Source organism: Patagioenas fasciata, chromosome 3 (genome assembly GCF_037038585.1).
Source record: "Patagioenas fasciata isolate bPatFas1 chromosome 3, bPatFas1.hap1, whole genome shotgun sequence".
NCBI lineage: Eukaryota > Metazoa > Chordata > Aves > Columbiformes > Columbidae > Patagioenas > Patagioenas fasciata.
This window is the reverse complement of record NC_092522.1, coordinates 91,985-335,777: the sequence shown is the minus strand read 5'-3', so window position 1 is coordinate 335,777 and position 243,793 is coordinate 91,985. Positions and strand designations below refer to the sequence as shown.

Below are 243,793 nucleotides of genomic sequence, written 5' to 3'. Positions count from 1 at the left end.
TTTGGAGAGTTTCTGTTCTGTCATTGCATCAATCTCCTTTGATTTAATTCAGTGTGTTTGCACTGCAGACAGCACTGCCCATGCTTTCACACCCTCTCCTGTCATTGATCTCAGCCAGCGCCTGTCTGTGTCGCCAGCTCGCTTGCTGATGCTGCTTTTGGGATGTTGGCACCAGGGAGCTGGGGGGCTGGGAAAGGTCCAGAACGGTGGCCCTGGCTTCAGAGATGCAGGGCTCAAACCCAGACTCTGCCAGAGGTTCATTCTGCATCCTCGGGTAGATGTCATGTAACTCCAGAGCCCCTCCTGAAGAGCGGGGATAATGGTGTTTCCTCAACTGCAGGCCCCACAGAGACACGTTTCCTCGTCTGTGCACAATACGCTGGTTTCATCGCAGCCAGTGGGTATTTCTGCTAATACGGCAACAATAATTGTGATTTTAAGCCAGGAAGGAGGCATGAGGGGCTGAGATCAGCTCAGGTTTTTAAAGGCAGGAGCCCAGGCGGTGGGCGGATGTGGCTGTGCAGGGGTGTCCTGTGCCGCAGTTGCCAGCACCGCTCCCCAGCGCTGCGCGAACCCTGTGCTGGTGCAGCCCGCCCGGCTCGCACCCGCACCCCTGCACCCGTGCGTGGTGGTGACAGCCAGAGGGACCTGTGCCCTCAGGGACATCTGCCCCGCTGGCTCTCCCACAGGTCCTGTCAGAAGGGCAGGGGGAGCGGGTGGTTGCTCACCCAGCAAAAACCTCAGAGTAGAGTATGAGAAAGGGAAAACCACCAAAACACGGTGAGAATCCTCCAGATTACGAGTGCGTGGAATGAAAAGGAATTGCACCGGGTTGTTCGGGGGTTGTTTTAAGCATTGCAACAACGGATAAAGGTTTTAGCCCAGAAAATTATGCTGAAAGTCCCTGTTCCTGCCAGGAAAGGCAAGCTAGAGCGAGGGCTGCAGCTGCGGCTGTGGAAGGTCCGTCACCTGTGGCACAGCAGGCTCTGATGGAACGATGCCTGCAGGAGCACGAGGCCAGGAGCGGGCTGTGCCTGCAGCCGAGGGCGTGCAACGGTGTGCTGACCCCCACCTGCTCGAGGGGCCATGCACACGGCAGCAGCAGCACCCCGAGCCCGGTGCAGCCAGGACCACCCCCTCTGTCGCTGAACCACGCTCGAGGGAGGCCGTGCAGCTGCAAGTGCCGTGCGGCCGGGGCTCGGGAGCCGCTGTCCCCGCGGCGGGACAGCCCGGGCACGGGCGGCTCCAGCTCTCCGCCCCGCTCCGCCCGGGCAGCTGTCCCGCGCGCCGGGGGCCGGGGAGTTTCGTCCGTCCATCCATCCATCCGTCCATCCATCCATCCATCCATCCCTCCATCCCTCCCTCCGTCCACCCCTCCCTCCATCCATCCATCCATCCATCCCTCCCTCCCTCCCTCCATCCCTCGCTCCCGCCCCGGGGCCGCTCCGCGCAGGGGCGGTGGGCCGGCCGGCCGGCGCGCAGGCGGCAGAGGCGGCGGGGGGCGGGCGGGGGCGGTGCTGCGGCGGCCCGGCTGGGCTCGGCGCGGCTGGAGCAGCGGAGCGGCCGCGATGGGCGCCTCGGCGGCGGAGCGGCGGCGGCGGAGGCGGCGGGGGCAGCTGCTGCGGGGGCAGCTGGCCGCGCTGGCCGCCCTGGCCCTGCTGCTGGCCGGCTGCGCGGCCGGGCGCGGCGGTGAGTGGGGGCCGGGGCCGCTCCGGGGGGCGGCGGGCAGGGCGCGGGGCCGCGGCGGCGGGCGGGGTCACCTGCGCGGAGGTGCCGCCGCTTCGGGGGCCGGGGAAGGGCAGCCGAAGCCCGCGGAGGCTGGGGGGCCGGGCTCTCCGCCGCGGGGCTCCGTGCCGGGGCCGGAGCCCTCCCCGGGCCGGGCCGGGGTGCGCCGAGGGGCGGCCGTGGCCCCCGGCAGAGGAGAGAAACTTTGCGGGAGCGAGCGGCCGCGGGGCCGGGGCCGCGGGCGGCGTGCGGAGCGGGCTCTCCGGGCTCCCGCTGTGGGGGGTTCCCGCGGCGCTGGGGGCGGCCGGGGCGCGCTCCCGTTCGCCCTGAGCAGCCCGGGAGTCCCTGCCCGGGGGTCCCTGCCCGGAGGTCCCTGCCCGGGGGTCCCTGCCCGCCGCCGTGGGCCGGCGGTTCCCGCGGGGACGGGGCAGCCACGATCCCGCTCTGGGGGGTTTCGGGGCAGTTTGAATGGGCTCCCGTGTGCCATTTTGAGAGGAGAAGGTTTTTTGGAAGAGTGACACTCGGTCTTGGGTTCTGAGTGGCCGTCGCCTGCTTCGTTTTGCAACCAGCTGTACAAAGAGGGTGACAGCAAGCAATTTGTATTTTGCATTGCAAATATGTGAGTGTAAGCAGAATTTATGCAAGGCTTATTTTCCTTTAAGTGAAGGAGAGCCTACCCCTCCATGACTTGAATTTGCTTTTTAAATAAACAGATGTGTCTTAAGGGTTTTGCAGTGTCCAGCATGGTGTGAGGAATGCTCTGATACTTGGGAAAGAGCATAAACACCAGCTAAGACTTGAGCACAGTTTTTCTTATGGAGTATAACAATGCCTGGATGGGTTTTTAAGATTTGGGACTTTAATGCCCTAAAATTAATAAATTTTTCTCTTTTTTTATACATGTATTCTAAAAGTTTTGCTCGTTTTTCGTGAACATGGTGATTGCTTCTGAGAAGTAAGGCCAGGAAAGACAGACATGAGCACCATTGTGAGTAAACAGGGGTGTATGCATGCACTTACGTAAATTTAAGCCTACCCACACAGTATACACAGATGTGTGACGCTAATACCGTCCTTCTTTTATGTAAACCCCCAAGACCGCTGGTGGGACGGGGCTTCCTCTGTCGCTGTGCCCCTGGCGCCGGGCCGGACCTGTGCTTTCTGCCGCTCCGTGCCGGTGGGAGCCAAGCCGTGTCCAGCCTGTTCCCGGCGGGGCAGACGGGCTGTGCGCTGCTTGCCTTTGCCACACGGTCAATTGTAGATTACATGGCAAAGGCAAATTTCAGACCTGTTTTAACTGGGGCTCAGAGTGCGCTCTTCATTCTGATGGGCAGTGTCGATTCCCATCCCATCTTTTGCTCTCCTTGAACACGGTTTTCCTGGTTATGTGGAAGGGAGCTCTGTCTGCTGCGCGAAGGCAGCGCGGGCTGTAGAAGTCCACGCGGCACATGAACCTGTCTGTGCTTTGCCTGAATCGCTCGCAGTGTTCCCCAGCCAGCACCACTAACTTTCTTCAGGCCTCGTGCCGTTTTGCTTCAGCTGGGGAGAGCGTCTCGTGCTGTGATCAGCGTTGCTCTAAAATTAATCTGAGAGATGAGAAGTAGCGTTTGGCGCAGTCGGCGTGGCACGCTGCGCGTCTGCTGCCGCGCGGAGCTGGGAGCGGCCACAGGAGTCGATTCACAGGTGGAGATTTTCCACAGCGCCCACTGCATCCGCCGCCTCTTCGTGGATGAGCCTGGGCTCTCCTGGGAGCCGCGCTCGCAGCCTGGCGCTCTCCCAGTTAGTGCTTGTGTCACCATTAGATAGGAGGTGGAAAGAAGCAGTTCAGTTTAGCGATTTAAATATTTTTCTCATGTAAGAGTGTGTGGTTTAAGATCAAACGCAAACTTTGACTCAGCCGCAGTGCGTTTATATCAAATGGCATCTCCCTTCCCACTCCCCTGGCTGGGTGGCAGGGGGTGGCAGCCTTACCCTGCGCTTCTAGAGCCGTTTTCACTAGCAAGGGGACGTGGTGTTTGGAGTAAAGAACCGGGGGCTTTGACTCGGCAGCACACGTGGGTGGCGCGCAGCTCCGTGGTGCCAGTGAGACCGGTGCTGGTGTAAAGCTGGGCTTAGGCTTCACTGGGAGACACCAGAGCACTTGCTGCTCCTGAAGAGCCTGTGCCTTGATACAGCCCGGCAACCCTGGGCTTGAATCCCCTGTTTCTATGATGCCTTCTCACTTGCAGCGCTACTGCTTTTTGTAGTCACTGTCCCCGTCCTCAGCCACCGTCCCTGTGCGAGCTGTGTCGGAGGAGCACGGCTGCTCGGGTGGTGGGCGGCCTCTGTTTGCAGAGGGGCACGGGGCGCCCAGACCCCCGGGAGGGTGTGCGTGCTTGTATCTGCTGCAAGAAACGGGCTGGAGCTTTGCCCGATGGGGCGGGAGCTACAGCACTTAATAGACGGGCCGTCTGTGCTGGGGACTGCAGAGGACGGGGCACAAGATGTGGATTCATCTTCTGGGGGCTCCCGCTGCTTTTCTGGGTGACCTAAACTCTCCATATCTCACTTGGCTGCGTCTGTAAAACAGTTGCTTTGGGATCTCCTGGTGCTAAATGATGTGCTGCAGCAAAGTGATATGATGTTATCATTTTTGTGTGAAGGTAGTTCCAAAGATCTTTATGTTTTCAAGGTTCAGGCTTTCAAAAATGGTGCAAATTAAGAAGAAATCCAAGTTCACGAAGCTGATCTGGGCAGTGAGTGTACAGCTGGGGTGCGTCTTTCTCTGTTGCAGGCAGCACGAGTCCATGGCTGCGCTGACATCAAGGAGGGCACACTGGTAAATCAGAGGTGTAGAGATCAAACAGCCCTGCAGAGCCGGGATGCAGCTGCCAGCCACTGGGCTCGTGTGCTTTTCGGTGTGCTGGAGGGGTCCGGAGCGGAAGGAAAGTCACAGGAACTTCTCATTAACTTGAGCAGTGTGAGTTGCTTCCAAAACTCTACCTGACTCTGCCATCCTTGCTGAAAGAGCCAAACAAAGCGTGATTTCCCCCCGCATCAGTCTCTTAGATTCTCTTGTAAAGACAGGGAGGAGTGGAGAAGAGGGACTGCTTCATTATATGAGACCGTCTTCCAAACTGCGATGATTCAGGTTTTTCAAGGGAGCCTTCTGAGTCAAGCCTTCTACCAGTTCGCTCTCGCGGACAGCAAAAATAGCAGAGGCATCAGTCAGTGGGATTTGTCTCTTCTTTCTGTGAGTGTGTGTTTTTGGCAGAATGGTAAGGAAGAGCTGGGTCTGATCCTGCAGCCCTTACTCATGGGGATGTGTACATCCAAGCAAATGGAATTGCCTGCGTGATTAAAGCCTGGAAGATTTGGGTTGCTTTTAAGTCTTGTTTTAACTTGACGGGAGTGAGGTATTCAGCATGGCGGAGCAAGGCTTGCCAAGCTCCTTTTGACTGGCTCTGAGACTTGGTCCGGGTGCAAAGCTCAGGCTGTTTTTACAGGACTGAGAGTTGCCCAGTCCTTCTCAGGGGCTGCGCGGGGTTGGGAGCATCCGTGTCATGGCAGTACACCTGCAGAAAGCTCCTGGGTGATCTTGGGTGGCACAGGGGAGACGGGCAGCAAAGGTCCCACTGTGTCCACCTTCCACCCCCACGCGGGCCTGGGCTGAGCCACAGGCCTGGGGTGAGCCACGCGGGCCTGGGCTGAGCCGCGCGGGCCTGGGCTGAGCCGCGCGGGCCTGGGCTGAGCCACGCGGGCCTGGGCTGAGCCGCGCGGGCCTGGGCTGAGCCACGCAGGCCGTGTCCTCTGGCCGCGCTGCCACGGGCCCTGCCTCACAGGGCATTTCCTCACAGATCTCCTTACTGCCAAAATACCGCTGGAGAACCTTGGTGTGACGGATCCTGGTACTCTAGCTGGGAATTAAGTGAAAACTCCCTGATTTCATGAATGTTTTGGTTTGCGCAAACCAAGAAACCCAAACCGAACTTTAGAGGTCATGCGATGAAAGCACAAAAGCAGTTGTTTTCTTCACCTCTTCAGTGAAGCATAATCCCAGCTTCGGCGAGAGTAATCCTAGCCCAGATGTAGTGCTGTAATTGTTGGACCCCTGGATATGGGAATTTACCCTCATAAACTAGGGAGTGGCACCAGGCCAGAGCGTGGTATGTGACCTCTTTGGCAGGGAGCTTGTTTGGCCTTGCAGGAAATGACTTGTTCATTTATTTAGTGCTCGTTCAAGGTCCCGCAGAGGGAAGTCTCCGGAGCAGCTCGCGGGTGCTGGCAGGGTGAGGCGTGTGGCGGCGCTTGGACTGGAGACGGGCTCGACATTCAGCATTGCTGACGGCAGCGGCGGAGCCGGGCGGTGCACCTGGCCGTGGGTTCCGCTCCGGGGCCTCCCCAAAGAGCTGCCGTAGACGTCCGAACCTCCGTACCTGTCAGCGTTTGGAGTCCGCTTAATTAAAATGTTGCGGAAGTGCCGGGACGTGTGCCAGACCGGTCAGCTTGCCAAAGCTGGGTGCCTGAGGTAAACTCCAGCACGCCACCTAAAATTACAGGTCCTGTTCCTCAGTCTGCGGGGTGCTTGGGAGTTTGGCGGTCAGGAAGGAGGAGGTGGCCGGCCGGCCGCCCCGGCGGAGCGCACAGAGCGAGCGGGGCTGCGGGCAGCGGGAGCCTCAAGGGCCGGTGTTTCCCGGCGCCCTTTAGGGAAGGCAGGCTCGCTGCTCCGCGTGCCCGCGCGTCTGACCGTGGGTGCTCCGTCCTGCCCTGTCTGCTGCTTGCGGCTGCTCCGTCCCTCCTTGCCCCCATTTGGTGGACTCCGGCGTTTCGGTGGCCCTTGGGACTTTCAGCAAGCTAACCCAGCAGACTAGCCCGGGATAAATGAAATCATCTGCCAAATTAACGCACTAAACCGACTCGTTGAGGACTCTTAACAGGCCAGTGCTGAACGGAGAGCCCTCGGGTGGTGGCCGTGGTCAGGACGGCAGAGCTCGCGGCAAGGCGGGCATGGTGTTCGGTTTTCTCTGAGCCCTTTTTGAGTAGTTCCCTCTTGTTGCTAATCCTAAATGGTCGTCAATGTTGAGAAGGCTGGCTGGTGACCTGTCCGTTCTAGGTCCAGCGCTCTCACATGAGGGGGTTGGTGGGACCTGCCATTTGCCCATGGGGCAGGTACTCATGTCTGTAGCCTCCTGGGAGCAAGACAATGAAAGAAGTCTCCCTGGGATGGGAGAGGGTCCTCCAGGACATCCGGGATGTCCCCCTGACCCTGCAGCCGGCCCTGTGCCCACTGCTGCCTGCGCCAGGGCCTGCTTCTCTGTGTCTCTGTCCTCCTCTCTTCACGTTGATGGCAACTCTGTGGTGGCTAGAGAAGTGACCTTTGTTTTTTTCTTCTGGTTTCTGTGCCTTTGGATTTAAGTTACCCTTTCTAGCTTCCTGTTCACAACAAAGCATGAAAAACTTAGTTTTCCTAGAGCCTTCCCCAACAGGAGACTTGAAGAAAAGAGCCAGATCTCATGGAAACCTGTCACCGAAAACTTTGGACTTTTGTTTTTCCGAATGAAAACCACGCAGGGCTCCTGGAGCGCAGAGCCCGATGGATGCATCTTGTTAGTGCCATTACTTGGAAGCAGCAAAGCTTGCTTTTTCCAGCCTTGTCTTCTCTGCTCTTCTCTAGACCAGTCTTTAAGCACGGGACTTTGAAAGGCGCTGGGGATTTTTAAAAGCTTTGTTCTGCTCTAGGTTTTACTTTCAGTATCACAGCTCAAGTCAGACCAATGCCAGAAGCCGTTGTTAACCTCATCCTATTTGTTTTGCGCTGCTGAGGCTTTATGGGAAGCAGCAGTGGGCATGGCCAGGTGTGGGCAGGATCTTCATAGTCCTGCCGCTGTAACCGTCATGTCCTGTAGACATGCTCTAGGAAGAGTAAGTTACACAGTGAGTAAGTCTTTGTGGCTGGTCTGGAGCAAAACCGTGTTACTTGCAGCATCAAAGGGAAATCCTGTGAAAACGAGAGTGGTAAGTGTGTAATTTGCCCTCCTGGATGTATTCTTGGCTGACCCTGAAGGGATGAAGGTGTTTTACCTCCAGCTCTCCGTGGAATCGCTGCCGGACTGTCGGAGCCTCCTCAGGCCGTGAGCAGCCTGTCCTTGCGCTATTTACTGCCAAGGGCGTCCTCACTCGGGATTTTGCAATTAGCTACTTGAAACCCCCGGGGGGTAGTTCCACCTCCCTTTATCTTGTTCTCCCAGCTAAGTTTTACGTTCTCTTTTCTTGCCTCGTCGTCTTCCACAGAAGGTCAAGTCTCCACAGCAGTCAGAAAAGTGTCTGCTCAGGCGAGACTTAGATCTGATTTTGTGAGCTTGGAAATCGATAGCAGTGAAACTGCCTGGATATGGAGGTGGCCAAGGGCTGGGACCCTGCACCCGGGCGTTTGGGAGGGTATTGAGGCCTCCATCGCTTTGGCAATGGAGCCAGCCGCGTCAGGAGCATCTCTACCTCCGTAAGGCGTTGAGTACGTGCAGTCAATGTGCTCGTACTGTGGCATGGCTGCATTTCAACTTAGCACTCCGATTCAAAAGTGAAATGGTATAATCTCTAGACGCTAACTTTTCTTTAGGAGCAGGCTGAGAAAACTCTGGAAGTGAGGGGATTTCTGTGTGTGTTGGATTTTTTAGTATTAAGGAAGGAAAGGGAGCAGGATGGGATGTTGCATCCAGCAACAAGGGCTGAAGAATAGAAAACCGCGGCAACCGGAGACAACCCCAGGCTGGATTGAAAGCTGACGCTTGATGTGCACTAAACATGTTTAAGCTGATGTTTTTTTTCAATATCGCTGACACTGGGAGCACTGCACGAGGCTCCAGAGAGAGGTCCTGGTGCTTGTTCTTCTGGAAAGGGAGGCGTTGAAGAGGAGTCCAGATGTGGTGTCCAGGGAGCAGGCTGTGTGGGACTGCTTGCTGGGACTTGGTTTGCCTTTTATGGACTTTTTCGGCTAACAGGGGCTGCTGAGGAGGTGGGATTGGATGTCATCTGCTGTGAGCCTTGCCTGTGGGAAGCAGATAGTCCACAAGTCCTGCCCGGGATTGCAAACTGCCTGCGAGCGCAGAGGACGGGGAGCGTGCCTCCTGTCACGGCTGCCGCTCCGCGGGCTGCCTTCGGCGTCGGGGCGAGCGTGGGGACGGGGATACACCTCCGATAGAGGAACAGCGCTCTTGTGCACAAGGGAGCGTCAGAACGGGTTTGGAGGCCCGCATTTTGTTGTTTTGAAACATTCCTTTGCTGAGCTGCGAGCCCAGCAGCTGTGCGAAGTGGCCGAGATGCGCAGTCCGGTCTGACCTCTCTATACCTCCAGTAGCGTGTGCAGTGCTTTGGCTCACAGCCGTGTTTGTGTGTCCATAGGCAGTTGGGCTGTGATCCAGGGGGTGAGGGCTTGACTTGCAGCGTCTGAGGTGATGTGGTTGACTTCAAGTGGGCTTGCGTGTGCACAGTGTTAACCAGATCCTTTCTCAGTCCATGGCCAAGAAGATGAGGAGTAAATGAGGCAAGTAAGCAAGTCCTCCAATTATAAAGTGGGGAAACTGAGGTGTGAGAAGAATTTGCAGGGCTTTCCTGGCACAGGAACGGCAGAGCCCCAGGTGGAGTGCGGATCTGCAGATGGGTTTGCGCATCAGCGCGCTGCGTGTTGCCGCGTCCCTGCCGATCAGCCGGGGAGTCTCCTGAGGGATAAAACCGCACAGCCGGGGCGTTCCTTCTCTGTAAGCACGGCATATCGCACCTGCGACAGGGGCGCATGGCAAGGGAGATGTGTTTGGAGGGTGCCGAGCGTGCCCTTCTGAAGGAAGCTTCAGTGTGCCAAGGCTCGTCCTGAGCGCTCGCTCCGGCTGCAGGCACCACCTGTCAGAGGAGAACCGCAAGTGAGTTGTAGCAGCTGATTAGGAAAGAGCCTGCTAAAGTCCAGGAGAAGAATCTTTTTGATATGGAAGCCAAAACCATGCTAACTGAACTACAAACAACTGAAGGGTCTGCTATTAAAATAATTCATTTCCATTCAAAGATAGACTTGGCTGGTTTTTTTCCCTAAGATGGCCAGAACATCCTGTAACATAAAGCAGGAGGAGAAACAAGCCTTACATGGACATTCCTTTCTCTTCTGAGAAGATGTGCCCTCCAGTGCTCAGTGTACCTCTTGCTGATAGTCCATTGGTATTTTGTTGCCAGCTCACAGCCAGAACGGTACAGAAAGAAACTTCTAAACTGAACATTGCAGGCACTGAGGCAGTGCAGCAGTTCCTTTTGGGGAAACAAGAACATAAGCCATTTCCATTGACGTTACACACAGCAACGAGGCTCACAGCATTTGATTTCTGCTGTTAAAAAAGAGCAGGTGTGTGTGGTGCTTGCGAGTAGAAAAGAGCTGTTAGATGCCTTGCTTTGGTGCGGGTGGGGGCCCTTGGTGTAGCACACGGTACCGTTTAAGGATCTTTCGATTGAGCGCAGGTCGCATCTCACGTCTGGGTGCGCGGAGACCATCCTGCCGTGATACGGAGTGTACTGCCCGGTGCTGGGGCCATCGCAATCCCACTGTGAAAACCTTGTCCTGAAGAGCTTCCAGCCCAGGGAACCATCTCACACAGCTTGCTGCGGATACGTTTGTTCACCAGCTTGCGTCTGTTGCCCTTGTGGGAAGGTACCGCTTGTGTGGACTCCTCGGAAAGCAGTGTTGTTGGAGGCGGGGTGGAGGAGAGGAGATATTTAAAAAACCCTCAAGTTAATTTTACTGCTGGCTAAAAGTAAAATAAATTAGGAATTTCGCGTTCTTTGGATTTATTCCCGTGCTAAATCGGAGGACGCTGCAGGCTGGGCCCGGAGGACGCTGCAGACCAGGCTGGACCGCAGGCACGGGTCGGGACCTGGTGTGGTGAGGGCGAGCGTGGCAGGGACAGCCCCGTGGTGACAGCGCAGTCTGAGGGTCCCTCTGGGGCCTCACCCGTGGAGGTAAATCAGCCTTCACGTGGGAAACTCTGCCCTGGTTCTGCTGCAGAAGAAAGTCTTTCACAGACAAGGGAGTTTCTTGCTAGCATGGATCTTGATGAAAGAATTGGCCCTTTTTCGTCTCTATTTAGGTCGTGTCTAGAGTTTCTCGGCCTGAGGAGCTTGCTGTGATGAAAAGCAGGAGAGCTGGCGACTCGGAGCCCTCCTGCCGTCCGTCCTTCCCGCAGGAGGGTGTCAGGTGTAGGGCTGCTCGGTGCCGTGAGAAGCGCTCAACTGGTGATGAAAGCAAGCTGAGAGAAATCTGAGACGACTTCGGAAAGGTGATGAAACTTAAAAGGAGAAGGGTGAAAAAAGCGATCAGTCACCACCCATTACTGTGTGCTAAAGTTAAAATCCCTAGGGATTTTGCAGCAGCTAATGCATAACAGACTGTAAAATGAAACGACAGCGTTGGCGGTTTTGTTTTTAAAGCCTTGATCATAAGGCTATTGTTTTAAAAATAACAAAGGATTTTTGTTCCGTTTTAGTGAAAAAATACATTTTCCAGGGGGTGTGTGAGTTGTGTTGGTCCCACTACCTGTACTGGCGTGCACGTTCCCAGAGCCCCTCAGGAGCGGGGCTGCGTGCCGCCCGGGCCGCTGTTTGGACAGGGGCGCGAGGACCTGAGCCGCAAATGGTTTAAATTGACTTTGGTGGCACGGTGCCAGCTGACACCAGCTGAGAATCTGGACAGAACAACTTGTCCAAGGTCACCTCCTGGGCTCGTCGCAGAGCAGTGAATTAAACCCGGGTCTGCAGAGTCTCACTTCAGGGTAAATAAAAAAGTCATACTGCTTCTTGGAGGGTCCTGCTGTTCTTAAAGCCTTATAAAGGAAGGGAGCGTCAAACACTTGATTCTGGTATGATGTGGAGTACTCCCCTTTTGTGCCAGCATCTCTGGTTAAAAATAGAAACTTTTTATTTTCCTGTGGTATTATATATTTTCTTAAAATACTCTGGAAAGTCGCAGTTTGAGATTTCGCTAGGAAGATGCCCTTGCTGCGTGTGAGTGGGGGACTAGGCTGAGCGGGGCCAGGCTCGAGTCCCAGCACAGCTGAGGTGCATCTGGCCCCGTGGGGCCGGGGAGGGTGCTCCGTGGGGCTGGGAGGGCGCTCCGTGGGGCCGGGACAGTGCTCTGGGACGGTGCTCCGTGGGGCCGGGACGGTGCTCCGTGGGGCCGCGTGCCCGGTTCCAGAGCTGGCCCTGCGCAGCGTCCCAGGGCCCGTGCCCGCTGTGTCTGACCGGGGCACACGCTCCGCTGGAGGGCGAGATTTCCCAGTGTGGACGCTAGACATGCGAGTTAGTTCTGGAGAGCCAGCGAAGCTGCACAAAATATGAGTATTGATGATGAATGTACTCTCCTCCTGTATGTTACCAGGGCTCTTCAGGAAAGAAATGGACCTAGTGTTTCCAAAACTAGAGAATGTGTTTCCTACATGAGCTGAAATGCGGGGATTTACAAAGAGCTTCCTCGCTGTGTCTAGAGATTCTTTTCCTTTCTTTTCCTTCCTCCCCCGCCTCGAAAAGCTGTTCAGTAGCTGTCCTGTTGGCGTGGCTGTGGGAGAGCGCGCGAGGGCTGCGGGGAGACGCCGTCTGCAGCGGCCACGCGCCCGTGAACGCTCTGGGTCTTGCTGGGCAGTCCCAGGCTGCTTTCCCTGCGTGGAGCGGTGGGAGACACCCCAGTGGTGCAAGGCAGAATCAAGGAGGACGCTGGCTGTGTGCTGCACCCGTGTGCTGAGATGAGCTCGGGCTTTACAGCCGAACTTGTCTGCAGGAGCGAGGGACTGACTCTCAGCCGGAGAGGAAGGGACAAGGGACAACCTGAGGTGGCTCAGTGGTGACACCTGTTGACTGGGAGAATGGCCATTGTGCCGATCCGAGCTGGGGAGGCAGGGACAACCCAGGTATTTTGGTGTGATTAGCACTGCCTTGTATCCTGAGTGTGACAGGGAATACAGGAGGCGGGGGCTGGTGGTGCAGTATCGGGAGAACCGGGCGTGCAGGGAAACTGCAGCAGGACACGTCTTACTTCTTCCAGACAGATGGAGCCGCCAGTTTTACTGTGGCTGATGAACACGCACCTTCTTCCAGTTCCGCCTTTCCCACGGCTGTTGGGCTTTGTCCCTCTCTTTCCTGATTACCGGATTTATTTCCAGATATGTTTACTAACTGCTAATAAATATCAGAAAGAGATGTCCTGGGGCTTCTCTATATATTTGTCTGTAATTGAGGTAGGATTAATTGCTTGAAACTGTTTGTAAGGGCCTGTTATGAGATCAGCAGATAGAAGCATGGGATAAAATGCATCATGAACACATTACGTTATAAATAATGGACACAGCCAGTGCACAGGCATCCCTGAAAGGTAATAGCTCATTCAATATTTAATTAAGCGGGTACCATAGGGAACACACTCTGTGTCACCAAGGTGATTTTCAACCTGGCTTAGTGACACATAGATGAGTGTGAATGAGGGCAGAAACCTGCATGCAGGCTGGGCCCATGGCAGGCACGGTGCCCGTGATCACAGGGAAATGTTGGTTGGCTGGAGACCTGGCGAGAAGGCATAATGCTGGGGGTAGGTGCTGGTGGTACCTGGGAGGTTTGTGGTAACTGGTGCTCTGCCGATGGGGCGGCACAGGAAGCCTTGTGCTGCTGTCCGCTCTGTAGAGCCAGGCTGTCCAGGGGAGCGCTGGTAGGGATTCCCCCGGGGCTCGTTTGCCCGTGCCCAGCGTGTCGTGGCAGCTCCAGAGCAGATCGCTCGCTGGTGCGGGACCACAGGCACCTGACGCGCCGTGTGCGGGGCACGAGCCTTCACAGCCGTTCTCCAGCCCCTGCTTGTGGTTCTTTCCATGGCTTGTGCTGCTGGGGTTCATTTTAGCCCCACACAGAGGGAACAAAAGAGGTGCGTTAGTGCAGGGCATTCGGTTTCCTGGGCAGGAAGGCACAGCATCAGTCGCAAGGCCAGCGGCTGCCCGCAACGTGTTCTGATCTCTGACGAAATTCGGGTCCCGTGGGTTTTCTGAACAGATGCAGAAAAAGGGGAAGTGTTGCCCATCTGCGCTGCCTAAATGCACACACCTGTGTCCCGAACAGCTCCCTCCCCATTCCCGTCTCCGCCAGGCTCCCGTGTCACTGTGTTAGCTGATCTTACCATCCCGGTGCAGCGGGCAGGGGAACCAGGCGCCGCAGCCAGGCCTGGGCGATGCGCAAGGGCGGTCCAGCGCGCCCCGCCTGCTCTCGCGGGGGTCTCTCCCTGTGTTTCCTCGCCTGGCTCTCTGTGGGCGCTCCTGAATTTCACAGCACACAGAGCGCTCTTGGGGAGCAAACCCACAGCCAGTGCTGTACGGTGCAGTTAAACACAGGGGCCGGTGTGTTCTGTGGGCCGGGTGCTTGTCTCCATGTGGCGGTGTCCAGCGTGTTTCCAGCGCTGTGGAAGCTGTAAATAACAACAATTAAACAACAGTTACAGATTTATGTAGTGTGGGTGCAAGGAAACACAAGGGAAAAGAGTTGTAAGGCAAAGGGAAGGGCAAAATAGTCTTTTAACTTGAAAAACATGTTTGTATTGAAATCAGACACAAAAGCTCCCTTTTTCCTCTCGCTTGTTTATTTTTGAGAGATCCATTTCTTTATCTTTTGTGGAGAAAAGCATGAAAAAAATCCCTCTTTTGTGATGGCTTCCCTATCATCAGGGCGTTCTGGTGTTCAGATACCAGACTGGGAGCCAGGCCTTATGACAGTCTATATTTGTTTTCATTTTTCTGTTTTTTTCCTGGAAGGGGTGGCTTATTTGTAGTGCTTGCAGCACGCAGCTCGCTGGCGGGACGCGGCAGGCCTGTTCCTCCGTCCGCCGAGGGAGCGGGACCCGCTCCTGCGCCCTGCCTGCCTCCCGCCTGTTGAGTTTCTGGCGCTGGTTGGCTCTGCAGCCCCAGGACCGTGTCCTGCAGCACTGCTGAGGCGCCCCGTCCCGGTGTCCCGTCCTGGCGTCCCATCCCGCAAGTGCTCCCGGGGTGTCCCATCCTGGCGTCCCATCCCACAGCGCTCCCAGGGCGTCCCGTCCTGGCGTCCCGTCCTGGCGTCCCGTCCTGGTGTCCCATCCCGCAGCGCTCCCAGGGTGTCCCGTCCTGGCGTCCCGTCCTGGTGTCCCATCCCGCAGCGCTCCCAGGGCGTCCCGTCCTGGCGTCCCGTCCTGGTGTCCCATCCCGCAGCGCTCCCAAGGTGTCCCGTCCTGGCGTCCCGTCCTGGTGTCCCATCCCGCAGCGCTCCCAGGGTGTCCCGTCCTGGTGTCCCATCCTGGCGTCCCATCCTGCAGCACTCCCAAGGTGTCCCGTCCTGGTGTCCCATCCTGGCGTCCTGTCAAGCTGATATGTATAATAAAAGAAGTATAAATTTCTGCACAAACTGGTAATGAATGATCAGGGACACCTGGAATAACCGCATGTCCAGTGACAATCTTTGGCATGAGGCAGTGAACAGGAAACTGTATCTTCAGTTAACTAAGCCTGAAACTGACGCTGTTCGGAATGGCGAAGCGCAGGCAGAAATCTGTGTGTTCTGGTGGAGCCTGTGCACTGCCTGAAGGACGAGTTCTAAACTCATCCTATGGCTGCTCTGCGGTGGGGAGGTGTTTGAGTGAGCTGGGAGCTGGCAGACCTAACGAGAGCTGGCTTTTTAGTGGATAGGGTTTAAAAAAACCAACCTGTTCACTTGGGGAAGTGAAAAGACAGGTGCAATGGGAACACATGCAGTCTGCATAAATAGTTCCTTAAAACCGGTTTTGGGGAGACGTCCCAGTTTCGTCAGCAAGGGAAGAAGCAGTGTGCCCGGGTAGAGCTCCCGATGGCAGCCATGCCCTCCGGAGCCGCAGCGCTGCGTTCAGGTGTCGCGCCTCCCTGCTGCTGGGAGCGGTGCAGACGTGTCGGAGAAACGGGCCCTGTGCAAAGCTGGAGCAGGCGGAGGGTGAGATTGGTGGCAGAGACCGTGAGCATTTGGCTGAGGTCACAGCAAGTTTGTGGCGGAGTGGCAGCGGAATGTCGGTCTCTACAACCATTGCTCTGGCTCCAGGCTGCGGCGGGTGCGAGTCTGACCTTCGCTTTGCTTCGCCCAGGCCGCGCCGGAGGTTGGATGGTGTTTCTCTGTTCGTGCTGCAGTGAGCAGCAGGTTTGTCTCTTGCAAGGATATTTTTCTGTCCCCTGAGCTTTGCTGCATAAAGCACTGCAGGTGACAGCAGAGCTATGGGTGCTGCCCAGCACCCCTCCACCAGCAGGGATGTACAGAGTGACACCAGACCTGGGTGACTGACAGCCAGTAGCGCCCTAGGACAGCCACCAACCCTGGGTGACAGCCACCGGCGCCCTGGGACAGCCACCAGCCCCGGGTGACAGCCACCGGCGCCCTGGGACAGCCACCGGCCTTGGGTGACAGCCACCAGCGCCCTGGGACAGCCCCCGGCGCTGGCTGCTCCTTGTGGCGGTGGCCCCGCAGCGGTCAGTGGTGACCCCAGGCAGGACCCCAGCTGGAGTCACCAAACGCGTGAGCAGCAATCGCTGCGGTCAGCGCGTTTCTGCAAGGTGCTGCCTGATCTTTCTTTGCCTTCGGGGTGGGAGCAGAGGGAGACTCAGCAGAATGCATGCAGAAATTTCACTTTCAGATGGCAGGTAGCTTTTCAGAGTTAAAATAATCCCACAGTCACATTTTTAACTGTTGTTTGTGTGATGCTGAGGGCTGTGGAGCCGCCTGACCTTCAGAGCACACCCACCTTCCCGGCCAGCAGCTGGGCCGCGTTGGGAGCACCCTCCCAGGTGCTGTGAGTGAGTGAGTGAGTGAATGAGTGGGTGGTGGTGCTGGCTGGGCACAGAAGCCTCTCCTGCCCTTGGTGGGCTCGTGTGCTCTGTGCCAGGCAGCCTGGCGGTGCGTGGAGGACGGGGAGCAGAGACGGTGGGTGCGCGGGGTGGCGGCTGTGGGCTCCAGGTGGGTACCTGCTGCTCTGCCTCGCTGCTCCCGGGATGCGCGTGACAAAGGGGTGCAGGGCCGGTGTTCGGTGGTACCGTGGGCTGTTGGAGGTTGGGGTGTGTGTCTGGGCTCAGTCAGGCTTTATGGTGTCTCTGCAGGGGCCTTCAAACCGGCAGAGGAGGACTGGTTTGGACAAGGACTTTGTGTGGCCACTGGTGGTGCGAGAACAGGAGAACGGGCAGTTCGCCCCTCCAGGCCCCAGATCCTCCTCTGAGACCAGGCTGCGTCTCTAGCTGAAGTTGTGTTTACTTCTGTAGCAGAGAGCGAGAGGCCTTTGGGATATAATTGTGTCTGGCGGTTTTGTGGGTCTGCTTTTGGTTTTTGCTGGTGGTCACATACAAAATAAATGGAGGAGAAAACAGTGTGGGGGGTGTGTGGTGGTAATTGGCAGCTTGTTTCTGCCTGTTGGCTGCGTGCAGGAGCTCAGCTCCAGGCCTTGCTGCGTCTCCTGGTAGCGGAACGGTGGAGTGGTGTGGGCTGGCGGCGTGTCCTGGAGCCGCTGGCGGCGTGTCCTGGAGCCGCTGGCGCTGTGTCCTGGAGCCGCTGGCGGCGCACAGGGCTGCTCAGGGCTGCTCTCTTCTGCTGCGCCTGGGGTTCACGGGTTTTGTTGGTTGATAGGTTGCAGTGTTGGTTTTTGGATGTTTTTGGGGCTGGCACTTGAGTCACTGTGTACTGATAAAACTGAAGAATCAGAAGTGCCTCTTTTGGCCCAAATTGTTTTTTCTGCCCCCCTTTATGTAATTTCCTGGAGAAGGGAGAAGGCTCAGAGATGGGGTACGAGATGCATCTCCTTGAGTTCTCCCACCTCAGTAGGTTTGGAAGCCAATGGTGCAGGGACCTTTTCCTATTTATTAAATGCCTGGACCTGGCTGTGGCCCCTGTGCCCTGCTCGCGTTACACCAGTGTTAACAACGGTGGTGGATTGCCAAGTGCGCTTCCTCGGCCCTTCTGCACCTTTCTATCTAGGTCACTATGTGTGGAAACACAGCTTTGAAATCGCATGGAAGGAACAGGCTGCTTGTCAAAGCCAGGTGTGCAGGTTTTGGTTTGTGGTTTTTTTTTTGTTTGTTTTCATTTGGTTTTGTTTTGGTGGGGGGGGGGTTTGTGGTGATGGTTGTGTTTTGTTGCTGTCTTCCCAAAGGATGCTCTGTTTCAGTTTTTTGCTGCTGATTTTGGAAGGAAAGCATCTCCTAACTCAGCCTACAAAGAAAGGTAATCCGTTTATGAGATGCTCATGCCAGGCGGAGCTGATGCCGTGTGGGTCTGCGGCGGCTCTGGTTGCGCTGGGAGAGGCGTGGGAACGGGCCAGCGGGACACGCACCCGCCGGACAGGGACGCGGGAGGGCAGCTCGGGAGCCATGCCCAGCTCTCGCACAATCATAGGAGGTCAGGGTTGAAGGGACCTCAAAGCTCATCCAGTGCAATCCCCCCATGGAGCAGGAACACTCAGCTGAGGTTCCACAGGAAGGTGTCCAGGCGGGTTTGAATGTCTGCAGAGAAGGAGACTCCACAACCTCCCTGGGCAGCCTGGGACAGGCTCTGACACCCTCACCCCAAACAAGTTTCTTCTCATATTTAAGTGGAACCTCTTGTGTTCCAGTTTGAACCCATTACCCCTTGTCCTATCATTGGTTGTCACCGACTGGCTGTGATTTAGTGTATATTGAAATCAAAGGATGGGACCCTTGTTCAGCGACATAAGCGCTCAGGCCCCACAGCCTTTGGCAGCTGATGTGAAGCTTCAAGTCAGCATAAGTTTTGCCTTGTAACAGGCACTTAAAGGATTGCAAGATACAGTCTGAAGCGAGAAGCCAAATGGACGCGTTGCAGCAGGCTTGTCGCGGTTGTCGCGCCTGCCGCGTGGCAGCCCCGGGTGGGACCTCCGCGGTGCCGGCGGAGGGGCCGTGGGAGCCGGAGCCCGTCTGGACCCTGGCCGTTCCTCTCTCACTGAGCTGCCTCCGCACGAATCCGGCTTTCTGCGTGGTGTTCTGGGAGGGCTGGGGGACTGCAGCCCGTGCACGTAGGGCAGCATCAAGCTACCCCTGACTGTGTGCCAGGGGCCCATGCCAGCATGTAAGGGAACGTAGACCCCACTGAATTGCCATAAAATGTCCTTGTTAGCAAGGTTACAATCTTGATACGTCTGTGTTTTCACAGGGAAATCCTTGGAAGGCCAAACCTTTGGAGAAAGCACCTCCTTGCATCTCAACTTGTGTTTCGTATTGCTCTGAGCCGAGTGTGTTTGAGAGTGGAGGTGGCCCAGGCAGGGGTTTGGGGTCAGCGGGCTGTGAGTGCTGCCGTGGGGTGGCTGCCCCCCAAACCCGGGTGCCGGAGCACAGCTCTCCCCGGTGTCAGGCACTGCGGGCCCGTGCTGCTCCTGGTTACGCTCACTTGTGTGGATGCTGAATGTGGCCTTTATAAACACGCTTATTGCCAAATTAAGCTTTTCTCCTTCCAGTCACCTCAGATGACTTTCTTCTCTGCCCCTCGCTTGGGAAGGTTTGTGGTCTGACAGGCGTTGGGGGGCGAGCAGGAGGGGTTGTGCAGGGGGACAGGAGGAGTTGTGCAGCACGGTGGGTTGTGCAGGGGAAGCAGGAGGGGTTGTGCAGCACGGTGGGTTGTGCAGGGGGAGCAGGAGGGGTTGTGCAGCACGGTGGGTTGTGCAGCACGGTGGGTTGTGCAGGGGGAGCAGGAGGGGTTGTGCAGGGGGACAGGAGAGGTCGTGCAGTGGGATGGGTTGTGCAGGGGGACAGGATGGGTTATGCAGGGGGACAGGAGGGGTTGTGCAACGGGATGGGTTGTGCAGGGGGACAGGAGGGGTTGTGCAGCAGGATGGGTTGTGCAGGGGGAGCAGGAGGGGTTGTGCAGCACGGTGGGTTGTGCAGGGGGAGCAGGAGGGGTTGTGCAGCACGGTGGGTTGTGCAGGGGGAGCAGGAGGGGTTGTGCAGCATGGTGGGTTGTGCAGGGGGAGCAGGAGGGGTTGTGCAGCGGGGCAGCGGGATGGGTTGTGCAGGGGGACAGGATGGGTTGTGCAGTGGGATGGGTTGTGCAGCGGGACAGGAGGGGTTGTGCAGCGGGACAGGAGGGGTTGTACAGCGAGATGAGTTGTGCAGCGGGATGGGTTGTGCAGGGGGACAGGAGGGGTTGTACAGTGAGATGAGTTGTGCAGCGGGATGGGTTGTGCAGCACGATGGGACCGTGTCAGCCCTTGTGTCTCTCCTGTCCTCCGTGTGGTGACAGCCAAGCACCGGCTGCTGCGACGTGAGCCCATCCGCTCCAGAAACTGCTTGTGTGCAGAACCAAAACTGCTTGTGTGCAGAACCGAAACTGCTGAGCTCGGGTTGCCAGGGTGTGTTTGCTGTCACGGGACAGGCCTGATGTTGCACTATCGCACGTGCTCCTTCTGAGGAACCCCTTGTGTGCGTTTCACTCGCAGTTTCAGCTCTCACCCGTGCTCGCGGACTAAACAAACAGCAACAGGCTCTGGAGTTTGTAAAGCAAAGCGGGTGCAAAGTGCTTGAAGTTTCAAATGATGATTCTTAGTTTACCAAGCTAAACACTGTGTGGTGTAAGCATGTGCAAAATCCAGCAGAGGTTTGCTGGTACTGTGCAGCAGTGAAAGGCCTACAGAAGTAATCGGTTGATGTTGTTGTTGTGTGTGGTGGTTGGTTTGGTTGGGTTGCTTTGGTGCTGTTGTTCTTTTTCAACCAGAGCAGTGGGTGATTCTCCAGTTCTGAACTGACTGAAGCTTACAAGGTCTCATGAAGCCATAGATGCTTTGTATGAACCTGTGAAGCTGTGGAGGAACGGCCCTGGCTCCTGACGTTTTTGGGACTAACGGGGCTGTGGAGCTAATGGCACCGCACCTTTCCAGTGGGGTTAGAAACACCGCTGTTTCTAACCCAGGGGACACGAGCTTTGAAACACAAGTGTTTTGGCTGCTTCGAGCATTCAGGAACGGAATCACAAGCTGCCTTCCTGTGCAGTCTCATACATCTAGTGCTCTTTTCCTTTAGGTTACGATGCCCTGAGCTATTCTGTGGGAAGTGATGACAGATGGAGCGGAAGACGGCTGCTGCAGGCCAGCGAGGAGAACGCGACTGGCGTCCCGGGGAGCGGGGGGCAGCCCTACGTCAGGAATTGCACTGAACCAGGTAGGAACGGCAGTGGCTTCCGGATCCTCTGTCTCACAGCTGGCCTCCCCACCTCCAGATATCTGTATTGCTATCGCCTTCGCTGCCGACAACTTGTACTTAGTAATTTTTAAGTCTATAAGTGTGCTGCTTGTCTTCCTGGTGTGTGTGCGCCATATAGGTGTTGCAGACTCCCGCAGCAGCTGGGGTTAAGAGGAGGACGTGCTGCCAGCGAGAGTACGAGACGATGTTTAATGTGTGCTGGTAGCCAAGTGCTGAGATCATAAGCAGCTTGTCTTCTGCGGCTCTTGTCTAAACATCGCGTGCGGTCCTAGCGGTGGGATGTACGTAATGAACGTGTGTGCTGGTAGGGTTGCTGTCTGAGAAATTAGCGGGTAGTCGTGTGTTCAGCACCAGTCCTTCCACCAGCATTGGACCCGAAGAAACCTGGTCTTCTGTAGCGTGAGGTTGGGCTGATCTGCTGATGAGAAATAGGCTGTATTTTTGTTTTCACGGCAGAGCATGGATGTCATTTCCATAAAGTCAGGGTGGGGAGGGGAAAGGTGTTTCTCTGTTCCTCATCACTAACATGGGTTATGTGGCCCAAGAGATATTCTAACAAATACAGTTCTCGTTGCACTTCTCTGTCTCTAATCTTCGTGCACGGTAATCCTTAATAACGTTTCTGGACAGATGGATGATTATACTCTTTTTTAGACAGCAAAAACTAGTTCAACAGTTCTTCTCAGTCGATTTTTTCCTGGTTTGCCTATCTGTGTATGGTGCAGATCCAGTCTCACAGCCTCCCTCCCGCACCTGCCGTCTCACCCTCCGCAGCTGCTCCTGCTGCCTTCGCCAGACAAAGTGGCCTGTTGGAAACCTGGGGGATTTTCATTTCTGATGTTTGTGTTTTCTCCCCCTTTTCCAGAAGACGCACAATGTACTCGGTAATTACTGGTTTAATGTTGAGGAGAGAGAAAGTAGAAATAACTTAGGTGAATTACTGTTTTTTCTCTGAATTATCGCGACATCACAACAGAATACATTCTGTAATAGCAAACTGGTTAATGGTACTGTGGAAGAGAAAGTAAAAGTAACCAAGCTGAGGTCCTGTGTGTTGTTTGGTGGGTTTCATTTGGACCGCTGTCATGGTGTAAATGTAAGTCATTGATGGCAGTCAGGAACGTTTGGATTGCCTGGGTTTGAACGGGAGCAGGAGTCTCTGAGGAAGGTTTCTGTCGGCTCAGTGGACTGTAGGCCACGTGCACAATGCTTCAGTTCTGCTTTTCGGCAAACAGAGAGAGCGAAAGATGAGCTGGTACAAGTGATGCTGTAAACAGCATTGGTATGTCATCTCGTTCTGGGTGACTTCCGTGCTGGATGTGATGACGCAGCCCGAGGAAGCAAAGAGCTAGTTGTGCGCTGGGAAGCGTTGCAGAATTTCCCGTTTTCCCCGGGCTCGGAGCAGTGCTGGTTTCTGAACCAGCACAAAACGGGCCCCCAGAGCCCCGTGCTGCTGCTCCGTGCCCAGCTGTGGTGCTGCTCCATGCCCAGCCGGGCTGCTGGCCCGTGCGGCCACCGGGCCGTGGTCAGCGCTGGCCTGTGGGTGCTGCTGCGCGAGGCCGGGGCCGTTCGGCTGAAACCCTGATGTTGCTGAGCATCATTCCTGGTGGTGCAGAACCTACCCGCTGGTGTCTGTTGTCCCTGGGGAACCAGCAGAGCTTAAAGCTCCTTAGCATCGCCATGGGACACGCACTTTGTGTGTTCGGCCTTCGGGTGCTTCTGCTTCCCTTGGGCGAGTGTTGGTGGGAAAGTGCTGCCTCAAAAGAACATGTGGTGTTTTTCTCCTGCTTGCTTCCTAAATTAAGTTGTACAAACACCTACAGCCAGGCAAAAGTGAGTGTTTAAAAGAGCAGTTTCACCTCCTTGGTTGGGGAGGCAAATAAAATGCCTCACTTTGAAGTGTTTTGTGGTTTTTTGCAGAGCTTGGTGTTTGTAGTTGGTTGGCAGTGAGCAGGTTGTTACGTGCTAAGGGAAAGATCTCCTTCCTTTGACTGCATGTGTGTTTTCAGGCTCGTTTGAAAGCTTGGCATGGCATTTGTGAACTGCTATTTTTGTGTCTAATGGCTTATCCAGTGAGCTATCTAATAGCATTTTATCATCAGAACTGCTGCAAGTAGTGGGGCTTGTGCTCACTTCTCCTTGGAAACATGCACAGCAGAAGTCTGAAAGGAGTGAAATAGAATCCAGCCCAAAGACCTTGTTTTGGATTCTGTTTGTAGTTTTTTGCTCTGCAGCCATTGCCGTTGGAGTGACAGTGTGGTCGTGGGGAGCAGTTCCCTGCGAGATGCACGGCCCGTTGTGTCTGCACAGCCCCGATGCACCGACTCCGGGGCATCTCCGCACCCGCAGTGTGGCGTTCGGGGATAGGCACTGCAGGTGAGCCGCGGGGCCTGTGCCTCGGTTCGTGCTGGAGAAGCTCAGGGAAACTTGCCGTTTATTATTGGTCACGAAGCAACAAGCTCAGGGCCCATGTTAGGTGGGACATACTGTGTTGGAGTGGTGCTGGAGCCGCTGGGCTGCGACCGGTCCCGCTGTTGCGCTCCTCGCGCTCGATGAGCTGCAGTGCTGGAGCCGCTGGGCCGCGGCCATCCCGCTGCTGCGCTCCTTGCGCTCAATGAGCTGCAGTGCTGGAGCTGCTGGGCCGCGGCCCATCCTGCTGCTGCGCTCCTTGCGCTCAATGAGCTGTGGTGCTGGAGCCGCTGGGCCACAGCCGGTCCTGCTGCTGCGCTACTTGCGCTCGATGAGCTGTGGTGCTGGAGCCGCTGCGCCGCGGCCATCCCGCTGCCACGCTCCTCGCGCTCGATGAGCTGCGGCACTGGAGCTGCTGGGCCGCGGCCGGTCCCGCTGCCACGCTCCTCGCGCTCGATGAGCTGCGGCGCTGGAGCTGCTGGGCCGCGGCCGGTCCCGCTGCCACGCTCCTCGCGCTCGATGAGCTGCGGCGCTGGAGCCGCTGGGCCGCGGCCGTCCTGCTGCCGCGCTCCTCGCGCTCGCTGCGCCGACGTGCTTGAGCTGCCCCGTGTTCCTTGGTGCTGCCGCTCCCCGGGCGCCTGCCGCCGAAAGGCCGCACATAAAATAACAGCCCTGCTTAAGTGTGCCGTTCGAAAGTAATTATCAGTAATAGCAGGAAATTTGTGATTACTGCAGAAACTAAAAGATCTTGGTATATTCATTTAGACCCTCAGGCACAAAAGTGTTTAATTTAAACAGCCAAAGATGGTTTCATGCAATTATTTCTTACATTTCCTCCTCTTATTTCAAAAGCAACTTTCTCTTTTATCCCTGTTTCTCCCGTGAGTCCTAGACTATGATATTGTAATTTGTAGTGCTTGGCTGCAGAGTAGGTAACTGTTCGCTTATGCTCGTGACCGTTTCTTTAGAGCCCTTTTTGTGCTGAACCACAAACCGTACCCACAAGCCCCAGACACCTCAGGTGAATCCGTGCTTTTGGGTCTCTTTCCCGGTGGTGTTTTGTCCGCTGTGTCCTGTGTCCCCAGGCAGCGCATTGCCACCAGCACCGCGGGTCTCGGGCAGCAGCGGGTGACCGTCTGCCGGGGATGGGTGCTGGTGTCCAGTATGCCAGAGATCCAAGGAATTCCAGCTTTGAGGACTGCAGTGTGCTGTCATTCACTTTATTTTTCCCGCTCGGTGCGTTGCCAGTGAGGGTTGTCATTTGTCCCATCCCCACACCGCAGCCCCGTTCCTGGGGCTCGGGCTCTGCAGTGCTGGAGCAAAGGTGTCCCCAGGGCACGGTGTCTCCGGTGGATACAGCGCAGACCATCGCGTCTGGCGCTTGGGGAGCAGCGCAGAAAGGCTTCGGCAGTGCCAAACCTGGAGCATTAACAAACCGTGGTGGTGGCGTTCAAACCTCCGAGATAACAGCAGAACCCATGCTCGTTTCTTCCAGGTCTGTGTGCTGCCGTGGAGTTACCGTTTCCTACAGCCCGGAAGGAGAGATGTAACGAGAGTGAGCCCTGGGTTTGTGTTTGGGAGAGTTCTTCCTTGCTGAGCCTGCCTGCTTGGTTTGTTACGAATTCGGTGAATTATTTTCTTGTTCACCCGTGTTTGCCCTGGGCCACACGCAAATGCATTAAGTGCCGGCTGTTTCGGTGTTGATTTGAAAATGGGTACACCCGCTTGCTCACCTGTCATTATGGTTGTGGTTTTTTCAGGCTGTGGGTTTTTTGTTTTGTTCTGTTGTTTGGCAGCTGGAACTTGTTTCTGGAGCCAAGTTCGGATTCACATGGAGTCGGGTTAGCGGAGACAGGTGCACAGCGCGTCTCTGCTGCTCACGAGCCTCCCGTCCCATGTTTCAGGTAGGACAGGCCTTGTTGGACACAGGAGAGGTAACGGATGTTCTTGTTAGCCTGTGACGGAGAAGTCGACCTATGAAAGCTGTAAAAAGATGCAAGGGATGCTTAAAGATAACTTGCAGATGGTGGAAAGTACTCTGCGCTGGCCCTGCACGCACGTGCATGCGGTGCTCGTTTGCTGCGGTGTCGGAGCAATTATCCTCGTGCTGGGACTTGGCACCGCGAAGCTCCTTGCTCTGGAGCTGCTTTGTGACTTGGTTTTGTGGCTTTATTCATAATCACGTTCAGCGCTCTGGAGCTGGAGCCGGGTGCAGCGTGTCCAGCCGGCGGTGGCCGTGCTGCGCCCCCGTAGGTTTGCTTTATGGGCTGCGTTGTGCAGGGAGTGCAGGGTCCCTCTGAAATAAGAGGTGGCCACAAGTACTTTCTGTAGGACTTTTCGGTCATCTAAGGGGTAACAGCCCAAGTGTCACCGAGTTACACTGGCAAATAGGCGAGCAGGTTCCTTGGCACCAGGCGCTCAGAGTCAGGACCTGGTGTGTGCTTGCGAACGGCTGTACCTGGACCACACGCCAAAGAACCATTGATTTGTGCTGCATGCTTAAAACCTCTGAACGCATCTCCAGGATCATGCAGCTATTTGGAAAATAGGGCCCTCTGTGCACGCACAGGAGGTCAATAGCATTCTTTTTGCCGAAATTTTACCAGCGTTCCCATGTGCTAATGTGTGTGACTCCGGGAGATGAAGCTTTAGGGAGAAAAGGAATACAAGCTTTGTGATTAAAATCAAGAGGTGCCAGTGCTAATTGCAGGCTTATCCTCAGTGTGTTCTCTTGCATCGATGAAATTTACTTACTTACTCCTTTCTGTTGGAACGCGGCGTACTCGCGTTTTCTGTGCTGAGCAGGACCGTGATGGGTTTTTGGGCTGGCGCTGGGCGGGAGCATTGTGGTGACGCTGGTGGCGCGGAGGGGCAGTGCCGTGAAAAGCGGGCTGTGAGGGGTTATTGCAGGCTCAGAACCCGTGCGTTGCACGTGGTCGTGTCCGTGGTACTTGCTGAACCATCGCTCTGACCAGGTGAGCGGCGCTCGCTCCGCAGACGCCAAGCTGCTCGGCGCAGCGCGGCCTCGGGCTCTACCGAGGTACAAATCACGGCTCGCAGCCGCAATAAAGTAAATGTGCACCAGATGTACGTGTTCTAGACCGGCCACATACCAGAATAGTTTGGGGTTTTGTACGTACTTGAATTATTCTTCTGTCATGGTAAATGCAAATTGTCCACTTGGACACTTAAAAATGTATTTCTGCATTTTTGTACAGTGTTATAGTTCTCCCCAGCATCCTGTTTCCACCAAGCTCCTATGCTGTGTACATCCCGCCGCGTTTGGTTTCCCCAGCGCCAGTGACAGCCGGCTCTGAGCGCTGCGGGGCTCAGAACGGACGCGGGTTGTCGCGGGGCTGCAGGAGCGTGCGAGCACACACACACACACACACACAAACACACACACACACACACACACACACACACACACACACACACACACACACCTGGGGAAGAGACTTCTGCATAGTTCAAATCGAGTTTCCTGGCTCTTGCCAGCGGACAGATTGACTTGTCCGCCTGTGGCAAGGCCTGGGCAGGTATGGGTGGGTGAGTCCGGCAGGCTGTGCTGCCTTACATCGACTGGTGCTTTGTCTCGATGACACAAGATTTCCAGCGCTCATTTGTGCAGTTAGGACAGATCCAGGTCCCTCGTGCAAAACGGGAGCAAGGAGGGTTTTCTGTAGGACTGTAACGGGTATTCTGGGCTGCCGCATCGGTTTCCCCGTCTAAAGTAAGGCCTCCTGCGATAGAAACCTATAGATGATGTCCTATTTTAAAGCCTGTTTTGTTGCCAGAAGGGTCGAGGGAGCGTGCTTGATAGTGAAGAAAATCAGGGCAGATGGTTATGAGCACATGCTTTAGATTTCGATGTGTCTGTGGCATTTTGCAGATTGAACATGGATGTGTAAACGAGGGCCTCAAGCCTTAATTTAAATTGCCGTGCCTTCAGGGGTGAAAGCTGATGTAACTCCAAACTCTGTCCAAGGACAAGTTTTTATTAGAGTTTCTGGTTTAAATTTGTTATTTTTGAGCTATTACTCTGAAAGAAGAGAAATAACATCTGGCTCCATGTTACAAACTGGATTTTTGTTGCTTGTTTTTTCAGTTCTTGCCAGTAGTAAGTATTTAAAAATCAGAGGTCCAGATTTTCCACTGATGTAAATTATTACTAGCTCCATCACCTCCATTGAGCTCATGCTAGTTTTAAATGACTGAGAATCTAATACGACATCCTAAGTCAAGAATTAATACAGTCAGGATGGAGTCTTTATCATCTGTCATTTGCATTTTAAGCAGTGTTTAATTGTATAGTTTTTATACACAGACACGTGCATAAACTCGCTTATGCATGCACAGAATAATGGCTTTATATCTCAGTGCTGAAGCAGTTTAATTTAGCGCACAGCGGTGGGTAACATAAAGGTATTTAATTAAAATGGATTTTTTCATGGACTGCATGCAGAATTTTCCAGATTGATACCGGTTACCCAGAAGTGCAAGTTCTCTGTTGTTTCTCCGCGCCGTCCCCGTTGGGAAGGTGAGCTGAGGGGGTTCCTGCAGCGCGGGCGGCTCCGTCGCTGGGGCGGTGGGTGAGCAGGTGCTCGGGCAGGGCTCGCTTTGCTCTGACTTCTCCAGAAGCATCGCCTTTGATGGGATCAAGGTGCTTTGTGCCAGGTCGGATAAAACCCCAGGGAGAACCTCCAGTGCTGCTCTGCCGGCCCGAGAGGTGAGGTTTGAGGTTGGGGGTAGCAGAGGGAAGGCGACCGATGGCCCAGGCTGGCTGAGCAGCCAGGGCGAGCGGTTCCGCTGGCTGAGTCTGCGCCGTTCTGCCCCGAGGCCTCGGCCGCAGCGGGCGGCAGCAGGGCCCTTGCCAGGCAGCCGAAATCCCGCGCGCCGGGCGCCTCTGTTCCCCTGGCCAGTTGATGTTACACATGCAGAACCGTCTGCAAAAGCAGGGCGTGCTCTGGGCAAAACCAAATGACAGCACGAAAGAGCGCCAGCTGCCTCGGCCCTTCAGACCAGGCCGGCGTCCGTGTGTCCCATCGTCACCGCGTGGCTGTGGTGGTGGTCGCCTTCAGGCTTGCTCACCCAAAATTAAGGGGAGGTTTTCAGATTTCTTTCTGTTTCCGTCCCAAATCTAGGGATTTTAGGATATTGTGAAATATCCTAAATTTCCAAGGCAGTGCCAAATATCTTTCAAAGGCCAAAAGATACTGGTGGTCCTGTGAGAAAAGCATCGTTTGTGGGGAGCCGTGCCCCCAGCGTGCTCCACGAGCGTCGCTGCTTCCCCGTCGGGTCAGGCCTCCTCCTGCCCCACGCGCGGCCTCCATCCGGTCCTGTCGCCGCGCTGGTGCCGCAGCTTCCTGTCCCCTCCCTTTTATTGATTTTTATGTATATATGCGTAGATAAAAAAGAGCAGTCGTGGCCGGCACGTGTGTACCCAGAGACACTCCGGACCCGCAGCCCGCTGAGTACAGCAGCAGTGTGAACACAGGCTTCTGGGGATGGGCGGGCAGGTGCTGAGAGGCGAATGACCAGTTCTGATTAGCACTCATTAATACTCTCAGAAGAAACTGATTGGAGAGTTAGCTTCTGTGCTGCTGACGGTGACTCCAGGTGACCCGAGCACCGTGTTGCTCTGTCCTTGTGCAGCTCTCCGTGCCGGCCCGGTGACATTACCTGCTGAAGCATCCTGGTAATTACCCACCACACCAGCCTTGGCTCCTGAAGGGCTGTGATTAGTCACCAGCCAGAGATGTCTTCCCATCTCTTAATTGATGGAGAGGAAAAGGAAAGGAGGAGGTGATAATTGCTTTGTGTTAGAACAGGGGTAATTACCACTATAGAATTCCACTGGAAAACAAAGCAGTGATTAATTATGAATCGTCACAACTGGGATGCGGATGAGTGGAGCTGGGATATGCGGGTGGCTGAGGAGCAGCCGGGTCTCTTGAGCCCCGTGCTTTGCACAGGCTGTGTGGATGGTTCCCGGAGGAGATGTTGCTTTGGGGCTGTTGGGGCACCTGCCAGCCCCAGCTGAGCCTGTGGCTGCACAGGACCTGGCTGCGGGCTCCGTGCCTGGGGGGACCCCTGCCCGTGCTGCTGTAAGACGGGGCCTTGTCCGTGTGGCGCAGCAGGGTCAGTGCGTCTGAAGAAGCGCCCTGTCGTGGGAAGAGGGGGCTGGTCAGGCTGCAAGGCCGTTTGAAACTGTCTTCTGGCTCCGTCTGTGTCCAGTGCCACGATCACGGGGAAAAACGCAAGAGAAGTGCAAGATGTTTTTAGCACTGGATTTGGGCCAGTGGGCTGAGTGGCGCTTCCCTGGTGCACGCTCATGTCTCCCAGTAATTTGCAGCGTAAGGAGTCCGTGTCTGGGTTCTTCGTATAAAATAGCGCTTCATGCTTTATTTTCTCTGAGAATCTGAGTGCTCCTTGACCTTGTGCGAGCCCTTGGCACCCGCAGCCGGTGTGGCCAGGGCTTTGCTGCCGAGCTGTGCCTGTTCGAGGGCATCTCTGCGACGGGGGAACAGGGAAGGACTAGGCAAGCTTGGTGAGTGGGGACATGAGCTAGCAGAGATGATCTCGGCAGGCAGGGCTCTCTGGAAGAGGTTGCTGCGGGAGCCCTCGGTCAGGGATGCAGGGATGCACAGCCCTCCTGTAGCCATGGCAACGCGGGGGTGCAGTGGTAACTCCTGACATCCCCAGACCGAGAGGCATGGGAGAGAGGTGGAAATGAGTGTGGTTTCAAGGCCGAGCAGTGGACTAACCCAGACTAATCCAGGTGAAGCAGGCAGGCACAAGTAAGACAGCATTACTGGTGGTGGGAGTGCCCTAATGGTTCACTTCTGGCGTGCCCCCACCCCGGCCACTCAGGCCAGATTGACGGACACCTGGTACCAGGCTCCCCTGGCTGGGAGGTGTTCTCTCTTGCTGCTTCTTTCGCAGGTTTATTGAACTCCTCCTTGAAAGTGCCCACGGGCAGTTTCACAATCCCTGTTGTGCAGCCAAGGCTGTTGGCACTGGTGTCCCCGGTTCGGACGGGGCGGTGGGGCCGGGTTTGTCTCCGCCGCTCTCACAGCAGCAGGCTGAGGCCAGGTCTGGCAGGCTGAGGCCAGGTCTGGCAGGCTGTGCCACAGCAGCACCGGGTCTGCAAACACGCCGGGAGCTCCCCCAAAGCTGGGGGTGGGCAGGGAGTCGGCAAAGGAAGCTCAGAGGAGCAGTTGGCAAGGGAGCGCAGATAAATGCTGCCACATAAACTGCGTCTTGAAGCGTGAGTGTCGAGCACCTACAGAGCCTGAGACTCCTCTGGGTAATACTGAGCCTCCTCTTTTCCCCCATTCCGATCTTGGTAACCAGGATTATGGGTTTAATGAGGATGCAGGAGCTGACAAATACTTGGACTGGGCGATGGAAAGTTCCACTGAGCCACCACCGCTCATGTACTGGGGCGAAGCCGGCAATGTGGAAATCAAGCTGTTCCTGCAGCCTCCATGCTTGAGTTGATTTTATGTTTTACTTGCGCTTTGGTTCCTCCTTTGGACGTCTTTCCCCACTCCCTTTTTCTTAAAAAAGCCAACATTGTAATGAAGCAGTTGTGAAAGCCAGCACATCTGCCGTACCTGTGCTGTGCCCATGCCGGGTGCGTTTGGGTGGCATCCTCGTCTGCCGGGGAAGACTTGCAGGAATATTTCAGTTATCTTCAGCATACAATTAATGAACGGGTTAGCAGGCAGGAAGGCGGGAGAGGACGCAGCTCTCCGTAGCTGAGTTATGTGTCTAAGTCATTACTGGTGATCTGCTGTGCCAGGTTTCCTCGGGGCTGGTTGGTGGTGGTTGCTGGTGGGGCCCGCACGCACCTGCCTTCCCGGGCACCGCGCGGCAGCAGCGCCCATGGCGTTTCCTCCGCCGTGCCCAGCAGGTGACAGTGCCAGGAAAGATGAGATTGACGTTCCCGGGCAAATCTTTCCTTGTAGGAAATTCCCCACTGTTTAGAGTCTGTAAATCAGAATCAGATGGCCATTTAAGGGAGTGTGCTGTCATCCAGTGTTTCCCATCCTATTTTGATTTTGCGGATCCTTGACGTATTCCCAGCGGAGGTGCAGACTTGCCTGCAGCAAATCCAGCTAGAAAAAGGAAAAGCCTGGCTGTGCTTTGGCTCCTTTCCCAGCCCAGCAGAGCGGGCCGGGGTCCCACGGAGCCCTCCCCAGCCGGCAGATCACAAACTCTAATTGCTGATGCCTGGGTGCAGTGGGGGGCCTGGGGGTCTGGGAGGGATGGGCCACCACGCCATGCCCTGGGGCCACCACAGTGTCCCCTCTGCTGGGCCGAGCAGGGGGCGGCAGGGTTGCAACACAGTCTGTTGACTCATTTCGGAGAGATATTTGCCAGCGGATCACGCTTAATTTACTGCCTTAATTTTCTGCTCCCCCATGAGTAGTGGAAGAAACACGTACTTTGTAGTTTATCTGCAAAACTTTGAGAAATACGCAAACTATTAAAGTGATGTTGCTGAGAGTGATGAGATGTACGGAAAATGGAAATAAATCAGAGGTCTGTGCCTGGTGTTTTGAAGATAATAGGCTGTGTTCCTCGCTGGCTGTGTTACTCGGTGAGATTGCTCTGTACGTTGGACAAGAGGGAGGTTACACAGCACACATGGATGGAAGGACGGGCACGGATGGAAGGACGGGCCATGGAGGCTCGGGCACGGTTTGGGTTGATGTTGCTCGTCTGATGAGCTTTGCTGTGCAGCTCAGCGTCTGCGGTGCTCGGGTCTGTGAAAAAGGGGTCGGCTGAGATTCAGGGTGAACAGAAACCGATGGAAGGTGTAGCGCCTGCTTCCCGCGGGACCTCAGGTGTGGCTGTCAGTGCAGATCCATCTGTGGTGCTTGATCTGTTGGTGGCCCGCGCGATGTGGCAGCCCCGCTGACACGGGCACACGCGGACGTACCGGGGTGCTCTCGGTGTCTGAGCTGTTTCTGTAGGGGCAAAAATGCTTACAGAAAACGTCCAATGCTTCCCTCTGTTGCCTTTACCTTTTCCCTCCCCCAAAAGAGCTTTTCCTTGCTCCCACGTGCGTGTTGGGGAGGGATGAGGACGGCTCCATCGCGGTTTTGGACAGGAACGCGTTGCCTGCGGCGCTGGCTGCAGCTGACCGCTTTGGATAGCCTTAAATCCTGAAGCAATTACACGTATCAGCAGAGCGGGGTTTTTCTTTCCCTTTTGTGAGATACTTTGCCAGCTGTTGTTTATGGAAAAAAAAAATCTAAATCCTTTTTATGAGAACTGTTTTTAGGTTTCTTTGTGTTTGGGCTGGTTCATACATTATGCATTAGCACGGGAAGGCAAAATATTTATTTATCAGCATGAATATTTAGAGAGAGAAGAAGGAGGCACCAGTGAAAAGCGTGTGTAGATAGGTTAGCCAGAGGTTCAGAAGAACATTGCCAGTGTTAGCAGAAATTACCGGGACCAACAGCAGCTGGTGATTCCTCTGCTGCGGGAGGAGCTGGTTTCATGGAGCCCAGAGCAAGAAGGGAAACGGCGAATGTCTTGTGGTTGGGTTGATGGTGTGTGGAAGCAGCCAGGCAGGAGCGAGCTTTCTGTGCTCATGGCTGCCGAATGATTTTTTTGAGATAGGTCTTTTGTGAAACCCTGTTCTGAGAAATACACGGATCTTTATTGCAGTCCCTTTTATTTTTGCTTGCAATGAAAGAATTTTGATTAGAGCTCTTGGTAAGCAGCGTGTCATTGTTTTGTACCAGGCATGCTGTAGCAATAATGCTGCTGTAGAAGGAGGCCCCAGACTCGGAGAAGTTAATTATGTTGCTTGCTGACTGCAGAAAAATACCAGCAAATGGTAGTTCGTGAGAGCCGGGCTATCGCAGGAGCAAAGGGTGTAAGTGGGTTGGAGCATGGCAGAAAGTAAACCATGCAGGGGAAGAGAAGTCCTTACGGTTCAGAACATCAGCTTTGAGACGATGGCTGTTGAGTGGCAACTTCTCTTGGAGCGAGTAGGTGCTCGGCCTGCAATGAAGCTGCCCCAGGAGATGGCGATGGAGCTGCCCCAGGAGATGGCGATGGAGCTGCCCCAGGAGGTGGCGATGAAGCGGGCCTGGGAGGCAGCGATGGAGCGGCCCCGGGAGGTGTCAATGCAGCAATGGACCTGCCCCGGGAGGTGGCGATGGAATGCTGGAGCGGCCCCGGGAGGCAGCATTGGAGCGATGGAGCTGCCCTGGGAGGTGGCACCGGAGCCACCCCGGAGGTGACGCTGGAGCTGCCCTGGGAGGTGGCGGTGGAGCCGCCCCGGAGGTGGCGCTGGAGCTACCCTGGGAGGTGGCGGTGGAACCGCCCCAGAGGTGGTGCTGGAGCTGCCCTGGGAGGTGGTGGTGGAGTGATGGAGCTGCCCTGGGAGGTGGCGCTGGAGCGACCCCCAGAGGCGGCGATGGAGTGATGGAGCGGCCCCGGGAGGTGGCGATGGAGCGACCCCGGGAGGTGGTGCTGGAGTGATGGAGCCGCCCTGTGAGGTGGCGCTGGAGCCGCCCTGTGAGGTGGCGCTGGAGCCGCCCCATAGGTGGCGCTGGAGCCGCCCTGGGAGGTGGTGCTGGAACCGCCCCAGCTTACCCTGTGCTGTCCTCTGAGCAGCCCAGCAACCCCAGCGGCCTTGCTCCGTGCACCCAGAAAAAAGACCAGACAAAACCAGAAGATTTGGCTGGAAATGATAGCGTGATGTTTGATGAAATGCAACCAGCAGTAAGCAAACCAAGCCACAAAACCTGTGAGCAGTGTTTCCAGATGCCGTGCGTTAAACAGATGAGTTGCAAACCTTCCTGAGCAGAATGGCTGTGGAAGTGAGGGCTGACCTTTAGAAGCCGCAGAACAACACAGCGTCCCGTTCCCTGGAAATGCCGCAAGAACGCGCACAGTAAACAGCGATAAATAAAGGGTGGCAAAGACTGAGATTCTTTTCAAGGTTTTGCGGCTCTGCCGGAGCACTGGCACCGAAAATCCTGGTCGCTCTGGGGCCGGTCGGTGTGTTTGCGCAGGGCAGGAGGTGGAAGCAGAGGAGCCGTGCATGCCCCTGGGCAGTGAACAATGATACAAGTGCCTGCAGAGCTGTATGGGGCTGCTGGGGAACACGGGGGGCAATGCAAAGCAAAACCACCCCGGGCTTTTTGCCCCAGTGGAAAATGGTGTTTTTCAGTTCTTTGGGGAGGACTCAGGCGAATTGTGTCATGGTCAAAAGTGACGAGCCCGGAGTCCGGAAGGGCTCACGATTGTGCCTCCAGAAAGTGTCACTTGACCCACAGCATGTCCTGAAATAGTAATGTTTTGATAGTGTTTTTGGGGTAACTAAGCTGGAACATGTGTGTAACTCTTAAAATCATGAATGCCAAAAAAGGGCATCCATGCTAAGCTCAAAAATGTGGACTCATCATTTAATTTGAATGTTATCATTGTAATTTGGTTTTGCTGCATTGTGCTTTTTGGCAGGGGTTTGGTGGGAGATGTGAAAGCAGCAGGATGGTTGCCTCGAGCCCTTTTGAGACCATTCTCTTAGCTTTACCCAAGTGTGTGTGATGGCACACTTCAAAAACCCCGGGCTGGGCTCCCCAGCCTCCCCGTGGAAACTGCTCCGGAGGGCAGAGGCGAAGCGGGACCGACCAGACGGGCCCGTTTCCCCGCGAGGGGGTGGCCGTGTGTCAGGATGGGTCAGGCTCCGTGCCCAGCGCCGTGCTGTGGTGCTGTTGCTCCTGCGCTGAGCCGGGCTCTGCCGGGACGGGACAGCAGCCCCGCCAGGCGGGTCTCGCCAAGGTGTCCCTGTTGGCGTTGGCTCGTTGTCCCCGGTCAACCCAGCTCAGTCATTTTTTTCGGGCCCCTTGACAGTCGGTGATGGAGAAGATGCGGGATGTGGGGCTGATGTGGGTGTCAGCGTGGCCGTCGGGACCGCTCTCCTGGCTGGCAGTGTCCCCAGGCTGGGACACAGCGAGCTGGCCCTGCGCGTGTGGCATCGCCCCGTGTCCTGTCCCTGGCCGCCCCCTCCTCTGTCCCGTTTTTCCTGTGCTGGTCTTGGGCAGCGTTCGCAGTTGGTGGTCAACCAGCGGTGTGCAGTCAATGGCAGAGCGATTGTGGCGGCAGTGGGTGTCAGTCCTGCGGGCGCTGCAGCGGCGAGGCTCAGGCCCCCGTCCCCTCCGCTCTGGGCTGCCGGGGGCACTCGTCCCGGGCTGGGGATTGGCCTCCAAAATCCAGGTGAAGAGCTGCAGGAAAGGGTTGGCCCTGTGTGCTTGGCCAGCATGTGCGGTGTTGTGGCCGTTGGCGCTTCCATGGGCGTAACTCGTGTGACCTGCAGTAAAGCCCTAATTGGATGGAGCGGTCCTTGCAACGAGGGTCGAGCTGAACACTTCCAGTGTTTTACTTTTGCACAGGGATACCAAACCCAGACAAAACCGTTTCACATCTCAGAGCACAGAAAATCGGTTTATAGCCGTTATGTAAGGGTGTGTCATAAATGCCCTGGACAGAGAGGATGATTAAAAATGCAGAACCCTTTAATAGGGGGAATTTCTCAATTTCTTGGAGGGAAATAAAACCACAAGGGCATTCTCTTTGCTTGGTTTTTAAATTAACTCAAAGTTTAATTTGTTGCATTCATTTCAGTTCATCAGCTAGGCAAGGGTGAACTGGGGTGGACATACACCAGAAAATTAAGCTTTACCCTAAGAAAAAAGGGCAAAGCCTTACAGCTGCCAATATGCAGGAATTACGAGGTTGGTTAAGAAGAGAGGGTGGAAAGGAGATTTTTAAAGCTAGTAGATTTATTCTTTTTATTCGCTTTCAGCTTTGGGAAACATTTTCAAGCTCTCTTCTGCAACCTTGAGGACTCAGGAGTGCTTTTTGCTTGTGTGGTTGTTTTTGTGGTTTAGTTTATGTTAAGTACTGGTGATGATGACGGGTGCGATGCCCCGGTTCGGAGGGGCAGTGCCCTGGCTGCCCGTGGCGGTTGTCACCAGCTCAGCTGTGCCAGCTGTGCCAGCTGTGCCGGGCAGCGCGAGGAGCCGGAGGGCACCCAGGTGTCCTCAGCCTTTCCCCCAGTTCTCCCAAATCTCAGCCCCGAGGGGCCTGTGCGTTCGGCAGGGGATGCGGTGCCGCGGTGCTGAGCGCCACGGGCATATGGCAGGGGTGGAACGGTTTCCATGGAAACTTTCCAGCAGCGTGACATCACCAGCGCTGTCACATTTAAGCTTTTCAAGGCTTTTTGGATTTCAGGGATTACATAACTTGGAGGGGTTAGGCTGGGGCTTGGATCTAATCAGTATTCAGAGTCTTAGTTGAATTAAATGTAGAAAAAAGAAAAAAAAAAAAGCCTATCCAATGTGGCCGGGATTGGGATTGGTGGTGGTGGCAGCTCCTGGGTGGGCCGGGGCCGAGCCATGGGGACATGTGCCCTGCGGGGACAGCTGGGGTGGCCCAAGGGATGGGGACTCATGCCCTCTGGGGATGGCTCGGGTGGCCCAAGGGGTGGGGACAGCTGGGGTGGCCCAAGGGATGGGGACTCATGCCCTCTGGGGATGGCCTAGGTGACCCAAGGGGTGGGGACAGCTGGGGTGGCCCAAGGGATGGGGACTCATGCCCTCTGGGGACGGCTCAGGTGGCCCAAGGGATGGGGACAGCTGGGGTGGCCCAAGGGATGGGGACTCATGCCCTCTGGGGACGGCTCAGGTGGCCCAAGGGATGGGGACAGCTGGGGTGGCCCAAGGGATGGGGACTCATGCCCTCTGGGGACGGCTCGGATGACCCAGGGGATGGATGGGGACAGCTGGGGTGGCCCAAGCCGGGTCCCCCTGCGCTGGGGCCATGTCCCTCAGCCCCTTGCACCCACCGCAACCACAGGGACACTTTAAATAGCTCTCTTGAAAGCAGTTCTGTGTACGGAGCTTTGTGCACTGCTTTTGGGCTGAGCCTTCCTGCTGACAGAAGGAGGCGTTTCAATAGGAATTAAGCCCAAGAAGTGTGAAGAAGTCCCTTTTTCCTGCGGTCAGCATCTGTGCCAGCGTCCCTGCAACGGGTACCCAGGGGGCTGGCACCCAGCTGTGTCCCCTGGCGGTTTTGTAACAGCGTTGCCGTGCGGTTGACTCTCCTGTTCAGGTTTATCCTGCTGGAAGGCGCTGTGCAAGGCAGACAGCAGCATTCAGTGTTTCCCAGCTGTCACTTTACTTCTGAATCTTTTTTGGGAGTCTGTTAAGTGAAGACGGGAGTTACAAAGCTATTAGCAATGATATTCGTGTTTCTCGTCTTGTTAGGAAGTTACTCTTGCGTGGTTTGGGTTTCTGATCGAGCAGAGCGATGAGTGTGCAGAGAACACCCACCTGTGCAGAGTCGCGTATCTGGAGCTCGGAGCCCGCTGGCCGGGGTGCAGCGGCGCGGGGGCAGCAGGACGAGCGCGCACGCTCTCCTTCTTGCACCTCCCCAGTGACCTGGCCCAGGAGAACACTGGACATCTGAGCTTTTAGCAGGGCTTCAGCACATGCTTAGGTTGGAGATGCTTTGAAGTGCCATTGAAGTCATGGTGAGCGTTTAATGCTTCTGAGGGGAAAAGTTGGTGCATTTTCCTGCTTGCTTTTCAGCCCTGGTGTTGCCTTCTGTTAACGATCTGAATACTTCAAGAACCCTTTCCAGCATGGCTGTTGGGGAGAAGGGGCCGATCGTCCTGGCCTCTGCCTCTGGGACAGACGACGTGCCCGACCCAGCGTGCGCGACCATCGCGTTCCAGCGCCCGACCCCGCTGCTCCTGGTCTCTAGAACACGCTCGCTGTTTGCTTTTTCACCCACTTTGTGCATGAGCAGCTCCACGGTTCGTGCCATCTCAGGTTCTTCTCCAGCACTGACATGGGTTTGTGAAAGCAAGGCCTTAAACTCCAGCATCCAGAGTGCCAGACAGGCATGAAAAGTAAGCATGGCGATTTTCGGAGGCGTCGGGCGCTCGGTCAGCCCCCGGGTGCTCAGCGCTGAGGGGCTGCGGTCCCTGACCAGGGTGTTGGAAGCTTAATGGTATTTGCCATTTCTTGACCGTTCTCGCTGAGGGCAGGGCTGTGATTTCCATGTGCCGTTGACGGGGTCTGGGCGCTGGAGTCCTCGCTCCTTCCAGAATAAGGGGTTTTGTCCTTTCTGTGTTCTACCAAATAACCTTTCTTAGATGTGTACTTAAGGAAGATGCACTGTGGGTTTCTGTTAAATGCAACTTACTTTTAGTCTTCAAAGTCTCAAAAAAAAGTATTTTGTAGGAGATTTTCAAGTAACGTAATAAAATCTAGCGAGGTGATGAACGCTATAGGCAGCGGAGAGAAAGTCTTGGAAGGATGTGGGCTTGGTTTTTGACCACAGTTAGGTGCTCGGAACTTGGGGTTCACGGTTCGGCGCTGCTGACGTTAATGGTTTACAGCGACGGATGGCAGGTTTCTGTGGAACAAAAGGTTGCCTTGGTCTGAAACCAGTGACTTACCTTGGAATCGCCGGCGTGGGCATGAGTGCCTTTGGAGCTGGAACGTGGCTTTTAAACTTGCCTTCATTTTCCTTCCCTGCAAGCACATCTATTTGTGTACGTCAAAAGGCTTATCTGCTGGAAGAAGTGTTGTACCTAGAGTAATTCATAAACCAGGTGGCATTTGGCTGCCTACGGTGAGTTAATCTCCTAATCTGTTTGTCATTTACCTGTAATTGTGTATGAAAGACAACCGTTATTCAAGGGAAAATGTTTTTTTTTTTAAATGCATTTTTATTTAACCAGTATTGTTAGAGTTCACGTACGAAACTTTGATTTTCTAAACAAGTCCCTGTGACTGTCTCCGACAGCCCTGTTTGGAAGGTGTCCATGCAGACAGCAAGCAGGCTGCAGCCGTTCTTTTCTCCACTGAAAGGTTATGGTTGCAGAAGATCAGGCTGAAAACCACTTGCTTTTGAAGGAGTGAGAAATGCTGCCATTGAACAACTGCATGCGCCTGGGTTTGAGCGTAAGGACAGGTCTGTTCAGCCACCCGGTGTCAGTTGTCACCTTTCAAGGCCGCCCGTTCAGCCAGCGTGGCCCTGCTGTCCCCTGCCAGCGTCCTGAGGGACGGAGAGGCGCTGGGAGGCCACTGTCCCCCTTGTGTCCCCCTGTGTCCCACCTGCTGCGTGTCCTCTGCTCGGTGGCACGGCAGGCCCTGGTAGAACCAGAGCACTTCGGTCTGTCTGTCTGCATCCTGTGCGGGTGCACCCAGGGTCTCTTTGTTGTTTGGTTTCGGGGCCGTCGGGGGTAGAGAGTCGGGTGAAAGCAGCTGCTGCTCTTGCGAGAAGCTGGAGTAGAAGCTGAAGCCGGGGGTGTCTCTGCAATCTCTGCCAAGACTGGCTCATCCTGCCGGGCAGAGCGGGTCCTGCCGTGTTGTGCGGAGCTCCTGTCTCAAGCTGCCCCCAACGCGGAGGGTGGCCGATGCGGGAACGTGTGCTTGCGTGGTTCGCTGACAGATTCATCTGCTTGTGTTGGTGCGGTCGGTCTGCCTGCCTTTACTGACAGCAGCAGCAGTTCTTCACTCCTGACAAGAACGTGAGAAGGAGTAACTTGGGAAAGAGCCAGCTGGGCTTTGTTGCAGCCTGGACATCCTCAACAGTATTGTCTGGTCTCTGGTGATTTCCCAACCCTCACGGTTTTGTTAGCGCTGGAGCAGAGAGAAGACAGCTCCGCTTTGAAACGCGGCCTGAGCTAGTTCTTCTGGCATGCAGGCATCACTCTTGCTTTTATGTGTAAGCTGACCACGCTGGGTAGCCAAAAGAAATAAATGCCCAGTCCACAGTGTTGGCTTTTGGGACAGCGTCCATGCCACCAGGCTTGGGGTGGTGATGGAGGGTGATGGAGGGCTTGTAGAAGCCAAAAGGCAGCAAAGACGAGTGCAGCTTCGAGCGACCCCATTGCTGCGTAGGCTGGTCGCTTCCTATACTACTTGTGCTCGGTTTCCAGGCAAAACCATTCCTTTTGCTCGCGGTTCAGGTCCCCGTGTGCTCGCCCACGTGCTAACAGCTTGCACATCGTTATCTGATTGGCGTCCAGCCATTAAACTTCCAGTGACCTGCCGCTGGTATTATTTTGTGTGCTGCGTTCTCCTGACACCTCTCTGTTGAGCACCTTTCGCTGTTTTCAGAGTAAATATGAGGGTAAACAGTGAAAACCGAAACCAACCACCAGGGATGGAGGTGAAGCAGAAACTTTGTGCCTGGTGTTGGAAATAGGCTCGTTGGACTGGCTGCCCTGTCTGGAAGGGGCAGGCGTTAGAGCCAAACACAGCACGCCTGACCCCTGTGTCCCTTATGGCAGCGTAAGGCCGTCCTGTGCGGAATGCAGGGAGTTTTGCAGGATGGAACCGTGAGTCACAGCACCAGGGTTTCTGTGGAGCCTGTGCCAAACTCATAATTAGTACATTTAGGAGGTAAAGAGGGCTTCTGCGTGGGCCAAGACTGAAGATTTATTGTACCTGCTGTCCCAGCTCCAGCACAACCAGTAGCGGTTTTATCCAGATTGTGCTCTCTAATAGGCACTGACAGGACCCGTCTTCCATGAATTAGCCTAATTTGGTTTTTAAATGAATTTAAACTTTTTGGTCTCCACAGTCCACTGAAGTTAAACAAGGATATAATGAGCGTTAACAGTCTATAACACGCTGAGTAGCAGGGAGCTCGGGTGGCTTTGCGTGTCATGTAGGGCATGTTACATATAGGAGTAGCAGCCCAAGTCAAGGAGCAGAGCATGGGTTTTGCAGCTCGTCATCCCGGCTCTGCCACCGGCCAGCTGGGTGAAACCGCGAGAGCCCTTTGGCATAACTGTGGTGTTCACGACGAAAGTACAAGTTGATTTTAACTGTCTGTGTGGGACCCGATGCAGCGGGGTGCAGACCCTGGGTGGCGCCCCTTGGTTCTTTCCTGAGGAACGAGTACGTTGGCCACGTGGCCTCTCTGTCCTGGACGTGGGAAGCTCTGCAAAGCCTGAAGCAGCAGATGTGCTGCCAGGGACGGAGAGCTGTTAGCAGACACCCGCGGTGCCTGTGCGCCCGTGGTGCCGCAGCCGAGCGCGGGCGCGGCGTGAGGACGTGACACTCCATCGCACTGCAGGCGGGAAAGGGTCGGAAACAGGCGCGATGTGCGAGTGCCTAAGAGCTGCTGCTGCTTGCTTTGGGTGAGGAGACCTTAGCAAGGAGTTCGGGGGCTCCCTCCGTGGGCTGGTGCCAGGGAGCTCGTTGACTGTCAGCGCACGCGTTGCCTCCTGAGGCAGACTGACAAACATTGGCATACTGTTCAAATGCACGTGTTGATGTTAGGGAGCTTGGTTGGTTTTTTAATCTCATTCTAAACAGACTGGTTGCTAGCAAAGTTTCCCCCAGATGCGTTCACTGAAGTCCCTGAAACAGAAACAGCTAAAACTTCCTGGATCCCTTGAAAGTGTTTCCAGTCCCAGTGTAAATGAACTCATTATGTTCCAGGTTGGCAGCAGTAAGACGAGCGATGAGGGAGAGGGGAAAAAATCTGAGTTAAAAGAGGTTTCAGAAACACCTTAGGAAGTGTTCCCAACAACCACAAGCCCTCCCTTGGGCTCCTGTGCACACACCGGGAGGGTGTTTCAGTCTGTGTGTCTGGGACACGAGGAGGGCCCGGGGTCCGGACAGACGGCCGAGCTGGCCAGAGCCTCTCCGGACACGGCTCTCCCCTCCTCTCCGCTGCTGAGCACCGAAAATGCAGGAAGGTAAAGCAGATGTTATATCTGACCGTATTTATCTTGTTCTGCAGAATAGCGGGGAGGATTTTCCCAGGTGAAGAGCTGTGCCTTTTGGTCTCATCAATATTCAGCTGCTCTTCGGTGATATTTCGCTTTGTTGAGTCCTGCCTTAGAAATATTGCGGATTCTTCTAGCAAAGCCTTTAGCAGAAATGCTGTAAATCTCTGGTATTAGGTGACTGACAATATCCATGCAATACTTTAGTCTTCAGCCAGGCCATAAAAAACACTTTGGCCGGTTATTTGGTGTTGACTGTTGTCACGGAGGGACCCCAAAGTCAGTTTTAGGGGGCAAAACAAGTTCCAAACCAGACTTTATTCTGGCCAGAAAAGCACAGCCAATGAACCGACCTAAACAGGGTTTATACAATTAATTAGCTCTCCAATAACATAAGATAAAGGTTCGGATATCCTCCTCTGCTAACAGCCCTGTCAGCCCCACACAAGAGCCGTGAGCTGCCCCACTGCAGGCGAGGGTGATGCACAACTGCCCCGGCCGTCCTCAGAGCGGGAGCGCAGCTGCCACAGCTGTGCACACATCTGCTGAGGGTCGTGTCCTGCGGAGCGGAGCTCGGGTCCATGCGGAGTCGTCTCTCCGTTTGCCGTGTTCTCGGCTCCAGCCGGCGCACAAACCCGCGGTGGCAGATGAGGCTGCGTCCCCGTCCCGTTTCACACTGCGTTTGTGCTGTTGTTAGGCTGTGTTTGTGCTCACAGCCATGTTGCAGTGTTGTTGCTGTTGGCGTTTGCGCCCTGGTAAGGCTGTTACTCCTCTGAAGGTGGCGTTCCTGGTTTTGCGGTGGTTGCTTTTGTTTCTCCAGAAGCTGTTGCTGCAGGAATCCAGAGAGAAGACGCGAGAGCCTCCGAGTGCATTGAGAAATGTGGCCTTGCGTCACTAGAGAAAAGCCTTCCTGCAGGTTTTGTCCCCAGTTGATGTCAATAATTATTTCTTTAACAGTCCTCTCTGTAAGTAGTTCTGTATTCATCTTGGATTATAGCAGCATGGATCCAATTCACAGTTTCCTTGCTGAGGTTTCCATATTGTGTTTGCCATAGAGCCTTGAAGCAGTTGGGTTGTTGGCAGCGGGGGACTCAGAGATGCCAATTCTAATCAAAGCCTTTCATTGCAAATGCAATTTTTAGTTTGTTTGGGATGATGAGAGTTTCTCACCTTGAGAACTTTCCCAGGGTGGCCCTGAGCAAAGGGGACGGGATCGGGGAGTCGTGGTGGCCCCGGCTGCCCCAGCGCTGAGCGTGCCCTGTGGGCACCCAGGCTGTGGTGTCAGCGAGGAGGGTCGGTGCGGGGGGCAGCGTCCTGCTGTGCCGGGGGGCAGCGTCCTGCTGTGCCGGGGGGCAGCGTCCTGCTGTGCCGGGGGGCAGCGTCCTGCTGTGCCAAGGGACGTTGCTCCAGCCGTTGTCCCCGCCTGGACTGAGCAGGGGCCGGTGTCTGCACCGCGCGCCTGCTGTCGCCTGGCTCTGCCGGTTGCCTGATTTTGGGGTTGTTTTATTCCCTCCTCAGTCTGCCACGGTGTGGGCAGCAGTGGCTGCGCAGCCAGTGCTGGGGCAGCTGGGGGGTGCTCGCCTTCCCGGGCCCTCAGCGCAGGGAATCGGGTCCTGGAGCTGGGAGAAAGAGGAAGCGAAGTGGCAGGAGGCAGGCAGGACGAAGGGCGGTTTTTAATGACAGTTTCCTGGCTGGGTTGCAGGAAGGTGCTGGGTTGCACGGGGCTGTGCTGTAGCAGAGACGCTGCTGGGGTGGCGCCGGCTGGAGCAGATCCCTGTCCCGGGTCAGCAGAAACGCGGGAGCAAACCGTGCTGCCGGTTCGTGCAGAGCAGTGGGGTTACTTTGCTACACCTGTGCTCAGCAACTCTGTTTTCAACCCTATTACTTTAATCATTTTTTTCCTTCTGGCTGATGGGAAGCGATAAACCAGGGGAAGGAAGTTGGTTGCATTTTGGAGGTCTTGTGCGTCCAGGCTTTGTGCCTTCAGCTGTAAAGGAAAGGGGTGTCTCAACTCTGACCGAGGAGGGATCTGACGGAGTGAGACATGGCTCAGAGCTTTCAGGAGGAGGCACTGGAGATGCTAACGCACACGCTGGTTTCCGCCAGCCCGACGTGTGCGCTGGCACCCCGGTCTGCCCGCGGGAGGGAAGAGCCGCCTCACGGCTCGCTGCCGCTCCTGCGCCGCTCCCTGCCAGCCCCGCGGCTGCGCGCACGTGCCGTGCTCGGCGCATCGCTGGCTCTTGGAGCTCTAAAGGATCTGGCTGTGTTCCTGAGGCAAGCAGCGAGTCGTCTCCTCGTTTAGACTCCGTGTCTCACCTGCGCGGCAGCGAGCTCTGGCCACGCCGTCGTGTTCAGGGAGCTGCAGCCCAGACTTAAGGAGACCAGCGCCGTGGCTGCGGTCTTGTAGATCGTTTTTTCGCAGGAGGGCCTGTGTCAGGATGTTTGCACGTTAATCACTGCGGAAAAGCCTAAGAGTTATGCAAAGGTTACGCCACCAAGGAGTGCGTGGTATTTAGCTTGTGATTGCCACTGAAATCTGTTGTCCTAGCTAAACCTCCCTGGAGCGCTTTGGAAGAGCCTTTGTTCCCCGAGCGTGACACAGGGAGAGCAGTCTGAGCGGTCACCTCGGGTGCCTGTGTCACCCGGGGGCCGGGGAAAGCCTCTGTCTCACACGCTGGATCACCAGAAGCAGCCCATAGCCTGGCTTGTTTGCACACCTGTTTACGGAGCGTTACCTTCACGTACCCACTCGCATCCCAGGGCCTCTTTGTGTCCTCTGTCACTGGACGTCTCGGCTGTTTCCCCGTGATGATTCTGGTCCCTTCCAGCTCAGGACGGTCTGTGACTCCTCCCTGTGCCTTTGCAGGCCAGCGTGTTGCGAGGCCTCTGGCCCAGCGTCCTGGGTGATACAGCGCTTTGTCTCTAGCCTGGCAAAATGGAGGGAGATGCTTGGCGTCCTCCTTGACTTGCTTTAAATGCAATCTATCTTCTTATAGCCAGTAAGACTAAAAGCCACATGTTATGCAAGTGGATTTTTCCTGTATTAATGCCTTCAGGAGCCCTAGTCCACTTCTTATTTCAGCACGTGTACATAATAAAGAAATGGAGTTGCTCTGGTGGGATTCTGTGAATTTGCAGTGTGCAACGTTTGGAGTTTAAACAGTTGCATTTTTACCATGGATTTGGAAGGTCCCAATCGTGGTTTACGAGGAGAGTGGTTGCAGATTTCCAGAGTGGATCATAGGAGCCATCCCTGTCCTCCACAGGTGCCGGTGCCGCTGGCCAGGAGGTGACACCTGGAATTAGTGCAGTGCCCTCTCCATTGTGTCTGCAGGTGCTTAAGATGGAGTGGATGGGTTCCACGTAAATCGGGATGCAGGCAATGGCCGCGGAGTTCCCAGTTTGTACCTGGCAACTCCTCGGGTGCTGCAGCCCCCGTGTGGAGCCCCCCGAGCGCAGGGGGCAGGGAGCGGTGGGTCTGTCATCCTGGGCAGTACCTGCAGTGCTGCTGTCAGCTAATGGCCGTGGCGCTGCTCTGCCCCGGGCGCCTCTGACGGAGCCTCTGGCACTTGCTCAATGACAAGCAACGCCTAACGGGAGATTCTTGTCGGTTCCCGCATCCCTCCTCCAGCTCCGGGCCTGCCAAACAGCAGAGAGGGACTTTACAAAATGTATATTTCGTGTCCTGGGGGTACGGTGTGTCAAACAAAGCAACTTCCCTTGGGAACGGGAATGGCACTTTTTTATTCTTCCATTTTGGAAGGCAGGGCAGCAGAAGAGGATACGGTAATGAAGTGTGTGATATTTGGCGTAAAAGCAGAAGGTATTAAATAAGGCTTTGGTAGGAAGACGTCTCTCTGATGCTGTTCTTCTATCTGCAGCTGTAGCTGTAACTCGTAAGTACTGCGAGCACCGCCCTTACGAGTGGAGCTGTTGGTGAACCGGGATTTTGCTGTGCAGAGCAGAGCTGGTGTTGCTAGAGCAGGCGTAGTTTGAAACCCCCGTGCAGATGCTGTGCGGTGCCCGGGTCCCCCTGCCCGCTGGCCTGTCCTCGCTCGGCTCCCGGCTGGCTGTGGCGCCGCCGAGACCACGGCCACCCGTGTCCTTGGGTGCGCCTCCGGGCAGCCCCTCCGCCCGCCCCGCCGCTGCCCTCTGCGGTCACTGCGGGGGGCCCGTGTGGCCGCGTCGCTGGGGCTGCGGACACAGCTCCGGGAGCACCGGGTGGCTTTCTGGGCAGGGAGCAGGAGCCGGAGGACAGGGCTTTGTCCGGGCTCCTCTGCCAGCACGTGGACGCTTCTCATTTGTTACTCCATAAACGGAGCCTCTTCCAGAGTAATGAAGCCGTAAGCATATCCTCTGAAATTGATTGAAAGCCTTGTTGGCTGTTGTAAGGTATAATCCCACTTTAAAGACTTTCTCATTTAAAAACATGATCTTATTTTAAGACTCTCGATATTACCACGGCAATGCTTCCATTTAGGGAGGAAAAGAATATAATTGGGATTAAAAAAAAAAAAAGCAAGCTCCTAGTATCTCCATCAAACAGATGGTCCTTTCTCTAGCCACAGGGGAAACAGAGCCCTGCCCATGCGGGGATTTACATGTCATTACGGCTGCCCTCGCAGGTCTCTCTTTTTCCCTTTTTGATTTTCTCCATGGAAAGGAAGCGAATCGCGTGCGCCGTTGTCTCTCGGGCAGTGAGGGCCCCAAGGCCCCGCGGTGTCCGGGCGTCCCCACGGGCTGTGGACGCGGTGTGCTCGAGTGGCGCTTGCTGGGACGCCCCGCCGGGCCGAGCTCAGCGGAGCCGCACCGGGAAACGCCTTCGGTCGGGCTGCGCGTCCGAAACCTTGGTCAGAAACTCCTCCATTGTACCCTTAGTCCTCAAGCCTGCCCGCAGTCCCAGGCGTTCCTGTCCTGGAGGGTGATGGCACATGAGCCCCAGCACGTTGCTGGACGGGGTTTCAATGTGCGCTCACGTGCCTGTGGCTTGTTACGAGCTCAGATAACTACACGTGTTTTGGTTCAGAGAACTTTCCAGCTAAACCGACCCATTCAGTGGTGTTGATAAGTGACGCGTGTTCACTGCACTATTGTTTCTTTCCGCTTCTCCCATTTTCCTCCTGAATTTCCTAGTGTTTGAACACAAAACAGCAGCAGTGGAAAAGCCCGACCTGTGCTGCGTGCTGCACCAGCCATCTGGATGCAGGCACTCGGAGCGAGGGGCTTTGTGAGCTGAATTGCTCCTGCAGCGTCAGCTGGCACGCATCTGGGGTTTTCTTTCCGTTCTCTGCTGCCTGTCCCTCGCAGCCTGTGATGTCCCTCGCGGCCGGCGTGGCTGTCCCTCGCGGCTGGCGATGTCCCTCGCAGTCTGTGATGTCCCTCGCGGCCGGTGTGGCTGTCCCTCGCGGCTGGCGATGTCCCTCGTGGCCAGCATGGTTGTCCCTCGCGGCCGGCATGGCTGTCCCTCGCGACCGGTGTGGTTGTCCCTCGCGGCCGGCATTGTCCCTCGCTGCAGATCATGGCTGGCAGCAGGCATGGGGCTGCGGGACAGCGGAGCTGCTGGGGCCTTCCCCATCCCCAGCTCTGCTCTCGCAGTCTCGCCCAGGGTTTCATTGCTGGAGTCGCACGTTTTAGTCAAAGATTAATTATACGGAGGCCACTTATCTACTTGGACAGGACTCTACTGCTCAGTCTCCTTAAGTCTGTGCCAGCGGACTTAGCTACATCAGCTGAGATTCTGCTCTGTGCCTGTATCTTGTTTGGAAAGAAGTAGGTGCCTGGAGGGGAAGTAATACCCAAAATAAACTATTTCTATGAATAAGAGTATGCTACTGCTGTCACCAGGCCTGAAAAGCTTTTTCTTGGGTGCTTCAAAAATACGTAGAAGGGGAAAAGGATAAAGCATTTTAAATCATGTCTCTCAAATGGCAGCCATAGCTACCACAACATAAACCTTCTTAGTAATGCGGTTGCAGTGTTGTTCTGGAATGGTATTGAAGGTGTGAGCTGCGAAAGATGTAGAAATTAAAGAAAAGGGAAAACAGTGTCGAGGGAATGGTTTATTTGTTTATGAACAAGAGAGGAGTGTTTCTCTGTTTCTGTTTCAAACTCAGAAACGAGCAGGAGGTCACGTTTGGCTTTCCCAGTTTGCTGGGGTGGGCTTTAGAAGGCTGAAGACCGTCAGACGTGACATCAGTCTTTGGCAAAGCGCCTGCTGGAGTTCCCGGGGGGCGGCGGAGCCTCCGTGCTCGGAGGGGTGCAGAGCGTGGTGCCCTGCGTCCTGCCCGCCTCCGCGGCCCCGCAGCCGCCGCCGCGCCCGGGCACGTCCCGCGCGTTCTGCCGTTCCGCAGGGGGCCGGGGCAGCGCTGCGGTGCCGCTGCTGCCCGCGTCCTCGCAGCCCTGATGCAGCGATGTCTTCCAGGGCAGCGGCTTTAGGGTAGCTGAGGGCAAACCGTTCTTCCCCTTACGATTTCTTCTTTTGCTCCAACAGCGCAATGAGTTTTCCTGAATTCCACAGATTTCCACAACTTGAAGGCCAGACTGGCCCCAGGGGATGTAATCCTGCTTTGTTTTGGCCAAAGGTTCCTGACGTGTTTCCAGGAGGCTTGGTGACAGGTATGGGCGTATGTACAGACGGGGTGACAGCTGTTGGGCAGGTTAACCCAGGAACCCTTGGGGAAGAGCAAATTCTCAGGGAACCACTGAAATCAAACACCCAGGCTTAGTGTCCGTTGTTCTTGATGTGTGAGGAGGTGAAGGGTGACCCTTCCCTTCTGCCATCCCAGCAGACAGCAACGGGTGCTCCTTCCATGTCAGCACACGTGATGTGTGTGTATGTGTGATGTTTGTATATGTATAGGTGATGTTTGTGTATATAAGAGATGCAAAACATCTAAACCACTGCAGAAAGGAACAGTTCTTTCACCTCTTCTGTGAGAAAGCCAGACTGTATTCTGATTAAACACGCGGTGCGTTGAGGGGACCCCAGCAGCACCCCGGCCCCGGGACACGCTCCACAGAGCCGGCATCGGCACCCTCGTTTGTGAACTAATAAGCGTGAGGGGTCCAGATGGCAGAAATAATGTGTGTATTGTAGCAGAGCCTGATGCTAACTCCTGGGGATAATGCGATGTTCCTTGGGTATCGGTAGCAATGTTCTGTTCTAAAATGGTAATAAAGTGCGCATTTGCTTATTAGTAATGAATGTCAAGCCATTCACTATCATGGAAATATCCTATTTCCATGACTTTGATAAATAGCTGCTGAAGCTCATGAATTTTTAATCGTAGTCCTATATTTAGGGGCTTTCAGTTTCTGAGAGAGATAAAAGGCTCTTCGGAGATGGAGTTCTGGAAGAGCCTTGTCTTTTGCAGCCGCTGCTACCTATTTAAAGCCAGTGTGGTCTTTCTGGTATATGAATATCATGTTGACATTGATTGATATGATTTTTATGCGGCAGATGAGGCTCTAAGCCTGCCTGTCACCATAAAGCAAAACGTGTAACTGCAGAGGAACCTACTGCGTCCCTGGCTTCATCGGCATGTGATGCTTGTTCGTTCTCCCCAGTAATCACAGTATAAAACCAAACCCACTGACTGCCCTTTATCGCGCGGCTCCCCAACTTCAGATAAGTAAATGTATGCATTATCACATGTATGCATGGGGGGATGTATGTATGCACATAGATCAGTACATCTGTACACGCATACCTGTGCGTACCCTCTGTAAGACCTCTGTATAGGCACACAAACTTGTGTGGGTTGGTGTGTCACCGCTGCTCCCCGGCAGCTCGCGGGACGGCAGGGTTCGCGGTGCTCTGCCAGCCCAGCTGGCTCTTCGGGGAGTAAACACAGTTCACCGGCGGTAAAAACACAGAAGTCTGCATCTTCTGTTGCGTAAGAACCAGCTAGAACAAAAGTGGAGCAGCAGAGCTGAAACCCGTGAGTGAAGCTCTGCGGAAGGGGCAGCCCGGAGCCCGGCGTGGGCCAGCCTCCTGCGAGGCTCTAATGGACACAGTGAGAGGAAGGCAGAAGAGTGGCACTGTAGACGCAACTGAAAAAGAGACAAAATCTCTGGAATTCCTGTGGAATTCGGGAGCCGAGATGTGGTGGACACAAGCGTGCACTCTGGGCCGTGCTGGAGAGAGGAGTCTCGGTTTCAGTGCTCGCAGGCCCCAGCATTCAGTGTCAGGCGCTGGCACGGACTTGTGCTGGACTCAGTTTGCAGCAGACCACCAAAGGCAATTAGAGATCCCCAGTTAGTGGTAATTGCTGGAGCACCCTCGGTTTAGACAGGGCCATGGTGGTTTCCAGCAGCGCAGGATCTAGCTGGCTGCATCCAGTTCTTTCTGTGGTCATCTCCGGTTGTCAGCTGGCTCAGAGGAAGGTTTGCAGTTGCCGGATGTTTTCAAGCTGTGAGCAGTGACACTGAGCAAGCTATGAGCAGCGTTCGTGTGGTGAGCGCTGGGCTGGGTGGCCTGGGGCGCTGGGAGGCTCTGGGCGCCATGGCCCAAGCCCGTGGTGCTGGTGCCTGGCCCTGCACCCAGGCTGCTCTGGTCTGCTCACCAGAGCCAGCAGAGCCCATCCAACGGCATTTGCTCCATCTCCATAAATGGGAGCCTTAGCCAGAGAGTGATTCATCAAACTTCTTGGGACAGCGTGTGTCAGTCTTCACTGAAACGGTCATTGGCAAGCACATGAGTAATGCATATAACGTTAAGAGAAATGGTGAAATCTCAGCCTGAAGTTGGGAAGAGCTGGTGACAGGGTAATCAGCTGACGAGAAGTTTCCCAATTGAGCCTGGACACGATGAAGTTCATGGCGTGGTATCTAAAGAATTGGATTAAATAATCCCCAAACCATTAAACCTGTAAAAAACTGCCCCCAGGTGTAAAAGCCCAGCAAGGACATGGGGGAGCCGCACTGCCTTGTCACCTGAAAACCCCTCCCAATGTGCATTTTCATCGAATTCAAAGGCAGCAAACCTCTGTGCAACATGAGCAAATGAGGATTTGCTGTTGAAGGCACACATGAAATGGCCGGCTGGATAACAAGAGGGTGCTTGTTCGTGTGTTAGTGCGCGTGTTCGTGGGAGTCCGGTTCTCTCCAGGTGGGTGGTTGTGGGCTCATTTCAGCGGTGCTTTATTGCAGCAGTATTGCCAGCACTGGGCATGGGTTGCAAAATTTGTTCCAGCAATCGTCTTTTTCATTTGAGTGAATGCTACTTGTTTACATTCCCAAGAATTCCCTTTTAATGTATGTTCATATATCAGAGCAAAGGATTACGCAGTTTCCCTCCTGTAGATGCACTAGTTATGCATATCGTTTTAACTTCGGAATCTTGGAATGGAAATGTTTTGTGTCGGTTTTGTATGCAAAGAGATGGGTGTCTGAAGTACGTAACTTGCTCTGGTTTGCTCAGTATATTTACCTAAATGACAAGTGCCTAGGCACAGTGAGCACCCGGCGGGTGACGGTGTGGGATGGAAGAGGACGGACGGCTGTGCGTCCGGCGGTGCTCGCGGCTCCGGGACAGCCGGGCCTGCTGCCACACTGGCCAGGGTTCATCTCCAGATAATAAATCACTGATTACATCAAAGTAAGAAAACAGTTAATGGGATGCCTAATGTAAAATAACAAAGAGATTATAATAGCTTTAAGCATTTAGAAATTCGAGGGAGCTTAAGGAGTATTAGAGTCGTTACGCAGATGAGCCTGGGCAGTTTAAACGTTGGAATTCATTTGTGGGTAACAAATCCCCGTGATGACGGCATCTCCTCGGGTGGAGGAGAAGGGGGCCGGGGCGGTGGGAGTGTCCCTCGGTCACGGTTGTTCCTCGGGTGGAGGAGAAGGGGGCCGGGGCGGTGGGAATGTCCCTCGGTCACGGTTGTTCCTCGGGTGGAGGAGGAGGGGGCCGGGGCGGTGGGAATGTCCCTCGGTCACGGTTGTTCCTCGGGTGGAGGAGAAGGGGGCCGGGGCGGTGGGAATGTCCCTTGGTCACGGTTGTTCCTCGGGTGGAGGAGAAGGGGGCTGGGGCGGTGGGAATGTCCCTCGGTCATGGTTGTGTGCGTGGGATGTGGAGCAGGGAAGTGGTAATCGGGGACTCCCGAAGGCAGGATCAGTAGCTAAATGAGGAGACTTGCTTTTGATGCAAACGAACATCCCTTTGGCCTTCTCTGTGATCCTGTCTGTGGAGAGGACAGGCTGTTTGAGGCTAGTTCTAATAAAAGGTCATGTTGCTGTTTCACAGGACGCACCAGAGCAAGCTCAGAACCGCTGCTCTCCGGACAGGGGCTCCTCTGCCCCTCAGCCCCGTGTGTCCCTCGGCCCGGTGTCACGGTGCGGATCGGACCTCTCCAAGTGGTGACAGGGTCTGGGGCTTTCTGAGGGATCCTGCCCCACGTGGTGACACGGCCGTGGGCAGCCGGGGGGCTGTGGGCAAGCAGTATGGGTACGTGTCTGCCCCCGACGGGCCCATGGCCCCGGCAGGTTCCGGAGCCGATCTCTGGTGTGCGGCCCCTTCTCTGCGTGTCCGAGTTCCCTGCGGCGCGTCCGGGCGGGCGAGCGCCGGTCCCGCGGAAGGGGCCGTGGGGTGCCCTGTTCCCTGCTGCTCTGACCAAACGCTGGCTCCGTCTGTCTGGTGCTTCAGCCCAGGCTGCTGCTCGTTGTGTTGTTGTGTGTCCCACAGCTCGTGCGCGGGGCTGGAAGGAGCATCTGCAGCAGAAAACGATCCCGGACCTCGTGTTTAACTGAAAGTTTGACAGGTTTGGGGCAAAGTCACAGAAGTTTGTTTGCAAGAGGTTTTTTGGTTTGCACTGATCCAGATTCCCAGCCTCGCCATTAATGGGGATCTGGCTGAAGCACGCTGAGGGGAACCTGCTCCCTCCTTTGAACTCGTTAAATCCATGTGTCCAGCACTTGGGATTTTGAGAGATGAAAAAAATCCCTGCCTTTCACCTCCAAGATAAGAGATGAGACAGCAGCATCTGCCCCCTTTCAGGTGGCTTTATAAAAGTGCTTCTTGCAAAAAATGGCCGTTTTTGGTTAACTTGCCCATCAATATGAACATAATGTAAATATTTTTTCCCCAAAATAAAGCTAATGAAAGGGACTGTATTCTGTACCAAGTCAAAAGGAGTCCAGGAAGCCCAGAGCAGCTGTAATTGAGCCAGTAAGTTCCTGGGAACTCTGGCAGTTCGTGTGAGGACAGGGCCTAGCCAGAAATGCGCTCTGTTCTTGCCGTGGTTTTGCTGAGAGCCTTCCCTGTGCCGGCTGTTAATGTTTCTGACCGCAGCGTGTGGCGGGCCGTGGGTGACGGCGCACGAGTCCTGCGTGGGTCCAGGGAGGCGTCCTGACCCGAGGCCAGCGGTGCGCGCTCCGTGGGAGCAGAGCAGCGGTTGATGCTGAAGTAAGGGGGGGACGCAAACAAAGCCGAGCAAAAACTGCAGGGCGTTCCAATTAAATGCAGAGATACAAATGCTGAGAGCTCCTGGAAAGCAGTTGCCAGAATCTTGCTGGCAGAATTAAGTTTTCTGCTGGACAAAAGAAAATATAACCTTCTCTTTAAAGGTCACTTGCTGTTGTTATTTGACTTAAACTCTCTCTGAACTGTATGTTGTTGCATATTATTTATTATCTCTGACTTCTTCCTCATTTGTGTTTAGATACGCTTGCTGTTGTCCTCAGAGCTCAGGTGCATCTCTGGCCTCGCAAGCTACGCATTGGCGTTGGGGCCAAGGCAGGACCTCTTTGACTTCACAAGGGCTCTGCTCGTAGTGCAGACCTTTGTTCTTCAAGGCTTCACTTTCTGCGTCTGGGGAAAGCATCTGTTTCAGGGAATCCTCTTCTGGACCTGACTCTTGTTTAGCGTGTGTGCGCTCGTCATAGTGGAACAGGCACATGGTGGAGCAGGGTTGGAGCCTGAGGGCGCGCTGCAACACGACGCGCAGCTCCGGGACTCTAAAGAGAGGGCGGACCGCAGAGTACGCGGTGCCCAGGGCTGGGCACTTCGCATGTGCTTCGTTTCAGAGGAAATGCACATGGCAGTTTCTGTACAACTCTGAACACCTTCGGTGTTGAACACATCAAAATCAGGTGTGCATGGAATTACAAGCAGCTAAGCCATCATGTGCATGACCAAAGCCATGCACGTTTGGTGTGTGTGTGTTTTAAACAGAGATAAAGCATCTCCAGCCTGGCCAGAGCTTCCCTCCCTAGAACTGGTGCTGCGAGGCAGGAGTGGGGCTCCGGGAGCCCGGATGCAGGGTGTGGGCGCAGGAGGGCTGGGTGAGCTCGCTGTGCCTGGTGTTCTCAGTGAGGGGCTTCTCCTGAGCGCTTCCTCCAGGATAGGAGCCGTGTTTGTTCCCGCTTCCCATGCAAACGAGCTGCTGGTTCTGAATTCCCGTGGTGCATGTGGTTCATTGTCTCATATTCCCACTCTCCCACTCCTCCTTTCTTTCCTCCAGCCTATACATAACTTAGCATACTCAAAAAAAATGCAGACTTCTCCCATTTTATTAATTCCATGTCTGTTTTGCCTGGCTCATCCCGCCAAGGGGCACCTGTACGCAGGTACTTGGCAAGGCCCGGCAGCCTCCGTTGTGGTGCTCCATCACTTCAACTCTTGCTGCAGTGTCTGGCAGAGGAGCTGATAAGGCAATAGCTATGTGTAGCTGAGATGTGCGTTTTGACCGGGCTGCTCGACTGCCCCATCGGTAGGCGAAGCTAGAGATCAGTAAGGGAAAAAGCACCTGGCGTGGTGTTTGGTGGCCCTGGCTCCGTTTAACCTGCCGGTGCCGTCCCTGCGTGGCTCCGCGTGGCCGTTGCCCACGGCCGGGCTGTGCGTCTGGCCCGGGTCTGCTCGTGGTGGAGCCGGAGCGGGCAGACCCTGGGAGAGCAGGCGGCTCCGAGGCTGCTCGGGGGTTCCTCGTGATTGAAGTACGTACATCCTTAAACGCTTAGTTCTGCAGGGTTGGGGAGAGCAGTTTTGGCAGGTCTGGTTGCTGGAGAGGCACAGGCTGTTCTGGGAGCAGAAAAAGCAGCCATGGACAGGGCTGAGGGTGCCGGGACGCCGGGCTCGCTGGGCTCTGGCCGGGCTCTGCTCTGTGGTGTCTGGCCCCAGGGCAACTCTGTTTCCCATTAAGAAACTGCGCGTTTTAAACCGGTGGAGCGACCAAAGTCTTGCAGCGCTCTCAGGAAAAATACCAGGGTGATTCCCTGTCTCTGGTTTTTGGGTCTGTGATACGAGACTTTCTGTGCCGATGGGCAGGAGCTGGGAGAACTCTGTGCTGGGACGGTGCCCGTGGCCGGGATGCTGCGTGATTTATAGCGGTGTGCGGCACCCCCGCTGTGCCAGCTGCTTGTCTGCAGCAGTTAAACGGTGACATGAGTGCAACATTAGCACAACGATTTATTATTGATATATCACCATAGTTTGGCTCTCTTGCATTTTAGATCATGCCACTGCAATGCAAACACCATTTTTACTTGGCAGAAAGTAAAACATTTATATATATATTTTGAAAAATGCCCTCTACTCCCCCCTCAGAGAATTTGACGGATCCTTACTGCTTTTGAAGATAACCGAAGGTTTTTACAGCCCCTTGGTCTCCTGCACTGGGTGATTTAGAGCTGCTCCCGTGGGGTTTGGTGGCAGAGCCTGTTGTGCTGTGGAGCGTGGGGCCGCCACCTCCAGCCGTGGGGCCGCCACCTCCAGCCGTGGGGCTGGACACACCGGCGGTTCCTGAGCCCCTCGTGTCCCCTGTCTGCATGGTCACCCGGCGGGTCACGGAAGTAGCGTTGACATGGTGAGTGCCGCGAGCCCCGTTGGAACTGTGTATCTAGATCCTGGTTTCTAGTCCAGCCCGCTCATGTAATCTTTCCAAGTCTTGCCGTTCTGTAGCCTCACCGTCTGCCGCATGGTGGGATGTGCAGCCCCTTCTCTAGCGCTTTTTGGAGAGAAAGAGCCAAGCGGGAGCCGCTGGGCAGAGCCATTCCCCTGGAGAGCTGTGTGCAAAACAGGCCGGGCCTCTCCCCATGGGGTGCTTGGGTGCTTCGGGACTGCAGTGCCTGGCACTGAGGGCCTTGCTTATGGCCGTGAAAGAGTTGTGAGGACAGCATGAGAAAAGAGAGGTTTCAAATCGCTGACGGTTTTCTCTGCTGATAATTCATTCCGTACGCTGCGCATCCTCAGTTCTTCCTTCTGCTGTGAAAGCTATGGCACATTTCCCGAGGCTGTTCCTGTCCCTGGAGCAGGTACACTGGGAGACCTTAAAAAAATGAGTGTGAGCTGCAGCTCTGAGAACTGTGGATCCAGTACCGTGTGCTGGGGTGGGCTGGCTCGTTGGGTGGGTTATTTGTTATTACAAAGAGCTGCAGCTCTGAGAACTGTCGATCCAGTACCGATCCAGTACCGTGTGCTGGCGTGGGCTGGCTCGTTGGGTGGGGTTTTTTGTTGTTACAAAGAGTCCTTTGGGAAGGTGGGAACGTTAAATAGGAGAGGGAGAGGAACGGCAGAGAAACGGGCTTTGGAATGGGTGACACTCCTCACTCCGCCCAGGATCACTCCAGTCTCGTCCTGTCGCTGTGCGGGGATCCTGTGATCTGCTGCAGAGCATCTCTGTGCAGGGATCCTGTGATCTGCTGGAGCAGGATCTGTGTGCGGGGATCCTGTGGTGTGCTGGAGCAGGATCTGTGTGCAGGGATCCTGTGATCTGCTGGAGCAGGATCTGTGTGCAGGGATCCTGTGATGTGCTGGAGCAGGATCTGTGTGCAGGGATCCTGTGATGTGCTGGAGCAGGGTCTGTGTGCAGGGATCCTGTGATGTGCTGGAGCAGGATCTGTGTGCAGGGATCCTGTGGTGTGCTGGAGCAGGATCTGTGTGCAGGGATCCTGTGATGTGCTGGAGCAGGATCTGTGTGCAGGGATCCTGTGGTGTGCTGGTGCAGGATCTGTGTGCAGGGATCCTGTGATGTGCTGGTGCAGGATCTGTGTGCAGGGATCCTGTGATGTGCTGGAGCAGGGTCTGTGTGCAGGGATCCTGTGGTGTGCTGGAGCAGGATCTGTGTGCAGGGATCCTGTGGTGTGCTGGAGCAGGATCTGTGTGCAGGGATCCTGTGGTGTGCTGGTGCAGGATCTGTGTGCAGGGATCCTGTGGTGTGCTGGTGCAGGATCTGTGTGCAGGGATCCTGTGATGTGCTGGAGCAGGGTCTGTGTGCAGGGATCCTGTGATGTGCTGGAGCAGGATCTGTGTGCAGGGATCCTGTGGTCTGCTGGAGCAGGATCTGTGTGCAGGGATCCTGTGGTGTGCTGGAGCAGGATCTGTGTGCAGGGATCCTGTGGTGTGCTGGAGCAGGATCTGTGTGCAGGGATCCTGTGGTGTGCTGGTGCAGGATCTGTGTGCAGGGATCCTGTGGTGTGCTGGAGCAGGATCTGTGTGCAGGGATCCTGTGGTGTGCTGGTGCAGGATCTGTGTGCAGGGATCCTGTGGTGTGCTGGTGCAGGATCTGTGTGCAGGGATCCTGTGATGTGCTGGAGCAGGATCTGTGTGCAGGGGTCCTGTGATGTGCTGGAGCAGGGTCTGTGTGCAGGGATCCTGTGGTGTGCTGGAGCAGGATCTGTGTGCAGGGATCCTGTGGTGTGCTGGAGCAGGATCTGTGTGCAGGGATCCTGTGATGTGCTGGAGCAGGATCTGTGTGCAGGGATCCTGTGATGTGCTGGAGCAGGGTCTGTGTGCAGGGATCCTGTGATGTGCTGGAGCAGGATCTGTGTGCAGGGATCCTGTGGTGTGCTGGAGCAGGGTCTGTGTGCAGGGATCCTGTGGTGTGCTGGAGCAGGATCTGTGTGCAGGGATCCTGTGATGTGCTGGAGCAGGGTCTGTGTGCAGGGATCCTGTGATGTGCTGGAGCAGGATCTGTGTGCAGGGATCCTGTGGTGTGCTGGAGCAGGATCTGTGTGCAGGGATCCTGTGGTGTGCTGGAGCAGGATCTGTGTGCAGGGATCCTGTGATGTGCTGGAGCAGGATCTGTGTGCAGGGATCCTGTGATGTGCTGGAGCAGGATCTGTGTGCAGGGGTCCTGTGATGTGCTGGAGCAGGATCTGTGTGCGGGGATCCTGTGATCTGCTGGAGCAGGATCTGTGTGCGGGGATCCTGTGGTGTGCTGGAGCAGGGTCTGTGTGCGGGGATCCTGTGATGTGCTGGAGCAGGATCTGTGTGCGGGGATCCTGTGGTGTGCTGGAGCAGGGTCTGTGTGCGGGGGTCCTGTGGTGTGCTGGAGCAGGATCTGTGTGCGGGGATCCTGTGGTGTGCTGGAGCAGGATCTGTGTGCGGGCATCCTGTGATGTGCTGGAGCAGGATCTGTGTGCGGGGATCCTGTGATGTGCTGGAGCAGGATCTGTGTGCGGGGATCCTGTGATGTGCTGGAGCAGGATCTGTGTGCGGGGATCCTGTGATGTGCTGGAGCAGGATCTGTGTGCGGGGATCCTGTGGTGTGCTGGAGCAGGATCTGTGTGCGGGGATCCTGTGGTGTGCTGGAGCAGGATCTGTGTGCAGGGATCCTGTGGTGTGCTGGAGCAGGGTCTGTGTGCGGGGATCCTGTGGTGTGCTGGTGCAGGGTCTGTGTGCGGGGATCCTGTGGTGTGCTGGTGCAGGATCTGTGTGCAGGGATCCTGTGGTGTGCTGGAGCAGGATCTGTGTGCAGGGATCCTGTGGTGTGCTGGAGCAGGATCTGTGTGCAGGGATCCTGTGGTGTGCTGGAGCAGGATCTGTGTGCAGGGATCCTGTGGTGTGCTGGTGCAGGATCTGTGTGCAGGGATCCTGTGATGTGCTGGAGCAGGATCTGTGTGCAGGGGTCCTGTGGTGTGCTGGAGCAGGATCTGTGTGCAGGGATCCTGTGATGTGCTGGAGCAGGATCTGTGTGCAGGGATCCTGTGATGTGCTGGAGCAGGATCTGTGTGCAGGGATCCTGTGATGTGCTGGAGCAGGATCTGTGTGCAGGGATCCTGTGATGTGCTGGAGCAGGATCTGTGTGCAGGGATCCTGTGATGTGCTGGAGCAGGATCTGTGTGCAGGGGTCCTGTGATGTGCTGGAGCAGGATCTGTGTGCAGGGGTCCTGTGATGTGCTGGAGCAGGGTCTGTGTGCGGGGATCCTGTGATGTGCTGGAGCAGGATCTCTGTGTAGGGGTCCTGTGATGTGCTGGAGCAGGATCTGTGTGCAGGGATCCTGTGATGTGCTGGAGCAGGATCTCTGTGTAGGGGTCCTGTGGTGTGCTGGAGCAGCCCGGTCGCAGCGCGGAGGCGGGTGTGTTGTACCAGCGGATCTCTGAGCAGCAGTAATGTGGATGCTTTTGCAAGGCAGCCAAAGCCAGGGCTGAGCAGGGTTCCAACTTTAACGAGTCGCACACTGATTGAGAATAAGAGGACAAGAATTTATTCCAGCTCATTGTGTTATGACTGAAATAGCTTTTTGCTGTCAAGCATGGGTGCAGGATTTTCTGTAACTCCGGCCATGCCCGTGTGCCGGCTCTGGTGCTGGGAGCAGCTGATCCGCTTCGTTATTGTTTAGCCTCCTTTACAAAACTAATCTGTACCATGCTAATAATCATCTAGTTCCAGTTACTTCCACATTCCAATAATCCTAATAGTTACTAGTAATTTTACAAGTCGCCAATACAAGATCGAAGCACACCCCAAGAAAGCATTGTGTTGAGCAGGCACTCGGGCACTTTCCCGTCTGAGGCCGTAGCTCTTTTCCACTGAACGCTCAGCGAGCGCTGTGGGCGCTGGGTGCTGCCCCAGGGCACGGGTCGGCCTTGCCAGCTCCCGGTGTACCTGACGCCCCAGGGCACGGGTCGGCCTTACCAGCTCCCGGTGTACCTGACGCCCCAGGGCACGGGTCGGCCTTGCCAGCTCCCGGTGTACCTGACGCCCCAGGGCACGGGTCGGCCTTGCCAGCTCCCGGTGTACCTGATGCCCCAGGGCACGGGTCGGCCTTGCCAGCTCCCGGTGTACCTGATGCCCCAGGGCACGGGTCGGCCTTACCAGCTCCCGGTGTACCTGACGCCCCAGGGCACGGGTCGGCCTTGCCAGCTCCCGGTGTACCTGACGCCCCAGGGCACGGGTCGGCCTTGCCAGCTCCCGGTGTACCTGATGCCCCAGGGCACGGGTCGGCCTTGCCAGCTCCCGGTGTACCTGATGCCCCAGGGCACGGGTCGGCCTTGCCAGCTCCCGGTGTACCTGACGCCCCAGGGCAGGGTCGGCCTTGCCAGCTCCCGGTGTACCTGATGCCCACGCAAAGAACGTTGGTGGCGATGCTGAGCTTTGGGGATCCTGTCTGTCTGTGGGGCGGGGGCAGAACGATTGGGCAGAAATCTCTAACAGGGCGGTTGGGTTTTTTCCTGCTACAGGCAAAATAAGCCTGGCAAAATCTGCCCTTGTTTTCTGTACAAGAGCTGAGCACTCTTTGAAGCAAAATAACAAACTGCGTGAGCCTTTATAGCAGCTAAATAGGGCAGCTGTTGGTGGAGTGGTGTTCCAGCAGCACCCTTTGTCTCTTCTCAGAGAGGAGCTCCTGTGTTTCGCAAAGCTCCCCTCTTATCTGTGCTCATCTGCACCTGATGCATCTCATAAAAATGCAGCACGTTTCAAATTTGCATGCATTATTTTGTAATTGCACACGTTCAAGAGCGTTAGTGTTCAGACAGCGTTGCAGAAGCGCGGTGATGGACACCTTGGATTTCCCCGGCCCAGAGGGTGCGTTTCATTGCCGCGTGGGGCGGGAGCGGGGCCCCAGCAGCGTGAGGGTTCCCCCCCCGCGGGAGCGACGGCCCGGGCTGTTTTCAAACGGATGTTCCTGAACGCTTTTACCTGAGCTGCGCTTTGGTCTCCTCGAGCAAGCGGAGACTCGCGCTAAGGGGGCTGGATTTTCGCCATCTCTGTCATGAGCTGTCGCTGAGCTCTCGCAGGCAGCCGCGGGAGGACGGGGAAGCGAGTGTGTGTCAGCAAACCGGTTTGCATGGTGCTGGAGAAACACCTGCCCACGTTCCCTTTGCGGTGTCTTATGGTCTGGCGAGCAGTCAGGAACACTTCTGAAACAAAACCGGGATGAAAACATTTGGTTTCCTCGTGTAAAGACATTTTTCGAGGAAAGATGAAGCCTTTCCAGCTGTTCTACCTTCGTTGTCTTTTGTATTCTGTAGTGTTTTGTGTTGTCTGTGGGGTCTTTTTCCTTCTTTTTGATTGTTTTAGCGTCCTGTCCGCGTGCTGGTGCCGGTCTGACCAGCTCCTTTAGCGCTGTGCACCGGAGGGTGGCATCCTGGCAGCACAGCTCCTGCTGCTTTGTTGGCGCTCATTGGACTATTTACCAATGCACAGGAACACAATTAACAGTTTTAACCCGAGCCAAAAGACTGCTTTCATAAACAATAATGTTGTCATCCGCGGGTACAGTGCCCGGGTAGATCCCTGCATCAGTAACACAATTAAGATGTAGCCACCTTGCCACCTTTGCTCCGTTATTGCTTCACAGGCAGCAAAACTGTGAGAGTGAGCTGCGTTGTTTTTCCATTTAATCATCTATGGCATTGCTGACTTCTAATTGCTGGAGCTTTATTAACGATAATGCCGTGAAGGCCAGCAGAAGTGCAGCGTGAGTTTTTCTGACTTGCGGTTGAATGTGGGGAAGTGGCCGCTGGAAGGAAAGCACTATTTCAGTTGTTACTGAGCAACCCAACTCTGGAATTACTGAGGAGCACGTGGAATGCCAGAATACCGTCTTCACACTTGTTTTTCAGTTTATAACCAAAAGCCATTCCTGCAGCCTAACCGGCAGACTGTCTTTAAGAGCTTTATGGTTCTGTTAACATCCAGAACAGTAATAAAGCATTTGAGTAAATGCAAGTAATTTGTCTTGAAATGCCTTGCAACACCGTATTTGCAGCATGGGTTACCTGGATGTATCGCGTGCTCTTTTCAGCCCTTGTGCTGATTACTTGCCTCCGGAAAGAGAACGGCTCATCTAACAAAAATACGTTGCTCTGGGTGAAGACGCAGTGAGCAAACTGAACTGCTGAGTGGTTTCTGGGCTGGCACGGCGGGCCATCCGCTGTCCCCAGTGGCTGTTAGCTGGTCACTTCCAAGCCTTTCTGGCTCTCTTGGGCTCGGGCGATGGAGCCGGTAGGGGCAGACCCGCTGCGGGCACAGCTCCGTGCGCTGTGCGGGTGCTGCGAGGAGCACACGAGCACAGCACCAGCGCTCGGGCATCCCCGAGGTCACGGCTCCGCTTCCACCAGCGCTCCCTGCAGAGTCCAGACCGGCTCCTTCGCCTCTCTTTGCTGTTCAGAAAGTGCCGAAGTTGGGAAGTCGGAGCAATGGGCGCCCGGCCCAGCGTCCTGCCCTGGCGGTGCCTGGCGGGGACGCCCTGCGGAAAGCGTGAGCATGGAGCAAACGACACAGCAAACGTTTGGGGAAGGGCCGGAATTGCCAGGGGACAAGTTAAGCTGAACTAACAGGGAGGCAAAACAAAGAGGCCCTGGCGTGGCGGTTGTACGAGTGATGTTCAGCAGAAGGGCTTGGGCAACTCCTCGTTCTGTTACTTAACAGCAAGGTGGTGGTTTTGAGTAGCAGATGAAACATCTAAACTTTCTTTTCTCCCCCCTTTGCAGCTCTCCACGAATTCCCTAACGACATCTTCACAAACGAGGACAGGAGGCACGGCGCTGTGGTCCTGCACGTCCTTTGCGTAAGTTCTGTCACCGTGCGCTTCTTCTGCAGTCACGGCGGCTGGCACGACTTTGATAAAGGTCGGAATTCTGTGCAATGTTAGGCTTGGAGTTTTGTGATCTCTGCCCCAAACAAGTCGGTGTAAGTGACGTGCATGGGTAAGGCCAAAAGTAAAGATGCTCAAGATAATGTGAATAGCCCTGGTCTGTGTCCACCAGACCCTTGGCTAGTGTTAGAAGACCTTGTGTTGGGCAGCTGTGGTTCTCTCACAGAGGGCAGCGCAGTCCCTCCAAACCCATTCCTCAGCTCCTGTCAGGCAGATGAGGGCAATTCTTATTAGTGTTGTCTTAATTAAAGAAGAGCTGCCAAGCTGATACTTCTTGGGGGAAGAGGCATTCTTAAGCAGCCAGGAAAATACCTGCTTCCAATGAACATTTGAAAGCATTTCGTAATTTGTAGTCAGCTTAAATGAGCAGTCACCGTTAACTATGTTCAATGATTCATGGTTTCTTTTGTGGGATGAATTAGATTGTATTGCATGCTGTAATGCGAGTGCTCCATGTTATGACTCTGTTTCAGCTAAATGGCTGTTGCGTAGCATCACCGTAAGCTTTGGCAGGCTCAAGGCTTGCAGGTTTCCGTGGGCACACTGAGCCTTGGTGGTGCGGGAAGCGAGCACTGGCCCGAGCTGGGTTAGTCAGCGCCACGGAAGGCTCCCAGCAGTCCATGCAAACCCTTCCTCAGGGGTCCCTTCCTGCCGTCCCTGGGCCCGGTGGCGGTCTCGGCCGGCGCGGTGCGCGCCCGGGGCTGCTGTTGCTGTCCCGCAGCCCGCAGGGGACCCGCGCTGCGCTCAGCTTGACGCAGGGAGCTGCGTCAGCTGCGCTTCAAACACGCAGAAAGCGCGTAAACGTCGTAACGTGGTCTTGAGGGACATGGGTAGGCTGTTTGCACCCTCCTAACCGCACCGTGGGTGAGACACAGGGAGCTCTGAGCGTTGTCCGACAGCAGTTCACCGTCTGCCGTAACTTCATCTCTGCTTGAAAAGCAACCCCTGCGCAGCCACTCCAGGCAGAAGCTGGTGATTACAGCAGTAGAATGCTCCTTGTAGCCTCACATTCCTTACCTGTTATATCTCTTGAGTTACAGGAATAAGTTTATAATGAGACCATTAAAAATATGAACTTCTAAACCAATAGTTAATCTCTGTGTGATCCATACCTCTGAATGTGTTTTTCCAGGCTATTTAAGAGACGAGACCTGGGCTGCATTTTTCATTATCAATAACAATGAAATCACACAGTATTCTTGTGCAGTTGACTACATAAACCGTGAGATGGATTATTTTCCAACCTGCTTTAAATTGGGATTTGGGCCTCAGCTCTCAAGATAGTCTATTTTTCCACAGGCTTTGTCAGTTCTGAATAAGCTGAACATGCTTTTAATGTGTATCCAAATGAGGTTTGGAAGACTGAAATTTCAAGAGGAAATTTGCTTCAGAATATAATGAGAAATCTGGGTTTATCAGGAGTTGGGGAACTGTTGGCGTTGAGCAGCCTGGCTCTTCAGTCTGGGTGGAAAGGGGCTGTCATCCTGTTGGGTGGGGGACCTCTCGTTCTGTGTTTTACTTTGCAGAAATAGTTACCAAACACGATCAAATCAGAGCATTCACAGCAATGCACTTTGTGGGGAGAAGAAGGATGTAGGCACACAGTCCCATTGTCTCCATGGAAATTTCTTTGTGGGTTTGAGGAAACTGGACTGTGAAAGGGGCTTTGAATTGTAAGGAAGACAATGGGGTGAGGATTAGCAGATCATCATCGTGCCTCTCATTTATTGACCCCCCCCACACTGTTTTTATCCATTTCTGTAAAAGCTTACTCTTTTTCCTCTCTCCCTTTGCTCAAACTGTCATGTTTGTTTCTGAAGGACGTCAAGGTGAAGCTGGTTTATCAGAACCCAGAGAAGCAGGGGAAGGCGCGGGATGTCATGGACTCCCTCCTGGGGCTATGGACGTGGGTCTGGGGGTGTCATGGACTCCCTCCCAGGGCTATGGACGTGGGTCTGGGGGTGTCACGGACTCCCTCCCGGGGCTATGGACGTGGATCTGGGGGTGTCACGGACTCCCTCCCGGGGCTATGGACACAGGCCTGGGGGTGTCATGGACTCCCTCCTGGGGCTATGGACAGGGATCTGGGGGTGTCACGGACTCCCTCCTGGGGCTATGGACGGGGGCCTGGGGGTGTCACGGACTCCGTCCCGGGGCTATGGACGGGGGCCTGGGGGTGTCATGGACTCCCTCCTGGGGCTACGGACAGGGATCTGGGGGTGTCACGGACTCCCTCCTGGGGCTATGGACAGGGATCTGGGGGTGTCACGGACTCCCTCCCGGGGCTATGGACATGGGTCTGGGGGTGTCACGGACTCCCTCCTGGGGCTATGGACATGGGTCTGGGGGTGTCACGGACTCCCTCCCGGGGCTATGGACGGGGGCCTGGGGGTGTCACGGACTCCCTCCTGGGGCTATGGACGGGGGCCTGGGGGTGTCACGGACTCCCTCCTGGGGCTATGGACGTGGGTCTGGGGGTGTCACGGACTCCCTCCCGGGGCTATGGACAGGGATCTGGGGGTGTCACGGACTCCCTCCCGGGGCTATGGACAGGGATCTGGGGGTGTCACGGACTCCCTCCCGGGGCTATGGACGGGGGCCTGGGGGTGTCACGGACTCCCTCCCGGGGCTGCCAGGGCGTCTGCTCACTGCTGTTCAACAGAAATGAAAGCACAAAGACCCCAGCAGATCCCACGCGGAGCTGTGCGGAATACTTAACATAACCTGATGCTTCATAAATATGAAAGTAAATCCCTAAACACTTCAAAAGTCTGGGAAAAAATGGACAGGAACAGTTTAGCAATAGTTTTGGGTCTGAGCTGAACGTGCTTCTGTTTAAAGGAAAAGTGGGCCACTAAAGATAGATCATATGTTTGGAGCAATAGTGTTTAATTTCCTTCTAGATGCTTCTTCGGAACTCATCAAGTGGTTTCGTGGTTTCCGCAGCGCTGTGAGCGGTTTCCCTGCGGGAAGAGGGCAGCCGCAGGGACAGGGGCCCGGTGCCGGTCCCTCTGACGGCTGGAGCTGCAGCCAGGGCTGCCCAGCGCTCGGCTTCGCGTGCTGGCGGAGGGCTCCGCTGGGCACTCTGTGTTGGTCCTGGCCGTGTGCAGGTGTCTGAGCACCCTGCAGCTTTCCTGGTGGTGCCGTTGGGATGGGAAGGGCTGCGCTGGGGGCAGCCGGGGCCGGCACAGCCCGCGGGAGCTGCTGGCTCCTGCACCCTTCCAGCTCCGCATAAGCAGTGCCCGGCTTTACCTCAGCAAGGCGAGTTTAGTGCGAGTATGAAGTCTGGCACGGGAAGCTCAAAAGGACTGCTGGACAAACAGGATGAATTATTATGTGTGTCCTGTGCAACAGAACATGCATTTGGAGTAAGATATTTAATCTCCTTTGATACAGAGATTACAATTAGTTCTCTGATGCTTGTTTGTTAGAAACATCATTTTAAAATCAATCCTAATGTAGTGCTTAATCTGGTATTTGTAATCGTTTTATGCAAGGCCATTATATTTTCATAACTTTTTAATGTCTGTCTGGGGAGGAAGAGTGTCTTCTAAATAGGCTGCCTGTTCAAAGACTTCCAGGTCTTCACTGAGCCGAACGCAACTAAATGGTGCTGAGACGTGTGCGCAGTGTCCCTGGCACAGCCCCGTCCCCGGCACAGCCCCATCCTGGCTGCTGCCCTGGTCCCCGGCACAGCCCCGTCCCTGGCACAGCCCCATCCCGGCCACTGCCCTGGTCCCCGGCGGGTGCTCTGCTGGGTTCTCAGGTTAAGCGGGATGGAAGCTCATGATACCACCTAACAGGCTGCAGAACGTTCAGACCCTGCTGTTTGCGCTCCCGTCTGACGCGCAGGGTGGACGTGCTTGCCCTGCTGCTGCCGTCTGCCTTCTTTCCACATGAGACAGCCTGGACTGCTGTCCGGGCTCCATCTTACGAGTCTGACTTGACATAAAATTAAATGTTTTGCTTGTGTTTCTGCTGGCCCAAAGGTGACAGTTCCTTCACGCTTGCTTTTCTGTTCCTTGCTCATTTTAGTCCACTTCTTTTGTACCCAATCCTGCACATGCGCAAGCCTGGGTGGACCAAAGCAGATGCCCTTGTCACCGTTTTGGACTGTGGTTGTGCCCTCTAAAGATCAGAACGCAATGAGATGTGGCTTTTGTACCTGCCAATGGTGACCGGGACACGGATGTGCCTTGTCGTTCTTGTTTGCAGTGTAAACCCACCCCTCGCATCATTTCAATGCTCATTTAAAAGCTCTCGGAGGATTCCTAAACTTCGGCTGGTGGGCACAATCCAGAGTGACGGTATTCCTGGTGAGCACCGTGTGCCGCACAACAGTTCTGCGTGATCTGAAAAGGCGGTGAGAGCAGGGGGCGGCGAAGGCCGTGCGTGTGCCGCGTGTGGAGGCAGGTGCTGCGTGACCCGCTTTGGCTTTTGTGTGTTTTCTCAGCTCGTCTTCCCCTGTCCCCTTGTCCCCTGGGGAGAGCTCGGCTGCCCGCAGCAGAGTGCGGAGCCCAGGCGGCCAGGGGTGCCCTGCGCTCTGCCGTTGTGGGTTGTGTCCGGTGGAGGGGATGATGAGGTGCAGATTAGTGCTCCTGAAAGGCGTTACCGTGCGTTTGGAAGGGAAAACGATGGCATGACCCACTGCAGATTAATACGATTAGCAGATCAAAAATCCACGCTGAAGCTGGGCGCCCTCTCTCCATCGTATTCCGGTGGGATGTGGCCAATAACGCTCTGGCTCTTTCCCGCTCCTCCTCCCACGAGGCACAGTGTCTGTCCCGCGGTGCCGTCCGTCCCGCGGTGCCGTCCGTCCCGCGGTGCCGTCCGTCCCGCGGTGCCGTCCGTCCCGCTCGCTCTGCCAGGCCCGGCGCTGCACGACAGGCGCTGTGCTCACCTCTGGGAGTCTCATAAAGTGTAAATTGTGTTTATTCATGGTTACGAGTAGTGACAGAGGAGCACAAACTGTCCGGAGTGACAGTCTAGCCGTGGATCTTCAAGACGGTGTCAAAATCACCCGTTATGATGAAATTCCCATCTCTGACCCTGAAAAGAAGTATACTTGAATTACACGTGAATCAGTTGTCGTGCCTGGGTTTTCACAGAAATTACCAGCTTTTTACAGCAAAGCTGCAATTAAATTCTGCCAAGTTAGAATTTGCATTTTTGGGGGGTCCAGGGGGTTTAAACTTGTTCCTGGAAAACTGAAACAAGAGCAAAAACCCAGAGGCCATTTTTATTGCTGCTTTCCCTCCAGAAAAGAAGTGCTATGGTGTCCTGGCATGAGCCGAGGTTCAGCAGTACCCGCAGAGCCAGGCGATGGAGAAGGCTCAGCCGGTGAGGTGGTGGTAACTCTGTGCCTCAGTAGGATGGAGAGACTGCTTTTTGACAAACAGCGGCCGCTTCTCTCAGCTCTAGTTATTCCTACACTAGTTGTAAGAATAATTCTGTAGCAGTTTATGGCAGGCGTTACACAAACATGGAGCTCTCTTGGAACGTTGAAGTAGTTTTGTCTCATTTGGGAGCGGAAGGATGAAGATGTAGTGCCTGTGAGCGGCACTGTGGAAAAAGGGGTTGGTGCACACCCACCTGCTTTGGTGCAACAGGTGCCAAAATCACTCCTTTCTTGGCTGCTGGCTTTCGGGCACTGTGCAGGTAGCACTGCGGGTGAGAAACCCTGACTTTAAACAAAGAAAGAATTAAATCCACAAACAGAAGCTTTCGGGCACTGTGCAGGTAGCACTGCGGGTGAGAAACCCTGACCTAAAAACAAAGAAAGAATTAAATCCACAAACAAACTAGAAAAGCCAATAACCAACCAAGACACCAACAGAACTGCAGACACAGCTGGCTCGTGCACATCTGGCTCGTGCACCTTGTTCCAGGCTGGTGCCCTGAGCCCTGCCTCTCTTTACGTGCCCAGGATTTACGGATCTCTCTTGCGCGCTTGTGCTTTCACAGGTACATGGCAATAAATAAACCTTTGGCGGTGCTGCGCTCTGCGGGGAATGGGATCCAAGGCGGTAACGTGGACGCTCTCCGTGGCAGGTTTTGGTGGGACCTGCAGACGGGTCGTTCTCTGGTGTCTGTGGGTGCGCTGTGACCGCGCCGGCTGTCCTGCAGCTCCTCAGCGGGTGCAGCCGTCCCCCCTTCCCTCCTGCTTCCCTGCAACACGTCTGCGCTGTGTTCCCCCCGCTCCCTGTGCCGGTACCGCAGGTCTGGGCGGGTGAGAGGAGCGGCCGGGGCGGCCCCGGCTGTCAGTGCCGGTCCCGCGCTCTGTCAGCCGCTGGCACGCGTCTCCCCGGTTCCCCGCTCCCGTGCGCTGCGGGGTGCGCGCTGTGGACCCAGCTCCCTCCTCGGCAGCACGGGCCAGGGCGCGCCCCGGGAGGCCGGGAGCTCGGTGCCTGGGCGGGAGCCGCGCTGTGCCCGCTGCCCATCGGGCCGGGACCGAGCCCTGGCGCGCTCTGTTTGATAATGCAGAAATACAGATTAGATGCTGCTTACGTGGAATTGAAGAGCTGATTCGCCACGTGTCCTTTCAGCTCTCGTACCCCCTCTTGGGTTTCAGTCATTTGGAAGCTGTTCCTGTGTCGAGTTTAGCAGGAGTTATCGCTGGGATCCCGGATGATATGGTAGGGCGCTTCAGCTGTGGGAAACAAGCTCCTTTCCCCTTTGTCACACACCCGCATTTCAAAAGTTACTCCTGGAGTTTAGCTGTTCACAGGTTACCATCATAAAAAAGCCTTGCACTGTGCAACAGGAGGGAAAAAGGAAAGCAAAAGTATTTAACTGTGGATTAGCAATAGCCAGAGAATTAAAAAAAAAGTAGCCGTTATAATGATGATACAATGTTGGGAGCTTCTGACAAGCTGTAAGAAATTTTGGATAAATACTTTATGATCTTTCTGTTAAAACCCAGAGGGCACCGTGAATTCTTCCTGCGAGAGCATATTTTTCTGAGCAGTATATACCGGAACAAACCTGAGTTGGGATGCTGCAGTTTGTTTCTGCTTAACGATCTCCAGGCTCATGTCTTCTCTTTTCTTTTGCAGGCTGTGTACATGTTTTACGCCTTGGCAATTGTCTGCGATGATTTCTTTGTCCCTTCCCTGGAAAAGATTTGCGAAGTAAGTACTGGAAGATGTTACTTGAACTTGTGTGCCGCTCTAGCATGAGTTCTGAAGAGCCTCAGAGCGTGCCGGTAGTGTATTTGCTGTAGTCCTGGGGTGTTCCTCGTGTTGTGTCGCTCAGCGCCGGTGTGCGCTGGCTCGGCCTCGCGTTCCGCCGGGCATACCTGGCCGGCGCTGCCGTAAAGCCAGCGTTCCTGCAGTGCACCGCAGCTCTTCTTAACGGTAAAGGCGATTCGCATCACGGTGACGAGCACGTTGTCTGGAGCAGCGGTTCACGTCACTGCTCCGGGACACGTGGCTGCTCTGCGACATGTCGCTGCTCCGCGCCTCCGCTTCCTGCGTGGGCCCGCGGAAACTGTGGTCCTTGTCGAGGGTTTGATTGCGGGGTGACAATCAAACCCTGGCAGATGTCCCGCTGTCTGTCAGTCACCAGTCCCGCTGTCACCTGTCCCGCTGTCTGTCAGTCACCAGTCCCGCTGTCACCAATCTCGCTGTCAGTCAGCAGTCCCGCTGTCAGTCAGCAATCCTGCTGTCACCAATCCCACTGTCTGTCAGTCACCAGTCCCGCTGTCACCAATCCCGCTGTCAGTCAGCAGTCCCGCTGTCAGTCACCAGTCCCGCTGTCACCAATCCTGCTGTCAGTCAGCAGTCCCGCTGTCAGTCAGCAATCCCGCTGTCACCAATCCTGCTGTCAGTCAGCAGTCCTGCTGTCAGTCACCAGTCCCGCTGTCACCAATCCCGCTGTCAGTCAGCAGTCCCGCTGTCAGTCACCAGTCCCGCTGCTGCCCGCTGCCGTAGCCAGCGCAAAAGATTTCAAACCTCCTGCCTGAAGGCTTTTCTGGTCTTGAGGATCAGCCAGTGGTTATCCTACCGTCACTCGTGGTTTAGATGCACTAATTCTAAAATAAACGCCCTTTTTCTGGCTTAGCTTCATCAAGTTTGGAAAGCGGTTGTTGAGTTAAACCAACAAGGCATTTGCACTCCCAAATGTGTGTGCTGAGATGAGAGTTTGTTCCAGAACACCAACTATGGTAGACGTTTGCATTCTGTTTAGTTCAGATGTGCTTACCATAAAGCCCTGATTTTCATTTGCTTTCTCAACCAGCCTGTGTTGTTGTAACCGGTGACTCTGTTGTGTTTTCCTGCAGCGCTTGCACCTTAGCGAAGACGTGGCTGGGGCGACGTTCATGGCAGCGGGAAGCTCTGCGCCTGAGCTGTTTACATCTGTCATAGGTAACCAACTGCCGCTGCTTCTCCAGACCTCCACGTGTCCCCGGCCGTTCTTCAGAGTTGCAGTCGGGTTGCTCGGAGCCCGTAGCGCTCGTTACAGTACCCTGTGGGCACACACAGGGCTGATCGCGGGGTGTCCTCCCGAGGTGAAGCAGCGCTGAAGAAGCGCCGCTGTCCCCAGCAGGGCTGCCTTGGGGGCGGTGTGATCTGACCCCGTCACACCAGGGCCAGCGGGCCGTGCAGCTCCCCTGTCCCTTAGCCTGGCTGGCTCAGCCCGGCCGAGCTCTGCGCCTGCAGAACCCCCCGCCTGTCCCCCCGCCTGCCTCGCTGTCCCCAGGCGGTTGGTACCCAGGCAGACTCCTGGGGTCCCCAGCTGTGGGCTCTCTGCCATCACCTCCGCTCTGGCTCGTTTTGTAACACCTATTCCTTTGGGGACAGCCGCACTGGGGAGGAGAAGAGGATTTGAAATGCTTTCACGCAGCGACTGGTTGGTCAGAGCATCCCGCTGCCCAGGCGGTTCTGCACTTATGGGTGGTGTGATCAGGGGGTTTGGCGGTCCCGGGACCCCGTGTGGTCCTTCAGCAGCCCTGAGCGCAGAGGGGCTGCAGTGAGCTGGCAGTGACGAGGGACGTGCGCTGCCCGCTGTGGGGGAGAACCTTCCTGCGGTTTCACTCCTCCACGTCTCTGTTGGTAGTGATCATCAGAGCAGCGGCTGGGAGGCTCAGGTGGGCTTTCCATCACCAAGCAGAGTTATTCTCAGCTTAGGTATCCTCTCTAGAAGGTGCCTCTATTTCAGTTACAGCAATCAGATGCAGAGCACAAGTTAATTCAGGCAAAGCTGCATACTCCGCAGAGAGGTCTCATTACACAAGCAAAGCCTCAAAATGTAGGAGCTGATGCTGGACCGAGTTGGGGTTCTGTTCCGTTAAGGACAGTGCAGTAGCAGGGTGGAAATAAAGCCAGATTCCCTCAGGCAGCTTAGAGAAGCCCTGGCGGTCAGATCATTATCTCGCCGTGCCCTAATCCACCCGATAGCGAGAGTCACTTGGCGGGTGGCTGCTTCTGTGTGACACGGCTCCGAGAGACAGATGAAGTGGGAAAAATAGATCTAAACTGTGCTAGCTGGAGAAATACTGCTGGAGCCTTCAGAGCAAGCGGTGGATTTAAACAAACCGACGGCCAGCAGGAGACAGGGTGTTATTTTTAGGCTGAGTTTGTGAGGGCAGGATTTTGTGCAGTACCGTGATGCATGTGTCTGTCAGTTCGCCTCCCTCACCGTTAGCCGCACGGACAAATCTTAACCAAATGTGACAGAAGAGCTCTGGAAGGAGTTTGTGCCGTGGCCCCGGGACACCCCAGTGGGGGCCGGGCAGCTCCGATGCAGCTCCGGCTGCCACCACCCATGGGAGCCGGTAGGGATGGGGACATGGTGGGGGACATCCCGTGGGACACAGTTTCCTGCAGACCTGTGTGCCACCAGCTGCTCCTGTGGAGCTGCTGTCTCCGATATGTGGATTGCCATAACGCTGGGTCGCAAAATCGGGAGGTGGGTGGCTGAGACATGTCTAAGGTATTTGGTTTTCGTGAGGCAGTCTACCCAGGTGCCCTCAGGAAGCAAGTGCTGCACGTTGCCCTATTAAGTATGAGAAAAAGTGGCAGAACGGGTACATTCTTTAGATTAATGATGGGCTATGGGGTCTGCAATTTTTTGTGGAAAAATTCTGCTCTCTGCAATTTACACAGCTTGCCTTGAACTTGTTTTTCAGGTGTTTTTATCACAAAAGGAGACGTAGGCGTTGGAACCATCGTAGGCTCAGCTGTATTTAACATCCTCTGTATTATTGGCGTGTGTGGGCTTTTCGCAGGACAGGTAAGAGCATTTAATGGTTCCTAACAGTTCTTGCTTCATCCTGTGCCTTGACCGTACTGTGAAATCAGCTGCTGGGTTCGCAGCCTCGCCACAAATTTCTCTGGCTTTGTTCTTTTCAGTAGCGCCCTATGCTATCCCTCTTGCATTTTTGCAGTGAAAAGCTGAACAGCAAACGTCAGCTCAGGCTCTTTAAGCTGCCAAAGATATGTGGGTGGTCAAAGGAATAAAAGTTGGTTATTTAACACCTCGTCTCGGTAGCTATTGAGAAATGCATCGTGGCGTTCGTACGTGGTTCTTTTAGACGAAGGAGCCAGGACGGTGCCTGTGGCCGTGGCACCTGGGAGCATCACGAGAGCCGCCGCGGTTTCAGACGCGCGCTGGGCTGGCACAGTGTCGTTGGCAGCCGCCGTGACTTACGAGCTTGTGTAACAAAGGTACAGTCTCTGTGTGTAGTTTGCCTCACCGATTGTATCCAGGGTCACTAAAGGGACCTCTGGAGGTGTCTGATCTGGAGCCCTCACCCCCTTAGCCCCCCCGTTCAAAGCAGGGCTGATTTCAGAGTCAGGTCAGGTTGCTTAGGACCGAGTCCACTCAGGTTTTCAATACTTCAGAGGATGCTCCAAGTATTTCCTCACTAGCAGTAGGGGGTTCTTATCCCCAGTGCAATCTCTGACTGTTTGCAGCATGTCAGACTACCTGTGACAACACAAGCGATTCATCTGAAATTAAAGTAATTAAGTTTTGAGATCTGAGCTGCTGTCTGAATTGCAGGCATGATTGACTGTATAATTAAATATCTGAATCTGCATTCACCTTAGCACTCGCCAGCATGCCCGGTGTTTTTACAGTCTCACAGAATGTTCTTTGAAACGTTACTGTGCAGACTCATTTGGGAAGAAGAGAAGCAAGATAACGGTATCAGTACAGGGCAATAGGATAACAAGCTCTGGAAGGACTGAAGGGAAGGGCCGGGGTGACCTGGTCATGATGAGGAAGCATGCAGAGAGATTGGGCTTCCTGGGAAACGCTGTGATCCAATTGTGTTTGCATTAGCAATGAACTTTCTGTGGCGAAGGTGAACGTTTCACTGTGGGGAGGCTTGGGAAAAGCCCACGGCGCTGCTTTTTGGGCACCTCGGCTCCCTCGACTTCCACGGGAACACGGGGCTGGGAGCTGCACGTGCTCAGCACGCGGGTGGTTCTGCTGTAACTCCTCCTGTGAAGGCTCTGTTGGTTCAGACCTGTTTTTGATGGCCGAAGCTGTGTTCCCCGGAGGAGTTCTCCTGCCTTCAGTAGGGCTGAACTGTCCCAACACCGTCTTTTCCCTGGCTCTGCTGGTGGTTTGCGTGCGGTCTCGTCGGGTCAGGTCTGTTTGCTGCAGTGTAACCCACAGAGGGGCAAGAGCTGGAACGGGTGACGTTGCTGTGTGGAATCATGATTTAAACAAGCAAGTGGGAAACCTCAGTTTAAATAATTCAAGTATTCCAGATAAAACTGTTTTGGTTTGTGCTTTTCCTTTTTTCCTACTGCCAGGCCTTCACCAAGAAGTCACTCACCTTTACTGGTGCGGTTAATCTTTTTGTGTGTGTTAGTGTTAACAGGAGTCTGGGTTTATTGTCAGTGATGTCTCCACAGATGCGCTAAGGTAGGTGCTCAGTCGGGTTGGCGGTTGGATTTCGGTTCTGCGGGGCCCTGTGTCTCAGTTTTGGGTTGCCTTGGAGGCCCGGGTGAGCCTGGGGTCGGCCGTGGGTCTGAGCCCTGCGCCGCAGCTCGGAGCGGGTTTATCTCTCCTGAGCTCAGACCTGCACCGCCAGCTGGGGGTCTCTGGGGCTCAGGTGGGACCGGAGGGTCGGTGGGCAGGGGTTTACTGGCCAGCTTCGCTGTCCGTGAGCATCCCTCGAGGCCGCTCAGGGCAAAGACGCGTTTTCTGGGAGTCCTGCCCCGGAAAGCGCCATTCAGGCATCTTGTTTTGAGGCCAAGGGCTTTGGGGTTTGTCAGGAGGGAGGAGAGGAGCAGATGTGTGCCCTTTGCGTCGGTCGGAGCCGTCACTGCCACCTGCTGTGGGGCGGTGGCCAGCGTGGGCGCAGGGGGCTGGTGCTGTTTCCCTCCGTTCCACACAGGGACACCTCCGGCAAGGGGGGGACAGTCTCAAGATGACCTGGACCCTGAGTTCGCGGGGGCTGCGGAGGGGTGGCGGTAACGTCTCCGTGCTCTCCCGTGGCGCCTGCTGCGTTGCCTGCACACTGCAGTTGCAGAGCTGGTTGCTGTCAGGAGAAAGACACTGGTTTGGTTTTTAAACGTGTGAAAGGTCGAAGTGAGAAACGCTGACCATCTCTGTCCAGGATGTGCTTTATTTTTAAATTACGCTGTAGTATGTATGTGCTGTGTTGAGTGTATTTTTCTTTGCCTTAAGAAAATACTGGGTTTGGCTACATGCATCTTGTTTAAGAAACAAACCTGCAGCCCCAAAAAGTTTGGTATGCGTTTATTTGAAGACCAGCTGTAGTTGGTTATTTTTCTAAGCCTTGAATGGCTGGTGGCGTCCCTTCCCAGAATAGATCAGGGTAGACATGGCACTGCTGGAGCCAGAGGAGGGAGGTACGGTGCCCACACCTCTGTATGCCACTGCACACCTAAAAACTGCATTAAAAGAGCATTGTTGAGGTTGAAAGTCAAACACTGGAAAGTTAGAAAATAGCAGTGTTAAGCTTCCTCGTGCAGCCTTAATTTGTCCTCCTGGCGTGTATGCATTATTATACAGCCTTTAATTACGTGATCCCATGCTGGTTTCTCCAGGGGGCCGCTGGCTCCCTCGGTGCACAGAATGGGCTCTGCTCACTTAATGAGCAGCTATTCATTACTTTGTTTTCTCTTCATTGTTCAATGTGTGCCCTTCCGCCTTATTTACCAGGTTCTGTTCCAGCCCCGTTCCAGAGGCAGAAGTATTAATTTCCTCTTGAACTTCTGTCAGTCTCATCGCTGTTGTATCTGGGCAGCTGATGATCAATTAATTAATTTTCCCCAGACCTCTGTGATGTTTTAGAGATGGCGAAACAAGGCACAGGGAGATTAAACACAAGATAATAACTTGTCATTTTAAGGGCCAATTAGAGCTGGCACGGGCCCATTCTTTCCCCTGCATGTGTAGCATCCCGTGGCATGTTCTGTGTTCAGGGGGAGCTCCCTCCGGCTACAGATGCTGCTCCCACTGCACAGGGGCTCCCTTGCTGGGCTTGTCCCTGCAGCCCAGCTCTCCTGGAGCACTCGGTGCTGCACCCCGGGAGCCCCGTGTCCTCTCCTGAGTCCCAGCTCACGTTCTGCTCTGCAAGGGGACACACAAACCCCTCTGTCCTGTGAGCCATGGGGACCGCTTGTCCTCTCCTGAGTCCCAGCTCACGTTCTGCTCTGCAAGGGGACACACAAACCCCTCTGTCCTGTGAGCCATGGGGACCGCTCGTCCTCTCCTGAGTCCCAGCTCACGTTCTGCTCTGCAAGGGGACACACAAACCCCTCTGTCCTGTGAGCCATGGGGACCGCTTGTCCTCTCCTGAGTCCCAGCTCACGTTCTGCTCTGCAAGGGGACACACAAACCCCTCTGTCCTGTGAGCCCGGGCTTCATCCCTTGGGCCATTCTTGACCTGAATGAAGCAAGTGACTGAGCTAACTCATCTCCTGATGCTTGGTGCTTGTTTCTCCTAGCATGATGCTGTCCCTTCTAAGTACGGAGACACTCCAGGTTTGTTCCATTCAACCTGCCCATCTCCTGCCCTGGCTCACAGAAGATGCTACCGGGAGCTGGTTCTGTGCAAGGGAAAAGCGCTTAATGCTCAGCGGCCAGGCTGAGGGCGCTTGGGAGCAGCTACCAGAGCCCTCAAGCGGGGCAGTGATGAGAAAAGCTTCCACTTCGTTTCTTTATTTGTGTATTTAGTGATGAGGAATCGATCAGCTCGGTAGCTGGAGCCCGGTCCCGCAGGCCAGTGCAGCCGGACTCGGTTCTGCAGGCTGAGCTGCTTGCGGATGGGCGTCCCAGAGCCGCACGTGGCGTTCGTACCCACCTCGGGGTCTCCAGACAACCATGGTGGTGTTGCCATGCTCCTGAAGAGCTGCTCTCCTGCTAAAAAGCGATTGATGTAGGTGAAAATCAGCTTTAATGTCTTGTTACACTCCTTTTTCTTTGTGGCACAGCCAGAAAGGACAAAGCTGGGCTGGAAAGTGGGTGGCTTTGGATGCCATCAGCAGAGCGGGGACACAAACCGTGTGGCCGTCGTGCAGCAGCGCAGAGCTGGAGGTGTGCGTGCTACAGACCCTAGGGAGGGATTAACAAATGCAAGCAAGCAAAATTGCTTTGAACAACCGTAAGACATTTCTGTTAGTGTTAGGTATTATAAACCACTCGTCTCCCTTGGTTTTTGTTAAGCAGCGCTGAAAATTTGGCAAAGTTCGAAATGCAGGGTAGGTCAGAGACACCTCTGCCCAGCAGACCCCTAAGAGTTAGCGGGCTTCCTACGAACTGCCAGAACAAGGTGGTTCTGGGTTATATAAAGTATTTGTGCCACGGTTCTTTACTGGAAGATAGAAATGTGTATTTCAGTGGCCTGAAGGTGACTTGATTTTCTCTTCCAATTAGTGTTGATGACACTTTGCGGATCACCAGTGAGGGTTGTGGACTGGAGGGCTGGTTTTTCTGTCTCTTCTCACGGATATGAGCGATGGAATCTCCTGAGGTCTTTATCCCTGGCGCAGGAGGACCCGTTCTCAAGCTCGGAGCAGGCCGCCTGCGTTTTTGATGGGCAAACCGAAGCCGCCCGCGAAGGCTGGGTTTAACCTAGCGTCCGCACCCTGAAAGTCAGATCTGCTCTTGAAATATCTCACACTGGGCCTCTGGAAGCTGAAGAACTCAACCTCTGGTGCGGTTTGAGACCTCTGGCCAAGGCATATTTGGAGAGGGAGTTTGCGCTGCGGACGGCCCCGTGCCGCGCTCGGCTGTGCGAGACGTAGGAGCCTTTCCTTCCTGATCCTTGCGCTCTCTTGTAACCTTCTGCTGGTGCTTGTGATTCTGTGATACCTGCACACACACCGAGGAAGATTTGCCATGTTTCAGCTAGGCAGTAGGTACAAATTTTAACCCATAGATGGTTTTAGTGTATAGAAACATATGAAGAACTGTTCCCGTTCCCCAAATGCTGGTGTAGAGCAGGTTGGATGTGTCTGTAGCTCTTCGCTCCGTACACCTGTGACACTAATGTCATTTTTTTCAGTTGTATAGCTAAGTCACAGAACTGGAACGTGGTTTATTTAGCTGCTGTGCCTGTTTTGCTTTCCCCAGAACAAGACAGGCTGCTCTGGGGGGAGCAGGGGACCATGAACGCTGGCTCATGCCAGAGACATTCTTAGTCTTTAAGAGGCTCTTCCAGTTATTTCCTCCGTCATGGGATCCAGTTGGTGGCCAGGTGTCACTCTTCAGTATCCTGGAGTAGAACAGGACTGTCCTGAGTGTCCTGCCTCCTCCTGCTCCAGTGGTGTCCCCGGGCACGCGAGAGGGAGATTCGTGATGAGGAGAGCGATCCGTTGGAATCATCTTCCCAAGGAAGAGGTGGATTCCCCGACACTGGGCACTTTTAGGGTTCAGTTGGACAGGGTGCTAGGCCAGCTTGTCAAGACGCTGCGTTTGGCCAGGAAAGGCTGGACCAGGTGACCCTTGTGGCCCCTCCAACCCGCTATGTGATGGTTTTACCGAGGCAACAGTGAAATGCAGGCGGCTCGCTGCTGTCCGAGCCTCAGAACAGCCTCGTGCAGGCTGGGTGCCTCTCGGAGCCGTCGCCGGTGTGTGCTCGGTGTTACCTCGCTGTGGAAATACACCCGGGAAACAGCTGTGACAGACAGCAAAGGGCTGAGACAAGGAGACTGGACAGAGATTTAATAACCAGGTAGAACATCGTTTATTGAAGAGACTGGGACTTTTGTAATCTATTTTTAACCTAGTTCTGTATACAGTTAGCTTGCATGCATCTTAATCTTTTAAGCTTTAATTTCACTGACAACACGTAATTCAGGCTGGAGTAGTTACTGACCCTTGGCTTTAAGATTGCACTCGTGAGCTTTTTTCCCCCCTCTCCTGGATCACGGAGGGGTTTTGGGGGGGAGAGCTGGACTGTTATTGTTCTCCTCAGTGGTGTGTGAGCGTTGTAGAACACGTAGAGTCGTGCAGGAGTGTTTCAAGGGGAAGCCGCCGCCGGGCGCTGGGCCGGTAGAGCACCCAGGACCGAGGGCAGAGCCGCGCTCCGTCCCCCGCGCTCCGTCCCCCGCGCTCCGTCCCCCGCGCTCCGTCCCCCGCGCTCCGTCCCCCGCGCTCCGTCCCCCGCGCTCCGTCCCCCGCGCTCCGTCCCCCGCGCTCCGTCCCCCGCGCTCCGTCCGCGCCGCCGGGAAGGGGCAGAGGCTCCTGGCCCTGGGCGCTCTGCTGGCTGCTCGGTGCCGGCACAGAACAGGGAGACTGATACAGCGGATTAGATTCCTTTTCAGCTTCCCCTCTAATACAAGTGGTGTTATGCTGGGAATCAGAGACTTGTGAGTTTATAGCAGATATGTAACCCTTGTGCAAGTAAACGTGGTTTGTGTTAACCACGCCGTCTGTTTGTTAACCAGAAAACACCAAAGGCGACCGTGTCCTGTTCCCTGTGAGTGTCGTGCCTTGTCTCCACGATGCTGCTCCATAGCATCAACCTGTGCTTGTGAACAAGCTCTGCCAGAGCCCCCTGTTACACCATGACCCTTTTGGTCTCCTGGCGAGGTCTGAGGGGCTCTACAAGCGTTTGTCATTGCCGCAGTAACTCTGTGTCCCAGATCGGCCAGCAGCGTGCGTGCCATCAGCATTGCTGCTCTGGGTGGCAGGTCGGCGAAGCGGCCCCTAAGCGCTTGGCTCAAAGCAGAGCTGCTCGCTTTGCAGAAGAGTTGAGAGTGGGTTCCTGTCAACATCAAAACAAGTCCAGCTCCTAATCACGACAAAACACCATCACCCTTTGAGGTCAAGTTTCCTCTGTCAAAATTCACACACTGATCAATACTGTGGACTTACTACTGGTAGGACTTTTTTTCTTAAGTCATTTTTAGTGTAAAAGCGAGGGAAATGACCAGATCGGTGTTTACGTGTGACAGGACTGGCCAGTCTGAGGGGGCTGGGAGGTGTTCACCCCCCGGTCCTGGTGTTCTGCTGTGACTCCCGCGGTCCGGGAGGTCCCTGCGGTCCTGCTGCCCTGGCTCTGCGGGAACCTGAGCCAGAAAGACACTGATCTGAGCGACTCACCGACCATCATCAGTACCAGCTGAGCAGGGGAAGATTTTTGGCTTTGTCCTGAGGTTTGGAGGGTGTCCACCGTTTCCATTCCGAGAATGTCACAGAGACAGATTGCTGCCGCAGTCATGAAAATATCCAGAGCTGCTTAAAAAAGCAAATATTCTCAGGGAAATAATGAGAATAAATTGAGTTGGTCCGCAATGTACGAACCGGGAGCCGGAGCGATGGTTGAACTCTGAGAGAATGGCTAAGCAGTGGTAAAATTAGGGGGCTGGTAATTGGAAGGAGGCATTCCTCCCAGTGAGTCTGTTAGACCAGAGCTGCTCCGCAATTACTGGCTTAGGGAGTCATGTATTTTAAGGCCTGGATTTTTTCTGGTCTGGCCTACGTTCATATTTTATGTTTCACCTTGGCTGGGAGAGGTGTTTAGTATTTGTCAAACCTGAGCAAGCCCGATGCCGCGCTGTGGGACTCTGGTGTCTTTGCCGAGAGGTACTGGGCACAGGTTGTGGTCAGGGAGCTGAGCTGGGTGCTTGTGGTGTGCTGGGATGCTGGGGCAGCTGTGACCCCGCGTGTCGGCAGCGTGGAGACGTCACCATGGGGTGCAGAGGGGAGCGTCTCCCTAGCGTTTGTCCAGGACATCCCCCTGTGCCGTCGGTCCCAGCACGGAGCCTTTGGCTGCTGCCCGCTGCCTGCGGCTCTGCGGGGACATTGCACAGGCAGCACGGCCTTTCTGTGCCCAGTCCTCTGCAGTTTCAGCTGTTGCAGGGTGGCTCAGTGTGCTCAGGGGACATTGCACAGGCAGCACGGCCTTTCTGTGCCCAGTCCTCTGCAGTTTCAGCTGTTGCAGGGTGGCTCAGTGTGCTCGGAGGGGACGTGGGTTCTGGGACTCCTCCCTGCTGCATTTGGCCAGGGGTTGGCGGCCAGGCCTCCCTACCCTTCCACTGCGCCTCGGGCTGTCTCAGTGGGAGTGGGAGCAGCAGCAGGAACAGGAGCTGGAGCGGGAGCCAGAGCAGGGGTGGGAACAGGAGTGGGAGCAGACATGGGAGTGGGAGCTGGAGCATGAGCAGGTGTGGGAGCAGGAACAGGAGCGGGAGTGGGAACAGGAGCGGGAACAGAAGTTGGAGCAGGAACAGGAGCCGGAGCTGGAGCAGGGGTGGGAGCAGGAGCAGGAGCAGGAGCAGGCAGCCGCTCCCTCGGCCTGCAGACCTTCCCTTTGCTGCCGTTCCTCGTGCCTGCAGCTCTCCGACCCAGCTCCTCGTCCAACAGCCAGAGGCGTTTGGACCAATGTTTCTGTCCTTCCAGGGACCGTAAAGTGGGAATAAGCGTGATTGGCTCACGGGTTCGTGTCTGAGTGTGTCAGATGGTCGCTGGGGGAGCAGCAAGGGGGGATAGTCTACCCTGTGATCTCTGCTGTATTTGATTTGCAGCTAATGATGATTAGCTTCTCATTGCAGGTAGGATGTAATAATGCCTAAGACAAGGGAAGTTTTGTGAAAATTAACTTGCAAGTCCTGATGGTCAGGCAGCTCCTCTCTTTGAAAACACTGCTGGAAGATGGCAGTAATTACCTTTGAGAAATTCCTTCTTGCCTTATAACTTCATTACAATTGCTATAGGACTGAGACACGTAAGAGTGAGAAAGTGTGTGCAGAATATTAGACACGCAGTTGCTATTTCCCACTTTTGTTTGGTCAGGACCATTTGAACCCCACAAAGTCTGCAGGCTCCGAGTCTCACATCCCGCTCCCTTCGCCGGCACCGCTGGCGGCAGCGAGCTGCACCGGGGCCGGTGGGCGTCCGGCCCTCCCGCCAGCGCGCACCGTCCTCGGTGACAGCGGGGTTGTGAGCCGGGGCCTGGGACGTGGTACTGAGCAGGAGAGGGACGTTTGGTTGGGACCAAATTACCTGAGAGAAGGTGTGAAGTGCATTGGAAGAGTGTCCCCAACAGGCCAGTAGTGTGGAAGGATGTGGATGGGAGGCATGTGGCATGGGTGCAATTGAGATGCCAGGAGAACCGTCCACTGGTGAGGGCTGGGGACCGCGGGGCAGCCTCTGAGAGCCCGCCCGGCTGATGCTGTGTCTGATATGCAGAGTGGTCCCAGTGCCACCAGGACCTTGCGCCCCCCAGCCGTACCAAAGCCTGGCTGTGGGGTGTCTGTCCCCCGCCGCTCCGCTCAGCCGCAGCCCCCAGTGTTGCTGTGGGAGTGGTGCTGATGAAAATGGGGCCTCCAGATGGGCAGGCCAAGGGATGGTGTGCAGCAACGAGCGGAACAAGTGGGTGCTGGTAAGCTGATTAACACCAGGGCAAAACCCAGCCAAACAGAGAGAAAACCTGTCAGAACAGGGTTGCATGTGAACGAGGTGGGTATAGGTGAGAAATGAACGCAGTGCAGCAGCTCGGTAAGCGTGTATCTGTGGTGGGTCCCCCATTCCTGAAGGATCTCATCCCTGTGCACCCCACATGCATTTGTTCTTCAGTGCTGCTGCTGAGAAAAGGAAATCATTTTATCTCCCGAGCAAGGAGGGGAGAGCGCTTGAGTCCCTCGCCTGACCTGAGCGAGCAGGGCTGGGCGCAGCACCGGGGTCGGGTGCAGCACCGGGGTCGGGCGCAGCACCAGGGCCGGGCACAACACTGGTACCGAACGCAGCACCAGGGCCGGGCACAGCACCAGGGCCGGGCACAGCACCAGGGCCAGGCACAACACTGGTACCGAACGCAGCACCAGGGCCGGGCACAGCACCAGGGCCAGGCACAACACTGGTACCGGGCACAGCACCAGGGCCAGGCACAACACTGGTACCGGGCACAGCGCCAGGGCCGGGCGCAGCACCAGGGCCACGTTGCTTCGGTCCCAGGCGAGCGGCCGCTCCAGGCCAGCGCTCTGCCTCAGTGCAGTGGGGACACGTCTCCAGGAGATGTGCAGGGGTCTGCAGCGGCTTCGTGCTGGAAGTCATAGACGGATCTGCAGCCTGAGTTAATGTAGAGATGAATACAAATAAGGCGGTGTCACTCACATTAATATATGATGCTTCGTGGATATCTCGACCTGCGAGGATGAACAGGCAGGTGGCAGAATCCTTGTAATTACCTGAGCTGAGCAAGGAGTTCTAAAAATAACGAGCGGCGAAGTTAAAAGGCAGAGGCCGTGCCCTGTCAAGGGAGATGGAGGAGCCCTGAGACGTGGTCCCTGTCAGGGCTGTGCTGGAGAGGGAGGCCTTGGCGGTTCGCCGGGGCAGTCACGGGCGCTCGGCTGTCAGAGCCGGCATTGCCCAGGCTGCTCTCAAGGCAGGCAAAAAGAGTTGGGCTGTTCTTGCTTTTCCGTACAGATTGACAGGTGCCGGAACAGCACAAGATTTGAGGGGTCTTTCTGAGTCCTCTGGTTGGAAGCACTGCCTCGTGGGGGTGCTGGAGCTCCGGGACGGGACGGTCCCTCGGGGTGCGGGCTGTCCCCTGCTCTGCCATGGCCGCCTGCCTCGCAGCAGCAGCCCCAAAGCTGATGCCAGGCTTCGTCACGATGTGAGGGCTTCAAGGAACTGCCCCACAGGTTTGTTCTCATTCCAAAGAAGCTCTGTGATTTTTAAGTGCCGCCATTTGTAGGAAATGTAAGAATCCCTTTATTTCTGTTTCTTCCGGATACCTATCTCCCTAATGGCTGTGACTTTTCAGATGTGAATGAACCTTAGACTGTATTTAACCGAGTAAAAGCAGTGGAACTTACTACATTTTACCTGAGCATGGTGAAGTAGATTTTCTTCGTATTTCTGCCCAGCACTGACACGGATGGCAAACTGCTCGTAACTGGAATTTGGCAAATGAAGCACGGTTCTGTCTTTAACACGATGGTCTGGCGTACAGGGATGAATCCTTGTAGGCAGGTTTTGCTGTGTCCAGTAAAGTAATTTCCCTCTTTCCCAAGTGCGAGGTGGATAAAGTGTCTCGGTTGTTTCGTGGAAGACGTTTTAATTTTATTCTTGGCTCGGTTGAGCAGCTGTGACTTCAGGATGATTGGTTGGATTTGCATAAGGTCGTTAAGATCCAATAATGATGTTTATTGCTAAGATATCTGCTATTTATATTCACACAGAGCGAGTAAAATTAAACCTGAATGAATGTGGGCGTTATTAGCAATGGAGTTAGTGGCAGTGCCACCCATCCGTGAGTGCGGATCTCCAGGGGGCCGCGGTCCCTGTCCCGAAGCGCTCCCGCTGCAGCGGTGCCGGATGTGTCGGGCTGTGAGGCGCCGGGCACTGCAGTCACTGTCAGCACGTTGCTGTTGGTCTCGGTAGCGTCTTAAGGCTGATCACCGTGGGATTGTCTTTAATCCTTCGACACCCTCGCCCAAGCACTCCGGCCTCTCCGCATTAGCAGATTATTAGCTCTTAATGCCTGAAAATCTGGACCTTCTCTGCCAGAGGGTAACAGAGAAACAAGATTAGGAAGGTTTTTTCCAAAGCCTGGCACTTCCAGGCAGTCTTTGTAGCTGATTATTTATGCCAAGAATGTCACTCAAAGAATGGGCCATGAGAGGAGGAGAAGCCCTAGGCCCTCTTGGTCCCTTGTCTGGTCCATGAGAGGAGGAAAAGCCCGAGGCCCTCTTGGTCCCTTGTCTGGGGTTTGAATTTCAGAGGAGATGTGTAACCTGACAATCAGTGGTTTTATGGTTGCCTCCTTATGCTCAGCTCCCAAAAGACCAGCTCTCTGCTGGCTTACAGTGCTGCTGATTCAAAGCTCAAGTTTGATCGTGTTTTTAACTAAGCTGATTGCCTCTCTGATTTCCTTTCTGCCTTAGACTGCTAAGCTGTAATTGAAGCGCTTCCAGCGCGTTAAGGTTTACGTGGAGCCCTTGGTCGCTGTAAGACGACATGGCACAGCCCGGCGTTCGGGGTCTCGACAGCGGTAACGGGGCTCCGTGATTGCTGCGGTGGCTGAAGTCCTGCAGTGCTCACCAGCTCCTCGTGCCCGCGGTGCACGCTTACCTCCTGCGCATGGCTTTCCCAGCTCAGGCTGTGTTTCCTGATGATCGGATGGCTCGGAGATGCAGTTACACGACTCAGGCCCTCCGGAAGGCGGAGATTTAGTTGCCCCATGGTTACTGCGTTAGGGAGACCTACCAGGGTGCCTGTGAAACGTGAGCGGGCTGTGCAGGTCCCAGCAGGGGACGTTTCCTGCAGTCCTTGTGATCCCCGCAGCGCTTTGGCGTGTGCCTTTTGCGCACCGGGTCCCTGATAGATAATTGCATTTAAGCATCTGGATCTTAGTGTGCTCATTCAGGTGTTATTTAGGAAAATTCCCTGGAAGAATATCAGGGACTGCTTTCAGGATGATTGTACCATATCAAAGAACAGGAGAGACGCTGTCTTGGCTGATGGTAACCCAGAGGTCCTGCTCCCACAGGCACGCTGTGCTGCACGGTGACGCCCTTACACCGGGAGAGCTCGAGAGACAATAGCGACACTTGCAAGCAGGAGTGTTCATGTGGGGCTCGTCATTCGTTTCAGAAGTTGTGACTTTTATTATAGAGAGCTTACGTTTACAGCTATAAAATCCCCACCAGCATCCACGCTGAGAAAAGTGCATAGGACAAGTGCATTAGGACCTTAAGCAGCAGCACAAAAGCCGAGTGGAATAATGTCAGATTATTTTATAAACTCCCTTACAAAAATTGCTCAATCAAAGTGAAGGGGTCCACTATCTGTAAGATGTGAGATTTAATTAAGGATCTCTGAATAGAATTATGAACCCAACTCGAGGTTTCTACATTTGGAAATTTCCATCATAAAGGACCTCCATTCATCTCTCTCTGCGTGCGCCAAAATGTGTTGTCAGCTGGTATAAATCTCATCTGACTCCAGCGCTTTAAACACCTGCTTTTTTATTTTAGATTGGACCTTCTTACATGTCAATGGCTGCATGAAGAGACTTTACACTGGGCATGAATTACGCCCAGTTTAAAAAGTCGTGGTATTAAGAGGCTGCAGGGGTTCTTAAGTAGAATGGTCAGTATCTTTTTACAGCATTTGTTTTGCCAGCAGTTCTGGAAAATTGTAAGAGTTAATATGCAGAGTAATCTGGGAAGCTATTTTAGCTATCGCTCTGGAACAGGACCTTTTTTTAGATATCATAGAAATTAAAATGAAGTTAGTGTTTGTTTGACTGGATTCATGCACAAGCACGACTGGAGGATGTGGTCAGAAAATGGATGTACACGTTGAGGGACCAGGCTCGGGGGACTGTTAATGAGCCGCTCTCCCATCTGCCTCCCTGTGCTCCACACCCAGGAAGGATGTGACTCACAGGGCTTGAAATGCACTCCAGAAACGGGAAAGAAAGATGTGAGGAGAGGCTTCTATAGGGGGGACTTTCTAGGGCTGCAAAAAATATGGTCATACTGAAGATGTTGTCACCAAATTTTGAATACTGTTAATGAAGTTAAATATTCACTCGTGGGTTTTCTTCCAAGGTTGAGTTGCAGGCTCATTCAGCCTACAGTGACAACAACTCCTCACTTTCTTGGCTTTGGAAGGCGTCAAATGAAATGAACTGCACCACAATCCCATTTTATCCTCTTTTGCATATAAATTTCTGGGTTCCCAGCGCCTCGCTGGAGTGTCGTGTATTTGTATCGAAACCCGTGCAAGCGCTGATGGAGCTGCGGTGGTGCCCGCCGGTGCAGCCGGGGCGCTGCCGAGCTCCGCGCTGGGGACCGCGCTGTGCCGGCCGACCCGACTCCGCTTCTGCAGTGCGACTTCAGATTCAGCCATCCCCGTCTCCATAGCAGCTGGTCCAGGGACAGCCCGCACAGAGTGACGGGAACAGCCCGCACAGAGGGATGGGGACAGCCTGCATGGAGTGACAGGGGCAGCCCGCACAGACCCGCACAGAGTGACAGGGACAGCCCGCACAGAGTGATCGGGACAGCCTGCATGGAGTGACAGGGGCAGCCCGCACAGAGTGACGGGGACAGCCTGCACAGACCCGCACAGAGTGATGGGGACAGCCTCCATGGAGTGACAGGGACAGCCCGCACAGACCCGCACAGAGTGACAAGGACAGCCCACACGGAGTGAAAGGGACAGCCTGCACAGACCTGCACAGAGTGATGGGGACAGCCCACACAGACCCGCACAGAGTGATGGGGACAACCTGCACAGAGTGACAGGGACAACCTGCACAGAGTGACAGGGACAGCCCGCACAGACCTGCACAGAGTGATGGGGACAACCTGCACAGAGTGATGGGGACAACCTGCACAGAGTGACAGGGACAACCTGCACAGAGTGACAGGGACAGCCCGCACAGACCTGCGCAGAGTGGCAGGGACAGCCTGGCGGGCTCTGCGTAGGCACAGGCGGTTAGTGTGGTGCTTGTGCTGGGGAGGGCCTGGCTGACCGCCTCTCTTTGCCTCTCTCCCCAGGTCGTTGCGCTGTCGTCATGGAGTCTCTTGAGAGATTCGATCTACTACACGCTGTCGGTCATTGCACTCATTGTGGTAAGTTTTTGAAGGGGGGAGCCCATGTCTGCTGCCACCTGTCCAGGGAACCTGCTAAGAAATCATAGTCTTGTAGCTAAGATCCTGGCTCCAGGAGTCGTGTGGTTTTCTGCTTGTGGAAAAGCGTCCTTGCGATCTCCCTGGTTCTGTAGCACAGCTTGGCCCAAGGGCAGGAGATGGAGGATGTGCAGGGAGCAATTTGATGGCAAATGAGGATTTTTCCTTTCAGAGTCAAACACTGCTTCAGCTTCAGAAAGCTCTCATCCCCTCACGCACAGGGACCCCGGCTTCACAGCGGCTCCCATCTTTCCTGTCCTTTTAGGGCAGGCTCAGAGGCGGGCGGCAGCGCGTGGTTACCCGAACACTGACCCCGGTCGCGGTGGCTCGCCGGGGACAAGGCGCAGGCTTCCCCGCCGTTACACTGCCGTCCGCCTTACAGTTTAGAACGCACTTAAATGCTTTGCCATATAGGGATAATTTGCCATATCAGGGCATCGAGACTTCAGCTGCGGCTGAAATACAGTCATCTTTCTTGAGGGATGATACTGCTGGTCGAAAGTTGCTCTCACGGTATTTTAAACAGCAGCTTGTGGTGCTGTGTTATAAATTGTACCCCACTGGTGTCTGTACTAATCGTAAATACACCCGAGGGGAAATAATCACGTTCCTGCCAATGTTGAGATTCAGCAGCTCTTTTAAAAGCTCTAATTCTGCTAAGTAAATCAGTGTGACTTTGTCTCCTTCCGTTTCCAGTAGCAAAGGAATGGTAGTGCTGCAGTAATAAACAAAGCTGTGTAAACTCACCTGTTTGGTGCTCCAGGCCATTCGGTAAGAAAGAGTGAACTCTAAATCACAAATTAGTAGTAAATAAACTGCATTTACCATTCTTACCTCATCTTGATTCAGGGCTGTGCAATTATTTTATTTTTAGCCCTAATATTACAAAGACACCTTGTCTGCTTGTAGAGCTCGGCAAGACTGATAGTCCTTATTTACCCTGAAAGGAAGAAGATGCCTGTGTTTCTTAACTTGAAGGGACGTGGTCGGAGTCATTAGTGACAGAAGTGGGACGGGTGCTATTTTGAATCACAAAGGTCAATGCGCGCACTTTCATGTCCCATCACGCCAACACGTTATAACCTAAAACAAGCCTTGTCAGGTTAGATCACGGTGACTGGGAGCTGTAACTTACAACATGCATAATGTTTTCTTCAGTGAGCACTGTAAGTGTTGCGGGGTGCTGGCTGTCACGCAGGAGCTGCTATTTACAGGCTGTATAGCCGAAGGGACGCATTGGGCTGTGCTGTCGCAGGCTGCCTTCCCTCCCTGTTCCCTGCGGCGTTGCCATGGATGTGTTCGCCCGGCGCAGGCACGGCTCTTCCGCCTCCCGCGCAGCCCGGAGCTGAGGGCGGCCCGGGGTGGAGCCGAACCCCGGCGGCCCGGGGGCAGAGCCGATCTGGCGGCCCGGGGTTGGAGCCTCCCCTCGGCAGGGCTGCAGGCCGCGGGTGGTGCGTGCGGCCGCAGCCCGGTGCTGCCGGGCACCCCGTGCGCAGGGCTGGCTCCTGGCCCTCCAGCTGCCGCAGCCGGGGCAGGTGGGTGACAGCACTCGGCTGAGCCATGCTGCGGTGCCCTGCTCTGGGAGTGACAGCCGAGATGGCAGCAAGCGCAGCCCTGCGCAGACGCCCGGGTGTCACCGGCCATGGGGGTGTCAGCCCTCGGCTCCCATGGCCATGGGGAGCGTGGGGTGCGCGCTGCAGCCACCGGCCGGGGCGAGAGGAGCTGGGGTTGGAAGGCCCACAGGCTGGGCAGGAGGGCAGTGCCAAAACAGCCCAGAGCTCCATCCCTGGCCCTGGGTTGCTCTGCCCGCTCTTGCCCTGCTGGAGCCATGAGCTGTTTTCAGCTGTGACTTCATGTATAACATGTCTGTTTTTCAATCTCTTCTCCACAGTTTATTTATGATGAAAAAGTTTCCTGGTAAGTATATCCAGCCATGAATCCCTTTTCTTTGAATTTTTTCCTGGTTACACTACAAAAGCTGCAATTAGTAGAGTTCCTCAGGGGAGGGGAGGGGAAAGCGAGAAGGTTACACAGGGCAATTCAGGCAGCAGTTCCCTACTGTGTGAGAAACCTCAACAGAAGATGGGCTCGAATAACTTGTTTTCGAGCTGGAAAGCCCAAGAGAGGCCCGTGGGCCGTTTCCCGGTCCAGCGGTCAGTGCCCTCTGCCCGCCCGCAGCAGCGGGATGGACGCGCCGGGCACCGGCGCTGCCCGGGGACACCGAACCAGTCACTAACGTCTTCCAGTATTTGGATTTTTAATAGTTTAAAAAACAAAACCTCTAAAGGCAATATTAAGGAGCAAATGACCCATTCAAAAAAAAAAAAACAAGAATAAGATCTGTATGTTAGTATCCCCGTGAATGCGGTCAAATGTACTGTAATAGGTATGGTGGGCTAGCAGGGCTTCAAACACAAGTGTACTTGCAGTTGTTTTGCTTTCATGGTTTTGTTCTCAGCACCTCTCAGGGCTGGTGCAGTGACAGCGATGGCTTTGATTTCCTTCACAGTCGGTATTATTTAGATTGCGAGCACTAGGGGGAGTCAGGCTTTTCGGGTTGCGTGTTTTCTTAAACTTGTTCTCACCAGGGGATTTATGTTTCATTTCAGAGAAGGATTTCTGAAACACTGAGGTTGCAGCAGCTTGGCTTTCTCTTTTTGCTTTGTGTTGTTTGTTTTAAGTGGCATGGACTCGAGCCCAGTTGTATCTGGCTGTGCCCTTCCAGTAAAGCACATCAGTGCAGAAGCCGAGGGTTGAGCTGTCAGAAGCAGAGAATGATACATGGATATTGTTAGTGCGATGTCTCAAAATCCTTCAACAGAAAATGGCCCATGAGTTTTAGTACAGAGCAATGTGATGATGGATGATTTCCACAAGGACTAACAGTTTTCTGGAGGGAACTATATAGTATACAGCATTTTGGTCAATGAGAAAGTTTGCCTAGAAACAAGTTCTAAAAGTCGCATTCTGTTTTGTTTTCATACAAATGTAACTAGCTGGACAGCCAGCAGTGGGGAGAACACCTGCAGTATCTGCTCAGCAGCTGGAATCACTGCCGGCTGCGTTCTCGGGGCCGTGCAGCCGCAGCGAGGGAGCAGCTGCCCCGCGCTCGCTGGTCTCGGCGTGGTGCGGCTGCCTCGGCGTGCCCGGGAAGCCCAGGGACCACTTTGCACCCATGCGAGCAGAGCAGGACGGCTGCCCCGCTCCCTCTCTGCAGTTCCCTTACGGAACTGTCGGTGTTCCCTGGGTGCAGTTTGTCCACTGAGCTTCTGGGTTCAGCCACTTGTTCTTGGCAGCTGTGTTCATTTGGCCAAGCAAAACAAGAGCAGAAGAAAACAAAGGAGGCATCACGCGTGGACGTGTGAGCCGCTTCCTCGTGCACCCCTTTTCCAGAAGTGCGTTAAGGCAGCCCGGGGGGCCGGGCCTTTCCGCGGGTTTGCAGTGAGACGGGTGAGGGCGGGCTGAGCTCGGGCAGCTGACTGCAGTGCCCTGCTCTGATGCGTTGTCTGCGTCGCTCTTGTTTGCAGGTGGGAGTCCTTGGTCTTAGTGCTGATGTACATCATCTACATCGTTATCATGAAGTAAGTCAAATGCGCCCTGGCTTGTTTAGCTGGTAAGGCTCCTTGCTGCAGAGCGTTTCCACTGGTTGCAGAGGTAACGGGAGCTGCAGGCAGAGCTCCGCTGCGTCCCCCAGCTTGCATGCCAGCAGCAACCCCCACATTAGGGGTGAAAGCACCTTGCCCTGTCATGGACTTACCTGTAGTTTATCCTGATGAGGTAGGAAGGGGCTGCTTAACCCCCTTGGACAGATCTGAGAATCAGACACCTAAAGGTGGATGATGCTTTATGGATCTTGCCCCGTGTGAACTGACCAAGGCTCACGCAGCGAGTCTGCAGCAGAGCAGGGAACCAAATCTGTGCAAGTCCCACAAGCCACCTCTTCTGACTTTGCTGTAGCATCACTACTCAGAAATAAACATGCAGTCGACTCCAGTCTGCTTTTTGTGAGTGTAAGGCTCCACAGCAATTTGTTCTTGCTTGAAGACTCACGATAGAGCTACAGCACAGTCAGCATTGATTTTTTCAGCATCCGACCCGTGTGAGTTCTTTCACGCAAGTTCATGCTGGCAAAGCTGGTCTGTTCTGCTCTTGGTTCCCTCCTCCCGCCTTGTTTTTAGAAGCCAGTGGAAAGGAAACCCAGATTTAAACTGGAACATTCAACAAAACCGACCAGCTGCCAAGCACACCAGTGCTCTTGTCTCAACAAGCAAGAGTAGAGATTTGTTTTTGAATGATGAATAGAGCAAATATTGTGAGAGAAGTTCTCAGTGAGAACAGCAACACACTCAGGCTGGGTGGAAGAGACACGCGTCAGGATTCATCTCAGTTCTAGTAACTGGAAACTTTAACATGAAGGGTGTCTTCACCCTTGCAGCAGTGAACGGACCAGCAAAGCGGACCATTGTAGTGTCTGAATTCAGAATGGATGATTTTCTGAAGGCACTTGTTCTTTCCCCCAAAGTTGAGACAGAATTTAGCGTGTGGTCTTGTATTTCTGTGGTGTGTCTTCACAGGTAAAACAGCACTCACGCTCAGATGTGATTATGTGATAAAAATAAATTTGGACAGTGGCAGATAATCATTACTTCCTATATGGAACATTAATTGCCCATAATACATAAGCATACGTGTCGTTCAGGATTTGCGTCTGTATCTTTCAGAGCCCTCTGGGTGCAGAGATTGCATTGTACGCAGTCCAGTCAGAGCTCTGGCACACTGTGGCTAGATCTCCTCAAAACCAGAGGGCTTTTCTTCCCTCCCTTGGTTGGATCACGCAGGATATGAGTCTAGGAAAGAGTGTAGAGAAATCCACATAGAAGGAGCTAAGGTACATCTAGAGTTTGTTTCGTTTTTGCAGGTACAACTCAACCATACATCACTGCTTCGAAAGGAAGACAAAGAACTCTGCAAATATGGTGAACGGTTTAGCAAACAACACGGAAATGGATGATAACAGCAACTGCGATGCCACAGTGGTGTTACTAAAGAAAGGTAACTGTTCCAGTAAGTCACCCTGCTCGCTCGCGTCGTTGGTACGTGTGCCAGTTTGCTGGCTCGTCGCGCGGTCGGGACCGCTCCTGTCCCACCGGCCACCAAACCCGTGGGGAGGTGGCCCTTTCGTGACCCCTGCCAGACGGCCATGGCTGCTGTGCCTGGGGCCGCAGCGTGGTGACCCGGCCACCGCACCCATGCTGCCGGAGGCAGCTCCGGCCTCCGCCGGGCGGTTCTCGCTGCCGTGCCAGTGCCGGGCCGAAAGGGCCTCTCCAGCTTCACACCCACCTGCCCAGGGGCTGGTTTTTGAGACCGTTAACAGCCATGCCGGTGTAAGTCGTCTTGTGGGCACTGTTATTCTGCGCCGAACATGCCCGTTTGCATCTAGAACCTGCAGTTAGATTAAAATGCATTCCCGGGCATCGCGAACTGGACTGGAGAGGGCCCTACTTGCGCTAGTGCCCACTTCCTTCTGGTGAAGGGGCGGTGGGGCTCGGTGTGGGTCTAGGTACCGCGCTCTTACTGCACGTGCTGTCTTGAACGTGCACAACTTTTCCATGTAAATGGTCTTTCAGTGGATTTCACTTCAGCTGAAATCTGCTCCCATTTGGTTTTAGTCGTGATCACGTATAAAAATCATTGTATTACTTCAGCTTAAAAAACCTGACCCACTCCATAGGTCAGCAGTAGTATTTTGGAGTGTGTGTTTGCAAGCATGTGCTAAACTGTATTTACAGAGGGTGATTTTTTGTCTTTGCAATAGTCAACAAGCATGTGCAGTAACCACTTGGGATTTATCGGCACCCATCATCAGGAGTAACACACCCCCCGTCCCCGGTTTAACTTGAGAAAGAGTTCCGTCTTGTGTAAAGCAGTCCTGGGCTCTGCCTACAGATGGGCTGCCCTTTTTGTTGAGCTGGACTAAAAACCAATTAACAAAAATAGGTCTCTTTTACTGCAAATAGTGATCGAAAGACAGTCTGCATACAGTGAACAAGTGAGCATGAAATGCAGAGGGGTTGTTTGCTGACATCAAGCCCTCTGGGGCCACCAGAGGCGGCTGTGCTGCTGGTTGCCGAGGGCAGGCTTTCCTGAGGGGCTGTGCCTGCTGTGGGGAAGATGCTGTGCTGGGAACAGCCGCCCGCAGCCTGGGCCCTCAGCAGCCAGGCTGTGCAGGCAGGGTGACTGCGCTCTGCACCAGTAAAGCCGGACTGGTAAAACTCTGTGAGCGTAAACTCGGGCCTTAGTCATCTAGGTTTACCTAGTGACCTCAGGGTTATGCATAAACGGGGCAGTTCTGATTGTGCCATTGGGTTTAAATCTCCCCAGAACGTCTCTTTGCGTGACACGGCTCAGCCTCTGGGGGCTTTTTGTTTGGACACTTGTGGTTAGTCCAACCGGCTGAGGAAGGAAGACGAAAGGATTGCTTCATTCTCTTGCAAATCGTTCCTATATTGACTTGGCCAGGGCCACCGGGGGCCTGGCGGGCGGGTGACACTGCTGTGCGCTCCAGCTGGCAGCATGGGGTCACGAGCAGCACTCGCTGCAAGAGCTTGCCTGAGGGTTTCAGACAGGGCTGTTTGTTTTCTGAGTTCTTTTCTGAAGAGAAGACCAAAAATAATTGATCAGAAGGATTTCTCTGTTTGGGGCAGCTCCCCCGAGTGTTGTGCAGGAAATGCCCGCATGGAGAAAGTCACAAGGAAAGGCTCTCTGGCTGGCTTGGTTTTTTTGATACGGATGACCCCACTTACCTATCCCAGTCCATAGAAACCTCCTCAGTCAGAAAAAACATAACACTGAGGCCAAGGAGACGCTATTCTGAGAGACTAATAGTGATGGTAGTGAACAGCAGTGTCATGAAACATCTGCCCGTGTCCAGCACTGATTTTAGTAAAGCAAAGGTGAGATGTGTTGGGGCAGACCTCAGATTTCCCTGCTGCTCAGACCCGGTCCTGGCCCAGAGTTCACGGCCAGAGGTGGCACCAGGCAGTTTATTTAAAGGTAGAAATGTAGGACATTTAAAGACAGAACTTAAGGACAAAGGAGGCATGTTTTGAATGGCGGTAGCTGAAGGGATGGTTCTTACAGAGGACCTCTGGAAGCAGATTTATTCTGCTGAGGGCCATGTAGGGCAGAGAGAGCGGCGGCTGCAGGAAGAGCTCTGTTTCTGTGTTCTTGCTGCAGGGAACTTCCACCGTAAAGCCTCGGTGATCATGGTGGATGAGCTGCTGTCTGCCTACCCACACCAGCTTTCGTTCTCTGAGGCTGGGCTCCGGATCATGATAACCAGCCACTTCCCTCCCAAAACACGTCTCTCCATGGCCAGCCGCATGTTAATCAATGAGGTATGTCTTTTATCTCCCCCCATCTCCCCTTCTCCCTCCAAATTTGCTTTTTCCTGTAGCAGTGTTTAGGTCAAAATGGAACTCTTGTGTTCCTTCTGTATCCCTAATAACGTTTTCCCAGATTTTATCCATCTGACACTGACTTCGCTAAATCATCCCTTGCTGTCTCTCCCCACAGAGATTTTAGCAGAGAAGGTTTCAAGTTGCTCTGTGGTTGTGTTGTTACGTTACCTGTAGCTGTTGCTCACCGGAGGTGCCCCCTGCATTGATCTGACATAATTATTGCTGGCACTTATTTAATAACACGGTACTCCACTGAGTCTGCGTTTAATGCGGCCCTGGTCTTGGAGTGTTCCTGCAGTGGATTCTATGGCCACCAGTCACTCTCTTAGAAAAGCTGCATAGGTGAGATTCATCTAGTCAGCTGCAAGCAAGCACATGTTATACCTGATCAAAATTAATCCCTTTTGCTTTTAAAGCCAAATTTTTAAAGAGCTCTGCACACCTCTTCTTCTCTGTTCCTCCCTTTCTCTTTAAAGAAATAAATTCTAAAAATCTGTCTTTCAGCAAGAGTCTGTGCCTCTGTTTACAGAGACAACGGCTGATCAACAGCAGGACTTACACCAACGGTGAGTCGGAAGTGGCCATCAAAATACCCATCAAGCAGGTGGTTGAGAACGGAACGGGCCCCAGCAGCTCCGCGGAGCGGGGCGTGAATGGCACGCGGTGGGACGAGGACGCGGCCGAGGCCGGGAACGAGACGGAGAACGAGAATGAGGACAACGAGAACAATGAGAACGATGAGGAGGAGGAGGAAGATGACGACGATGAAGACCACGAAGGGCCATACACACCTTTTGACCTACCCAGTAAGAATCTCCTGTGTTTGTGTTGTTGCTGAGAGCAAAGCCCCGTTTGGCTGTGCCGGGGAGCTTCGCAGATGCCTGCTGGGGTGGAAGCGTCTCCGGCTGCCCGAGTGCAGGTCAGATGTGTCTGCATCGAGGCCGCAGCTCTGCTGGGGACGAGGCGCGCCCGTGCCTCGCTGTCAGGTGCGGTGCTGGCTGAGGGCAGGCAGCAGCGGTGCTCACGTGGAGCGGAGACCGCGGAAGGTCCTGGGTGCCTCTGTGTCCTGCTGTTACCTGCGCACAGCCACAGGGTCTTCTCGCTCCTCTGGAGGGCTTGGAGTGTCAGAACAGCTGCCTGATTAAACAAAATAACAGCGTTCTGGACTGAAGCAGACCGGAATTGTGGTTATTTCCCTTTTTTGTTTTTCAGCTGGCAAGATAGAAATCTTGAAGTGGCTCTTCACATGGCCGTTGAGTTTTGTCCTGTACTTCACAGTGCCCAACTGTAACAAACCCCATTTGGAAAAGTGGTTCATGGTTACCTTTGCTTCTTCTACCCTCTGGATTGCGGCTTTCTCCTACATGATGGTGTGGATGGTATGTGCCAACGAGAGCAGACCCCACAGCCTGGGACGCGCAGCCGAGGTGTTCTCTGTCAGCTTAGAGGAGCATGTAGGAAGTTCTACACACTTGAATTTTCAGATGAGAAACCTTCAGTCCACTTCCATCTCTGTTAGACCTGTTTACACTCAGAGGAGAAAACTAGGGGCCAATAATCATAGCTTTTGAACTTGATTCAGGGCTAGAATCTCACTCAGGTTCTCTAACGTGGGAAGAACTGGCTCTTGCAGCAGTTTAACACCTTCCTGTCGTGCAGGGCAGTGTGAAGAGGCCCTGGTGCTAGTGAGACTCTGGCCTCAGTCACTTTTCCTCGTCTCGGAGCGAGCAAGCTTGAGAGGCAGAGTTGTGAGCGATAACACTTTGAACTCGGTGTGAACGAAAGCTTAACATTCAGCCAGATCCTTGCACAACTACTCTAGTCAGCAGGAACTTATTTCTACTTCATTATCCTAAAGGTAGGAGGTAAATAAAAATGAGCACAAGGAAATCCAAGTGTAGTTGGCCTGTTCACAGGGAGGTTTGAGCGCTGGCCGGGTCACTGAGGCAGTCAGCGTGCTGCAGGCCGCGTTACCCTGTGCGTGTGGATGGGAAGCGTGAGTTGTCCTCATTAGGGTTATGGTAAGACCGCAGCGTGGATTGTGTTTCTTTTGAGGCAGTCGGTGCTCTTCAGCAGAACCAGACAATGATGGGGCTTTGGCCTCAGGACAGGTGATGAATGTATAAAAAACCTGTCACTTCTTCTCTTCAAAGAAAGTGTGAGTTTGTACTGGGCAATACACTTTGTCTCCGCAGCACCTTGCAGAATTGGGCCAAGCTGGTCTCCGATTTTAACTCTTGTGAACAGCTTGACAGTGTATTTCATCTCCTTAGGTGACAATCATCGGCTACACGCTGGGAATTCCAGATGTGATCATGGGCATCACTTTCTTGGCAGCCGGAACCAGCGTGCCAGACTGCATGGCGAGCCTCATCGTGGCACGGCAAGGTGGGTTCGCCACCGGTGCCACGGCCCTGTGAGGAGCTTCCCCTGCCCTGCTCCCCTTGAGGCAGCACAGACGTGTCCCGAGTGTGGCAGCGCACAGAGCCTTTGCCTGAGCTGAAACTCAAAAGCAGAACAAAGAAGAAAATTAATTATGTTGCTATTGCAAAGCAGCTAACAAGTTCTTCGTGATGGGGTGGAACAGGTTTTGGCACTGTTGTCAACTTCAGGCCTTCCCAAAAGTCACGACATTTTTCTCGATTCAAATATTGGTGTTATAGAATTGTTTAGAGCACAGCAAAAGGGTCTTTCAGGTCACTTTCCGGCTTTTTTCCACAGTCATAAGGACTGGAAGGTATCACTGTTTTTAAAGAAAACTTACCCCCCCACCTTGTGACTCCAGCCACAGATGTTTTAAGAGAAAAAGCAAGTTGTTAGTACTGAAGGAAGATCCAGCCCCTGCGACCCTGCAGCCTCGTGTGATGGGGAGGGGATGGTGGGGGGTATCCCACAATTCCTAATCTGTGGAAGTTGTCTGGATTAGCTCAGATTGATGTATCTCAGTTGAAAAGCTGAAAGACTTCTGATGTGTCTGACGTGTCTGATGGCAGGTGGTTTCCGTCCCTGCAGGTATGGGCGATATGGCTGTGTCCAACTCCATTGGAAGCAATGTTTTCGATATTTTAATTGGCCTAGGCCTCCCGTGGGCTCTGCAGACCCTGGCAGTGAATTATGGATCATACGTAAGTCCTACATTTGTTCACATTATTATTTTTTTTTTTTATTTAGATACATTTAGGGAAAAAAAAAAAAAAAAAGGTCCAAAATTCTGTGGATGGAATTTGAAGAAAGAGAGAGTTTTACTTTGCTATGATTTGGGAGAAGTAGCAATTAATTGTCAGTGGACGTTCCCCATCCTTTGGAGGACAGGTACTTCCATTTCCTCCTTAAAACCTGCAGTCTGTGCTGAAATAAGATGACTCGCTAGTGTATAGTGTATTTTCACACACTTGAACATATTCCGAATAAGGACAATTATCCTGTTTTTAATTAGACAGAGGGAATAAGCACATAGGTGGAAAGTAGAGGATAGAGCAGACCTGTAGGGCTTGTGGTAAGGAAAAATCTAGGGTTACTAAGCTGTTAGCACACTAGAAGATGAAGGAAGCTGCTAAATGACTGGATATTTCAGAGCGTGACTGAGCTTTTGTGTTTGAGGAAAGCTACCCAGCACCAGTGAAAGTGTCCTTTACTTCCCAAATGACAGAAGAGGCGCTCCCCGACCCCCGAAGGTTTTGTAAGCTCCCTTCTGGGGAGGCAGGGCAGGAGACGGACAACACTCGGCAGTGTGTGACACAGGAAGGGTTCCTGACTGCAGTCGCTGAGTTAAACACATGGAGAATCACAGAACTGCTGAGGTTGATGAGCACCTCTGGAGACCATCTGGTCCCCCACCCCTGCTCAGAGCAGGGCCAGCTAGAGCAGGGTGCTTAGGACCATGTCCCCGTGGGTCTTGAATACCTCCACAGAGACTGCATGGCTGCTTTCAGCGTCCTGCACCGGGGATCAAGCACTCCCACAGTACAAACTGTTCTTATGTTTAACTGTATTTCAAATTGTGTGTGCTGCCTCTTGTCCTTCAACGGGTACCACTCAGAAGAGCCTGGCTGCACCTTCTCTGTCCTCTCCCATCAGGTAGTTATACACGTGGATAAGAGCCCCCTGAATCTTCTCTGGCGCATCAGCCAGCCCTCCCCATTTTGTATCAACCGCAAGCTTGCTGAGGGTGCCCCTGCCCCATCATCCAGGTCATTCATAACGAACTTAAGCAGTGTTGACCCCAGGGTAAAATACCAGTGGTGGCCTCCAGCTGGGCTCTGAGTGCAGTTTAGTCTGTTCTTCCTCCGTTTGTCTGTGAGGGTGTTTGAGAGACGCTGTCAAAGCCTTGCTGAATTCAGCGTTCATGAACATCATCTCTTGCTCTCCCCTCATCCAAGTCCACCTCATCAAAGAAGACTGTCAGGCTGAGTAAATGTGACTTCTTGTTCATAAATCTGGGTGTCTACTTGCAGTCACCTTCCTGTCCTTCATGTGTTTAGAAGTGCTTCCCAGGACTGTTGGCTCCATCACCTTCCCAGGAACCAAGGTCAGGCTGACCAGTCTGTGTTTCCTTGGATCTGCCCTCTCCTTGAACACGGGAGTGACAGAAGGAAGCAATGTGTAGGAGTAAAACCCCCTTCTTCAATGAGCAGCTTGCCTGTAGCTCATCTGTATTTTTGCAGAAAATGATGAGAACAAGTGGCCGAACAGAATCAGCCGGCTTTCATGGAGGCATAACAATGTCAGTACTGTTTTGCACACCCAAAATGTTCATTGTATGGTGCGATCACATGGTTAGAAAAGGAGGTCTTGGAAACAACCCCACAATTAGCAAAGAGTGTTTCCTCAGTTTTCACTTGCAGTTCCTGAATTTCTCTCCAAATCCTTGGATAATTTGACTTCAAAACAAAACAAGGCCTCCCCTCTCTCTCCCCCCATTAGTAGTAATTAATTATGTAAGTATTGCTAAGTTTCCAGGAAAGGCTAGAGCTAGCTGGGTCAGGTTTAGCCTGGTGACGGCACTAGAGCTGCAAGGCGCTGTTTGTTTGCAGGGAGTCCTGCTGCTGCGTGAGAGGCAGCAGATGAGGAGCTCCGGCTCCCGCTCCTGCTCCGGCTCCCACTCCTGCTCCCTCTCCTGCTCCTGGTCCCGCTCCCACTCCCGTTCCCTCTCCTGCTCCCACTCCCGCCCCTGCTCCCTCTCCCGCTCCTACTCCCACTCCCACTCCTGTTCCTGCTCCCGTTCCCGCTCCTGCTCCCACTCCCGCTCCCATGGGGCCGCTGGACACCAGGTCTGCTCGCTGCCCACGACCTGCGGGCTTGGGCCAACCTGCTTGTCCTCTCACTGTGCCTGTGGGTCAGGAGCACCAGGAGATCTCTGAGGTGACAGTCACGACTCAGCGCTGCTGCTTTGTATGCGGCAGGATCCGAATTTGTCCTTGTAGCATCTCCTCCAAGAGAGGAGCTGCTCGGAGCTCCCGTGTGCAGAGGGAAGGAGGGGTTTGTGAAAGACAGAACGAGCTTGCTTGATCACGATTGCTTTCGCATAGCTATCCAAAACCATGATTGCCTCCCCAGAATGTTTCATGTTAGAGGACCGTGGCAAAATTAAGCTTTTGCTGAAAGTGGAGAGTAAATGCATTTTAATAAACAAGCTGTTAAGGCAGTAATAGCTTTTGTGGAAGCAAAAAATGTAGATCGTGTGATTCAAAAGTGAAGCTTTAATGCATAAGAGCCTCCTAGAAATGCCCTCCAGCCTTATTTTTCTGGAAGTCCGAACACTCAGGGCTGTCTCCGGAGTATGGTATTTCTCTAATGTCATACTGTGTAAAAGCTGGAGAGTGACTTTGGCAAGGGCGTGTAGTGATGAGACAAGAGTTCATGGCTTTAAGCTGAAAGAAGATAGATTCGGGTTAGATATAAGGAAGAAATTCTTCCCAGGGGCACGCACCGGCCAGCCCAGCAGCCGCAGGGCGGTTTGTGGGGTTTCCGTCTGAATGTGCGGGCAGTTCCACCGCTAAGGGCGCTTTCAGCTGCTGCAGCACCTCTAGTATGAGCTTCTGTTGGAGCCTTCCTTAAACTCTCTATAGGACAGACGGGTGTTTCAGAGCCCATTTTACTGACACTTTTCCCATCAGAAGGCAGATCTAGTCAATATCAAACAGCTTCCACATCAGATCCCTCCTGTTTCTACAGTGTCTAGTTTCTAAATCTTATTATGTTACGAGTCCTTGTTATTTTTGGACGCCCATTAATTCCAGGCACTACCTCTGCCTGCCCTTGTGCTCCCACCGGAGCTCCCATCTTCACAGCTCAGAGGTCACTTGGCCACCGTCCTGCGGCTCTGCCCTTCTGCTGTCAACCGCAGCCGACCCAGCACGCCAGCAGCACCGCTGGGGAAGCAGCAGCTTCCCTCTGGGCCTCGAGGGACCTTCGAAAGAGTTCCCTTTCTCATCTCTGCAGCGGAGTCCTGGACGCATTGCTGACTCTGTAATGTTTTAAGCATCCTTCCCCAGTGGCCGTGGCAAATCCAGAGTGGAAGGACATTCACTCCGTGTCTTCTGTCCAGTTGCTTCCCTCTGGAACCTTTTTTTGCGTGAGAAGCTGTAAACCAGACATCAGCCAGGAGTATTTCAGTGAACAGGAATTTTAGCCTAAGGATAATCAGCCAGATTCATTTGCCCACATCAGCGCTTGGGAGTGCGATCATATGTCTGTCCATCACTCCTCTGCCTGATAACTGCAGTCACTCTTAGCAAAACTGGACATTAAGTTGGGAGTCTTAGAAATATTCCTGTAGTGCAACAGGCAGCTAGAGGGAGGAGTAACCCAGCATGAGCCTCGTCAGACAGCGGAGAATCCGGAGGGAAGCGGGCACTCGAGAAACACATCGAGGCAGCACGAGTCACTGCTTTGCTGCTTGCGGACCAGTTTGCCATTCATTGTTTTAATTCCAAGCCACTATGACGGATCTTATGACCTCAGGACAAAGCTCGGCTTCATCTCCTCACAGCCACCCTCTGCGTGTCTGTTCCCTGCCCAGGTCTCTGCATACAGACCACCTGACATCCTCGGAGGGGAGAGGGACTGGTAGGTTCATGGGGCAAACATTAAGGTCGAGGTTAGCGACAGGGTGGCGACTCCTGGTGTCAGCAGGGGTCCCTGACGCCCCAGCATCACCGTTCACTGCTGCAGATGGTCCTGGGTGTGCTGGGCTGCCGGGCTCTGCCCAGCCCCCACACCAGCCCCTGCGGCAGACGTGCGGGTGTTGCTGCGGCGGTGTGTGCGGCTTGGTGGGTGTTGCTGGGTTCAGTTATTGACCTGTGGATGGGCAGAGCAGCAGGTGCACGCTGGAGCTGTTGTACCAACTAGTCCCTCCAGCTTTCTGGAGTTGTTTGCAGGTATTGAGTTAATTTGCTCCCTGGTTTCATGACAAAGAGTCTGGGATGATTATACCGTGGTAGAGCGAAAGTGTCTGGTCCTTTGCAAAGCTCCTGACAATACAGGAATTGTCTCCAACCATAACACCTGCGTTTCTTGTTTAACACCTCGAGTGTCTACGTGCAGCACTCAGTGTTGTGCACTCCAGCGTGTGTACCCTCTGCAAAGTGAGTTGTGTGGTGCAGAGCAAACCGGGGGTGCTTGCTGAGGAGTCTCAAAAAGGGTCTGAATGCAGCACATCTGAAATTCCAGTTTGCTGAGGCCGCTGTCTCATGGCGAGACCTGGGGAATGCAGAATTTCCACCGAATTTCCACTGCCGGGCAGGGACACTGCAGGAAGAGGATCCCCAAGCAGACAGCCGACCTGCAGCCTCTTCAGCCAAGGGACTGGAAATACAGCAAAGTCCTTCTAATGCTCCTGAGTGAGGTCATTTCTCTCATATTTGAACCCTGGAGCAAAACCAGTTTGGGTTTTGGCAATAGCTCCTTGTTTTCCCTTCAGCAACTGCCAGAAAAGCACTCAAGAATAGAAGGACTAGTTGTATTTCCGTGGTTTTTGCTCTGCTGTGTAGCTCCGGCCTCGGTGGCTCGCTCCCCGCGGGAGCTGCGCGGGGATGGCTGGAGCCGGGGCAGCATCTCCGTTCACTGCACGGGAAGCAGGGAGGTGAGAGCCTCCATTCCCGCTCATGCAGAGCAGATTGTGGAGCTCAGCCCCCTGGTGTGGGATCAGCCACCGCGGAGCGTTCCCGTGGCCTGCGCCAGCTCCAGGTACCGGCCGGGCCTCAGAGGCGGGTTTGGGAACGCTGAGCTCCCCCCTCGCAGCGCGGGGAGCGCTCGGTCTGCAGACAGCGCTCCTGGGAGGAGCATTTCCTATTTGTGCATGAACGCAGAACTCAGTTTGTCCGTCTGTAATTAGGAAGAATCCAGCTGAGGCCTCTCTTCTGCTCCTTGCTAAAAACTGAAATGATCTCCTCCCTTACTGAGAGTTTTGAATGTCTTGCTCCCTTGTTTTCCCTGAACTTGGACATTGTCACACACCCTGGGAGCACCTATTCCATGGCCTCTTGCACTCATCTCATGAGGGGGCTGCTTCACTGACTTCTGCCCTAATCCGACAGGTCAAGGAACATTTTTCCTAAGCTCTTGTACCAACTTCAGGCTCTTCGTGGCTCCCACGCTCACACTCAGAAGTCACAGTGAGAAACAGGGCAGGCTACAATGAAAATCAAGGAAGTGGGAATAGCTCATGAGTTAAAACTCTGTTTCCAAAGCTGTAGACTATGGGAAATTTGTGAAACAGCAGCAGGTAGTCTCAAATCAAACGCGGAAGAATAAAGGGTCCTTTGGGCAAGTAGAGAACTAAAATGAAAGAAATGAGAAATAAGTCAGCAGTAGCTGTTCAGCCTATTTTGGATGTAACGATCTCAGAACCACTGAGCAATACTGTATAAGACAATTCATGGTTCTGCGTGGTTACTTTTTGAAATAGGTGGTCATTAGACTAGAAACCGTTGAAGGCTACCAGAGCTGGGGAGGAGGTTGGGGAAAGCAACGCCCCTGCTTGGGCGGCTGGTGATCCCAGCATCGCTGTGGGTAGGAGGGCTGCGATGCAGGACTGCAGGAAAACCTTCAGCGTGAGCAGGGGGATAAAGCAGCAGGACGCTGCTATTCCTGACGGTCTGTTCTGATGAGAACCCCTGCTGTGCACCTGGAGCGCGGTGCTGTGCACCTAAAGCACGGTGCTGTGCAGAGCTGCACCGAGGGAGGTTTCTTAGGGGTGCGAGTGAGCCTGCTCCGGGCTGTGCGCAGCACCCCGGGCCCTGGGCGGCGCGGTGCCCAACGTGTGCCGTTCTGCGCGGTCCGTGGCACGCGGCCCGGCTCCCTGCGCGCCCTGCAGAGCTGCTCTGTGCACAAGCAGCGGCCAAAGTGACTGCAATGTCTGTGCACACGTGGAGAGCTCCACGTGTACACTGCAAGTCCAGTGCTTCTGGAATTACACCCATCTCCCAGCTGTCCTGGGGCACGTCTGCTTTGGGGACAGGCCGACATCCCTGTCACATTGTTCCAACTGCCTTTTTGTTGGTTTTCATTGACTTCTCATTGTTTCATAGGCCATTTTGCCTGTTGCCTTTGTCCTTTTCTGCCCCTTTTCTGCCCCTTTCGTGCCGTCTCCGTGGCACGGCAGGGATCCATGCGTGCACCACCTCACGCACAGTGGGATTATCTGGAATTCTGCGCAGCTTTTGTAGCGCTCTCAGCTCACCAGCAGCGCTTTTTACCCAAAGACTTGCGCTCTCTCTTCCAGGAGGTCCGGCTGTGACACGTATCCAGTTCAGACAAATGAACTAATGACAAAGTGCATGTCACAGCTAGCATTTGATCGCCCATGGAAACCTCCCTTTGCTGTGTACATGGAAGGCTTTTAATCCGGCTGTCCTGGGTCAGAGTGAGCTATTAGGTGATAACCCTAACCAATGGTCTGATTTTTTTGTGGAGCAAAAAGCACTGGAAGTGAAAACTGCATTAGAAAACACCCTTTCACCTCTCCCAGGAAATCATTTCTTTCTATGGCAACAGCAAGCCTCGTAAAGGAGAGTTCTTGTTATTTAGGTTAATTAATAGCGCGTTGCTGTGCTCAGCAGTGGGAGCTGGGTTAGTCCCAGCCCAGGAGCGTCGCTAGTTAAGCCCGAGCTGAGAACCGTTAAGCTGGAGTGAAACCCGTGTGCTTATGGCGGTCCCGCCGCGGGGAGGCTGGCGCGCTCGCTGCTGAGGGGATCGCCTCGTTTGCTCTGCCCGCCTGGGGTCCCTTACGTCTGTAAAGCTATTGTAAATAATTAGCATGCACTTTCTACTTTTGGATGATCCTTAGTAGCAAGCTCTATTCCCCTGAATGACCTCTGAAGAGGAGCCTTGCAGATAGCCCAAAGACAGCATCCCGGACCCCTGTCTTCGGAGGCACTGTCCTCAGCAGGTGGGACACAGCGGCCTTTGGAATGGTCGTCTTGCCAAGCGTCTGCTGGTCTTACGGAGGTTAATGATGAAACTGAGCAGCAGCGTCCACACTTTCGGTTGACTTCAGATATTTTCCAAGCTAAAATAAGTCCAGCTGCTTCATTTGCTTCCTTTTCCTGTAGATTCCTTTCCGACTGATGGATTTCATACTGACAGTTTTTGCAGATACAGGCACTGGTCAGACAGAATTCCTGCCCAAAATCCAGACAGGAATTTATTGTGAAATAGCATCTGTCTTTCCTGGCCAGCTGCTGTTCCTTTGGGGTAGCAGAGGTGTCTTTACATTTGTATGTTAGGCACACGCAGTGAGGAGCGGCTGCGGCGCGGCGCGGCGGCCCAGTCCGTGTGCGCACAGCCCCGGGTCAGCGTGTTCTGGGTCAGAACGCGGCGTCTCCCGTCCCGAGAGCAGCTCTTGTTTCAGGAAGGCTTTGCGGTTTGCTTGGCGCTGGTAACAGAAGCTGCAGTGGCCTTGGAGACTTCTGGAGCTGCAAAAATGTTTCCTCCTGTCCAGCACTTACAACCTGCAGTTTACATTAACAGTGGAGTCACTGACATTTTTCACCTTCAGTTATGTGGACAGTCCCAAAATTGGCTTTCACATGCTGAAGCAATTCAAGTACTTCAGTTTTTGGAGAGTTGGTCTAGTGAGAATGTTGTATTTTACATGTAATGGCCATAGGAACATAAGGGTCTGGCATGCAGACACTTACCGCTTACGTCTTGAAGAAATCCTGTAATATAATACCTTTAGGAGCAAAAAATCATCATGGCTGTAGCCTTTTTATTATGGCAAAAATCCGTAAAGTAGGCAAATAAGCCGTTTGTTTGAGCTGATATTTTAACAGACGCGAGGACAGCAGCACATCTCAGCAGCAAGAGTTCCGCAAGCTGCTGGGTGCGTGTGAGTACAGGCGCTGTGGTCATTCCCGTGTGCAGAGCTGCGCGAGGCCTGTTCAAGCCATGGCGGTGCATTGCAGGCACAGCAGGGTGGTGTCCTGCGGGGTCCGGAGCGCGTACGGGCGAGAGCAGGCCCTCCAGGACGGTGCTCCGCAGCGTGCTCGGCCCCGTCTCCAGCACGGGTCTGCACGGAGGGCGCCGGGTGCGCGGCGCTGGTTGCAGGCGGGTTTGCAGGTGTCGGAGCGGAGCACCCTGGGCTCTGGAAGCCGGGCCCTGTGGAGAACGGAGCCAGCTCAGCGCTCTGCGTTTGGGGGCAGTATTTGGGTGAGGAGTTTTTCCTGACTATGATGCAGAACGACACGAGTGCCTCAGCAGTCTCATGTTCATGAAACTGTAGTGCTGCTGGTCATTGAGTTAGTAATACCCACTTCTCTTGCAAATGGGCTTCATAGCCTAATGGGAGGGATGCGGGCACTGAATAATGGCCACTGATACACTGTGTACCATTATTTTCTGTGTTGACAGTTGAGAAAATAATATCATAGCATAGAAGTTTAGTTTGAATCGTTTATTGGACTAAAAACAGATTAAAAAATACAGTTAGAATAAACCGCGTTGTTTGAGGTGGATGAACTTGCACTCTGGGAACTGTTTTCTTGTCTGCAGAAGCGGACTCATGCTTTTGCTTTTCCTAGTATACAATGTAGAACAAGCCGAGCAGCTGAGAACTGGATACCAGCCCATTTAAGGGTGTTGACTGCGTTCAGTTTTGCCGTTTGCCCTGAGCAGCAGAGGGGTGACCGACAACGTACCCGCATTGCACAGGTTCAAAGTCTGCCAGGCAGACAATAGCAGTCTCCTGTTCTGGAGCATCCTTGAAGAACACTCGTACGTGATTTCTTGCTAAGATTAATCTCCTCTAGGAAACTTCAGTAGTCAGTTACTACTTTAAATAGTAATTTAGTTGTGGTGGCTGTCAGCTGGAACGCAGCTCCATGTAGGGTTACACTGCACAGAAGGCGCAGGGAGGAACACAATGGGCTGAAGGTAATAACTGACATTAGGTGGTCTGAAGATTTTCAGTTCGGGCACCCATGGCACCCACGGCAGCCCTAGCTGCCCTGTTACGTCCCGGGGAAGCCGACCCTGCAGGTGCCCCTCGCAGAGCAGCCCCGCAGAAACACCACCTGGTGACGATGCTGCAGGTGATGCTGCTTGAGAAGATCATCTACAAATGCCCAAAGGGGCAACGGTTCAGCTCCCTGGGAGAAGAATGGGATGCTGAGGAGAAGCGCGATCCTACCTGAGGAACAGGAGCGGAGAGGCAGCTTTGCTCCCTGTGGCTTTCCTGTGCAGCTTTAGGTTTATGTCACATCAAATCATGGTTTTAAATGTATTTAGGGCTCAAAGATGCAGGTGAGTGCCTTCAATTAGACTCCAAAGCCTCTGAAAGTGTCAGTTAAGTATCTCCAGAGCTTTGAGGACCTTTGTTCTCCGCTTGCACGGTGGATGTAACAGTGGCTCTGCCATGGAGATGGCTGCGTCAGAGCCTGGGATGCGCCTGCGTACCTCGGTGACCATATCCATCTCTACACAGCCTGCAGGCACTCAATTGTCTCTTTGCTTTATTCGCCTCAGCCCTAAGTGATGTTCATCCTGTGCTAGTGCGCTGTGGTCCATTGATACCCAAGATTTCCAGCAGCTGGGGTTCAGGCTGTGAGATAACTGACTTGAGTAGGGAAGAAAATACATGTTTGTGTGTGTCCTTTATGATTTCCCACACTGTGAAGCATTAACTGGTGATGCAATGCAAAATTTCCTTTCCCTCTGTTTGTTCTTATAGGTCTTGCATAGGTGTTAATTGCCAAAAAGAATATTTCATGATGTCACAGTACAAGGGGTGGCAGAGCCCGTGCTGGGTGGAACAGTCTGAGATGCTGTCAGGTCCTGAGGACGCTGCTCTGATGATGCTCCTCCTTGGGCGACGGGGAGCGTGCAGAACAATCTGTGATGTGACGTCTGACTTGGCTGGCAAGCCAGCGTTTAACAGCTCAGCAGCTTCGGGCTACAGAATTATCAGCAGAGAGAAATATTGTTGCTTAAAATTGTGACGTGATTTTATAAACTTCCTTCTTTTACAGATTCGGTTAAACAGCAGAGGACTTATCTATTCTGTTGGTCTCCTGCTGGCATCTGTTTTTGTCACAGTATGTATATAGTCTTTTGTTCTCTATTTCCAAAAGAGTGATTTTTCTAGACATTGTCTTCACCTGTTCCTCACCTCCGGCCGTAGTGGAGGCTGCACAGTCTGCTGTTAGCGGGTAGGAGCGGTGACTCCCGTTGCCAGCTTCCCAAGGCCTTTGTGTGGCGCTCGGCAGGAGCTGTCCTGGCACAGCGCCGTCATTTGTGTGTCTTTCACAGGAGGAGCCCAGAAGATCCATTAGCAAATATTAGCTATTTTTCGTGCTAGAGTTGAAGCAGATCTCTCGATGTATGATGAGATCTGTTTTCCTGTTGGGCAGGTAGACAGAACGCTGCAGAGTTTGCTTTGGGCCGCTATAGGAACCTCTGGCATACAGCACAGACTAGAAGCAGTGGTGCCTGGACCTGCCAGTGTTCCTGTTGAAATCAGTGCCTCGGATGCCCTGGCTTGTCAAGTCCAGCAGGGCAGAGCAGAAATGATAGAGAAGAGGATTTATGTGACATCCTCCAGATGCTGAGAACAGCTGCTCTGGGGAGTCCCCGTGTGTTGCACACCAACACGACTCCCTCGTACACAAGACTTTTATCCTTTAAGAGGTTTATGCGAGAGCAAACTAAGCAAAGTCAAGCCCAGCCTTAGTCATAGTGGTTCTAGATTGAGATGCAGAGGGGCACATGCAGCAGTTTGAGCAAAGAAAAAGGGATCTGGCCTTTGCAAACATTTCTTATTGAATTGAAATGCATTGTTATAATGAAACTCATTGCAGACACTTAAGGCCCTTGGGCCAGGACTTGGTGATGTCAGTGTGGCTTCAGTGACTGCCAGGGGGCCACTCTGATGTCCTTGGTGATGTCAGTGTGGCTTCAGTGACTGCCAGGGGGCCGCTCTGATGTCCTTCAGCTCCCTTGTTGCAGTACTTGCATTGTAATTGCCTCCAGGTGGCCGTGATCAGTAACGGGACAGTCATCTTCATGCTCTTGAAGCTCAGACGGGGACCTACCACTTTATTCCAAATGTTCCTACTATGGTGGCTTACTCTGTGTTTGTTGTAGGTTTTTGGCGTCCACATGAACAAATGGAAACTGGACAAGAAGCTAGGGTGTGTGTGCCTTTCCCTTTATGGCATCTTCCTGTGTTTCTCCATCATGACAGAATTCAATGTTTTCACGTTTGTGAACTTGCCCATGTGCAGAGATCACTGACGCAGGCGGCAGACTGTCGGGAGAACTTCCCTCTTACCTGTGCAATACAACCCACGGCTGGCGTCTCCTGAACGCGGTGCACCTCCGAGTCGTGACGTAGAACCTGCTCACTGTTCATAGGACGTGGCCCCATCTCGCTCTGCCCTTCCCCCGGCCCCCCCAGCCTGGAGAAATCCTGCATCGATGTGAAGATTATTTTCGTCAATGTTCGTGTGATTTCCGCGCTCGGTTTTGAACAGTGTGACTGGGACTCTAGATGAACTGGCTGCTAACTGGCGTCAAGCCAGCCAAAACTGGTCTGCTACAATTCCTTCTTTTTTAAGTTATTTGATGGAAGACTAATCTAATTTATGACTTAAGACTATTGCTACAATGCGGAAGAGGGTACATCGGACAGGGGCTGATTTTCAAGGAGAATTGTTGGAATTTGTTTTATTCTTTTGTTGGGGAGAGGGTGTTTTTTATTTTGTTTTTAGGTTTTTTGGGAGGTTTTTTGCTTTGTTTTTTAATTGCCGGAGATCAACGTCCTCTCTTGCATCTGGGTCTCCCGTAATGACCCAGAGGTCACAGGGCAGTGTAATTCGGGAACACAATTCAAGGTACTCAGCGTATGAATGGATTTACTGCGTGTTGAAAGAAGAGTGTCCAGGCAACAGAGGATGACGTTTTACCATAAATGATGGATCTTGTACAGGTGTGATGAGGAATGCGAGATAAACATGGATTCAAAGGGTAAACACTGCTACCATTTTACTGCTAAGGCTGGAGTTTGTTACTGGAGTGTTGATGGTATTTCCAAGCAATAGTTTGATCGCCAGCCCAGGAGGGCCGCCAAGGAGGAGTCCTGGGTTTAATGGTCTGCACGTGGAAATGGAAGGTCAGAACCTTCTCTGCTTCATCAGATTTCTTGTTTTGGGGGGATTCAGTAGTTCATGTCTTATTTCTTCCAAGAAGGACATAAGTACATGTTGGAACTTTTCTAAATGAGTTACAGACACTGGTTTCTTTAAAAGGAAAGAGGCATATTTTGCACAGACATAGATACTGAAGTCATAATTTGCCACTCTTTAAAGAATACACTGGACTTGGCCAGATATTTGTCTTCTTAAGCAGGTGAACTTATCTGATAACGGATCATGTGGATTCATCACCCTCCTTTGGGAGGGAGGAAGACACAGAGAGAGATGGCACTTCTTAAAATGTGGGATATCTTCAATGCAGACTCACGGATCTTAAGTTATTGTGAAAGTTTGGCTATTCATTGTTCCAATATCCCTGCTAGATTTTGTATAATTCTGTATTAGTATGCAGGCAGATCCCACCCCATGAGAAACACCATCACGGCTTCATTTGTATGTATTGATACTGTGGATTCTCGCCAGTGCTGGCTCTTGTATTTACTTTAAGCACTGATCACTTCTGATTTATTTGGTATGTTTTTCCTCTTTCTTGTATATGTTCTACTATGAAATGTATTAAGATACTACCAGCTAGGTGAATGTTTTTGTCTATGGTACAAACAGTGGCCAATATTGGTAGTAAAGGCACAGCAAACCCCGTGTAAAAGAGAGGAGGGGAAGGGAGGAGGAAGCTAAACCTCCAGAAAAACAAAAGCGCCCGTTCAGAGAGAGAACGCCAATTTTTATTCCATTTGCACTTTGGAGGTGATTTTTTTTCAGTTTAATTTCCTTTTGGCGTAATGTTATAAATGAAAATACGTACACCGTGTGGTTTCCATTCAGCACGGCACCCGATTTCGCTGTTACGCTGCCCGTGGCGAGCCCTGCGTGCGGCCCTGCGTGCGGCCCTGCATACGACCCTGCATACGGCCCTGCATACGGCCCTGCGTATGGCCGGGCGCGGGGTGCCCAGGGCCCCGCGAGGACGAGGAGGGTCCCAGGCAGGCAGCAGGAGGTCAGTGATGGGCCTGCGTCCTCGTTTTTCACTCTGGAAACCACTGATTTGCCACTTGTGGAGCTGCGCGGCCTGTTGTGGGGCGGCCTGTTGTGGGGCGGCCTGTTGTGGGGCGGCCTCCTCGTGCCCGCTGGGAGCCCTCTCGCGCTGGGAATCCTGCTGTACCTCCCGCTGTTGGCTTTTTGTTGCTGTTGTTTCTTTTCTTTTGTCATTGTTAATGAGATTAATAATAATAATAACCACTGAAATGCCTAAAATACTTCCTTAAATCAAACAATGTTAGCAACAACGTGGCACACTTTGCTGAAATCCACCCTGGGAGCACACAGCTGTGCTTTCCTAGCCAGACGCGGTTGTTCTGGGCTGTGTTTCCTTGCTGACAGAAGGGACGGATTTGGGGAAGAAAAACAAAAAAGAGAAGTTTCACATCAGGGCCTATTGTTACTTCTATTTTGAATATTTTTACTGCTGCTCCAATGGAGCCAGTTGGATCTATTTCTACGAAATAGCCGCTACCTATCCCACGGCACAAAAACTGCGTGAGTATTTTCTGAGGAACTTTTCCTGTTGGTGTGCATTAAATACTGTAGTATATCGTAGCAACCTGAAATACTTTGCTTTGACGTGTGTTGTGCAAGAATGTTCTGCAAGTCGTTTGTTCTAAGCAGAAGCAAAGGTACGTGGGGCTGCCGTTGCCCGTGCCGTGTATGGATTGATAGGCACTTCCTGCACTGACTGTTTCGGTGCAGTGTGCCTGTGATTTGCAGCCCAATCGACGGGTGCAGACCTGGTTTGGAACGGGATAGACCAGCTGAATGTGTGCGTTCTTGTTTTTGTCTCCAAAAGAGAGAGCCTCTCAAGCCTGCGAGCCCAATCCAGACCTGCAGAGGAGCCCCCGAAGCCGGAGACCGGAGCAAGTTTTATCCCGTGGCGTGTGTGATGTGGCAGTTCCATCGAAACGCGTATCGATGGCGCCGCTGGGGAACCAGGTTGGGGGTGTTCGGAACAGGGCTGCGATTCGCTGGTGTGTTATTCCCCCGAAGCAAGGGGCAGCTTCGCGCCTCAGGCCGCTCTGCCCCTTGGACCGGGCGCTGTTTGGTTTCCACTCCTGGCGTGTCAGATGGCTCCTAGTGAGTATTTCACAGGGAGGTTTATAAGAGCCTTTTCCCTGGTGGAGAGCGCTCCACTGCAGCTCTGACTTTGATGTGATCCCATACTAGTTTAGAATCCGTTTGACATGTGGATGGCCTTGCTTTGCCAGGCAGAATGACGGGATAGAATGTGATGTGGGGAGGTCTTAAGATACGCTGGGAAAACAGCTTTTGTCCCTACCAAAGGTGAACTTTAGACTTGCCTTTTTTGTTTCCTTTCTTTTTGCTGTGCCCCACTCTTTGGTGCGTTGTTTCTGTGACGGGAACACCACCATGAAGTGGGTGCGCAGGAGGAGATTTTTGCTGGTATAATTTTGGGGTTTTTATGATGCTACTTGCCTGCTTTATTTTCAGCTTTCTGTCTTCAGCTGCGTTATTGAAAGCAATTAACATGCTTTGCATTTGTGATATTAGTGCTTGTTGTTCACATTCAGATAGAGGTGTGACCGGCTCTTTTCTTGACAAAACGAATCAGGTAGAAAAGCAATCTAGTTTTAGAGAAACAACATTCAATGTAGTGGGAGCAAGCTGAGGGTAACATTTAACACCCTTGTCGGACAGGAATTTTTATAAGCCGTTTCCAAATAACCATATTACTACTTGTCAGACAAAATGTAGAGTGGATGTTTTGGGCAGCTTTTTAGAAAACCGTAACTTTCTGCTGATTGACAAATGTTTCCTTTATCAAGAGTTTTTGGAAGCCCTCGTCCTTTCAAATGAAGCCTACAGTGAGGCAATAGTGTAAGACTCATCTATCTCAAGGTTATGCCGCTGGAGCTTTAAACATTTAAATACATACATCAACAGTCAATCTCAGTGGGCCATGCTTAGCTGGATTTAAATCTGCCTGTATTCATGACGTTTCACTTGATAAGTAGCCGCTGTAAGTTAGTCTAAAATAGACTTAAATCCAGGTAAGAATGTCCATATTAGGTCTGTATGACTTTAACTGAATCAGGTTCAAACTGTGCTTTTACGGAAAGCGGTGGACGTTTGAATATTCGGGAGACCTCAGCCACTTCACTGGAATGTAAGGGTCTGAAGGGTCTGAGTGCTCCGAACAGCTGAACCACGCGAGCGCGGGGCTGGCGGTGAGAGAGCAGAGCTCCCGGTGCTCGCCGGCTGCGGTGGAAGTTCATCTCTGTCCAAATCGTCGGCAAAACCCTGGGAGTGTTTTTAGGGCCCAGGGAATGTGTTGGCAGCAGCGAGTCCTGGAAAGGGCTGCTGCACCTTGGTTTTGAACACCAACGCACCTTTTTATTTTCTTATCTGAAAAGATAAGTGAATAACTATAACTAGGCAGCTTTAAGGGAATTTACAGTATTATTCTATTAGCACTCAGTCGCCTCAAATCTGAAGCATATTTCGTAAATGCGTCTACTTCCACCCAAACTGCTCCGAGTCGTTTGTCCGAACCTCCAGAATTGCCTTAGGTGAGGACAGATCTGTCCTTTTGGAGGAGTTTCCTTTGTTCATGGGAGAGCAACGAGGGAAGAAATGGGCTTTGTTTCGTTGTGCACCGGGGTAGAGTCTGGCTGTGGAGTCTGAGACCTAGGCCAAGTTATCCAGGTTTGGGAAGCATCTAACTTCAGGAAAGCTTCAAAAAAGCACAATTTGTTTAAAGCAACAGATTTTGTAATGTATTTATATACTTAAAATTACTTCATCGTGGTGAATTTTAGGTAGGTTTTTGTTTTACTTTTTCTAGCAGCCTTGTAGAACAAGTTTTTAAATCTTCCACAGAACAACCTGACAGAAGTCTTGTCAATACGATCCTCATCTGCTGGGTAGGATTTGAATGGTGCTAAAAGTCAACATGATAACTTTACAGCAACAATTTAATACAACCTTTTTATTGCCAGTTGAGGGAAAACATGACACTTTCACAGAACGCCCACCCCCGTGCAAGGGGCCCGGGGCATTTGCACCTTATCCCGGGCCTGATTCAGTCCTGGTGCGCTCGGGCAGGCTCTGCTCGGGCAGGCTCTGCTCGGGCAGGCCGCGCTCGGGCAGGCTCTGCTCGGGCAGGCTGCGCTCGGGCAGGCTCTGCTCGGGCAGGCTCTGCTCGGGCAGGCCGCGCTCGGGCAGGCTGCGCTCGGGCAGGCTCTGCTCGGGCAGGCTCTGCTCGGGCAGGCTCTGCTCGGGCAGGCCGCGCTCGGGCAGGCTCTGCTCGGGCAGGCCGCGCTCGGGCAGGCTCTGCTCGGGCAGGCCGCGCTCGGGCAGGCTCTGCTCGGGCAGGCTCTGCTCGGGCAGGCTCTGCTCGGGCAGGCCGCGCTCGGGCAGGCCGCGCTCGGGCAGGCTCTGCTCGGGCAGGCTCTGCTCGGGCAGGCTCTGCTCGGGCAGGCTCTGCTCGGGCAGGCCGCGCTCGGGCAGGCCGCGCTCGGGCAGGCTCTGCTCGGGCAGGCTCTGCTCGGGCAGGCTCTGCTCGGGAAGGCTGCGCTCGGGCAGGCTCTGCTCGGGCAGGCTGCGCTCGGGCAGGCTGCGCTCGGGCAGGCTGCGCTCGGGCAGGCTGCGCTCGGGCAGGCCGCGCTCGGGCAGGCTCTGCTCGGGCAGGCTGCGCTCGGGCAGGCTGCGCTCGGGCAGGCCGCGCTTGGGCAGACCGTGCTCAGGCAGCTCTAAAGCTGCAAGTCAGGGAAGTACCAGAGCCCACGCTTACCCTGGAGCACATACCTTGTGCTGCCATATGCGAGTTAATTCGTTTGGTGTTCTCTTGCATTGCTGAAGTGTGCCTAGTGCTTGTGTCTTTTGAATTTGAGGATCCTTTTTGCTTTTGGAGGAGGTGGAAAAAGAATTTTGCATGGCAAGCTTTGAGCTAAGGTAGCACAGCAGGAGTTCTCTCCTGTGTCCCAGCTCCGTGCAGCTGCATCTGTGCACGTAAAGGTGGTGAAGTATGGAGGGTTCCCACCCAGGACCCTCTGCTGCTGCTGACTCTTGAGCCAGCACTTACAATTAGTTGTGAGTCATGTTGCAAAACAAGGCGTTTATATTGTGACTTTGAGTCCTGGTGCAGCTTGCGTGTAAGTAGGATTATTTCTGGCAGAACTATGGTAATGGAAGACAGTTTGTGGGACCTGGTCCTGTGTTTGTTACTTGTTGATTTCACTTTGTTGAGGAAGGTTGATTTTCTGTAGAGTGCTGCACTGTGCCTGTAGAAGCCAAACGCAGTCCCTAGCAGAGGGCAAACCTCCTTCTGGCTGTTACAGCCTTAGAACTGCATCTTGTAGTGTTCTTAGCAAATGTTAAAATAACAAGAACTAAGCTGTCTGGTAAGGGAAGAGGGGACTGAGAGTGGAGGAGTGCAAGGGAGAAGATAAACCCTGCAATATGTAGAGGGCTTGAGTTTTCCTCCTGCGATCTGCAAGCGCGGCGTGCACCGTCCTGCCCCGCAGCGCAGGCACAGCTGTGCGGCCAGATGTGCTCAGGTGCAGCTATGTGGCCAGATGTGCTCCTGTGCGGCCGTGCAACCAGATGTGCTCCTGTGCAGCTGTGCAGCCAGATGTGCTCCGTTGCAGCTGTGCAGGCGTGCGGAGCCGCTGCCCCGTCCCGCTCCGCCGCAGACGCCGGTCACCGCAGCGCTGTCCGCCTGGCGGAGGGACGGTGGCTCCTGGCGCACAGCTGCTCTGGCGGGCACGTCCCTCTGGGACCTCAGGCACTGTTTTTGGGAGGACTTCTGATGGAGATGTCGCGGCGTGCCATTTTTTATTTCAAAACCAGGCATCCCTGTGCACCCAGCAGCCACCTGCTTGTTTCCTTGAGACTTTATCTTGCTCGTTGTGTTGCAAGGGTTCAAGATTTTGCTTCCACTTCCTATCTCTTATCAGGACCGCTCTGGCCTTGGAGGCTGACTCACGTCCGTAACACAGCTCAGCACTGGGCCAGCACAAATAGGATTCTTGATCCAGGGAATTGATGGCAGGAAATGCAACCAGATCTTTGCCTGGCACACCAGTCTCAAACAACCAGACTCCAAAACAGTCTAAGCCTGCTGCCTGCCTTCAAAATGTCCCAAAGCACTGAAATGACCCCTTGTGACACAGTACATGGGAAGACTTCTCGTGTACTGAGATGTCTTTTCAGAGACTCTTCAGAGGCAAATTTGCACATATGAGAATACTTTATCTTAAGTGGCCTCAAAATGAATGAAACGGGTACAGCCCTGCTCAGTTCCTGTTATGCAGAGACACTTATACAATTATAATTGGCCTGATTAAATGATTATAGGTCTGACCTGGGCCTTTTCTGCTTTATGAAGCCAGATGATACTATACTGGTTTTACTGAGGAACACAGTCATAAGTTCGTATAATTCATTTTTTTTAAATGTATGAAAGTAGATTTGTATTCCAGCAACATATATATGTATATATATGTGTGTGTGTGTATATATATATACACACACTTCACCTAGTACATCCACTGTTGTATAAATGAAGCCCTGCAGTAAGCAGCTGCCATCTGCATAGGAATAAAGCCCTGTCATGGCAACTGCTAAGATGCTATGTGTATCAGTATTTAAAATAGTCTTACACACATCTATTTATAAATGCAAGAGATGGTTACTAGTTTTTATTTGTTTCCACATTGTATTAGCAAGGTTTTGTGAGTGATGCATGGCAGCTGCGTATCTATAATATAGCAGGTTAAAAGCTTAAACAGCTTTTCGTTGTACATTTGGCAATATTTCTAATTGTAATTATTGTTAGTGATCTGAAATTCTAGTTGCATTTTCTGAACATGCAGACACCTTTAAGAAAGAAAAAAGCACGTGTGAGACATTGAGGAGGTCAGGAAATTCTGCACTGAAGTATTTATACGTTTGATGTATTTATTGATGGTACACTGAGAGCTGAGCCCCTGGCTGGAGAAAACATTCCCCGTGCTGGCAGGAGATTCAGGAGCCCAGTCTCAGTCTCCACCTGGAGACAAGGGCAGGTTTTCCTGAGGCAGGGACCGAGCGGACCGAGCCACTGCAGGCATCGTGCTGTCCTGCTGAGGCCACGGTTGGTGCTGAGACCTCTCGGGTGCTCGTGTGACTTGTATCAGTAGAGCAGCTGAGGGACGCTGAGAGACCCAAAGGTGCTTCTGCAGGGCTCGCCTCTTGATCTGTAGGAGCAGACGTATATAAATAGCAAATACTCGTTGTGCTCTAATGTTTGTAATATCACTGTCACCAGGTACCATTTGCAATAATTAAAATTCATGTTTCATAAGATACCAACGAGTAGGGTTTGGTGGTTTTTATATAGTTTTAATTTTCAGTGAGGAAGTAATGTTCTCCCGCCGGGTTTTCCCAGCTCCCTGGTTCAGCGTGAAGATCTCCCTCCGAACACAGGTCAGCTCTTATGGACTTGAGGATTTCTCAGATTAGAGAAGCAAAAAGGGGAAGACGCAGGCGGATTGCACAGAGTACTGTGTCAGCCTTTTGTAAAGGTTTGTGTAATCTTCAAAATCCGCATAACGTGGCTTCCCCATCCTGTCCAGTGCAGAGCTCAGCCGCATTGTCTTTGGTTCTCAGAAACAACACTTTTCTCACAGTAATTCTCCCTGGCGAGCCAAACCCCATGCGTGTAACATGCATTTCTGTATCCCGGAATTGTGTCGTGAGGTTGCACGATGCTTGGGTCAAGTGAGCAGGCACAGAACTTGAACTACAGTTCTTGAAAGAAGCCAAAGCAAGATGTTTGTGGAATAACTTTGTTCTAAAGGGTTTTTTCAAGCTGGATGGCAGAAGCAAAGGACACGAGTAGGATTCTGTAGAGTCACATGGCATCACAAAGAGCTGCCCATTGTGTTATGGGGATACCGGCAGGTTTTGCAGGGGCTGCCGTTGTGCGGCAGTTTGCCCGAATACTCTTTGATCTTTACAACTCCTGTCCTCCTGATGAAAGGTTTCTCTTCCCGGTGAGAAATTCCACATCCCTTTATCAGGGAGAGGGAGAAAGACGCCAAACAGCTTCGCAGGTATGCACTTTATCTGTTACGTGAACGGTTGCGTGGCCGTCGGTAGCAGTCTCTATGCCTGAGAGCTGAGCTGGCGGGCAGCGAACTTTGCTTGTTTGGAGGTTTAGGGACAAATTTTACTTAATGTTCCCTTAAGGAATGGTTTGATTGACTTCGCTGTCCTTGTAAAGCTGTGAATCATTACTGGGCACTTAGCGCAGGCAGCATTTGTAAGAGGTGACTAAAGGAATGATAGATCAGGTTCATCCTCACATTGAGTGTTTTCAAGACTGAAACCAAACGAGGAAGATGTTTGTTGGGGTTTGGGGATTTTGGTTTGGTTGGGTCTGTGGTTTGGTTTCTGGTTTGTTTTGTTGTGTTTTCCCCGTCTGTTGAAGTCCTGTGCGGTTGGAGTCTCTGGTGAGCTCTGGCGATGTTCGGCTGTTCCTGTTGTGCGGTTGGAGTCTCTGGTGAGCTCTGGCGATGTTCGGCTGTTCCTGTTGTGCGGTTGGAGTCTCTGGTGAGCTCTGGCGATGTTCGGCTGTTCCTGTTGTGCGGTTGGAGTCTCTGGTGAGCTCTGGCGATGTTCGGCTGTTCCTGTTGTGCGGTTGGAGTCTCTGGTGAGCTCTGGCGATGTTTGGCTGTTCCTGTTGGTAAGCGCCCATCGGAGCCGCGGCCGCAGGGCCGTGCCGGAGGGCAGCGCCGGTGCTTCTCTGGGGTCCGGGCGGTCTGGCCGCAGACCGTGTGCCGAGCAGCCCACGGGCGCAGTCTGGCTCTGCGGGCAGTGGGAACTCATACACTGATAAACCAGGCTTAGCTGGAACGGAAGGCACACAGGCCTGAGCTCCGGGGCCCTGTCCTCCTCCCCGCTTGCCCAGCGGTCTCGTGGAGCCGCTGCCGCTCGCTCAGCGCTCTGTGCGGCTCCCGTGGGCGCACCAGCGTGGCCGGAGCCTCGGAGCCCACGGCCCCGCTCACGCGGTCTCCAGGCCGTGATGTAACCGAGGTTTCTCTGAACCGTGCGCTGTGAGTTCTCTGCTTCACCGTGCAGTCGCGGCATCAGAGCTGCAGGAAGCACAGCAATAGAAGTGATGGATACGAGCACCTTTTGTGTGAGTTGGGATCAAAAGGCTCTGGGTTCCCTTTCACTGAGTGGGAAGGTTCTGTGATGCTTCTAACCCTAAAGAAGAAAACGCAGGTGGAGCTGAGTGCAGATGCGCATATCACGTACGCTCATTTACAGCCAGCCAGCAAACAAAGGGTCAGTGGTTTCTAGTAATATGATTCTACTCAAAATAGCTTTTTATTAAGTCAGCTTACAAGTGTTAAAATGGTGGAGCCACAGACAAAACATTCGTTACCTTTTGAAATGAGTTACAATGGTTTTGTCATACTTGTACAAGTATTATAAGGTCAGTTCTTCTGTATGTTTTACAACCTGTTGTAGAATAGTCTTCTATGCATAGCTGTTCCACTTGACTGTGTAAGTTACAGATTTAACAGAACTGAAAGCATGCATTTTTTCTCTGTTTGCTGGTAACCTATGGAATTAGAAACTTATATTTCCGTGTTTTTAATGTGTTATACTATAAACAAAATTCACAGCACTATTGTCTATGGAATATCGAGAAGTTTTATTAGAATGAATTACTTTAAATGTTTTGTTGTTTGATTTAATAATGTGTCAGACATCTACACTAAGGCAATATAATGTTTATCAATAAAAATCTCCTCTCTTTGTACTAACTGGACGCTCAGGGTGTGCTTGGACGCAGGAGCAGAGCACCCCTGCGGGTCACAGTCCCAGTGCCGTGTTCACTTCGGGCGCAATTCTGAGGGCTTCGTACCACTTGTTTGACCTGTTTATTGAACTAGGCAGTGAAGGAAGAAGAAAAGACAGGTTTTGTACGTTGTGTTTCCCCCGCCGCTTGACGTGTGTTGGCTGCGAAGGTGCGTGCAGCACGGTGGTTCATGGAGAAGTCGGCTGGCTAGTGCGACCGTGTCTGAGTCCCTGCGGAAACAAACACTGAGAGGGTTCTGAATGTTATTGTGTAGTGAGTCAAATTCCGCTCTGTTACAACAACAGACGTGGAATTACCGCGCTGAGGTTACTCTCTTCCAGACACGGGGCAGCGGGAGCTGGTGGTCACTGCTCCAGCTGGAGGACTTTGTTCAGCCACCCACAGCCGCGCTTGTGAGATCCAGTCCTCCCTCTGAAATCATTTGTGGAGTAATATTTTCAGTAAAGCTTGGAACAATAATGCGGAGTTGCTGTGATTACAGCTCCGATGCAGCCAGTTTCCATCACAGAAAGCTGCAGAAAAGCCGCGCAAGCTTCTAGAGTGAAGCACCGGTTCTGCCTCTGTGCTCCGCACCAGCTGGCAGAGACGCAGCTCCAACCCAAGCCGAGCTGCCTTGGCGCAGGACTCTTCCTCCTCTGCCTCACAAGCAGGGGGGACACCCCTGAGCTCCCCTCCCAGGACACCTGCTGGGGAACAAGGGCTTGAGGTCCTTGCACGAGAAGACGTAACCGGGACTGGCTACCTCGCCTAAAGCACCTTTTTTACGACTTTGTAAGAGACGCTGCCAAGTGATCTCTTTCTTCGAAGCAGCACCGCGTCCGCAGGAAGCAGCGGTATGTCATGGGCTGAAGAGGTTATTTATTTACGCTTCTGCAGCTATGTCCGTGTGCAGGAGAGCCCTGCGGTGCAGAAAAGGCACACGTGCTGAACCCGTGTCTATGTCCGTGAGTACAGGGATGAGGTGCAACCTTTGATGTTAATGCAGAAAATCTCTTTCAGCAGTGCAAGCCCAGCAGCTGTCTTGAAAATATTGTCCACTGGTTCGATTGTTTGCTTTCCAACTCTGTGTGCTGGCAACGCAAAAAGTACGTTGGAATCCTCATGGATGCTGTGGAGACTTCCCCGTGACTAGTTTTCTGGTTCAGAGATAATCTCGCTTTTCGTCACAGTTCAGAGCTGTTCTGCTGGCTGTTGGACTCTGAAGATGCTCCCGCTCCCTGCCCCGGCCAGGGGGATGTGCCAAATATGCATCTTCTTTGATTCAGTCTTGTGATTACTTCGGCTAAGAAAAAATGTGTAACTTACAGCCTGGGAAGTTAGAAATTGGTTTTCAGAGGTCAGGGGGAGTAACTGAATTTCTAGCTGCTTTTGTTTAAGTTGGGGAAGTCAGAGCGTTAGGGCAAGCCATCGTTGCTGTTGCTGGAGGAGCTATGGAGGAGTGTGTGTTTCATAGCCACGCGTTCACTCTGCTGTTTTAGAAGCCGTTGCTGTGCCATCTTCGCTGTTGTTCTTCAGCCGTGACAAACCTCGCCTCAACAACGTGGGGAATCTTTGGTGCAGAGCAAAAAAGAAACAGCAGAGCAGAAGTAAAAAGTGGTGAAAAGAGAAATAACCCTCCTCTCCCACCCCACCATCCTCATCCATCACGAAGATGCAAAACTAGGGCACAAATCCTATTTTCCTTTTGGAGGTCAGTTCTGGCTTGCTTTGCAGAGGCCCAGCTTGTGTCTTTGCCACCCCAAAAAGCTATTTGCTTTGAAATACCAATTCAGACATGAGAGGTCTTTTCTCTGTAAGTTGCAGTTAATGATTTCCAATTGATTCCGATCTGTTGCTGATTGAACCATTTGCTGATTGAACAAAACCACACCTGCCTGTGTTGTCAGCACAATGTCCTCTGATGGGTAACTGCAGCCTTTGGGCTCCTGCTTCGGGAGTGGTGTTTGCAGGAGCACTGATTGATGAATGGCTCTGCTGCTGCTGGTGAGAATGGCTCCCAGCGCCAGCGTCCTTCATTTGGCAGCTTGGGGTGCCAGTCGCCGTGCAGCTCCTGGAGCCGCCGCACTGCGGTGCCAATGGGAGCACAGGGGCTCCCGGACCTCCTGCTCTCCAGAGAGCTCCTGCAGCAGAGGTGACACTGCAGTGCCCCCGCACACAGGGCTCCGGCACCTCCTGCTCTCCAGAGAGCTCCTGCAGCAGAGGTGACACTGCAGTGCCCCCGCACACAGGGCTCCGGCACCTCCTGCTCTCCAGAGAGCTCCTGCAGCAGAGGTGACACTGCAGTGCCCCTGCACACAGGGCTCCGGCACCTCCTGCTCTCCAGAGAGCTCCTGCAGCAGAGGCGACGCTGCGGTGCCCCCGGAAGGGCAGCGTGCAGACACGGCACTGGGACAAGCTGCAGGTACGCCGGTTGTGTGCTTTCCCTCCCCGCTGCAATGGCGATTGCCCTTCTTGGCATCGCTGAGCATTGCCCGCTTCCCCTCCAGCTGCTCGGGGTGCATTGAGCGAGAGGAGGCCCATCTCAGCCCCTGAGCCGGGGAACAAGCGGCGCTCTGTAGCTGGTGGGAGCCTTCGCGGTGCCAAGAGGATCGCTGGGGAAGAGCAGCACAGAATAAACAAAAACAAATACCACAGCCCGGAGAGAGCAGGTGCAACGAAACCACTCCAGACCAGAGCAGTTGCTCACTGCGACTGCTCGCACAAGAAGATTTTACAAGTGAGCCTTTAAAGAATGAATGAAAAGAAAAAAGAATTGGCATAATAATGTATTAGCTGCTGTGGAAATGTCTCAACCAAGTAACGTTAAAAGAGAAATGCACTGTTATCTTTCTCTGTGCGATCTTAAATCAACACTTGTCCTGCCTAAAATTCTTTCGTGCTAACTGCAGTGGGAGCTTGGATTTTAGAGGTGTATCTTCTAATGTTGCAGACAATGCCATCCAGGGCATGTAGACTCACAAATAGCAGCAGGAATGCTATCCATCGCTAGTGACAAAGCTTGCTGGGTTCAGTGTTAATAACTGGTTCATCACATATGCATTAGGCCTGTTGGGATTTGCTCATTTTCAGCATCTGCTTCCAGCTTTCCAGAGGATGCTCTGGGTCAGATATTGGTGGATAGTTTTGTCTCCACTGGAAAATAATGGCTTTCTGTATACACCTTATTTCCTCTGTCAGTCTGCTCGATCGCTTTCATCCGTGCAGCACGGCACGGATTACCGGTGGTCTCGCTAATCCTCAACCTCAAGGACTCCACTGTGGCTGTGATTAGAGCAGCGATACACTTAGATAGCAGATTAAAATATTAAACCTAACAGGCCAGATCCTGACACCCTTATTCGAAAAGCTACTTAGTGTGTTACTGAGATGCTCCCGTTCAGACCAGGCTGTCTGTACAGCACAGGTCTGCGCTGATTGTGTCTCAGGCACGCGGCCCCGTCGCAGCTCTGTCCTCGCTCCTGGCTGTCGCAGCTCTCTCCAGACTGAAGATTAAGCACCAGATACAAGTAGGTAGCAATCCACTGGGTTCTGTGACCGTAAATACTTATGGACCTGGACTCACCTGTGCTATATTTTAGCTACTGTATTTTCCTCTTGCTTCCTGCCATTTGACTTCATAATTGTTTACTGTTCTGCGGAACGGTAACAATATTTAGTGGTGCTTTAGACCAATATTGTGTATCTCTGTAAAGGGTTTTCTTGTGGTTTATACACAAACTTGCTCCCCGCAAGGGCTTCAGTGCTCAACCCCCGGAGATGGCTCAGACTGCAGGGCCGCTCACCGGCGTCTGCGCCAGCCGACTGCCGCCCGCCTCTGCCGCTCGGAGCCGCTTGTCCTCAGGCTGATGGCCTCGTGTGCCTTGGCTGTTTGCACAGGCAGCTCCAAACTGAAGGCAAAATCCTTGACTATAACTTCAGAGCACATTGAGAAACGTTGATACTTCCACTAATAAAGACGGGAGCTGTCAACACCGCTACAGGCACTGTCCCTCCCCATGGCCGCAGGCAGCCTGGCTGCCGACCCGCAGAGGCAGGGCCGGGTTCTCCAGGTTTGTAGTGCTCGGGTTCAGCCGCCGAGAGATAATAAAGCAAATTCCTGATGCTACCTTAGAAGGGCATTGCTGGTGGGAACAAAAATGCACATGCGGGCATAGTGAAGCGGTGGAAGTCTTGGGAAACAGTGGGTGGATGTTAACAGTATTAATTAAGAAGCAGAAGCTACCTTAGTCATATTTTTGTTGGGTCAATTAAGCAGTGCACTGTTAAAACATCATGCTGAAGTGACAAATCATTAGTTGGTCACAGTGCTCCCCAGTGATCAGTTTTCCCATAAACTGCTGTGGTGCATGTCGCTTCTTATTGTAACTGGACATTTGAAGCACAGATTACTTTGTTTAGCAAACAATTCTATGGCCAGGCTACCAACACTGTTCTTTCCTCTTCTCCAGTGGTGTTGTGAAGACGAAAGGATGACTCTCAAACGTTACTTCCCTGCAAGCCCAGGCAGCTGTGAGGGAAGGACTGGAAGCGCCAGCCGGTGTGTTCTGGAAGGTGGTGAGAGCGCGTTCTCGTTTGCCGGTGCCGCAGCCACCGCAATGCAGGCAGAGCCTGGTTCACTCGGTAGCTGGTGCGTCCGAGTGGTTTAAAACTGGTGTCCAAATCGAAGCATCCCAAGCCGCTGTGCTTCAGTGGTGGAACGGGGGCAGCTTTGGTGACTCAGAGTTCAGGTGGAGTGCAGCAGTTGCCCAGATACAGGCCCTGCACCCCTTCCCTCCTCCTTGCAGGGTGTCCCATAAAAAAGGCACACGATCAGCAGAGGTATCGGAACATGGCTCTGATCTTCCCCGGTTCCTGAGGGTTATTCACAGCTAGTGTCTGGCAGCCATCCTCTCCCTGGACAGAGGTCCCGTCATTACCCCCATGTCACTTTGCCTCGGGTTGTAGAGTAAGGAATAGCTTTGGCCCATGCACAGCTGGAACGAGCTTTCCTTGGCAGCTGGAGGCATGTTATTGCGCCTGCCCCTCTTGCTCCCTGCTCTAATGAGGCTGCCGGTGAGGAGATGGGATCAGATGCCGTGGCCCGTGCGTCTCCCCGCGCGGTGCTCAGGCGGGGCAGGATGTGTCTGGTGCCCCTTGCTCGTGGTCTGTGCTCTGCAGGGCTTCTGGGAAACCTGGGCTCTGGTCCACGTGTCAAAGTGTTCCTGCATCCCTGTGCAGATACGTGTTTTATTTGAATACCTTTTTCAAAAAAGTACTTGAGGAAGGTAAAAAGTAAGTGCCACTGAGCTGGAAATGCAGTTACGCAGCGTTTCAGCTTGTGCGCTTCCTGGCTGTCAGGAGGACGCAGGAAGACGCAGGAAGACGCAGGAAGACTGGCCGCTGCCGGAGCTCTCAGCAGCACCCCACGATGGGAATCCGTCTTGGTGTGGGGCAGTGTCGCGAGGCTGCTGGCCACATCTCCCTTCGTAGGATGAGGCTGGGAGTGTTGAACTTCAGAGCACATGGAATAATGAAAGAGTGATTTCTTCCCATGGTTGTAGTGACTAACGGTCACAAGCAGCAGATTCCAGTCCTTTGCAATCAACCCTAAAGAAGGGAAAGGAAAAAAGCAGCAGCAGAAAGATTGGCTCTGCGATGAGCAGAAACTAGAAGACACGTTTTCTCCTTCCTTGTTGCAGAGGCCATATGATGAGGCAGAAGTGACATGGGGCTTATTCATAACATTTGTCTAGCCTGATTTTGATCCCATTTGTGTAGCCTTTAGTTCAGTAAATGCAAGAATGCTGTATGGGCTTATCTGGGTACAGAGGCAAGTTTTTATGCAATAGGAACTTGATCAAAGTATGGTAATGAGGATGAGAAGCAAAAAGCAGAAGAGGAGAACTACTGTGTTGTCTCAAAAGGGAGAATGGACCAGTACGACGTAAGTCCCAGCTCTGAAGCTATTTCTTTGCCTGACGTGGGTGTCTGTGCTTGTGGAAGTGGCGAGAAGCAGCAGCCAGATGGAGTGGAAGGGTTCAGCCTTCTCAAAACCCACCCTCCGGGACTAAGTCACATCCTTTGCCCGCTCTGTTCATCCGAACATGGCTCTGTCAGTGCCAGACAGCAACAAGATTAACCACTTTCTCATGTGCAGGATTCTAGCATCACGTCTTACCAATTTCAGGCCCCAGCAAATTAATGATCAGCATTTTTTATCTTCACATTGGCAGAATTGCTCAGCCTCAGGCTGTTTGAGAGGTCCAGGACCATTCTCGTACCAGACGCAGGGAGCACCCTCGCCCGCAGTGACGTTAGGTGTTCTCCTCACGCTGAGCAGTGTAACGTGACCAGGAGGCTGCTCTTGAAGGGGAAATCACTCTTTCAGGAGGCAAGGGGCAGGATGGCTGTGCCACGTGCAGCGGGCAGGCGAGGGGCAGGACGGCTGTGCCACGTGCAGCGGGCAGGCGAGGGGCAGGACGGCTGTGCCACGTGCAGCGGGCAGGCGAGGGGCAGGACGGCCGTGCCACGTGCAGCGGGCAGGCGAGGGGCAGGATGGCTGTGCCACGTGCAGTGGGCAGGATGGCTGTGCCACGTGCAGCGGGCAGGCGAGGGGCAGGACGGCTGTGCCACGTGCAGCGGGGAAGCGAGGGGCAGGATGGCTGTGCCACGTGCAGTGGGCAGGATGGCTGTGCCACGTGCAGCGGGCAGGCGAGGGGCAGCGGCGGAGCTCCCCGAGCCAGCCCGAGCCGCAGCAGCAAGGCCGTGTTGGAAGGGCTGCTCTGGGAACCCCCAGACGGGGCTGCCCTGGCCTGGAGTCCCGCTGCACGTCTGAGCTGGCTCTGCCTGAGCCCAGGGACACGGAGCTCCTGCTGTGGGATGTCCCTGGGCACGCTCTTCCACCCAGCTTTTTGAGGTTTGTGTCTCTCCTGTGGCTTCTGACCATATGAAGTTTTGGGGTATGTGGCTTACATGGTCAGGACAGCTGTCTACCGCAGCACTAGTGAGTCCTTAACTAGGAGGTGCTCTCTGTGGCACCCAGATTTTGAAGAAGATGGAATCTCCTCTGGATCCCGAAAATGAAGAGGTGGAACACGGAGAGCGTCTGCCTGCCTGCACACGGCAGGTCACGCCTGAGCTCAGAACAACTCGGGATCCCAATACCAGCCTTGCTACAGCTTGCAGAACAACTAGTTGGCTCAGTTCTTTGGGTCTTGTTCACTTCTTGGTTTGTGGGTTTGTTTGGTGTTTTTTTCTTCCATGGGTGTGAGTTTATATGTCCCCTCTGCTCGCTGTATGAAAAAGTCATTGGGAAAACAAAACAGCTAGGTCTGTTTTGCTCTTAAGCAGTTTTTGCTGTGCCTTCTTCATGCAGTTTGATTCTCATCTCCCTCCTCCTCTGTTATAAAACACAGCTGAGTGCCAATGTTGTTTTGCAAATCAGAACAAGAAATACAACTTACAGCCCAAAGTGTAATATGCACAATACTGCCAAGGGATAAGGCTTTGAGTGTACTGAAGCGATCGCTGTCATGTGCTATAAACTGAAACACAGGCTGTGTTTTAAGGTGAGAAAAGATCACTCTGAAGTTACCAACGAACGTGCCCGGGCTCTGGAGGGCTGGGGGACGCAGGTGCAGCAGCGTGTTCAGCGCACAGGAGACAGAGCTGCCAGCGTGGGACAGCAGATCCGCGAGTCTGTTTCCTGGCCCCCAGTATCTGCTCGAGGTGCCGGAGGTGCCAGTAACGCTGTTTCCTCTGTTCTTGCAATGGAAATAAGAAACGTCTTTTGCTTTTTAGAGCTGAAGTACATGCTGCCCAGGCCCAGTCAAGACCAGATGACATGGGAAGGCCTCCCTCGCTCAGAAAGGTGAACAGCACAGCGGTGAGCAGCTGGAGGAGGACAAGTGCCATTTCTTGTCTGGACTGGTCAAATCCTCAAGGGCATCCCTCCAATATTTGAAGCCTTCAGCCTCCACATTGCTCTCTGCTCCACACCCATGTGATGACAAATATAGCCCAGCAATTCAGGGCTTGGAAAAATTTGCTCTTCTGCAGGCTCGCTGTATATGTGGAAAGTCACGCCAAGCTCATGCTCACAGCTGGATGGAGTGGGCTCTCAGTTAGGGATAAATAAGAAACACGAGCTGTGAAACTTCACCCAGTATCTCAGGTACATGAAAGGCTGTATGTGCAAGGTCTTTTCCAGTAATTTCCTCCTGTCCTTGGAGCTCAGTTCTGCTCCAGTTTGGCCCAGCTGGCTATGTCCCGACCTGCCTCTCATTTACTACCTCTTGTTTGCTCCTTTTCTTCTGTGGCTGGTGGGCACCTTACTGAACTGCTCCCAGACGCTCTTGGGGGCAGCGGTGTCTCCTCTCTCCGTACGGGTATCCAGGGGCTCTGACCATGGCGAGCCAGGCGCTGCAACCCTGGGCGTCAGTACCATCCACTAGGCCACCCGGGTAAACACCAGCAGCTTCCAGGGCAGCAGGACTGAAAAGGCGGTCACAGAATCCCGTGTGCTAAACGCATTTTAACGTCCAAATTCTGTGTGGCACACGTGGCAGGTGGAGCGAGAAGGCTCCAGCTCGCAGGACTCACCGGTGCTTGCACAACCAGCGGGCAGGATTGCTTCAGCTGGCTCCAGCTCACGCCAGGAAGGTTTCACACCTCTCTGTCAAAAGCCAGCTACAGATTACAGGGAAGCTGCAGCAAGAGAAGCTGCTCAGATGCATTGAGTGGTTGCATCCATGAGCCAGCCAGGTCTCTTACATCTGAAGATTAATGGCCACTTTCACAGAAGCTGTGCATTAATGTAAATGCCATCACCCTGTAAATGAGACAGCATTGTTTTGTCCTGCTTCCTCAAATCTAGGTGAGCATCTGCCTTTCATTTTAATGGTCTGAATTTTGGAATCACTATACCCCCTTTAAGTAGATTTGTCCACCACTGTGTGTCTTTGAGCATGTTCCTCATCAGTCAGCTGCTGTCTGAGGGCGGCTGCTGTCATTTTTAATTTTTCTCTATTACAGAGAAAGCGGCTGCCAGACTGGAGGGAAAATCTTCCAGTCTTTTGTTATTGAAATAGCTTGCACTGAAATAAATCTAATAAGCTTGTGAAATAGCGTTAGGATCCTGGAATGGACTGTGGAACATGCACATCCTAATGACATCGGTGCTGCAATTTATTTTCTCCAGTTCGTTAGCTGCAGTGAGAAGAGCAGGCGGGACGAGCCCTGCGGCCGGCACGGCAGGCGGGTGTGTGAGAGGAGCCCCTTCCCGGCAGGGCCACCCCGCGCTCCGGGAGCGCCCCTGAGCCGCCCCGGCTCTCCGCCCGCTGCCCCTGCTGCGCCACCGGCCCTTCCGCTGCGCCCGGCGGGGGGCGCGGGGCCGGGGGCGGGACGGCGGCGGGAGGAGCGACGCGGGCAGCTCCCGCGCAGCCCCGCCCAGCCCCGCCCCACCGGCCCGGCTACGGATCGCGGCCAGCTCGGCTGCGCGGAGCGCCTGCGGCCCGGCGGCGGGGGGGAGCGGAGCGGAGGCCCGGGAGCAGAGCGGGAGGCGGGCGCAGGCGCTGCCCCGGGGAGCCGGCTCCGGGTGAGGGGCGGGCACGGAGCCGCGGCCCCTCCTGGAGCCGCGGCCCGGCGGCGGCTCCGCCAGCGGCTCCGCCAGCGCTGCCGGTTGCTGGCCGCCGTGAGGTAAGGGCCGGGGGAGGCTGAGGCGCGCTGTGCTGAGGGGCCGCTTGAAACCGCCTCCCGAAACGGCGGCCGAGGGAGGGAAGGGAGGGAAGGAGGGCCGCGGAGCGGGCCGCGGCGGCCGCTGGTTCCGCGGAGCAGCGCGCTGTGCCCGCCGGGCCGCAGGTGAGGAGCCGGGCTGCAACCGCCGCGCTGCTTCCCCCTGAGGCCTCGGCCGGGGAGCTCCCGCGGGACGCGCTCCAGGGCCCGCTCCCGGGCCGGTGCTCCGCGCCAGGCCTCTGCCGGGGCTCGGGCCGCTGCCGGCCCGCCGGGACCCTCCTGGCGCGCCCCGCGCCGAGCCGCCCGGCCTCGCTCCTGCTGCCCGGCCTCGCTCCTGCTGCCCGCTCCCCGTGAGGCAGGGTCGCGCAGGCTTGGCAGAAGCTTCGTGCGCGTTCGCAGCGCGGGGCTGTCCCGGCCCGGGCCCGCGGGCAGCGCAGCAGCTCGGGCTGTGCACCGGGCTTTCGCCAGGCTGAACAAAGGCTTCTCGGTCTGGGCACCTGCGTCCCTTTTCTGGCTGGAATAGGGGTTACCGGGGCCCAAAAGATGGGGGTACAACGCTTGTCTTGCCAGTTCTTCTTCTGAAATATTTCCGTATACATACCTAGGTTAAACTTTACTTTAAATCACACAGGTCCGATTTGATAGACGTAGAACAGCAGAAGGTGTACTTTCCTGCCTTAGCCTGATTCCTTTGTCTTCTCATCCTTCTATGTTACTCAGCTCTCTTTTGTTTTACTTGCTTGTTTCCCGAAGTTTAACACTTAAGCCCTTTTAAGTAAGGAGCACCTTCTTGTGCCTTTGCCAGCACAGCTCTGTTGATGAGGTTTGAGCAAAACATGATTTCCTGTTGGTATTTCTGTGTGGGCAAAAGGCCCTGGGGGTAAACAGGACAGTGCTTGCGGGAATGGGTTCTCCACTGGAACGTGGCTGGTGGGGAGCTGAGGGTCTTGCCAGGTGCCTGAGTTAGTGCGTGTTTGCCCAGGTGTGAGCTGTGGGGGTGATGAGGCCGTGGTCAGGACAGGCTGTGGACTCCAGCACTCCACGGTGACTCCAATTCAGCTACGTCTGTGCTGACTCCGTGAGTAATTCTGTGTTTTGCTCTGATAAAATGTGCAGTGTAGCTGTTGAACCAAGCTCTTACCCTTCCTCAGGTCAGATCTGTGTTAAGTCTCATTAGTTTTAGATCTGTTTAGCTCTAAAAATATTTAATTCTTAATAGCTACTTGGAACTTGAATATTTAGATGAGCAGGAAGACTACGGTAAACAGAATTGTTTGTTGATCACACAGCTATGCAACAAAATTGTGCTGTGATTCTGAAGACGTTTATGTGGTACAGTAATCCTAGGATGCATTTAATTTTATTGAATGGATTTGTATTCAATCCACTGTCTCGTTCTTTGTGTTAACTAAAACGTAAACTAAGTAATAAGCACCAGTAATATCACCAGTATTGGTGATGGAAACAGCTGTGTGGAACAAGGTTCCTGTACGTTGCTGGGAATGCACTCACCAAATTCTTTTTGAGGCTGACTCTTTTCTTCAAGGAATTTCTGTAGTTTTCAATCTGTTTATGTTGGGTAAGCTTGTAAATGTTTGGGGTTTTTGTTTGGTTTTGCCCCTGACCAGGTTTGGGATCAGACAGTGCTGCTGGAAACGGTGAGGTGTCCCCGGCGGCTCAGCCTGCAGACCCGGTTGTGCCATAGCTGTAACGTGGGTTTCCTCTTGGCTAAGGCTTCCAAAGAACAGCCAACACAAATACCAGTCCGTGCTCAGAAACTGATCCTGTTAAGCTTTAGAGTTTCGAGTTTGTCTCAAAAACTTCTAGTGGCTTGAGAAACTTTTGTGCTGGACAAGGTGCGAACCCGGTGATCTCCACTGTTGGGAGCACAGGTGGCCTGGCTGTGGATCGTGTTGTCACGAGTTTCAGTTCCGCTGTGCTGGCCGGGGCTCTGCCGGGGGCTGGACGAGGGGCGTGGGGGCTCTCGGGGGCGACCTGGCCGGGTTCCCCGTCACGCTCCCAGCCAGCCCGTGTCCCTGGGGTGGTGAGGCCATGGTCTCTGTGTGACACTGCTCTGGTTTTCCCCCCCAGCTGGCTGAAGCACCGAGTGTGTGACCAAGTGTGAGGGTTTCGATGTGTGGCAAATGAGACCAGGAAAGTTGGCTTCTCTTGCTCTCAAGTATGTCTAAGGAAGAAGACGACTGGTTCTTTTACTTAAGGCTCGGGGATGTTTGGGGTTGTTTCTGAAGACAGATCAAACGTCGTTACGAAGGCATTGAATGAGTGGTAGGGTCACTGAATTTTTCACAGGAGAGCTACTGCTTAAAAAAAAAAAATTGACAGAACTGTTCTGCCTTAACCAGTAAAAAGCTTCTGTTAGCTACTAGAATAATGTAGCTGTCACATTTTAGTGATAAGTAATGTAATTCATCTCCCAACAGCAGGAGCGAATCGGTACGGTGCTATATGAAGCAGATATGGTCTCAGTCCTTTTCTTAAGACGCGTTACCCAACCGCAGCCCCAGCTTGTCAGCCCGTAGGGTCGCGGGGGGGCTCGGCAGCGGAATCCTGGTGGTGCCCTGTAGGCGTAGTGACTCCCAGCACAGCAGCGTGCAGAAGCCTGGCTCTGTGGTCGTGTATCGCAGGCTCCATGGCCGTGCAGGACTTGCCTGTGGCTCTAAATACTCCGCGTACCATGCAGATCTCGAAAATAAGAGGTTTACATACCTCTGAGCTGTAATCAGAGATTTATCAAGCTGTGTCTCACAGAAAGCCTCTAAAATTCCCTACTTAAGAGTTGCGTGGCGAGAATGCTAAGCAGAATCAAGTGTTGCCAGTTAAACTGTTTGTTTTGTTCAGGTCACTTGTTCAATTGGTAGGGTGTATCAGGAGAGGGGACAGAAGCGTAACTAAATATTTGGCACCTTGTGTTAAGTCATTGTGTAACAAACCACAGAGGTGATGTCGTAGGAGTTGGCTGGATATGAAGCTCTAATTTCCAGTACATGTCATCTTATTTTAGAACATTGAAAACAAATTATTCCTGACACAAAAAATTCTACAGCAAGGTACTTAATGCAGTAGAGTTATCCTGTATTTTGTTATGGAGCACGTTCCTGAGAGCTGGAGAGGATGTCATGTGCGCTGCTTAGCATTTACGGTGTGCGTGATCTAGAACAGGAGCACTTAGGGTCACTAGTTTCATCTGACGTGCCACCAGCTGCAGTGACCCGGTCCTCGGGCACGCGGGCTCGGCCTGCCCTGCCCGTTCCGGGGCCGGTACCTGCGGTGCGAGCAGCACAAGGAGAGGGCCGGCAGGGCTGTGGCAGTTCTGTCTCGGCAGCGGTGAGCCGTACCGCTTTGCGGAAGGGTGGCTCCTTCCACTTCGCGCTTCTGACGGTACAGCCTGAAGTGCTTACGTGGTCTGCACCCTGTGTCGTACGTACTTGGCAGGGGAGACATTCTGTTCTGTAACCCAGCCTGTTCTAGTTTGGCTTAGGGGGCCTCTTGGAGGTGGAGCAAGACAAACAGGTACAGTCTTCGTACTGTGCCATCTTGTTCCGCGGCACTGGTGCAGAAATGGCGGGTGGTGAGGGCGCACCGGGCGCCACGGCCAGTCGCCCACTCCCGCTCCCGCGGCGGCGTGGCCGAGAGGAGCTCCCGGGCCAGGGGCGGGAGCTGGGGCCGGGGGGCTCTTGGGCTCCGCAGGGGCTGCTCCGGGCCCCACGCCTGGCGCCCGGGGATCCCCGCACACAGGTGTTGGCAGCTGACTTTCTGCAGCCCGGTGCTGCTGTCTGAAGTTAACAGGTAAAACAGAAAGCAGATTAATGTAGCATGGCATTTGCAGGATCTGTAATGTTCGGAAAATCCAGTGTTTATGAGGATCATTCCTCAACTGAAGGAGTGCAGGCCTAGTTCTGCTCTTGACAGTGAGTTTTATATCTATTCTGGCAACTTCATGGGAGTTGCTCCTGAATTTTTGCTATTACTTGTGAGTCATAGAATCAAACCCAAGAGCTTGTTTCATCCTTGTAACTTTTTGTTGCCTTTTGTGGTTTTTGAGAGTCTACACATGTAAAGCCCGTGCTTAACTCTTCGCAATACAACGGAAAATTTTGCAGGGTGGCCACAGCCATATTTCTGTCATTTTTTTTTCTTTCTCACGTAATTTATTGAAAGTTTGCTGAAAGAGTTAAATGTGTTCTCTAAGAAAAGTGACTAAAATGAATTGTCTTGTAATTGCAAGATTGATAGTATGTCCATTGGTTGTGTGCTTAGGAGAAGCTGGGAAATATTGTTGTGCAATGATTTGGAAATGGTCGTCTGTCTACTGCAGTTCTTTGAGAAGACGCTGGCTGATGCAGCAGATGTGGATATTTGGGGTTGTTTTTCTGCCTTGAGATCAGCAGAGGAAAAAATTACACATGAAGGAGAAGAAGTTGTGAGCTGCAGACACATTTTCTCAGTAGGTTCGTCTGTTTTTTTGGAAATACAGTTCCAAACAGCCCAGTTGAAAATTGCTGAGCTTAGTGCTGTGCTGTTCCCTGTGAAGCTGGTAGGGGTTCTGCCATCGGTGTGAAAATGGCAGGAGCATGGAGATCTTGCCATGATGCAGTGACAGGAGCAAAGGGAGGTTCTCTGGCAGGAATAACTGTTTTGTGATGTATAGTCACGTATGATTTGGAATTAGCGAACCTGTTTGTGGTGGGTGTTGTGTGAAGGCTGTTACGGTGCCGCACCAGGGAGGACGCTGGTCTGTGGACATGATGTGTGACAAGAGCCCGGGATGAGACAAAGGAGGGGCGTTGTTCCCCTCGTCCTGGAGCAGGGTTCCCAGACAGCCGTGTAAGTGGAAGCTCTCGGGGTGTCTGACCTGGGGCTTGTCTCTGGAGAGCGAGAGCCCCGCGTTGCACATCGGCAGATGATGTCTTCCTGCGTTCTGGGAAGTCCCAAGCACTGGGTCATTGTGTATGGTATTTAAGGGACAAACCCGTAGGTGTGAATGGCGGTTGCTCCATTACAACCAGCGGAGCACTGCATACTGACTTTGAGGCATGCTCACAGTTGTCTCCCCTATCTCATATATACAGGCTTAGATGCAGAAACAACTTTATTCTGAGGGGCTTCCCTCAAAAACCAAGCTTTTCTTGCTCCGTAATGCACCGGCTCCAGAGTGAACGTCACCTGGCGAGTGCCCGGGGCCGAACCAGCGCTCTGCACCGGGGCCCCCGGTCGGCTGGGAAAGAAAAGCTCTTGGGGCTTTGCAGTGGTTCTCTCTCTCTTTTTTTTTTTTTCCAATTTGAAATGATGTCTTTGGCTTCTGCTTTATATTTGCTGAATACAGATCCATGCTTTCCAGTAATTAGCTCCAGGGCTCTTTGACCCTGACTTTGTTGGAACATACTTCCAGCATGAAAATAACCCAGAGCCTTACTGGTTTTTCCTTCACACGGTGTGCGTTGTGTGTGCTGACATCCCCTCTCTGAACTTGTCTGAGAATCCGCAGCCTTGTCTTCTTAATACTTTGCTTAGTAGTTTCTCTTAATTGATGATGCTTTTTGTGCATATGCAAAAATACGTATTTAAATACATTTGAGGACGAATGTGTGGAAACCAGTGGAAGTGCTCGCCCGCCTTGGCTGTGTGCTCGCCGAGCGTGCCGTGCCGCTCAGCCGGGCCGGGCCGGGCCGAGGAGGCGCGAGGGCGGCAGAACTGCTGAGTTGAACAGAGAAGCCTCGGTATCGACACACGGGTTCATCTCACCTTTCCCTTCACAGACGAAGGCAGGTGTTCGGCAGCGCAGTTAGAGCTCCTGCTGGGACACAGTGCGTCGGCTGTGACCGGGAGACTCCTGGGGTTTTTGGTTCGGTGGGACGTTGTGTTCCCTGCGCGATCCCTTCCAGGCACAGCGGGGTTGTAGCGCTGGTTACAAGTGTTTGCGCAGGGCAGAGCGTGCCCTTCCGTCCCAGCACAAAGGAAAAAAGCCTTTGTTTTGCTGGCACAAATCTTCATTTGGGACATTTTGCTGGAAACTGGTGCATCGAAAGGACAATGAAATTAAGAAAAGTAGATCATAGTATTCAGCTCATGCTCAGTAAGCTTTGCATCCAGCAAGACGTTTGTACTTTACATATGCAAACGTAAACATGTAAAGGTCCTGGGTTGATGCAAAGTGCCTAAGTGATCATTTCCAGGACAGTCTCTAAGTTCCAGCCTTGGTGGTCATGAAATGGCAAATTAAAACTATTACTGTTCCAGGCCTGAATATGGTAGGTGGTGTCAGCGTGATTTGCGTGTGGGTGTGAAACGCGTGAGTGCAAGGACAGGCATGTTTCGGTGTGAATTTATGCATTTGAGGAGCCTGGAGAGAGATGCTGCTTTTTATGACAAGCTGCTAAGAAGCATGGCAGCTGTTTGAAGGTGCCTGTGGGCTTGGAATGCATTTCCGATCAAGAGATTAACGAGCAGAAGTTGTCAAAAGTTCACTGAACGTGCAGGCTTCAAACGAGCAGCTACTGCAGCTGAATTCTGCAGCGCTGGTTGCACGGGGTGGTCCGTGTTTGGTGCTGTACAAGGGAGCAGAGGTGGAAAGCGTCACTGGCGGGGGGGCGAAGCATGGAAGAAGGAGAAATGGAATTGCAGAGTAAAAATTGATTCATATGTTTCTAAAGCTGGATTACAATCTGGGTCTGTTTCTCCTATCCATTGCCAAATGAGATTCCCTGGCCGAGGGAGGGACTGCAGCAGTTGTGTTCTGCAGAACGTAACTTTTATCTGAAAGGGAGAAGGGGGTAAAAATTGGTGCTGGCCCTTCAAGCTAAGAATAAATGTGGGAAGCGTGAGCTGAATGCAGCCGGAGCGGCAGCTGAGAGCAGCTGCTGTCACTCGGGGCTGCGGGCAGGGACGGAGCTTTGCTCCTGCCCGAGCTGCCCAGCTGACGGGGAAGGGCGTGGGGAGAGCGGGTGGCCGCCCCTCTGCGCTTGTGCTTCCCTGGGTACCGCGGCGTGCTCAGCATCAGCTGCCAGCTGAGCCTTGGGGTGGCGGGCTGGCCTCAGCAGCGCCCGTGGGCAGCTCCGCTTGTCCGGTGTGCGGTGGAAATGCTGGAGTGTGCTGGACTGCTGTGTGCAGGGGGATGCTGGTGGCAGCTCCTTGCTGGACGCTGCTCATGTTCACCTGCTCCGGTGAGGTCGTGGCCCATGGATTGTGAAAGGAAGGTGATTATTTTCTCCTCGATTTGCCTTTGGTGCTATGGTTCTGCAAGAAAGGCAGAGCGGGACAGGAGCAACGAGGTGTAGGGTGGACTGAGTTCCCCTCGCTCAGATTTGCGACTCTCCAGAGACATGGGCTTGTGTTTGTGCAGGGGATACATCGTAGCTGAGGAACAGAAGAACAGAGAGAAATGGACTTGGTGGTGTTTATTTTAAGACTGGTTGATAGACTTTGAAGGGTTTTTTTCGTGTTGCTGAATTTATACAAAGAAACCCTATAAAAATAACTGGCACCAGATGTAGAAGCAATAAAATAATGCTGTGTGAAGTCTTGAAACTGTGGTATGTAACCACAAGAGCTATTTTCAGCCGTTGGCAGCTTTCTCTTTATTATCTGCAGAAAGAGAATGATGGAATGTGTTAGCTGTTAAACAGTTTAATTTTTCATTTGTAAAGGGACAGAGTAAACCTGTATCCCAGGGTGCTCGGTCCCAGCTCCCCGTGCACAACGATGGCCAAGGTTTGTTGCTAACACTCATGGGAGTCTTCTGGTACCAGCGTGTCAGCAAGAACTGAACCTGGAAGTGCCTTCTCATCTGGCTGCTGCCTCACTTTCTAGATTGGGTCACATTTGATTCCAATCTGAAAGGAAAAAATGTGCCACAAATTCTTCATCTGACGTATGTACATAACATAACCTGCCCATACAGTAAACATGTGGAGTCACCAATGCATTTGAATTCGGAATGGTCTGCTGTTGTCAGTACTTTGACCCAATTTCACCATTTCGACAAGCGAGGCTTATTTTCTTCCAAAACACTTATTTCGAAACACTCTGTCCCAGGATAGAGAAAACAAATTGTTTACACAAGCAAACAAATAGCGGAGAATTAAACACCCACACTTGCTTGTTCAGGAGTTCCCCTGCTGGTGATTCCTGTGGGCTCAGGAATCCGGTGAGGAAAGGGAAGCTCCCAGCAGTAATCAGAGGGGTCTTGGTGCGACTGCTCGTGCTGCCGAGGAAGCAAACTTTGGTGATGGTGGTGTTCTCCATATCGCAAGTACCCTATATCACAAACAGGTTGGATAGAGAAGGGGAAACTGCTCCTCCCAAAATCTAGGGAGAGAGAAGACCACCTCTTCCTTGTCTGGATGAAGACAGCCTGGGGTAGGGGCTTTCAGCCCTTCTCTGTACTATGAGACCCAGCTGGTAACTGTGGCATCAGTACCTCCCTCCTTACATATGGGAGCGTATATGTCCTGGTCTTTTGAGGGACTTGAGGAAAGGTGCAGATAGGTGAGTTATTGAGGTGATGATGCCAGCTTTTCGAATACAAATGTGATGCTGGAAGAAGGGGCGAGGACGGGAAGGCTGCTCAAGCCTGTGCAGAATGCTGGGTCTTGGAGATGTCTTGTTATACGAAATACATCTGTCTTTCCAAGATCCTTATGCAGATGGCTGGGGAGAAAGGAGTAGAAAAGGAGAGGAGCTTTAGTAGGAAGTAGAAAATAGTGAAAACTGCAACAGGTGAAGAGACTGGGGTTGGGGGATGGAAAACTCACAGGTACAGGGAGGAAAGCTGTGAAGGTCACGGGGTTTTATCCTCGGGGATTCAGCTGTGAGAGTGAGGGCAAGTTTGGTGTAGGGGCTGGGGCAGGAGAAGTTGGGGCTGGTCGAGATAAGCAGTGAGAGGAGAGCTGGTGATGGACAGGCTGAGGAAACAGGGAAGCGGAGCAGGAAAGCAGCAGTGGCCTTTGCGTGGCCGAGGCATTGCGAGTCAGCAGTGGCAGAAGACGGGGGGACCAGAGATGGTTATCAGAGGGAACAATTGTCCTCTGGGGGAGGGTCAGGAGGAGCAACATGAGGATAGGAAGGATGACCCACGTTTACATGACTTCCAAGTTAGCCGGGTTGAGACTCAAGCCAAGAAGCTTGGTTGACACTGTCAGTCCCGTGGTGTATATATATAAACAACAGGAAGAGGAGTGGAATTAACTTGGGACAGATATTTCAGAAGCCTTCAGCTTTGAATTTCCTGGCTTTCATTGGTGTGTCATAAACTTCTTGTTTTCACCATTTTTTCGTGAAGAATTGGGGTGGAAGAAGAAACAATAAAGAGCGTTTATCGCAATAGAGTGTCATGTTTGGCTTCTCTCGATTATTTGGTGTAAGCATATTTAGCGACTAAACTGTAGATTGTATGTATTTGAGTTTCTGAAACTCCCTTGTCACTTAAAAGAAAACGTCTTCCAAACGGATCCCCCAGCCCCAGACTGTTAGGCTGCTCTGTTTATGCGTCCCCTTGCCTCAAACAGGCAAGAAGTAAAGACCGTTCAAATTAAGTGAGGTTTCTGCCTGGGATCTCGTGTGGCGGCTTGTGGTTGATTGTGGGTGGGTTGTTTTTAACTCCTGCCAAGGCAGTCAGTGGTGTGGTCTGTCCAACTGAGTATCTAGTCATCATTGGAGGATCCTGACAGGTTAGAGCAGTGAAAACTCTCGCTAGTATAGGCTGTCTGCTATACTTACATGGGAGGTCTTTGTATGGAGAGCAATTAGTTTGGTTTAATTAAGTGAAATATTTTCTTGCAGTCTTTCCTGTGCACAAAACCAAATAAATACTTCAAGATATAAAGCAGTGTTCTTTTAGTCTCTCTGGTGAAAGTATCTTCTTTTGTTCATTGAGAAACAGATCCTTTACTCGGCACCAAGCGCAGTGTTGGTGCACTGATTGTGCGCTGATTGTGCAGGAGGAGCCAGTCGCCGCCTTGGAGCAGTGCGGGGCAGAGTGTGGCGGAGGCACGCAGTGGTGTTCTGCACAGGTGTTACAAGCAGTGAGTAACAGCACACTGTCCAAAGTCTGTGACGTGCAGGTGTTCAAAGTGAGCAGTGCAACCGCAAAAACTTGCGGGCCATTTTCCTCCTATAGGCTGTTCGATTACTTCAACCTCTTGGCCAGAAAGCAGTAGTAGAAATTTAGCTAATGACACACAAATACAGTTGTTCTTGAACAAAAAGCAGACCCACAGCTGCACAGCTCAATGCCACTCACGGAAACGTAGGGTGTGTGGGATTAATCCGTCAGAGGAAGGACCCACAGACTCTTGCAAATAAATGGTAAAATGCAAGGCATATTTCCATGTCTAGTACTGAATTTATTGCTTAAAACACGTGTACCTCAACTGTTAGGTAAAGATACCGTGTATGCAAGAACGCTCTTGCCATGGTATGGATGCAAGTTCAAGTTTAATCTGCTCTATTACCATGTTGCAGGATTTACGTTCCTGTGTATTACAGTCACAGAATGGTGATAATGGAGAATATTGATCCTGAAGTAGTCCTGAAAATGTATGAATCTGAAGAACAAACACCACATAGTATGATAGTTTTAAGAATGTTCGTCTACGTTTTGGCAAATCCTTAAAAAATGTCGGTGAATGTAGTTTATTTTAGCAGGAAAATCTTATTTATACTTTCTCTCCTGTCTTCTGATGTTGCTCGCATCTGCAGACTGTGCGCACATGTACTGAACGGTGCCGTGCGCTTCAGGGGCTGGTGCTCAGCGGTGTGCACGGTGGCCTTACCCGGCTTGCAGTGAGGTCAGCATGCCCGTGGCTTTTTCAAACATGATTGAGCAAGTTAGGTGTGTATCAGTAACTGTCAGGTGCAGAAGAGTAAATTGTACGAAAAGAAGCTGTGCTAGGTGCAGCTGTGTAATACCAGAACAAGCACATCCGATCACTTAACCCTAGCTCGTGGGTGATGGCTCAGAAACCCATCGGTGGGTGGTTATCGGGTCCATCTCCACCTCCACGCAGGTGCTGTAACTCACCCGCTCCGCACCTCACTTAGTGCTTCATTGCGAGTTCTGAAGCCTCTCCAGACCTTGAAACTATATTGTAATTCAAGTGATTACCTTTTCTTGCCTGTTCTGGGAACTGCAGCTCAATGTTAAATGTTTTTTAAGGGGTGTGAAAACTTATTTCTGAATGTTTTCACTTCTATTATTCACTGGTTTGGGCAGGAATAACAAATGGCAATTACTGAAATACTGCGAGAAATTCTAGTTTTGTGAGATATCCAGGCCAGGGAATGGGGGAGTAATACGAACCTTCCGAAAGGTTGCCCGAATCAAAGCCAGTCCTACAGATGTATTTCTCTGACATGTCTGGAGGCAAAACAAGACGTGAATGTATCAACGTACAATCGTTCTCTTATAAGAGATGTAGTGGTATCCTCCACGGTTAAACGCTGTGCCAAAGGAAATGACTTGGGTTTTTATTCCCTTTCAGTTATGTGGAAAGTACGGCATGGGAGCCAGCGGGAAGAGGTTGGTTAGTGGGAGAGAGGCAGAAGAAAGTGTTTGGAAGGGGTGCAGAGGCAGCCCTCGCCGCCAACATGATCCTCTTGGTGGCTTGCCATGCTCAGCCAGGCTTAAGGTTTGGCTCTTCTGAGGCATTTGGTGTGTGACTGTACGTTCCTGTTGGAAAGAGTGACACGGTGTCTGTTCGTGTCAGTGGGAGCGAGCCAGCCCAGCCCAGGTGTGCTTTCAGGTACTGCTGTTTCTGCAGTTATGACTTCAGCAGAGATAAGGGAGCAGACAGCTGTGGGGCAGCAGGCCTGTCCAGAACCTGATGGGCCTTAGAACCTCTGCCCAGAGTGCCATGCTGAGACAGGTTCAAAGCAATTCCTCTTGATCCTTCCGTCTCTTAAATGCTGCCAGTGAGCAGGATCTGGAATCAAAGGGGAAAAACAAGCCTGTGGGCAAGAGGTTGGTTGAGGCAGGAGCGATGACTAGCTGAAACCAGATGTAGAAAGAGAAATGTATGAATTTGGCAGTGATATTCCCACTCCAGATTAAGTCAGGTAATATACCAGCCTGATGCATGGGCTGGTTCTCAGCCCCTTGAAGGTCCACGTCTGTCCAGGTAGGGGTTCCGTAAGCAGTGACTCACGGTTCATGGCTAAATGCGTAGTGAAAGACAGCTGTGATTTTAACAGCATTGTTACGTTTACCAGGGTGAGGAGCGTTGGTGCTTCAGGATGCAGGAATCAGAAGGGGGGCCCTGACGTGGTCCTGGTGGCAACCAGGCTTTCTGCAGGGGGAGCCCGCACAAACCCCTTATGGGCAGGTGGCAGAGGTAAAACTGAAACCAGCGCATGAAGAAAAGGGTTGTGGATCAGGGAATGGTTATTTGCAAGGTTTTTCAAACACTTTAATTAAAATGACAAAATAAAAAAATATGCAAAGAGTGCCTTGTCGTTTTTTCTGTATGCGTTGTTTCTTTTCTACAAGTAGTCTGCCCTTATGTTATTTGAAGAAGATAAAAAAGACTGTGAACCCTTTCTGCAGCCCGAAGAATGATGGAAGTGGGGACCCTGTTTTGCGTGATCCCCTCGCTTTGTGCGTGTGGACACAGCTGTGCTAACACAATGCGGCGTTTGAGTCGGGAGCCTGCGAGGTCCTGGCACCAGTGGTGGCTTTCAGACTGAGGCTCCTGTGTGGTAGCATTCAAAGTGACACTGTGCTCGGCTGTATCTGCGGCCCTGCAAGCGGGCTTTCAGTTCGCTTCTCAGAGGAAATACTTTCAAAAGGAAAAGGTTAATTTTGCCAAGAATCAGAGAAGGTCAGAGTAATTAGACAAACCAGAGCTTTGTAGGTTAGAGATGAACGCAACCCTCTCTGCGGGCAGTGCGAATGTGCTAGGAGAACAGGAAAACGAAACGTGTGAGGGTACTTGGGTTTGTAGAAAATCCAAAGTTCTGTGTGTATCTCTCAGCATATTCTCAAGTATAGGATTGCGTTTTAGAAGTTTTTCACATTTTTAAAAAAGTAAAATGTGTTTATCCTTCCTGTTTCTGGTTTCCAGTTTAACCCACCGGAAAATGGGTTCACTGAACTAAGCGTGATCTTTTTAATGCTATTTATTTATAAATTATTATAGTTAGTTTGTAATATGATGCAAATTCACCGTGGGTTTTCAAGGACGCGTGCAGTAGGCTTTCCCTGCCTCCGGGTGCTCCTGCGGGGCGGCAGGGGTTGTGCCCGTGCTGCCAAAGGGGACGGGGAAGGGCGGCGGCGGTGGTGCCGTCAGCGTTATCTCCTGACACAGCCGACCTTTGCCAGTTCACACTTCAGGTCTGCACTGGTGTGTTCTCCTGTTCCTCCTTGGCAGCAGGATAGCGAAACCCTGCAGCAGTTCGTGTGTCTGCGCTCAGCGATGCGTGGCTTTACGGGCTGCGGATGAAGGGGACGGCCGGCGCTCCGGTGGGTTCTGCTGTTTCCGTTGGTCAGCCAGCAGAAGGAAGCCTGCACGTTTTTCTTCTTCCTTTAGTGATGGCATTAACGGAGTGTCTTCCCTCTGTCCTTTTGTGAGTATTTGTAAGCAGAGACTCTTTTCCTCAGTCAAGTGTTGTTAGGTGGGCCAAGAGGTCAAACCCCGTGGACAGGAACTAAGGAACGGAAAGCCGGAGCAGTTGTGCAGCCCCAGCTCCTTAGGAAAATGAGCGGGGTGGGTAAGGAGACAGGGCAGGGGTCGTTTGAGTTCCAGGGGTGGCTGTGGCCTTTGCTTTCCAGCTCAGGGAGGAATACAGTTTGTCTCATCCTTGCTAGGGCTTTTAGCTAAAGAAATTGGGACTTTTGCCTTGTGAAAACAAGACTGGAATGAGAGGATGAAAGGAAAGGATCCTTACAAGTCCAGGGAGATGGTGATTGGCACTACCACAGTTAAGGACATATAAAATTGTGGGAGAGTGAGGAAAGTAGGAGCTGTTTTGACAAGAAGTCAAAGGAAGAAGGAAAATAAAAAGCACGTTTTTTGAAAGCTACAGCTCGCGTGAGTCTCGGCATTCACAGAGTGGCAGTGCCTCCCAGAGAAATTTGCCAAGCAGAGAAATCATTCCTTTTCCCTGCCCTGTCTTGTTCTTTGCACACACGAGCTTTGTTCTGGATTGGAAGAGGTGCAGGGGAGATGTGCGCTGCCCGCAGGAGGGGTGCATGCTGCCTGCAGGGGAGTTGCTCTGCATGCAGGAGGGATGTGCTGCTGGCGGGGCAGATGTGCTGTGTGCAGGGAAGATGTGCTGTGTGCAGGGCAGATGTGCTGCTGGCAGGGCAGATGTGCTGCTGGCGGGGCAGATGTGCTGCGTGCAGGGAAGATGTGCGGCACGCAGGAACCAGTGAGCAATGGAGCCCCAGGAGGAGCCTGGCACCTGCTGCTGTGCAGGCTGCCGAGGGGGTGAAGCACCCACCACCTACACGCAGAAGCGGCCGCCTGCCGGATGGCCAGATGAGAGGTCACAGGTATTATACAGTGAGTGGATTCCAGCAGCTTGATGACATTTTCAGATGGGTTTCTGAGCCGTCACCCAGACAGTGTCCAGGCTAACCCATCTAGATGCTCTGCCTCAGTCCTAAAACACACGAGAAGAGAAAATGTTCATGACATATTTCTCCACCGGCTTCCCAGTCAAAGAAGGGATATTTTCCTGTGTGGCAGCCTCATGCTGTCTGAGCTCCACGAAGACAGTTCCAGAGCAGTGGTTTTTAGGCTGTTTTGGATCTGGATAAGCATCAGATGTGGGCAGCCGTGTAGAGAAGTGACACCTCCCGACAGCGGGTTTGTCTGTGCAGGTGTGTCTGTGCGCCAGGCCGAGGTGCCTCGGAGCTCCGCGGGGGAGACAGGTCGGGGCGCACCCCCGGTTTCGGATTGTTGCACCCACTCCTGGCCATCCATCTTACCAGCCAGTCTTAATATCTAGTTGCGCGTTGGGTGGCCTAAAGAAAGAACATGCACCAAACACCCCCACCAAAAACATCCCCTAACCCCCCCCCGCCCCACAAAAACCAACGAAACAGAAAAACCCCACCGCTACCCTAAAAACAATAGAAGATGGAAAACCCCCGAGCACCCAACAACAGTGTTTCCTCTGTGCTGATTTTGATCAGAAACACTGCACCAGTGAGGCATGGGGCTGTGTTGAGGTGGGCCAGGTCAGCTTGGGACAACACGGGGACCCCACGCACAGCGTGGGCTGATGTACCGGCTCTGGAGAGGACGTGAGCCCAGGAGGTCACCACATCACATAAACAGAACAGTGGTGCATTACATGAACAGTGACAAGAGCAGCTATGGAATAGATCAGAGCGTCGGAACCTCTTACAAGCCAATTGGAAATTGGTCTGGTTTGAAGCGTTTGTCTGAGTCAGAGCCGTGCTGCTCTTTGGAGGGCAGGCTGTGTATCTGTGTTTGCATTCCGCTGTGTTTTGAGTGTGGAAGCTTATAAACTCTGGGTTTGAAATAGAATGAATGTAGAAACTTGGCTCGCACTTGTTTTGGTAACAGGATTGCATGCAGACATTGTGGTTAAATTAAAAAAAGACACAAACCAACCAAAACACGAGATTTCCTGTGCAAGAGTTGTTGTTTGCAGATGGAGTGATTCGTGACCGAGACGAGAAGCGCGTTCGGCTGCGGGATCTGGCTCGTGAACCCCTGGTGTAGCTCATTTAAAGTCTATGTGGGTTTTTTTGTGGTGGGTGGTTGGTTGTTACTTCGCTGTGGGTTGGATTTGGTGTTGTCATTTAGAGGACAGCATCAGCTCGGAAAACTGATTTGTTTTCCTAGTTTCTGGTGGGTCTCCCTCCACCTCAGGTCTTTCCGATGCACGTTCCCTTTTAGAATTAATTGAAAGAAAATATTTTAATTTTATAATTACAGCTCTTGTTATACGGCAATCTTTAGATTGTTTAGAAGAGCCATTATCAAATACCAAACCTCTTTATTCTTGAGACTTCAAGTAAAGCAACACAGGTCTCAATGCTTTAGGGCCTCATCGGGAATGTATTCCTGTAAACACACCGATTTACAGTTTGGTTATTTTAACTGTTCCCACGTGCTGTTTCTTGTCTTCTCTCGATCATCCTCCAGAGTTCAGGTGTCACAGGTGCAGACCCCGGGATTTCTCGTTCAGGTTTAAGGTGCAGAACTCGGCGTTTCTCGTTCAGGTTTAAGGTGCAGAACTTGGCATTTCTCGTTCAGGTTTGAGGTGCAGAACTCCGGATTTCTCGTTCAGGTTTGAGGTGCAGAACTCGGCGTTTCTCGTTCAGGTGTCACAGGTGCAGACCCCGGGATTTCTCGTTCAGGTTTAAGGTGCAGAACCCGGCGTTTCTCGTTGAGCTCTCTCGGTCTCCAGGCTGGTTCCTGAGCTTTCCGGCGGGCTGTTTTTAACTGGAATCCTCTGGAAAAGTGTCGCCTTTCTCTGCTCTTGCAGTACGGCTTCTGGAGACAGAGGGAACAGTTTAAAACTGAGAGAAAAATGTTTCTGTTCTCCTGCTTCTACCTCTCACCTGTTTCCGTTACTGGTGCTTGCCAGGGCTTTTCATTTAACCCTTTTCTCTTTCCTTGGTGCCGTGTGCCCTCGTCCATGCCCTCTTTAAGGCACTGGAGGAAGCAGAAGCGTGTTTGTGCGCACACGGATACGTGTCGGATTTCCTTGTTTGAGCTCTCGGCATCCCCTGTTCCAGCCGTTCTGTTTGCTCGGGCTCATCTGCAGCCCTGCCACGAAGCGTTTCGCATTTGTATTCCGATTTCTGGCTGGGACTCTGTCTTTATGATGTTTTGCACCAGTGCTATTTGCCACTTAGGTGACTGAAACCTCCAGCATGGCTACATGGTCAGTAAATGTGAGTGAGGAGAAGAGTTAGGATATTTAAATGTAATTATGAGCTCACTGTTAAAAATCCTAGAAGGACTTTTTAACCATGGAACTTGGGTCCTGTTTTGTTCAGAAGTTTGTTCACAAGTTGTTGGTGTGAACTGGTTGTGACTTCAGAGGAACTCTGTTAGTCAGCCGGAGATCACCCCGTGACATTTCCCTTTGTGTCCGTGTATGTTCTAGTTGTGCGTAGATGTTCTAGTTGTGTGTTATTATATTCTTATGGGTACTAAACCACTTACTCAGTTGGCATGACTGGAAAATGCAGATTCTTCCTAACTGCATCTTCGGTTTCTCTCTTGGACTAACTCTGGGAAGACTTAATAGCATTTTAGGAACCTGAAGCAGGGTTTTGGGGGAGTGGTTGGGATTGGTTGATTTGGTTGGTTTTGTGGGTTTTTGGTTGTTTTGGGGTGGATTTTTTCACATTCCTGGTAATGTGTTTTCTCCCTTGTGGGTGATTTTTTTCCCCTCCTGGTCAGCCCCGTTAATTCTGTGATATCTGAACTGGATTGCAGTGACATCTCGCATTTTGTTCTATTTGTGCTGCAGGCTGAGGTCAAGCAAACAGACAAAGCAATCGTTATGTTTTAGCATTCTTTTTTGATGAGCACATTACAATCTACTCAGAGCTGCAGGGTCAGCTGTGAAGAGAAGGGAAGAGACATGGCACTCCGAGCAGCACTGTCTTTTTCCAGCGATTTATGGAAAAAGAATAGACTAAAGGCATGTGTAAGGACTCTGGGAGGAGATCAGTGGCACCGTGTTGTTGACAGAAAGGGTTTTGGCAGGCGGCTTGTTGTGACTGCTTCTGTGGCTTAGGAAGGAATTTCCTACAGACTGGACTAACCATTAAAATGTCTCTGCTTTTAGGAGCTCGAGGCGTGCAGTGGAGTCTCTGTGGGGAAGATGTCATCTTTGACAATGAAAGACCGTGGTCTGGACAAAAGAGGAAGTTTCTTTAAGGTAAATGGGGTACTTATACAAAATGTAAAGCACCTGGTTTTATGTGAAACAACTGCTGCAGGGTGTGCAGTGCTGTCTGTGATACGTAGCAAACCCTTTTTGTAATACGGGAAGAACTTCATTGAACATCTCTTTTTACAGGTGGTATTCATGGTTAGAACCACCCTTTTATTTCATGTCCATGTTGTTTTCCTGTGCATGCCATAGAATATTCGGTGTAAACCAGCCTGTGGCTTTCCTTGCTTTTAATGCTGAGAACATAAGCTTTGTTTTACATGGGCATAACGTTATTAGAGCTTTCACGAGCTGGGTGAGCGTGGTCTCCTGAGGCCGCGGGCAAGGCCTGGGCGCCCAGCAGGGCTGTGGGGCTGGAGGTGCCGCGGGGCGCTGGGCCCCAGCTGAAGCACCTTCGGACACTCCCTAGAACTCTCTAGAAATGCGTTTTTCTCTGGGCATGAATATCTGATTTTTGTCTGGCTAACCTCATTACAGCCGGCAGATGGACCCTTGGGAGCTGCTAGAGAAGGGCTGTGCTTCAGGTCGGGTGCCTGCAGTCATGAGTTGTGTGCATCTTCCGTGATCATCCACTGCTGCGTAGTTACAAGTCACTTCTGTCTCTGGGAACTTGTGTCAAGGATTAAACTTGATGGCTTAGTTTTGCTTTTCCCAGTACTTCCTGCAGAGTTACCTTGGGTGATCGGCCCCAGATCTGCTCGGGCGTGAACAATCATGCTGCAGAAGCGAGCGTGGGTCACCGTGTCCTCTGTTCTGCCTCCTGCTTTGCGTGAGGTTTGGTAAAGCTTTGGAGACCAGTCGGAGGCCTTTTGGGGCTGCAGTGAGTTTTCCTCTTTGGCTCACGCAGAGCTTCGTGTGGTCAGCAGTAAACAGGGTCTTCTGGGGACAGGAGCTGCTCCTCAGTTTTGCAACACACTTTTGTTACATCTCACATTTCATAAACACGAGCATTAACCTCGTTTGGTGGCAGTCCACAGCTGGGTCAGGAGAGCGGTCATGTTTTCAAATCATAGCAAGAAACTGTGTCAGTTATGGGGAATATTTCTAGGTTGCCACTTACGCATGTGCTGAAGGAGTCACGATGCCATTGAGGCTGTGAGCAAGTGTCCGTGTCATTTTCTGCAGTCTTTTGGTGTCTCCTAGTGTTAGTAATTCTTGTGTGAAAAATAGATGGTGGAATAGCTATTTTGTGCGCCTCCTGTTCATGGTGTCATGGCTGTAGTTGCTCGAAATGGTTAGGAATGCAGTGTGCCTGGGCAGTTTCAAGATACTGGACTCCTAAGGCTGTAAGAAACATTGCCAGTTAAGAAACTGAGGTTGTCCTCGATTTTCCCAAGGAAAACCTGGCAGGGAAATGGCCCTGAAGAACAGTGGGAATGAAAGGTGCCTCCAAACCACCGTTTCCAACCTCTCACCATCCCCAGGAGGCTGGGTCAGTGTTCTGCGCCCCGGTGTGGACGCGGAGGCTGCAGTCGGCGCGGTGTGCGCGGCGCCTGTGTGCGCTTGCCTCTGCAGTGAAACCACCTTCTCTTTCTCTCCCCGTCCCACATCTGGGAAATTGTGACAAGTGGACAGGTGAGCAATGAAAACACTTGGCACACCAGATTTTTGTGGTTTACGCCGTTTTATTTTGTCTTATCTGTCTGTGTTTAGGAGAACCAGTAATTAAGATACAGCCTTTTCCTCCTGCTGACCTGTACTTCAGTGCTCTCTCAGGTACACAGACCGTGCAGTGTACCTCTGCGTATGGTTCTCGTGTTGTGCTTGCTGCTTTGCAGTTGCCCAGGAAACCTTCAACTTGCTGGCATGCAGTTTCTCAGGGCACTTAAATCTCCATAAAGAGGATCTTACTGTTCTCAGCGACGTTTATGAGAAAGTTAATTGACAAATACCAGTGGGAAACTCCAGCTTTTCTTTCTGGTTCTTGAATAGTTCCCGTTGCTGTAGCTTCTAACCATTTCTTAGTATCTTCCCGTTCATGATTTTGACTGTTGGTACACCAGGGGAACAGTATTGTCCCCATGTTACAGAGAGCCAAGGTCCAGAGTTCTTTAGGCTAAACTCTCCAGTTTTTGTATCTTGCAGTTGGTGAAGGCTCAGAGACATCATGTAGTGAAAATGAAGTAAGGATGGAATCAGGCTTGGGTAATTCTGTGACTGAAGAGCTTTCCCGTGGTTAGGGAGGAGTCTGTGGTAAAGCAAGGAACTGAATATGTGTCTCTGACAAACATCGTTTTACTGAAACATCCTCCTTCTCCTCAAAATGTTCCAATCTTTACTGAATTGGCAACACCACTAAGGCTTTTCTGTCCCAAAGTCAAACATCAGTCCAAACTTCATGCTTACAGTTGAATAAGACACTGAACAATATTAGTGGTCTTGGGAATTCATAGCTCACTGTGCAAAACAACCAGAAACTGCAGCCAAGTTATCCAGATAATTAATTGTATTCAGACACTGGGACAAGTCTAGGAGTAGCACTCCCGCTTTGGCTGGCGTGTGGCGCCTCGCCACCTCGTCGCACAGCAGTCGCTCTGCTGGTCCGAGCCGCGAGGAGCGGCCGTGGTGCGGGGCGGACGCGGGTCTGCAGGCGGCGGAGACCGGATGCTGAGGCTCGTCTGTCCAGCCCGCGGCGGCACTGGCTGTCTGCAGCCCGCGTCCCTTGCCAGACTAGGAGCGCCGATCTCACCTTTCCTCTGGTGCTGCTGTACGTCTCGTGCTCAGGAGCATTCCGCAGTGGGCACTGTGGCTGGCCGTTAATGTGCTCTCAGAGAGATGGCAGTTTCATTAATTCTTCATACAATCTTATTTACATTTCAACACAAAAAGTAGGAATTCAGTTGCAGTGATGGAAGAGTGGTTTTTGTACAAGCGTCCTGAAGCAGACATGAAGCCAGCGCCCCTTGGCTTCCTCTGGGGCCGGAGGAGCTGTGGGGAGCTGGGCGAGCAAGAGGAGCCGTGGCGTGCTGGGCAGGAGCGGAGCAGCTCCGGAGAGGGGCTGCAGCTCCAGCGAACACGCCTGCTCCGCTTTCTGCTGCTTGTGTGACATCTGAAAGATGTAAAAATGAAGGGTATGTTCTGGTGAGGGAGCGCTGAGGAGCGGAAATGAGTTTTTGGTCTCGATGTAGGAATTACATTGTCACCCCTGCCAGCTTATAGAAGGTGAGCTCGGTCCTGTTGAACAAAGAATTGCTTGACAGTAAGCGTAGCGTGATGCATTGTGGAAAGAAACGTCGTGGTTTAAGATGTTTGAATTTCATCATTTCGTTCTGGATTTCAGGAATGTGAACAGTTAGTACCTGGGTACCCGTGGCAGTCTGATACTGAGGTGGGTTTGCTCAGGGAGTGCAGGACTGGGCTGCCGTGTGAGCTCACACTGAGTAATTATTATTATTATTATTATTATTATTATTTGGGTTTACAATGGTTGTACTGTAGTTTCTTTTTAACTTCCAGAACAGTGCTTTATCAGAAGTAAACCCCAGAGGAAAACCACTAGACACAAAAATGGCTATTTATCATGCTATATAAGGTCTTTTTAATGTTAAATGATTCACGACCTGAGAGGATGTCATACTTTCAAATACATTTCTTTTCACGTAAACCTTCTTTCCGTAGCATGTCAGGGTGATATCTATTTCATAGTCCTAAATAATCTGTGACAGATTGCTTCAGATTACCTTTTACCTCTTGGGGCCCAAGTATGTTGTTTACACTAATATATCCATCCACTTCAGTTGCATTTTCCTGTGGAAACTGCCTTTTGTGGTCTTGATTTCAAGTCTGTTGAAACCAATGTGTGACCCTTCTGATTATTTCCAGCAAGACAGGAATCGTACTCTTTGTGCACAGAAAATGTTTGAAGAACTCCTTCCGCTCAGCAGGCAGCAACCCGGGGCTGCTTGTTTGCGGTAACACACCCGGGATCCTTCTGCATTTTGTAGAAGCACGTTATTAACAGCTCAGCGCGCTGATGCTCGTCATGCAAGCGTCACATACCCTGCGTAACGACCAGAAGTTTAATTGAGCCTAAATACTAAAGAAGTGATGTCATCTAATAATGAGGATACGTTGTGTTATTTGATAGCAAACTATTTGTCAGGTGCCGTTGCATTAGTCAGTTGACTGCAAGAGTACCCAAATGATGCAACTCCAAAACACTTTTGTTTTTTTAATCAGGAGAAGAGTAACATTAAGACATTAAAAATAATTCAAGGAAAATGAGTTGCTGTTTGCAGAAAACAGTGGCAGTTAATTTTTAAAAACAAGGTATTAATTTGTAAGGATAAATGCTCTAGTGCGGGACCTGCTGGGACCCGCTGGGCCGCGGTTTGGGCGCACAGTGCCTTCCGTCCTGGGGACGCCGTGGGTCGGGTTCAGGTTGGGTGCTGAGCACCCGATCAGGTCCCCTTGTCCAGGACGTACTGACTCCTCACAGACTAAGGAAAGGTCCTTGTGTCATGGGGCGTATGGAGTAAACCCAATACATTTGGTCTGTGAGCGTAAGATTGCTTGAAATGTGTCATTTTGTTGAAGTTACCTTTAGAAAAACAAAAAATAAAATCACTGAACAGAAAAGTTCCTCTCAGGAAGGAGTTTCTGACAAGTTCTCTTCAAGGCAGACATAGAAATGAAAAAGCGTTACGATTACAATGTGTTCCAGGTAAAACTGTTCTGCAGTGCACACCTTGTGCTATTCTGATTTAAAACATTTACAAGTTAAAATCTGTTTTAAAACAATGGTTTTCAAGAACTTTAATCATATAAGCAAGTACCTTCCCCAGACAAAGGTGTGAGAGGCAGGTGTGCTGCAGAGGCTGAGCGTGACAGCCGTACCAAACCAGCTACAAGTAGCGGACGCTGGAAAGCGTCAGAAGGCACGCTGCCCTGGGTGGCTGGTAGGTGTGAGTGAGCACAGGAGCTAACCACAGAACTGCCGTGTAGGAAGGCTATACAGCCTTCAAACTCCTTTGCATTGTTGATCTGTTCCATCTTCTGGGGTCAAACTGATGTACGAAAGGATAGCATGAAGTGTGGAGTGTCAGCTCCAATTTTTGAGCATGTTATTGTGCTTTTAGTACCACGTGAATTAGAATTCTTTGCTGTAGTGCGCAAAGGTTTTGTCCTCTGGGAGAGAGTTGTTCTTTGAGGGTTTTTTGTTTGTGTGCGTTGGTGGTGGTTTGTCGGTTGGATGGTTTTGGTTGTTTTCCGGCTCTGGTTGAAGGCAGTGAACACCATTCAGTCGGTTACAGCCAGGCTGAGAGCCCACGGTGCTCCTGTGGAGGCCCTTGTATTGTCTGCTTTCCACGGAAAGATGCTGGAAACCTCTTCTGTTGTGCAGACTGTTGGCCCGTGAGCCGCTTGCTCTCTGTAGGTGTGCCAGAGAGCCCGGCACACTCTACTGTCATGGTGCTTTGTGGCAGCGATTGGTCTTGTGGGTGCAAAGACTAAAGTGATATGGGACGTGAAGAGGAGCTACTTACGCCGAGCTCATTCATCCTGTCGTTGTGTCCAGCCCCTGGTTCATGGGGAACAGCAGCTTAGCTGTCATGCAGTTATTGGTGTAAGACATTGGGGCTGTGGTGCTGGCAGCTTATGATTCAAAAGCAGCTGCTGATGTATAACAGAGGGTTGCTCCACTTTGCTTACTGTTTCCCCTTTCTGTCTTTGAAGCAGAAGCAGGTGCTTCCCACGCTGCTTCTCGCAATAAATACCTGGTGCCTCTGTGCCTCCGGGCGGCTGCCAGAGTGTCCCCGGTGCTGTCACTGCAGCGAGCTGTCACACGGCCGCGCCGGCGGGCGAGCGGCAGCTGGTGCTGGCTGCCCGGCCTGCAGGCCGCCCGGCGTCTCCGTGCCTGCCGCTCCTGAGCTGGGGAGGGAAACGCCGGGCAGGCTTTGGGGCTTGATGGAGAATTCACTTGCCCTCCCCCTGTTCCTGGTCGGCTTTTCTGCATAGAAGGCTGATTGCTCCAAAGAAGCCAGGGGATTGCCGAGCAGTCTGTCTCCTGCTTGGCTTGAACCTCAAGCCAGGAACTGACACTTGAAGGAAGACTGTTGAAAGAGACACATCTGTTAGCAGGTAGAGCTGGCGTCAGCCCTGTCAGTGATTTGATGATAATCCCTTGAAAACTAATAGGTGATCAATTCCAGCTCGATTATTCTGAGAGTGACTGTCTCTGCGATGCTCAGTGATTTGCCTGTGGTTTCCCCATGCTCCATGCAATGGAGGGAGCTGTGAGTGGGGAGGTTCCTCTGGTTTCACACTCCTTGGTCCTCTGTGGTCCCCCCGGGGGTTCCTCTGGTTTCACACTCTCCCTGGTCCCCCATGTTCCCCCTGGAGGTTCCTCCGGTTTCACACTCTCCCTGGTCCCCCATGTTCCCCCTGGAGGTTCCTCCGGTTTCACACTCTCCCTGGTCCCTCGCGGTACCCCTGGGGGTTCCTCCAGTTTCACACTCTCCCTGGTCCCCCGTGGTCCCCCTGGGGGTTCCTCCGGTTTCACACTCTCCCTGGTCCCCTGTGGTCCCCCCGGGGGTTCCTCCAGTTTCACACTCTCCCTGGTCCCCTGTGGTCCCCTGAGGGTTCCTCTGGTTTCACACTCTCCCTGGTCCCTTGCGGTACCCCTGGAGGTTCCTCTGCTTTCACACTCTCCCTGGTCCCTTGCGGTACCCCTGGAGGTTCCTCTGGTTTCACACTCTCCCTGGTCCCCCATGGTCCCCCTGGAGGTTCCTCTGGTTTCACACTCTCCCTGGTCCCCCATGGTCCCCCTGGAGGTTCCTCTGGTTTCACACTCCCTGGTCGCCCGTGGTCCCCCCGCCAGGCCCTGCAGCGGGGATCACACAGGGTGACCAGTGCGCAGAGCACTGGAGTTGTACTGCAGACTCAGTGAAAAGGCTGCTCTGCTGACCAGGTTCAGTATTGAATGCAGCAGAGTTCTAACCAACAATATATCTGTTTCATTAACAGATTAAATCCTCAAACAGTGTTTAATAATATGGTGAGCTTCATGAGTTCGTATTTTAAACATCACATACAGCTGCAGGTCACCGTGAATCACTTGCCATCTATAGTAAGGCTCCAGGCGGTGACTCGTGTTGTGTGCCGGTTGCTGCCTGGCGTTGCCTTCCTTCTGGGGTGGCTCCAGCGAGCCGTGACGAAAGCCCTAACGTATTTACAGCTGGCTGCATTGCTCATAGTCCTGACTACTTGGTGCTTGGAAAACTTCACGCTCTCCAGTGCATAGGGAGCATCTTCAGGGAATGCTGTGGCTGAAAACTAAAAGCTAAGCCTTGCATCATCTGCTAGAATAAGCTTTTAGCCATTATTACTGCAGGACAGAGCACGTGAGGCGGCTCTGTTCTCGATGCGGCTGTGCTTGTGGCTCCTCACAGTGTTAGACCCTTTGTGGCTGTCTGGTGCGAAAAGAGAAGAGGCTGCAATTTGGTCAGTTCCAATAATAATTCAGTCTCGGTTGTGTTCAGGTGCAATTCGGGAAGGTTCTGACAGCAGCAGGAAGTTGCGGAGCAAGGAGGGGCTGCGCAATACCTTACTGAAGCAGCTGGGGGGGCAGGAAATCTGAAAACACTAGGAACTTCATAGTAAACAGAGTGTGAACTCCGCTTTGTTCATTCAGCTTCCAGAGACACTGCGAGGATTTAACCTGAGAAACCTGCTGTTCGGAGGCTAGTATGGGGGGTGGAAACCTGGTGCCCCGTGCGGCTGGGAGCCGAAGGACGTCGCCTTAATTCAAGTCTGTCTGCTTCTTCATCTAGAAGTTCGGCTTCCTGACACTGAAGTAAATTAAAGTTTGCAAGCCTTGTGCTTGCATACTTCAAAAGTTGAAGCATGTCTCTCCTGAATGGAGGACAGAAATATAGGGCAGGGAAGTGGTGAGATGTGTACCAAGGTGTGAAGGTTGAGTAAAAAGAATGAACAGAAGACTGTGCTGAGCAGTTACGAGCTGTTTCACGGAACTGAAATGAAAAGCTTCATCAGAGCCAGAAGGGACAAGGAGGCTACAAAGCTGTACAAGCATGGTAACGCTTGTGTCAGCAGCGTGTGTTATTTAGTGGTAACAACTTGTGTTGTTGTGTGTGGCTACCTCACTGCACTTAGCAAAACTAATAATGAATGAAGACTGGGGAAATAACAAGAAGAAATCCATTGTGTCAATATTTTACAATGCCATTAGTTATTTAGAACTCCTAAGAAGGCACATTCATGTTTGAAACTAATGGATAGGTTAAGAGTGATTATTGTGGCTGGATACTGTGGTGGATTGCTCTTCAGAGATTTAGGCCTAATAGAGCTGATCCTTCCACTTCTGCTCAGTCACAGCCTGGAAGAGAAATGCAAGGTTTTTGTCTTTTCACTCGTCGTCAGCTTCTCTGTTTTGAATTGATTGACTATTGAACTGAATTAGTGGGTCTCTTTACAGGTACAGAAGGATTGCTGTTAAAAATTGTCTAAATATAATATATCAGCTAGCTGCAGTTTGGGTTAGTAGCCAAAGACTTTCCGTAGAACAATTGCTTTCTTTCTTTAAAACCTGAACAGCAATCGGTGTGATTAAAGGCAGTAGAGGCTTTAAAAGAGAAGAATCGAGGCAGTGTGATCTGCAGGGTGCAGTCTCGGTGGGTAGGGCCTGCTGCCACTGCCGGAGCACGCGGGCCCGCGCTGCCCTCTGCGGCGATGCCGCTGCCCTGAACGCCGTCAGACACGCACGGTGATGCCTTTCACGAGGCTCATCCAACAGCAGCAGCGTGTGTATGTTTCACTGTGTGAAGGCAGTGTGGGGGCTTGTGCAAAAGGAGGGATGAGCTGACCCCGAAGGGCGCTGGGTGGCTGGTTGTTGGGGGTGCTGTTTCATGGGGGTGCAGCGAGGAGCAAGGCTGCTCCATCAGGACGATGCAGGTTCCTCCTGCTGCTCCTTCCCGTGCTCACAGCTCACTGCAGTGACTCAGGGCTGCTTGGGGGTCAGCAGGTGGAAGGTGTTTGTGAACTGTATTGCGTGGTACAGTGGGACTGGGAGCTCTGAGCTCCACACAAAGAAGCCTGTGGAATGGCTGTAGCGTATGGTAATTCATTCTCAACCTACACTTAATGGAGCTGGCCTGTTTTAAGTAGAGACTGAAACTTCGTTGGAATCAATCAGAAGAATGCTGCACGGCAATGAGGGTGTAAATTTCTGAGGTAGAGGAAAACTTCCAATAAAACAGTGTAGGAAAGCATTGCCTGCGATTTCCTTGAAAACGCTGCTCTACTGGGCTCCCTAACGCTAGTGGGACTCAGGGTCATGTCTTGTGGGTGACTATGAGCTGTTCTAACTTGGACTGGGAAGCTGTTTTTATGCCAGCTGCCAGGGTTTAGTGTGTTTGCTCTGGGGTGTGGAGGTGGCAGCGCTGCAGTGGTTTAACGGGCGTCGCTGCAGGCCGGAGCGGGGAGCGCTCGGGGTTTGTGTGCTGCCAGGTGTCAGGCAGACTCCCTGCAGTTCCTGCCAGCAGTTTCCAAGACAGAGTCCTTTGCAAGCCTCATAGTTGGTTTCTGCTCAACCAAATGTTTCCCAGACATCTGGCTAGCAAATGCCATGCTTCTCAGGATACAGCCCTCGGGCTAATCTCACTCGCTCTACAATGCGTTCTTGCCGTCCTGTCCGGAATTGGGATGGTATCCCACCCGAGCTGAAGTGTCACAAGGCAGTTCTCTTTGAGTTCTGTTCACTTGCAGTCCAGGACCCAACGTGAGAAGCAGCCACCTGTTTCTCTCTTGCGTTGTTACTTTTCATCCACCGCAATATCGTGATGCTTGGTGTCCCTTCAGAAATAACCTTTGCAACTCTTCTAATTATGTTTTTTTGTGTAATTTGAGAAAGTAAGTGCTACAAATGATGAACTCATTTAGTTCTTTTGATCTGTTGTATAATATATTTACTAGATTCAAATTAAAAAGCTAGCCAACCTGGAAGGTTTTGTACCGGTGCAAAACAGACATTATTCTTCCTTCACGAATGATCGTAGTTTTTCCTTTGCAAGGGGAAGTCCAGATAGGATGCAATTACCAACCAGTGTGTGTAATCTCTGGTGACTAACGTTGCCCGGGCTTCGTTTCCACGCCCCTTCCACTCACCTGACGTCATGTGTTTTTGTCCCTTTCTAGCTCATTGACACAATTGCCTCGGAGATCGGAGAGCTGAAACAGGAGATGGTGCAGACAGATCCCACGGTGGAGGATGAATCTGCCGATCTGCGCAGGTGACTGAAGTGTTTCTTCTCGTAGCAGCTGGAGGTGTGCCCTGAGAGGAAAAGAGCCCCCGTTTCCACTGTGCTCTCCTCGGGTGGCTTGTGTTCTGGCTCTTTCCATCCTACCGACACGGGGGGTGGAGATAACTCTGCCCTTGGTTCCAGGCATTTCCCTTAGTGCGGGAGGAGTGCCCAGAGATTCAGTTGTTCTGTGTATTTGCCGGAGTATCTTCTAAAAGCAACTGCACTCCACTCCTGCTTCCTTGTTACCAGCCTTGGATACTGATGAATGTCTAAAGCAGGAAACTACTAATGTTGTTCCCATTGTCTAGGGCAATGAGCTTTGCCTTCACACTGTAAAAGCTAAAAATATTCGTTGCTTCAGGGGGCTCTGTGAAGATTCAACATACAATAACATGATTTATTTACATTCTCTGGCTAGGAAGTGAAATATTGACTGGTATGAGCTGATGCTTTTGTGGGATATGTGTTTAAGTTCATTTATATGTGAATATCTTACATGTTTAAAAAAAAAATAAAGGTAGATGGGGCATTTTTTTGACCCTGAACTGTTTCGAGATGCGGTTCTGGGTTTTTAACCTAGATCACGGCATGCAGGTGCGGGCTGTGGCAATGTGTAACGTTAAACTTGTACCTGTAAGTGGGCATAGAGGGACTCCAGCATTTGGGCTTTGCTGTCGCTGCTGTCCGTGACTGCTGAAGTCTGTTAAATGTGCATCTGGAGGATATTCAGTGTTTTAATCGTTGTGTTAACAAGAGAACGTATCTTTGTAGCTACTGTTGACATGCTTGTTTCAAGCGGAAGGCAGCGGCCGATGCGGGCATTCTGTCCCGTCCGACCGCGCAGCCTGGGGCTGTGTTCTTCAACCAGTGAGGTGATGAAGTTGATGACATTGTCGTGTTTAGAACTACATCCGTGTTTTTAGCTTTTTTTCTTTCTATAAATACTTTTGAAGTGTGATAGAACTGTCTACAGTGTTACTCGAATTGTTCGGGTAGAACACTGAGCAGCACCGTTGCCTGAGTGGCAAGAATGTCAGACAGCTGAACTAAGGACAGTCCTTGGCCGTGGCCCTGGGTGCACGTTATTCCAGTTCAGAGCTTTTGGAAGCACAGTTCTTTCGTGGGGGTGGACAGTTTACTTTCTCCATTTTGCTGGCTTCAGCTAATTAATTTCAACAAGTGTTAGCTAATTTTCGGTTAAGAAGAGGCTTCTTAGTCTTTCATGTGTATGGTGTATTCAAAGATACAAGATCTACTAGTTCTAAAGTGTTGGTGGAAACACTTAGCTCGAAACAGTCAATTAAAAAATACGTAAGTAAAGCTAGCATTAAAAAGTGAGAAATGCGATTTCCATGATTACTTAACTGAATTCAGTTCTGTGTTTTATTTAAGTCATTGCGAGTTGTGCTGAAACTCGTCTCCCATGGAGAGGAACCAGTGTAGTGCCCCTGCGTTACAGCGTTACAGCAGACCTTCCGCCAACGGTTTGAACTTTGAGCTTGAGTTTAAGGTGACTTAGTCAGATTGTCTTTTCTTGGGAGGCACTGTGGAAAAAAAAAGGCAAGCAAAAAAACCAAACCACAAACAAACAAACCGAAACCCCACCAAACAAACCGAAACCCCACCAAACCACCGAAACCCCACCAAACCAAATAGAAAAAAAAAGTAAAACCAGGAGAGAAATTAAATTGTTGCATTATAGATAGCAGATTTTGCTAGTGTTTAGATTACAGCAACTCGTTCTGTGTACTTGAATTAATCAAGTGATTGAGAGGAATTCAAATGGTTCTTCTCTCACGCTGTTGTTTCCAAAGAAGTTACACACACATCCCAGCTCCAAATAGTTTTACAGTCTAAGAAGTGACAAATTTCAGAACTCCCCGGTGTGAGGGTTTGACTGTGCTTAGTGCTCCGATCATCAATTAAAGCGGTTGTAGGAATAAGCCTGAGCTCCCCAGTGCTGATGGTGCCCGCTGGGCTGTGGGAGCAGCCGTGGGCGCTGGGCTGTGGGCGCTGGGCTGTGGGAGCAGCCGTGGGCGCTGGGCTGTGGGCGCTGGGCTGTGGGCGCAGCCGTGGGCGCTGGGCTGTGGGCGCAGCCGTGGGCGCTGGGCTGTGGGAGCAGCCATGGGCGCTGGGCTGTGGGTGCTGGGCTGTGGGAGCAGCCGTGGGCGCTGGGCTGTGGGCGCTGGGCTGTGGGAGCAGCCGTGGGCGCTGGGCTGTGGGCGCTGGGCCGTGGGCGCAGCCGTGGGCGCTGGGCTGTGGGAGCAGCCGTGGGCGCTGGGCTGTGGGCGCTGGGCTGTGGGTGCAGCCGTGGGCGCTGGGCTGTGGGTGCAGCCGTGGGCGCTGGGCTGTGGGTGCAGCCGTGGGCGCTGGGCTGTGGGCGCAGCCGTGGGTGCTGGGCTGTGGGCGCTGGGCTGTGGGTGCAGCCGTGGGCGCTGGGCTGTGGGCGCTGGGCTGTAGGCGCAGCTGTGGGCGCTGGGCTGTGGGCGCTGGGCTGCGTTCACCTCTTGCTCCTGGGAACTGGCTTCTCGTAGGGTGTGTGTGGTTTGCCAGCCCTGCCTTTCCCAAGCTGTGCTTTTGCCAGGGTCCACCCAGTCTGATCTTTCTCGTCCTCTTTATGTATTATTTGGATAGTAAATAATTTTTAAGTGTTGTTTTTCCCTCGTTTGCCTTCCCGCAGATTGCACTAACACACTGATACTGACCTGGCTCGGGTGTGTCGCGGTCATTTGACCTGGCAGTGTTTAGGAGTGGCAGCAAGTCTTGTCATGATCAGACACTCATAATCTTTGGCTTATTTCTTCAGGGGGCAGAAGCAGCTCCCACGAGGAGGTGCATGCATATCGGGGTCAGTAAGGTGTGGGCTCACACGTTGCATTCCTCCTCACCTCGGCATGTGGGAGGGATTGTTTACATAGGTACCCGGAGGTTCCACAAACCCAACAGCTCCTTATTCAAATTAATCTTCTGATTTGTAACAGTTGGGTGTGTTTGACAGCATTGCGCCAGCCATACCGAGGAGGAGCACCGTGACCCCGTGGACGCGTGGGGCTCTCAGCGGCTTGAGGTTGCTCCGCGGTGGTGAGCAGTGCCAGGCCCCGCAGCTGGTGCCAGGCAGACACCACCTTTTGCATGGGATGTAACTTTCTTTTCGAGGCAAAAAGTGTTTCCCTCGCAGACATGTTCCCTCTGCAACGAGCTTCGTTTCCACCTCCTGCCCCAGGAATGGCAGCAGGCTCCACGCAGTGAAACCCGCACCCAGTGTCAGTGTGTAACTTGCGCTTTGCCACAACTGGCTCATGTTTGTGACATTGCCAACCCGCTCTGAAGGTGACTGGAAAGTTTCTGAGCAATATTTACTGGAGATACAGCTCATGAAAACACTTTTGTGATTCACAGGGAGACTTTTGTGGAGGTTCTTATATGTGGGTTCTGCTGGGACCATGGCTGAAGAGGAACCCGGGATTCCTATAGCGGCAGGGTCAGAGCCCTGTCTTAACTAACACAAACTCTGCTTCCCTCCTGCGCACAGCGTGCTGCGGTGTTTTGTGCCCCTTGAAGGCATATTGGCAATTACTGACACCTTCTGACACTCGGGGAGGGAAGATCCCTGCATTATTGATACCTTGCAAATCAAAAAGGCATCACATCATAAATAAGCAGAGAAAGAGGACAAAATGGAAGGCAGAGGCACATAGGTGATCTGGTGGTGATAACCGATCCAGGTAATCAATGTGTGAATGATTGTGCCTGTTCTGATCGGATCCTGCAGTGAAGGTTCTCTACCCCTTTTACTTTCCTTTCCAGCCCTGTCCAGAGATGCTGCAAGTTGCTGCCCCAACTAGAAAAAAGCCGTTTTGTTGGTGGGGTTTGTTTTGGGGTTGGGTTTTGGAGCAGGGGGCGGATTTTTGTTTGTACTGAAGTGTTCAGTGCTGCCCTGCTCGTGAAGCCTCCACCCGCTCACTGTGGGTACAGTGAAGATGGTCAGTGCTGTTCACGGCGCTCGCAGCCCGTCCAGAGGACCGCGGGACGGTTCGCAGGGGACGCGGCTGCGCTGTCCCTGCCGCTCCGGCCTCCGCTGCCCTCGCCTGCTCTGCTGTGGGTCACCCTGAGCTCGCGGGTGCTTTTTGTCCGTGCTCAAATATGGTCACCAGGGCAGCTGCTCTGCAGCGATTCCTAGTACTGGAGGGACCACAGCATGTACTTCCAGCTGAAAAGTGAGGAATGTGAACCACCAGCACAGGTGTAATCCTACCGGCTAGTCTGTATTATATGAGTGACGGTGAAGCTTTGCGTAGCAAAAGGAGTTCTCAAAGTACTCAATTGATTTGGATTTTTAATGCATAACAAGTGTCTGTAGCCTCCGGGAGTTGTACTTAGGGGTGGTTATTTGGGGGATTTAATCTCTCATTTTCCTTTTTCTTCTCCTTCCTTTCTCCTTTCTGTTTTCTCCTGACCGAGGTATCCAGCCCCTCATAGCACAGGGGAGCAGAGGCGGGTGCGCAGCGGCGAGATGGCAGGGCTGGCGGAGCCCTGGCTGTAGTCTGGAGATGAGATGATTCTAGGTTGTAGGCTTTTGTTGTGAAAACAATCCCTACAAGCCAACAGAGAAAGTGCTTGTGCTTGGCGCGGTGGTGTCCAGCAGGCAGTGGATTGCTCCGTTGTCAGTGTTGGACAGGTTTTTCTGGCGGAGGAAGATCTCTGTTGGTTGCACTTTTTTCCATCCATCTGGGAGTAAAAATATCTGAATTGTATCAATACCTTTGAAGAAACGTTTCTTCCAGATGTGAACGTAATGAAGAAAAGGGGTGAAATCTTCCGTCAACCATGTATGCATATACATCTGTATCTGAACTGATTGCTGACTTTCAGCAAACCAATAGAACAATGCTAAGGTTTAAAGTTGAGGGCAAGTGAAAGAAGTCTTGTGGATAAGAGAATTTCTGTGTATGCTAACTATATGAATTCTCAGTAGGAAAAATACCAGTCCAGGGTGCCAGCAGTGCCTTGAACTTTGCGGTAACTGCTGTCTGAACCGAGTGATGCTTTGGAGGAGGTTAGCATGTCTGTTATTTTTATTTTATTTTTCATAGACCAGTGAAGGACATGGGTAATGTCTCTCCTGAGAAGAACGATGTAAAGAGCTGCCCCCGGGACTCTGGGTACGACAGCCTGTCCAACAAGCTGAGCATATTGGACAAACTCCTCCATACTCACCCCGTGTGGCTGCAGCTTGGTCTGAATGATGCGGAAGCCGTGGAAATTCTGCAGGCCCAGCCGCCCGGGGTAAGAACTTGCATTTGGATTTATTTGATGCGAGTGTTAACAAAAACAACAAAACCAACCAAACAAAACAACACCCCACCTTCACTTTTGTGCCTTGGATAATCCAAATGAGGGCTTCCTGAGCATGTGGCAGCTGGAGCAGCTGGAGTGTGACTCTGTACCTGGGCTGATATGTTGGGGGACTAGTTTGGGGTCCTCTGGAGCTGAGGACTGGACTAACTAGACTGCTGCAGTTACAACTCCAACCTAACCAGGGTTGTGTGACCCATGTATTTCCCTCATAACAAGAAAGTAATAGATAAATGGGAAACATCAGTATTCTGTCCTTCACTGATGCCTACATTAAAGTTGCTAGGATGGAAAGCAGGCCCTGTCAGCCCGGGTGAGGCTGGCAGTGGGTTTCCAACGCTGCCTCCATGCTGGTGCGGAAGGGTTGTGAGAATGGGCTGGAGGGACACGGCTCTGCCATCAGTCTCCTCCAGATTCTGCTTGGGCTTTGCTGTGTCTTGAACTGGAGAGCTCAGAGGTGCGCGTAACGGACTCGGTGTCATGTGTCTGGGTTACACAAGGACGAGACCCTTTCCTAAGTGTTCTGCTGCCATTTTACACCGAGCTGTTGGGCTTGATGCCGGAATGACTGGGTAAAATTCAGAAACATTTTGTATAGATCAGAGATCATGACCTGAAGTTGTTCTGGTTCCTTTTGTCTATAATGTGTCTCCATTCAGGCACCTGTGATGAAGCTAAAACCATGTCCTTTTGCCTTCTCCGCAACAGATATTTCTGGTTAGGAAATCTGCGAGACTGCAGAAGAAAGTCATCTCTCTGCGTCTGCCCAGTGACTGTGGGTCCTGCCTAAAAGAGTTTGCAATAAAAGAAAGCACATACAGTAAGTAGTGAGTTACGTACTGCTCAGCTGTTTGTCTCCGAGCACTCTGCTTTGGTGACACCCGCCCGAGGTGACACCCAGGCTCGTGCAGACAGGGGGAGGGGAAGGGGAGATGTGCGGAAACGCTGACGCCTGCGCTGGACACTGCTGGAATATCTCGCTCATGCACCTTGCTGGGTCTAGGATTTGTTGATTATTGGGGGTAGTTACCCTCTTGTGTAGAAACGCAGTCTATAATCCAATCTGCTCTCAATGAACGTCCTCGCGTTTTCTCGTGCCCGGGGGGACTGTTCTTGGATGCAACTCTGCCATGAGTTCTCTCATCAAATCTGAGTGTGGCTTTTTTGATGGTTGTGGGGTGGTTTGTTTGTTTGTTTTTCTTTTAATGTAATAACTAGATGGATTTTAACCCTTTGGAACTGTTTCTGATGTGAGATCAAGGATTTTTCTTTCTTAATTCCAACTATATTTGTTCCCTGTTTTCTAACAGAAATGAGCAAATGTTAGTTCGGTCAGTTTCAAAACAACACTGCCCTCATCTCTTTAGAGGGACAGTGTGAAAAATAGGCCCAAGGTATAGGAATGCAAGAGGGAAGCTGCAGCTGGTGCATATAGGTGGTGCAGACACTGCAAGGGGAGCACATGGTTCATTTTTACAAGAAGGTGAAAACTGGACAAAATCTGCAGCAACTTCAGTTAAACCTCCCTGAAGCAGAGAGTCTGCAGTATTAGCAAACTGAGATAATTTTACCTGACTTTTTCATGTTTACCTCTCCCTTTCCTGCCCCCAGCAACAAAAATTAATTCTGTGTGTCTGGTTTGGTTGCAGTCGCAAACAGGGCACGGCAGAGACAGGAGGGAGTTACCCATGGCAGCTGGACTAGGGGCTGAGTTCACAGGCTGTTACACTGAGGAGTTCGCTCTCCCTCGTCTAGAGAATAAGATAACAACAGCAATAAATTCTTTCATGAATAAAACTTTACCACGAGGGGGAAGCGTCTACTGGTGTTTTACTCACCAGCCATAGCTGAGGCTTTAACTGCAGCCAGGGACCAGACCACTCATCTCCTCTCGGCACAGCCCGGGTCACCGGCGTGCTGACCGCGCTGCCAGCGTCTCTCTCAAAGAAATCCCCTTTCCACCGCATAGATGACCAGGTTGTGAAGTCTGGATGAAAGATCAGTGCCTGACTGAAGTTTCCCTCTGGTCACGTGCAGACAGTGTAATCAGTAGCACTGGAACCTTGGCATGGGGCAGTGGCCTTACAACATGGAGTACTGACAGCATTACTCCTTCGCTACTTGCTGAGAGGCGTTGCTGAGGTGTCCAAAGCTGCCGCTTGGATTTTGGCTTCCCCCTCAAGCCCAGGAGTCTGCCTCGCTTCTGTCTGAAGTGCCTCGGGCAGCGGACGTGCTCCCCCTGGCAGATGTGTTTCAAAAGCGCTCCTCTGCCGGTGAAACGGCGCCGGTGTGTGCACCGCACCAGCCAGGGCTTCACCCGCTGTCTGGCTTCTGAACTCGGGTTCACGTTCACCCCTTTGCAGAAGCTGTTGGAGGCTGCAAGACCCCGGCGGTCTGTGCTTCAGGACCTGTCTCACACCGCCGGGATGCTTCACGAGTGCTCTCAGGCACGTCCAGAGGGGGAAGGTCTGGATCGTTTCACTCTGGGAGCTGCTTCTGCTTCATCTTTGTAGTCACTGGGTGGGATTTGCCACTGCAATCAGAGAGAGCTTAATGTGAGGTGGCGACCTCTTCTTTGTCATTATTACTGTGAACAAGTATTCATATCAATAAGAAGCAGGGTATGGAGCGGGAAAAAGTGAAAGGCATTGCTCATGTCTTCCCCACCTGTTGTGCAAGGCAATGGAGCAAAGCAGAATTGTCAGGGGTTATTTTAAAGGGCTTTCAAGTTAAATGGTTTTCTTGAAGTGAGTGCAAATTTATCATCTCCCATTAGGTGCTAACTCGTGGGGAGAAGACGAGTGAGTAGGATGCAGTGTAAGAGAAGGAAATAAGAGATTTAAACTTAGGTATATTAGTGCACTGGGCAAACAAAGCCTCAGTTATTGATTTATTGTCTATTAGCAAAATGTGCAATTCTAATCACACCTGCTCTCTTTACCAGAAATTAGACCATATGTTTGAAATACAAAAACAGACCTACCACCAAGACTATCAGTGTATTCTTGTAGCAAAGACGTGTACACCTCCACACCGGTTCCTCTTAACCACACCGGTTCCTCTTAACCACACCGGTTCCTCTTAACCACACTGTCGCTAGTTTTATAATTTTTGTATAGTTTTACAATAATTTTATGCAAAAATCTGAGATGCATTTTATTAAGCTCCTCTAAGAAATTGTGGATAGATGTGTGATTCTTTTGTTTTTGTGACTTTCTTTGCAGCATTTTCCTTGGAGGGGTCTGGAATAAGCTTTGCTGATTTGTTCAGGCTCATTGCTTTCTACTGCATTAGCAGGTAAGGCGGTGTCGGGCTCTGAGTTGCCTTTGCTAGACTGTCTTGAAAAAAGAGAGGCTCAAGGACTTGGTTCAGCATGAGATGTGCCTTGCCAATCTGAATATTTCTGGGTAGTCTTAGAAGGTGATGGGAGAAATAAGAGGTGAGAATTGGAAGCAAGTCTCTGTCTTATTCGTTACTGATTATTGGAAGGCTGATGTTAATTAGCCACCCAACTGTGAGGTGTTCCCAAGTCGAACTTTAGCTGATACCTTGTAATGCTTAACTGCTCTGTAGCTCATTTAACAAGCACAATAAACTGTCTTGCAGTGTGCATTTACTGGAATTGCCAGTAAAAACCATTTTTGAGCATAATGAAAAAATGTCAGATCACACTGTAGAATATCACAACTGAGAGATGTGAATGTAAACTGTGAACAACAAAAATGGCCTGTTTATTGTTGCCCAACTTGTTTTCCAGGTAGTATACAGAGAAAAACTAGCTGCTGTTTTTAATCTTTTAAGTTGTTTTCAGTTTGAATTTTGTTTACTGGTGAAGACTTCTGTACCGATGCTCAAGCCTTTGACATGTATCCATAGGCAGGACATGGCCAAACCGCACATGTGCGCATTTTCTGAAGGAGGGGGGAGAGGTGACTGACGGTCTTGGTCCTTCCATCGCGACGAGGCTGGCACTTAGCGCTGGCGGGAGCGACCGGTGGTGCGGGAGACGCTCACCGGGGTGCACTTGGGTTGCTGTGCTCACCGTTTTGGTTGTGGTAGAGCATCTAGACCCCCTCTGTCACAGGCCTCTGTTTCACCAGCTGTAGACGCGTGGGCTGCAAAAAGTGTTCGTACCACACAAGTAACTGGCCAGCACTCAGATGATAGGTGAGCTGACACTGCATTTGAAAGCAGATTAATGAGCAGAGATTCCTTATCCTGTCACCCTGTCAGCTCTGTGCGCCAGCCAGGCTCTGGTACGTTCACTCTCAGTGCCTGCAGGGAGCGAGCAGCAAACGTGGATTTCTTCATATTAGCTTATCCCTTACCTTTCACTGGAGGCTCCAGGTTGCTTTGAATTTGCTAAAAGTAAGCCCACAAACACACAGTAGATTGTTGCCTTGCTTGTGAGTCTCATAACTGAGAACCTCTTCATGCAAAGTGGCCTTAATCGTCATGGCGGTGTTTCAGTCGGCCGGGTGTGAATTCAGCGTCCTGCTGCAGCCAGGCCTCCCGCTCCGGAAGCGCACACACCCCTGCATCACCGGGCTCTTCACCCGTTCGTCGTCCTGTTCCTTTTCTGGTTGCCCTTTGGGGAAGGAAGTGGAAAGAGTGGTGACCACAACTAGATGTGGTGTTAAACTTTCCTAGGGCACCTTAAACACAACTTCAGCTGCAAACCCAGCCACAGATACCAGTAATAAATAAAACTTCAGCGGCAAAACTGTCCGGCGATTGCAGTAAATGAAGCTCACTCTTTGATTGCGGGTTTGCTTTTGGAAGCAGACGCTTATTTCTGCGTTCAGTGGAGAAACATCCTAAGTGTTTCTGTTTGCCCAGCGTTTCTGAAGGGGCAGCATCTACATCCTTGTCCTCCTCAGGCCGCAGTCTGGGGCTGCTGGGTTGCAAGAGGAACGTGTATAGGATTCTTAGAAGGAAGGCAGATAGGTAGCTACTGTGAGAAAGAGAGAGTTCATTTGGTACATCACAGCAAACCGGGAGCATTTCCCAAACCAGAGAGGATTTCTTTCAGTGGAGAGTCTGTTCGAGGAGTCAAGGGTTATTATCTTTGTATTAAGTCCATTATGATATTCTAGACTCTAGATTATCTCTGCTACAATATTGAAAGAATCTGTTCAAATACTTTTTGGTTAGTGTATCAGTCTTGTGCATATGCTTGATTTGAATGAGTGGCATTACAAGATCCTGTGTTTTCAACAAGTTAACGTACAACATAGAGAATATTGATGTGATAAAGACCCACTGCCTCTGTGTGCTGCGACAGATGGTTGGCTTGTTCACAGCCCTAAAAAACCATATGCTGACATTAGATGTATGTAGGATTCCTGTGCTCCATTTGTTGTCATTTACTTGTACTACAGAGGTCCTTCTACTACAGACTTTGCAGTTTGGCACGCACTGTTGTTTGAGGGTAAGCAGGAAAGAGGTACAGTATTTGTTGATGGTAGCACTCATACAGGGTGCATATGGTTATGTAGATTTGTTCCTTAAAATCTCTGTCTAAAAGCTTTTTCCACTGGATTTGGCTTATGTTGTTCATGCACTCATGCATCTCCCTTTGTCAGCGTCCATTGAATTTCTATGTGCAGTGAGGAGAAACCACAGGTGAGAATAAATTATGAAGACTCTCTTAAGTGACGCGTGTTTTCAGCCTGGGACAGGGTAGTACCAAAACATCCTAGCTTAGAAATTTTTAGGGTAGCTGACCAGGCACTTTTTAGATTTTTATTCTGAGAAGTGGAATTCAATTTTGAGAGCAATCAACAGCATATTCAGAAAATAAGAAGCTTCATTGAAGGGTTATGGGCAGATAACACTTTTGCGTCTCACCGGTATGCTTGGAAAGACCAGCTGTAAAAGCATCTGCTGTCGTGGGAGAAAATGTTGGATGGCTCTGTGGAAATGAGCCTGAAGAAAGGCCTGGGGCTTGGCTGGCGTTGGCATCTCGCACCACTTTCCAATGCAAAGGAGCCCCGAGACTGGTAATGTTTTTACTGTTCGCTGTATTTATGACTCTTGCTACCTGCCATAGCTCAAAAAGAAAATAGGAACCGGAGTGCAGCCACTGCCAGTGCTGAAAACAAATGCTTTTAAAACTCTGGATGTTGTTGCAACAACCAGCGTTATTTTTCTCTTCAACAACAGGGATGTCCTTCCGTTCACTCTGAAGTTGCCTCACGCTATTGCTGCAGCAAGGACAGAAGCTGAACTCGAAGAGATTGCTCAGCTTGGACTAAGTAAGTAATTATCTACATGACTGTAATTCTCTGTAGCATTGCTGTAAGCTCGAAGAAATAGTCTGTATTAGTAGGTAGTTCATGTTGGTCAGTGATGATACAGATTTCATTTAGGAAGGCAGCTTCTCTTACTGGGAACCTTGTAACTGCCAAATGGTGAGCTGGGTGCTCTTCCTTCCTTCTGTGATATTTTTGTTACTGTAGTTTCCTTCCTTCCGTGTTCTTTCCCCTCTCTTGGGTAAAGCACATCTTACAGAAGGAGGCTGGGTGTATTTGCTCCAGGGGCTGCTGCTGGCTGCAGGCTCGCAGGGCAGGGCAGGCTCTGGCCCGGTAACTGGCCGGACTTGCCACGGGAGCGCAGGAGCTGAGGTTCGCTGTTAATTAAACTTCTGTTCGGATTGACAGCTCATCTTAGAATGGTGATTTTTGAGATAAGCAGCGCAAAGCAGTAGCATATTTAATTAAAGGAGGATTGTATGCATAGGATCTGCAGAATGTATCCACGCATGTTGGTTTGGTGATATTGTTAAAATAGCAAGAGGAAATGCAAGGACATGTCCGTGTGCTGCTTGACTGCTACAGCCAAATTCAGGCTCGTTGCAAACCGTATTTTGAGCTTGCAAAGCGTGGGGAGATTTGAAACATCGGCTCCACCCCAATGAGTCGTTGAGCAACTCCTGCAAAGCGCTGAACGGCCTCGTTTCCTTCTGCAGGAAGGCAGGGTTGACCGTCAGCATTCTTTGTCCCGGTAGAGTTTTGAATCATCTTTGATTTAGAAGCGGATCCTCACTAAATCAGAGTATTAGCATGAGGCTCTGTAGAACTGTTTGGTGGGACTCTGCAGCAAAGCCATGCACAGGGAGGTATTGCACTGCTTTTCGTTTTGTTCTGCTGCAGTGGCAATGCAATTAAGGGATTTGTTTTAGAGAAGAGACGAATTCTGCACTGATTATCTGGTAATGGCATGAAAGTACAGATTTTCATGGGAATAGGGACAAACATGGAAGTGTTGATTAGGTGAATGTTTGGACAGAAAAACAGTCTGATTGGGATAGTGTAGTGAGGACAGTCTCCCAGTAACACCTAGAAGCCTTAAAGTAACGTTAGGTGAGTTTCTCCATAGGAGATGATGGTGGTGTTGAGCAAGCTCTCCAGACTAACCATCTGTCCTCAGTACCTGAGAGCACCACTGCTGCAGAGTGAGTCTTGCTCCTGAACAGTCTGTCTACATTGCATGTGGTGTTTCTTTAAGCTAATACGCTTCAAAGCTGAGGAGGATCAGTCTCTAAATATGTGGTTGGTGTACTTGGGATCAATTACCTGCTATACACCAGATCAAGATCACAGTTTCTTTGAGCAAAAAGCAGACAACAAAGTCGAGATTTTGATAGAGTTTTAGGTGTCCATGTGCAGAAGAGCACACTAGGAAGCCAGCCCTTCAACACAGTGCACCCGAGAGGTGCCTAAAATAACTCCCAAGGGCCCTTCCTGTTAAGCCTGAGCTTTCCTTAAGCAACATGTAGGCACAAAACACCCTGGTCTGAACACAGAGGGTTGTCGCTCCTGTCAGAGCTCTGTTGTGCTGTAGGCTCAGGAGAACTGAACAAGGCAGGTCAGCAGCGTGTAGCCCAGCAAACCACACCAGGGAGAAACAGCGGTGAAGGTTTCATGTGCTGAACATGAGATTCCCTCTCCGGGTCTCTTGCGTTTCACCCGCAGCAGCGTTACATCGTGTGTTTGCAGCGGCCCCCATGCCAGGGCAGCGTGCTGAGGGGTCTGCACACAGGATGTGCAGTGGAGCTGGAGAACAACAGCAGCATTGCATGACTGTGCAGAGAAGTATGTCTGTGCCTACGCGTGCTCCCTGGCAGTGGCCTGTCACCAGGCCTTCTGCCTTCTGCCCCGAGGGCAAGGCATGGCTGTCAGGCCTGGCCCCTGGTGTGGAGTGTTTGGCACTGGTGCCATCAGGCCCAGGTGTCGTTGCTCAGCAGCCCAAATGAGGCATCCTTACACTATAAGACTGCACATTTTAGCGAAGTCTCCCTCCTCTGGTGTTCCTCCCTTATTTCAGGCCGATTGCTGTCCTCGAGGGCTTGTCTGCACACTCGGTCTGTTCATGTGCTGCTGAGAGCCTGGACCTCAGACAAACAGCGTCCCCATTGCAAAGGCAGGGCTGCAGGCCAGCGCTGCGGGGCGCGAGCGTTTCCTCTGCATAGCTGAAGATGACGTGTGCGCCACCACAGCAAAATCTGAGCTGTCTTTTATGTTCAGTTTCATTTGTTTACTATCAAACCAAACCAAAGTTTTTATTGAGTAAGTGACCGTCAGCTGGTGTGGATCAACCCAACTGTTGTCTTTAATGGAGTGAGCTTATTAATACCAGCTGAGAATCTAGGCTTATTTCTCCTGAGTGAGATGCTAGTAAGTAGTTTATGTTCATTTCAGTCTCAGGTTGGTAAGAATTACTCTGTTACGGTCTCCGCTCTGTTCTGTGATTCTTAAGTGTATTTTTAAGCCAAGTGCAGTGGGCTGACACAAAGCTATGCATTGGTCATGGTATTTATAAATGAGGAGGAGCAGCCCCAGGAGTACAGCTCGCAGTTATGTCTGGTGGTTCACTCAGAAGCTGGGTTTATTCCCCTTGAATTAATAAAAGCTTGCCTAAATTTCTTAATACTTGAAACTGGCGATGTTGAGCTGAATGTTCTGAAAGCCATCTGCATGCTGTTTCATGTTCTTACGCTAACGCCATGATGATTTTCAGACTTTTGGAGCTCTTCAGCAAACAGCAACCCCGCGGATCCCTCAGCTCCCCGCAGGCCTGCGCCTTTGGACGGTGCCTGCAAAGACTCGCGCCAGCTCTGCCTTATAAATGGAGTGCATTCTATACGAACCAGAACGCCTTCGGAGCTGGAGTGCAGCCAGACCAACGGAGCGCTGTGTTTCATTAATCCCCTCTTCTTAAAAGTGCACAGCCAGGACGTCAGTGGAAGTCTGAAAAGGCAGAGCCCCAGAGCTCCAGACGCGAATGGCACCGCGAGGCCTCGCTCCCCCCCGCCCCGGCCGCCACCTCCTTCTATTAATAGCATCTTCACGAGTCCACAGCTTTCCAGGACTATAAAGCAGGCGAGCATGCCAGAAACAGTCAACCATAAGAAAGAGAGAGGCTTGGATTCGCTGCAGCATAAACCAGCCCCTATTCCGCCTCCTCGGCTGAAGAAGCAGGCTGCCTGCTCGGAGGCGGAGGGCAGCGCCAGGGCCGCGGCGGTGACTCGGCCTGGCGGCAGCGCAGGGCGGGTCCCCGAGGCCGCCGGCATCCCAGGTGAACCCCTGCCCGAGCCGGCTCCGGCAGCCGCCAGGAGCGCGGGAGCTCCCAGCTCTGAGTCACAGCCGCCCTGGGATGGAGGGCGGCAGAGGCTGAGCGACATGAGCATTTCCACCTCCTCGTCCGACTCGCTGGACTTCGACCGGAGCATGCCGCTCTTCGGCTACGAGGGGGACACCAACAGCAGCCTGGAGGACTTTGAGGGGGAGAGCGACCAGGAGAGCATGGCACCCCCTCTGAAGCCCAAGAAGAAAAGAAACAGTTCTTTTGTTCTCCCCAAGATTGTGAAATCTCAGCTACGGAAAGTCAGTGGAGTTTTCAGTTCCTTCATGACCCCCGAAAAGAGGATGATCAAGAAGATTGCAGAGATGTCCCAGGACAAACGCACCTATTTTGGATGCCTAGTGCAGGACTACGTCAGCTTTCTCCAGGAAAACAAGGAGTGCCATGTTTCGAGCACCGATATGCTGCAAACGATTCGGCAGTTCATGACCCAGGTCAAGAACTACTTGTCCCAAAGCTCCGAACTTGATCCCCCAATCGAATCGCTGATTCCCGAGGACCAAATAGGTAAGAAACGCTGTTGTGTGTTTTGGGCCGCAGTGAAAATGTGAAATCTGTGTTTATAGCGATGCGCTTCTGAGAGTTCAGAAAGGTGGGGTTGACATTGCTAGCAGAGTTCCAGCCATTGCGCATTTGAGTCTTAAAACAAAACACTACCCACCCCCCCCACACACCCAAAATCGCCCTCGCGACTCAGAGGGACTAAGCTACAGATTTTTTCATAAAAATTATCCTTAACATAGCTACAGTGTGGACTTTTTACCTGTGATTATTATTGGGTTTTTTAGCTGCTGTGCTATTAACAATACAGAATCCTTTATTTGCTAGCATACGTGTATTTTTCCCCTGAATTTGGCTGAAATAGTTCTAGATCTTTGGACCAAACCTTTGCAGTTTTAACCATATGGAATGTAGCCGTGAAAGCGGAATTTATTCGAAACCCGTGGCAGTTAAGAGCAGAGGCACATTTCTTAGCAACTCGCTTTTGAAATAAATGCCATTCTTCCAGGTGTTCTCATTCACTCCTAGCAAGGGACCTACACTTGAAGTTAAGTACAAAGATAGATGATAGTTCAGAAAACAAAACAAACCAACACAAATGTGTGCAAGAGTGAGAAGGGGCTGCTTATCCCAAGATTTCTATACCTCTTTGTTAGATGTGTGTGTTAATAAATGGTTGCAGATGAGCTATATGTTTGAATACGTTTTAACAACAGAGAGAGACTTGTGCATCCACAAAAGAGAAATCATTGTTTCTGCGTCAAGTCTCAGTGCTTCTCTATCTTGCCGAGTCTGAGCGGTGTTTGTTAAGGAGTCTATAAGCCACGTTTAGGAGATAAACATCCCTCAGGGCAGAATACTTTCCTTGTGAGCTCAGCTCAGTCCTAATTTGCTTGTTTTTCTCCTGTACCTCGGTGTCCCAACAGTTGGCCCACTGCAAAATTGGCAGATAGTTCTTTCTCTGCGACTAGAGGCTGATTTTGTGTCGACATTTCTGTCCTGGATGGAGAGGAAGTATTGTCGTGTCTCCTCAACTTCATATACACAAAGTCAGGCCAAAGTAAGAAGCATTGCTACAGCAGATACAACGCTATGAAGGGTGTCCTTGAAACTGAGACTCTTTCAAAGGCATGTATTGTTCTTGGTAGAATAATAAAGAACATTATGCGGGTGTTACGTGGAAGGAGGAAAAGGCGAGTTGAGCAGAGGTGCAGGCGCATTTTCGGCTGGGTTTCTGCAGAGGACTGAATGTGGGACAAGGAAGTACAGATTTGGTGTGCTGGTAATTTTGTGAAAGCTTGGTTTGGCTTGCACTTCTCATGGTCAGGGTGTGGTTAAATTGGACCGTGTGTCTCTGAAGACTGGCAAAATGCTGTCTGCTTTTAAGTGTCTCTGTAGTTTGGAGCAGCATGAGCTACATTGGTTTTCTTCAGTGACAGAAAGTCTGGCTTTGATCATGTGATTAAATGCAGTTACTTTACAAAGCAGGATAAACAAAGAAGAACTTGCTTTTGAATCATGAACTGCCTATGTCTTGAGCCTGCAAACAACCTCAGTGGATCAGGAGCATCAGATGTTGCTGATCTAAGCAGATAGCTATGTGACAGCAAGATTTAGTCATCCCTATAGAGAACTTTTTATGATGTAGCCCTGCCCATTATCCGCAGTTTTGCTTGACTCTTTCGGTACGGAATTGCAGCCTGAATTTTCACATCGTGAGTAGTCGCTTATCCTCTCTGTCAGTTTGCGCTTGTGCGCCTCCCGCTGCCCGCAGAGCTGCTGCTGGTCACCACTGGGGACAGGCGGAGCGCTCCGTACCCGCTGGGGACAGGCAGAGCGCAGAGCGCACCGTACCCGCTGGGGACAGGCGGAGCGCTCCGTACCCGCTGGGGACAGGCGGAGCGCTCCGTACCCGCTGGGGACAGGCGGAGCGCTCCGTACCCGCTGGGGACAGGCGGAGCGCACCGTACCCGCTGGGGACAGGTGGAGTGCACTGTACCCCGCTGGGGACAGGTGGAGTGCACTGTACCCCGCTGGGGACAGGTGGAGTGCACTGTACCCCGCTGGGGACAGGCGGAGCGCACCGTACCCGCTGGGGACAGGCGGAGCGCTCCGTACCCGCTGGGGACAGGCGGAGTGCACCGTACCCGCTGGGGACAGGTGGAGTGCACTGTACCCCGCTGGGGACAGGTGGAGTGCACTGTACCCCGCTGGGGACAGGTGGAGTGCACCGTACCCGCTGGGGACAGGCGGAGCGCTCCGTACCTGCTGGAGACAGGCGGAGTGCACCGTACCCGCTGGGGACAGGCGGACCACATTGTACCCCGCTGCCATCGCTTACATTTCTGTACGTGCTGGAGCAGCTCTGCCCGGGCTTAGCAGAGCCCTTTCTTCTGAGTCTGTGTCGTGATCCTTGTGATCATGTAACCTTTCTTGTAGAACTGCATGGTGGAGTTTCCAGACTTGCAAGCGAAAGACTTGAGTGGGAGATGGTTAACGTTTCCAGCCGGGGCATACCAAACTGTTCAACTCCTGCCAGGCCATTGGGAGAACGCGCATCAGTGTTTCCAGTTACTCCTGACAGGTGCCTCCCAGTCCTGGTGCTGTGGGCTCTTAACCCTTCCTGAAACAATGGGGTTCCCAGCGCTAGGACGGAACCAGGACTAAGGCACATGGCTTTTTATTGTTTAGGGATGAGTGCAAAGTACCTTTTAAAAAGTTGTCTACACTGGAATATGTATTCACAGAATAACCACTTGGACTGGTCAGAGGACACTGATAGTCCACAGCTGCCTGAATAGCAAACGTTCGGGAATTCTTGTTTGTGTTTCTTTTCCTGGCTGTGAGCAGAAAGGAGTCAAGTTCACTGTCTTTAATTTGCTGGTGATCACCAGGTGGGATCTAACACCTCAACAACTCATGATGCCCAAATCTGGACCTAGGCCAAGAAATGACTCGTTTAAATAATTTGGCAATACGGTGTTGTTATGTGGAAAGGTGCCTGAGAACACTGCCTGTTACTTGTTTTGGTGTTTCTAATGTGTAATGGGTTTTTAAATGCTGAATCTTAGGGAAGGCTTGGGGAGCACGTCTTGCTGCTTCCTGGCCGACGAGACTTCGTGTTCCTCCTCTGGGAGACAGTGTTTTGTCTTCGTTCTTACCAGGTTTTTATCACATGGGACTTAGACCCGTTTCCCACCTGTGGAGGTAACTTTAGACCTGCTCTCCGAAGGACTGGCGGTGCCCTTCTCCCAGTCCTGCCATGATACCATATTCACATTTCAGATGCGAACTCTCTGCTTTATCATCCAGATTTTGAATTAAAATACCAAGTAGACTAAAGCCCAGGGCTGGCCCCCATGGTGCCTCTTTTTAGGTATCTGTCTTGTCTGACAGTCACCATTGGTAATTGGGTTCCCAGGGCACTGTTCTGTGCACCTGTTCATGGTAGTTACCGCAAGACAATATTTCCCTTGTTTGATTATAGGGAAGTTGCGTGGAATAGGGTTATGGGTCTTAAAAAGGTTAAGACACAGCCCAAACCCTGCTCCCCTCTTCTTCAGTGGTCCAGTTATCCTCTTAAAGCAATTAGAGCGGTATGCTACCACTGCCACTTGAAAAACTCCTGTTGGCTGTTTTTTTCAGCACTGTGCTAGTTCTTAGATGCTCCTGTGTTTGTTTTGGTGTCCCGTTCCCCTGCCCTGTCATTCCTCCTCCTATATTTTCGTGTTGGGTTGAGACCAGCCGCTGTGTGCATCATTGTAAGCACATAGCGCTCGCCTTGGTGTGTTTTAGGGAATATGACATAGCCATATAGCTCTCCTCCTCTCACTGCAGGAGCGGGGGCAGAGAGAAAGAGGCAGAGGATTTGGTTCTCCCTTACCCAGCCGTTCCTTTGATTTGCTTTGTGACTTATTCCCTATTCCTTTATTACATCTTCTTTATGAGAAGACGTGTGCTTACCACGCAGCCATAGTCTGAGTTTTAATTAACCCACAGCTGATTAAAGCAACACAAACCTAGCACAGATAGTTCTGTGACTCGTTGGTGCGCTTTATGTAGATAAAACAAGGGGGGTTTACCCTAGGGGCCTTTCTTCCCTAGTTGCTCAACTTCTGCCACTGCTGCCTACCCATCACCCACCTCATCCTGCGTCTGTTTTCGGGGCTGTGCAGATTACCAAGGAATGTGGGTTGTGTGAGGTCCTACTGTCAAGGGTTGCTCCTTTGGAGAAGATGCCCATGTGTGCATCATGGGCTGGGCACATGTCACATCCACCAAGAGCTGGGTAGGTACCAGGAAGATCTGAAACAAAGCCGATGCAGTGTAGTCAGGTGTGCTGCTTGTACCTGCCACACTGTTCACAGCAACCTTCTGCTTTCAGCCTCCGGGACAGCGTTATTTGTGCCGTTTAGTGGTGGTTCCCAGGTGCTCTCAGTCTGTTCCTAAGCCCTTTGTTTACTGGTGGATGGTTTGGCCAGCACAGATGATAAACAAGGCTTGTGTGTGGATGCGGGGAGTGGACACTGACTGGTGACCCAGTGGAGCAACAACAGTTGGTTGCTGGTAACCTGGCAGCCTGGAAAAGGTGAGAGCGCACCTGCGGTTTCGCACGGCGAGGGTTGTGAAGAGGCTGTGTCAGGACACTTGCGATGACTAATATTGTCCTCTCTAGATGCAAACTTGTGTGGTTTGCAGCAAAACAAAATAGCGTGTCAGCACAGGATGCAGATGTGCTTCCACAAGCCACAACGAAACTAGCTGGCTGGCCTTCACGGTTCATTTATCGAAGCATTTCCAGTTCCCATTTTGAGGCTAGAGGCTAATTATAAGTGTCATTTCAGGAACACTACATGGCGCTCAGCTCAAATGATATTCAATTAAAAAATCCCAAACAGCTGAATTGGAGTATCACGCATTTGAAAACGCTTTGTGTATGCTGAAGTGAACAGGAATTTTTGTTGCGGGTTTGCATCTGAGAAATATACAGAGATGCTACCACAAAGGATCAGACCTCAGGTCACATCTGAAATGCTAATTTGTCCGGGATACCCTTGTATACCTTTTTGGTGACCATTGGAAGTTAAACCAGTGGAAGCTGCTGCTTGCTGGGAGCTGTTTTGTGGGATCATATCCAGAAAACACCTTTCTCTGAAAGGCGCCAGTGACGCAGTTCAGAAGGAAGGGTAAATAGTTGGATGGTGTGATCCCAAGCGTGCTTATAGGTGTCCTGTGACACTGATCATTGGCCTGAGACCCAGATTGTAGGAAATGCTGTCCTTCCAGGCTTTAACGATAGCAGAACTATTTATGTAGGTTTTGTATTAATTAGGATACATATGGGTGTTGTTATTGACAGTTAAAAAAAAGTCCAGTCCTTGTCATCTTGCTATGTTATTGGCCTCAACAACTTGCTCGACTTCTACACTTTTTAATGTAAGGGCAGAACTCTGTGGTTCTTCTGTCTGTGCCAGAATTCGTAAGGGAGAGGAACAGATGGTGGAGTGAGTTGGGTTGGGTTGGTGGGGATTTTTGTGTGGTTGCTTTGGTTTGGCGTTTTTTGGTTGGTTGCGTTTTCGGCACCACCACCAAAGACCTTGGGCAAGCCGTCCTGTTCCTGTCGCGGCCTCGTCCGCTGGCGGGCTCTGTGCAGACTTGCTGCGTCGGCAGTTTCACTCCACCCTTAGTAAGCCAAGGCAGTCAGTATATTTTTGGACTCACAGTTATATGTCCTTTATTTCATTTGCCTCCTGTTACCTCTAGCATAGTTGCTGAGCAGTACTGAAGGATGCTTTGCTAAATACCCCATCCTATTTTTATCTGCCTGATCGCGTTACCAGCACAGAAGGCATTAGGAACAACCTTCAGCAGTGAGTGCTTGGACTCTGTGTGGACACAGACAGAGAACAAACACAACACATGAAGCAAAGGCACCATAAGAGGAGTATATGAAGGGCACGTTTCTGTGTGCAAGATGGGTATGGAGACTCAAAAGGAAACATGGCTGAGCACAAGGATAAAATAAATTAAAGCATAAAGCAAAAGCAAGAAAACAGAAGTTGCTCATGCATGTTTGGAAGGGGTGTGTGTGTAAATCCCAAGCCTTAGCAATAGTCTGCAATTTAAAAAAAAAGGGAGTAGTGAGAAAAGAAAGAGACTGTGATGTAAGAAAAACACATAAGATCAGGCAAAGAACCCAGAAAGGGCATGAGGTTCAATGAAACTGGAGTGAGCCAGCACCGGCAGCAGAACGTCCCCTGCGGCTGGGTAACGAGTACCCAGCAACGACACTGGCGCCTGCTGCCCGGGCCCCGTGCCCCCCGCTGCCCTGTGCCCCCCGCTCCCCCGTGCCCCCCGCTGCCCCGGGCCCTGGGCCTGCTCCAGCCTCGGGTCCTGCCCCCGTCCGAAGGGTCACCGGCTTCTTTGGTACTCGTGGGAGTTCATTACGGTACTGATGATTGATGTAAGCTAATCATTAGTGTAAGATGTTGCCACAGGGACACTGAGTGGGAGAGGAAATTAGTTTAGAAAGGCAAGGTTTGCAGAGAAAATGTTTAGCAAAGAGCTTTCCCTGTTGATGTGGTCCGGAATTTGAAAATGCAGAATAACTGTTAAAGAAAAACTTGAGTAGAAGATGAAAAACCCCCACAAACCCACTAAGTCAGCGATTACTGTGCCACGTGCACACTATTGCCAAACAAAGAACTTCCAACTTGATGACAAAGCTGGATATAAGCTTGCATGATGAAATCTGAAGCTGGGCAAACACGGCTTGGTTTTCATTTATAGTTTAAAGCCCATAATCTGTCCAACTTGATAAAGATCTTGACAAAGTTGAGCCAAGTTTTAGGAGACCTTGGCTGAGTTATAGTTCTTGATGGAAACTATGCAAAAAGGATGGGTTTTCATGCCAAAGCAGACAAAAGTTATGGTTTTGACTGCATTTTACTTGAAGTTTGGGAGTTAAAGTCTGAGTTCAAAGTAAAATAAAATTCAGAGACTTCTGGCCAGCGAAAGAAGAAGTTAACTGGAGCCACAGCTTGCTTTTTTTCTTTGCTTTCTTGTGGCAGTCTATAGTCTGTGCATTTGTTTGTTTGTTCGTTTCTGATTTACCACACTGCCGTAAATGAAAATGGAACACAGATTCCACTCTGCCTTTTGTTTTCTTGTTAACAAACATCTGGAAACTCGGCTTGCATAATAAATAGGCCTTGGCAGGTCGGTTTTGCTCTGCAGTGTCTCTTTGGGGAGTGGTTCTGTTAGTGCTGGCTCTGGTCGGGAGCAGGAAGTCAGCTGGACTGTGTTTTCCCGTTGCAGATGTTGTCCTGGAGAAGGCCATGCATAAGTGCATCCTGAAGCCGCTGAAGGGCCACATTGAAGCGATGTTGAAAGAGTTTCATACCGCGGATGGCTCTTGGAAACAGCTGAAGGAAAACCTGCAGCTGGTGCGGCAGAGGAATCCTCAGGAACTGGGCGTCTTTGTTCCAACACCAGACTTTGTGGACGTGGAGAAGATTAAAGTCAAGTTCATGACCATGCAGAAGATGTATTCACCCGAAAAGAAAGTTATGCTGCTGCTGAGAGTTTGCAAGTTGATTTACACTGTTATGGAGAATAACTCAGGTATGGTGCTTCTTGCGGTTCAAGTTCACTGATAACGCAGACCTGGGGCTGTCCTTTGGTGGAGGAAATCGGGCCCCCGGTTCTGCAGATGTCTCCCTCTCCTGCAGCTCTCATAGCACCTTGCTCTTTTGAGAGGGGTGGTTCCTCTCTGCTCCTTTCCTGATGTCTCTGACGCATCTGGCAGCACATGTTACAAATTCAGTGTGAAGCAGAGTTGTGAAACAGCTTAAAAGCAAACAGCTTTGCTTTAACCACAGCCTTTTGAAACTGACGGTCAGAAAGGCTGTCCTGTGAGCCTTGAATTTACACTAGTTCTACGTGAGTATTCGCTTTCCTGCGTACTGATAGCAGGAGATTCTGGAGTAATACAAACGTACTGGCCAGCGAAGGCAGCAACACGGCGCTTTCCTTTCAAACACTGAAACTGGTAAAAGGGTGTGATCTGTGTGTCACTGTGTTCTCTTCAACCCAGGGAGGCTATATGGAGCTGATGACTTCTTGCCTGTGTTGACATATGTAATAGCCCAGTGTGATATGCTGGAGCTGGATACTGAAATTGAGTACATGATGGAATTGCTGGATCCATCTTTGCTGCACGGAGAAGGTAATCTGTTTGTTTTTATTTGCATGGAATGAAGGACTGGAGAAGGGGGATTCATTCTTCCACGTAGTACGGTTGCTGTTAACCTTGTTTGAGTAGAAATCCTTTCATGGAGAGTCCTAAAGTCAGCACTGTTGATGTAAGAAGAGGAGCTCATCACGCTTTCCACCCTGAAGTAAGGGAAGGGTGGTTAGTTGCAGAATACAGGCCCGAGTGACCTGAGAATCTACTGACGTGTACCACCCTGTGAAGGAATGCGTTGTTTTCAGCCAAGAAGGGGGAGACGCTGTGACTTAGCAAGGAAACACGTACACTGTGCAGGTGTCAGATGTGGTTACCCTTCTGTGCCTGAAAATATCCTGAGGTCGTTTATAGGGCTGCAGCATTCGGTTAGGTTGTGAGACATGTAATGGGGCTTGGGCTAAGTGCTTTGTAAAAACTGCTGGGGGATTCTCTGCCAGGAAAGGGCTTTCGAGAATATTGCACCACTTGATGATCTTCGCTTCTTCCCAATATTTGCTTCTCACAAAGTATTTTTATGAGCCCTAGCAATAAGTTTCCTAAGGCACTCCTGAATGGTGGCTGAAGTCCACTAGAGGCAGGGAAATGTCCCTTCTGTTTTCATGGTGGAGTTTTAACAGCAGTATTCTGCAAGCCTGTACTAGGCCCCAGAGTCTGCTGGTTTCTGAGCAAGTTTAAAGGTTCTTGTGACCAAGCTCAGCTGTGAGTTCAAGTATTTGTGTGTTTCCCACTGCTGCTGCCTCTTGTCTTTCTGAAATTGCTGTATCCTCTAACTCGCCAGTATGCATGAGAACCGTGCCAGGAGTCCTCCAACGCGGCACTGCTCTGTTCCCTGTTTTGTTTGCATAGCATCCTCTAGCGCATTGCTCAGGAATCTTAGAATGGAAGATACTTGAGATGTGAAGCTGGATATCCCTAAGATGCTTGAAAAGCAGAAACGTTTAGTGGACTATAAAGTCATGACTATAAAGTCACTGGCCGGCCCTGCCTCTGGTTCCAGATGAACTGTACTGAGCAGGATAAATTCTTTAGTGCTTTGGGGTTGTGCAAGTCAAGTGTAACGCGTTGTCCAGTTTGTCTCATGGGTCTTGCATGTGTTTCATGTATTAAAGTTGTTGCAAAGCTAAAGGCCAAGAGCATGCTCTCAGTATTCCCCCATGAACACTGCAGGCTTGGGGAAGAACAGCTGGAAAGTGCCCGGTGGAAAAGGCCCTGGGGGCGTTGGTGACAGCGGCTGAACATGAGCCAGCGTGTGCTCAGGTGGCCACGAGGCCACAGCATCCTGATGTGCATCAAGAATGGTGTGGCCAGCAGGCCCAGGGCAGTGACCGTCCCTGTGCAGTCACTGGGGAGGCCAAACCGCGAATCCTGGGGGCGGTTCGGGGCCCCTCACGCCAAGAAACCCTTGAGGGGCTGGAGCGAGTGGAGAGAAGGGAACGGAGCTGGTGAGGGGCTGGAGCACAAGTGTGATGGGAGCGGCTGAGGGACCTGGGGGTTCAGCTGGAGAACAGGAGCTGAGGGGAGACCTTCTGATCTCTGAACTGCCTGAAAGGAGCTTGGAGCCAGGGGGGTCGGGCTCTGCTCCCCAGGAACAAGCGCCAGGAGCACAGGAAAAGGGCTCAAGTTGCCCAGGGGAGGTTGAGGTTGGATCTGGGAACAATTTCTTCCCCAAAGGGCTGTGGGGCATTGGAACAGGCTGCCCAGGGCAGTGCTGGAGTCACCAGCCCTGGAGGGCTGGACAGATGCAGAAATGAGGTTCTCGGGGACATGGGGCAGTGATGGACTTGGCAGTTTGAGGCTCGTAGTTGCTCTCAATGATCTTAAAAGTCTTTCCCAACCAAAATGATTCTATGATTCTAGTACAGAAAATACTACTGTGAGCACAGAATGCGTCCTTGAGTGGCTCCACGAATAGACTAATTGGACGCTCCCACTCAAACAGTTTATTTAAAAAAAAGTGGGGGGGGAGGAGTGAGAGAAATAAATGGCGGTGTGTGTTTTGTTCTCCTGGTTGTTGAGGACTGTTACCTCTTGTTGACACTCATTTTCCTTTGTGACCTGTAGCTTCTTTTGTGTATTGGCAACTTCGTCTTGTGTTCAGTGTGTTCTCCACTCATGTGAAAAAGGTGAAGTATGGAGGATGTAAACATCCCCTCCTGAACTAGCTGGACATTATGGGGAATGCTAAAAAGGTGACAAACGCAGCCTTCCTTTTAAAAACAAACTCTCTGAGGTGCTTCCAGGGTACAAATCACACATTCAGATGTTGCTTTATTGCCACTAAGGGTGGTGGTTGCTTTTAAGTTCCTGCAAAGTGGTGGATTGCGTTTTGCTTTGTTTAAACAGCTATGTTTATTTCACCCACACTCGGGAAGAAACCAAATTACTTGTTGGAAATTGTTTGGAAGAAACTTCATGTTGCAGCTTTGTAAAAGCGCTCAGGAGTGAAGGGGTAACAGCGGTACCAGCTGTCCCCAGCCCCGGTGCCCCGGCAGTTGGACAGCCCTGCAGCGCCTGGCGACACGGGGCGCACGCAGGCCGGCGTGTCTCTTGGCAGCTGAGAACACACCGTCCGGTGCTTTGCGGGCCAGTGAGATGGTTTTCTTTATGTATAAATATCGTGGCAGTAGAGGCAGGGACTTTCGTATGTATATATGTGTGTGTATATATATATATATATATTTTTTAAGCACTTGTACTTCCAATGTGACCAGTCAAAGCTGGTGTGCTGTTTGTGGCCGTTCTGAGAAGTCCCCCCTTGCTGTCCTTCCCAGGAGGCTACTACTTGACAAGTGCTTATGGCGCACTCTCCCTGATCAAGAACTTCCAGGAAGAGCAAGCTGCCCGACTGCTGAGCTCAGAGGCCAGAGACACCCTCCGGCAGTGGCACAAGAGGAGGACAACCAACAGGATGATTCCTTCAGTTGATGATTTTCAGGTAGAGCTTAGGGCTGGATCAAAACCAGAGGATGATTGTTTAGTTGGAAATCTCCATTTGAGAGGTATGATTCATAGCAGTTCTCTTGGGGCCACAAGGTAAGTGGGAGTGAAGCAGTGCTGAGAATAGGGCTGGCAAATTTGCCTCGCTTTGGAAGTCTTTGCACTTTATAGTACAGTTTGATTATAATGGTCTAAAGAAAACACTAAACAATGGAGCTCTCCCGCCCTCCTTCTGTTTAAGTCTTGCAGAGCAAGGACAAACTGAATCATACCTTAGATCCAGCTTCTTTGTATGCTTTACTGTTAAAAAAGCAGATCAGATTTTCAGTGGTATAAATCCGCACGGCGCCCCAGTAGCTAATGGTGGCATACAACAGGCAGCAGAGAAGAGGGTGGGAGAGAAGCTTGCCCTCGGTTTTAAAGTTTAAGCAAGGGGTTGAGTCCTGTGCTATGGATGACATGATGTTTGTTTGTGTTTTTTTCCTCCATTTCTTACTGCTCTTCCAGAGCAGGGTAGTAACTTCAACTGAAGAATAACAAACCAGTCGGGATTCATTCATCTTTTAAAACCAGGCCTGCATGTCTTTCACGTGGCATGCTGTTGGGTGTCTGTTCAGATGCAGCGGTTTGTGGCCTGAAGCAAGGAGAACATTGGAAGAAAGGAAAGAAGAAAGGATCTACTCCTTTGTATTCGGTTGTTTACAGTTCATACCACAGCACAAAGCTGCCAGAGAGGCCAAGAACAACCGTCAATTAGATGTGATATAGCTAAGAGCTTGAGCTCATCAGGGGATAGTGAAACCTTTCAGCTGGGTCTCCTGCTTTGTCAGTGTTTGTGCAAAGGACTACAGCACAACATTGAATAGGAAGGAGTTGGGAAAATAATCAGTCTTCCACCATTTGCCTCTCCCAGGAAGAGGAGAACTAATTAACAAAAGTTCCAAACTATGGCCAGTGCACAAAGTTAGTCCTTCTTACTGGGATCCAGTTTATACTCTGCTTCCCTGTAGCTAGATGTCACATTCGGGTGGCTCAAGTCCTTGTTCTTTCTAGCAAAACACTGCACTTTTCATAGGAAAATTCATCACCTTTGTATTTCTGCTGGATGACTAAATGACAGAAGATTATTTCAGCAGGATCTTGTGTTCCATTTCACCTTCTGTTCCGCGGCAAACGAACTTTAGCCAAGCTAATTGTACAGCTGCAGCCGGGGACAGAGGAGGAGCCGGCAGCCGGGGACAGAGGAGGAGCCGGCAGCCGGGGACAGAGGAGGAGCCGGCAGCCGGGGTGCGCCCTGCTGCTTGCCCCTGTTGTCCCTGTGGTCCCCCGAGTCAGAGAGGCCACGCCGCCTCAGGCAGCGCTCGGCACAGGCGCAGGCGTCCTCCTGCCTGCTGGGGATGCTGCTTTGCCACCTCCTGGCTGCACAGGCTCCGGGCCTGCAGTGCAGCGCCTTCCCTGCACCAGCGTGTAACAACGCTCCAGCACAGCCCGCCCGTCCCACGCCCCGCAGCCCCGTCAGCCTTCGGCCCCGGGACCCTTCATCCTCCCTCCCTCAAAGCGTGGAAAATCAAAAAGTCCCGTATTTTGTTGATGATGAAATACGACTTTCTGATACTGCATAAACGATTTTGATACTTGGTATATGAGTTACAGGCATTTGTACCAACTTCAGACTCTGCTTGAAGCAATCCTGTCTGTCTAAAAGCACATGCATTTGAAAACAGATCTGTGTGTTAACTGTACATTAGCAAGTAAAACCTTAATGTATTTTGCCTTATCTGGGGCTGATGCTTTTCTAATTTACTTGTCCTGGGTAACAGCAGAGGATCAGTTCTGTTCAGCCAGGGTCAGTCCCAGTGGTTTAAATGCTGTTGCAAAGCTTCAGTGTTTCAGTCTTGATAAAGGCAAGAGTGCTCTGGGAACTCAAGTTATACGAACGTTCTTTTAGTCTCAGCTTTCAACAACTTGCTTTTATGCAATGTAAATGTCTACCATTGTGATCTAGCGCGTTTGATTTGTTCCGTGCAGGAGCCCAGGAACCAGCTCAGTCAATAACCAGGTCTTCCTCGCTGTCATTTTTTTCCACCTCCTTTCATTTTACTGCTCTTTAGTCTTTAATTGCAGTTAATTTCTGTTTTAAAAACTCACATGACAGCAGGCTGCTTTGGTCACGTGTACAAAATATTTTGTGGGTTTTTTGTTTTGTTTGGGATTTTTTTTCAAGTGTTTGCTTTTTATTTTACCACTTAAGTGCCTTTTGAAAGGTAGAAGGGTATTTCCTCAGGGGACACGTTTAGAATTCACCCAGAGCTGTGGGAATGTGTCAGTTCCAACAGAGAAATAGACAGCTTTTCCCTAAGATCAGAGGGATTGGCTGCGTCTTGCAGAGGAGGTTTGTTCTGCTTCGTAGCACCTTGTTTCCTGTCAAGGCCCATTAAAACCACTGGTGCTTTGCATGTGGCTTTAAGGCTGTACCTGATCACTCTTAATTGCAGGGTTAGAACGTGAGCCAAGGACAAGAGGATGTCGGCTTCTGGATTCCTGCTCTGCCCACGACAGCCTGGCCACAGTGTCACCGTCACGTTCACTGGGGACACCTCGCGTGTTTCACAGCTAAGCCAGGGCGTGCGGAGGATGAGTTTTGGTTTTTGGGTCTCTGATGTCTCTTTTCTTGTTCTGCAGAACTACCTTCGCGTCGCATTCCAGGAAGTCAACAGCGGCTGTACGGGAAAGACCTTACTAGTGAGGCCATATATCACTACCGAGGATGTGTGTCAGCTCTGTGCTGAAAAGTTCAAAGTGGACAATCCGGAAGAATACAGCCTGTTCCTTTTCGTCGATGACACCTGGCAGCAGCTCACAGAGGACACCTACCCTCAGAAAATCAAGGCGGAGCTGCACAGCCGTCCGCAGCCCCAGGTCTTCCACTTTGTCTACAAGCGCATTAACAGTGATCCATACGGTGCCATTTTTCAAAACAACAGTGACTCGGCTTCTTAAAACCAGCAACTCGTCGTTTCATTTCTGTTCCTTCGTAACGGTTGGCTGCCTTCCTTAGGAGCTAAAGCAGGTCTTAAACCGTAATGCCTAGAAAACACGTGGGCACTTCCTTCGTCGCCTACAAACCCCCAAGTAAACCTTGCATAGGGCCAGTCCTGTGGGATGTTCCGCCAGCGTGTTAGAGCAAACAGCCCGCGAGGCTCAGTTTCTTGTACCACAGACTCTTTTGCAACATATTATACTATGGCCCTCTGCAGGTCTTTTGCTGTAATGTGCAAAAACCTATTTTCTTACGCTCATCCTTTAGCCAAATGTCATTTTGATTTAAATGTATGTACACTAGACAAATATTTCAGTAAACTGGCTGGCATGAGTTCAGTTTCACCAGCGTGAGTTGGACAAGACTGTCCGATGCAGGGCATCAGTTAACTCATAATTACCTGGATGATTGCATCCTTTCCCAATTTTTTTAATTACACAAAATCGCCATGTTTATATATATATATATATATATATAAAATAGGAATTTTATAGCAGTTGCAGGTAAACTGTCAGGGTTGGTTTTTGAAATATTTTTTTAACTATAAAGTATTCTATAATTATGCATGTGATTTTAACATTTAATATACAAGAATAAATCTCTTGCTGGTTTTAGAGTATTGCATTAAAGGTCTCTGTGGTTTCTCTTTTTCCTGTTACAGGAGAGGTCTTATGAAACTTCTGTTATCTGTAAGAAGATTGTAACATTTGCACTGGTGGTTTCAGTGCCTTTGTCTGAACTTGATGTACTCTTATCTCCATTATTTTTATATGCATTGTTTTAGACAGAACGAGGGGTTGGAAGAGGAAACTGAAAGAAAAGGATGTAGAGAAGGGGCAGAGAAGGAATGTCGAGAACCTAATTTAGGCTTAAAATGTGTTAGTCTGCTGGTTCAGGCTCCTCGCAGAAAACAAGAGAAAGAGGTTGGTAAGGAACTTCTATGTAAGCAGTGTTGTAGAGTCGCAGAGGGATTTGACAGGACCTATCCCGGATACTATTTGTCTCAGCAGAGGGTTAAATATATCAGTAAGATGAAAGAGAACACTATTCTGTACAGTGTGTCACCAGCATCCAAACTGCCTCAAACTGCAGAACGTGTTCTAGCGTTTCACGGTTCTAAGTCACTCAAGTAGACGAGATGTGGAAGTCAGCAAAGATAAAATGGCATTAAACGCGTGGTTTTGGTAGATCTGTCCAGGACCGCCCGTGCCATGGGTGCCGCTCGGGTCCCTCCTCCCTTCAGAGGGACGTGGGGGTCTCCGCAGGCCTAGAGCAGCGCAACACAAGGCAGGCGGTCACAGAAACATCGTGGGCAGCACGTGTGCGTGCACACATCTGTAGCATTTCTGTCGGTTTGATGTGTATCTGCAACCCCTGGCACGTGTTTGTATTTCATTTTGTGAATGGTGAGTTCTGCACATAATAATACATTGTAATACTGAACTATAATTTCGGATGTTGTGCACTGTGGTCTTTGGGGGGTGGGTTTTTGTTAGGGGATTTTTTTAGAGACATGGTTCACGCTTGAATGTTCTGTGTATCCATAGACTCTAATGCTGCTGCTTTCCATACTGCTCGGCCCATTTTAAACTCTTTTCAAAGGAGGGACGCAATAGCATCATTATCCAGTTAGTGTGCTTGACCCGAGCAGTCAGGAGAGGCAGGCCGGTGTCTCGGCTGCTGAGCCAGATCTTGCGAAGCTAAGACCAACATTCGGTGCTGAAGAAAGCTCGGGTGTTCGCAGCTGACGGCAGCTCGCACGGGGACAGGACTGCGGCTCAGAGCCAGAATCAGTAACAGCCTCGGAGCTTCAGCCATGAAACAAAGGAAAGCAGAGAGGGAAACGCACGGCCAAGTCACCTCAAGATGATTCTGCTGTCTGTCCTGGTGCAACTGCTTTTGTTGTTCTTTTTTTAAATTAAAACATTTTATGCTCCGTGCTGTGCAAAACACTTCTGATTTCTCATAGTGCCAAGCAACAGATGGTACAAAAACTTTGAGTAAGGAATTTGGGCTCATAGAAATAAGCTATTCCGTCTGCTCTACGGTGAGGTGTTTGATATTAGAAAATACTGAAAAGCAAGAAAACGCTTACAGTCAAGGTGGTAGCTTTTATATTTATTACTCCCTCTTTTTTGAAATAGAGAAGTAACTGGAAAGGCTAAAAGAAATAAAGCTAGAGGTATTAAATCCCTAATCTTACTAATAAAAGAGGCTTAACAGAAAAGTTAACAATATATTAGAGGATTATTCATTAATTCAAAATACCTACTGTAAAATCATGCCACCTGCAGCAGCTTACATCAACTCTCACAACTTCTTGTCATTTCCCTGAGTTATTTTTCTTACTCTTCATCACAAATGCTGTCGCTCCCCCTGCAGCCCCAGGGGCTCGGTGTCTCTGGAACTGCAGCACGGACCAGTGGGGCGGGTTCTGTAGTTCAGAAAAACGAGAGCACGAAGCCTGCCCCTGTGTAAACCGGCGGACACGTCAGCCTCAGCTGCTGTGGCGCTGCAAGGGGCGGGGAGGGGGAAGTGACCCCGTGACGCTGCCCCGCGGAGAGAACCGCGGCCACGGGACGGGGCGCGGCGGAATCCCCGCCGTTCTGCGAGGGAGCGCGGGGCCGTGCGCGCCACGGGCAGACCCCGCCAGGCCCCCTCCAAGCCCCGTCCCCAGCAAACCCCCGGAGCCAGGCTCCGCCCTCAGCCAGCCCCCGGGGCCAGGCCCCGCCCCCCGAGCCAAGCCCCCCGAGCCAGGCTCTGCCCCGTCAGCGTGCTGGAGGCAGGAGGTCTGTCCTTCCAGAGAGGGACAAGTCGTTCATAGGAGCCCGCCGGAACGGGGGGTCGGTGCGGGCGCGGGTGGAACGGGAGCCCCTTCCGGTGCGGAGAGGCGGCCGATTCTTTATTTTCTTCTTGAAAGTTGTAAGCTTACAGTGTTATTGACCAAGCAAAACGCTGGGGAGTCGTGCCGGCGAGGGTCCCGGGCTGTGTAATGGCTGAATCTGCTATATTATTAAACCACATGGAAATCAAAATCTGACCTGTGTGTCCCTGCCCCTTCCCAAACGGTTTCTCCCCAAACGTGCCCCACACCCGCGGGGCACCTGCACCCCCACAAAGCGCCCATTGTCTCCCCCTCTCACTGTCCTCCCCACCCACTCGCGTCTCTGCAGCCCAGCCCCACCGCAGTTGTTTCCCCCTGGGAATTTATTTGTACGTTGCAATTGTTTCCATTTCTACCACCGCTCGGAGTTTCTGTCCCTTCTGTTCTGCTCGGAAGAGCAGCGGTCGCCCGGCCTGTTGGGAAAAAAAAAAATAGGAGGAGACACAAAAAAAACAGAGGAAAAAAATAGAAATACGAATTAAATAGAAGAAAAAGCCCCGCCGAATATGCAAATCGCCTCGGGGTTAGGGCGGGGCGAAGAGTGGGCGGAGAGAACGCGAATGGAGATGCAGAGCGGGCCAATCAGGTCGCGCAAGAAAGCTTGAGGGGAGCAGCGGGAAGAACACGGAAATAGCCCCCTTGTCAGCGTAAAGCAAAGGAGCGCGGTTTGTTGTTTCCTTTCAAACGCGGCTGCTGGAAGCCGCGCGGGCAAAGGGCGGGGTGGTCCCGGCAGGGCGGAGAGCAGACGGGTGAGGGTGCAGAGCGGGCCAATCAGATGGCGCGGGAGGGCTGAGGGGGGGCGGAGCGCTGGTTGGCTGCCTAGGCACGTCAATTGCCATTCTGGCCGCCTATCAGATTGCCGGATGGGCGGGCGTTGAGGACTCCGTAGTGCGCATGCGCTATCTTCCAGCACTGATAGGCGGAGAGAATTGTGATTGATGTGTCGCCAGCAGCCAATCGGATTGCGGAAGGGGCGGGTGCTGCGGACTCCCTACTGCGCATGCTCATTGTGCGAGCGCTGATAGGCGAAAAAAATGGTGATTTACGTGCTTAGGGAGCCAATGATTTTGTCGGAGAGGCGGGTGTTGAGGGCTCCTGGGCGCGGGAAGGAACATCCAATAGGAGGACAGTGCGGTGGGGTGGAAAGCAGCCAATCAGAGCGTGCCGATTTAATCCCGTTTGAGCAGCTGCCTCCCTTGCAAGCGCGTCCGGGGTGTCTCTGGGTGGGGGGGGGGGCAGGGCGTGGTACTGGTAGTTAACGGGAACGGGTCAGAGCGGCTGTGGAGCGCTCGCTGCGGCCGGCGCCCGGGGACCTGGAGGCAGTCGGCTCAGGGCAGCCCTTCGTGAGGTCCCCGGAGGCGGCAGAAGGGCATAGGGGAAGGAGGTGACAGCTGGGCATCTCCCGCCGCGAGGTCTCCGGGGCGCGGCGGGTGTCGGTGCCCGCGGAGCCCGGCGGGACGGTGGGAGAGAGCGAGGGGAACGGAGCGGCGAAAGAGGCGGCAGGTGAGTGCGGCCGCGGCGAGGGTGACCGTGCCGTTGGAAAGGGGGGAGCGGGAGGGGCCGGCACGGTGAGGAGGCGTTCGGTTCAGTTTCCCCCCTGCCCTTGCGGCCGAGCTGGCGAAGCCGGTGGGAGGCGTGTGACCCCGAGGGCAGGTGCGCCGAAGGCTTGCGGTCTGGAATCGTGCGTCCCTCCGGGACAGCAGTCGCTCCGGGAGCGGCGCAGCCCCGTTAGTCGGGGGGAGACGTTTCAAACCAGAGCTAAGGTGCGGTGGCAGGCTCGGTGGCGTGGCGGGTCGGGCGCCGCTTCGGCGGGAGCTCGGGGCGAGGCCCGGCGGGGTCTGTGTCCTGTACACGCGGCTTTCGTGCTGCGGCTCTCTGTGTGCTTTTTTGTTTTGTTGCGTTTGTTTTCTGGGGTTTATTTTGCGGGGTTCCCGCGGAACGCGGCACGACCGCTCGCCCGGGGCTGCCGCGGCGGTCTCAGTGCTGCCGCCCTGTGGCGAAACTCTGGTACTGCAGCGCACGGCCGGGGGCAGAGGCGCCGTTTGACCCGAAGCGGTCAGAAGTGCCAGAAACCAACGTCAGAACCGGCAGGAGCTGCGGCTTCGCGGTTCTGTCAGCATTGATCTTAGGACTCTGATTTTGATGCTAGTCGTTTTTACTTACATTACGCTACAGTGTTCTGTTTGGTACTGCTAGTGGGTAACAAATAATTGTGCTGTACCACAACGCGAGAGGATAATATTTCATAGACTTATACTGCCAAAGAGTTTGCAAGTGTATTGAAAAGGGGGGAACTCAAGAGAAGCTACCAAGTTAATGTATACTGCGATGAAGTTATAGAAGATGTACCCTTCATTAACCGGTTCACGTGGGGTAAATGCTTTCTGACCGCCTGCACGATGAGGGGGTATTTTTCACCTTTTAGATCCTTCTGCATGACAAGAGGGAGACAGAAGATTTAATAACACATTGTTTAGAAGCTGAGAGCTTAGTTTATATTTAACTAATAGATGTGTTGTCAGTGAGAAACTAAACATTTATAAGTAACTTCATCAATTATTTCTTAGGCTACATATATTGTATGTTCAAAATTTAAAACAATTGTAATTAATATGTAGCAGCTGTGTGATTATAAGCAATGCAAGAGCATCCAGTCGTGGGAGCACTTACAGAGGACGACCCCCAGAGCTCCCCAGTGCAGATGAAAGGAACATTGCCTGCTTAACGGTGTAATTGACTCTGCTGTCAAGCTTATTTCTCCGTTTCAGTACGAGCCCGTCCCGTGGCCTCACAGGGCTGTGTCCTGTGGCGGTGCTGTGGGGAAGGGGCGAGATGCTTTCCTGCACCGGTGGATGTGTTTGCTTTTATGCTGAGCGTGTCCTAAACGGTGTCAGTTTGTCTTAATGCTGTCTGGCGTTGCTGCAGTTGCTCTGGTTTTTTGAGGATGCCTTGTGTTTTGGGGTGGCCCGTTTCCCTCGAATCCTCCGTTAGCTCAGCTGCTCTCCTGTCCCTTCTTCTGACTAATTCCTCTGCTTTCTCCTGCTCTATTTTTTTCAGAGGCTGAACTCTAATTTGGAATTTCTGTGTTTCTGAGGGGGAGCTGTGAACGCCCGATGCTCAGCAGACCCCCCAGCCCAGGCGGGGAATGGAACCTGGGGAGCAGCGCCCAGGTGGGAGACGCGGCGCCGTCCTCCATCCCCAGCGTGCGGCAGAGGAGCAGGAGGCGACAGCCGGCCGGGGGCAGATGCCGGGTGCGTCCCCAGCTCGCCAGAGCTCCCCCCGAGCCTCCTCCCGCGGCCCCGCTCGCCCCGTGCAGCCGCTCCCAGCTCCGGCAGCTCCTGCGAGCCCGTCTCGTGTTCCTGGGCCGCTCCCAAGCCCCGTCATGAAGGCGGCAAGCCGGCCCTCGGCACCTCTCCGGTGGCCCCTGCGGAAGGAGCAGGCTGGGGCAGGGGTGAGCTACGGTGCTAACGGCCGCTGCTTCTTCTCTCCCTCTCCCAGAGGCCGCGCTGAGGATGTGGCCGTTCGCTCCCAGCCCGGGGGATGCCGTTGGCTGCGCCCGCCTCGGGCTGGCGAGGCTCGTCTGGCAGCGTGGCGGGAGCAGGGACAGGGGAGCACGTCCCGTGCGTGGGCGGGGGCTGCTGCTGCTGGAGCCAGAGAGGTTGGGGAGAGGTAAAGAGGAAGAAATGCGGGGCCGTCGGCCCAACGTCCGCTTCCTGCGGCGGGCGAGAGAGCGAGCCCCTCTCTCCGGGTGGCGAAGGCTCCCTCTGCGCGGCGTGCGGCGGGCCGGGGGCCAACGTGCGCGGCAGGGTCCGTGCGCGTATCCTGGAGCGGGACGGCTGCCTGGCGAGCGAGCCAGCGAGGCTCCATGTCCCCAAAGCCTCGTCTCGTAGGAGCCCTGACACCCCACCGTGTTCTCCTAGGCTGAGGACGGCCGAGCGCCCCGAGTTACCGGAGAGGAAGGGAGGAGAGAAGGAGACGGGAGCGTCTGAGCTGTTAGAAGCCTCCTGGCAGCCACCGAAAGCGAGAGCCGCTGTGAGTCCCTGGCCCTCGGGGCCTCGTCCCCGGCTTGTGTGTCCTGGTGCCTCCCTGCCCCTCCTTGGTGGTGGTTTTGGTTTATGATTATTATTATTTTAAAATTTTGCTTCCCTATACCTCTCGTTTTCTCTTTATTTTTGTCTCCTGCTCCATCTTCTATAGCTGTTTTTCCCTTTTTCATATCTTTGTCTTGATCTGCATCAGTCTCTTTTTTTCCCCACAGTTTCTCTGGCCTGTTCCCTGCTGTTCTTTTCTTCTCAGTACCTGTACGTGCAGCTCTTATCTCCCACCTTCCTATCTCTCTTCTTCCTGCCTTGCCCTTCTCTCTCTATTCGTTTGTCTTGCTCACTGTTGCTGGTGTTTTTTGTTCAGCATCTCGGCGTTCCATTCCTCCTTCCTGTTCATCTCTTATTCTTTCTGACCTTTAATGCTGCTCCCTGTCCCATTGTTTCTCGCTGTATCCCTGTGTCCTGCTCCCTACCCGCAGTCATATTCTTCCCTGTCCTGTTGGCCATCCCAGGTTTCTTCCTCCATCTCCATCCTCGCCCCATCTCTTGGTCCTGCTCCCTACCCAGCCCGGTTCCTGTTTCTCTGCCCTTCTCCTTGTCTTACTCCTGGTTTCTCTGTCCTCTTCCCTCTTTGTTTTTGTTTCTCTGTCGCTCTGCCCTGCTCCCTGTCACTGCGTTTCCTCCTTCCTGTCTCTGTCCCGCAGCCCGGCGCCCACTTCTCCTTTGTCTCTCCCACTGCCCATTCTAGGATTTTTCCCACCGTCTCTGTCTCCTGCTCCTTGTCTCTCATTTTGGCCTCTTCTTCCCTTTGCCCTGCCTCCCTGGCCCTCTTGCCCCTCTCTCTGTGTCACCTTGTCTTGCTCCCTGTCCCTATCTTTCTCTGGCAAGCTTACCCTCCTTTTCAAAGGAATCACAAAATCACTTTGTTGGAAAAGATAACTGCAATTTAAAATATCTTTACCCTTTGAAGAAACAGCCTGGAAAAGATAATTTTTTTTTTTTTCAGTGGGGCGGTTCACGAGGACGGATGGGCTGCTGGGCTCTTCAATGACAGCATCCAGGGCGAGGAAGGAAATCTTGGCTATACTTGGGTGATATCTGTGTCTGTGTTCTGTGTGTATCTGGGAAAATGTGTTCTGGGGAACTCAGACTGCCAATGAGTCAAAAATGGCCTGGTTATCCAAAAAACGCAAACGCTCCAGTGGCCGTATCAACAGCTGTACTGAAGATGGTGCAAAATACTTTTTTCTCCACTCAGCTGTAGCCTTCACAAGAAAAAAGGAAGTGTCAGGTTCCTCTCCAGCTTTGTTCTGAAGGGCTTTTCCTCTTTCAGCTGGATGTCTGCTGCCACCGTTTCACCGCGGTTGCCCCGTCTTCTGCTACAGAAGTACCAGACAGACAGAAGGAATCCCGAGCGGTCTGCCCGTACAAGGTACGGCTGGGACGCGTGTCTGCACTTTTCCTGAGGTACTTGTAGAGTGGACTTTAAAGTTAACATTAAGAATGCACCGACTCTCCTTCTATATTTTTAATACGAAATATTTTACCAGGAGTACTAAAAATAAGGTCTGTTCTGGAGCACGGTACACCTGTGCAGAGCTCACCTCCCTCTGGTTATTTTCTCTTCCTGAAAGCGTAATCTTCTGTTTCTGTGGGCTTAGTATTGAATGATACTATGGAAATGATTTTGTACTAAAAGAGGAAAGGAGGTGTTTGTAAGAGTTCAGATGTCCAGAAGAAACAACCTGATTCAATGACAAATGCTTTGTTCTTTTTCACTCAATAGGTTTTTAAAATATCTTAGAATAGTACTCAAAAAGCTGACAGAGATACAGGCACCTGGGCAAATCGGTTTTGTTCTGCGTGTTTGCCAGGTGTTCCCAAGAAGCACTTTCAGCCTCGTAACTGGTGGCGGTGAGTCCATGTGTGGTTTGGATGAGTTGTTGTTTCAATAGTGACTTTTTTCTCTTGACCTACAGTGTGTAGTTCTGACTTCAGTTGGTAAGAAATCTTCCAAAACGGCAGCATTCCTCATTCCAAGAAGCTGCATTTGATGAACCTGCCCTCCGAGTGGATCTTCCCAGGTGATGTAGTGGGCAGTGGCCTCATCAACAACAGGACTGTTCATTTTCTTTGAAACAACCAACCAAAGTCCATTTCCTTCCGCAGAGCCCAGCACAGCAGGCCTGGCAAAGGTTGGTGGCACCGCTGGGCTTTGGGTTCCCGGTTGCGACAGTCGAGCTGTCACGGTCACAGAAACGTGTTCCCCTGTGTGCTGCAGTGCAGCCAAAAGTGTTCGTGAGTCTGACGCTCCTTTTTCGTAGCCTTATGCTGCACTGCAGGAATGGGGATATTTATTTATTTTTTAAAGTAAACCCATGTCTTCTATCTCACTGATTTTCCTATCAATGAAACTTAAAGCAAATGGTCTAATTTACATGTTGACTTCCATAGTTAAGAGTAATTGTTAAGTAGGTACAGCATATAATTTATTAGGTGTACTTAAGCAGATGGGTATTTGTTCTAAAAACTGAAAAAGAGAGGCAACTGGATGCGATGAGTGTTTCCCCAATATCTGACAGCGTGCTCTGACGTACTTTGTTTCTGTCTGGCTCTCAGTGGCGCTTTTCCCTGGCAGGTCGGGGTGTCCCTCGTGCTTGAGCCGTGCAGCTGGCCACGTGTCACTGCTCATCGTGCCACACGCCAAGTGTGAATCGATAGCTCTGTCTAAATATACATAAATGTAATAATATGATTGTAACAATATGCCAACATCTGCAAGTCTAGAAAGATATTTGTGTCCAAAGAGAAGGCTAAACAGGTGCGTAAGTATAAATGGATATTCTAGATAATAAGTGGTGATATATATAAGCATAAACAGATATTCAGTATAAGTTTAAGCAGATATATACATGTAAATGCATACGCAAGTGTGTAGATGTCTAAGTAGATATATATTACAGTGGAAATAGATGATATATATGAATCAAATATATTCCCTAAATACATACGTATGTGTAAAAAGAGACATAGGAGTCAATGTCAGTGATGTACAAGGTTTTTAAAATGCAAAGAAATTCTGTTTATAGAAAGGATTAAAAAACTCATCCTTACCCGGAAATGTCTCTGGCGGGTGCACTTGAGGGAAAGGCCTGAGCTGCCCCCAGGGAGCAGAACGGCACCCGCACCTGGTCAGCGGTGGGAGCAGGGGCTGGGGGGCTCTGTGTGCGAGCCAGACGCTTCGTTCCATAACTGCGGCAGCCGGGGAGCTGCTGCGAGCTCTCTGCTGAGTGACTGACTGTGTGGTGATGGTTTTTACTACTCACAGGGCACTGGGCAAGCCCAGTTTAGTTTTCTTGTAATCTAACTTAAGTAAAAGCGTACTGAATAGAATTAATCACCCGACTTACAAGGCTGTGTGTCGTCTTTGTGTTTGTGGTTTTTTTTTTTTTTTTGAATACGCTCTCTGCTTCATGTTGCTGGGAAAACCGTGTGCTGTAAAGTTCTGCTCATATTTACCAAAAGCAGCTGCAGGTTACACTGGACATCTGTGAGATCAGGTGTGGTTTGTACTTCGCAGGGAAAGAAACAGAAAACAGGAAAAGAAATAGAACGAGAATTAATAGAAGTAGAAATAATAGAAATAGATGGGGTCGAATAGAAACAGAACAGAGCAGAGCGTCGTGCCGGATATGCAAATCTCCTCGGGGCTTGGGCAGGGAGGTGAGTAGGCGGGGAGAATGCAAATTGAGATTCGAAGCCTGCAAATCAGATTGCGAGAGATAAGAGGAGGGGCGGGGCGCGTGGGAACGGCAGGCGGGGCGAGGATGGGGCGGAGAAATGCAAATCAGAGGCGTGGCTACGCAAATAGGGCACTAGAGAGCTCGAACGGGCCGCCGGGAGGTTCCGCCGAGGAGGGTTCTCTGGGTGGGCTGGTTCTCTAGAGCGGATTTTCTGTTCCGCGTTGTCCCGGCTGACTCGTTTGCTGTGGGTGATCCCGGGTGGTCACCCCGTTGCAGGTCACCCCCGCACACACGCGCACGTTCAGCCCCGGTTCCGCGCATGCGCGGTGGCGCCCCGGTGCCTCCGCGGTGCACCGCCCGCCGGGTGTCGCTGGTGCTGCCGCCCGGTGGCCACAGCGCGGTACTGCAGCCCGGCGCGGGGAGTGCGGCATCGGGCTCAAACCAGAGCTCAAGCCCTGCGCTTGTGGGACGGCCTAGTAGAGCTGGGCTTCGGTTTGGAGGAGTTTTAATGCACGTGTTAAATTCCAGAGGAAAACTTTGTCTAGTCAGTTAATTGATACGGTTTTAGTGGCATGTTTTACATGTTAATATACAAAGCAGGGTTACAGTGTTCTGTAACATGCATAGGAGGATGTATATTTAAGACAATTCTAGATGTAAACAAGCATTATGGTTCTTATTGGGATATTTTGGCATCTAAACTCTTAAATGGGGGAAAACGTGTGAAGCTCCTGCTAGAACCGCTGCAGGGTGGTGAAGAATGAATGTGGGACAGATCACGTTTAGATGCTTCACTCCTGTCACTTTCAGTCCATAAAGAAGCCAAATAACATGTTTGTGATTTATAAACGTTACTTTAATGTTCATGGTTTTTGCAGGTCACACATCCCAGGGTCTCAGCTGCTGCAGTTCACATAATGTACAGTGAACAGGAGGCGCTGGGTGTCCCCAAAGCGCGCTTCAAATCTGTAGGGTACTCTTACCTGGAACCCTCATTTGACATTTACCATCTTTGGTTTTCTGAGTGTATTCAACTAAGTAGTAGTTTATTTTTAATGCATCATATTCAATTTATGTTAAAACACTTTCTTTCTAATCTGTGAAAGTATGCAACGTGACTCAATATGTTTGAATTGTAATTATTTGCCAGGTGACACGTAGTGGAAATAATCTTTATTATGATAGTGATGTTTTTGTCAAGGATTTTGCTAAGAAAAGCGAATTTCTCAGATTAAATGGGTAGAAGTCAGCCAATACCTTTTTCAAAGAATGTGAGTTTGTCTCTACCTCTGTGACTAGTTGGAAGTATTCAGGTGTACATAATGTATACATTAAAAACAAATAAAGGCATCACTGATGTTCTGTTGTTGTGTATGGGTGTTTTTTCCTGTTGCTTCATAGTGGTCCAGACAAACTAAACAGAACACAACAGCAGAGTATGAGTCAGTGCACCTGGAGCTGGATCGTGTCATCTTGATCTTTATCACGAGACGTGTGATTCAATCACACTAAAAGAATATTACCAAATTGATATATGTCCACCTGTAAAATAATCGCTACATGCTTCGGTACAGTCTGTGTAGTTATGACAACATAATTTAGATAGCAGCAATTTTTAACCTGTTTTTTCCCTGGTAAATAATTTGTGAAGATAGAATGGAAGAAAAAGATTAACAAAAGTTTCACTAAATAATTGTGTTCATAAAAAAAAAAAATAGATTTTGTTATGATTTCCATTCAATTTCTGATCTGTTTACTTTTGTTTTACAGTTATCTCAAAATTCCTGGATACAGAGCAACTACTTTCCATTTCGGCACAGGTTCCAAAGCAGGATAAGGTATGTTTCAAAATGCACCTTAGATGAGCAGTTACCTGGCTATATATAAGTGTGGCACCTATGCATGATATGGTAGGAAAAAGACTGCGCCTTACAAAGACACGGACTAATGTTGTCATAGTCTGAGAGTGTATCTTATTGTACAGCAGCAGGAGATTCTATAGGAGAACGTTAGAAACATTTGGGTTTGCTTCAATATCACGTTTATCTTAATTTATACAAACTGACTGCAAAAGCTGTTGACTTTTTCATCACTCCCCACTCTCATTCTCTGTAAATGTTCATCCTGTTTGACAGTACCAGGATGAGAGAGGAATTTTCTTCACATCAGCATAAAAGGAAAAAGTGTTAACAGACATTTACTCTCTCATTTTTGGAGGTTAATACAATTTTTAATAGCCAAAAGAAAATTAGGCATCTTTCTTACTAGAAATTAAATACTTTCTTAGCTTTTAGGTAAGACAAATTAAGATAAATCAGTCTTTATTGTCTAGAAAGATCATTTTGAAAATGGTTCTCAAGAAGCACTCTTGACCTGGCTCGGCTGTGCTTGTAATGCAGATAAACCTGTATCGATCACTGAGTCAGCTGTGTGAACACGCGAGGTCAGCGATGGGACGTGGCTGTCGGTTCCCGTGACACAGACGCTGCACGAGCCAAGCGCAGGTTTTTTGTGCAGATGTTCCGTGTTCCCCCTGCACAGCACCGGACAGAAAACGAAGCACGTCCTGGCAGAGCATCAGCCAGAACAGTGTCTGGCAGCCCCTTCTGCGGGCGGTTCTCACCTCAGCCCGTGCTTTTCTGCTGGCCTGTGAATGCAAGGAGCAGCAATGTAGTGAAGAACTGATTCCTGTGAAGTTTTCCCAGGGTCCTGTCTTAGGGATTAAAAGAGTGCCCTGCTCTTATCTGTCACCTTCAATCACATGTCTTACCAGGTGCACCAAAATGAAATGTGGATAAAAGCGCTTATTGCTAAAAGCATAAATAGACAATAGAGCTATAAATGCTTATAACAAGATAGTTTCCTTGAAGGACAAGCAATAGTTGGTGTGTTGATGTTAAAGCTTCATCAGGAAGGCATTTTCTTGCTCAGCGCAGGTTCAGTCTGTGAGCGCGTTGTGCCCCGTGTTGCAGCCCCTGGAGCCTCAGGAGCTGGTGAACAGGGGAGGCTCCGTCACAGAGCGCCCGGGAGAGCTACTGAATGTTCTTCAGGTTCATGTTCCTTACAACCCCCTTTTTCCCCCTCAGGATTTATAGAGAATTTCACCTCTGAAGTCTTCTGGGAGCTGGAGACAGACAGAATCTTTGCCTTGAAAATCACTCCAGTGATCACTTCAGGATCTTTCAGAGAGAGATTTTGTTCATCAGACCTTGTCTTGTATATTGATCTGTACGTTAACACGTGCACTACAAATATCAAACCAAGATAAACACGTGTAGCTCACTACTGGATCTGGGTTAGACCAGACACAGCAGTAACCGCTGTGCGCCTGAGGCAGCGGAACCTCAGCTTTTTTCTACCAAGCATATTGTAACCGTTCCATTATAAGTTGCATTTGTCTGCTGTACCTGAGTAGGATATTTCTGCCAATGCGTTGGAGGCTTCTGCTTGCCTGTGTTCGTGCTGGTGTGCCAGCATCCTAGGGACTTACAACTTTGTCACCTCTCCGTGTCTTCTCGCGGGCTGACTTGACTGCTTCCTCAATGACTTATCTAATGCCAGTTAAAGCAATCAGGTACAGGCTCGGTCAAGGTTGTAGTAAATGCAGAAAAATCTCTTTAATGACACATCAGAAAGCTGAATGTTTGTTGCTCCCAGCTTTCATTGCAGAGATCTGTAACACGAAGGAAAGATCAGGTATGTGACTAAAGCTGGCTGGATGTCTTCGTGTATACAGAGGACCATGCACACCGAACTTGTAACTGCGCTGTTTCCAATCGCAACTGGCCACAATATAGCAGAGCATGTTATCAATGTTAATTCAAGAGCTAACTCCGTTGCTTTTATTAAATGCTGGATTGACCTATTCAGTGTGTTCCCCTCTCAATACAAGTTTTCATTGCAGAACGTCCCCAGCTGTCCGTGTGTGGGGAGGTGACTCCGATTCAGGTCCCCTTAGTTAGAAAAGAGTATATGGGGTACTCAAGGACCATAAACAAAAAAACCCCAACACCTTTTACTTTGCAGCTTGGCCCAATTAGCAGGAAGATTTACGCTGCTTAAGCCAAATTGGTGAACAGTTTAACAGCCAAAGGGTTTACACAAAGGAGTTTTGTGGCTCTAAGCCTTAGGTTATACTGCTCATAGAGGGAGAGGAGATGAAATAAGGGTGTAGGAAAGGAAAAGAGAAGCAAAGAAGGAGAACGAAAGGCCCGTCCCCTCCCCTGTCAGCCCGTGGCCTTTGTCTGCGGGCCTCGGCTGGTGTTGGGAGGTAAATCGCGATTCACCTTCTCCTGAGTGCCCCATCTGCTGCTGGACACGGTGTCCATACGGGATTGTTTTCGCTCTGAGTGACCCATTGCTGCGGGATGAGCTGTTGTTGCCATAATGTCTGAGACATAATTCTGTTGAGTCTCTGGCGCAGGAGGCAGATGGTGCTTGTCTGAAAAACCCCCAGTTTCAATCACTACAAGTGTTCATGGTTTGTTCAACATGAACGTTCTCTCATCCTAAGGGGGACTGTCAATTGGCAATCTTGGTGAGATGCGTTACTGGAGAAATCGTGTCATCAGTGAAATCAAGTGCTTCCTCTTATGAAATCTGTGTATATAAGCAAATTAAAGGTATCTGGACAAAACAAAACATCCTTAAGAGACCCTCCTGTCTCAGTCATTCTGGCTGGGGTCTGAGTGGCTGGAACATGAGGGTGGGCAGGATCAGGGCAGTGAGCAGCAGGGAACACCAAGAGTCACTCATCCTTTCTTCTCAGGACAGCACCGCACTGTGATCATCTGCAGTGCTCAGAATCCTGTGATTTAACAGCACAAATTCTTCTATCATGCAATAGTTCCCACATCTGGTATCTTCTCAGCCAGGAACAAGATGGGTTTAGGGAGGGGATTGCAGATGTAAAGCGTTACCTGCAGTGTGTGGAAAGAAGATGCTCAGAGCCATGAACTGGTTGAGAACTGGGGGTCCCCGGTCTGCAGTTGGTGTTTTGTCTGCTCATCAGACACTGGCGCTAAGTGCTCAAGCAAACTTTCCTTTCCACAGCCAGGCCCACCTGGGAGTTGGTTGAATGCATGAGCTGTCTTTAAAGAACACGTGAATTTATCTGATTCTCCGCTGGATTTTTTTCCCCCGTAGCTTTATGCCACCAGATTTGTTGCATTAATATGTTACTTACGGAGGGGGAGCCCCCGTAGTGACACAGGACAGAGGGAGGAAAGCGAGCGGGAGGGGGCAGCGGCGGGTCGGGAGCGCCAAGGGGGGGCGCGAGGGGCGGGGGGGGCCGGGAACGGAGGGAGCGGCGGAGGAACCTGAGGGCGGGACGGCGCGGGAGGAGCTTAGGCGGGAAAAGCTGAGGTACCTCGGGGAGGGGATGATATCGGGGGAGGCTTTGACAGGAAAGGCTGAGGTACCTCGGGGAGGGGATGATATCGGGGGAGGCTTTGACGGGAAAGGCTGAGGTACCTCGGGGAGGGGATGATATCGGGGGAGGCTTTGACGGGAAAGGCTGAGGTACCTCAGGGAGGGGATGATATCGGGGGAGGCTTTGACAGGAAAGGCTGAGGTACCTCGGGGAGGGGATGATATCGGGGGAGGCTTTGACGGGAAAGGCTGAGGTACCTCGGGGAGGGGATGATATCGGGGGAGGCTTTGGCGGGAAAGGCTGAGGTACCTCAGGGAGGGGATGATATCGGGGGAGGCTTTGACAGGAAAGGCTGAGGTACCTCAGGGAGGGGATGATATCGGGGGAGGCTTTGACGGGAAAGGCTGAGGTACCTCGGGGAGGGGATGATATCGGGGGAGGCTTTGACGGGAAAGGCTGAGGTACCTCGGGGAGGGGATGATATCGGGGGAGGCTTTGACGGGAAAGGCTGAGGTACCTCAGGGAGGGGATGATATCGGGGGAGGCTTTGACGGGAAAGGCTGAGGTACCTCGGGGAGGGGATGATATCGGGGGAGGCTTTGGCGGGAAAGGCTGAGGTACCTCGGGGAGGGGATGATATCGGGGGAGGCTTTGGCGGGAAAGGCTGAGGTACCTCAGGGAGGGGATGATATCGGGGGAGGCTTTGACAGGAAAGGCTGAGGTACCTCGGGGAGGGGATGATATCGGGGGAGGCTTTGACGGGAAAGGCTGAGGTACCTCAGGGAGGGGATGATATCGGGGGAGGCTTTGACGGGAAAGGCTGAGGTACCTCAGGGAGGGGATGATATCGGGGGAGGCTTTGACAGGAAAGGCTGAGGTACCTCGGGGAGGGGATGATATCGGGGGAAGCTTTGACAGGAAAGGCTGAGGTACCTCAGGGAGGGGATGATATCGGGGGAGGCTTTGACAGGAAAGGCTGAGGTACCTCGGGGAGGGGATGATATCGGGGGAGGCTTTGACAGGAAAGGCTGAGGTACCTCGGGGAGGGGATGATATCGGGGGAGGCTTTGACAGGAAAGGCTGAGCTACCTCGGGGAGGGGATGATATCGGGGGAGGCTTTGACGGGAAAGGGTGAGGTACCTCGGGGAGGGGATGATATCGGGGGAGGCTTTGACGGGAAAGGCTGAGGTACCTCGGGGAGGGGATGATATCGGGGGAGGCTTTGACAGGAAAGGCTGAGCTACCTCGGGGAGGGGATGATATCGGGGGAGGCTTTGACAGGAAAGGCTGAGGTAGCTCAGGGAGGGGATGATATCGGGGGAGGCTTTGACGGGAATGGCTGAGGTACCTCAGGGAGGGGATGATATCGGGGGAGGCTTTGATGGGAAAGGCTGAGGTACCGCAGGGAGGGGATGATATTGGGGGAGGCTTTGACGGGAAAGGCTGAGGTACCTCAGGGAGGTGATGACATCGGGGGAGACTTTGGCGGGAAAGGGTGAGGGACTTAAAGGAGAGGACGGAAGGGAGAGAGGTTTTGGTGGTAAAGGCTGAGGTACCTCAGGGAGGAGATGGCATCGCAGAGGCTGCAGTGGGAAATGCTGAGGTAGCTCTGGGACGGGATGGCACTAAGGTGTGGTTTCAAAGGGAAATGCTGAGGTACTTTGAGGAAAGGATGCTGGGCTAGGAACTATGAACACATCAGATCGGTTAAGAGAATGTTGATGACAGAAATTTCTACAGTAAAGTATTCCAGCAAAGACAGGGAGATGAGCAAAACTTATATCAGGCCTCCTAGGATTCCTGCAGGTTAGGGGTCAGGGATGATGAGGTTGTTAACTCGGTCCTAACTTTTTCTTTCTCTCCCTCTCTTGCAGCACCAGACTGAATGGAGAAGCAAGTGGATGGGAAGTTCCTGCGCCACGACACAGACCACATTTATTACTCTCGCCCTCCGAGACCCGGAGAACCGAACCGTTCTCATCGTGCCTTGAAGCAACCTCTGCTCATGCGCTTCTCCCAGGGAGAAGGCAGAATGGGAGTGCCTCGCCACGTTAAACAACAGGGTGTACACTCTGCAGCTTTCAAGCCCAGCTCTGCGTTAGCTCACCCCTGCAATTTTGCACCGCCCACGCAAATTTGAGTTGTCGCTGGTTGTTGCAGCGTTTGGCTTTGGTGAGGACAGCGTGTGTTTGTCAGCAGTTGGTGTAGGGTGGAATCTTGAGGAGAAAGTGATATTTCCGTGCCAGAACTGGTTGGTGTTTGCATGGTATTGTGGTAGTTGTTCCCACAGGTGATCAGTGCTGGAGTGTTATTGCAGGATGAGGGGATTTTGAAGGCTTGTCTGTGAGATGCACTAGAGGCAGCAGTTGCAAACGAAAGGCTGAGGTGTGGAGAGTTTGTCGGTGGGTTTTGGACAGTTGTCAGTTGAAGAGTTGGTTGTTTGCAGGTGAGGTGTAGAGCAGAGGGTGAAGCTGACTTTGCCTGGGCGGCGCAACTGGATGGGTGTGCAGAGCTGAGGAGAGCGGGCTTCTGCGGGTGACCCTAAAGCTGGAGAACCAGCCAGCGGCAGCTCCAGACAGTCCCGCTGCCGAGCTTGGCCGTGTAGGGCCAGTGCCCTGGGGCACAGGGAGTGTGACCCTCCGCAAGCACCAAACAGCAGGTGAGGACTGTGGGGATTTGTACTGAGCTATGATATCTCTAAGGCATGTGCGAGGGGCCGGGGCCAAGGCAAGGTGGGCTCGTTGTGGGGTGTGGGGAGGTGTCAGCCCCCGGACTCAGCCCCTGTCTGATTGTAGTGCCCTTGGGCTGGTGTAGCTCAGTCCTCTGTGTGTTTCTCTTCAGGTGGAGCAGCGTGCAAAGGAAAAGCAAGGAAGGAGAGGAAGGTGGTGAACCTATGAGGAAGAGTGTAGCGAATCTGGCGTGGACTCACGGTAAGGTGCCATGAGAGACATTTATTACAAACTCAGGTTTGCATTTATACTCGCTATGATGCTTGCTCAAGCATTTGCTCTTTAGCTAAGTTAGACATTACATGAGCGATGTAACTGCCATATACGCATTTTTTTCTATAGTAAGCTGTCCCTCTGTCCCTGATGTATCAGTCCTGTATCCTGTATCTTAGTAGTCACAATTTTTCCCCAAGTAGATGAATATTTGCAAGCAGCTTTATCTCCAGTCGTTACCTGTTCATATAATTCTCATTCATCTTTGTGCCATGTCTCCAACTGAAATGTACCAGTTGTAGGAAAGTCTAGCACATGATTAGCAATCCATTCTAATAAACTCACCAATCAGACCCCTGATACATCCTGATTTTGCGTTTGTAGCGCATGTTGAAGGACATCCAGGGTTTGTCTTTGCTTAAGGGATAACTTCCCTCCCATGGTTCCCAATCGCTCACCTTTCGTTGGTGGTGGGCGCGCACTGTCCTGGTTCCCGGTCCTGTTTCCTGGTTCGATTGGGCTTCGCTACCAGAGCGGCTACTGCCTTTATAGGCACGCTGAAAGTCCCTGTTCCAGGGCGCCATTTGTAGCGAATGCGGTACGGACTCTCTTTTAAGGTGCAATGAGAGATGTTTATTACAAATTCAGGCTTGTGTTTATACTCGCTATGATACTTGCTCAAGCATTTGTTGATTAGCTAAGTTAGTCATTACATGAGTGATGTGTTTTGTGTTCCCACCAAAGTCACTGCCATAAACACCTTTTTTGTCTATCACAAGCTGTCCCTCTGTCCTTGATGCATCAATCCTGTATCAACTCCTCTGTCCTTGATGTATCACATAGCATACAGTCCTTTGTTCTTGTATTTTTCCACTAATGCTTGTTCTCATGCTGTTGACTCTTGCAGTTTCTCATGTGCCCGGTCTTCCGCGTACTGACACAGAAGAGCGATCACGAAAGAGGATTGGAGCGCACCTGTGAGTCAAGCAGAGTCAAGAAAGAAGATGACAGTGGTGGACCTGTGAGTCAGGAGGGGACAAAAGAGGAGAAAGGTGATGGAGCTACGAGTCAAGAGTGAGGAGGAAGATGGGCAGCCTGAGCCAGCGAGAAGGAGAATGTATCCTTAAGCACAGGGAACGATCTGTGATTAGTGCGTCCCCCTCCCACCCCTAGAAACCGTGCTCGGGGGTAAAGTGGTAAAATGGGAGCAGGGGCTGTTGGCTGTGTTTTGGGAGGTGGGGGTGGTGAGCAGGGGCTGGGCTCTTGGACTTGGGAGCAGTTAAGGGAGCAGGGTGGTCATCCCTTGGGAGGTGTCTGTCTGCCAGCAGGTAAAGGAGGGGGAAGAGGATCCTGCCGGGGTGAGGGCCTGGCCAGCTCTCCACTCCCAGGGCTCTTGATGCTGATGTGGTGTGTTGCTGTAAGTGCCAGGGGTGACTGGCAAAGAAAGTCTTTGTGGGGTGCATGCTGGGAAACTGTGCTGCTACGGAGGGGCTGGGTTGGTGGGAAGGCCTGTGCGGGGGGCCGGGGCCAAGGCAAGGTGGCCTTGTGGTGGGGTGTGGGGATGCGTCAGCGACCGGACTCGCCCCCTCGTGTGACTGTACGGGCCTGGGGTGGGTATATTTTTGTTTTCTGTGCATCTCTGTTCGGGTGGAGCAGCTCGCAAAGGTGAAAGCAAGAAAGAAGAGGAAGGTGGTGAACCTACGAGGAAGAGCGATCAAGAAAGAGGATTGGAGTGCATCTGCAAGTCAACAGGGATCAAGAAAGAAGATGACGGTGGTAGACCTGCGAGTCAGGAGGGATCAAGAAAGAAGAGGAGGAAGGTGATGGAGCTGCGAGTCAGGAGTGAGGAGGAAGAAAATGTCCCCCTTGGGACAGGGACCTCCCTGTAATCAGGACTGCGCCCTCCCACCCCTGGAAACTGCTCAGGGGCTCAGACATCCATGGGAAGGTTGTGTCCGACAACACGAGCCAGATCTTCAGCACTGGCTGCTGTTCAGCTGGGACCAGGGGCTGCTGGTGGGGTTTTGGGAGGCGGGGTGGGTGAGTAGAGGCTGGGCTTTTGTACTCATGAGTGGTTGAGAGAGAGGGCTGGACACCTCTTGGGAGGTGTCTTGTCTGTCTGCCATCAGCTAAAGGAGGGGGAAGAGGATCCTGCCGGGGTGAGGGCCTGGCCAGCTCTCCACTCCCAGGGCTCTTGATGCTGATGTGGTGTGTTGCTGTAAGTGCCAGGGGTGACTGGCAAAGAAAGTCTTTGTGGGGTGCATGCTGGGAAACTGTGCTGCTACGGAGGGGCTGGGTTGGTGGGAAGGCCTGTGCGGGGGGCCGGGGCCAAGGCAAGGTGGGCTTGCTGTGGGATGTGGGGATGCGTCAGCGACCGGACTCACCCCCTATGTGACTGTACGGGCTTGGGGTGGGTGTATTTCTGTCTTCAGGGCATTTCGGTTTGGGTGGAGCAGCTCACAAAGGCGAAAGCAAGAAAGGAAAGTAAGGTTGTGAACTTACGAGAAAGAGTGATCAAGAAAGAGGATTTGAGTTCATCCGGGAGTCGAGGGATCAAGAAAGAAGAGGAGGAAGGTGATGGACGTGCACATTGAAAATGAGAGGGAAGATGGGCAACCTGAAGCATGGAGCAAGGGAATGTCTCCTAGAACAAAGGGACCTTTCTGTAATCAGAGATCCCCCCTCCTACCCTACAAACTGAACAAAGAGGACTGCGAGAGGGAGCGCTCTGACAGGACAAGAGGTATCAGTAAATCTGGCAAGAGGACAGTGGGGGAAGCGCTCTGGCGGATCAACAAGTCTCAATATATGTGGCAAGAGGATGATGGGGGAGAGTTCACCAGTGGTTCAAAAGTCACCCAGAAAAAGGGGAAGAGGATGTCAAGGGGGGAGCGCTCTGGTCGATCACAAGACTCTCCTAAAAAACACAACAGGATGGTGGTGGGGGGGAATGTCCTATATGGGACAAGGGGTCCCGAGAAATCCAGCAAGAGGATGGTGGGGGGGAGCACTCCAGCAGACCAAGAATGTACTAAGGAAAGGCAAAAGGACGGCAGGAGGAGAGACCCAGTGGGTCAAGAGGTACCGAGAAATCCAGCAAGAGGACGACAGGGAGGAGCTCTTTAGCAGGCCAAAATCCCACTGAGGAAAGGCAAGAGGACAGCGGGGGAGAGCGCTCCAGTTCTTCAAGTGACTTCCCAGGCAGAAGGCAGGAGCATGGCGGGGCAGGACTGCGGCAGGTCAAGAATTCTCAGTCTGGCAATAGGATGGCGGGGAGGAGCGTTCCAGCGGGAGAAGAGCGCCCTGACTAGAGGCAAGACAAGGGTGAGGGAGAGCACTCGGACGTGTCAAGAAGACTCCCCCAAAAAGTGCAAGAGGAAGGCCGGTGGGGAGAGCAATCCAGCAGATCAGGAAGTCTCAATAAATGCGGTAAGAAGGTGGCAGGTGGGAGCTCCCCAGTGGTTCAAGAGGTCCCAAGATATCCAGCAAGAGAACTGTGAGGGAGAGCGCTCCAACAGGTCAAGCGGTGTCAAGAAATCCAGCAAGACAATGGTGGAAAACGCTCCGGTGAGTCACAAGATTCCCCCAAAAAAAGGCAAGAGAATGGTGCAGGGGAGCACTCTGGTGGATCAAGAAGCACCCAGGAAAAGGGGAAGAAGATGGTGGGGGGGAGCACTCTGGTTGGTCACAAGACTCCCCCAGAAAACACAAGAGGGTGGCAGGGGGAACGCCCTAATGGGTCAAGAGGACCCAAGAAATCCAGCAAGAGGACGGCGAGGGGGAGCGCTCCAGCAGGTCAGGAAGTCTCGATAAATGCGGTAAAAGGATGGTGGGTGGGAGCCCCTCAGTGGTTCCCAAGGTTCCAGGAAATCCAGCAAGAGGACGGCGTGGGGGAGCGCTGTGGCAGATGAAGAACCCTCAGTACATCTGGCAAGAGGACGGTGAGGGGGTGCTCTGATGGGTCAAGGTTGCTCTGAAAAAAGCCCAAGAGGGTGGTAAGGAGAAGCTCACCGGTGATTCACGAATCACCCAGAAAAAAGGGAAGAGGACAGTGCGGGGGAGCTCTTCAGTTGTTGAAGAGAATTCCCAGAAAAAGGCAGGAGGATGATGAGGGGGAACACTCTGGCGGGTCAAGAAGTCTCGATAAGTCCGGCAAGAAGACGGTGGGGAGGAGAGCTCGTGTGGGTCAAGAGGTCCCAAGAAACCCAGCAAGAGGACAGCAGGGGCGAGCGCTCCGGCAGATCAGGAAATCTCGATAAATGCAGTTAGAGGATGGTGGGTGTGAGCCCCTCAGTTGTTTAAGACGTCCCAAGAAATCCAGCAAGAGAACTGCGAGGGGGAGCGCTCCGGCAGGTCAAGCGATGTCAAGAAATCCAGCAAGACAATGGTGGAGAACTCTCCGGCGAGTCACAAGACTCTCCCAAAAAAGGCAAAAGAATGGTGCAGGGGAGCACTCTGGTGGATCAAGAAGCACCCAGGAAAAGGGGAAGAGGATGGTGGGGGGAAACGGCCTGGTTGGTCACAAGACTCCCCCAAAAACCACAAGAGGGTGGCAGGGGGAACGCCCTAATGGGTCAAGAAGTCCCAAGAAATCCAGCAAGAGGACGACAGGGAGGAGCTCTTTAGCAGGCCAAAATCCCACTGAGGAAAGGCAAGAGGACAGCGGGGGAGAGCGCTCCAGTTCTTCAAGTGACTTCCCAGGCAGAAGGCAGGAGCATGGCGGGGCAGGACTGCGGCAGGTCAAGAATTCTCAGTCTGGCAATAGGATGGCGGGGAGGAGCGTTCCAGCGGGAGAAGAGCGCCCTGACTAGAGGCAAGACAAGGGTGAGGGAGAGCACTCGGACGTGTCAAGAAGACTCCCCCAAAAAGTGCAAGAGGAAGGCCGGTGGGGAGAGCAATCCAGCAGATCAGGAAGTCTCAATAAATGCGGTAAGAAGGTGGCAGGTGGGAGCTCCCCAGTGGTTCAAGAGGTCCCAAGATATCCAGCAAGAGAACTGTGAGGGAGAGCGCTCCAACAGGTCAAGCGGTGTCAAGAAATCCAGCAAGACAATGGTGGAAAACGCTCCGGTGAGTCACAAGATTCCCCCAAAAAAAGGCAAGAGAATGGTGCAGGGGAGCACTCTGGTGGATCAAGAAGCACCCAGGAAAAGGGGAAGAAGATGGTGGGGGGGAGCACTCTGGTTGGTCACAAGACTCCCCCAGAAAACACAAGAGGGTGGCAGGGGGAACGCCCTAATGGGTCAAGAGGACCCAAGAAATCCAGCAAGAGGACGGCGAGGGGGAGCGCTCCAGCAGATCAGGAAGTCTCGATAAATGCGGTAAGAGGATGGCGGGTGGGAGCCCCCGCAGTGGTCCAAGAGGTCCCAAGAAATCCAGCAAGAGGACGGCGAGGGGGAGCGCTCTGGCAGATCAGGACGTCTCAATAAATGCGGTAAAAGGATGGTGGGTGGGAGCCCCTCAGTGGTTCCCAAGGTTCCAGGAAATCCAGCAAGAGGACGGCGTGGGGGAGCGCTGTGGCAGATGAAGAACCCTCAGTACATCTGGCAAGAGGACGGTGAGGGGGTGCTCTGATGGGTCAAGGTTGCTCTGAAAAAAGCCCAAGAGGGTGGTAAGGAGAAGCTCACCGGTGATTCACGAATCACCCAGAAAAAAGGGAAGAGGACAGTGCGGGGGAGCTCTTCAGTTGTTGAAGAGAATCCCCAGAAAAAGGCAGGAGGATGATGAGGGGGAACACTCTGGCGGGTCAAGAAGTCTCGATAAGTCCGGCAAGAAGACGGTGGGGAGGAGAGCTCGTGTGGGTCAAGAGGTCCCAAGAAACCCAGCAAGAGGACAGCAGGGGCGAGCGCTCCGGCAGATCAGGAAATCTCGATAAATGCAGTTAGAGGATGGTGGGTGTGAGCCCCTCAGTTGTTTAAGACGTCCCAAGAAATCCAGCAAGAGAACTGCGAGGGGGAGCGCTCCGGCAGGTCAAGCGATGTCAAGAAATCCAGCAAGACAATGGTGGAGAACTCTCCGGCGAGTCACAAGACTCTCCCAAAAAAGGCAAAAGAATGGTGCAGGGGAGCACTCTGGTGGATCAAGAAGCACCCAGGAAAAGGGGAAGAGGATGGTGGGGGGAAACGGCCTGGTTGGTCACAAGACTCCCCCAAAAACCACAAGAGGGTGGCAGGGGGAACGCCCTAATGGGTCAAGAAGTCCCAAGAAATCCAGCAAGAGGACGACAGGGAGGAGCTCTTTAGCAGGCCAAAATCCCACTGAGGAGAGGCAAGAGGACAGCGGGGGAGAGCGCTCCAGTTCTTCAAGTGACTTCCCAGGCAGAAGGCAGGAGCATGGCGGGGCAGGACTGCGGCAGGTCAAGAATTCTCAGTCTGGCAATAGGATGGCGGGGAGGAGCGTTCCAGCGGGAGAAGAGCGCCCTGACTAGAGGCAAGACAAGGGTGAGGGAGAGCACTCGGACGTGTCAAGAAGACTCCCCCAAAAAGTGCAAGAGGAAGGCCGGTGGGGAGAGCAATCCAGCAGATCAGGAAGTCTCAATAAATGCGGTAAGAAGGTGGCAGGTGGGAGCTCCCCAGTGGTTCAAGAGGTCCCAAGATATCCAGCAAGAGAACTGTGAGGGGGAGCGCTCCAACAGGTCAAGCGGTGTCAAGAAATCCAGCAAGACAATGGTGGAAAACGCTCCGGTGAGTCACAAGATTCCCCCAAAAAAAGGCAAGAGAATGGTGCAGGGGAGCACTCTGGTGGATCAAGAAGCACCCAGGAAAAGGGGAAGAAGATGGTGGGGGGGAGCACTCTGGTTGGTCACAAGACTCCCCCAGAAAACACAAGAGGGTGGCAGGGGGAACGCCCTAATGGGTCAAGAGGACCCAAGAAATCCAGCAAGAGGACGGCGAGGGGGAGCGCTCCAGCAGATCAGGAAGTCTCGATAAATGCGGTAAGAGGATGGCGGGTGGGAGCCCCCGCAGTGGTCCAAGAGGTCCCAAGAAATCCAGCAAGAGGACGGCGAGGGGGAGCGCTCTGGCAGATCAGGACGTCTCAATAAATGCGGTAAAAGGATGGTGGGTGGGAGCCCCTCAGTGGTTCCCAAGGTTCCAGGAAATCCAGCAAGAGGACGGCGTGGGGGAGCGCTGTGGCAGATGAAGAACCCTCAGTACATCTGGCAAGAGGACGGTGAGGGGGTGCTCTGATGGGTCAAGGTTGCTCTGAAAAAAGCCCAAGAGGGTGGTAAGGAGAAGCTCACCGGTGATTCACGAATCACCCAGAAAAAAGGGAAGAGGACAGTGCGGGGGAGCTCTTCAGTTGTTGAAGAGAATCCCCAGAAAAAGGCAGGAGGATGATGAGGGGGAACACTCTGGTGGGTCAAGAAGTCTCGATAAGTCCGGCAAGAAGACGGTGGGGAGGAGAGCTCGTGTGGGTCAAGAGGTCCCAAGAAACCCAGCAAGAGGACAGCAGGGGCGAGCGCTCCGGCAGATCAGGAAATCTCGATAAATGCAGTTAGAGGATGGTGGGTGTGAGCCCCTCAGTTGTTTAAGACGTCCCAAGAAATCCAGCAAGAGAACTGCGAGGGGGAGCGCTCCGGCAGGTCAAGCGATGTCAAGAAATCCAGCAAGACAATGGTGGAGAACTCTCCGGCGAGTCACAAGACTCTCCCAAAAAAGGCAAAAGAATGGTGCAGGGGAGCACTCTGGTGGATCAAGAAGCACCCAGGAAAAGGGGAAGAGGATGGTGGGGGGAAACGGCCTGGTTGGTCACAAGACTCCCCCAAAAACCACAAGAGGGTGGCAGGGGGAACGCCCTAATGGGTCAAGAAGTCCCAAGAAATCCAGCAAGAGGACGACAGGGAGGAGCTCTTTAGCAGGCCAAAATCCCACTGAGGAAAGGCAAGAGGACAGCGGGGGAGAGCGCTCCAGTTCTTCAAGTGACTTCCCAGGCAGAAGGCAGGAGCATGGCGGGGCAGGACTGCGGCAGGTCAAGAATTCTCAGTCTGGCAATAGGATGGCGGGGAGGAGCGTTCCAGCGGGAGAAGAGCGCCCTGACTAGAGGCAAGACAAGGGTGAGGGAGAGCACTCGGACGTGTCAAGAAGACTCCCCCAAAAAGTGCAAGAGGAAGGCCGGTGGGGAGAGCAATCCAGCAGATCAGGAAGTCTCAATAAATGCGGTAAGAAGGTGGCAGGTGGGAGCTCCCCAGTGGTTCAAGAGGTCCCAAGATATCCAGCAAGAGAACTGTGAGGGAGAGCGCTCCAACAGGTCAAGCGGTGTCAAGAAATCCAGCAAGACAATGGTGGAAAACGCTCCGGTGAGTCACAAGATTCCCCCAAAAAAAGGCAAGAGAATGGTGCAGGGGAGCACTCTGGTGGATCAAGAAGCACCCAGGAAAAGGGGAAGAAGATGGTGGGGGGGAGCACTCTGGTTGGTCACAAGACTCCCCCAGAAAACACAAGAGGGTGGCAGGGGGAACGCCCTAATGGGTCAAGAGGACCCAAGAAATCCAGCAAGAGGACGGCGAGGGGGAGCGCTCCAGCAGATCAGGAAGTCTCGATAAATGCGGTAAGAGGATGGCGGGTGGGAGCCCCCGCAGTGGTCCAAGAGGTCCCAAGAAATCCAGCAAGAGGACGGCGAGGGGGAGCGCTCTGGCAGATCAGGACGTCTCAATAAATGCGGTAAAAGGATGGTGGGTGGGAGCCCCTCAGTGGTTCCCAAGGTTCCAGGAAATCCAGCAAGAGGACGGCGTGGGGGAGCGCTGTGGCAGATGAAGAACCCTCAGTACATCTGGCAAGAGGACGGTGAGGGGGTGCTCTGATGGGTCAAGGTTGCTCTGAAAAAAGCCCAAGAGGGTGGTAAGGAGAAGCTCACCGGTGATTCACGAATCACCCAGAAAAAAGGGAAGAGGACAGTGCGGGGGAGCTCTTCAGTTGTTGAAGAGAATCCCCAGAAAAAGGCAGGAGGATGATGAGGGGGAACACTCTGGCGGGTCAAGAAGTCTCGATAAGTCCGGCAAGAAGACGGTGGGGAGGAGAGCTCGTGTGGGTCAAGAGGTCCCAAGAAACCCAGCAAGAGGACAGCAGGGGCGAGCGCTCCGGCAGATCAGGAAATCTCGATAAATGCAGTTAGAGGATGGTGGGTGTGAGCCCCTCAGTTGTTTAAGACGTCCCAAGAAATCCAGCAAGAGAACTGCGAGGGGGAGCGCTCCGGCAGGTCAAGCGATGTCAAGAAATCCAGCAAGACAATGGTGGAGAACTCTCCGGCGAGTCACAAGACTCTCCCAAAAAAGGCAAAAGAATGGTGCAGGGGAGCACTCTGGTGGATCAAGAAGCACCCAGGAAAAGGGGAAGAGGATGGTGGGGGGAAACGGCCTGGTTGGTCACAAGACTCCCCCAAAAACCACAAGAGGGTGGCAGGGGGAACGCCCTAATGGGTCAAGAAGTCCCAAGAAATCCAGCAAGAGGACGACAGGGAGGAGCTCTTTAGCAGGCCAAAATCCCACTGAGGAGAGGCAAGAGGACAGCGGGGGAGAGCGCTCCAGTTCTTCAAGTGACTTCCCAGGCAGAAGGCAGGAGCATGGCGGGGCAGGACTGCGGCAGGTCAAGAATTCTCAGTCTGGCAATAGGATGGCGGGGAGGAGCGTTCCAGCGGGAGAAGAGCGCCCTGACTAGAGGCAAGACAAGGGTGAGGGAGAGCACTCGGACGTGTCAAGAAGACTCCCCCAAAAAGTGCAAGAGGAAGGCCGGTGGGGAGAGCAATCCAGCAGATCAGGAAGTCTCAATAAATGCGGTAAGAAGGTGGCAGGTGGGAGCTCCCCAGTGGTTCAAGAGGTCCCAAGATATCCAGCAAGAGAACTGTGAGGGGGAGCGCTCCAACAGGTCAAGCGGTGTCAAGAAATCCAGCAAGACAATGGTGGAAAACGCTCCGGTGAGTCACAAGATTCCCCCAAAAAAAGGCAAGAGAATGGTGCAGGGGAGCACTCTGGTGGATCAAGAAGCACCCAGGAAAAGGGGAAGAAGATGGTGGGGGGGAGCACTCTGGTTGGTCACAAGACTCCCCCAGAAAACACAAGAGGGTGGCAGGGGGAACGCCCTAATGGGTCAAGAGGACCCAAGAAATCCAGCAAGAGGACGGCGAGGGGGAGCGCTCCAGCAGATCAGGAAGTCTCGATAAATGCGGTAAGAGGATGGCGGGTGGGAGCCCCCGCAGTGGTCCAAGAGGTCCCAAGAAATCCAGCAAGAGGACGGCGAGGGGGAGCGCTCTGGCAGATCAGGACGTCTCAATAAATGCGGTAAAAGGATGGTGGGTGGGAGCCCCTCAGTGGTTCCCAAGGTTCCAGGAAATCCAGCAAGAGGACGGCGTGGGGGAGCGCTGTGGCAGATGAAGAACCCTCAGTACATCTGGCAAGAGGACGGTGAGGGGGTGCTCTGATGGGTCAAGGTTGCTCTGAAAAAAGCCCAAGAGGGTGGTAAGGAGAAGCTCACCGGTGATTCACGAATCACCCAGAAAAAAGGGAAGAGGACAGTGCGGGGGAGCTCTTCACTTGTTGAAGAGAATCCCCAGAAAAAGGCAGGAGGATGATGAGGGGGAACACTCTGGCGGGTCAAGAAGTCTCGATAAGTCCGGCAAGAAGACGGTGGGGAGGAGAGCTCGTGTGGGTCAAGAGGTCCCAAGAAACCCAGCAAGAGGACAGCAGGGGCGAGTGCTCCGGCAGATCAGGAAATCTCGATAAATGCAGTTAGAGGATGGTGGGTGTGAGCCCCTCAGTTGTTTAAGACGTCCCAAGAAATCCAGCAAGAGAACTGCGAGGGGGAGCGCTCCGGCAGGTCAAGCGATGTCAAGAAATCCAGCAAGACAATGGTGGAGAACTCTCCGGCGAGTCACAAGACTCTCCCAAAAAAGGCAAAAGAATGGTGCAGGGGAGCACTCTGGTGGATCAAGAAGCACCCAGGAAAAGGGGAAGAGGATGGTGGGGGGAAACGGCCTGGTTGGTCACAAGACTCCCCCAAAAACCACAAGAGGGTGGCAGGGGGAATGCCCTAATGGGTCAAGAAGTCCCAAGAAATCCAGCAAGAGGACGACAGGGAGGAGCTCTTTAGCAGGCCAAAATCCCACTGAGGAGAGGCAAGAGGACAGCGGGGGAGAGCGCTCCAGTTCTTCAAGTGACTTCCCAGGCAGAAGGCAGGAGCATGGCGGGGCAGGACTGCGGCTGGTCAAGAATTCTCAGTCTGGCAATAGGATGGCGGGGAGGAGCGTTCCAGCGGGAGAAGAGCGCCCTGACTAGAGGCAAGACAAGGGTGAGGGAGAGCACTCGGACGTGTCAAGAAGACTCCCCCAAAAAGTGCAAGAGGAAGGCCGGTGGGGAGAGCAATCCAGCAGATCAGGAAGTCTCAATAAATGCGGTAAGAAGGTGGCAGGTGGGAGCTCCCCAGTGGTTCAAGAGGTCCCAAGATATCCAGCAAGAGAACTGTGAGGGGGAGCGCTCCAACAGGTCAAGCGGTGTCAAGAAATCCAGCAAGACAATGGTGGAAAACGCTCCGGTGAGTCACAAGATTCCCCCAAAAAAAGGCAAGAGAATGGTGCAGGGGAGCACTCTGGTGGATCAAGAAGCACCCAGGAAAAGGGGAAGAAGATGGTGGGGGGGAGCACTCTGGTTGGTCACAAGACTCCCCCAGAAAACACAAGAGGGTGGCAGGGGGAACGCCCTAATGGGTCAAGAGGACCCAAGAAATCCAGCAAGAGGACGGCGAGGGGGAGCGCTCCAGCAGATCAGGAAGTCTCGATAAATGCGGTAAGAGGATGGCGGGTGGGAGCCCCCCCAGTGGTCCAAGAGGTCCCAAGAAATCCAGCAAGAGGACGGCGAGGGGGAGCGCTCTGGCAGATCAGGACGTCTCAATAAATGCGGTAAAAGGATGGTGGGTGTGAGCCCCTCAGTGGTTCCCAAGGTTCCAGGAAATCCAGCAAGAGGACGGCGTGGGGGAGCGCTGTGGCAGATGAAGAACCCTCAGTACATCTGGCAAGAGGACGGTGAGGGGGTGCTCTGATGGGTCAAGGTTGCTCTGAAAAAAGCCCAAGAGGGTGGTAAGGAGAAGCTCACCGGTGATTCACGAATCACCCAGAAAAAAGGGAAGAGGACAGTGCGGGGGAGCTCTTCACTTGTTGAAGAGAATCCCCAGAAAAAGGCAGGAGGATGATGAGGGGGAACACTCTGGCGGGTCAAGAAGTCTCGATAAGTCCGGCAAGAAGACGGTGGGGAGGAGAGCTCGTGTGGGTCAAGAGGTCCCAAGAAACCCAGCAAGAGGACAGCAGGGGCGAGCGCTCCGGCAGATCAGGAAATCTCGATAAATGCAGTTAGAGGATGGTGGGTGTGAGCCCCTCAGTTGTTTAAGACGTCCCAAGAAATCCAGCAAGAGAACTGCGAGGGGGAGCGCTCCGGCAGGTCAAGCGATGTCAAGAAATCCAGCAAGACAATGGTGGAGAACTCTCCGGCGAGTCACAAGACTCTCCCAAAAAAGGCAAAAGAATGGTGCAGGGGAGCACTCTGGTGGATCAAGAAGCACCCAGGAAAAGGGGAAGAGGATGGTGGGGGGAAACGGCCTGGTTGGTCACAAGACTCCCCCAAAAACCACAAGAGGGTGGCAGGGGGAACGCCCTAATGGGTCAAGAAGTCCCAAGAAATCCAGCAAGAGGACGACAGGGAGGAGCTCTTTAGCAGGCCAAAATCCCACTGAGGAGAGGCAAGAGGACAGCGGGGGAGAGCGCTCCAGTTCTTCAAGTGACTTCCCAGGCAGAAGGCAGGAGCATGGCGGGGCAGGACTGCGGCAGGTCAAGAATTCTCAGTCTGGCAATAGGATGGCGGGGAGGAGCGTTCCAGCGGGAGAAGAGCGCCCTGACTAGAGGCAAGACAAGGGTGAGGGAGAGCACTCGGACGTGTCAAGAAGACTCCCCCAAAAAGTGCAAGAGGAAGGCCGGTGGGGAGAGCAATCCAGCAGATCAGGAAGTCTCAATAAATGCGGTAAGAAGGTGGCAGGTGGGAGCTCCCCAGTGGTTCAAGAGGTCCCAAGATATCCAGCAAGAGAACTGTGAGGGGGAGCGCTCCAACAGGTCAAGCGGTGTCAAGAAATCCAGCAAGACAATGGTGGAAAACGCTCCGGTGAGTCACAAGATTCCCCCAAAAAAAGGCAAGAGAATGGTGCAGGGGAGCACTCTGGTGGATCAAGAAGCACCCAGGAAAAGGGGAAGAAGATGGTGGGGGGGAGCACTCTGGTTGGTCACAAGACTCCCCCAGAAAACACAAGAGGGTGGCAGGGGGAACGCCCTAATGGGTCAAGAGGACCCAAGAAATCCAGCAAGAGGACGGCGAGGGGGAGCGCTCCAGCAGATCAGGAAGTCTCGATAAATGCGGTAAGAGGATGGCGGGTGGGAGCCCCCGCAGTGGTCCAAGAGGTCCCAAGAAATCCAGCAAGAGGACGGCGAGGGGGAGCGCTCTGGCAGATCAGGACGTCTCAATAAATGCGGTAAAAGGATGGTGGGTGGGAGCCCCTCAGTGGTTCCCAAGGTTCCAGGAAATCCAGCAAGAGGACGGCGTGGGGGAGCGCTGTGGCAGATGAAGAACCCTCAGTACATCTGGCAAGAGGACGGTGAGGGGGTGCTCTGATGGGTCAAGGTTGCTCTGAAAAAAGCCCAAGAGGGTGGTAAGGAGAAGCTCACCGGTGATTCACGAATCACCCAGAAAAAAGGGAAGAGGACAGTGCGGGGGAGCTCTTCACTTGTTGAAGAGAATCCCCAGAAAAAGGCAGGAGGATGATGAGGGGGAACACTCTGGCGGGTCAAGAAGTCTCGATAAGTCCGGCAAGAAGACGGTGGGGAGGAGAGCTCGTGTGGGTCAAGAGGTCCCAAGAAACCCAGCAAGAGGACAGCAGGGGCGAGTGCTCCGGCAGATCAGGAAATCTCGATAAATGCAGTTAGAGGATGGTGGGTGTGAGCCCCTCAGTTGTTTAAGACGTCCCAAGAAATCCAGCAAGAGAACTGCGAGGGGGAGCGCTCCGGCAGGTCAAGCGATGTCAAGAAATCCAGCAAGACAATGGTGGAGAACTCTCCGGCGAGTCACAAGACTCTCCCAAAAAAGGCAAAAGAATGGTGCAGGGGAGCACTCTGGTGGATCAAGAAGCACCCAGGAAAAGGGGAAGAGGATGGTGGGGGGAAACGGCCTGGTTGGTCACAAGACTCCCCCAAAAACCACAAGAGGGTGGCAGGGGGAACGCCCTAATGGGTCAAGAAGTCCCAAGAAATCCAGCAAGAGGACGACAGGGAGGAGCTCTTTAGCAGGCCAAAATCCCACTGAGGAGAGGCAAGAGGACAGCGGGGGAGAGCGCTCCAGTTCTTCAAGTGACTTCCCAGGCAGAAGGCAGGAGCATGGCGGGGCAGGACTGCGGCAGGTCAAGAATTCTCAGTCTGGCAATAGGATGGCGGGGAGGAGCGTTCCAGCGGGAGAAGAGCGCCCTGACTAGAGGCAAGACAAGGGTGAGGGAGAGCACTCGGACGTGTCAAGAAGACTCCCCCAAAAAGTGCAAGAGGAAGGCCGGTGGGGAGAGCAATCCAGCAGATCAGGAAGTCTCAATAAATGCGGTAAGAAGGTGGCAGGTGGGAGCTCCCCAGTGGTTCAAGAGGTCCCAAGATATCCAGCAAGAGAACTGTGAGGGGGAGCGCTCCAACAGGTCAAGCGGTGTCAAGAAATCCAGCAAGACAATGGTGGAAAACGCTCCGGTGAGTCACAAGATTCCCCCAAAAAAAGGCAAGAGAATGGTGCAGGGGAGCACTCTGGTGGATCAAGAAGCACCCAGGAAAAGGGGAAGAAGATGGTGGGGGGGAGCACTCTGGTTGGTCACAAGACTCCCCCAGAAAACACAAGAGGGTGGCAGGGGGAACGCCCTAATGGGTCAAGAGGACCCAAGAAATCCAGCAAGAGGACGGCGAGGGGGAGCGCTCCAGCAGGTCAGGAAGTCTCGATAAATGCGGTAAGAGGATGGCGGGTGGGAGCCCCCCCAGTGGTCCAAGAGGTCCCAAGAAATCCAGCAAGAGGACGGCGAGGGGGAGCGCTCTGGCAGATCAGGACGTCTCAATAAATGCGGTAAAAGGATGGTGGGTGGGAGCCCCTCAGTGGTTCCCAAGGTTCCAGGAAATCCAGCAAGAGGACGGCGTGGGGGAGCGCTGTGGCAGATGAAGAACCCTCAGTACATCTGGCAAGAGGACGGTGAGGGGGTGCTCTGATGGGTCAAGGTTGCTCTGAAAAAAGCCCAAGAGGGTGGTAAGGAGAAGCTCACCGGTGATTCACGAATCACCCAGAAAAAAGGGAAGAGGACAGTGCGGGGGAGCTCTTCACTTGTTGAAGAGAATCCCCAGAAAAAGGCAGGAGGATGATGAGGGGGAACACTCTGGCGGGTCAAGAAGTCTCGATAAGTCCGGCAAGAAGACGGTGGGGAGGAGAGCTCGTGTGGGTCAAGAGGTCCCAAGAAACCCAGCAAGAGGACAGCAGGGGCGAGCGCTCCGGCAGATCAGGAAATGTCGATAAATGCAGTTAGAGGATGGTGGGTGTGAGCCCCTCAGTTGTTTAAGACGTCCCAAGAAATCCAGCAAGAGAACTGCGAGGGGGAGCGCTCCGGCAGGTCAAGCGATGTCAAGAAATCCAGCAAGACAATGGTGGAGAACTCTCCGGCGAGTCACAAGACTCTCCCAAAAAAGGCAAAAGAATGGTGCAGGGGAGCACTCTGGTGGATCAAGAAGCACCCAGGAAAAGGGGAAGAGGATGGTGGGGGGAAACGGCCTGGTTGGTCACAAGACTCCCCCAAAAACCACAAGAGGGTGGCAGGGGGAACGCCCTAATGGGTCAAGAAGTCCCAAGAAATCCAGCAAGAGGACGACAGGGAGGAGCTCTTTAGCAGGCCAAAATCCCACTGAGGAGAGGCAAGAGGACAGCGGGGGAGAGCGCTCCAGTTCTTCAAGTGACTTCCCAGGCAGAAGGCAGGAGCATGGCGGGGCAGGACTGCGGCAGGTCAAGAATTCTCAGTCTGGCAATAGGATGGCGGGGAGGAGCGTTCCAGCGGGAGAAGAGCGCCCTGACTAGAGGCAAGACAAGGGTGAGGGAGAGCACTCGGACGTGTCAAGAAGACTCCCCCAAAAAGTGCAAGAGGAAGGCCGGTGGGGAGAGCAATCCAGCAGATCAGGAAGTCTCAATAAATGCGGTAAGAAGGTGGCAGGTGGGAGCTCCCCAGTGGTTCAAGAGGTCCCAAGATATCCAGCAAGAGAACTGTGAGGGAGAGCGCTCCAACAGGTCAAGCGGTGTCAAGAAATCCAGCAAGACAATGGTGGAAAACGCTCCGGTGAGTCACAAGATTCCCCCAAAAAAAGGCAAGAGAATGGTGCAGGGGAGCACTCTGGTGGATCAAGAAGCACCCAGGAAAAGGGGAAGAAGATGGTGGGGGGGAGCACTCTGGTTGGTCACAAGACTCCCCCAGAAAACACAAGAGGGTGGCAGGGGGAACGCCCTAATGGGTCAAGAGGACCCAAGAAATCCAGCAAGAGGACGGCGAGGGGGAGCGCTCTGGCAGGTCAGGAAGTCTCGATAAATGCGGTAAAAGGATGGTGGGTGGGAGCCCCTCAGTGGTTCGCAAGGTTCCAGGAAATCCAGCAAGAGGACGGCGTGGGGGAGCGCTGTGGCAGATGAAGAACCCTCAGTACATCTGGCAAGAGGACGGTGAGGGGGTGCTCTGATGGGTCAAGGTTGCTCTGAAAAAAGCCCAAGAGGGTGGTAAGGAGAAGCTCACCGGTGATTCACGAATCACCCAGAAAAAAGGGAAGAGGACAGTGCGGGGGAGCTCTTCACTTGTTGAAGAGAATCCCCAGAAAAAGGCAGGAGGATGATGAGGGGGAACACTCTGGCGGGTCAAGAAGTCTCGATAAGTCCGGCAAGAAGACGGTGGGGAGGAGAGCTCGTGTGGGTCAAGAGGTCCCAAGAAACCCAGCAAGAGGACAGCAGGGGCGAGCGCTCCGGCAGATCAGGAAATCTCGATAAATGCAGTTAGAGGATGGTGGGTGTGAGCCCCTCAGTTGTTTAAGACGTCCCAAGAAATCCAGCAAGAGAACTGCGAGGGGGAGCGCTCCGGCAGGTCAAGCGATGTCAAGAAATCCAGCAAGACAATGGTGGAGAACTCTCCGGCGAGTCACAAGACTCTCCCAAAAAAGGCAAAAGAATGGTGCAGGGGAGCACTCTGGTGGATCAAGAAGCACCCAGGAAAAGGGGAAGAGGATGGTGGGGGGAAACGGCCTGGTTGGTCACAAGACTCCCCCAAAAACCACAAGAGGGTGGCAGGGGGAACGCCCTAATGGGTCAAGAAGTCCCAAGAAATCCAGCAAGAGGACGACAGGGAGGAGCTCTTTAGCAGGCCAAAATCCCACTGAGGAAAGGCAAGAGGACAGCGGGGGAGAGCGCTCCAGTTCTTCAAGTGACTTCCCAGGCAGAAGGCAGGAGCATGGCGGGGCAGGACTGCGGCAGGTCAAGAATTCTCAGTCTGGCAATAGGATGGCGGGGAGGAGCGTTCCAGCGGGAGAAGAGCGCCCTGACTAGAGGCAAGACAAGGGTGAGGGGGAGCACTCAGACGTGTCAAGAAGACTCCCCCAAAAAGTGCAAGAGGAAGGCCGGTGGGGAGAGCAATCCAGCAGATCAGGAAGTCTCAATAAATGCGGTAAGAAGGTGGCAGGTGGGAGCTCCCCAGTGGTTCAAGAGGTCCCAAGATATCCAGCAAGAGAACTGTGAGGGAGAGCGCTCCAACAGGTCAAGCGGTGTCAAGAAATCCAGCAAGACAATGGTGGAAAACGCTCCGGTGAGTCACAAGATTCCCCCAAAAAAAGGCAAGAGAATGGTGCAGGGGAGCACTCTGGTGGATCAAGAAGCACCCAGGAAAAGGGGAAGAAGATGGTGGGGGGGAGCACTCTGGTTGGTCACAAGACTCCCCCAGAAAACACAAGAGGGTGGCAGGGGGAACGCCCTAATGGGTCAAGAGGACCCAAGAAATCCAGCAAGAGGACGGCGAGGGGGAGCGCTCCAGCAGGTCAGGAAGTCTCGATAAATGCGGTAAAAGGATGGTGGGTGGGAGCCCCTCAGTGGTTCCCAAGGTTCCAAGAAATCCAGCAAGAGGACGGCGAGGGGGAGCGCTGTGGCAGATGAAGAACCCTCAGTACATCTGGCAAGAGGACGGTGAGGGGGTGCTCTGATGGGTCAAGGTTGCTCTGAAAAAAGCCCAAGAGGGTGGTAAGGAGAAGCTCACCGGTGATTCACGAATCACCCAGAAAAAAGGGAAGAGGACAGTGCGGGGGAGCTCTTCACTTGTTGAAGAGAATCCCCAGAAAAAGGCAGGAGGATGATGAGGGGGAACACTCTGGCGGGTCAAGAAGTCTCGATAAGTCCGGCAAGAAGACGGTGGGGAGGAGAGCTCGTGTGGGTCAAGAGGTCCCAAGAAACCCAGCAAGAGGACAGCAGGGGCGAGCGCTCCGGCAGATCAGGAAATCTCGATAAATGCAGTTAGAGGATGGTGGGTGTGAGCCCCTCAGTTGTTTAAGACGTCCCAAGAAATCCAGCAAGAGAACTGCGAGGGGGAGCGCTCCGGCAGGTCAAGCGATGTCAAGAAATCCAGCAAGACAATGGTGGAGAACTCTCCGGCGAGTCACAAGACTCTCCCAAAAAAGGCAAAAGAATGGTGCAGGGGAGCACTCTGGTGGATCAAGAAGCACCCAGGAAAAGGGGAAGAGGATGGTGGGGGGAAACGGCCTGGTTGGTCACAAGACTCCCCCAAAAACCACAAGAGGGTGGCAGGGGGAACGCCCTAATGGGTCAAGAAGTCCCAAGAAATCCAGCAAGAGGACGACAGGGAGGAGCTCTTTAGCAGGCCAAAATCCCACTGAGGAAAGGCAAGAGGACAGCGGGGGAGAGCGCTCCAGTTCTTCAAGTGACTTCCCAGGCAGAAGGCAGGAGCATGGCGGGGCAGGACTGCGGCAGGTCAAGAATTCTCAGTCTGGCAATAGGATGGCGGGGAGGAGCGTTCCAGCGGGAGAAGAGCGCCCTGACTAGAGGCAAGACAAGGGTGAGGGAGAGCACTCGGACGTGTCAAGAAGACTCCCCCAAAAAGTGCAAGAGGAAGGCCGGTGGGGAGAGCAATCCAGCAGATCAGGAAGTCTCAATAAATGCGGTAAGAAGGTGGCAGGTGGGAGCTCCCCAGTGGTTCAAGAGGTCCCAAGATATCCAGCAAGAGAACTGTGAGGGGGAGCGCTCCAACAGGTCAAGCGGTGTCAAGAAATCCAGCAAGACAATGGTGGAAAACGCTCCAGTGAGTCACAAGATTCCCCCAAAAAAAGGCAAGAGAATGGTGCAGGGGAGCACTCTGGTGGATCAAGAAGCACCCAGGAAAAGGGGAAGAAGATGGTGGGGGGGAGCACTCTGGTTGGTCACAAGACTCCCCCAGAAAACACAAGAGGGTGGCAGGGGGAACGCCCTAATGAGTCAAGAGGACCCAAGAAATCCAGCAAGAGGACGGCGAGGGGGAGCGCTCCAGCAGGTCAGGAAGTCTCGATAAATGCGGTAAGAGCATGGTGGGTGGGAGGCCCCCAGTGGTTCAAGAGGTCCCAAGAAATCCAGCAAGAGGGCGGCGAGGGGGAGCGCTCTGGCAGATCAGGACGTCTCAATAAATGCGGTAAAAGGATGGTGGGTGGGAACCCCCCAGTGGTTCACAAGGTTCCAGGAAATCCAGCAAGAGGACGGCGTGGGGGAGCGCTGTGGCAGATGAAGAACCCTCAGTACATCTGGCAAGAGGACGGTGAGGGGGTGCTCTGATGGGTCAAGGTTGCTCTGAAAAAAGCCCAAGAGGGTGGTAAGGAGAAGCTCACCGGTGATTCACGAATCACCCAGAAAAAAGGGAAGAGGACAGTGCGGGGGAGCTCTTCAGTTGTTGAAGAGAATCCCCAGAAAAAGGCAGGAGGATGATGAGGGGGAACACTCTGGCGGGTCAAGAAGTCTCGATAAGTCCGGCAAGAAGACGGTGGGGAGGAGAGCTCGTGTGGGTCAAGAGGTCCCAAGAAACCCAGCAAGAGGACAGCAGGGGCGAGCGCTCCGGCAGATCAGGAAATCTCGATAAATGCAGTTAGAGGATGGTGGGTGTGAGCCCCTCAGTTGTTTAAGACGTCCCAAGAAATCCAGCAAGAGAACTGCGAGGGGGAGCGCTCCGGCAGGTCAAGCGATGTCAAGAAATCCAGCAAGACAATGGTGGAGAACTCTCCGGCGAGTCACAAGACTCTCCCAAAAAAGGCAAAAGAATGGTGCAGGGGAGCACTCTGGTGGATCAAGAAGCACCCAGGAAAAGGGGAAGAGGATGGTGGGGGGAAACAGCCTGGTTGGTCACAAGACTCCCCCAAAAACCACAAGAGGGGGAACGCCCTAATGGGTCAAGAAGTCCCAAGAAATCCAGCAAGAGGACGACAGGGAGGAGCTCTTTAGCAGGCCAAAATCCCACTGAGGAGAGGCAAGAGGACAGCGGGGGAGAGCGCTCCAGTTCTTCAAGTGACTTCCCAGGCGGAAGGCAGGAGCATGGCGGGGCAGGACTGCGGCAGGTCAAGAATTCTCAGTCTGGCAATAGGATGGCGGGGAGGAGCGTTCCAGCGGGAGAAGAGCGCCCTGACTAGAGGCAAGACAAGGGTGAGGGAGAGCGCTCGGATGTGTGAAGAAGACTCCCCCAAAAAAGTGCAAGAGGAAGGCCAGGGGGAGAGCAATCCAGCAGATCAGGAAGTCTCAATAAATGCGGTAAGAGGATGGCGGGTGGGAGCCCCCCAGTGGTCCAAGAGATCCCAAGAAATCCAGCAAGAGGACGGCAAGGGGGAGCGCTCCAGCAGATCAGGAAATCTCGATAAATGCGGTTAGAGGATGGTGGGTGGGAGCCCCACAGTTGTTTAAGGCATCCCAAGAAATCCAGCAAAAGGACGGCGAGGGGGAGCGCTCTGGCAGATCAGGACGTCTCAATAAATGCGGTAAGAGGATGGCGGGTGGGAGCCCCCCAGTGGTTCAAAATGTCCGAAGATATCCAGGAAGAGAACTGTGAGGGGGAGCGCTCTGGCAGGACAAGCGATGTCAACAAATCCAGCAAGACAATGGTGGAGAACGCTCCGGTGAGTCACAAGACTCCACCAAAAAAGGCAAGAGAATGGTTAGAGGATGGTAACAGGCAGCTTTGAGAGCACTCTGGTGGATCAAGAAGCACCCAGGAAAAGGGGAAGAGGATGGTGGGGGGAAACGGCCTGGTTGATCACAAGACTCCCCCAAAAACCACAAGAGGGTGGCAGGGGGAACGCCCTAAGGGGTCAAGAGGTTCCAAGAAATCCAGCAGCAGGACGGCGAGGGGGAGCGCTCCAGCAGGCTGAGATTGTACTAAAGAAAGGCAAAAGGACAGCAGGAGGAGAGACCCAGTGGGTCAAGAGGTCCCAAGAAATCCAGTAAGAGGACAACAGGGAGCAGTGCTCTGGCAGGCCAAAATCTCAGTGAAGAAAGGCAAGAGGACAGCAGGGGGGAGTGCTCCAGTTCTTCAAGTGACTTCCCAGGTAGAAGGCAGAAGGACGGTGGGGTAGCGCTGGGACAGGTCAAGAATTCTCAATCTGGCAATAGGACAGCAGGGAGGAGCATCCAGCGGGACAGGAGCGCCCTGAAAATAGGCAAGACAAGGGTGAGTGAGAGCACTCCGAGATGTCAAGAAGTGTCAAAAAATCTGGTAAAGGATGGCAGGGGGGAGTGCTGTGGATATTCAAGAGACTCCCCAGTAAAAGGCAAGAGGACGGCGCGGGGAAGTGCTCCAGCACGTCAAGATCGCACTGAAGAAAGGCAAGGTCACAGTGGGGGGGAGCATTCCCGTTGTTCCAATGGTTCAAAAGGTCCCAAGAAATCCAACAAGAGAACTGCGAGGGGGAGCACTCTGGCAAGTCAAGCGGTGTCAATAACCTCAGCAAGGCAACGGCGGAGAGCGCTCTGGTGAGTCACGAGACTCCCCTACAAAGGACGAGAGGATGGTGGAGGGGAGCCCACCGGTGGTTCAAGGAGCACTCAGGAAAAGGGGAGGAGGCTGACGAGGGGCAGGCCTCTGGCGGGCCAAGATCGCTGAGGGAAGGTGCGGGGGAGCTTGCTGGTGGCTCAAGAGACCTCTAGAAAAAGGTAAGAGGGCGGCGGGGGGTGGGAGGGCGCCTCAGCTGGTGAAGAGGAACCCCGAAAACAAGGCAAGAGAATGTTGGTGGGGGGAGCGCTCTGGCGGTTCCAGAGGCTCCCCGAGATCCGCTCAGACGGCAGCGGGTAACGCGGCAGCTCAGCGTCAATCAAAGAAGAACAGGAAGGCGGTTGACCTGCAATTCCAGAGCGAGGAGGAAGACTGGCAACCCGAACGAGGAGCAGCAGAACTTGGCATGGCCTCTGAAATCCTCCTTTAATCTGGGCTCAGGTAAGCTGGAAGCAGGGGACATAGGCTGGGGTTTGGGAGGTGGGCAGGTGAGAAATGATCCGCATTTTTGATCTCCTGAGTGCCTGAAGCGCCTGGGAGTTCATTTGGAGTCGTTGGCTTACTTGATTTTACACTGACTTTTGCATTATATTTTAATGACGTAGAATTTTCCGTTTTGACATCGAAACCTAAACTTCTTTGGAAATTCATCCTCTGTCCCTTCAGTCTCAGCTCGTGGCACTTCCACTGTCTCGTGGCCCGCGTTTCAATGTACATTAGATCGCTTCCTGGGCCTTGGATTTGAAGTAATGGTCCGTCACAAGTTTGTTTTTCTTGTCCTTAACGGGCAGCTTTGAGAGCTCTCTAAGGAAAAGTGATATCTTTTTACCTTGTTACTGCTCTTTCCATGTTACGAGCAGCCACCCTCTTTATGATCAGTCTCATGCTTTTCTTCCTTTCTTGCCCAGGTTCAGAAGACCGGGAATTCCAAGCTTCAAGTTTCCTGTGGAACATTGCGGGAGACCTTGATAACGTGGCAATGAGGGAGGTGATGAAGAGGAACAATACCTGTTCCTTTCCCATTTCAAGACGTTATTTTTTACCTTCCTGGTAGCTGTGAGATGATTTGCAATCTTGCGCTAGCATCTGCCTGAAAGAGAACACGGACCCTTTGGGTGCCTCCTCAAGAAATACTTGCTCTATGGTTCTGGCGATGTCCAGGCTTCAAGGGTGGGGCATAGGGGAGTGTAAATCTTAGGGGGCCTCCCGGGATGTCTGCAGGTTTGGGTGACCCGTGGCTGGGACGGGGACGCCGAGGTTGTCAATCTTGCCCTGAATCTCTCGCTCCCTCTCTTGCAGCACCCGAGACCGAATGGAGGAGCAAGTGTACGGGAAGTTCCTGCACCACGACACAGATCACATTTATCGCTCTCGCCCTGAGAGACCCGGAGAACCAAACCGTTCCCATCGTGCCTTGAAGCAGCCTCTGCTCACGCACTTCTCCCAGGGAGAAGGCAGAATGGCAGTAGCTCGCCACGTTATACCACAGGGTGCACACTCCGCAGCTTTCAAGCCCAGCTCTGCGTTAGCTCACCCCTGCAATTTTGCACCGCCCACGCAAATTTGAGTTGTCGCTGGTTGTTGCAGCGTTTGGCTTTGGTGAGGACAGCGTGTGTTTGTCAGCAGTTGGTGTAGGGTGGAATCTTGAGGAGAAAGTGATATTTCCGTGCCAGAACTGGTTGGTGTTTGCATGGTATTGTGGTAGTTGTTCCCACAGGTGATCAGTGCTGGAGTGTTATTGCAGGATGAGGGGATTTTGAAGGCTTGTCTGTGAGATGCACTAGAGGCAGCAGTTGCAAACGAAAGGCTGAGGTGTGGAGAGTTTGTCGGTGGGTTTTGGACAGTTGTCAGTTGAAGAGTTGGTTGTTTGCAGGTGAGGTGTAGAGCAGAGGGTGAAGCTGACTTTGCCTGGGCGGCGCAACTGGATGGGTGTGCAGAGCTGAGGAGAGCGGGCTTCTGCGGGTGACCCTAAAGCTGGAGAACCAGCCAGCGGCAGCTCCAGACAGTCCCGCTGCCGAGCTTGGCCGTGTAGGGCCAGTGCCCTGGGGCACAGGGAGTGTGACCCTCCGCAAGCACCAAACAGCAGGTGAGGACTGTGGGGATTTGTACTGAGCTATGATATCTCTAAGGCATGTGCGAGGGGCCGGGGCCAAGGCAAGGTGGGCTCGTTGTGGGGTGTGGGGAGGTGTCAGCCCCCGGACTCAGCCCCTGTCTGATTGTAGTGCCCTTGGGCTGGTGTAGCTCAGTCCTCTGTGTGTTTCTCTTCAGGTGGAGCAGCGTGCAAAGGAAAAGCAAGGAAGGAGAGGAAGGTGGTGAACCTATGAGGAAGAGTGTAGCGAATCTGGCGTGGACTCACGGTAAGGTGCCATGAGAGACATTTATTACAAACTCAGGTTTGCATTTATACTCGCTATGATGCTTGCTCAAGCATTTGCTCTTTAGCTAAGTTAGACATTACATGAGCGATGTAACTGCCATATACGCATTTTTTTCTATAGTAAGCTGTCCCTCTGTCCCTGATGTATCAGTCCTGTATCCTGTATCTTAGTAGTCACAATTTTTCCCCAAGTAGATGAATATTTGCAAGCAGCTTTATCTCCAGTCGTTACCTGTTCATATAATTCTCATTCATCTTTGTGCCATGTCTCCAACTGAAATGTACCAGTTGTAGGAAAGTCTAGCACATGATTAGCAATCCATTCTAATAAACTCACCAATCAGACCCCTGATACATCCTGATTTTGCGTTTGTAGCGCATGTTGAAGGACATCCAGGGTTTGTCTTTGCTTAAGGGATAACTTCCCTCCCATGGTTCCCAATCGCTCACCTTTCGTTGGTGGTGGGCGCGCACTGTCCTGGTTCCCGGTCCTGTTTCCTGGTTCGATTGGGCTTCGCTACCAGAGCGGCTACTGCCTTTATAGGCACGCTGAAAGTCCCTGTTCCAGGGCGCCATTTGTAGCGAATGCGGTACGGACTCTCTTTTAAGGTGCAATGAGAGATGTTTATTACAAATTCAGGCTTGTGTTTATACTCGCTATGATACTTGCTCAAGCATTTGTTGATTAGCTAAGTTAGTCATTACATGAGTGATGTGTTTTGTGTTCCCACCAAAGTCACTGCCATAAACACCTTTTTTGTCTATCACAAGCTGTCCCTCTGTCCTTGATGCATCAATCCTGTATCAACTCCTCTGTCCTTGATGTATCACATAGCATACAGTCCTTTGTTCTTGTATTTTTCCACTAATGCTTGTTCTCATGCTGTTGACTCTTGCAGTTTCTCATGTGCCCGGTCTTCCGCGTACTGACACAGAAGAGCGATCACGAAAGAGGATTGGAGCGCACCTGTGAGTCAAGCAGAGTCAAGAAAGAAGATGACAGTGGTGGACCTGTGAGTCAGGAGGGGACAAAAGAGGAGAAAGGTGATGGAGCTACGAGTCAAGAGTGAGGAGGAAGATGGGCAGCCTGAGCCAGCGAGAAGGAGAATGTATCCTTAAGCACAGGGAACGATCTGTGATTAGTGCGTCCCCCTCCCACCCCTAGAAACCGTGCTCGGGGGTAAAGTGGTAAAATGGGAGCAGGGGCTGTTGGCTGTGTTTTGGGAGGTGGGGGTGGTGAGCAGGGGCTGGGCTCTTGGACTTGGGAGCAGTTAAGGGAGCAGGGTGGTCATCCCTTGGGAGGTGTCTGTCTGCCAGCAGGTAAAGGAGGGGGAAGAGGATCCTGCCGGGGTGAGGGCCTGGCCAGCTCTCCACTCCCAGGGCTCTTGATGCTGGTGTGGTGTGTTGCTGTAAGTGCCAGGGGTGACTGGCAAAGAAAGTCTTTGTGGGGTGCATGCTGGGAAACTGTGCTGCTACGGAGGGGCTGGGTTGGTGGGAAGGCCTGTGCGGGGGGCCGGGGCCAAGGCAAGGTGGCCTTGTGGTGGGGTGTGGGGATGCGTCAGCGACCGGACTCGCCCCCTCGTGTGACTGTACGGGCCTGGGGTGGGTATATTTTTGTTTTCTGTGCATCTCTGTTCGGGTGGAGCAGCTCGCAAAGGTGAAAGCAAGAAAGAAGAGGAAGGTGGTGAACCTACGAGGAAGAGCGATCAAGAAAGAGGATTGGAGTGCATCTGCAAGTCAACAGGGATCAAGAAAGAAGATGACGGTGGTAGACCTGCGAGTCAGGAGGGATCAAGAAAGAAGAGGAGGAAGGTGATGGAGCTGCGAGTCAGGAGTGAGGAGGAAGAAAATGTCCCCCTTGGGACAGGGACCTCCCTGTAATCAGGACTGCGCCCTCCCACCCCTGGAAACTGCTCAGGGGCTCAGACATCCATGGGAAGGTTGTGTCCGACAACACGAGCCAGATCTTCAGCACTGGCTGCTGTTCAGCTGGGACCAGGGGCTGCTGGTGGGGTTTTGGGAGGCGGGGTGGGTGAGTAGAGGCTGGGCTTTTGTACTCATGAGTGGTTGAGAGAGAGGGCTGGACACCTCTTGGGAGGTGTCTTGTCTGTCTGCCATCAGCTAAAGGAGGGGGAAGAGGATCCTGCCGGGGTGAGGGCCTGGCCAGCTCTCCACTCCCAGGGCTCTTGATGCTGATGTGGTGTGTTGCTGTAAGTGCCAGGGGTGACTGGCAAAGAAAGTCTTTGTGGGGTGCATGCTGGGAAACTGTGCTGCTACGGAGGGGCTGGGTTGGTGGGAAGGCCTGTGCGGGGGGCCGGGGCCAAGGCAAGGTGGGCTTGCTGTGGGATGTGGGGATGCGTCAGCGACCGGACTCACCCCCTATGTGACTGTACGGGCTTGGGGTGGGTGTATTTCTGTCTTCAGGGCATTTCGGTTTGGGTGGAGCAGCTCACAAAGGCGAAAGCAAGAAAGGAAAGTAAGGTTGTGAACTTACGAGAAAGAGTGATCAAGAAAGAGGATTTGAGTTCATCCGGGAGTCGAGGGATCAAGAAAGAAGAGGAGGAAGGTGATGGACGTGCACATTGAAAATGAGAGGGAAGATGGGCAACCTGAAGCATGGAGCAAGGGAATGTCTCCTAGAACAAAGGGACCTTTCTGTAATCAGAGATCCCCCCTCCTACCCTACAAACTGAACAAAGAGGACTGCGAGAGGGAGCGCTCTGACAGGACAAGAGGTATCAGTAAATCTGGCAAGAGGACAGTGGGGGAAGCGCTCTGGCGGATCAACAAGTCTCAATATATGTGGCAAGAGGATGATGGGGGAGAGTTCACCAGTGGTTCAAAAGTCACCCAGAAAAAGGGGAAGAGGATGTCAAGGGGGGAGCGCTCTGGTCGATCACAAGACTCTCCTAAAAAACACAACAGGATGGTGGTGGGGGGGAATGTCCTATATGGGACAAGGGGTCCCGAGAAATCCAGCAAGAGGATGGTGGGGGGGAGCACTCCAGCAGACCAAGAATGTACTAAGGAAAGGCAAAAGGACGGCAGGAGGAGAGACCCAGTGGGTCAAGAGGTACCGAGAAATCCAGCAAGAGGACGACAGGGAGGAGCTCTTTAGCAGGCCAAAATCCCACTGAGGAAAGGCAAGAGGACAGCGGGGGAGAGCGCTCCAGTTCTTCAAGTGACTTCCCAGGCAGAAGGCAGGAGCATGGCGGGGCAGGACTGCGGCAGGTCAAGAATTCTCAGTCTGGCAATAGGATGGCGGGGAGGAGCGTTCCAGCGGGAGAAGAGCGCCCTGACTAGAGGCAAGACAAGGGTGAGGGAGAGCACTCGGACGTGTCAAGAAGACTCCCCCAAAAAGTGCAAGAGGAAGGCCGGTGGGGAGAGCAATCCAGCAGATCAGGAAGTCTCAATAAATGCGGTAAGAAGGTGGCAGGTGGGAGCTCCCCAGTGGTTCAAGAGGTCCCAAGATATCCAGCAAGAGAACTGTGAGGGGGAGCGCTCCAACAGGTCAAGCGGTGTCAAGAAATCCAGCAAGACAATGGTGGAAAACGCTCCGGTGAGTCACAAGATTCCCCCAAAAAAAGGCAAGAGAATGGTGCAGGGGAGCACTCTGGTGGATCAAGAAGCACCCAGGAAAAGGGGAAGAAGATGGTGGGGGGGAGCACTCTGGTTGGTCACAAGACTCCCCCAGAAAACACAAGAGGGTGGCAGGGGGAACGCCCTAATGGGTCAAGAGGACCCAAGAAATCCAGCAAGAGGACAGCGAGGGGGAGCGCTCCAGCAGATCAGGAAGTCTCGATAAATGCGGTAAGAGGATGGCGGGTGGGAGCCCCCCCAGTGGTCCAAGAGGTCCCAAGAAATCCAGCAAGAGGACGGCGAGGGGGAGCGCTCTGGCAGATCAGGACGTCTCAATAAATGCGGTAAAAGGATGGTGGGTGGGAGCCCCTCAGTGGTTCCCAAGGTTCCAGGAAATCCAGCAAGAGGACGGCGTGGGGGAGCGCTGTGGCAGATGAAGAACCCTCAGTACATTTGGCAAGAGGACGGTGAGGGGGTGCTCTAATGGGTCAAGGTTGCTCTGAAAAAAGCCCAAGAGGGTGGTAAGGAGAAGCTCACCGGTGATTCACGAATCACCCAGAAAAAAGGGAAGAGGACAGTGCGGGGGAGCTCTTCACTTGTTGAAGAGAATCCCCAGAAAAAGGCAGGAGGATGATGAGGGGGAACACTCTGGCGGGTCAAGAAGTCTCGATAAGTCCGGCAAGAAGACGGTGGGGAGGAGAGCTCGTGTGGGTCAAGAGGTCCCAAGAAACCCAGCAAGAGGACAGCAGGGGCGAGCGCTCCGGCAGATCAGGAAATGTCGATAAATGCAGTTAGAGGATGGTGGGTGTGAGCCCCTCAGTTGTTTAAGACGTCCCAAGAAATCCAGCAAGAGAACTGCGAGGGGGAGCGCTCCGGCAGGTCAAGCGATGTCAAGAAATCCAGCAAGACAATGGTGGAGAACTCTCCGGCGAGTCACAAGACTCTCCCAAAAAAGGCAAAAGAATGGTGCAGGGGAGCACTCTGGTGGATCAAGAAGCACCCAGGAAAAGGGGAAGAGGGTGGTGGGGGGAAACGGCCTGGTTGGTCACAAGACTCCCCCAAAAACCACAAGAGGGTGGCAGGGGGAACGCCCTAATGGGTCAAGAAGTCCCAAGAAATCCAGCAAGAGGACAACAGGGAGGAGCTCTTTAGCAGGCCAAAATCCCACTGAGGAAAGGCAAGAGGACAGCGGGGGAGAGCGCTCCAGTTCTTCAAGTGACTTCCCAGGCAGAAGGCAGGAGCATGGCGGGGCAGGACTGCGGCAGGTCAAGAATTCTCAGTCTGGCAATAGGATGGCGGGGAGGAGCGTTCCAGCGGGAGAAGAGCGCCCTGACTAGAGGCAAGACAAGGGTGAGGGGGAGCACTCAGACGTGTCAAGAAGACTCCCCCAAAAAGTGCAAGAGGAAGGCCGGTGGGGAGAGCAATCCAGCAGATCAGGAAGTCTCAATAAATGCGGTAAGAAGGTGGCAGGTGGGAGCTCCCCAGTGGTTCAAGAGGTCCCAAGATATCCAGCAAGAGAACTGTGAGGGAGAGCGCTCCAACAGGTCAAGCGGTGTCAAGAAATCCAGCAAGACAATGGTGGAAAACGCTCCGGTGAGTCACAAGATTCCCCCAAAAAAAGGCAAGAGAATGGTGCAGGGGAGCACTCTGGTGGATCAAGAAGCACCCAGGAAAAGGGGAAGAAGATGGTGGGGGGGAGCACTCTGGTTGGTCACAAGACTCCCCCAGAAAACACAAGAGGGTGGCAGGGGGAACGCCCTAATGGGTCAAGAGGACCCAAGAAATCCAGCAAGAGGACGGCGAGGGGGAGCGCTCCAGCAGGTCAGGAAGTCTCGATAAATGCGGTAAGAGGATGGCGGGTGGGAGCCCCCCCAGTGGTCCAAGAGGTCCCAAGAAATCCAGCAAGAGGACGGCGAGGGGGAGCGCTCTGGCAGATCAGGACGTCTCAATAAATGCGGTAAAAGGATGGTGGGTGGGAGCCCCTCAGTGGTTCCCAAGGTTCCAGGAAATCCAGCAAGAGGACGGCGTGGGGGAGCGCTGTGGCAGATGAAGAACCCTCAGTACATCTGGCAAGAGGACGGTGAGGGGGTGCTCTGATGGGTCAAGGTTGCTCTGAAAAAAGCCCAAGAGGGTGGTAAGGAGAAGCTCACCGGTGATTCACGAATCACCCAGAAAAAAGGGAAGAGGACAGTGCGGGGGAGCTCTTCAGTTGTTGAAGAGAATTCCCAGAAAAAGGCAGGAGGATGATGAGGGGGAACACTCTGGCGGGTCAAGAAGTCTCGATAAGTCCGGCAAGAAGACGGTGGGGAGGAGAGCTCGTGTGGGTCAAGAGGTCCCAAGAAACCCAGCAAGAGGACAGCAGGGGCGAGCGCTCCGGCAGATCAGGAAATGTCGATAAATGCAGTTAGAGGATGGTGGGTGTGAGCCCCTCAGTTGTTTAAGACGTCCCAAGAAATCCAGCAAGAGAACTGCGAGGGGGAGCGCTCCGGCAGGTCAAGCGATGTCAAGAAATCCAGCAAGACAATGGTGGAGAACTCTCCGGCGAGTCACAAGACTCTCCCAAAAAAGGCAAAAGAATGGTGCAGGGGAGCACTCTGGTGGATCAAGAAGCACCCAGGAAAAGGGGAAGAGGATGGCGGGGGGAAACGGCCTGGTTGGTCACAAGACTCCCCCAAAAACCACAAGAGGGTGGCAGGGGGAACGCCCTAATGGGTCAAGAAGTCCCAAGAAATCCAGCAAGAGGACGACAGGGAGGAGCTCTTTAGCAGGCCAAAATCCCACTGAGGAAAGGCAAGAGGACAGCGGGGGAGAGCGCTCCAGTTCTTCAAGTGACTTCCCAGGCAGAAGGCAGGAGCATGGCGGGGCAGGACTGCGGCAGGTCAAGAATTCTCAGTCTGGCAATAGGATGGCGGGGAGGAGCGTTCCAGCGGGAGAAGAGCGCCCTGACTAGAGGCAAGACAAGGGTGAGGGAGAGCACTCGGACGTGTCAAGAAGACTCCCCCAAAAAGTGCAAGAGGAAGGCCGGTGGGGAGAGCAATCCAGCAGATCAGGAAGTCTCAATAAATGCGGTAAGAAGGTGGCAGGTGGGAGCTCCCCAGTGGTTCAAGAGGTCCCAAGATATCCAGCAAGAGAACTGTGAGGGGGAGCGCTCCAACAGGTCAAGCGGTGTCAAGAAATCCAGCAAGACAATGGTGGAAAACGCTCCGGTGAGTCACAAGATTCCCCCAAAAAAAGGCAAGAGAATGGTGCAGGGGAGCACTCTGGTGGATCAAGAAGCACCCAGGAAAAGGGGAAGAAGATGGTGGGGGGGAGCACTCTGGTTGGTCACAAGACTCCCCCAGAAAACACAAGAGGGTGGCAGGGAGAACGCCCTAATGGGTCAAGAGGACCCAAGAAATCCAGCAAGAGGACGGCGAAGGGGAGCGCTCCAGCAGGTCAGGAAGTCTCGATAAATGCGGTAAAAGGATGGTGGGTGGGAGCCCCTCAGTGGTTCGCAAGGTTCCAGGAAATCCAGCAAGAGGACGGCGTGGGGGAGCGCTGTGGCAGATGAAGAACCCTCAGTACATCTGGCAAGAGGACGGTGAGGGGGTGCTCTGATGGGTCAAGGTTGCTCTGAAAAAAGCCCAAGAGGGTGGTAAGGAGAAGCTCACCGGTGATTCACGAATCACCCAGAAAAAAGGGAAGAGGACAGTGCGGGGGAGCTCTTCAGTTGTTGAAGAGAATCCCCAGAAAAAGGCAGGAGGATGATGAGGGGGAACACTCTGGCGGGTCAAGAAGTCTCGATAAGTCCGGCAAGAAGACGGTGGGGAGGAGAGCTCGTGTGGGTCAAGAGGTCCCAAGAAACCCAGCAAGAGGACAGCAGGGGCGAGCGCTCCGGCAGATCAGGAAATCTCGATAAATGCAGTTAGAGGATGGTGGGTGTGAGCCCCTCAGTTGTTTAAGACGTCCCAAGAAATCCAGCAAGAGAACTGCGAGGGGGAGCGCTCCGGCAGGTCAAGCGATGTCAAGAAATCCAGCAAGACAATGGTGGAGAACTCTCCGGCGAGTCACAAGACTCTCCCAAAAAAGGCAAAAGAATGGTGCAGGGGAGCACTCTGGTGGATCAAGAAGCACCCAGGAAAAGGGGAAGAGGATGGTGGGGGGAAACGGCCTGGTTGGTCACAAGACTCCCCCAAAAACCACAAGAGGGTGGCAGGGGGAACGCCCTAATGGGTCAAGAAGTCCCAAGAAATCCAGCAAGAGGACGACAGGGAGGAGCTCTTTAGCAGGCCAAAATCCCACTGAGGAAAGGCAAGAGGACAGCGGGGGAGAGCGCTCCAGTTCTTCAAGTGACTTCCCAGGCAGAAGGCAGGAGCATGGCGGGGCAGGACTGCGGCAGGTCAAGAATTCTCAGTCTGGCAATAGGATGGCGGGGAGGAGCGTTCCAGCGGGAGAAGAGCGCCCTGACTAGAGGCAAGACAAGGGTGAGGGAGAGCACTCGGACGTGTCAAGAAGACTCCCCCAAAAAGTGCAAGAGGAAGGCCGGTGGGGAGAGCAATCCAGCAGATCAGGAAGTCTCAATAAATGCGGTAAGAAGGTGGCAGGTGGGAGCTCCCCAGTGGTTCAAGAGGTCCCAAGATATCCAGCAAGAGAACTGTGAGGGGGAGCGCTCCAACAGGTCAAGCGGTGTCAAGAAATCCAGCAAGACAATGGTGGAAAACGCTCCGGTGAGTCACAAGATTCCCCCAAAAAAAGGCAAGAGAATGGTGCAGGGGAGCACTCTGGTGGATCAAGAAGCACCCAGGAAAAGGGGAAGAAGATGGTGGGGGGGAGCACTCTGGTTGGTCACAAGACTCCCCCAGAAAACACAAGAGGGTGGCAGGGGGAACGCCCTAATGGGTCAAGAGGACCCAAGAAATCCAGCAAGAGGACGGCGAGGGGGAGCGCTCCAGCAGATCAGGAAGTCTCGATAAATGCGGTAAGAGGATGGCGGGTGGGAGCCCCCCCAGTGGTCCAAGAGGTCCCAAGAAATCCAGCAAGAGGACGGCGAGGGGGAGCGCTCTGGCAGATCAGGACGTCTCAATAAATGCGGTAAAAGGATGGTGGGTGGGAGCCCCTCAGTGGTTCCCAAGGTTCCAGGAAATCCAGCAAGAGGACGGCGTGGGGGAGCGCTGTGGCAGATGAAGAACCCTCAGTACATCTGGCAAGAGGATGGTGAGGGGGTGCTCTGATGGGTCAAGGTTGCTCTGAAAAAATCCCAAGAGGGTGGTAAGGAGAAGCTCACCGGTGATTCACGAATCACCCAGAAAAAAGGGAAGAGGACAGTGCGGGGGAGCTCTTCAGTTGTTGAAGAGAATCCCCAGAAAAAGGCAGGAGGATGATGAGGGGGAACACTCTGGCGGGTCAAGAAGTCTCGATAAGTCCGGCAAGAAGACGGTGGGGAGGAGAGCTCGTGTGGGTCAAGAGGTCCCAAGAAACCCAGCAAGAGGACAGCAGGGGCGAGCGCTCCGGCAGATCAGGAAATGTCGATAAATGCAGTTAGAGGATGGTGGGTGTGAGCCCCTCAGTTGTTTAAGACGTCCCAAGAAATCCAGCAAGAGAACTGCGAGGGGGAGCGCTCCGGCAGGTCAAGCGATGTCAAGAAATCCAGCAAGACAATGGTGGAGAACTCTCCGGCGAGTCACAAGACTCTCCCAAAAAAGGCAAAAGAATGGTGCAGGGGAGCACTCTGGTGGATCAAGAAGCACCCAGGAAAAGGGGAAGAGGATGGTGGGGGGAAACGGCCTGGTTGGTCACAAGACTCCCCCAAAAACCACAAGAGGGTGGCAGGGGGAACGCCCTAATGGGTCAAGAAGTCCCAAGAAATCCAGCAAGAGGACGACAGGGAGGAGCTCTTTAGCAGGCCAAAATCCCACTGAGGAGAGGCAAGAGGACAGCGGGGGAGAGCGCTCCAGTTCTTCAAGTGACTTCCCAGGCAGAAGGCAGGAGCATGGCGGGGCAGGACTGCGGCAGGTCAAGAATTCTCAGTCTGGCAATAGGATGGCGGGGAGGAGCGTTCCAGCGGGAGAAGAGCGCCCTGACTAGAGGCAAGACAAGGGTGAGGGAGAGCACTCGGACGTGTCAAGAAGACTCCCCCAAAAAGTGCAAGAGGAAGGCCGGTGGGGAGAGCAATCCAGCAGATCAGGAAATCTCAATAAATGCGGTAAGAGGATGGCGGGTGGGAGCCCCCCAGTGGTCCAAGAGATCCCAAGATATCCAGCAAGAGAACTGTGAGGGGGAGCGCTCCAACAGGTCAAGCGGTGTCAAGAAATCCAGCAAGACAATGGTGGAAAACGCTCCGGTGAGTCACAAGATTCCCCCAAAAAAAGGCAAGAGAATGGTGCAGGGGAGCACTCTGGTGGATCAAGAAGCACCCAGGAAAAGGGGAAGAAGATAGTGGGGGGGAGCACTCTGGTTGGTCACAAGACTCCCCCAGAAAACACAAGAGGGTGGCAGGGGGAACGCCCTAATGGGTCAAGAGGACCCAAGAAATCCAGCAAGAGGACGGCGAGGGGGAGCGCTCCAGCAGGTCAGGAAGTCTCGATAAATGCGGTAAAAGGATGGTGGGTGGGAGCCCCTCAGTGGTTCCCAAGGTTCCAGGAAATCCAGCAAGAGGACGGCGTGGGGGAGCGCTGTGGCAGATGAAGAACCCTCAGTACATCTGGCAAGAGGACGGTGAGGGGGTGCTCTGATGGGTCAAGGTTGCTCTGAAAAAAGCCCAAGAGGGTGGTAAGGAGAAGCTCACCGGTGATTCACGAATCACCCAGAAAAAAGGGAAGAGGACAGTGCGGGGGAGCTCTTCAGTTGTTGAAGAGAATCCCCAGAAAAAGGCAGGAGGATGATGAGGGGGAACACTCTGGCGGGTCAAGAAGTCTCGATAAGTCCGGCAAGAAGACGGTGGGGAGGAGAGCTCGTGTGGGTCAAGAGGTCCCAAGAAACCCAGCAAGAGGACAGCAGGGGCGAGCGCTCCGGCAGATCAGGAAATGTCGATAAATGCAGTTAGAGGATGGTGGGTGTGAGCCCCTCAGTTGTTTAAGACGTCCCAAGAAATCCAGCAAGAGAACTGCGAGGGGGAGCGCTCCGGCAGGTCAAGCGATGTCAAGAAATCCAGCAAGACAATGGTGGAGAACTCTCCGGCGAGTCACAAGACTCTCCCAAAAAAGGCAAAAGAATGGTGCAGGGGAGCACTCTGGTGGATCAAGAAGCACCCAGGAAAAGGGGAAGAGGATGGTGGGGGGAAACGGCCTGGTTGGTCACAAGACTCCCCCAAAAACCACAAGAGGGTGGCAGGGGGAACGCCCTAATGGGTCAAGAAGTCCCAAGAAATCCAGCAAGAGGACGACAGGGAGGAGCTCTTTAGCAGGCCAAAATCCCACTGAGGAGAGGCAAGAGGACAGCGGGGGAGAGCGCTCCAGTTCTTCAAGTGACTTCCCAGGCAGAAGGCAGGAGCATGGCCGGGCAGGACTGCAGCAGGTCAAGAATTCTCAGTCTGGCAATAGGGTGGTGGGGAGGAGCGTTCCAGCGGGAGAAGAGCGCCCTGACTAGAGGCAAGACAAGGGTGAGGGAGAGCGCTCGGATGTGTGAAGAAGACTCCCCCAAAAAAGTGCAAGAGGAAGGCCAGGGGGAGAGCAATCCAGCAGATCAGGAAGTCTCAATAAATGCGGTAAGAGGATGGCGGGTGGGAGCCCCCCCAGTGGTCCAAGAGATCCCAAGAAATCCAGCAAGAGGACGGCAAGGGGGAGCGCTCCAGCAGATCAGGAAATCTCGATAAATGCGGTTAGAGGATGGTGGGTGGGAGCCCCACAGTTGTTTAAGGCATCCCAAGAAATCCAGCAAAAGGACGGCGAGGGGGAACGCTCTGGCAGATCAGGACGTCTCAATAAATGCGGTAAGAGGATGGCGGGTGGGAGCCCCCCAGTGGTTCAAAATGTCCCAAGATATCCAGGAAGAGAACTGTGAGGGGGAGCGCTCCGGCAGGTCAAGCGATGTCAACAAATCCAGCAAGACAATGGTGGAGAACGCTCCGGTGAGTCACAAGACTCCACCAAAAAAGGCAAGAGAATGGTTAGAGGATGGTAACAGGCAGCTTTGAGAGCACTCTGGTGGATCAAGAAGCACCCAGGAAAAGGGGAAGAGGATGGTGG

The 243,793-nt window shown here is 52.7% G+C and overlaps 1 protein-coding gene and 4 long non-coding RNA genes across 20 annotated transcripts in view; all 5 read left to right on the top strand.

The window, feature by feature from the left end:
• Positions 1 to 1,556: 1,556 nt before the first annotated feature.
• Positions 1,557 to 190,569, top strand: LOC136100286 (sodium/potassium/calcium exchanger 3-like). 10 transcript variants are annotated; one of them, XM_065835224.2, is made up of 26 exons: positions 1,557 to 1,689; positions 20,766 to 20,903; positions 62,804 to 62,880; positions 70,023 to 70,097; positions 71,249 to 71,333; positions 73,097 to 73,200; positions 87,909 to 87,983; positions 89,932 to 89,957; positions 91,568 to 91,621; positions 92,959 to 93,092; positions 95,277 to 95,437; positions 96,030 to 96,306; positions 96,713 to 96,879; positions 97,774 to 97,888; positions 98,513 to 98,625; positions 148,541 to 148,633; positions 158,801 to 158,895; positions 164,001 to 164,193; positions 164,971 to 165,082; positions 167,487 to 167,559; positions 170,428 to 170,519; positions 173,284 to 174,414; positions 181,726 to 182,031; positions 182,504 to 182,635; positions 185,428 to 185,591; positions 188,276 to 190,569. In XM_065835224.2, exons 1-26 carry the CDS (start codon positions 1,569 to 1,571, stop codon positions 188,591 to 188,593), a joined length of 4,431 nt encoding a protein of 1,476 aa, XP_065691296.2. In that variant the 5' UTR covers positions 1,557 to 1,568; the 3' UTR covers positions 188,594 to 190,569. The 10 variants fall into 10 exon arrangements, with proteins under 10 accessions (XP_065691296.2, XP_065691295.2, XP_071661669.1 ...); XM_065835223.2 differs by having other exon boundaries at positions 92,959 to 93,104; XM_071805568.1 differs by lacking the exon at positions 188,276 to 190,569 and adding an exon at positions 186,106 to 186,880 and having other exon boundaries at positions 92,959 to 93,104.
• Positions 190,570 to 192,409: 1,840 nt separating this feature from the next.
• Positions 192,410 to 202,505, top strand: LOC136100670 (uncharacterized). Of its 7 annotated transcripts, XR_011738031.1 has the most exons (8): positions 192,420 to 193,020; positions 194,575 to 194,768; positions 195,438 to 195,549; positions 196,567 to 196,992; positions 197,540 to 197,644; positions 197,730 to 198,381; positions 201,074 to 201,141; positions 201,703 to 202,505. It is a non-coding gene; the product is annotated as an uncharacterized lncRNA (long non-coding RNA). The 7 variants fall into 7 exon arrangements; XR_011738032.1 differs by lacking the exons at positions 201,074 to 201,141; positions 201,703 to 202,505 and having other exon boundaries at positions 192,410 to 193,020; positions 196,567 to 197,027; positions 197,730 to 198,681; XR_011738033.1 differs by lacking the exons at positions 201,074 to 201,141; positions 201,703 to 202,505 and having other exon boundaries at positions 192,412 to 193,020; positions 194,612 to 194,768; positions 197,730 to 198,681.
• A 4,048-nt stretch (positions 202,506 to 206,553) lies between these two features.
• Positions 206,554 to 209,109, top strand: LOC139827482 (uncharacterized). Its single transcript, XR_011738029.1, has 3 exons — positions 206,554 to 207,334; positions 207,517 to 207,605; positions 208,525 to 209,109. It is a non-coding gene; the product is annotated as an uncharacterized lncRNA (long non-coding RNA).
• Positions 209,110 to 225,804: 16,695 nt separating this feature from the next.
• On the top strand, positions 225,805 to 233,526 carry LOC139827481 (uncharacterized). The gene is made up of 5 exons (XR_011738028.1): positions 225,805 to 230,116; positions 230,584 to 230,663; positions 230,975 to 231,761; positions 231,944 to 232,032; positions 232,952 to 233,526. It is a non-coding gene; the product is annotated as an uncharacterized lncRNA (long non-coding RNA).
• Positions 233,527 to 241,859: 8,333 nt separating this feature from the next.
• Positions 241,860 to 243,793, top strand: part of LOC139827480 (uncharacterized) — a 5,766-nt gene continuing 3,832 nt past the window's right edge. Inside the window, exon 1 of the long non-coding RNA XR_011738027.1 lies at positions 241,860 to 243,793. This exon is cut by the window's right edge and continues 1,195 nt beyond it. This is a non-coding gene — a long non-coding RNA (uncharacterized lncRNA).

Bases quoted from the DNA above. Each gene is read 5' to 3' on its own strand.
- LOC136100286 (XM_065835223.2), top strand. From the start codon at position 1,569: ATGGGCGCCTCGGCGGCGGAGCGGCGGCGGCGGAGGCGGCGGGGGCAG. The intron at 20,904-62,803 runs GTAGGAACGGCA...CCCCCTTTGCAG, and splicing joins CAGGAATTGCACTGAACCAG to CTCTCCACGAATTCCCTAAC. The intron at 73,201-87,908 runs GTAAGAGCATTT...CTCTCTCCCCAG, and splicing joins GTGGGCTTTTCGCAGGACAG to GTCGTTGCGCTGTCGTCATG.